The sequence below is a fragment of the Rattus norvegicus genome, chromosome 6 (genome assembly GCF_036323735.1).
Source record: "Rattus norvegicus strain BN/NHsdMcwi chromosome 6, GRCr8, whole genome shotgun sequence".
In the NCBI taxonomy this organism is placed as follows: domain Eukaryota; kingdom Metazoa; phylum Chordata; class Mammalia; order Rodentia; family Muridae; genus Rattus; species Rattus norvegicus.
This window is the reverse complement of record NC_086024.1, coordinates 12799218-13043923: the sequence shown is the minus strand read 5'-3', so window position 1 is coordinate 13043923 and position 244706 is coordinate 12799218. Positions and strand designations below refer to the sequence as shown.

General features: G+C 49.4%; 4 protein-coding genes, 3 long non-coding RNA genes, 2 other non-coding genes and 2 pseudogenes across 25 annotated transcripts; 5 read left to right on the top strand and 6 right to left on the bottom strand.

The window, feature by feature from the left end:
* Nucleotides 1-4535: 4535 nt before the first annotated feature.
* On the bottom strand, nucleotides 4536-15888 carry Mcfd2 (multiple coagulation factor deficiency 2, ER cargo receptor complex subunit). Of its 2 annotated transcripts, none has more exons than XM_006239711.5 (4): nucleotides 15763-15888; nucleotides 7692-7848; nucleotides 6847-7006; nucleotides 4536-5891 (listed from the first exon to the last, which is right to left on the bottom strand). In XM_006239711.5, the coding sequence occupies exons 2-4, from the start codon at nucleotides 7835-7837 to the stop codon at nucleotides 5760-5762; spliced, it is 438 nt and encodes a 145-aa protein (XP_006239773.1). In that variant the 5' UTR covers nucleotides 7838-7848; nucleotides 15763-15888; the 3' UTR covers nucleotides 4536-5759. The 2 variants fall into 2 exon arrangements, with proteins under 2 accessions (XP_006239773.1, NP_640346.2); NM_139253.2 differs by having other exon boundaries at nucleotides 15806-15874.
* A 12661-nt stretch (nucleotides 15889-28549) lies between these two features.
* On the top strand, nucleotides 28550-131102 carry Ttc7a (tetratricopeptide repeat domain 7A). 4 transcript variants are annotated; one of them, NM_001100756.1, is made up of 20 exons: nucleotides 28550-28985; nucleotides 37082-37245; nucleotides 39683-39851; nucleotides 53273-53403; nucleotides 54880-54995; nucleotides 66868-66946; nucleotides 67713-67870; nucleotides 68357-68420; nucleotides 77672-77809; nucleotides 78359-78442; nucleotides 82597-82701; nucleotides 88232-88349; nucleotides 89292-89349; nucleotides 90542-90614; nucleotides 94953-95113; nucleotides 106523-106639; nucleotides 108729-108823; nucleotides 110252-110386; nucleotides 117426-117628; nucleotides 129220-131097. In NM_001100756.1, exons 1-20 carry the CDS (start codon nucleotides 28799-28801, stop codon nucleotides 129439-129441), a joined length of 2577 nt encoding a protein of 858 aa, NP_001094226.1. In that variant the 5' UTR covers nucleotides 28550-28798; the 3' UTR covers nucleotides 129442-131097. The 4 variants fall into 4 exon arrangements, with proteins under 4 accessions (NP_001094226.1, XP_063118119.1, XP_038968387.1 ...); XM_063262049.1 differs by lacking the exons at nucleotides 28550-28985; nucleotides 37082-37245; nucleotides 53273-53403; nucleotides 54880-54995 and having other exon boundaries at nucleotides 39739-39851; nucleotides 129220-131102; XM_039112459.2 differs by lacking the exons at nucleotides 28550-28985; nucleotides 37082-37245; nucleotides 39683-39851; ... (3 more) ...; nucleotides 67713-67870; nucleotides 68357-68420 and adding an exon at nucleotides 69144-70300 and having other exon boundaries at nucleotides 129220-131102.
* LOC134479306 (uncharacterized) lies at nucleotides 41273-52329 on the top strand. Its single transcript, XR_010052450.1, has 2 exons — nucleotides 41273-44514; nucleotides 44550-52329. It is a non-coding gene; the product is annotated as an uncharacterized LOC134479306 (long non-coding RNA).
* On the bottom strand, nucleotides 65994-77672 carry LOC120103465 (uncharacterized). Of its 2 annotated transcripts, XR_005505644.2 has the most exons (3): nucleotides 75318-77672; nucleotides 68931-69148; nucleotides 65994-68227 (listed from the first exon to the last, which is right to left on the bottom strand). It is a non-coding gene; the product is annotated as an uncharacterized LOC120103465 (long non-coding RNA). The 2 variants fall into 2 exon arrangements; XR_010052449.1 differs by lacking the exon at nucleotides 68931-69148.
* Mir3558 (microRNA 3558) lies at nucleotides 108508-108621 on the top strand. Its single transcript, NR_037340.1, has one exon. It is a non-coding gene; the product is annotated as a microRNA 3558 (primary transcript).
* Nucleotides 131103-131717: 615 nt separating the features above from the next.
* Nucleotides 131718-183175, bottom strand: Stpg4 (sperm-tail PG-rich repeat containing 4). 11 transcript variants are annotated; one of them, XM_006239720.5, is made up of 8 exons: nucleotides 181348-181526; nucleotides 179714-179773; nucleotides 176977-176992; nucleotides 176735-176898; nucleotides 167746-167810; nucleotides 167465-167519; nucleotides 142842-142946; nucleotides 138991-139133 (listed from the first exon to the last, which is right to left on the bottom strand). In XM_006239720.5, the coding sequence occupies exons 1-8, from the start codon at nucleotides 181429-181431 to the stop codon at nucleotides 139017-139019; spliced, it is 666 nt and encodes a 221-aa protein (XP_006239782.3). In that variant the 5' UTR covers nucleotides 181432-181526; the 3' UTR covers nucleotides 138991-139016. The 11 variants fall into 11 exon arrangements, with proteins under 11 accessions (XP_006239781.4, XP_063118537.1, XP_006239782.3 ...); XM_006239719.5 differs by lacking the exon at nucleotides 138991-139133 and adding an exon at nucleotides 131718-132329 and having other exon boundaries at nucleotides 176735-176992; nucleotides 181348-183175; NM_001163562.1 differs by having other exon boundaries at nucleotides 138992-139133; nucleotides 176735-176992; nucleotides 181348-181511.
* A 2918-nt stretch (nucleotides 183176-186093) lies between these two features.
* Calm2 (calmodulin 2) lies at nucleotides 186094-198754 on the bottom strand. The gene is made up of 5 exons (NM_017326.3): nucleotides 198680-198754; nucleotides 193704-193734; nucleotides 188217-188467; nucleotides 187639-187774; nucleotides 186094-186716 (listed from the first exon to the last, which is right to left on the bottom strand). Exons 1-5 carry the CDS (start codon nucleotides 198680-198682, stop codon nucleotides 186688-186690), a joined length of 450 nt encoding a protein of 149 aa, NP_059022.1. The 5' UTR covers nucleotides 198683-198754; the 3' UTR covers nucleotides 186094-186687.
* A 7178-nt stretch (nucleotides 198755-205932) lies between these two features.
* LOC120093446 (small nucleolar RNA SNORA17) lies at nucleotides 205933-206066 on the bottom strand. Its single transcript, XR_005486503.1, has one exon. It is a non-coding gene; the product is annotated as a small nucleolar RNA SNORA17 (small nucleolar RNA).
* A 1828-nt stretch (nucleotides 206067-207894) lies between these two features.
* Nucleotides 207895-207961, top strand: LOC120093413 (small nucleolar RNA SNORD113/SNORD114 family; annotated as a pseudogene).
* A 4017-nt stretch (nucleotides 207962-211978) lies between these two features.
* On the top strand, nucleotides 211979-217077 carry LOC108351172 (uncharacterized). 2 transcript variants are annotated; one of them, XR_001838272.3, is made up of 3 exons: nucleotides 211979-213324; nucleotides 213734-213910; nucleotides 216653-217077. It is a non-coding gene; the product is annotated as an uncharacterized LOC108351172 (long non-coding RNA). The 2 variants fall into 2 exon arrangements; XR_010052448.1 differs by having other exon boundaries at nucleotides 211979-213910.
* A 7335-nt stretch (nucleotides 217078-224412) lies between these two features.
* Nucleotides 224413-225029, bottom strand: LOC134479272 (PAT complex subunit Asterix-like; annotated as a pseudogene).
* Nucleotides 225030-244706: the final 19677 nt, after the last annotated feature.

Here is a 244706-nt window from a genome sequence, read left to right as displayed (position 1 = left end):
CGAGTCTGGCTCTCTGCCCACACTCTCCCCTGTGTTCTGCTGTGCCAGCCTCTAGGAGGGACGAATGTACTTTGACAGCTTCAGCCACACACTGGGAGTAGAAGGAGCAGAGAGAGGGAGGAAAGGAGCTTGGGTTTTTCAGGACTGAAACAGAAATGGCACCTGTAAAAGATTAACAACCCCTGGATGGGCTACTGAAGGCCTGAGTGGACATCCTATCCCACTATGTGGCAATGCTGCCATCTAGTGGTAAATCTGAGACTGATGAGTAGGGTACAAAATCTTATTGTCCTCAAGATTCATAAAAAAAATCTCACTCTTAAAATCCTGCTATTCAAAGGACCACCCAGTTAGACTATCACAGGAATTTTGTCATTACGTGCTAAAAACCAATGTTCATTTACTCCTGCCATACACTTCAGGGGTGCCCAGATTATAATAGATGGCAGCCTGGGGTGTACTACAAGCATAAGCCCAGCACCCCAGGTCAATACTCTAGGCAAGGAATGTAGAGACTGCAGGATGCAAGGCTGCGGTTTGCACCTGCAGATGCTAAGTGTCTGAGTGTTGTATCAGGTATGCTGGGTGCTACGGACCCTGGACTACCAGGGTGGGCTTCCTAACTCCAATGTTCAGAAGCCCACAACAGGGAGAGAGCAAAGGAACCACCCCTTTATTTTCACAGCCCCTTCAACTATGAGCTAAGGGAAAAGGCCCGTGGGTCCTTCCAGCAAATTCAGTTCTGGGCCTTACCTGTGGAAGTAGAGCTATGTCTCCACTAAAGCGTGAAAACAAGAATGCATCTACGACTGTCTCCTGTGTCCGGCTCAGCAAAGAGTCCTGTGGGAAAGAATCACAGGCTGTTTAGTACTGAAAGCTGAACGAAGTAAAATCATGGCATTTTCATAGCATTTTTCTTCTGATGGGACTCAAGGAATTGAATTTCTGTGACAGGGATGCAGCTGGGCAAGGTCAGCCAGTCTCTTCCTGTACTGTTCGTGTGTGTGCACACACACACACTCCTCACACACACACACCTCACACACACACACCTCACACACACACACCTCACACACACACACCTCACACACACCCCTCACACACACCCCTCACACACACACACACACACCTCACACACACACCCCTCACACACACACCCCTCACACACACACACACACACACACACACACACACGAAGAGAGTGGGAAGAGAGAGAGAGAAGGCTCACAGGCGGGTGCCCCATTCATAAGGATGAGGTTCTCTTTGCTACAAGTGATACAGAAACCAAGTTGGCCAAAGCCAGAGAGAGAATCATTAGGAATCCCCTGAATCCAGGGGAGAGCATAACCACCACTGTGGCAAAAGGAACATGGCAGATGTGGTGGTTTGAATAGGTTCGGCCCCCAGAGATTCATGTTTGAATGCTCAGCCCATAGGGAGTGGCACTGTTAGGAGGTGTGGCCTTGTTGGAGTGGGTGTGGCAAGATCTCCCATTGGGGTGTTCTGTGGGTGGAGCCTGGTGATTGGAGCGCTTCAGTGGAGCCTGGCTTTTTACAGGCTCCATGGGTAACATTTCCCACCCATTGTCTTCCATGTAACTCAATGTTAGAAGGTAGAAACAGGTAACCAGCTCGTCTGGCCAGCCTGTGAGGGCCAGGTCCAGTGGAGAGACTCTAGGAAGGTTTCAGAGTGTCTCCCAGTCCACTGAGGAGGGATTTTCATTGCCTTGTGAGAAAACAGAACTCTCAGTCTATTATCTTGTTGCTGCGACAAAAAAACAAAACAAAACGGGGTTGGGGATTTGGCTCAGTGGCAGAGCGCTTGCCTAGGAAGCGCAAGGCCCTGGGTTCGGTCCCCAGCTCCGAAAAAAAGAACCAAAAAAAAAAAAAAAAACAAAAAAAAAAAAAAACAAAAAAAAAAAAAAAAACAAAACAAAAAACGTATTTTCACAGACTGAAGAGACAACCAGGGAGCCTGTGTGGGTCTGAGCTAGGTCCTCTGCATGGTTATGTCTGTCACTTGGTCTTCTTGTGGGACTTTAACAGTGGAGTGGGGCCTGTCTCTGACTCTTGCCTGCTTTTAGGACCCCTTCCCTCCTTCTAGTGTCTCACCTAGCCTCGATAGGAGGGTCTGTGCCTAATCTTACTGTAACTTGTTATGCATGTTGAGATGGTATCCCTGGGAGGCCTGCTCTTTTCTGAAGAGAAACAGAAGAAGAGTGGATCTGAGGGGGGAGTGCAGGACTGGGAAGAAAGGAAGGAGGGGAACCTGTGGTGGGAATGTAGTATGTGAGAGAAAAGTAAAATTACAAATACATAATACATACTCTCAAGCCGGGTGGTGGTAGCACACGCCTTCAATCCCAGCACTCTGGGGAAGAGGCAGGCAGATCTCTGTGAGTTCAAGGCCAGCCTGATTGTTAAAGCAACTTCTAGGGTAACCATGGAAGCGTGTGTGTGTGTGTGCGCATGTGTATGTGTGTGTGTGTGTGTGTGTACTGTATTGTATATAGTATGTGTATGTGTGTGTGTATTGTATATAGTATGTGTATGTGTATGCTATATTGTATATAGTATGTGTATGTGTGTGTATTGTATATAGTATGTGTATGTGTGTGTGTATTGTATACAGTATTGTGTGTGCTGCATTGTATATAGTATGTGTATGTGTGTATGCCATATTGTATATAGTATGTGTATGTGTGTGTATTGTATATAGTATGTGTATATGTGTATGAGTGTGTGCTGTATTGTTTATAGTATGTGTATGTATGTATGCTATATTGTATACAGTATGTGTATATGTGTGTATATCTTTTTTGATATATATGAGTGCTTACGTGCATTTAAGTGCAGGGCATACATATAGTGACTGAGAAAATTGATCCCTGGAACTAGACCTGTCCCTCCAGCCCGTTCCCATTTGTTTTTAAAGCAGGTCTCTATCAATTTCTTAAACCTGCCCCAGAGCGGGCAGGATGGGATCCACTGAAAAGCCGGTGTTGACACAGCGGTCACCCACAGCCTCTGGCACACCTTCTCCTAGGCCTGAGTCAGGGTCAGTGGCACTGCTGGTGGCCTGCTGCAGTTTACTTACCAAGGGACTGTGGGGTAACAGTGGGTGGGCAGTCAGAACAAGTGACCAACTGTTCTTTGGTCTGACCCTTCTGTGCTGTGCAGTATTTCACACTGAATCAGACATGACTGGCAAGTCGGGCGGGCTGTAAGGAGTGGGGTGGGGGTGGGGCGGCAATGGCTCCCAGTGGTTCCAATGAGGAACTTGCAGGCCCTGTAGCCCTCTGGGTAGCAGAGGTCTATTTGGCACACACTCTACAGTGACAGTGTGCACAGACACAGAACTCAGTCGTGTGAGCCGCAGAGGTTAGCCCTGGGTATTCCATGGGAGCACCACTTGTCTTGGAGACACGATCTCTCCCTGGGACTGAGCTTGCCAACGACGCTGAGGCTGACCAGACAGAACTCCAGCAACCCATGTGCCTGTCTCCCCAGTGCCAGGATGACAACTGTGCACCATCACGATGATTTTGTGGGTGCTTACGACCAAACTTGGCCCATCGAGCTTGCAAGGCACTTTACCAATGTACCTCTCTTCCCAGCCCTGGCTCTCTCTTATTTTCTTAACTCCTTTGTGATTTCTTAATCCCCTTCTTAGTTAATTTTTAGACGAGAAATTAAAGCTTACAGCTTCACAGATAAGGGGCCGCTGGCCTGAAGCCTGAAGCCTGAACTCAGCTCCTCTACGGTCCTTGCACCAGGCTGCCTCTCCCAGGGAATGTTATGTCCCCATTCTACAGACAAGGCAGTGCACTTGTCCCTGTAGCTTCCCAGGCAGAGGGTACAGCCTGGGCTAGGGGATGTCAGGGGTGTACAGAGTGAGTGACACCCCATGTGGCTAATGTGCCAGACCCTCTTCCATCAGGAAAGGCAAGCAGGGGCAGGCCATGGAGGCCATGAAGGACAGGCGGCCATGAAGGGAGTACCTCTCCTGCTTAGTGAGAAGGCCCTTCTCCATCCTTGCTGACTCCCAGGCTGCCAGACAGGAAGGTGCCTTCCTCCAGGTCTGAGTCCACGTCAGATCCTTCCAAGGAGCTCTGGGTGCAGAGCCGGGCCATGGTTGGGGGCCTTTGAGCTGGGGGAGGAATCTTATCAACGGGCAGAGGGAAGCGTGTCCTTTTCCAAACGCCACAGAGACTGCTCTGACACTTGGACCAGGGGGCACTCCAATAATGTGATCCATAACTGAGTAAGTCAGTGTGTTTGCCCACCCCAGAGAGTACTGTCACAACCAGAATCTGGCTGGAGGAGGAAGATTCAAAAGTTCATTCAGAAGGATAAAAAAAAAAAAAATGCTAAAGGGGAAAGAGACTCTGAACAGAGAGTCCCCCTGCAAAACAGAGCGGGGTCCAGTGAACTATGTCACAGCTTCTGGGAGAAAGGCGGATATACATTCTGGTACTGACCCAGACTCCATGTGGTGTAGGCAAAGGTTTTGTTGGGGACAAAGTCAATGGCTCCTTACTTTTTCATCCATTTTATTGTCAGATAGTCAGAGTTCATTATATAAATCTTTCAAAATAATGAGATCTTACAAGAATAGTTTACAAGTCAGCTCCGATTGCACAAATACTTGACACAGAAAACTGTTTTACAAATACGTAAGTTTTCTTACAAGAATACTTTAATAAAGAAAATAAGTCTCTATACATCGTAAAGCAAATTTGATTCAGTTTCTTTTTCTGATCCCACCATCATTCTGGATTCGTTTACAGTAAGTCTATGACGTTTCACAACGCAAAGTACGACCTATGGCTGTTTCTCTTTCAGCTACTACTGCTCTTCCTTTTCTGTTCTTCCCTGAAATTAAAAGAATTATCATATTCAGGCTCAAAGAGGTAATTTTAAAAACATTCCTTCAAAACTTGGATAAGGTTAGCCACCACCCTTAATGACTGATCTTTTCTGGTCTGACTTAGGCTAGAGCAGCTGACAGTTTAAACCTGCGATACCAAGTTAATAGTTCATAAGCCAAGAAGGGAGCCCTGGGAGCAAGGATAAAACACAAGGTCAGGGAGCTCAAACGGTGGGTGGTGAGCGGAGAGCACACCCAATTCAAGGTTTCTCTCGGGCTGAAATGACAGAGCACAGGGTGTGGCAGTAGTTGTGAAGGAAACTGAAGATCTGAAAAGGCTAAGTATTCAGGCCAGTGGTGCTTCGCTTCCAAAATGCCAGTGGGTAAGGAGTCTTCACTCTGTGTCTGGTGGACTCCGTGGGTGACATTCTTCTCCTGCTGTGGCTTTAGGACGTGATGCTGTATGCCTGGGGAACAGCATACTGACCACATCTGCCCAGAGCAGGACCCAACTGGGAAGATACGCGGCTTTTGGCTCTCCCTCCACCGTCACTGAAGTCTCCACTTGGCAAAGCAGACTGTCTTTACTTTTCAGGTAGCATGAAATAACATCAAGAAGTTAGAGTGGCATCTAGAGTCAGGTTCCCGGGAGCTTGAGATACCCCACCACCCTTCGGAAGGTTCGAGCTCTTGTCCAACAGGTTTAAACACACATTGACACTGCCCCACTTCTCTCCGTATTCCTTGTGGCTTCCCCCTACCCCAGTCTAACAGACTGCCACAGGCTTTACCAGCGCTGCAGCAGTAGACAGAAATAAGCTGCTTCTCATTACCAGAATGTCCATCACATTAGCAAGGGTCACGTGTGCATACAGGAAAGGGCCTGCCGCCTACTGCAGCGACTTGGCAAACTCTGCATAGTCGATGTAGCCGTCATTGTTCTTGTCGTCGTCTCTCAGGACACCGTCTATGATGCTGATGAGCTCGTCCTCGCTCATGGGTGGGACCTGCTCACTCCCCTCCTGCCAAGAGGTACAAGAGACAGTGAGGGGCAGAATTACAGAGGACATTAGCAACCGCCTAAAGGGCTACTTTAGGAGCCTTCGAGGTAGTGCAAGCCGCTTCTAGGAATCCAGACTCAATTCATCAAAGTCCAAGAAAGTCCAAAGAGAGAAAAAGTCCAAGAGAGAAACCACATACGCTAGTTATAGGAAGATGCAATGAGAACAGGCCCTTGCCTTTCTCCTTTAAAGAATTACTGTTTATACTATTTTTTAGACACTGCAAAGAACTGTTTGTCAGAGTCTGAGACCTCTACGCCCATCCTAGCCCATCCTAACAGAGAGCTCACTGCCCGACTCCACCACAGGCTCTGCACGATTTGCCTAAGAAAATGGGAACAGTGACATACTGAACACCTCGGGGTCAAAACAAGAGGAGGCAAATGCAGCTGAAGAGAAATCACTGCCCACCCTAGAGGCTGCTGGAGGAGGTGACAAAGCTCTGGCCAGTCCCATGGCAACCAGCTCTTTCTTGGCCTCTCACCTCTCACATCCCCTCCTCACCTCCACCAGGCAGAGGAGTAAGTGTCCGCCCCTGCTGACTCAGGCCAGCATGGAGCCCAAGGCATCTCTACTTGACCATGCCTTTGGACAGCAGGAAGCACCTCACAGTATGACACAACCCCCCACTACTGCCAAAGCTCTGTCCCTTGGTCCTGGAGCCACCTGCCTTCTCAGATGAAATGACCTCTTGCCTGTGCTCTACACTGTGAACCTGGCTCGTGTTTTTAGGCCCGACCCCCAAACTCCAGCCTTGGGCCAACCAGGCTCAGCCTCCCTCTCTGGGGAAGGGTGGGGTGGGACATGGGGTCCAGCGAATGCTGACGGGAAAGATGCTCAGCAGCTCTGCTGAGGCAGGAGCACAGCGCAGGCCACCAACCCACCCAGATACTGCCACCTGAAGCCCCTGACCTACCTCCTTGTGCACGTGAGTGATGGCCGTCGAGAGCTCTAAGCCATCAAGCAAACTGTTGCCATCGTAATCATGCATTTTGAAATAATGGAGCTGTAGTTCCTGTGGGGACATCTCCGCCTCTGGCTGGTTGATGACACCTTCCAGATGTTCCATAATGTGCCTGAAAGCCAATAGTCAGACTATGTCAAAACTTACAAGGGCTTTGAAACAGTCCAGTCAAGAACACAGCTCACAGCTAGGGCCACCAGAGGGGCAGGCACAGCACAGCCAGCCACCCGGTGGGTGGGACTGAGGTGCCTTCTCTTTACTGATCTGAATATGTTTGAACTAACAATCTAAATAAAGACTAGACAGGCATAGAAGCCCACGCCTTTAATCCCACTACTGGGAGGCAGAGGCAGATGGACCTCTGAGAGTTCAAGGGTTGGTCTATATAGCAAGTTCCAGACTGGCCAGGGTACCTACTGAGACCCTGTCTCAGACTAACAAAAAGAGTATAACAAAGCCAATGGGGAGCTTAGTGGCCAGGAAAGACTCAGTGTTCGAATGTGGCACTAAAAAGAGTCTTGCCAAAATCAGGAAACCATAATCATAGTCTGGATTCCGTGACTACGTATGTTGGGTGGGCAAGAGGTGAAGGAGAAAGTCTAAATTCTGACAAATAGCTCCCTGCGTTTAGATGATGACGACAGGTACCTTACGACCAGGAATCCCGAGGGATAATGCTGAACACTGAAATTATTCAGGAGCCCAATGAATCGACAGGAAGGAGGGTGGGTGAGGCGTCCTGTGAGCTATAGCTGAAGATGATGGGGACGAGGACCCTGGCCCAACTGAATACGTACTCTTGGTCGTGCACTGTGCTCTTGTCCAGGCCCACGCTGCCATAGTGGACACCAGCCCCATGCTCCTGGGCCCTGGCACCAGGAACACAAAAGGCCCAGAGCAGAACACACAGGAAGGGACCTCTGAGCAGCTGCAGGGATGCCATGCTTCCAGTACCTAGGTGGTGGGAAACACAAAAGGTGAAGACATAGCACCAGAGCTATGTTCCTTCCAAGGGCTGACGATACTTCTGGGAATCCTGGGAGGCCTGAGGCTGCAGATCAGAGAGCACTGTGAACTAGACCTGAGCTCAGCTGTGGGACTGGAGCTGGAGATCGGTGGACCTGTTCCATGCACCAGGTACTGGGCTCCACTCCCAGTACCAGAGAAGTCAGCCTGGGGGGCTGGTGCATACCTTTAATCCCAGCAGTTGGGAGGTGGAGGCAAAGGCAGGCACATCTTCTAGCTCGAGGCCAGCCTGGTCTACAGAGTTACTACCAGGACAGCCAAGACTACACAGAGAAACCCTGTCTCCAAAAAAGGAAAGGGGGGGGGGGTGTCAGTTCTGCACAGCTTGACTGTTTAACATCACGGAACTGGACAGCACAGGTCCACATTGTTCATGTCAGAGGGCTGAGCAGTCATCCAAGAGCATACAAGGACCCAAAGACTAGTTCTGTATAAGCCAGCAGCCCACAGAGAGAAACGCTTCCTACTGGAGTGCATCAAAAGCAGAATGAGGGGTTTCTGAACAGCAAAAATCAACCCTTTGGAGTTCTGAAGAATCTCCTTGGGTGAAGGCTGACAGACCCAGTGAGGCTTCAGCCAGGCCTGGACAACAACGGCAGCTGAGGGGAGCAAGTGCAGGCAGAGGCAGGTGCTGAGCCTGCAGGAACATGCTGAGCCAAGAGGCTGACACTTCCTGGGGAGCGACTGACAAGGCATGACTAGAGATGAGGTCACAGGCTGGCATGGCTTCAGTGGACTCAGCTTTGATGGAAAGCGATGAAGTGAGGCAGGCTAGAGAAGGAGCATGGAAGCTGAGGGAACCCACGCTGGACACATTGCCCTCAAAGCCGTGAGGTGGAGAGGAGGCCACCTTCCTCACCTTGTCCACCTGCCAGGGTCCTGAGAGGGTCTCAAACTTAACCATACTGAGAACATTGGAAAGAAAGCTACAGAGACACTCATGCTACATCTCAGTGCACTTGCAATTAGGACAACTCAGCCACCGCGAGCTCCTGAAGAACAACTCACACCACATCAGAGGTACTGTAGTTAACTGCTGGCTGCCCCTTCTGGGCTCAGATTAGAGACGCAACGCAAACTGGAAGGTGGAAGACAGCCGAGGACCACAAATATGGCCTGCTGTCCTCATCTCAAGACCCCAAACTTTCACCAGTGAAGATAAAGCTTAATTTCCAGATCCCTCCATAGCTCGCCCTAAACTCAGACAGCTCTGAAGCTGCTGTCTTCTCCGGGTGCCAAGGACTGGAAAGCAGAGGTCTGTGGCCCTTTTAGGATGGGTATCCTGAATGTTCTCAGAGAATGTACTCAGAGAGAGTATGCCATCCTGTGACATTTGCAAAGATTTCCCCAACCTATTTTGCCCATCCCCCATCATCTGTCCCTATGAAAAGATCAGCAACCACTGGGAGGGTGTTACTGCTGTAAATCAACACCATGACCAAGGCGAGTCTCATAAGGACAGCATTTAATTGGGGCTGGCTTACAGGTTCAGAGGTTCAGTCCAGTGTCATCAAGGCAGGAACATGGCAGCATCCAGGCAGGCATGGTGCAGGCAGACCTGAGTTCTACATCTTCATCTGAAGGCTGCTAGTGGAAGACTCACTTCTGGGCAGCTAGGATCAGTCTTTAAGCCCACACCCACAGTGACACACCTACTCCAACAAGGCTACACCTAATAGTGCCTCTCCCTAGCCCAAGGATATACAAATCACCACATTCCACTGCCTGGCCCCCATAGACTTGTTCAAACGGTATAGGGGCCAAACGTAAACATAGCACAATGCAAAATACATTTAGTCCAACTTCCAGAGTCCCCATAGTCTACAGCAGTTTCAACGATGTTTTAAAACTAAGTCCAAAGTTCAAAGTCTCTTCTGAGATTCATCCAATCACTTAACTGTGACCCCCAAAGCAAGACAGGAAACCAGCTGGGCAAACTCCAAACTCTGCATCTCCATGTCTGACACTGAAGTGGACTTCAGATCTCCATCTCCTTTTTCTTTGTTGACGGTAACAAACTTCTTTCTCCTGGGCTGGTTTCACTCCCTGTCAGCAGCCTTCCTCAGGAGATATCCTATGGCTCTGGCACCTCGAACATCTTGGGGTCCTCAAGGCAACTTCAATGTCACAGCTTGTTTCAATGTCTGGATCCACACATGATCTTCTGGGCTCCTCCAAATGGCTGGCATCACTTCTCCAGCTCTGCCCTCTTAGCACTCAGGTTGATCCACTCCACTGCTGCTGCTGTTCTTGGTGATCGTCCCATGGTCCTGGCATCTCCAATACACTGGGGTCTTCTGTAGCAACTATGCTTCCCCGATAGTCTCTCATAGGCGCTCTTCATGGTGCCAGGCCTCAGCTCCTTTACATGACACCTTCAGTCTTGAGCCCTCAAATGCAAATGAGGCTGCACCTTCACCAATGTCCTTCCATGGCCTCTCACAGTGCCCAGCCTCAGCTGCTCTCCATGACCCCCTCATGCCTTCAAAACCAGACCACCCGGGTGACTCTTACACATTACCAAGTTCAGTTGAAGCACAAGGTGCAACCTTGGCATCTCTGGAACACAGCTTGTGCTCTCAGAAAACACTTCCCGAAGATTTCACCTCAGTGCTGCTGGTCTCCTCCTCTTAATCACCTCTAATTCCTTAGCTCCAGTTAACTAGCACCAACTGTCCCAGTAGTCTCCTTCTCCTATAAAGCCAGAGCCACATGTCCAAGTTGTCCAGTTCTGCTGCTTGCAAGCTGGAACATGGCCCCTTGTTCTATTACATTACCACCAGCTTCCTCTTCTCTAACTCCCTCACTGCCTAAGCTTGGCTGCATTGGATGTTGCCCTACGGATTGACCTTGAACTCAAGAGATCTGCATAGCTGTCTCCTGGGATTAAAGATGTATGTAACACCATTCCTGGATTTAAGCTTTTCTTCACCTAGAACTTGTTCTTTCTCAGGCTGGCCTTGAACTCAGAGATCTGTTTGGCTTTTATCTCCTGTGATTAAAGGTGTGTACTGCCATGCCTGGATCTAAACTTACCTTGGTAGGCTCTTGCTCCAAAGTCCCACTCCCTTAATTTGTTATCTCCTTGAACACAGGATCCAGCTCCATTTCACTTCCTGGTGCCCCTTTAATACTTGAACTATTTATTTTGTATTTTTCCTTTTTCAGCTTGCTATGCTTACTCAAAATGCTCTTCATGAGACTTAACCAGAGAACAAAGTCTATGATGGGCATTTTTGAGACTTCCTTTGTCAATGCAATTAATCTGAATCTCTTCACCTTAGCCTCAGGCAGACAAGGGCAAAATTCTCCACTGAAACCTCTTACGCCAGGTCAGCACAGATCAAATTACTCTCAGAAACAAGCCTTCCAAATCCCTACTAGGATGACCTATTAAGCCCGATTTAAAGCATTTCACTGCTTTCCAAATCCAAAGTTCCCAAATCCACATTCTTCCAAACAAAAGCATGGGCAGGCCTACCCATCAATACCCCTGTCCCTGGTGCCAACTTATGTCTTAGTTAGGGTTTTACTGCTGTGAACTGACACCATGACCAAGGCAAGTCTTATAAACATTTAGTTGGGGCTGGCTCACAGGTTCAGAGGTTCAGTCCATCATCATTAAGGTGGGAGCACGGCAACATCTAGGCAGGCATGGTGCAGGCAGAGCTGAGAGTTCATCTGAAGGCTGCTAGTGGAAGACTCCAGGCAGCTAGGATGAGGGTATTAAAGCCCACACCCACAGTGACATACCTGCTCGAACAGGGACACAGCTTCTAATAGTGTCACTCCCTGGCCCGAGCATATACAAACCATCACAGAGGGATAATTTTCAGGGCGCTAAAAAGCAGTATCTAGCCTGACTACTGTGCAATGTCATTATTCAATTTTATCATTCTGTACCAGGCTTCTAATAGAGATTAAATGAAAAGAGCAGGCAGTACGTCTACCCATAATTCACTGATACAAAATAGTGCTGAATTTGAAAGATTAAGAGTGATTGTGATTCTTTTACTTATCCACTATTTCTAAATGTCTAGTCTAACTGAATGTGGTGGAACAACTCTTTAAACCCAGCACTTGGGGCAGGTCAATCTCTGTGAATTTGGAGCCAGCCTGGTCTATATGTGTGGAAGCCATGTTGACTTCAGGTGCCTTCCTCAATTGTTCTCTACTTTATGCATTGAGGCAGGATCTCTCACTGAACCACAAGCTAGCTGACTCAGCTAATCCAGCTGGTGACCTTGCCTCTAACCCTCATCTCTGTCTCTCTCTCCTCCTCAAGCACTGAGATCATTGGCAGCCGCCACACATGTCCGGCATTTATGTGGGTGCTGGGAATCTGAACTCCAGTCTTTAAGCTACATGCAGTTTACCCACTGGGCCGGTGGGTAATGAAAACAAAACAACCAAGCCAAAACCAACCAAACACCTACTATAAATGATTTTCCCATATATGCATATAACCCCTCCCATAATTCTACTATAAACAATTTTTCCATATATGCATATAATCTCTCCCATAATTCTTCTCTAACACTAAATGGCAATTTCTAGCTCATTCTTATCTCCAGAAAAGTCAAGAGAGTCAGAAACCACACTTCCAACTTAGAAGCATCTAGTCCTTGCCAGGGCTACAAGTTCTCACGTTATTCCTCCTAGTGTCTACGATGCTGAATTCACTTAACCCAGGCCAGAGCAGAACAACTTGTTCTGAGCCCACATCTTAGAGTTTGGGGTAGGAAGGAGCAGAAAGGGATCCATCTTCCCCAGCCCTTCAGACTCAGTCACCTTCAGTGTCTTCTCAGGACAGCTCACTTTTTATCCCCCTGGCTTTTTGTTGTTTTACCGTTTTAAAACAGGCTGTCACTCTAACTCACAGTGGCTTAAACATCAACATTTACTTCCCAAGTGCTGGGATGCAGAGATGTCCTACCAGGCCCAACTCCTAGCAAGGCCCGAGTCTGCCCTCCCTGTTCTTCCAGGGTATTTGGTTCCTGGCTTCCAGACTAGAATAGGAAGACATTCTCAGTATAGGGCACCTGACTGGTATAGACTACCGGTTCGCAGCTTGTGTGCCTTGGTGGACTAGAGGGATAACCACAGATACGAAGCCAGATTTTTTTAAAATATGTGCATGTTGAGGAAGGGGCAACGTGCCTGAGTGTGTGTGTGAAGGCCACATTGCTTTCAAGTGTTGTTTACTTGCTCTCTACTCATATATCAAGAGGCAAGGCCTGTAGCCAGCAGCAACATTCTGATGTCAGTATAATTGAGGGGAGGACCCTGGAGCTGTCTACTAGACAAAGAGTTGAGTGGTCACCGAATCCATGACGCCCTTTCCTCTAGCAACACGGTTGGCTCCAACTGCGATGTGTACTATGGGATGTTTTCAATTGATTTAATACAGGACATTGACCAACTGGTTAATAAACACAGGGACTGTGTGGACACAGCATAAAAGCCCAGAACCACTGAGCTTGCCACGGCAAATTCCCAACCATGAAAGCACAAGGAATACCAGACCCGGGAGATGGGAAGGAAGATCTGCAAAGCACCGAGATAGCGAGAGGCAGTGACCGCCACTTGTCAGATTAAACTGTTCCTGGTCTAAAGGAAACAGAGTACTACATCCTGGCTGCCCAGAACACGTTGCATCAGGCACGCTCCAGTTCAAGGCCATGGGCACACAGCCTGGGAGATAAGCCCCAAGGGCTCCCTGGCTGGTTCACTGGCCTCAGGACATGGCATAAGCCAAGCTGGAGAAAAATCCAACTCAGGGAGACTGATTTTCCTTTTCTAAAAACAGGCTGACTCCTTTTGATGGGCCTGGAGTCTTGAAATTTGACTATCTTATTTCTTCCATAAATAGTTTACTTATAGGTTAGCATAACTGCTTATATATTCTTGACTGAAAGACTGTTCCTCAGCCCCTGGAAAAGGTCATCTTCAACAGAATGAGAAACTCTGGGAGAGACACACAGAGCAACGAAAGAGGAAAAGGATTTTGCTAAGCCCAACAGACCATCACCACTAACCCTGGTTCCATGGGGTATGATCTGCTGCAACCAGATCACCCTCGCATCCAGGGGGCTGGAGACAAAATCCATGCCATCACGTTCATCGCAAGGAGCAGCATGAGTCTGACAGAGCAATGCTGGCCCCCTCAGAGCCTTGACTCCAACAAGGTTCCTCTCACTGCTCCGGAGGTCTCTGTTGCCACTGTGTCTGGTCATTCCTTCTAGGTCCAGCTCAGACATAACCCAAAGACTCTTGCAGATAACACCCTTTGCTTCCTTGTCTGTTTCTTCCTTCCTATGTTTCTTTTTCCTCTCATTTGTGTACCAATGCTGAGCTGGCCTGGGACAATGTGGTTAGAATAAGGTGAGATGTGGCACAGTACTTCATCTCCAAGGCCCTGGTCTTAGGCCGAGCTCTCCGTTTGGAGCATGCCTGCTCCTGGGAAGGGCCTGGCCCACCCTCTCCTCCCATTGTGTCATTATTCCTATCAGGGAGTGAGCTTTCCTCCTAGCAGCTGTTGGCAGCCTTTTTCTAAGTCAGAGGCTCTTAGGAATTTTCACATTTGACAACACCCAGATATCTATCCTGTACCCAGAGCCAATGCCAATGAAAATTGACTAGTCCTGGTTGTCTCCTTGCTCTTGAAGTAAAACCAACCATAAGTCTCCCAGTTAAAGAAACCTTTACCTGGGCTGAGGTTGAGAATTTGTCCTGAACAATTTGGTGTTTAATATTTTGATCCACTTGTTCATTGGGGGATTCCAAAGGAAAAGCATGCTACCCTTTAACTAACAGCCTAGTAACATAGGAAGAGCAGAACTGTGAGGGTTGTGAGAACAGGTGGACTCCTCTCTCATAGATGACAGCTTAATACAAAACAGAGATCACCAAAGAGACACTCAAGGGGTACCACATAAACCCCCATCCACAGAAAGCATGAGAAGAAATATTTCAACCAAAAACGATGTATTCCCCTCATAGACAGAACATATGGCGGTGAACGCCTAAACTCAGAAATGACTTGGGTCCAATGTAGCTGCAGAATATTCAGTTGAGGGACAGGTCTTGAGTAAAGTTCAAAGACAGTGAGTCACACAGGTATGGTAGGCCTGTGGAAGGGCTTAGAAGGGCAAAGAGAATCCACAGAAGAACCAGGGAATGGGGCAGGGTGGAGGAGCATAAGAGATTTGTTTCAAGAGCGTGTCTCTAGCTCCCTGTATTGGACACGTGGAAGAGTATCAGTAAATATCAACGGAGCAGAAAGAGGAGCTGATTGTTAAGGCAAGGTGTCTGGAAAAGTGAGAGTTCTGAATGGGTTCAATGTATTTGACGAGTGTAGGCGAGATTGATGCCTAGGCCTCTGGTTTGGGCACATGTGTGGATGGAGGTTTTCCAGAAAAGGAAAACAAGAGAAACGAGCATCCCTTGTCTTCCTAACCTCCCAGGCTCAACCTAGCCAACCCCGCCGAGACAACAGGACCTGCGGGTCTGCCCCGAGGAAGATGGGGGAGCCAGGGGCAGATGGGGAGCCAGGGACAGATGGAGTAACGCCTGTGGCCCTCGTGCTTCTAGGCCAGCCGGGGTACGTGACAAGTCCACACAGCTGACCCTACAGCCAGACACTTAGACGCCCGGGAATGGGGTGAGCGAAAACAGCAGCGCGGGACTCCGCCAGCCAGACACGTCTGGCCCCGAAACCCTCTCGGAAGACAGGCGGCTGCCGTGGGCCACAGGTCCCACTGTGCCCGGACGGTCGGCATCCTCCACCCTGCCGCCCTGGCCTCCCATCCCGAGTCCCAGGCCCGGGAGCCACCGACCGACCTCTGCTCCAAGGGTCAGGCCTCCCGCCCGCCGGTTCGCTCACCCTGATAATCCCTGACGCAGTCGCGAAGCACTTCTGGATGAACCTTGCCAGCTGCCGTCCCCCTGACGCTTTTTCTCCGCACGCCGGACCCGCCCCTCGGTCAGCCGCGCAGGCGCACAGCCTCCCACCGCCCCGGGAGCCGTCGGCCCCGCCCCCTGCGCGGCCCGATCCATTGAGTCCACGTGTCCCCTGTGGCTGGCGCGCCGGATCTGCCTCCTGAGGGCGACACCCTGCTGCTTAGCCCTGGAGCGTCCAGGCGTGCGAGTTGCTAGGCAACCCTGAAGCCCCGGGAAGAGGCACCACAGGAGTTTTGGGCTGCAGGATACGGAGGAGCGGACTCAGAGGTTGGCCAGCCTCGCCTTCTCTATTCTTTGACCGTGCTCTTGCCCCTCTCCCCGCACTTCACACCGAAGAAGAGTGTAAAACCCCTAACTCCTGTCCAATGAGGCAGCCGGTGCCCGCCAAGGACCCTGCGTTTCCATGAATGACCTGCTTCCGTTTTTTCTTTGCTCTATTCCTGAGCCACAGCCTCAAGCTCCAAGACTTATGGGCGACCCAGCTAGTAAAGTTCCTGAAATCGGCTGGTTTTGTTTTCTTTACTTTTTAAATTTATGTACATTGGTGTCCGACCAGAGAGTGTGGGATCCCCTGAACTGGAGTTAGACAGTTGTGAGGTGCCATGTGGGTGGTGGGGACTGAAAAGCCAGTGCTCTTAATCACCTAGCCGAAACCGGGTGTTCTTTTCTAGAGAAGACAATATACTTTCAAAAAACGATCCTGCCCTTTACTCCTAACAAAACTGTCTTTCAGTGAATGTGTATAAATCCAGATGGATACAGGATTGTACATTTTAAAATACCTTCTCTCCTTTGTATCCATGAAGATACATAATCTTTTTTTTTTAGCTGCTCCTACATCAAAAGGGGAGAGAGATTATATCAAAGCCTTCCCTACTTCCTTGAGGCCTTGAAAATTGGCCAACAGCACCGCCTTTGTCCCACTTCCAAGATTAAGGTTTCAACATTATCCTATAGGGAGAGAAAAACCTCTTAGTCCCTAAGATATTAACACAACATTCCATCTCATTCTGAAGCTTAGATTAGTTTGATCCAGTTCGTTCCGGGTACTCTGCGCCTCCATCCAGACTGCATTCTACCTACGCTCCATTGTCTTGGGAGCTATAAATACAGGTAGTTTATGGCCCTTTAAGAAACTCAGTAACTGGGGTTGGGGATTTAGCTTAGTGGTAGAGCCCTTGCCTAGGAAGCACAAGGCCCTGGGTTCGGTCCCCAGCTCCGAAAAAAAAGAACCAAAAAAAAAAAAAAAAAAAAAAGAAACTCAGTGACTAGGAACTGGACTGAGGGTAGCCTGGAACTCCTGATCCTCTGTCCTTCACCTTCCACCTCCCAGACCTACCTTTCTGTTTGGTTTGGTTTGGTTTAGTTTGGTTTGGTTTGGTTTGGTTTTTTGAGACAGGAGCTCTGTGTAGCTCTGGCTGTTCTGGAACTTGCTGTGGACTAGGCTGACCTCAGACGCAGATCCACGTGCTTCTGCCTCCCAAGTGATGGGATTAAAGGTCTGTGCCACCACAGCCTGGCTCAGACTTTTGTCTAATAAGCACTTGCCACCAAGCTAGGTACTCCATCTTTTCTGCCTGACCATTCTTACCTGCACAGATATTTGTCCTCTGGTTCTTTCCCATAATGCAATTGAAAAGGCAATCTCCAGGCAAACCAGGGGTCTCTTCTGGCTTGTTTATTTGTTGCACTCAAACATCCTGTGGTGGTTAGAATAGGTTTGGCCTCCATTATCTCCCATGTTTCAATGCTTGACCTGTAGAGAGTGGCACAATTAAGAGGTACAGCCTTGTTGGAGTGGGTATGGCCCTGTTGGAGGAAATGTGTCACTGTGGAGACAGGTTAGAGGTCTTCTATGCTCCAGCTATGCTCAGGGTGACACACACACTCCTTTTGCTGCCTGTGGATGAAGATGTAGAACTCTCAGCTCCTTCAGTCCCATGTCTCCCTGCACACTGCCATGCTTCCCTCCGAGATAATGGTCTAAACCTCTGAAACTAAGCCATCCCCAATTAAATGTTTTCCTTTATAAGAGGTGCCATGGTCATGGTGTCTCTTCACAGCAATAAAGCCCTAAGGCACAGCCACACTTGTAAGCATTTCCTTTTGTTTTCCGACATCTGTGCCTGTTCTATCTGTTCGACCAGGGTCGCATCCTCTGTCGATGTACAAATAAAAGGGTGCCAAGGGGCAGAGTGCCTTCATCCAGTGACTTCATCTAGTCCTACGCTTGAAAACCCAGTTGTATGCAGACAACTCTCAAGGTCTTATATGTATATGTGATGTTTGTACGTGTCCATGTGGGTGTGGGCATTTGCTTACGTATGGATGCCATAAATCTACAGTGAATGCCTTCTTCTGTCCTCCTCGTGTTTTGAGACAGTCTCTCAGTGAACCTGGCATTCATCAGTTTGGCAAGGCTGGCTGAGCAGCCAGTGAGCTCCAGGGATGTTCCTGTCTCCGAGCCCCTCTTCTACCACTGGCATTACAGACACTTTCAACCATGCCAGGCTCTTAGGTGGGTGCCAAGCTCAGGTCTTCTTGCTTGGATGGCAAAACATTCCCAAGTGAGCCGTCTTTCCCTGTAATTCCTGGTACCTCCTTGTCAGCTCCATTTGAAAGCTACCTGGCATTCTAGGCTGAAGAACCCCTTGCAGAACTTTATCCTTATCCTCAAACCCATGTTTCTGCCAGGCCTGTCTGTTGTAGCAATGTCACTGATATTCACTTAGTTGTTCGAGTTGAATTCTTGGAGGTCTTCTGATTCCATTGCCTTTGTATACAATCTTTCAGGAAATCTCCTTGTGCTATCAAAATATAAAGCTTTAAAACACATTTTATCCCTCTCCTAGTTTCCTGTGATCTACTGCTAGGAGCCATCGTGGAGTTGCTAAGGGTGTCCCAGAAATGGCTTGCACACGATCTGTCTGCTTCCATCCATTTCTGCCCAAGCTTGGTCCGTGGCTGAGACACCACCTCTGTGACTTTTGTGGCTGTCCAGCAACTTGGGGACAAATCCAAGTAGAGATTAAGGGAACTGACGACGGTGGAACTGGAAATTTGAGGACCCTTTTTAACAACTGTGAAACTCTTAAGTGGCTGTCGGTCTCTTGCTGGACCTTGAACACAGTCCAGCTGTCAAACACTGTTGTATTCTAAGAGAACGATCCAGAATATTGGCGAATGTCAACCTTTGTTAGTAATGTTCTGCAAAATCCTTCAAAGGAACGGCAAATCTAGGTTAGAAGCTGTTGGGTTTGAAAGTACAGATTAAAGAGGCTCTTGGTCTGCAACCCGTGAATTGAACTGGCCAGGAGCCACATGAGCTGAAGCCTGCTGTGGGATTTAAATGACCCATTTCTTTTGTGTGCTTAAGTCCCGACAAGCACAAGTGGAGAAAGAAAAAAAAAATCTTTATTATGAGACAAGACTGCAGCCCGGAGCAGCAACTAGACAGCAAATCGGTAGCGTATCTTTCCACAGACGTGATTTTGAATTGCCTGAAAATGATGTATTGTCTATGGAGAGGATTTCAGGGCGAGGAGAATGGGGTGAAGATAGTACTTCCACTTATAACCCCCCGTGTTTCTGGTTCACAACTGTAAGTGAAGGATTGGTGGACACGAGGAGAAATGCAGTTTGCAGTCATTACAGACAGTGCTGCTTTTCAGCATGTATCTTGTGGCAATCTGCTCACAGCGGGAAAGCATGAAGTATTTAATACAAGGCAATTCAAGGACTCTAGGTGAGCTATTTCAGCAGGGTTACTTACACATTGACCAGACAGCTAATAGATTTCTGAATCGTGTGTCTTCAAATTTCAAGCCTGGTCGACAACATGCTGCTGCTGCTCACCCCTATGCTACTCCCCAGACCCCAGGATTCTCTCCAGCCAGGAGCAACTAACCGGTGTGCTGTAGAATTAGAAGACAGATTAGGGCAGGGCTTCTGCCCTCCTCCTAAGAAGTAGCCCCCTTGCCCCTGAAGAAACCCCTGTATTTATTTCCCTGTCGGCAGTAGGGGTGAATTGCTGACTGAAGGACTGTGTTTTCCATTCTCTGCTCTTTTGAATGGAAGGAAGCGTTTGCCATCTGTTCACTGCACATTGAATGGGTTTCCCCACAGGCTTATTTACACTGTGTTTATGTACAGCATAGACAAAGAAAATTACGTGCACAGAAAAATGTCCCAATGGATGACGAGGTGGCTTGGTGGTTAGGAGCACTTGTTCTTACAGATGACGTGTGTTCAGTTCCCAGCACCCACGTGGTGGCTCACAACCATCTGTAACTCCAGTTCCAGATCTGATGCACTCCTCAGGTTTCCACTGGCACCCATGCGATGCACAAACATACATGCATTCAAAACACATGTACACATTTTAAAAATTGTACTTTAATTCACTGAGTTTTCAGAAGTTGAATGTGTCCATAAGATCCAGCACCAGAACAAGAATTGGAATATTACCAGCATGCCATGTGTGGCAGCACATGCCTTTGATCCCAGTACTAGGGAGGCAGAGGCAGGCAGAGCCCTCAGTTTGAGGCTAGCCTGGTCTACAAAGTGAGTTCCAGGACAGCCAGGGCAACACAGAAACCCTGTCTTGAAAAAACTAAACTAAACCAAATGTCACTCTCTCCAGAGGCACCTGGTACCCTGCCTTCTAACACCGTAAGGTACTTTTATTAGTTTATTTCTCTCCTGTAAATAGAATCACACACTACATACTCTTTTGTCTGTGGCTCCTTTGCTAAGCATGTTTTTTAAAAGATACAGTCTTGCTGTGTTTCCCTGAGGGGTCTGGAACTCTCTCCGTAGACCAAGCTGGCCTCTAACTCACAGACACCCACCAGCCTCTGCCTACTGAGAGCTAGATACTCAGCATACTCAGATACTCAGCAAAATTTAGAGATCCATCCATGTTGGTGGAGTTTAAAATCACTCCGTCTCATTTCTGAACACCGTTCCACGGTGTGTGTGTGTGTGTGTGTGTGTGTGTGTGTGTGTGTGTGCATACACTGCACACTGTTGTGCTACTAGTGGACACCCAGGGAAGCTTCCAGTGTTAGGCGGTTACAAATAATTCTACTCTGAACCTGTAGAGCATGTAAGTCTTTTTGCTGCACACATGTTCACATTTCTGTTTTGTCTAGGAGAACGGCTGACATGTAGGAAATGCCGATGTTCTTCTTTGTCCAATACAACCAAGGTGTTTCCAGGAGACAGAGCACACAGGAGCTCCGTTGTCCCACGAATCCACGACCCTTGGTACTTCCCATCCTTTAGCAAGGCTCTTTAGCTTAAATTCCTGGAAACTGTAGCTAGGGCTGAAATGGGAGTGCTGTGATCTGAATATGGTTTGTCCCTGCAGAGGTCAGGCTGAAATTTAATTACCACTATGGCAGTGTTAGGGGAGGACCTTTAAAACGTGTTCAGTCATTAAGAAGGAGTAATGTCTTTGGAGGATGGTTGATTCTTGTGGGACTGGATTAATTAACTCGAGAGAGCTGGCGGTTATAAAGAAAGCTGCACTCAGGTTTTGTTTCCTTTGCAAGGGCCAACTTGTCATGTCTTCCACTTTCGGCCTCAAATTGAGGCCTCAGAAGGCCAGCGGTGCTGTCACACTCTAGATCTTCCTAACATCTGGAGCCAGGAGCCAGGATAGACCTCATTCCTTTAGAAAGTATCTAGACTTGGGAATTTTATTCTGGCAACATAAAACGGCCTAAAATGTGGGCCTGCGTTCTGTATAGAGAGAACCTGGACTCCCAGGACGTGTAGGAACTGGTGAGACACTAGGGCTAACGCCTTTGTGGGTGCAAGTTCACAGAAGAGGAATGTGCATGGATTTCAGACAAGCACAAAGCAAACCCCCTTCCGTCCTGCCCACGTTACAACAGAAGCTAAACGCATTGGAGATCTTTCCATCTTTTCTCTCCTGCTAGAGGACCAAGTGGCGCAGTTCTAGGGAGAACACGTGGCACTTGAGAAATCTGCTTTTCTGATAGCTGAATGGTGGCTGCTACAGCTGTTTCTCTCAGAGATGGGGATAGAGAGGTGGTCCCCTTCCACCTTGAAGAGGAACGGAGAGCAACCTTAGAAAGTCTGGCCCAGTGCTGCAGAGCTGTTGAACCAGTACCAGCAGCTGCCTCCTTGCATTAATCTTGGATCCGGGAGAGGACTCTTAATTGGTTTATGACCGTTACTTGCAGTTGAAGGCATCCTCAAGCAATTCAAAGGTTAAACAAGATGCAGGTGAACCTGTGTGAACTGAATTTACCACATTGTGGACGTTCAAACCACAATTTAGGCAGAGAGCATGCAATAACTTTAAAAACAGAAGATTAGGGTTTATAAAAATTCACTAAGTTATGGGCTGATAAATTTGAAGGTTTGATGGAGGTATCAAGATAGGCCAGAAGTATCACAGGAAGGGATAAATGAAAGGACAAACTTTCTAATGAGAGTTCCCATATCTGGGCATCCCTCTTTTGGTCCTCTTCTTAGGGAAGTTTCTCATCGGAGAGAGAAAATAAGTCAATGAGAGGAGGTCACAGAAGATGTTTTGTAGGAAAATTTTCTTTGGAAACGCGTTAAAGCTACCTGGTTCTGTCTTCTGTATTCTAGGATAAGGACTTGAAGAATTTATAGGGCGGTCCCTTGTGTTAGAAACACATGCTAGCCTGGTTCTGAGAAAGGTGAGAGGTCATGAGAGAGGAGAGAGGAGGGCCGGGGTACAGATTGAGCTCACTGAGAGCAGTTCAAGTGAGACAAGACTCCTAGGGACCAGGCAAAATAAGTGACTATGGGGTGCTCAGATGTAAATGGTACACTTACTCAGGGAACATCTGCTTATGTTCAGGGAACATCTGCTCAGGGAGCATCTGCTCAGGGACATCTGCTTAGGGAACATCTGCTCAGGGAACATCTGCTCAGGGAACACCTACTCAGGGAGCACCTGCCCAGGAACACCTGCTCAGAAACATCTGCTCAGGGAACACCTGCTCAGGGAACATCTGATCAGGAACACCTGCCCAGGAACACCTGCTCAGAAACATCTGCTCAGGGAACACCTGCTCAGGGAACATCTGATCAGGAACACCTGCTCAAGGAACACCTGCTCAGGGAACACCTGCCCAGAGAATACCTGCTCAGGAACATCAGGAACATCTGCTCAGGAACACCTGCTCAGGGAACATCTGCTCAGGGAACATCTGCTCAGGGAACATCTGCTCAGGGAACACCTGCTCAGGGAACACCTGCTCAGGGAACACCTGCTCAGGGAACATCTTGGAAGGAGGAGTGGTTAGAATGTAAGAGCCAGAGGAGGGAGAGGGAGGGCTCTATGAAATGTTCTCTTCCAGACGTGATATGACCACTGTACAAATGACCTCACAGTAGCTAGGTGACCTGCACATGATCCAGCCAACAAAATGAGTTAGCATCTAACAGAGCACTAACTAGATTCAATGAATTACAGAAATAAAAAGAAAAATAGAGGTCTGGTGGGGAAATGGAAAGGTGGGGAAGAATACAGAAGACAGGGAGGAAAATAATACTATGGATGTCTGAAAAAAAATAGGGAACCATATGATTAACTATCTAAAAATAAGTCCTAAAATGCATGTAATTCCAAGTCTACACACAAAATTTTCACTTAAACTATAGTTATAGTGTGTGTGTGTGTGTGTGTGTGTGTGTGTGTGTGTGTGTGTAATAAAGTGTAATATAGTGGAGTGGAGTGTAGATTAAATTTCTTATCTGGGTAAAATGTACACCTGTTACTATGGCCCTTAGTTGGCCCCCACAGGTAGGAGGCAAGTCCATATTGCTGAAAACAACATATACTTCAGGGTTCCCTGAGCTGGAGCTGACCTGACTGCTATCTCCCTGAGGACTGGATTTCACAGTTCTTCCTGGCTATGGCACTTATGAACCACCATGACCAGCATGGCGCCACAATCCTAAGAGTGGTGCACATACCTTGGCAGTAACCAACAACTCTTCATCGGCCTTAAGACCTGTTCTCAAGAGGTAAACTGTGCCTGATAATGGAAGCCTAGCCACTCCTCGGGGCTAGTGAAGTCGCAGACACCAGAAGATAACCTACAATCACTATTTCTTTACTAACAGCACAATCCCTAACTACATTCCATGTCCTTAGGGTGTCTGATCTACAGCCACAGCTTGTCTGCCTCCTGTTCCCTCCCGGTTTAGTGTGCATCCACAGAGGAAGCATCCAGCATGACAAATGTGGACCAGATATCAATTCTGACTGCCATGGGGAAAACTGTATCTTTGTTTAAAGCTTGTTTCATTTTGCCAGCGAGTTCAGGAGAATCTTTCCAAACGCTCTTTCTGCAGGAACTGTGGAAATGTCTGGCTGTGAGCCCCTGAGTCCCTGAGTCCCTGAGCCCCTGAGCCCCTGAGCCCCTGAGCCCCTGAGCCCCTGAGCCCGAGTCCCACCAACCTCAGGGTCTGATGCTTTTGTGCCTTCCTTGAGCTGTAGTTTGTCTGGACCAGACATCTGACATGCAAGGGTGTGCACCTGACTCTCTAAATTGCATCCTTCTATGATACGACAGTTTAGGGTTGAATTTAAAATTACAGCGGTTACTTCAACAAACTTCTGATATGAACAAAATTCACTTGAGAGGTGCATTAGAACAGAGGGGAATAAAAACACACCCAAGAGTCTTCATTTGTTTATAGTAGCGTAAGGAAGCACCCAAAGGAATCAGATTCCAAAGTGATTTGTGAATGGATTCCTTGACCAAAGCAAAAATAAACCATCAACAGCAGAAAACTATCTTTGAGGTCATCCCGCACCACAGTTCAACCCTTCCGTTCTCTTCTCCTGCCGCCCTGCAAGCCCCCACCCCATCCGGTTCTCCCTCTGGCCCTTCCTTTCTCTTGGATAGCCAGATGCCACAACTTAGCTCTTAAAGATAAACTTCCACTAGAATACAGGGAGAAAGTCTGCATGGTCCAGTTAAGTTTTGATTTCATTCTCAATTAAAGCCGCTGTGCACTGTAGAGGAATTTAGCACTGTTTGGGGAGTATATCATCAAGGTATACTAATTAGTGCATTTGATACTTGGTACTTCAGACGCAGAAAGTTCAATAAAAAAACAAAGGAAGATCCTCTATAGTGACTTAAAAGAAACTGAATTTCATTTAAAAATAAGGTTTAGGATGGCGTGGGTTTTGGTCTGGGTCTGTTGAAGGCCATCTTCCCATTTGGCTAAGAGAGGAGTCAAAGGAGCCTTCAGGGAGAGCCTTGGACCTGACAGTGGATAGGTAGCATTTAGCAGGTCAGGAAGCAGGAGTGCTCTAGCTATTCTGCTTCTGTGAGTAGCTTCAAACCATAAAGGGATTTAATATGAAAGCAGAAGCTAAAGTGAGAACTATCCTTGCAACCAGGCCTCCGAAACAGGCAGGATATTTTGAAAGAGCCCAAGGACTCAGAAACTGAAAGTGGGTGTTCGAGAGGGGCGAGTCACAAGAAAGAGCGCTCCAGTTCACATTTTACCCTTAAACCCACAAGAGAATGAGCCCCTAAAGATCAAAAGACATCCTTTCAAATTATTGATTGACATAGGTACGATGATATTGTCAAGAAGATACTCTCTACTTGCCCCCAGCGCCTAATCAGATGTCATTATGAGGTCCCAGGGCTTCTTCACAATTGTCATGTGCTTTTCCTGGTGTCTCTTTAGATTAAAAACAAACAAGGAACAACAACAACACCCTCGACAGTTCTCTTTGCCCTTTCCTGAGGAAATCGACATGGTTTCTGTGTCTTGGACTCACTGGGGTACCCTTCTCCTTTTCCCAAGTGCCCAACCAAGCTCCCAAGGGCCACAATGTTCCCTGGGACTCTTCTTATTCAACTGTGGATGACCTTTTCTGGACTCCTACAAAGAAGGAGACCTGTAAGACTGAGCCACCCCCCACTTACCTCTTTAGCTCAGAGAGGACCTAAGAGTGCCACACACAGGTTAATTTGTAAGGAAAGGTAAGATTTATTCTACAGAGATAAACCCTTATTTTTAGAAAACCAGGCACCCCAAGGTTCCCAGAAGAGAAAGAAGGCAACTACAAGGGTTTCTGACTCTCACTAACAACTACAGGCAGCGTGATCCCACCTTTACTGAATTTACTGAAATTTACTGACCTAACCAAGTCCCTAGTGACCAGTGGATCCAAGGCTTTTGGGGAGTTAAAAATAGCTCTTTAATACTGTGTGCTTCTGGGCCTACCTAAGTATCATAAACCTTTCAAGATCCAAGTACATAAACGGTCTGGCTGAGCCTTTATCTTCTTGACTGAACTCCGCCGGGCTAGAGGCGGCCTCGAAGGATGCAGTCAGAGCTCTCACTCTGCGGGCTGCTTTCACTCCTCATGCCTTCTGTTGCTCACTATAAGGTGCACACTTCTGCTCACTGTGGAGGTGCACACCGTTAGTATCAACAGTCAGGATACGTGGTCTACACAGCGAGTTTCAGGGCAGGCAGGGCAACATAGTGAGACCTGTTTCAAACAGAATATGAACCTGTCCCCTCACCTCATACTTCCTCCCACGAACTTCATTTTCTTTCTTAGAAACACTAGTGTCACTGTTGGGGCTCTTCTCCATGAGAAGCAATACAATCACTGGGAGACCATCATGATGTTGGCCAGTAGCTTTGGTAAGCTGGCATAAGAGCAGTCTTGACTAGAATTTATCCTAAATTCTTATCTGTGAGCTTCAAGATTTTTTTAAAAAATAACATCACTTTTTAAAAACTATCTTGCTATATATCTCAGGCTGGCCTCGAATTTTTTTTAATCCTCCTGCCTTTAGTTTGCAAATGCTATGATATCAAGCGTGCACCACCACGTCCAACGGACTCCACTGTTGTCTGCCTTTTATCTCAGCAGACATTATTAATTGTCAGAGCTCTGTGACTGCTTTGTTTGTTTTTTCCGATAGGTTTTCACTCTCTTGGAAAAAAAAATGTTGGTGATTAGAAGATGAGGGACTTGGCGCTGCTGGAAAAAAGCTGAGGTGTGATCAGGCATGTGGAGGAACACTTGCTTTGTACCTGAAGCATGAACTCTGCGTGTCCCCCCCCAAACTCCCGTGCCCATACTCAAGTTGATGATGACAGGGTCAAACAGACAAGTAGCAAAGCTCTCTGCAGCCAGTCCCCTAGTATTTGCCACCGTGGGTGACAAAGGAGTGGGAAGAAAGAGGGGGTTTCCTGTGTCTGTCAGTCTACCCTCCCCCCTTCTGTCAATTCTGCTGTTCTCTGCGGCTCCAGGGGTAACTCCCACGAACAATCTGGCTAGGTAAACTGAAAGTGCAATCTCAATACGCCCAAGTCAGTCTTTTTCACTCTTTCTTCCTCCTCCCCCCATCCCCCACTCTCCCGCCGCCTCGGTGAAACCTAGTTCTGCGTAACCCTACGTTCCTCACACAGGGTCGGGGACTTCCAGGGAAGAAGGAAGGGGGCTTCATTTAGGTCACACGGAATAGTTGGGGTTTTGATGGGGACCGGCCCTGATGATGGGCGTCAGAAGCCTGTGCTCTGATAAACCTGAAAATCTTGGTCTGTTCCGAAACTTGAGGCTGAGTATTTCCTGGCTACGAGACCTCCTGGAGAGGTAGGAAGCAGCAGCGGTCCGTTTTGGACTTCTGGGAGTCTACTGAAAAGCTTGCCTTGACCCTATCATCCTCGAAAAATTTCGGACTGGACCTCACAACAAGTGACTTGAGTTCAGGCCCTGGGGATTTTCAGAGTTGGCTGTGGTTTGAGCTACATCCTCAACTCCCAGGCTGGATTGACAGCTCTAGTTTCACCGAGGGCGGGGTCACGGTACTCGCCTTCTAGCCTGGGTTGTCCTGGCTCTTCCCTCCAAGCCCCGCCCTGAGTCCTTTGAACTTCTAGGCACCGCTGGCTTCAGAGCCAAGCCGAGCGGAGTCGGGCGCTCCCTGCAGTTCTGATCAGTCTTTAGACACCAAAATGAAGTAGCAGTAAGTGGAAAAGCAGCTGAGATCCTCTTTCAGGATCCCTCCAGAGTAGGGAGTCCGGTGGAAAGAGGAGTGCGGCAGTTAAAACAAGCATAAGCCCTCTCCGAGTTGGGGACATCCTAAGAGCTTAGGGACTTGCCCCGTCCAGTCTGTCCGCAGTCCCGCAGGTGCGGCGCGTTGCATCCGGCCGGGATCCCCAAGAGCCCGGGACTCGGGCTGTTCCGCAAGCCGCTCCTCGGATTTGTGACGTGCCGCAGGCTGTGGTGGTGACGGGGCCACCACACAAAGCCGGGCGGTCCGGGCGGAGGACCCCAGGCCGAGAGTCCTGAACGGGATGGGGAGGGAACGGGGAGCGAGGCGCCCCCGGGCGCCCGGGCTCCCCGCAGCATTAAAGTGAGCACTCAGCTAGCGGCGGGGGTCCGGCGGAGGGCGAGCCGAGATCGCCCAGCACGCGCTTGGCTTCTGTGGCCTCGCTGGCCGCTCGCGCGCCCAACCCGGCGAGGGATAGCCACGCCTACTTGGGGGTGGAGCCGCAGCCCGGGGAGGCTCCGCTGTTGGAGACGCCCAGGCCCGGGGCGGGGGCTGTGGCAGCAGCTGCAGTACCGGCGGCGACAGCAGCGTCAGGAGCTGCTTCAGCAGCGGCGGAGGCTGCTTCTGGACGGCTTGGGGTCGCGCAGCCGCAGCCCCAGTCCAGAGGCTCCAGGCGGTGCCCTGGGCGCTGCCGCCGCTGCTGCTGCTGCGGGTCTCCAGCCGCTACCCGGGCCCCCTCTGCCACCCGGGCCCCGGATGCCGTCTGCACTCCGGTCGAGCCTGCTGGAGAGTGCGCCCCAGCCTGGACGCCGCCCCCGGCCTGGTCTCCACTCCTCTGCCGCACCTCCCATGACAGCACCCGCTCGAAGATGGCTGCGAAGGGCGCGCACGGCACCCACCTGAAGGTGGAGAGCGAGATGGAGCGCTGCCGCGCTGAGGGCCAGTGGGACCGCATGTTCCAGCTGGTCCGGCATCTGCAGGTGCTGGGCATTTCCGGCGGCGGCAGTAGCAACCGGCGAAGCAGCCCGAGCGGCAGGTTCATCTCTCTGGACACCGGTGAGTGAGGGAAGGGCAGGTTCGCCCGGAGCGAACGCGCGAAAAGCACCGCCTCGTCCAGGAAGCGCGACTCGACCGACGGTCCCGAGCCGGCACTGGGCGCTACCCTTCAGCTTGCCGAGGCAGTTAGGAAACTCGTCTGTCCCAAGAGAAAATCGCTTTGCAGATTGGGTGTTTGAAGAGAAGAGAGAGAAAGAAAAGTTTGTGCTCTCTGCCTTTTAAGGTCACGTGGGTAACCCTACGGTGAAATGGAGGTTTCTGTAGGTATCAGAGAAGTGCATTGGACCGGACCCTTGCCTCCCTAAACTGCTGAAACTCCCTCGTGTTAAATTTGTTCCTCTGTGTCTTCTCTTATTTTCCCCTCAAATAAAATTGAGACCAAGCTCTGTCCACAGCAGACTTAGACCGAGGCGTTTGTTGAGCATTGGGTAGGTAGGTCGAAGAAGAGGCCGGTAAGCCTTAAGTTTCTTCGCTAGTGGCGGACACTGGCCCCATCCAGTCCTGGCAGCCTGTGGCTTTAGCAGCAGGGCTGGTTTAGCTGGGCTGGGTTCTTGTGCTGGGGCGGGAAAGCACCCTGATGGGGTGGAGGGAGAACCCCGCCCAGTCTCCAAACCCAGATCCTGTTTCGGGTGTCTTACTCTCTGCCTTGAGAGATGTTCGGAGCCCGCTGCGTGCACACAGCCACCTTTTCCGAAGGGGGTAGATAATAAGTCCGGATATAAAGAGTTTTCCAAAACCACCCAGCCCTGGACGCCTCTGTGGGAGCGATGGGATGATTATAACAACAGAAATACCTTGCTGTAATGTAGTGCTGCTTACTGTGTACCAGACAGCCCTCGCGACTTTCCTCACGACTCCTCCCAGCTCCTATTTATTTGCTGTAGTTATAGGTAGATAACTTCATCAGCCAGCCGATAAGTTCTGAAATCTGAACCTAGGTTTCTGAGTACATCGTTTCATTTGCGCTGTGTTCTCTCAAAGATGCATACCCTTGCAGAGCACTCCGGGTGGGTAAGAGGCAGGGTGGCAGGCAGTTGTGGCTTCGGTTGTAGAACTCAGAGGTAGGGCAGCCAGCTTCAGAGTGGCCGCAGACCTGGCAATAGACCTGCCTGGTGTTTGGGAAGGGCAAGGTCGTTTGTTTGCCCGAGGAAAGTCCTGAATGCAGGAATTCCAGGCCAAGAGGTCTGAGCATGGCAGAGGGCGTGGCTGGTCAGTTCCTCCCTGCTCCAGGGCACCAGCAAGAAGTGTACAGGAATCCTCTGGGCCGGTGATGGTGGGGCACACTCAGGTGTTGGTACCTGGTACCCCTTGGGAATTCGAGTGTGGTTGGCCTCACAAAGCCAGGTGCTGGGCCCCAGAAGGGAGGCAGAGCCTCCTTGCAACCCCTCGGGCCTGCTTTCCCTACATACTTCTTTAGCTCAGCACTTGGCTAATCAGTATCCCAGGAGGAAGACGTTTAGGGAGCTAAAGAATGGATTCAAAGATGGACTTTAAAATCCGACTGCAGGCCTGCGGGATTTGGTATCATGTGTCTGCAGTTCGATTGCATGGGAGGCGAAGGCAAAGGGCCATTCTGAATTTGTGGCCAGTCTGTGCTGTATGTGTATTGGTGAAATTCTTTCTAAAAAAGGAAGGAAGGAGGGAAGGAAGAAAGGAAGGGAGAAAAGAAAAGAAAAGAAAAACAAACCCCATGGAGCTAAGTGGCAGAGCCCCTTGGTTTGATGCCCACCACATTCAGTAACCACCACCACCAAAACCTTTGAGGACTTTGAAACGTAAATGCTGTGTTCCCAAACCCAATCGGGCCTTCTGTGGGACACTTTTGGGAGGCAGGCACAGCATCCGTTAACTTCCTACTAATGACCCTGTGAGGAGGGGAGCAGTTTCCTCCTTAGCTTGGGCATGGGGACACCAGGGTGCAGAGGTCACGTATGTGTATGTTTAGAACGTGTGTTCATTCATGCACGAGTCCTGGCCACAAGGCTGGCACTAGTGGGATGAGGAGGGACCTGGAGTTTGAGTTTTGAGTTGTTTTTGACAGTGAGTGGGAGATGTCGGGGGCGGGGGGGGGGCAGGGACGGACAGACCTGAACAGACACAGGGACACACACACACACGTGGGGAGGATGGACAACACGACTGAGCAGTAAGAACAGATGGCCTCCCTGCTCAGCTCTGTGGATGACTTTTCTTGAATTGTTAAATTTACTCCATCCCAACCTACACAACATATACTTTGTGCACTGCAAACACACACACACACACACCACCACCACCACCACCACCACCACCACACGAGGAAGGAAGGCAGACAGTGCCCAGAACATGCAAGAGCACTTTTGATTGACAGCTATTTCTCTTTCTCCAGATTCTATAGTTACTCAGAGAATAGGAGCCTCTTTTGGGGGGAAAAAAAGTCATGTAGGCTCATCCCCCTATCTGCAGCCTAGGAAGGAGAATCTTTTTATTCTTTTGTGGATGGGATGGCACACGCCACATCTCAGCACTGGAAAGAAGGCAGAGGCAGAAGGACCTCTATAAGTTCAAGGCCAGCCTGGACCACATAGTGATTTCCACATCAGATACAGCTACATAGTATATAGTGAGACCCTGGCAAAAAAAAAAAAAAAGGGTTTTCTTTTTTGTATTTTAATTATGCATGTGAATGTGTGGACATGAATGAACGTGCTCATGGAGACAGGAAGAAGGTGTTCAATCCTTGGGTTCCCTGTAACCACTGAGCAATCTCTCTGGCCTAGATTATTAGGACCTTACCTGTCCTGTCACACTCTTGCAGTTGGTGACATGATGGTGACATAAAGGACAGAGGTACTAAGGGGGTGGGGGTTGCCGAACCCCAGACATCCACATTTCACCGAGGCCCTGAGGTCCTGCTGTGTCAGAGCTTTCTGTGGAGACTTAGGGGGACATCAGTAGACTCCAGAGGATGCGGACTTAGCTCCTGAGTAGATTGGTTGAAGGAGCTAAAGGCACAGCCGAGACCTTCCCCAGTCTGTAGGTCGCTCCTCCCGTGGGGAGCTGGTCACTGCCTTTGTGTGTTCCTCAGACTCACATCTGGTGGGATTTGGAGAGCATGGGTGCCAAGAACTTCCCAGCCCAGCCTGTGGCGTTGAGGTTGTGTGGAAACAAAGCCAACCCAGTATTTTGATTTGATTTTTTTAAAACAACTTTCCCCATTACTTTTATTTATTTTATCTGAGGGGCAGGTATACTTAAGCCAGAGCATTCTTGTGGAAGTTAGAAACCAACTGTCAGGAAGTCACTTTTTCCTCCCACCGTGTAGGCTCTGGGGACCTAACTTAGGCTGACAAGCAAGATGAAAAGGTTTGGTTCAGCCATCCAGTGTTTTAGGTTGGGGGACACTTTATTATGAAACATTTGCACAATACATTTAGAAGAGAGAAGGAGCCCCATCTATTAGTCATGAAATCATGAATAATCTTTTTTTTTTTTCCCGGAGCTGAGGACCGAACCCAGGGCCTTGCGCTTGCTAGGCAAGTGCTCTACCACTGAGCTAAATCCCCAACCCCATGAACAATCTTCTTAATAGATTAACTTACATTTGATGTTTGTGTGTGTGTGTGCATGTCTGTGTGTGTCTGTGTGTGCGCATGTCTGTGTGTGTGCTCACATGCTCTCCATGGCAAAGGACAGCTTGTAGAAATCACTTTTCTCCTCCCTCCCACCATGGGGTCCTTAGAATCAAACAGCTTGTTAGACTTAGCAGCAAGCCTCTTTACCTGCTAAGCCACCTTGGTCACTACCAACCATTTTTCCAGGCTGTTCTCAGCCCATTGCTCTCCCATGCTATTTCAGTACAAATTTATTAAAAACAAAAAAACAAACAAACAAAAAACCTGTTAAAAACATAACCGCTCGACCACTCAGAGCCACCATCTTTTTTTTTTCAGCCGAATGATTTTTTTTTTTTAAACCGGAAGACTGCCTTAAACAGCTGCAGTTGAAGTGTGTGAGGCAGGTGGTCTCTCTCACCTTCTCCCAAGTCTATGTTTGGAAGGCCCCAGTCACTGCACACCAGTGGGAATAGAAGCCACAGAAACCCCTTGGCCAGTTTGAATGGAGGAGAGAGAGGGCTGATTGATCTACACTTCTAGCTGCAAATGGGCACCTTTGGAGGTGGTGGCTAAGGGCATGGGGGCTGGGGGCTGTGGGCGTGCTCCATGGACCTGTCAGGAAGGCTTCTTCACAGCCCTGACAGAGAAGCTGTCCTCTGAGCCAGGCTTGGACGGAGAGCAGGTTTGGCCTCTGGGAGGACAGGGACGAACTTATTCATACAGACTCTTAACAACTAAAAATTCTGGAGTCGTAATTCCCAGGTGCCCTTGAGTTTTATTGTTGCTTGAATCAGGGAGAACAGTAGGATAGGAAGAAGGGGAGGGAGAAGGGATGGCCCAGCAAAGGAAGCAAAGTGAATCCTGCCTCCTGCTGAGCGAGCCCCTAACCCCCCTGACTTAGTAGAGGAGACTAGGAGGGAGGACGTCCTCACCCACCCCCAAAAGGACAGGAAATTGGACAGCCAGAAGGACAGTAGGTGTGGCTCAGGTAGAAGCTTGCTTAGTACCAACCCCTAGCACCCCATGCAGCAATCCTGCCTGCCCTTGTAGTGAAGCGAGCCCCAGCACCCCTGCCGTGAGTTTAGCTTTCAGATTAATCACCCAAGATCGTTCTTTACGTTTAACCCGCTCAGAGCCAGCAGGGTAGCTCAGGAGCTAAAGTTAAGCCTGATGGCCTAGGTTCCATCCTTGTACCTATGAGGTGAAAGGTGAGACTCCAAGGACTTCTTAGAGATTTTCCTCAGACCTCCCTCCACAAGCCAGACGTGGCCACCAGCACCCAGACCAATGCGTAACACATTAAATAACTGTTTAAATTTTTTTTCTTAAAGCAATCAAGCTCTCTGGCGTGAGGGAGATGCAGGAGAGACATTCTTGTTTGCCTGACCCTAACAAAATCGCTAATCTCCACGAACTGTAATGTGGGACTACTGTCCATCGTTTAGGCCTGCGCAGGGTAAATAAGACTATATAATAAAATGCCTGGCATTTAGTATGGCCACGGCAAATATCAGTGTCCCTCTCACAGTCCTAGTCCCTCAGAGCTTAGAGCAGTACTCATCAAACAGACTTCGGAGGTGGGGGCGTTTGGTTGTCTCCTATATGCTCTAACAACCCCCACCCCAATAAAAGCCAAACGAAAGAAAAAATACATAAAATTCTGCACCCTCTTTCTGGTGTTTTTAAAGAATCATCCTATCCAGCCAGTTCAACAAGGTCATTTCTAAACGTTCACTCAGGTTTTCCCACACGTGGAGGTGTCACAGCCTAGACTGCGCTGCTGCAGACCACCCGGGGCGGCACGGGTTCAAACGGGACTCCCATTTGTGGAAAAGGGCTCCCAAGTCTCTTTTGTCATGAAAGGTATTCGCGATCAGGGCCTGTAGCTTTGGGGAGGACTAGGTGAACGGTGGGCTGGCCGAGGCGGCCGGTGGTGAGGTGGTGAGTTAAACTGGAGCCAAGGGCGGGACTCTCTCACAGGAGCCAGTGAGCCCGGTGAGGGACGCACTAGTTCCCTGGAGCTGGCTTGGAACCCTGCTGTGGGTTTTCCGAGGCCGGGCAGAGCCCGGACCACAATCGCAGAGGCTCATAGTTCTGGATGGAGCTGGGGCTGAGCCCGGACCACAATCGCAGAGGCACACAGTTCTGGATGGAGCTGGGGCTGATGACGCATCCTTGTTCTCCCAGGCTCTTCCCAGCTGAGATTTGGAAATGAAGGTCGCCTTCCGCAACTGCTGGCACTGTTGTGCGCGCTGCCTTTTTCTTTCTTTCCTTCCCTCTTTCTTTCTTTTATGAGGCAGGGTCCCACAAAGTAGCTGTAGCTGGCCCAGAACTCGATATTGACTAGGCTAGCCGGAAACTTGCTATCTGGATCTATCTGGTGCTGCTATTGAGATTAAAGGTGTGTCACTATCATGACCTGCTCACTCTGCCTGCTGGCGGCCTTCTTTTTGACAGGGCCTTACCGTGATCTCACTATGTAGACCAGGGTGACCTCAAACTCAGATCTGCCTGCCTCTTCCACACCGTTGCCAGTTTAGCTTGAAGCTCCTCCCACAGTCGCACATACAAAACATCCTCAGTCCGTTTCGAGGCTTCAGGGTGCCCCTTTTTTATGGACATACGGAATTTTAATTAGCCACCCGTTGGTGGGTGTAAAGCCTCTCTGCTTTTTTACATGGTTATACATGCTGCTGGGTGAGGAATTACGTGTAGGTTCTTTTACACATTCACAAAGGCGTCTGTAGGATGTTGCCATGTACCCCTTTCTAGAAGTTTCTTCAACTCATTGATAGTTTGGAAAGGGGTACTTTAAACCTCTTCTCAGCCTTTTGGCTAAGATCAAGCGTGGAAAGTGGGTACTTTTAAAGGCAAATCCTCAAAATGTTAATTTTAAAAATCCTGAGGTTGGCAGCAAATGAACCGATGATGCTTCCTCAGGGCAAACCCTTGTGGCTTGACTGAGGTTTAGGGCTTCGTGGTGTGGCTGGGGAAGGAGAGTCCTCATAGGAGGGCTGTAGATATTGCCCCGGGCCTGAGCAAAGGCAGTGATTCTCAGAGTAGTGTGGCAGCTGAAAGCATTGTGACAAGGTGGGACAGAGCAAACGCTCCTAGAAATACTTACTGAACGAGTCTATTGGCTTCCTCTCGGAAAGCTGGAAGAGCTGACTCACCTGACAGGTATTTATTAGGCCCCTCCATTGAATAGTTCTCCTCAGAGATGGGTAGGCAGTGAGCACAGCCTCATGAGACTGTTGGACTTTTAAGCTCTGCATGCCAGATACCTGGCTCCCCTGTGGGGTGTGTGTGTGTGTGTGTGTGTGTGTGTGTGAATGTGAGAGAGAGAGAGAGAGTCTGTCTGCCTGTCTGTCTGCCTGCCTGCACAAGTAGCAGGAATGTGGTAATGACAATATTGGAATTTCATTATTGTTGCGGAAGCACACCAAGCAGGCTAACGCTACTTGCCAGGTATTGAGCCATGCAATCAGCTCCTATGTGTGAGGGAACTCTTGAAAATGACTCGCCTTGCTTCACAGGAAACCTACATGCCACACTCACTCTTTGGCTGCCAGGTCATCCTGAGCCACACTAAAGTCCCTTAAGATGGGCAAATCGGTTATGCAACCCCAGAAACGAGGAGAGTGTGAAGTGGCCCATGAGGCCCTCACAGTACAGTTCTCCCCTTCCGTGGTGTGAGGGGGTGGGTGCTTTCTGTTTTTCCATGGGTTCTTGCCCCATCACCTTGTAAAACTCTCAGAGAGAATCTTCCCTCAGGAGGGAGATCCTCGAGCCCAATGACCAGTCCGAGTCCACAGGCTGCAATCTGCAAGAGGATTTTTATTGATCAGGATACACAAGTATCTGTGGGCGTCCCAGTCAATTTGGAAGACTGGCGCGCCTAGCAGAACCAGGGACGGGTTTTTATAGGGTATTGGGATGCAGAAGCAGGCTTACAGAAGCAGATGCATGGTTGGTGGATTCAAGTGAGGTGCGGATGTATGGTTACACCCAATTGGCTATTCAAATGAGGTTGTCACACGGCAATAGAATACATGCAGGTTGGGGCATCCGGAATGTCAGGGGCTAGGGGCTTATCTCTTGTTAGGTGGCCCATAAAGCAATATTTAGACTGGTTTCTGTATTTTGTTTTCTTTTATGGTCTGTTTCGTCTAAATGATGGGTCAGCTTGTCCCACAAAGCTTGGACACATCTGAACTTTCCCAGGCTTATTTTAGTTCTGAGTCTGTGTATCTAAAAACTTACTTTTTACTTCTATAGTTGAGGGCCTTGGGCTTGTACAATTCCCTTTCTGGGAGGGGGTCTTTCAACCTAGACTGGGTTAGAACTTCCTTCAGTCCTCAAAGATGATTATGGAAAATGCACCTTTATTTCCTAGACTTGAGCCACTCGTGTGCTGGGTAGGGGTGGTTGGGGCTCATGATATCTGCTTATATGCATAAGGGAGTTCAGGGAGTCAAGGACCCTCGCCCTGTTTTTCAGATGACTTTGGGAAATTGCTGCTAGCAGAGGCCCTTCTGGAGCAGTGTTTGAAGGATAACCACGACAAAATAAAAAACTCCATCCCTTTGCTGGAGAAGACGGATTCCAGGCTGAACGAAGCCAGGGACCACCTGAGCAGCATCCTTAACAATGGGAAGCTACCGGTGAGTCTTCAGGTCATCCTGACTCAGGGCAGGGCAGAGTGGGGCTCCCTAGGCAGCAGGTGGACTCTTGTGTATCCCAAGGAACTCCAATGGATGTAGAGAAGAGGCAGGGAGGGCAGTCAGGAGGCGCTGCCTCCTTTAATCAGGACCTACAATCTGGGTGATTCCTAACATCCTAGCTTTAGGTCAGTGACGGTAAGCCACTGCCCCAGCTGTCCACTGGGCTCCAGAACTGAAGCCTCTCATTAGGGCTTCCTAGGTACTTTTTATAGTGCCTTTAGCCCCCACTTCTGTGACCTGGGAAGAGACAGCCACTCAGCAAACATGGTTCTGAACTGGAGTGGGAGTAAAATAATGACTGAGGAACTCGGGCTGGTGGAAGGACAGCTTCTTAGGGTCTCATTCTGAGAGTGAGATGTTCTCGTCTGTTATTTCTTCCTGGGCATCTTTGTGACAGTACAAGGACAGATGGCTAAAGATCTGCCTAGCAGGGGGATCTTTATCCTAAGCTGAGGGATTCTCGCACCCTTCAGGATGTACGGTCCTGACTGGTTAGGTCGACAGACCAAGAAAACGTAAAATTCAGAGGCAGGGTCGCTGACTTTTAAAGTTGCCTGAGTGGAGACATTACAGAAGTCACAGTTTAGCGTCGAACTATACGGTTATCATTGCTCAGTAAGAGAGAAAGACACTATCCCTGTAGTGTTTGGCTGCCCTGTTGTAAACTGTCATTAGTCCACAGGGATCTGCCACCCTGTGGCAACACCCACTCTTTATGGCCTGAGTGTGTCCTTCCGAGCCTTTGTGCCCTATCACCCATGAGCACAGTCATAATCACTGCTTGTGGTCTGTTTTTATCTTGCTTCTCTCTGGGCTCGGAGCTGTGTTCTAGACTTTGCCCTATTAATGCCCTTAGCCTCCCTGGGGTGGGAGGGAGGGAATGAGTGTTATTATCTCTCCATGGCCACCAAGAAGATGGGGCTGAGTGGGGGGACATGAGCCTATAGCCCAAGACCACTTCGTGTGGAAAGGCAAAGACAGGGTTGAGAAGCTGTGTAGGCTGGGCCCGGCTGGGGACGCGTTACCTGGTGCCCCAGCTGGGGATGCAGGTGGCTTCTCAGGAAACTAACAAATGGCTTTTTACAAATCAGCCTTTGAGAATTAAAGATAGTGAGAAGAGAATAGGTGTGTAGGCATTGCAAGGTCTTATGGGAACTTCACAGAAGGGAGCTTCCTGGGACTGGGGAGGCTTCCGAAAGGAGCTGGGGCCGAGGGACAATCTGGATGGACACACGGAAGGCTCTGAGTGAGCGAAGACAGTGGAGGAAGGTTGGCTTCCACAGGGCCTGCCTTTGGCTTACCCTGTCTCCCTTACTTGGCTCCACGGTGAGGAGCGTGGAGGAGGTTCTCCTGGGATCCCAGATACCCGACCTACCTACCCACTGCAGACTGGGAGTCTCTGGCCAGTGGGAGAGGTTAGGGGTTGGGAACAGGGCTTCACCTCCAGGGGGCTTTCTAGTGGGCAATGGCCAGAACCGGCCCGAGAGGCTGTAGCAAGTGCCGCCGGCCGAGCGATGGGAGACCTCACAGTAGACTCCCATCTAATGCTAAAGCTCAGGGCTCCTCCAGCCAGCTCAGCCCCTCTGGTGAGTAGGTGGTGATTTGGTGGTGACTTGGCAGGGAGCACCGGCCCTGCCAGCAGCTGAGGCCCTGAGGGGGCTGTGAGAGCCCTCTGAGTGGGTGGAGATTTGCACATGAAGACACTGGGAGGGCAGGGTTTTGATTAGGTATTTTGGGTCTCCAGGCTCTGACTTAACCCTCCTTCTGAGCTGAGGATGGTCCCAGCAGGCCCTCACCTCTTGTCTCAAGATGCTAAGTGGTTGCTTCCCCTTCCAAAAGACCTGGGGGGGGGGGGTCTAGGTGACAGCTTCAGGGTCCTCATGAGCTCTTTCTAAAGCCTTTCACCTAATTTCTCTAATTTCACCTAATACACGCCCCCCCCCCCCCCCCACACACACTATAAGTTTTGGGCTCCATAAAATTTGGCTCAGTCCCTGCCCTCAAGTATTCAGAATGTGTGTATGTGGCCGGGGGGGGGGGGGGGCGGTATCTAGCCTGGATCAGAGCCTGTGGGGGCTTCGGGAGAGAGAAGACAGGGCCCAGTTCTACAGCTGCCTGAAGTCAAGGCAAGAAGCAATTAGTAGATAGTCCTTAAGTGTTTTATTAAGAGTCACCGTGTAGGCAGTAGTCTGTGGACTAGGCTGTAGAGGCAGTAGACCATAGGCATCATGTGAAGACTTCCTGGAGGAAGAGGAAGAGGAGGAGGAGGAGTTGTTTTGAACAGGGTCTTGTGCAAAGTGTGACTTATGGTTCAGTCTGTGTGGGGGGGGTAGAAGTTTTGGAGTGGGAACTTGCTAACACATCCTTGTCCTTTCAGCCACAGTACATGTGTGAGGCCATGCTGATCTTGGGTAAGCTGCATTATGTGGAGGGCTCATACCGGGATGCTGTCAGCATGTACGCCCGGGCTGGGATCGATGACATCTCCGTGGAGGACAAGCCCTTGTATCAGATGCGGTTGCTGTCGGAGGCTTTTGTCATCAAAGGTAGCTGTGGATGCCTCTTTGGGCTCCCCCACTGCCCCGCTGGTCCACTCTGCTCTTGGGCACCTGGAACAGGCAGCAGCACACCTAGGGGAGTGACCAATATGTTGCGGGAGGGGTTGGAGGCAGTTTCCCAGATGTTAACCCCAGGCCACGGCTACACAGTGCTGTTCAAGGAGGGCTGCTCAGGGCAGCCCATTGTTCAAGGACTAGTGGAATCGGGTTCTCACCCCGGCTTTGTTGACAACTAGTTACCACACTGGATGCCTCTTGACCTTTCTTGGCTGCAGTTGACCCATTTGTAAAAGGAGGTTGTGATACCAGCCCTTCCGGGGTTCTCATGACCAGCCGAGCTGTAGAACCAGGTCAAGAAAACCTTAAAGGGTGTGTCAGTTCTTGTCAGGCCTGCTGTGCAGGGCCTCTGTTGTGAGCAGAGAGGGGCTGCTGAGATCCAAGGAGAAGGACTTCCTGTCCTGGAGGAGCTCTCAACCCTCCCAGGGCAAAGAACACTTTAGAAGAAACAGGATCAGTGAGGAGAATTTCAGGAAGGGGACTGGTTTCCAGTTGTGTTGATAACCACGCACGCATGCACACATCCATGCACACACCCATGTAGCACACTTTGTATTTTTAGGCTCCTTCCCTACACCTGTAACCCTGGGAGGGGCCTGGTGTTAGTCTTAGTGGCAGTGAGATCCCCTCCTCCCAGACAGGTGCTGAAAGTCTGGGGTGTTTGAACATCTCTCTGTCCCAGTAAAATCAACCCTAAGAGAAAGGTCTAGAAAAGCCACCTGTACTTCTGTAGGGATTTAGTGCCTGACACTGGGGGACTGTGTGTTACTTTCTAGGTGGGGATTGAGGCCTAGAGCAGAAATACACCTTGCCCAAACATACCCATTGGGAGTGAGGACCAGAGCCTCCAGTCTGTGATGCCGGCACAGGCAGGCAAATGAGGTTTCCCTCCCTGTCCTCCTTGTCCTCCTTGGAGTAACTGACATCTGTAGAGGACCTGGACTCTGGCTGGAGGGGTCCTGAGGTCCCTGAGTTCTTCGCCTATTGAGTCCACATTACTTTAGGAAGCCTACCAAGCTAGTTTCCCTGGGCAGGTGGGCTGGGGGTACCCACCCGTCAGGACCCAGCCTGTGAGGGTTTTCTTCCCCTGCTGGCGCCCTCTACCACAGGCCAGGCTTCGGGAGCAATCGTATTTTGGTGCTAGGTCTTTGGGGTTTCCGGGGAACCACTTCAGCTGTGGATATCCTGAACTGAATACCCTCTCTTAGGGCTCCTCCTCAGGCCTTTCTCCTTCCAGCCTTGCTCAGTACATATTGCTGTCTGTGTCCTGCTCTCTACTCTCTCCAGCATGCCTCCAGCTTCTTGGGGGAACACAGTCCTGGTGCTCAGAGGTCCTGCTAGGGAGGTAAGGATCCGCCATTGCTCGCATGGGCCAAATGGGCCATTTGGCTGCAGGCTGTGCTGACTTCCCCATCCCTCCGGTGACTGCACGTATCCTCTCCTGCCACTTGCCTGACTCCTCTGCTTGTCCTCCCTGTCCTGTTGTGGTGACCACACCTGCTGCTTGGCATGTTAGAGTTTGCCTGAGCCTGAGTGTGCTGGAGACCATGCACAAGGCCATCAGTGTGTGCGTGTTGTGACCTAACCATGGCGGTGGAATCTCGTGGGTCTCTTCACCCAGAGGACACACAAGGAGATGGGAAAGGCTGTTTGCGGGACTGGCTTCATTTGAGAGCATGAGGGCAGTGACAGCAGGAGCCCTAAGCTCACAGAGTCCTCATGCCAAGTCAGGTGTAGCCTCACCTGAGTCTGCAGACCCCTGAGTTGGTGCCCTTCTTCCCAGGTTACACATGAGGAGCTGAGGTTGCAGTGGCTGCAGCCAGAGCTCACAGAGCAGGGCTTTAACCTGGGTAGCCAGACAATCTCTGGCACAGTACTCAGGATTGTAGGTGGAAAGGAGTTACACCAAATCCTTGTGTTCTAGACAAGGAAACAGAGGCAATGGAAGGGAAGCCACTTAGCCAGTATATCACTTAGCTTCCGATGGGACTAGCATCCTCAGTGTCCTAGGAGCCTGGCAATTTTGGCTCCTTCTGCTTCTGAGTGACCTCTGAATGAGCCAGCCTAGCCCAGTTCTAGCACTTCTGACCGACTGTCAGACTATAGCTTTCTTTTCCTTTTTCTATTTTTGCACGTGTGTGTGTGTGTGTGTCTGTGTGTGTCTGTGTGTGTGTGTGTGTGTCTGTGTGTGTGTGTGTCTGTGTGTGTGTGTCTGTGTGTGTGTGTGTCTGTGTGTGTGTGTCTGTGTGTCTGCGTCTGTGTGTCTGTGTCTGTGTGTCTGTGTGTGTGTCTGTGTGTGTGTGTGTGTCTGTATCTGTGTGTGTCTGTGTGTGTGTGTGTCTGTATCTGTGTGTGTCTGTGTCTGTGTGTGTGTGTGTCTGTGTGTCTGTGTCTGTGTGTGTCTGTGTTTGTGTGTCTATGTCTGTGTGTGTGTGTCTGTGTGTGTGTGTCTGTGTGTCTGTGTCTGTGTGTCTGTGTCTGTGTGTCTGTGTCTGTGTGTCTGTGTGTGCGCACAGGTTACATGCATGTTCATGTGGATGCATGTTTGTGTGTATGTATGAGGGTCCTCATGCGTGTGTGTGCATGCACGTATGTTGGGCTCTGAAGTTGGTGTTGGGAACAATCCTCAATGGCCCTTCTTCCATACTCCCTGAGGCAGGGTCTCTCAAACGCAGGCTTGCCTTTGAGGATGCTGCCTCTCCCTTCTGGGATTGAGATTCCCACCCAGCGCTTAAGTGGGTTCTGGAGATCCACACTCTGGTCCTTCTGGTTGTACAGCAAGACCTTTAACCACTGAGCAATCTCCTCTTCATCTAGTGCTGCCCAGTACACGCCTGGCCAAGAGGGAGAGGACAGAGCTTCTGTGTTAGAGAGGAGCCTGAACCAGCCAACCTGGGAGGCTTGATGGGGCCAAATGTGAGCTGCTCTTCTTTTTCTGGGCTTCAGGACTGGCTTCTGGTCCCTCTGTTCCCATCCTCAAAGGTGTGAAGGCATGCCCACTCATAGCCTTCCCTTTAGAACAGAGGGACTTGGCCGTGGCCCTCAGGGCATCCTATAAGGACATGACTTGTTCCCGGGGTGTCATAGGTGGTGACTTTAAACCTCACTGGGAGCCTTGAGGCAGGGACCTTAATTATAGTGGTGTGGGTTTCTGTTGTCCGAAGAGCAGCATTTGACACATGTATGCCTGTAGGACAGGGAGTGCACGACCGTCCAACTTCTCTAAGAGCAAAGGAGGTAATATCCGTGTCAGGGCTATTCAGAAGCAATAGAGGACAGGCAAGCTTCGTGAAGCCATCCCAGTGGGTAAGGGCTCTTGCCATCAAGCAAGATGTCTTAGTCACTGTTCTATTGCTGTGAAGAGACACAGCCACCAAGGCACTCTTTCAAAAGAAAGCATTTAATTGGGGGCTGGCTTACAGTTTCAGAGGCTTAGTCCATTGTCAACACGGCAGCAGGCTGGTGTGGTGCTGCAGAAGTAGCTAAGAGCTACATCTTTATCTGCAAGCAGAGAGGGACTGGGCCCAGCATGGACTTTTGAAATCTCAAAGCCCACCCTCTGTAACACACTTCCTCTGACAAGGCCACACCTCCGGATCCTAATAATCCACTTGCTGGCGACTAGGCACTTAAATGTATGAACCTATTGGGGCTGTGCTCACTCAGGCCACCATGCCTGGACTCCTGAGTTAGACCCTGGGACTCACACAGTGAGAGGAGAGAGCTAGCCTCTGACAGGTGTCCTCTGGCCTTCATGCCGTGTGCACAGAAATGAATAGATGTAGGGAGACACCCCAAACAATGGAGAAATACATTTGCTCATTAAAACAGAAGAAGAAAATGCCTTCATGAGAAGGCCTGCCATTTCTGAGATTCTGTCCCTTGCTTTCTCTCCAGTCGCTGTCCTTTCTGTAAGCATGAACCCCAACATGGCACTTGGGGCAGGCTAAGTGACCCCTCCCTGCGTAAGCATCTCCCTGGGTCCTCCCCAGGCTCACCTGGAGCCTTTATGGTCGGTGTGTTCACCCTATTCTGTTCACTCAGTGGGCTCCTTCCTCCTGGGCCTCTGGCCCACATCCCACTAAGAACTATGATTTGCCAGCAGTTATTAAGTAGGCACCTGTTAGGGATGCCAAGGGTGAACGGCTAGGTCAGTTCCCTTGTGTGAATGGTGGGCAAGTCAGCGGAGCCTGCCTTATGTGTCATGGCTCCAGCGAAGCAGCGTTCTGGAAGTTGCCAGAACTGGGGGCATGAGCCCTCTGGTGCCTTTCCTTCCTGTCCAGTCTTAGTCAGTCTCACCAGCAGTGAAGTCTGCTGTCTCTAAAAAGCAGAAACTAGAAACCTACAGAGAAGGCTGGTTGATAGCTTAAAGCCATGGACTCTGCATGGCCATAGTGGCCACAAGGCTGACCCCAGGCCTGTTCCATGAGAGACTCTGTCCTGAACATTTAAGGGGGCAGTTTGTGAAGAATGGACTGTTGTTGCTGTTGCTGCTGCTGCTGCTGCTGCTGCTACTGCCACTGAGCAGCTCCCCTTCTAGTGTGAGTGGAACACCTCAGGAGTCCTATGGTCTAGTGTGAGCGGAATGCCTCAGGTGTCCTATGGTCTAGTGTGAGCGGAATGCCTCAGGTGTCCTATGGTCTAGTGTGAGTGGAACACTTCAGGTGTCCCATGGTCTAGTGTGAGCGGAACACCTCAGGGTCCTATGATCTCACAAGTCCAGGCTGCAATAGCTCTGTCAGGTCATACTCTGAGCAGCATGATCCCCATATGAGCCCAGCTTTCTCTGACTCCAGCTTTGGGCTCGTCCCTTTGTATAAGAGGTACCAGTGGGAGCCACTGTGGGAGAGGGACTGCCTGACTGTAGAGTCTTTCCGGTTGAGTTTGGAATGGACCATTGCTAGCTACAAACAAGGGGAAGAAAGCCCAGGGAAGTGGGCGACGGCCATATGGAGAGGGGCCAGCTGTCCCCCTGAGAGAGCGAGCACTGGGAACAGAGCTGGCAGAGAAGCTCAGGTATCTTGGTTGGTGTCCCTGAGGCTTAGACAAGGGTTGCCCCACCATAGAGTGATCCCTGGTCTGCTTCCTGCTTCAGAGGTCTAAGTCCAAGACCTCTGTGGGCCCAGGGAACAAAAAAAAAGCTGCCCTCTTTTCTGAGTGTCTAGGCCCTGAGGTTTTAACTAGCTCTAAGATTCTTCAAGGCCTGTTCTTGGCATCTTGGGCCTGCGGTGGTTAGGCACCAGAAGGCTGAGTGCCGTTTGGCATCCGTCCCTTCTCTTCAAGCCTGTCCCTTCCATTTTTCTGGTCTCTCAATGTGCTGATGATGGAGATGCCTGCCTCTCCAGACATGCATGTGTCTTAGGCCCTCCAGACCTCAGCTATTGCTTCCTAATTTGGGAATCACTGTTGCTCCGTCTATGACCTGGGGATGGGTTTGGAGGAATCTCTCAGGATCAGCACTGCCCTGTGTTTCAGCCAAACTGGCTCCATTTCTCCTGCCCAGATTTGGGCAGGCCAGCGCATTAGCTCTGAAGAAATGTGACCTTCGTTCACCTGCAGTGAACTCTGGGGGCGGAGGGATACAAATTAAGCAGTTATGAGGGCCCTGGTGCCTGAGGCAGCCCACTTCCTCCTCAGGACTTAGGTGTGCTGATGGTGTTTCTATTCACTTTCTGCAGTACCGTCAATCCTAAGATACCCTGTTCTCATCAGGGCTTTATGGCTTATTAAGCTGTTCCTGGGAATATGGTAGCATATCTGGTTTTATGCGGCTGTGTTTTATGGCAGGAACTAGGTGTTGGCATTGGCTTCTTTCCCAAGGTGTAGGCTGTCTGGCCTGTGGGAAGGGATGTGGGAAAGGGATGCTGCTGCCTTGGCTCCAGGCTGTGGGCCCCAGAGTGAGGGCTGGCTTCCAGCTAGAGAGAGGAATCTGAGGAGGAGGCTGGGTTTGTTCACTGTCCACTCACCTACAGTAAACTAAACGCCCACCGTGCTGAGAGACAGCAAACGGGCTAAAGACGCACCTTCTACTGCCTGTGGCACTGAAGGCAAGATGGCCACCGCGTAGGAGGGAAGCTTTGGGCTGGGGAGGCAGAAGGTATGTGGCAACCCTCCTTTTTGTTACTTTTCTCAGTACTGTAACCAAATAGCTGACAGAAGCCTCCTAAGGGAGGAGAGGTTTCCTTCAGCCCTGGTAGGAGAGGGTGCAGTCTATCACGGTGGGAAGAGAAGTATGGCAGAGTAGCTTGCTGGTGTCTTAGCCAGGCTTTTACTGCTGTGAGCAGACACCATAACAAGGCAACTCTTATAAGGGCAACATTTAATTGGAGGGCGTACAGGGTTAGAGGTTCAGTCCATTATCATCAAGGCAGAAACATGGCAGCATCCAGGCAGGCATGGTGCAGGAGGAGCTGAGAGTTCTACATCTTCATCTGAAGACTGCTAGCAGAAGACTGGCTTCCGGGCAGCTAGGATGAGGGTCTTAAAACCCATGCCCACAGTGACACACCCACTCCAACATGGCCACACCTTCAAATAGTGCCACTTCCTGAGCCAAGCATTCAGACCACCACAGCTGGTGACAAATGCTTACTTCTCACACTGGCTGACCTAGGAGTAGAGAACTGGACAAGAATTGAGGCCAGGCTGTAACCCTAAGACCCACCCTAGAGGTCTGCTTCTGGCAGCTAGACCTTTGTAACAGTTCGCCAACCTCCTGAGATGGCACCACCAGCTATCGAGTGTCCGCTCGCAGGAGCCTGCGTGGGACATTCCACGTTTAGCCCATAACACCTCTCCTCTGTTACTGAAGACCACCCTAGCTGGGGCGTGGGCTGTAGGTAGGGTTTGGGGAGGGCAGTTTTGGACAGGCCTCCAGCAGGGCAGACAGCTATAGCTCAGCCATGAGACACTTGTGGGAGGTGAGAGAAGAACCTGGGATGCGGAGAGCCTTGGTGGGCGCTGGGGCAAAGGAAGACACCGGAAGACTGGGCTGAAGGCAGAGCAGAGCACTGAGGGCACAGGACTGGCATCTGCTCTCTGCTCAGCGGTTTTCACCTCGGCTCTCGGAACGTGTCTGTTCTCCCCGAGTTAGCCCCCTTCACCCGTGAGCCCGGAGTGCTTACCGGGAGGTCATTGTGAGCACCTGTAGCAAAGCATTTTCTTTATAACACTGGGTTTAGGGGAAGGCCTCATTCCAAGCTAGGTTTTATTAGTAATCCCCCCTTTGTTTGCGAAAACAAAGACTCCGGTCTCTGGGAACATTTTGAGATATATCCTCCTAGTCACTTTTTCTTACAGACTTATCTGGACTTTTGAAAATTAAAAGTTTAAGTCCATACGTTGTGCTTTGAACCCGCTGTAAAAGCTAAGAATTCCCAAGGTGCAGTGGGGCACCTGCGATCCCAGGTGCTGCAGAGACCGCAGCAGAACTGCAGACTTGGTTATCACAGAGACCGTGCTTTAATTCTTTTTAATATTTAAAAATAACTTTGAAAAATTTTTCCTGGGAAGATGTCTCAGTGGTTAAGAGCATTTCCCGCTCTTGCAGAGGTCCTGGATTCTGTTCCAAGCATTCACACTGTGGTCCACAAACACCTGTCACTCCCTACCCAGGGCCTGTGATGCCCTCTTCTGGTGTTCACAAGCTCCAGGTATGCAGGCGAAACACTCGTACACATAAAATAAAATAAAATAAAATAAAATAAAATAAAATAAAATAAAATCTTTAAAAGGTAATAATAGGGCTGGGAATGTAACTCAGGCAGTAAAGTGCTTATCTAGTATATCTGGTGTGTAGAAAGGCTTGGGTTTGTTCCCCAGCACCACATAAGGCTGGCCATGGTCGCATATCTTGTAATCCCAACACTTAGAAGGTGGAGCCAGGAGGACCAGAGGTTCATCGGCATCCCTGAAGCTAGCCTGGGCTACACAAGGCCAAAAGACAATATAAAAATTATGTTCTCTCTCTCTCTCTCTCTCTCTCTCTCTCTCTCTCTCTCTCTCCACACACACACACACACACACACACACACACACACACACACACGCGGTAGTTTATGTATTTAGCGATAGAGTCATGCTTAGCCAGACCATGGGTTTAATTTCCAGAACCAAATCTATGTAATGAAGAATCCAAAGGCTGCACAGGTTTGTGATGCCAGCATTTGGGTGGTAGAGGCAAGAGGCTTGGGGGCTCAAGGCCGTCCTCAGCTGTATAACAAGATGGAGTTTGGGAGACTGAGACGATGAGAAGCCAAAGCATACACTACGACGTTGGTTAGGCAGTGCCGTGCAGTCATTCTCTAGACTAGAACTCTTTCCTGTAAAATGGATACTCTGTGTTCGTTAAACAGTACTTCCTCTTTGCATGCCGGTCCCCCTGGTGACCATGCTTGTACTTTACTCTCTGAATTTGAATCTGGTTCCTTAGCGTTGCACAGTGTTTACCTTTTTGTCCATCTGTTGGTGGTGCACAGTCCCCTGTCAATGGATACTTGGGGCATTTCCCCCTATGGGCTGTTAGAAGAGATAGGGCTGTGAGTCTGGGTATAGAAGCCTCCTCAGTTCAGTTCTTGGAGCACATGGAGCTGACCCTGGAGCTTGTGATGCTACCGCTAACTAGCTGTGCCGTGCCGTGCTGTGCTGTGCCGTGCCGTGCCGTGCCGTGCCGTGCCGTGCCGTGCCGTGCTGTGCCGTGCTGTGCTGTGCCGTTCTCTGTCCACTCCTGTTCCCACAGCTGCCCACTTTTGAGTGTGATCTGTGACAACCATTGCCCACCAGACCTTTAGGGTTAAGAATACATTGTGTTTCCTTCCTCCTTTCCCCTGCCATGCAGGGTGCCTGTGCTTGGTAAACACAAGGCTAATGGTCTTCTGTAGCTTCTGTGGTTACTCTTTCCCTGGGGGGTGGGGGTGATTGGGGTCTGCTACCTTTTGGGGAAGGGAATTTCTTAGGAAGCCTCCTGTCTGTCTGTATCTAGGGCCCAGGGCTTCTGGGGCAGGCCTTGTTGGAAGGCCTGCTACAGCGGTGGATGAGTCAGCCTGCACTGAAGGAGCCAGGACCACGCGCTGAGCCCAGGGCAGGACCTGAAAAATACAGGGTTGCTTTGAAAGGGGCCTTTCCTAGTTGGTTTTGTGTGTTTTCACAGGAAGTTCCCTTCTGCCAATGTGACACAGGAAGCAGTGCCTGGCACTTCCTGGGTGTTACTGGCTTTCTGCCCAGAGCACAAGGTTGGTTCACAACTGCCAGGAACCTTGGAGGTGGGGCTCAGTCCTCCACTTGGACCTGGTGCTGTGCTGTTACTTGGCCTCTTGTGTAGAGGATTCTTGGGAGAAGGGGAGAACTCTCAGGGTTGGTGTAGGTTTCCAAACATTGTGGGCAGGAAGTGGGTCTTCTTAGCAGTTAGACCCAAGGATTTCATGCTCTGGGAACCTGTGTGGTCTTAAGCATGTTGGAAGTTATCTTACAGGCTCAGAAGAGAAATGACTCAGTGGTACAGAGCACTGACTGCTCTTCCAGAGGATCACATCCAATTTCCAGCACCCACTTGGTGGCTCACAACCATCGGAAACTACAGTCCTGGGGCACTGCAGGTGTCAGCTGCTATGTGGGAGCTGGGATTTGAACCTGGGACCTCTGAAAGAGCAACCAGTGCTCTTAAGCTCTGAACCATCTTTCTAGCCCTGACTATTATAATTTCTAAGAAATTAATCTCTCTCTGTGTGTGTATTCTTGAGTCCCTTGTGTGCATGTGTGTACTGTGTGGCTACACACGTGTGTTCTGTGGATGCATGTGCATGTCAGAGTCTTGGGGTCTTATCCTCAGAGGCCATCCACATTTTTTGAGACAAAGGTCTGGGGCTCAGCAAGCAAGCCTGGCTGTGGAGAAGAAGGCCTCCGGGATCTGCTGTAGTTTGTTAGTTGAGTTCTTCAAGAAGCGTTTTTAATGGAGGGAGGAGGCTCTCCCTGTCAGGCACCACAGTCAGCATGCCGGACTTCACTCATTTCTGTGTGCTCTTTTCCATGTTCTTTCTAAGCAACAGGCTTTGAATTGTCACTGGGCTGGAAAGGTCAATCATAAATAGCATGGTGGCAATGCAAGGAGACGTGGGGCACAGAAGGCTGGGGCACAGGAGGCTGGGACACAGGAGATTAGGAGCGCTGGTAGAGCTCTCTGCCATGGACGTGCCAGTCTGGGTTTCATCGCAGAACCACACAGACAACCGAACACTAAGTGAATCTGCTGAGTCAGAGGGAAGGGAAGGGGGTTAGTTGCTTTCTCCCTTGCTGAGACAGATCCCCGATAAAGGCAACTCCAGGAAGACAGGGTTTATTTCAGCTTAAGGTTGGAGCAGAAATCCCTGGAGGCAGGGGAAGGCATTGCTGGTCCCGGAACCTTCCCGTCAGGAAACAGCAGTGAATACTGTCCCAGAACCACAGCGTACAACAGTCTGCTCACATCTGAGGTGGGTCTTTCTACCTCAGTTTACCCAGTCCGGAATATCCATTTTACAGACATGCTCAATGTGTTATCAACTTGCCCATCTATACTAAACGTCGAAGAAAGTCTCAGGGAAGAGGTAGTTTTAGTTTTGAGCCTACTAAGAACAATGGTTTTACAATTCTTGGAAAAACAGGGTGGCAAGCTTCAAATGGGAGCAGGGAGTGGGGAGTGGGGAGCAGGGAGCAGAGAATGGGGACCGCTGTAGCACAGAGAACGTGGAGGCCCCAGGCCTGTGTCCTCAGTTGGCCCTTGCAGGAGCCAGACCACGGGAGGCTTGAGCCAGCAGCCTGACCAGAAGTGTGCAGAGGGGAGTCAACTATAGCACGTCTCTGGGACCTCAGGACTGCGGCCTTGGAGCAGATCCACTCTGTATCTCCCGGAATCAGCCATGCCACCTGCAGTGTCTTCTGGGCTGGTCTTCTTGAACAGCTCTGTCCTTGCATGGTGACAAGCAGCACACACCTGGGAAAGAGGCTTGGGCAGCTGTGGAAGAGGTCATGGAGCCTGCTTCCTGCTTTCTCTCTTTCTTCCTCCTTCCTGGTCCTCCAGAGTGAGGAGCCTTCTGCTCTTCACAGTGAGTCACTTGGCAAGCACCATGTTGACACTCAGTGACCTGGGTAACTGGGGTTTGTGTTGAGCAATGGCCTTCCCTTTCTCCCTATCTCCCCTAGGCTGAGGTTCCCAGCCTGCCTTGGGACATGGTCCTACTCCAGCCTGACAAGTAATGCAAGGTCACTGAATCTGTCATGTTCGTATCTAGCCAAGAAAAACAATGCTAATTCCTTTCCTTGTGTTTGCAGAGCACTTTGTACTCTGTCAGCCATGACTGGGCTCCTTTCTCACCCAGACAGCCTGTGCTTCTCTGCTACCTACTCTGTGCCAGGTGGGGGGCTAGAGGGAGCCTACAGCCTACTGGGGAGTCAGACGGAGAACGAGTATGAAACAGCAAGGCATGGGAAAGATAACCAGGGTGAGATTTGTTCTAGAAGGACCTCCTAGGAGAGGTGGCGTCCAGTTGGTCAGAAGGTGATTGGTAACCTTGTGGACTTGGTGGGGTGGCAAAGTCCAGGTGAGAACAGCTCAGGCAAGCTGAGATAGCATCTAGAGCAGACAGGAAGTGGGATGGATGAAGTAGGTGTGGTAAAAAAAGAGACTTGAGAGGTAATCTAGATAGGTCTCAGAGGTGTGATGTGAAACACCCTGAGTTTAAGCCTCCTCTGTAGCAGGGACTTGGAAGGTCCCCTGGAAGCAGTGTGCAGTTGGGATTAGAATGAAGTGAGGCTATGGTGTCCACTCACTGGAGAGATGCAGCCTGGAAAAGGGGTGGACAGTTAGCTGGTTGTTGAGGCTTAGAGGACTGTGTTCCTAACCACTGAAGAAGCGTTTGTTACGTACGAGGGCCACAAAGGCGAGAGACACATTGGTTCTGCTCAAGGGGAAACTCTTGTCCCAAGGCTGGCATTCTCTAGTTAGGTCTCTGTTAGCTGCAAGCAACAGACTGACTTGGACAAAAACAGGGGAGGGGCAGGAGAGAGAGGGAGGGGGAGGGAGGGAGGGAGGCAGGGGGAGGGAGGAGCAGGAAGGAAGATGAAGAAGGATTCAGCATGCATGTGGGTGGGTGGGTGGAAGCTGGCTCATGCGTGGACCTTTCAAATGGTAGCGCTTCAGGGAAAGCAGCATTCTGGAGTTCCGGCACTGTGCTTTGGACTGTCTTTTCAGGCCATGTCTGATCATCGTCCTGTGTGGACTTTCTCTCCCCTACCTCTGACATGGCCACCAATGCTTTTCCTTCTTTGTCCTTCACAGATTGCTTCATTAACTTTTGTTTGGCCCTGGGAGCTGTCTGCTTATGGTTTTAAATACATTTTAACTATAATAAAGAAAATTACATGATTTCCATTTTAATGTATACAGTTCAGTGGTGTCATTTATATTCACTCTGTATAGACATTTGTTTTGTTTGGCTGGTTTGATTTTTTTTTTTCTTGATATGAAATCTTAGTAAGTTGGCTTGGGTAGTCCTCAAACTCATGATCCTCCTGCCTCAACCTCTTGAGTGCTAAGATTATAAGGATGTGCCCCTAAGTCTGACTAGACATTACGATGTTTTTAGATGTATTTATTATTTTGTGTGTGTGAATGGTTTGCCTGCATGCAAGTCTACGAACCACATGCATACCTGATGCCCACTGAGGTAAGAAGAGGGTATTGGATCACCTAGGACGGGAGTTATAAAAGATTGGGAGACACCACATGGAGTTTGGAATAGAACCTTAGCCTCTGGAAGAGCAGCCAATGCTCTTAACTGCAGAGCCGACTCTCCGGCCCTAGATAAGCTTTAAGGCAGACTTTCCTCTAGCGTTTCCAGGTGCCTCTGGTACCCGCTTCACAGCACCACTGAATTGAGTAGCAGTGTGATTCCTATGGGCTCACATTGGATCATGTTCCTACCCCTAACCTGTGACCATGGCCTCATGCTGAGGCTGTGGAGGGGTGGCCAAAGTGGGGGCTAGAAAGGGAGGGGCCAGAGCAGCAGGTACACACTGCAAGTAGAGGGCTTGTCAACACAGACAACTCCTCAGAGAGGGACAGTCTTGTACTGCAAAGATGGGCAGAGGTCCACTGTGAAACTCACCATGTGGGACCCCAGGGCCTTTTCTTAGGTCATTGCTTGGTCCTGGCTCCTGCTAACACCACTGTTGCTTCAGCTTTTCCTTCCCCTCCACGGACCTAGGCCTGCTTCATACCATGTACTCCCTCAGATGCACCCACCCAGTGCCTACCATGGGAAGGGGGTCTGGAGTCCAGGCCTAAGCCGGACAGGTCTGAGGCTCTCTTTCTCCGGCAGGCCTCTCCCTGGAACGCCTGCCCAACTCCGTCGCCTCCCATATCCGCCTGACTGAGCGGGAGGAGGAAGTGGTTGCCTGTTTTGAGAGGGCCTCGTGGGTGGCTCAGGTGTTCCTGCAGGAGCTGGAGAAGGTGAGCTGGGAATAGGGGCACTGTACAAATAACTGCCCTCTTGTGAGCACATTCTTTGTCCTGGAGATTAGAAGAAGGCACCTCCTTTTCCGACACTCCACTTCTTTGTTTAGAAAACTCATTATGGTGCACTGATTCTGTTAGGGCCTCTTTACCACACGAGGAGGCTTTTAATTAATTAATAAATGAGTCTGTGCCACCTGAGAGGGAGCAGGAACCCCTTGGTGAGCTGAACTTACAGGGCCAGATGTCACATCCCTGTTCATACTCCTTTATCACTCCTGACAGCAGCCCTGGACAAAGGTGTCACATGCAGCCCTGTGTAGTCAAGGAGGCTTAGAGAGATCAAACTACCGGCCTCTCAAAGGACAGCTTAGGGTCAGGCTGGCTCTCATCACTCAGTATCCTTCCCTGCTTTCCGGCACCTCAGGAGAGCTTTGCTGCATGCACTTCCATGGGCTATGGTGTCCATTCTCCAAGGCTTTCAGAGGTGGACACAGAGGCAGCCAGCAGGATGTGAGTGAGTTCTTGGCCCCACAGTTCCCACCTTCCCATGGTGGACCTGTCCTAACTGTGTGTGGGGTGGCATCAGCTCATTGAGCCTTGTGGGGGAATCTTAGCTCCTCTCTATATTGAGGCCCCAAGGCTGTCACTACAGTCTGTCACTTAACCCTCTCACTGCTGGATAAAAAATAGGTGCTGTTTTTCAGATGAAGAAGGATGAGCTCAGAGAGAGTTACCCCACCCCCACCCCATGTCACGCCCACCAAGTTCAGTGGTTAGCACTGGCAGGAGCTCCAGGCATAGTCTCTCATCCTTGTGGTGAGCAAGCAGAACTTCTGCTGTGTGAGCTTCTGGCCGACGTGAGCTGGAAGGTTCTTTAGCAGTATGAGTTAGAATTGGCACCTGAAGGAAGGGGTGGATGAGAGCTGAGAGCCGTGGGAGTCGGGGAGACACCTGAACTTGTGCTGTTTAAATGGCAGAGTCAGCAACCAACTGTTCTCATAGTGGGCCCTTCCCCAGTAGTCCTCCTTGGGCCAGTCGTGTCCTTAGCTAAGGGACTTCGGCCTCGGTGTTACTGACATTTGAGTCTGGGAGTCTTTGCTGTAAGGAGCACCCTCGTATTGTGTGATGTTGGCAGCACTGCTGTTCTGTACCTCTGACGTCAGAAGCTCACGCCCCGAACTGGAACAACCAGATGTTCCCTGAGGGCCACGTTACCCCTTTTGGAGTGCTGCCACCCTGGAGCCTCTCCGCTTGGTTGGATGTCAGGAGGAGGAGAGACTGTAGTCAGGACTCAGGGCCCTTTTTCTGGCAGAGACTGCTTAGAGTTGACCCTCACAAAGGTCATTTGGGTCATCGACAGACGTCTCCACCAGGCCACATGTCTGCCATTCAGGTGTCAAGGGCATCTGATGTCCAGGCAGGACTTCTGAACTCGTAGGTGACCACTGTCCCTTACTCTTCCCTTCTCAGACCTCAAACAACAGCACATCAAGACACCTGAAAGGCAGCTTGTCGGTTGACTATGAATTGTCCTACTTCTTGGAAGCTGCCCTCCAGAGCGCGTACGTGAAGAACCTGAAGAAGGGGTAGGTGACTGCTGGCCCAGCAAGACCCAGTGTGCATGTGCTCTCCCGAGGATTGCACGTGGCTGGCTTGCTTCAGGCCCTTGCCAGACGGGGTGTTCAGAGGACCAGTTTTTGGGAGACCCTTAAAGCCCCTGCATTGTTTTTGGTATGATACGATCTGTAAAATGTCTCTTCATTCTTCTCATTTCACCCGTGCTGGAGTAGATCATCCCTGTGTGTGGCATCTGTTTAGTTAGAAAAACCAAACACTGCATTTTCTCTACCCCTGCTCTCGAGGCAGACCACATCTATGCTGATGCCTTACAGTTTAGTTCAGTCTTGACGTTAACCAATAGACCAGAGCCGTAGACGATTCATCAGTCACTCTAGACGCCGCTCCCAAAGAGCTGCTGCCAGGTCACCCACCTGGCTGCAAGCTCCAGCTTCCGCAACCCACTCTCAGGCTCAGTGATTTGCTAGAGCTTTCTGGAGCCTGAGACGTTCATTACCAGCTTCCACAGAGTGATCCAGGAGAGGGGATACACTAATGGGGCCTGGAGGCTCCATGCCATCCCAATGAGCCACCCTCCACGGGTCCTGTAGCCCCAAAACTCCCAGACCTGGTGCTGCTGGATGTTGTAAGTTGTGTCACCAGCTCCTAGGTGCTTACTCATGGTCGATACCCACAATGCTGAGAGGCTGAGAGGCAGGCATGGCCCTCCCTGCTATTTCACAATCGAGGAAAACAGGTTTGGAGAGCTTGGGGATTTGCCCGTGGCCACAGAATGTGGATTGGCTCCCAAGGGTGGTGGCCGTGCTTTCTCTCCTGGGGCCCTACCAGGCATGAGAAACGTGAGGAGGTAAGCCACTTCCACCTGGGACCCCTTTATCTTGCTCAGGAATTCCTGCAGTACCCCATTCTCAGCACCCCCAACATGGAGTGGGAGGGGGAGAGGCAGACACAGGTCTCCCCGAGGCCCAGGCAACATGCTTGCCTACAAACATCTCAGCTGCTTCTACCTCAGGGCGTGGCCTCACCAAGCCATGCTCCAAATGTGAGAAAGGACTCCACTTCCCTTTATTCCAGGTGATGAGGTCAGAGTTCAGAGCATCCCATATCCCGAAAGTGCTGTAGCTATGGCTGTTCAGGGATGTTTGGTTCCACAGGGTTGCTCTTGGATAGAAACACTGACCCCTGCTGTGCCAGAGGCCCAGGGCACTTGCAGCACCCACATATCCAAATCAAGTAAGGCCTAGAGAATTTTACAGCTCTCTGCCTTGTCCTAAAGGTCTACCACCTGCTCTGTGGGGCCTCCTGTCTCACGAGTCTGTCTGACTTTCTACTCATTGTTTCCTAAGCTTTATTTGACCAGAGATCATCTTTCCCTGATTCCTCAGTCTGTACCTAGGTCCCAGCTAAAGCCTTCTTTCAGCTGCAGGCCACAGGCCAATGTGTGTGTCCACCCAGGTCACTGTCCACACAAGCCACTGTCCACACAGGCCACTGTCCACCCAGGCCACTGTCCACACAGGTCAATGTCCACACAGGCCACTGTCCACACAGGCCACTGTCCACACAGGCCACTGTCCACACAGGCCACTGTCCACACAGGCCACTGTCCACACAGGTCACTGCATTGTGTCCACTCAGCCTTACAGTGACTTCAGGAGTGATGGACTCACCCACATTCCCTTCCCCACCAACAGAGGGCAACTTCATAAGAAAGAAAGGCAGCCAGGACCATGAGAGGCTCACAGCTATAAGCAGTATGTACTTCTGAATAGGATTTTGTTGTTTTTTTCAGAAGGGGAAAAAAATAAATTGATATGTGTATACATTGAAAAACACAGACTAGAGACCCCAAAACACCCCCGGTGATTTTCCAGGGCAGGGGCCACAGGTTTTCCCTGTAAAGGGTCAGTGACAGGTTGAAGGTTAAGTTGGTCAGCAGTGATCACTGGCTTCGACCAGTCTTGTCTATGTAACACTCTCCATGAAAACCAGCACCCTTGGAAGCCAGTGCACTCTCTGCTGCCAGAGCTTGCATAGCCAGGCGTGTCCCCTCTCTAAATCTGTTTCTCCGCTTGTGAAATAGTAGGACCATGTCTGCCTTGCAGCATTGTGGGTATTAAACCATAAACGAGCACCTCCCAGAATGCTTGTGCCACAACTTCTGGGGACATCAAAACCAGGAACACTGACAGCCACTTTTAGTTTCTTTATTAATGCACTTCATGGTGGGATAAGCTGCTAACCTGGATATAAGCTCAACACCTTTAATTTTCTTATTTTGGTCTCCTAAGTGCAAGGCCAGGGGTGTTGGGGTCCCCATTTGACCCAGACATGTGAATCTGAAGGCCCAGAAAGCCTTGGCAGCTCCCTGTTCAGGGCGGGGCTGTCCACAGCCCTGTCTCCCCAGACCACCTGTAGCTGTGGAGGGGCCCCAGAGCACAGAGGCACTGAGGAGCACAGAGGCACTGAGGAGCCCGGCTGCACACAGCCTCCTGCACATCTGTTGTTGGTTGTTTCGGTCCTTCAGTTGCTGGTTGTCAGTTTCAGAGACCCTGGTGTAGTAATCTGGTTCCTCTTTTTACTGCCTAGAGGCTGTAGCTTGGGTCTGTCATTGTCCCCGTCTTACTGTGTCTCAGATGCTGAGATTCCTGGAACTCCCTGCCTTGGAGCCTTGAGGGAAGGTCAGGGCTCATTTGTTAAAGCTTATGATGTGTGAGCCTCCATAGCAGATTGGCTACACCCTGTTTCTATAAATAAAGCTGTCATTAGAACAGCCCCACTCTTCATTCATTCATTCATAAATTGTCTTTCTGCAGATCTGAATGGTTGGAGACCTTAAAGCAAGCCAGCATTTACCCTTTTTTGTTTGTTTGTTTGTTTGAGGTGGTGGAGGGGTTCAAGACAGAGTCTCACTCTGTAGCTCAGGCTGTCCTGGAACTCCCTGTGACCAGGCTGGCCTCAAACTCAAAGAGATCCTCCTGCCTCTGCCTCTGCATGCTGGGATTAACGGGGTGCCACTATACCCAGCTCTATTACTGTCTGTACCTTATGTAAGGTTCAGGAGTCAGCGGGACACAAATGAAAGTAAGGATGTCTTATATACAGATCACCGTGCAATAAAATCTGTAGGGCAGGCAGTTCTAACGCACACTCTCCATCCGCTCATTTAGTGAATCGTCTTTATAGCAATTGGTGTCACTTAACTACACGCTAGATCAGCGGGCATTTGGGAAGTGCTTTGCTTACATATTTTAGTCTTCCAACTGTTCTCTGAGGTAGACCTTACTTAGCCTGTCTCTCATACGGGAAACAAGCAGGGAAAACAGAAGTAGCTTGTCCTGGCTGGAGCCAGGATCACAACTGCGGCTCTGTCTGATTGGTCCTCGGAACCGCCATTCCATTTTGACCTCTCTATGCAGCTGAGGATGGTCTTGAACTCCCAATCTTTCCATCTGCACATTCCAAGTGCTGGCATTACAGGGGTGTGCCGCTACAGCTCTGGCACTCTTACTGTAAGACTCACTGCTCATAGCCCACGTCCTGTTCCTACAGCCCCACCCAACCCTCCAAGTGCCTGGGCTTAGTGGCAGCTTCCCAGAATCTGTTAATGCTTGGCTGACTGTGGTCAGGCTCCTGATGTGGAAAGTCAGTCACGAGGGGACTAGAGTCGAAGGCAGCTCTGTGACCCCAGTGAGTTCCTTTGCTCTCTGTCTCTGCTCTTTGTCTTCCGTTTGTCTTCCAGGGGCTGTGAGAGGCCATTGAGAGAGAATGAATGGATCTTATCTTTCTGGGAGGTGCTGCTGTTCCCCCCACCCACCCACACACACCACGATACCCTCTCCTCTCTCCCCTTTCCTCACCTCCATTCCACAGGTATAGAAATTAAAGAATCAAAGAAAAACAGGAAGGAAGGAGAGAGAGCAGTTGGTTGTCAGGTTCTGTTGAGTGCCACACTGGACCATGTGCTTTGTAGATCCGACTCTGGGTCATGTGACCCTGCTTCACTCCCGAGGGACAGGAGCTTGAAGCAGTAGAGTTGTTGGTTCAACCCCACCCACCAAGACTCCGATACAGGTCTGAGTACCCTTCAGCCCCAGCCCTCTGTGAGGTTCGGGGTGTGCAAAGGCATCCCGACCTGTGAGGAGTGTTGAAAGGACTGTGTCCTGGGTTGGTATTCAGCGCCTGTGAATGGACCCTCAGTGCTCTAACTTGGTTCTTTTCATCCTCCGTCCTCCCTACTGTACCCCGGCTCCCTGTTTACTCCCATCTCATTCTGCATATTCAAGCAAGATAAATGCGTGTGAGGGTATGTATACAGGGTACCCCCAGCAGGTAGAGGTGTTAACTTGTCCACACTCCCTCTGAAGGGGCAAGTCAGTTCCGGTGCATTTTCGTTCCGTGTAACAGGGCTGGCTCCCCTCCCTCCATCCCTTTTGCCTTGAAGCACACAGTTCATTCCCAGAAGCCAAGAGACTGGCCCCACCCTAGCCAAGGCTCATAAAGAGGAATGGAAATTAATCATCATTTCTTGTCAAGTAAACAGCCCCGGCGTGAGTAGAAGTCCCCAAGACACATGGCAGTTACTCAGCCTCTGTTGTTTCCTATGGCCCCATGCCCACCAGCCATGGCCTCTGAATTTACAGACTTCTTCCAAGCAGAAGCCATGGTGCTCTGGGCGCACCTGGGTTACAAATTATTTCTTAGAACCCTTTCTCATACTAGTAGCTACTGTGAACTCTGCACGACAGGCAGAGGGTGTTGCCCTCTGTGTACTCTGTGAAGGAGGAACGGGTACACTCTTCATTTACTAAGAAAAGAGGAGGAAAGGAATTTGTCTGAAGTCACGAGCCATTGGGAGGTGGAGCCTTGGAAGCTGGCTTGTACCTGAGTCCATTCAAGCCCTCCACCTAAAGTTTTGATCGTTAATGCAATCCCAGCCCAGCATACCCTGCCCACAGGAGGTCAGCATCAGTGATCCGAGTGTCACATATTATTGTCCTTTGGCCAAAGTTGTATGCTCCTTGGGGAATCAGACTCTAATATTGTTCTTAAACAAATGTGTTAGTCTCCTTAGCCCCAATTTCTTTTAAAGCTGTTTTTGTTTTGGGCACTGTCTCAGCCATGGTAAGTTTTATCAATATCTCTGGCCTTTACATGCCAGAAGCACCCCACCAAGAACGGCAGCCAGAGTCACATCCACAGGCATTGGTGAAGCTGAGGTGGGAAGCAGGCAGCCTCGAGTTGAGAGCCGTTGTCTTAGCCTGAGGTGAAGACGTTCTAGGGTAGAGAGGTAGCTGCATTGGTTATGGCCCTGCACGACTGAGTTCTGGGGGTCTTTGGGAAAGGAAAGGCTTTTCATTGTTCAGGCGGCTTCCCACCAGTGGCCAGAGACCGCCCAGCAGTTCATTCCCTAAGAGCCCAGCACCCTCTGTGCATTCCTGCTCTATGATTGGACCTGTGAACAGGTTAGGCAGGGCCAAAGAGGCAGGGAATGGGCTGCTGCCTGGGGTGCGGCGGACTCCAGAGGTGACTGAAGGGTGTGGGGTTGGAGCCCAGAGGTGGTGCTGCTCTGGGTCCAAGGGTTCCTTTAGGAGTCTTGGCCTGGTCCTGGGGTTGGAGCCTCTGCTGAGAATGGGGTGGAGACAAACCTCACAGAGCACTCACCTACCCCCCCCCCCAACTCTGCCTTTGCTGTCCCCTGCTCAGTCGGGTCTTGTCCACTGTGCACAGGAGGCGGCATTCGCTCGATCCTCACAGCTTCCCTCACACTCTGATCTTCAAAAGCCTACGCCCCTTTCGTGCCGGCCAAGTCTGGTGCCCAGTTACTCATACGTCTGAACAACTCTCACTTTTTCCAAGGGCCTTGCCCTGTTGACTTAGCAGCTGATTCCCTCCAGATGATCCTGTCTTTTGTGCTCTGGTAATAGTGTTGCTAACTAACTAACGGAGCCCAATTAGAACGCCCGAGCATAAAAAGCATCCTGTGAACAGGATTGGGGCCAGAAAGCCTGGGGCCGTCACTTCCCGTCTGCGCCACTAGAGGGCAGGGCTGGATTCCACTTGGAGTCCCGCCCCAGGCAGTTCTTTGGTTCCTGAGCCTCCGGGAGGGGGCGCATTACTGACCTAGAGTCCTGCCTGCGGAGAAGCCTCGGGAAGGAGCGTGGGCCAGCACTGAGCAGCTCCTGAGGTGTGGCAACAGGGGACTGGGAGGGGACAAGGCAACACCACGTGAGCTGAGAAAGCTGGCAGTCCTATCTCTAACCACACAGGACCGAGGGCCCTCAGGCACCTGCCAAAAACAGGAACCAGAGCAACTCTGCTGCGACACCCATCGCGGGCAAGGGGACATTTCTCTCTGGGTTCTTGTTCCCCTTCCTTCTGCCTAGAGCTGGCAGAACCCATTTTCTGCTCAGGTTGGAGTGAGGTTGAGCCAGGTGGTCTGTGTGCTTTGTAATGCGCTGCTTTCATTCCTAAGACAAGTTCTTTACATTGCGCCCAAATGAGAGAACAGAGGGCTTTCCAAGGGAGTCACTTCACTGCCACCCTGGCTAGGGGCTCCGTTAGTTCGGTAATCAATAGATCAATCAATCAGTCAATCAATCAAACCCCTAACCCCAAGTTGCCCTGACTTGTCTGTCAGGAGCTCACTCCAGTGTGAAGTGTGACTTTAGATGATTGGCAGTCCTGTCTTGTTTTCAGTGCATGTGTCTGCAGGCCTGGGGGAGGGGACAGGGTTGCTCTCACTGGGTTCAGAGACCTGGAAGACTCACCAGCAAAGCTTGTGCTGTCTCTCAGCTTTCTGTGTCTGCTCTGGGGGGACAGGAAGACCTCCCTCAGGGCACAGCCTGTATTTGTTTGTGCCCACTTCCTGAACTTTCCCCGACCTGTTGGAAAAGAAAGTCCGATGTTTGCGTGAACTCTGTGTCTGACGACCTCTGTCTTCCATGCTCAGCTTGACTCAAGGTGGAAGTTTGTGGGTTTTGAGGCAGACGATTTGGGTCTGTGTTGAAAACGAGCAGCGGGATAACCGTTGAACTTCCCCTGACCTTGTCCTCTGGTAGCTGGGACCTGCCACATTGCCACACTATCCTGGGTACTTGACCCGAAGTCTCTTGTGGACTGTGCCAGCCCTCAAATGGGAACTTCTGATGAGGGTTGTTTGTACAACCTCTCAGTGATCAGTTCTTACTAATATATCATTTTATTTCCAATCATGTTCTCATCGTTGAGCACCTACTGTGTGCAAAGCGCTTTTGCTTCCGATGAGTTCCCAGGAAATGAGGCAAGCAGCAGGAAGCAGATGCCTTCTACACAGCCAAGGGTGGGTGCGAGTCACTCATACAGCCTCTCCCTTTGCTCCACAATGACTGCAGTTACCCACAGTGCAGCTGGCCGGGTACGTGCAGAAAGAAAGCACTTGGTCATGGCATGGTGAACTGGGGTGAGCGCACAGTGAGGAGACAGGTGTGTCTCCAGGGTCTCAGAGTCGAGAGTGCTGGTGTCAGCCTCTTGGCCTTGGGTAGGCGACACCCAGAAAGACAGGCATCTTCCAGGTTTCAGTTCTCTATTAGAAGGGGTTGGGTGGGGGTATTTTATTTAGTTACATTTGCTGGTGTTGGGGGGCATTGCAGGTCAGCCTACATGCTTGCAAGTGCTCTACCACTGAGCCGCAGCAGCCTGTCCCACGACGGTAACTTCTTTTTTATGATAAATAAGAGACAGGTTCTCTGTAGCCCTGGCTGTCCTGGAGTTCGCTGTGTAGGCCAGGCTGAGCGCAGGGATCTGCTTGGCTCTGCCTCCCGAGTGCTGGGATTAGAGGCGTGAGCTCAAATTTCTTAAGGGCATTGAGCACATCGTGAGTTCTGCTTACGCTGGGCTCATGGAGCCTTGTGAGAAGTTCTGTAGACTGAAAACTGTCAAGGGCTTTGGAAAACTCTGCACTGCTGGCTGCCAGGAATGGTGGTGGGGGAGCTGCACTGCTGGCTGGGGGGGGGGGTAGGGGGTCAGGGGTCAGGGGATGGGGGAGGTGCACTGCTTGGGGTGGGAGAGCTGCACTGCTGGCTGGGAGGGTAGAGGGTAGAGGGAGATGCATTGCTGGCTGGGGGTGGGGTGGGAGCTGAACTGCTGGCTGGGGTGGGGGTGGGGGTGGAGGGGGCTACCGCACTGCTGTTACTCCCACCTTCCTCCTGGACTCCTCTGTTGGCTGAGCTGCTAACGCCCCCACCACCCGCCTCTTGACCAGTTGGACTTGACTTGAGTTGGAATAACCGGCTTCCTGGCTTCTCCCCATGCAGCCTGTTTCTGGGCCAGGGTTTGTTTGAGGCTCTGTTTGGATACTGTTAAAAGTGGGCAGCTTGGCTCACAAAGGTCATCAGGAGAGACCAGAACAAAGAGATCTTTCAAGCTGGCTTCTCACAGGGCAGCCAGAAAGGACCGGGAAAACCCCAGCTCCACCCAGCACAGGCAGCTGCAGGCTGGGCCTTTTGAGAACCCCTACCGAGACGTTTCTTAGAGGGGCAAGCTGAGGCAGGGGGCATTCTCAGCATGGGAGAGCCAAGCAACCGAGGCTCAGATCCCAAATCTCCTGTGTGGTCCTGACCACTGGAACTCTTGTATGGGTTGTTTCTTGAAAAACAGTCAATATGAATTAGGATCTACTCAAAACCTGCCCGAGGGTGCTGATTTACTCTGCAAAAAAAAAATTCCCAGGCGCCTATTCAGTGCCCAAATCTCTCACAGATGTGAAAATTATTTAAAAAGCAAGTAAAACCCTTTGGAATTCAGGCTTGTGTTTGAATGCAGCACTCAGTCCTATGTGTCACGGGAGTGGTCAGTGCCTGGACATCAGCACCCCTTCCCCGGCGTCCGTCCGTCCGTCCAGGAGCAGCCTGTCTGCTGGTCCTGGGCTGTGAGGCCTCTTTGGCAGTGACCGAGAGGACGCTCCCTCCTGTGGCTGGGGAAGAAGAACCATTAGGCACTCTTGGCTCTGGCCTCCTGTAGCAGCCTGGGCCAGGCTGCCAGGTCTCCTGTAGAGTGGAAAATCACCACAGCCCAGGAGTGGCCTGCTTCCTCGGAGCCACAGAGCCCCAGGCAGCCTCAGGGACCAGCCTGCCTCAGCCTGTGGACTCAGCTCTCCGCCCTCTTCCCTAACTGGCTCCCCACCTCACATCCATTTTCTTTTTTTCTTTCATTTATATTGAATATATACTCCTGGGTATGGGACCATCCACTGGCACCTACTGGTCAAACCAGTAGCCACACCCTTAAAGAAAACTGACTCCCTTCTCCAGAAGCCATCACTACCAATAACTTCTAAGTTAGGGGCGGGGCTCATGGGCTTCTCCTCCGTCCATGCTAGAATGTGGATGGGCTTCATCTCATTCCTGCAGCCGTTCTGCTGCCAGAGCATGAATACAGAAGTCCTGTCACATCTAGAAAATACTGCTTCGGTCTGGTCCTCACTGGCCTTGGCTCTTACACATCTTTCTGTCTCCTCTTTGGCTCCTGATTGAGGTGCAGGGGCTAGGACTTGCATTTCTATGTCCTCTTCGAGAACTTTCTTACTTCGAGAACTCTTCTTACCCACTGAACCGTCTTCCCAGCTCTGAACTGTCACTTCTAACAAGTCCTTGTTAGACTTGTGGGCAGGGACTGACTGCTCTTTGAGAAGCTCTGGTCTGAATCCTCATTTCCCGAGTGTACACAGAGGACTTTCAGTGGTCAGCACAGAGGAGTTAAGCAGTGCTCACACAACTTGTAAAACATTACCTCTCTGCTTGAGAAACAAAACCAAAACCCACCAACACAACAAACCCATGGTTCCAAGGACTCTTTCTAAATTAGAGTGGGATATCTACCACGTAAAAAGAAGGAAGATTTAACCAAAGGTGTCACCTAAACAATAATACTGGTGATGGCCGTAACATCTGAGAAGGTAGCTTGCCAACAGGAGTCTGCAGACACTGGACTGAGCATAAGCCCGTATTTTGCAGATGAGACCATAGGCCACAGAGGTAAGCTTGCTTCCCTGATACAGGACAGGGTAGCAACACTGGGTCTTGAGGTATCTATCAGGAGTCTGAGGTTCCCTGCCTGCTTTATGCTGGCTTCTTCTGCTTACTGACTGACTGCCCATGCTCCAGGTCTCTGTACACTCTCAGGTTTACAAAGGCCTCGTTTAGAACCTTGGGAGTTCCTGCCGGGTTTGCTGTTGTTGTTTGGTTGGTTGGTTAGTTGGTTGGTTGTTTGGTTAGTTGTTTGTTTGGTTAATGAGTTGGTTGGTTACTTTGTTTGGTTAGTTTTTGGTTAGTTGGTTGTTTGGTTAGTTGCTGATTTGGGTGGTTGGTTAGGTGGGTGGGTAGTTGTTTAGTTGGTTGTTTAGATGTTTGGTTGTTTGGTGAATTGTTTAGTTGGTTGGTTTGTTGGTTGGTTAATTGGTTGGTTGGTTGGTTAGTTAGTTTTGTTAGTTGGTTGGTTAGTTGGTTGGTTGTTTGGTTAATTGTTTAGTTGGTTGGTTGGTTATTGGGTTAATTGTTTAGTTGGTTGGTTGGTTGTTGGTAGGTTGGTTGGTTGGTTTTTATGCTTCCCCAGAGGCAGAAGAACGTACTTGATATGTCAATCTTGTTCTGTTATTAGGCTCCCAGGCTACAAAGCCCCTGGAGACTGAGAAGGTAGCGGGCGACAGTGGCTTCCCCATGACCAGCTACAGCTTGGTCCCTCTCTGTGCTGCCCAGCAGCCTCTGCTTTTCCTTGTCTGAGGTGGTCCCAGGAAGATTCTGAGGAGCTGAGCAGAGCCAACCTTAGTTATCTCCTGATGAGCACAGGCTTCCGTCAGAAGGAGCCGCGGGGCCAGGGCTTCAGGAACACACGACTCTTGGCCTCAGGAAGCCACAGCCTGAGTCTTACCAGTCATGGAAAGTGACCTTGTGGGTCAGCGTGTGCTTCAGGAGAGAAACTAATCTGTATACAGTGCTGTGGGAGTAAAGAGCGGGTCAGGGAGCAAGGAATGATGTTAGAACTGGTATTTTTAAGGATGGCAGGGGGAGCATGTCTGAGACTTGACAAGAGAACTACGGTTATCCAGCAAAACCTTGCTTGAGTGGTGGGAGCTGAGATGTAAGGAGGAAAGCCAAGCAGCTCCAGAAGGTTAGGCTGAGGACGGCCACTAGATCCTTCCACCAAAGGACCTAGCCTCAGGTGGATGTTCCAGAGGGGGTTCCGTGTTGGCTAGACACCTCCAAGGATCATGACCCCACTTTCAAACTGTAGGACACAACCTATTTGGGTTGCAAAATGGACCAGGTATGCTGCAGCCAGCATCTTTAAGAGGCAGAGCAGGCAGAGGCATGGGTTGGAGCAGTCAGAAGTGGCTGCATGCAGATAGATAGTGGGTCAAGAACCCAGTTTTGTATAAGGAAAGCGTACTCAAATACCAAGTTGTGATGTGAGGTATATTTTTTCAGTGTGAGTCATGCTGTAACGCCCTGAGGGAGTGGGTCTGGCTGGTGTGGTCATCCAGGTGAGGCAGGCCCTGGTGGTACGGACCATTGAGGACGGATTTCAACATGGACCCATTGCACCATGGGTCAAATGGAGAGGCCAGAAAGTCCAACACAGCCCAAGGCACTTGGACCGGTGACATCTTACTTGTAGTACTGGTGTCTTTGTTATAAATCTGAAGCCCAAGTTGCTGAGCAACTTCCTTCTCTGCGTACCTGTCCTAGACCTCGAGGGTCCTGAAGTTACAACTCTGGCTTTTATCCCACTGACTGAAGGTGTTTAAAAAGCTCAAGCAGACAGGCAGCCTGTTAGGTGCTGGGCTATGAGGGTGTCTGTGGAGCTCAGCTAGCAACGGTCCCACCTTTTGCTATCCTATCCCAGGAACATCGTGAAAGGCATGAGAGAGCTCCGGGAGATTCTGAGGACCGTGGAGACCAAAGCGACGCAGAACTTCAAAGTGGTAATGTGGCGGTTGGCTGCGGCTGGTTTATGCAGAGGTCAATTTGGGTGGGAGACAACACAAGCCCTAGCAGAAGGCCCCTGACCTAAACATGCCACATGCATACCTGTGCCTACCCTCTTCTGCTCTCAGCAGACATTGTTAATTGATCCCAGAGTACTTTCCCGCCAAGCCTGGGAGGCACTCTCTTCATATCTTCTTCATCAGGGCACGGAAGACGAATGGCCTCTAACCTTAGAACACAACTGAAATCTACTACCATCCCTTGCATGAGCAAAACTGTCCTTCTGAGCAGTGCTCTTAACCTCTGAGCCATCTCCCCAGCCCTTCTTTATGGTCTTAAAAAATTCCTTTCGTAGTCCAAACTTAGGTCTGTGTTCTTAGACCTTCGTTCCTCCAAATTTTTATTTTATTATTCTCACAAGAATTTTGGGCCAACTTTCAGTCTCTAGATGGCGTCTGGAAGGGAGCCTCCTGTACCTGTGGCCTCCTGCCTTCTCCCACCCTTAGAAGGGACGGCAGAGTCCTCAGAGGGTAGAAGCGGATGGAGGAGAGGAGATATGGAGTAGAGCAAGGCCATCCCCTGGGGGTGTGGGGGGCTTCAGTGGTACATGGGCTGAGCAGTGAGGGACTCAGGATTGAAGTTGTGGGGGCCTCCAGAGGCCCAGCACAGCATGCATTGGGTGGATTTGCTAATTGGGAAACAGAGGGCCACACAGGCAAGCAGAAGACAAGAAACCCGGCCTGTGTCTGTCCCTCTGGCCAGGTGGCAGCCAAGCACCTGGCAGGGGTCCTGCTGCACTCCCTGAGTGAGGACTGTTACTGGAGCCCCCTGTCCCACCCTTTGCCTGAGTTCATGAGCAAGGAGGAGAACTCTTTCATCACTCAGACCCTTCGGAAACCTCACCTCTACGAAGGAGACAAGTGAGTGTCACCTGCCCTGTTGTAGCACTCTGGTCTCGGATGTATACAGGTTCCGCTTCCTGCCGTGGCGTGGCCAGAGACTAAGCAAAGATGGTCTCTGGCAAGGTTGGGGGAGAATTCTTCATGGCTCCCTGAAGCCACTCATGTGGAGGTTGTTATCTTCCTGATGCACCCCTTTGAGGTACTAGTTGAAGGTGGAGCCTATACTCACCAGCAGGGCCTCTTGCTTTCTCCCCATGCCTCAGGCTGGGTGGGGCTGGATGAGCTATTTCTTCTGCATGACGGACGGATGGATGGCCGCAGCCTTTCAGGTTCTGAACTCCAGGGCTTGTAGGAGCTGCTCCTGGCATTCGGTGCCTGTGAATTATGCAGGAGAGGGTCACCTTACCAGGCTGATGTTGACTCGGGGCACCAGGACTGCTTGGGGGCCAGAGGTGCCGCTGGCGTGGGCTGGGCTGCAGTCAGGGATGCTGTTGTGTTTTCCAGCCTCTACTGCCCAAAAGACAACATAGAGGAGGCCCTCTTGCTGCTGCTCATCAGTGAGTCCATGGTAAGCCCCAGGCACCACTGACCCCAGTGGGTTGAGGTTATGGAGCGTGCTGGGATAGGCAGAAACTTTGCATGGTCTAGTGAAGCTCTGCCTCCCAGGGATGCCCGGAAGGTATGAGCTTCTTGCTTCTTACACACGCATACTCACACACATGCACACACACGCACATGTACACACACATGCACACACACGCACATGTACACACACATGCACACACATGCACACACACGCATACACGCACACGCACGCACACGCACATGCACACACACATGCACACACACGCATACACGCACACACACGCACATGCACACACACGCATGCACACACACACTGCATGCACGCACACACACACAGCCATACTAGCTGTGCTGGACTATGCTGAGAGACCTAGCATCTGTCCCCGGTGGGTAGGGACTGAGCGTGTGAACCCCTCTTCTGGGATTACAAAATCTGATTATTACAAGTCAGCAGTCTGCACTGAGCAACCATGTGCTGGGTGCTGTGACTGACCTAACAGAACAGAGAGGGAGCAGGAGGAGGATGCATTTGGAGGCACAACTCCTGGATCCAGGCTCCAGCACTGCACTCGTTAGCTGGGGGCCAGGGACAAATCCTTCGGTCTCTCCGAAAGCCTCAGTGTCCTCTTCATAAGATGGTAACTCACAGGTAAGTGTGGCTCGAGTTCATAGTTGCAACAGCTGTGATTATCTGCCTTGCCTGGCCCTGTCCTAGAAGACAGAGCAGAAAGCAAACTAGAGACAGGCCCCTGCCCTCACGGAGCTCACATCTTAGTAAGGGGTGGTGGTAAGGGGTGGTAGTAAGGGGTGGTGGTAAGAAAGCAGCAGTGGTTCCGGTATCCAGGCTCCCCAATGCTTGCATGCTATGGAAAAATCAGATCCGTCCCCAAACCCAGGGAAGATACTTGTGAGAGAGCGAGTGTGTGTACATGCCATGGTGACCGCAGTACTTGGCAGTGTTTTCAGAGTGCTTTGGAGGCTCCTCAAAGGAGAGCATGGTATGGATGGGTAGCCCTGGAGGTGTCAGATGAAGGATGGCCCTCAGGCTCCAAGGGAGGCCCAAGAAGGGGGAGCGTAGATTATAGAAGCCGGGCGGGACGAGGTATGTCTACATAGCCGCGTCCAAGTCCTTCAGTGTCGGAGCTGGCCATGTTGCTGAGCTGGGACTGCCAGGCCGTGAAGCAGGTGCCTTAGGTGAGCCGTACAGGAAGCAGACGTTGAGGTCCCAAGATGCCCTGAGCCGTGCCATTCACGACCACCAGTGATTCTTTGGCTGTCAGTATGAATGACGCCAGGGCTTGTCCCGGGCACATGGGTGGGTCACCTCTGGCTGCACAGGTCTCCTGTTAAGTACGGATGCGGGGGGGACACTGGACTGCAAGGCAGGGAAACTGCCCTTCCTCAGACAGGCCAGGGCATTCGAGATGTGAGCCTTGTATAGCGCCAGCTGACCAGGCACAGTAGGCATCCTGGGTTCAGGCTTCTTGTTGTTTCATGGGGAGGGACACCTAGTGGATTAGCCAGATTTGGAGACCGGAAATGGCTTCTTTCTCTGACTACAGAGTAAATCTCACTTTTAAATTTTAGATTTTTTTTTTTTCTGAGAGGTTTTCTCTGGGTAACCCAGGCTGTACTAGAACTCTGGCCTTGGACTCAAAGAGATGCTGTCTCTGCCTCCCTAGTGCTGGGATTAAAGGCGTGTGCCACCTCTGCCCAGCTTAAAGTTTAGAATCTTGAAGAATGATTGGAGCCCCTCCACCCAGCCATGACACCACCTATGCCCTCCTGTGAGTCTGCACTGAGCTTACCTGTTTCTGGAGATGTGGGCACATGTCACCCTTGTGTAACTTACAGAGCGCAAAGGTAAATGCAAGACCCCGTGATGTTGAATCATGGGAAATTACCTATTTTCAATTATTTATGGCTTACAAAAAATGATTTTCGGGGCTGAGATGCCCTTCCGTCGGGAGAGTACTTGTTAACTTGCACAAAGCCCCAGGCTTGTTCTCCAACATGACTTGAAACCCATTTTATGCCTCTAATCTTGGCACTCAGATGGTGGGTTCGGGAACGGCAGGAGGGTCAGAAAAAATAAGGTTATTCCCAGCTAAAAGGAGGTTTGGGATCAACCTGGGCTACCTGAGAACCTGTCTCCAAAAACAAAAAGCAGGAGAAAGTTATGTCAGTTACTACTGTTGTGTCCCCATTTTACAGATGAGGAAGTAAGGGAAGAGCTGCAGGGTGGGTATATATCTTGATCAAGGTCACATAATAATAAGCTTTGTTTTCATGATGTGAACCACATCCCTCACTGAGTTTCTACAAGCACAAGGCCCGGAGCCCAGGCTCCTGGATTGAAGTCTCGGATCTGCCCCATTACCTGTTCTGATCCTTACTTTTCTCATCTATAAATGGGCCAGTGCAGGAATCTTGAAAATAAAATGCATGATGTCGTGGGAGAGTCTGTCTCCTCGGAAGACACGAGTGCTTGGTTTTAACTGCCAGCATGGCACAAGCCAGAGACGCCTGGGAAGAGGACCCAGTGAGATTGCGCACAGATCAGATTGGCCTGTGGGAGTGTTTGTGGGGTGTGTATTGATTATACCCGTTAGGTGGGAAGAACCCATCCTTGTGGATGACACTGTTTCCTGGGCAGAAGATTTGGGACTGTAAGAGTGGAGAAGATGATCTGAGACAGGTACGCCTGTGTCATTTGTCCCTGTTCCTTCTGCGTATGTGATGTGACCAGCTCCCTCAAGACTTCCCTGCTATGATGAATGTAACCTGGACCTGTGGGCTAAAATAAGCCCCTACCCCTGTGTCTCTCTGTCCATCCAGCGCTCCTCTCTCTCTCTCTCTCTCTCCCTCCCTCTCTCTCTCTCTCTCTCTCTCTCTCTCTCTCTCTCTCTCTCTCTCGTATCCTGGGCTCTGTTGCAACTCACTGTCAGATTCTTCAGGGATTGCATATCAGAGGTTTACATTACAATTCATGGCTTGGCAAAATTATAGTTATAAAGTAGTAATGAAGTAATTAGTAATTTTATGGTTGAGGGTCATCAAAACCTGAGGAACTGTGTTAAAGGGTCACAGCACTAGGAAGGTTGAAAACCACAACACTGTGTAGACAGGCTGGCTTCGAACTCTCTCTGTCTCCCAAGCGCTGGTATTAAAGACGTGCACCACTACACCCTGGCTAGCCCTCCTTTCCTGTCTTAAGTTGCTCTTGTTACATCCTCCTCCACCTCCTCCTCCACCTCTTCCACCTCCACCTCCTCCACCTCCTCCACCTCCTCCTCCTCCTCCTCCTCCTCCTCCTCTTCCTCTTCCACCTCCTCCACCTCCTCCTCCTCCTCTTCCTCTTCCTCCTCCTCCACCACCTCCACCTCCACCTCCACCTCCTCCACCAATTTGTATGGCTTCTTGTGCACCAGAGCCCAGGACCAGAGCTTGGGTGCCTCTCCTGCAAGGTGATTAACACCACTGAGCAGATACCCTAAGCTGCCCAGCGTCTCAAAGCAAAGACCTCCTAGAGTGTGGCCCATACCTGGCACAGATGACTTTCCCTGAACATGGACCTTTCTCCATGCAGCTGTTTCCTGTTTGCCTTGAGAGCAGCCCACTGACCTGCCTGGAGTTGCATGGCTCCACTCTGGTAGCCAAGTATGGTCCTGGGAAATTCTTTGCAGCGTGCTAGGTAGAGAAGCTACAGGGTTTGGGTTTGGTTTGCACGGTTGCTAGGAGGAGGTACTCCTTGGGTTGGCTGGTTTGTGTCATTCTGCCCATACCAACCCCAGCAGACATTTGGAAATGAGGTACTGGGGGAGGAAAGTCGACAGTAGAAACCGTAGAGTCCCATCTACAGAAGGCCCTCTCCTTCACCGCTGGCCTCTGTGGCTCAGTGCTTCTCCAGAGACCCGTCCGGCCTTCCTTAACCCTGCTTCCCTCCACCTATGCTCTTCTCATTTGTTCTGTCTTGGTGCAGGGTCTCGCTATGTAGCTTTGGGTGGCCTGGGACTTACTATGTAGACCAGGTGGGCCTTGAACTCACAGAGATCCACCTGCCTGTGCCTACCATAGTGTGATTTCTGAGCTCAGAGGACAACCTGAGGAAGCCAGGTCTCTCAGTACGTGGGTCCTGAGAATCAAAATCAGCCCCCCACCCACCCACCGAGCCGTCCTGCCGACTCCTGCAGTTGCAGTGTTGATTGGTCAGAAAGTGGACTGTGGGTTGTGTCAGGTCCTGCTCTGACCCTCAGCTCAACCCTAAGGTTCCATGAACTTTCAGCATGGCGTCTGTGCACTTGAGGGGTTTTCCTCACCTCTCTGCTGCTGGCTGGTTTTGGCTGTAGATGACAGGCTTGTAGGAAAACCTCTAGAGCAGCCGCTGGCAGCCTTGACTGTGACTTTGCAGTGTCCCTTCGACTGACTGTGGTAAAAGCCACTCCTGCAGTGCAGCCACGTCCACTGTCATCGTTGCCCCTCACTTCCCGGTCGTCCAGAGCCCCACCCACCAGAGGATATTTGTGGGTTTTTTTCCTTTGTTTTTTTGTTGGTGCTTGTCTGAGTGTTGAAGCCACACTTTTAGGGTTAGAACTCAGAGAGTGGTTGTGCAGGATCTATGTGCGTGTCTGGTGCCAGCATACGGCTTTCCTGAGCTCGCCTGTGTGGTAAGATGCAGGGACATGCCTTCGAAGAAGACAAATAGAAATCACCAGGGTTTCCCCAGTAACGTAAGGGATTTGATTTATGACTGCTTGAAGATTCGTGTATTGGCCCTGCTCTGTGTCTTTGGGGCTTTCAGAGCACTTCACAGTCCACTCACTTGGGTGCACACATCTACCGGTTACCCACCAGCCACTGTCTGTGCTCGCACCCGTCTATCGCCCACCCACCTGTCTGTCCACTCACACAGTCTATTCGTGTGCTCAGCGTTAGCCACCCTTAACCTTTTTGAGAGCTGTACTGTGTGCTGGGCCATGCTCACAGCACGTCGCATAAAATAAAGAACGCTTTAAAGTCCTTGTCCTCAGTGTGCTCCCACCTAGTGCAGTGAGGGCCAGAGCCAGCTGAATTGTTGCTATTGGGTTTTTTTTTTTTTTTTTTTTTTTTGAGCCGGGGAAGAATTCATTGCTAGTGTGGCCTCTCAGCACTGCAAGGTACAGAGGCCTGATATGGAAGACGTGTGGAGGTTGGGGGTATCTCTGGGGATGGGGACCCTGCACCTTATCAAACCAGCTCTGCGTTGTACCCGTGCCAGGCTCCTGGCTGTGCAGATCCTGTGTTTGTCATTCAGAACTAAGCAAGATGACTCTTCTCTCCCTGCACTGTTTCTCATCTGTAAGAGGGGGTTAATAAAACCTCCGTGGAAGGAGTTTGGGTGGATTAAGAAAATGGTCACAGAGCTATCTCTTTGGGTTGTTCAGTGCGTGTTTTTGTCCTGGGGTAGGGGAAGCCTGGGTTCTGACTCAGTTACCTTTGAAAACTCGTAGGTTTCAGTCTCGCTGGGGACTGAGTGCATTTAGTGTGCTGTTTTAAAGAAAGGGACCTCCTAGGCAAGGCTCCATTTGGGACTGAGCAGATGACACACACGGTGTCCCAGCTTTTGGCACCTTGCTTGCTCAAAGGCGAGGGTTTGCTCTGCAGAAGGCTGCCAGCTCAGAGCCCATGGTTCAGTACCCGTGACAGAAAGACTGTGACATCTGCCACAGGAACTGTGTCACCCGGTAGATGAAACCTGTCACAGAGCACGCTAGCTCTTGGCTCTGTGGACCGGCAGCCCAAGAACTGGTGGTAATTATGTCTGCCTGTGGGGGACACCAGCAGGAGCCAAACACAACATGACACGCCTCCAGGGAGGGGGTACCCCTGGGTACAGATACTTTCTAGACGCTTCTTTCTGGGGTCGTTGTTGGGATGCCAGCAGCAGGTCCCGAGCGAGGCTCACTTGCTTGATGGGGAGACTGTCTCAGGGAAGCCTCTGAGTAGGGCTGGGCCTCTCGCTTCAGGAACCCGTTCTTTGCAAGGAGACCCTGTCTGTATTCTGCTTTGGTCCCTTCTCCAGCGATGCCAGCCCAAGGCTAGCAATATGTCAGTAAGGACTGCTGGACTTTCCAAGAGGAACCTGGAATCGGGGAAATGGTGGGGGAAATCAGAATGTCGGCGATTCAGCTGTCTCTCTGCCTTCAGGGTGGCCAATGTCAGCTTACTCAGCCTCGCTCAGCCATCCTCAGTCAAAATGGGGTGAGAGAAGGCAAGAGGGCTGTGGGAATGACGCGGTGCTATATGGAAGTCTTCCATTTCCCGTCTGGGTCCAGGATGGAGAAGACAGCAGGGCTGGACAGAGGTGGAGGTCAGAGGCAGCTGAGCGGCATCCAGAGGTTGGGAACGGCCAGGATCTACTTGGTGTTCAGGGAAGCCGCGGGGCCTGGTCTGGCATTTAAGCGCTCCTCCAGGTTTTCGGCCTCCTCTGGGAAGGTTATGTTTGTCCCACTGCTGTTGGGTTCATGAGCCGGATACATTGATGGGAATGAGAAGCCCCTTTCTGAGGGGGAGCTCAACAAGGGTCATGCCTGCCTGAGAAAATGAGCTTCCTGTATTTGTCTCAAGGCATTCGTCCAAGGAGCAGTGGTGGCTCCTGATGGGCATAGAGCGGGTAGATAGATGGTGGTCTCCTGGTAATCTGAAAGCCCTAGTCTGGGAGAGGCTGTCCTGGGAAAACCACCACAGACAGGGGTGAGTTACAGACACCTCTGGGGTCCTGCCTAAGGACCCAATGCTTGACTTAAGTAAGGGCAGAGCATCCCACAGCAGGAGCCAAAGGCTGGCTGTGGGAGACACAGCAGACATGGTGGGCAGGGAAGAAGCCAGAAAGAAGACTCACCCTTATCCTGAGAACAGCACAGATGGTGATGGGTGAGAGGACAATACAGTAGCCATGTGTTTACACTAACAAGTGCGTCCACGGCTCACACTGTCTTGGGTCTGGAAGTCTTCACTGGATCTGAAGTCTTTCCAATGAAACCAGGACTCAGGCTGCATGTAGACAGGAAAGGGGAAGACTGGGCTGGTTTTAACCTCTGGACAGGCTACTGGTGAAGCCTGGGGCCTCTGGGGAGGGATGGGAAGGCTAGGGTGCTCCTGGGGAGGAATTGCAAGTCTAGTTGTGGGGCCCCCTGCCTCTGAGGCTTCTTCTGGCTCCTTTGTGGCTCACAGGCCAAGTACCTAGACTTCCCTTTTTTCTGCTCCAGTCCCCACCCAACCCTGTTGCTATGGTTACATACACAGGCACTGCCCAGCAACCAGCACTAGCCCAGCATGTTGTAGTTTTTTTAATCCTGTTCCCAAACCACGGTAGCAGCTGGGCTGACCTCTGCTTCCGGCTGTCCTGTGTAAACACACACACACACACACACACACACACACACACACACGTTCTAAGGAAGACTTAACCTGTCTTGTGTTTCATCTGCCCTGATCACACCCAGTTCTGGAAATCCACCGGCTAACCCCTAGTGCACACACCACACACACCCAGGGGCCTGTCCTCTTAGGGCAGGTTCTACAGTAGACGAAGAAGGAGTTTCTATGTCAGCCCAGAGAAGTCTTCCTGGTCTGCTCTGCAGAGGTGGATGTATGAAGTTCTGGGTTCAGCAGCTCAGCCTAGAATAGCATGCCCTGTCACACAGTGATGAGCCGGCTGGGGCTGCCAGGGTCCTGGTGTGTGAGGCCCAAGGAGGCAGAGAGGTGGGCCAGCTCTAGGAAAGCAGCCATCAGAGCTGGGTGTTGCCAGTGAGCTGATACAGAGAGCTGCACAGTGACCAAACTCAGTTGAGCCTGGAAGACAGGAAACAGTGAGGTGAGTGCTTTGTGACTGGAGAGAAGTCAGGGAGGGAGGAGCAGACAGAGAAAGGCATTTAAATGCCTTTCTGAGGACAGTGGTGACAAGTATATTCCATACTATGCTCCCAACATGGCTTCCGTACAAGGTGGTTTCCCCAGTCCTTGAAAGTGCCCGTGAGGTCCCCTCTGTCTTAGAGATGCCGACCTTACAGAGCACCTGGCCTATCCCTTGATCCTGATTTCTCCTTCCTACTAGAGTCCAGCACCCATGTATAGATGCCCCCTCCCTGATCTCTGTTCTTCATCCTCTCCTTCCCTCCCCACTGCTGCCAGGGGGAGCCCATCTCCACGTCCCCGCTGGGTGCCTAGCCTAGCACTGAGCTGCTGGAGCGGGAGAGGGAGGAACATCGCTAGGGCTGAAGCACAGGTTGTGTTCCTGCGTGGCCGTGTGGGTGGGTTTCACCAGGAGGGAGAGAGGATTTCTTGGCACTTTCCCTTCCTTAACTGTCGGCAGTTCCTGGCTAGGTTTAAGGCTGGCTCTAGCAGTGATCTCTCTGAGGATTTCCTACCGTTCCTGGTACCTTCCCCCAAGCATCCTCTCCCGGGCCATCTGTGTTTCTCGAGGAGGAGGAATACATATTACCAAGGAGCTTCAGCCCCTTGGCTACAGGAGGGAGAACGACTCCATGCAGGAGCAAACAATGAGGGTGACTGGTACGCAGGATGGGGCCTTGGATCTGGCAGGATACTCAGGTTTCTGGGTCAAGTGCCTTCGTTCTATCCGGCAGGCCAGTCCTTGGTTGACCCACAGCCTCTGGGAACCAGGGTGGACTCAGACAGGATAGGCGAAGGTAGACAAAGACCGCTTTTGCTGAAGGAGAGGATGATGGGAGGCATCAGCAAGAGGGTGTGGTTAGATCTCAGCTAAGCCAAGCACAGGCATGGGAGTGCATGAGAGTCACTGCAGATGTCCCTGCCCTGTTGTTGCCCAGAGGTTCCCACAACTGTTGTGACTGGGTAGCTACTCTTAGAGTAAGCGTGAATGAGAGAGGATCTGGTGATATTATGTGTGGAGCAAAGAGGGATGCCAAATGCTAACAGTCCCAGACGCATTCACATGGAAAGCACATGGCCGCAGCACTGACCCTGCGGCTTCATCTGAAATCGTGTAGAGTTCCAAAGTGAACACCAGGACCTTGAGCCTTAGATGACCTCTCCCCCACCTGGACCAAGCTATCTTTGGAGGGAGCTTTGCCGGGACAGGGGAGGCCATTTCCGAGGGTGTGTTCAGTTTCACTGTGGCAGCAGTGAAATGTGACAGTAAGTGGGGTTAGGAGTACAGGCCCCTGATTTGTCTACCCTCGACATCTTTCCCAAACTACCTTTCACCCACAGGCAACTCGGGACGTGGTACTGAGCCGGGCACCAGAGCAGGAGGAGGACCGGAAAGTGAGCCTGCAGAATGCTTCAGCCATTTACGACCTCCTAAGCATCACACTGGGCCGGCGAGGCCAGTATGTCATGCTTTCTGAGGTAGGGTCAGTCACTCAACCTGCCTCACTTCCTGGGAGTTTAGTAAGTCGCAGAGGGAATCACGTGAGGTGACCATTGGCCCTTCCTCTCTTGCTCTCCTGTACGTCTCACTAGCCCTGTGACCTCTCAGTCAGTCACTCTAGCCTGGTTCATGGTTCATTCTCTGTGGAATGCTGGTAATTAGAGACCTTACCTTCGGGTGGTCAGGAGAGAGGGATGAGTTGACATGTAAAAAGTGGAGAGCCCTACCTCGTCCCTGTGATAACAAACACTGGTTATTTTTATTGTACACGCCTTATTTCACTTGCACATCAAATGGCTGCTGAAGTCACTTGTGTGCTATGGGGGTGGGAACTGAGAACTACAGAGGGCAGGACAAGTGTTATGTAGCCTCCCAGTGAATGTGTGGCAGGGACTGGATTACCCATTCCCAGGCTGCCCTGCAGCTCTCTGAAGGCAGTGACTTGGGTGCTGGTTACCCTGTGAGGGACTGGGATGACCTGGGCAGCTGGTGGAGCAGTACTGACCACCTTCCCCCCTTTCCCCCAGTGCCTAGAACGAGCCATGAAGTATGCATTTGGAGAATTTCACCTTTGGTACCAAGTGGCCCTCTCCATGGTGGCTTGTGGGAAGGTAAGGCACAGCAGAGCTGTGGGGGGGTGGGGGTTTAAACACCCACTCTGATCCCTCCCAGAGGCGGTGGTTTCTTGGATTTCTGTGCTGGAGAAGTTGGTATTGATTAGGAACTGTGACCCATTATTGGGATGGCTTCCTGAGGTGGGTGGGGAAGGCTCTGTGGGTGTTCCTCTCTTCCTGTGGTCCTCCACAGAGTGTTGCAGCTCTTCTGCTGTTGGCTCTAGAGGGGAACGATGTTCCTGCCCCAAATAGTTGTGATTTGGGAACGCACCTTGGGGGGTGGATAGCTGCTGCTGCTGCTGCTGCTGCTGCTGCTACTGAATGTAGTGAGAGGTACCTGGGTGGAGACAGCAGAAGAGGCAGAGAGCTCTGCCCAGAGCCCGTGGCACGGCACCGGGGTAGGCATTCGCCCCCCATCTGCCCAGCCCTTGCTCCAGCATTTCTGATTTTTTTTTTGCTCAGATCAGAACTACACTTATATAAGGCTCTATTTTCAGCAGCGACATGAAAGGAAAACCTTTCCGGAGCTGGGGGCTGAGGGGGATGTGACTGAGATCGCAATGAATGCAGGGAATAAGGTGGTCTGAGCTTGCAGACTGTTCCCAGAGCTGTAAATACCCAGAGCTCTTTTGTGGGGCTGAGGGAATCCCTCGCCCCCTGCCCATCTGTGCGGCTTTCCATTTCTAGCCCCACGGCCTCTCCGAGGGGGGCCCTCCCAAAGTGCCAGTACCGCCTCTGCAGATGGGGGAGTGCCAGCCAGCCCTGGGTCTCTGCAGTAAGACAGGCCAGGGCCTGGCGGGGGTTGGGGGGGACGGGGAGGAGGACCAGGTGCTACAGTCCTGTCAGACTGTCTGCAGAACCTAGCCAAAGCCAGCGGGGAGGCTCCTTGGGCATCCTCTGCTGTGCATCGGTCTTCCCAGCCCTTCCGCATCACTGGCCCACCTCCCAGAGCACCTCAAAGTCACAGCATGACCTACGGCGGGGTGCCAGTCAGAACCCAAGGAGAATTCCAATACCGACAGGACTGGCCCTGCAGGATTAGAGGAGACTCTCCCAAGGAGCAATCAGTATCTGATAAATGGAGAGGTGGAGGGCAGCGGGAACTCCAGGCGTGGAGGAGAGTGTGAACCAGGGGGGAGGGGCCAAAACGATGCTGGGAGAGCTATGTAGGACTGGAAGGCACTGCCTGCCGAGTTGGAACGGTGGGCAGGACAGCGGATCCTGTGCACACAGCAGCTTCTTCTTACCCAACAGGGACACCTTTAGCCTTAGAATAGCAGAGGAGCAGCCCAGAGCCTGCACTGCTCAGTGGGTTGTTGGGTTTTTTTTTTTTTTTTAAACTACCCTCTTTAAAAAAACAAAAAACAAAAAAAGAACAAGAAAACTATCCATGGACGTTAGCTCCAATTTTGAGAGCCTCAGGAAAAGGAACCACAAATGTGGGGTCTTTCACCTCCTTATGGGGTAGCTGGACCCAAAGAGGTCCAGACTCCAGCCTCTGGGAAGCCATCCTTATTCTGGGTCCTCACGATCCAGCAGGGTGGCCATGGGGAGTTGGAGTGGTTAGTGCATTCCTCATATCTGAGGCTATGTTGGTTGCAGACACTATTGGTCTCCACCCACACGAGCCCCCAGTGCACTGGGAGATTGTTCTAGAAGGCATTCTCCAACCCCACCCACCCACCCCGGGAATCCTGCTTGCCAAAACCATTTTGCCTGACTCCTGGCAGACTTCAAAGGAGTGAGTGGCTAGAGACTGCCTTTGCTGAGCCCAAGGTAGGAATCCAGGTCCTTTTCCTTCCGGAAGGTGCGGCTGGGCAGATAGGAATATGCCTGATGCTCACCTCACAGGAATAACGGATGAGTTCTGTTGGCATGATTTAGGTCATTCCCTCTCTCAGTCTCCATGTGGCAGTTGCATTGGCTGCGTTGCTAGGTAACCAGCATGACAGGGGGAAAAAGAAGCCTGCTGCTCCTACTGCTGGGTCCTCAGATGGCTCCTTAAATAGCAGTGTTCTTCGGTCTGCGTGGGGGTGGGGAGGGAAGGGGTGGGGTGGGGTGGGAGGCAGTGAATGGACTGTGGAGGGTCAGGACTGGAGAATCCTGTGTTTCCAGGATGCAAAGGTCAGAGGCTGAGGAGAAGCCTGAGGCTTGCTGGGGTGTGTAGATGGAAGGACGGTGTTGAGGGACTTAGCGTGTCATTCCCAGGTGAGCATCTCCGAGGAGGTGGGCCCTGGCAACTACCACACAGCCTTCCTCGCTGCAGTCCACACTCCTGTTATGCCTGATGTTTTCTGGTCCTGGACTGTGCTCCTATCTTAGAAAGATGGAGGATTTGGGCATTTGTGTTCTTCCCCACTACCCCACTTTCTGTGATCTCCTGGAGGGCTCGTCTGTCTTCCTCAGCTGACTCCATCCCTCCAGCCCAGTACTGAGGCCAGGGCAGGCCCGGGATGAACATACCTACAGTTAGTCACCCTGCCTGCCTCCTTTTACTTTAATAAAACAGCCGAGGCTGAAGGATTTATAATGAAAAGAAGCTTATTTGCCTCAGTAGTTTTGGAACTCAAGGACAGGGTGCCAACATTGGCCACCTCAAGGCAGATGACAAAACAGGAGTGGAAACAAGTGGGAGAAATTGTACAGCAAGACAGGAAGCCAGATGGGGAAGTACTTGAAAGTCTTGTTCATTTTATACCAGTCCCTTGCAAGAACTGTGAGAACAACATCCAGTTCTTTTAGGGCACACACAGTGACTGTTAAGTGTCTCCCAGGAGACCCCATCTCTTCATGGTTCTGCGACTTGGGGCTAACTACTCTGAGAATAAAGCCTCCAGCACGTGGAGAACACACTGAAAATGTACGCAAACCATAGCTCAGTCAGAGCCCCAGGGAATCTGTGACACCGGGTGGGTCTTCCATAGATGGGGAACAGAGAGGTAACAGGGGCGGGGAAACACACATTCCAGTCATATCCTACTGTGGGCGGGCGATGGGCCTGCCAGAACCCTCCTTTCCTAAGTGGTGCCCCCCGAGTTCCTAGGGAAGAAGAGGGTCGGTTTTAGGAGCTCAGCCCACAGGAGACCCCAGAATGTGGTAATGCTGCCGTCACACACATACGCCTGAGGTGCTCAGGTGGTTAGGAGCTTACCTACCAGCAAAGTTACGGTTCTTTCCTTTAGAACGAGTTGGATTCAGAAAGCAGGTCCAGGTTCCAGACTGTAGAACTGGACATACAAACACCTCCCCCCCCCGTCCCGGACACCAGCTTCTTCTGGCCAAGGTCATCACCACAGAGGCCATAGGGTAGTGTTTAAGAGTTAGGCCCATGCTATGTTCTAACCCTTTCTTGGTCACTCATTGGCTGTGTGGCTTTGAACCAGCTGCTTGACTACTTGGCTCTCTTCTCGGTTATAAACGGTCAGTCAGTTTGAAGTGACTAGTCTGTCTCAGCCATTCCCCTCCAGCGTGGCGTCATGCAGTGGCACAGACATATATACTAATAGGCATGAGTGAGTGTCGACTAGACCTTATTTACAAAAGCAGACAGTGGGTTAGATTCAGTCTGCAGGCTCTTTTGGCAGCCCCTGTCTTAGAAAAATGCCTGGCACATGATGAAACATTGAATACTATCTGTCATTCCTAATTGGAATGGTATGTCTGGGCCTGGGGCCCTTCCCTTCTGACCCTCCCCACCTCTCCTCAGCAAATCCCGATTGAGTCCTAGAGCCCGGGGGCTGGGGGAGCTCAGCTTCCTGTCTGGAGGTCTCCCTGACCCCCTTACTGTCTTCCCACCCTTTGCACATCTGTCCATCTGTCCAGTGCTGGTGCCAGCTCTCTTCTCTAAGGACAGGGTTAGCGCCTGTCTGTTCTCCATCTCTGTGGGTCTCATCTGAATCCTTTCTGTCTGTTATGTTAGGTGTTGCCACGTCACCAGAGGGTGAGCTTCGTGGTCTCCATTCTCCAATGGAGGGAAACAAGGCTCAGAGGAATCACCTGCAGTGAACATCATGGGGACTCCTCTCATTGGGCTCTCTTCCTGGGGAACAGAGCAAGAACTGTTGGGAGAACTACCCCCGAGGGCACAGGGCACCCTAGACTATGGAGACCTAGGATGGCCAGTGACTGTGTCCCCTCCTTTTATCCTGCAGTCAGCCTACGCCGTGTCGCTGCTACGTGAGTGCATGAAGTTGCAGCCCTCGAACCCCACAGTGCCCCTGATGGCTGCCAAGGTCTGCATTGGGTCCCTGCACTGGGTAAGTGACATGTGAGGGTATGGCAGGCCGAGCTCAGGGTGGATGACCTCCTGGGGAGGCCTCTAGCAATGGGAATGATGTGGGGGTGTTTGCAGTAGAAGACGGGGTGCCACTAGTGTAGGGACAGGAGGGCCCACTAGCTTCATCTTGACAGTATAGCCCCAGTTGGGATTGTATCTGACGATGACTCAACTTTGAAATGTGATCGTCAGAGAGTCAAACAGATGGGAAGTAGTCTGGGTGGGGTGGCAGGTAAGACCTCAGAGGCCGAGACAGAGGCTGCAGATGACTTCATAGTTATAGAGGAGGGGAGGGGTCAGAGTCAATCCTAGCCTGAGACACATCAACGATGGCTCCTTGCAGCCTCTTCTAGGTTCTTATTGAACCCCTAGCCTGGCTCCTGCTGTCTCCTCCACACTTCTGCTGAGGCCACTGTTAGGAAAAGCTCTAGCTCAAAGGACATGTCTGATCAGCTGATGGCCTTCACGGGGGGGGGGGGGAGAATGGAAGGGGGGTCATGACAGCGTCCCCAAAAGGTCAGTAGCTTGAAGCAGTGAGAACACGGAGGGTCTGCAGTCCTGAGCTCTGGCCTTTGATGGGCTCAGACCCAGGACACTGGACCACAGGGAGTGCTGCGCTAACCGGTTCCTGCCTCCAGATGCTCTTCACTTTGGTCCCAGTCCGCTTCCTGGTGTGAGGGAGAGTCTCTCTTCTGTACTCTGAGTGACACAGAGCAGGTTCATCATCCCTCTCACCTGTCATCTCGTACCCCACATATCCTCTCCTGCACCCCATTCCTTCCTCTGCATTCTGGATCCAAAGCAAGCGCCCACTCTGCTGTAGGCGGCATGCAGCTGCAGGGCTGCAAGGCTGCAGGCTACAGAGTCCCAGGCCAAATCCTTGCAGCAGAGGGTGCTGGGAGCTGAAGGTGTGGAGGGCTGGGTTGCCCAACCCCCAACTCAGACTCCTTATTTCACGGCATGGGAGGGAACCTTGGGCTCACCCCTTAGATGAAGCCTAAAATACCTGTGTCTCGGGGCGCAGGGGAGGGCACGTGTGCTCCCCTGAGCTGCCAGCTCCAGGGAGCTGTGAGCCCACCAATGGCGCCTTTGCCAGGAAGCCCTAAATTTAGGTCTTCCCACCATGGAGGAGCTGTTTCCCTCCAGAGTGTAATTACAGTGTTCGTGAGCATTCAGATTACATGGTAATAAAATTAGGATCAAATCAGTCCAAATTGAAATCAGATGAGTTAGGAGCAAAGTAATCAATGACAACATAAATAGAAAAGCCCTGAAGGAAGCTTAAACATGGAGACTTGTCACAAGAAAATGGGAGAAAGGCGGGCTGTTACCAGGGGCTGAGAATAGTTTGAGTGTTGGCTGGTTAGCACGGCTCTTCAGGGGAGTAGGGATGAGGCCAAGCTGTGCAGACTTCCTGACTTGGATGCTTCCTCTGGACACCTCTCACCCCCTCTTCTTTTATTAAAGTTAGTTTTCCTTTGTTTTTGTTCTTTGTGGCTGTTTTCCCTGCACGTATGTCTGTGCACTGTGTGTGCAATGCCCACAGAGGCCAGAAGAGGGTGTCAGATCCTCTGGGACTGGAGTTAAAGATGGTTGTGTACCACCGTGTGGTTGCTGGGAATCTAACCTAGATCTTCTAGAAGAACAGTCAGTGCTCTTAACTGCTGAGCCATCTTCTCAGCCCCACTTTGGACGTCTTAAAGTCTGGTTTATACACTCCTTGGGCATGGATTGAACTGTTGTATGCTTCTCCAGGGCAGAACCCTGGCTTTTCTGAGGCCAATGGGTGATGCTGATGAGTACCTATGCCCCTGCCCTCCAGAAACTCCGTCCCTTCACCGTGAACTTTGCCTGGTGTTTCCAAGTAAGTGCCTTCTGCATTTGCTTCCTGGCCACAAGGCAAATTTGGGGAGCAGATAGAAAAGAAGATGTAGACATTTTCTTGTCGTCCTCTGAACACATTTAAAATTGATTTAATTTTAAAAGTCGGGACCTCTTCAGGAGACACAGAGGACAGGGCGTGAGTGTATACTATATGCCACACAGACAGCAGAAGAGGTTGTGAAATAGGATGTCGATACTATGCAGAGGTCTGTCCTATGTCTCTCGTGGGGTCCTTATGCTCTGAGTGAGCAGATCAGGTGCGGGAAGGAGCCCAGGCTAAGGAAAAGATAGGGGTCAAGTCCTTTAGTGTGTCTCCTCAACTGCTTATGACTCTGAGGGAGTTGTTCTCTCTGTGAGTGCCTCGGTTCCCTCATCTATAATCTGGGAGCTGGCATGCCGCTAATCAGGTGGCCGTGAGCCTTAGGAGATGGCGTGTCTGTGTCTGGCACATTGCAGGTATGTGACAAATGGTGGCCAATATTGTTTACGTACGGCACCTTCAAAGTAGTACGCATTTAGAGATGGGTTGTTCACGGAGCACAGAAGCACAACGGCTCTCTTGCCACTGCCTTGTAGGTTTGAAAGTACTTACTACTCCCTGAAGAAAAAAGCAGATTTTCTGCAAAGCAGGAAAAGCTACAGGAAGGGGCCCAGGAGAAACCGGAGGTCTTTACACAGAGCCCACAGTCTCAGAAAGGCGCTCTCTCCAGTCCCTGGGAAGAGAGGAAGCAGGAGGGGCATCTGAGGCAGTGCGGGTGAATGAGGCTGTAGGCGGTAGAAGGCAGCCCTAGCCCAGCGCGTATGCCAGCTCAGCTCCGGGTCTGCTGTGCAGGAACCAAATTAGGAAACCCTCCGAGATAGAGAAGCCTGGGCAAGCACACGGCGTTTCCTTACTTACCAAGAGCGCAGTGGAACCGCCGGAGAGTCACCCCCCCCGCCTCCCGTACAGCGCGCTGTGCTTTCCCAAGTGTCAGAGAAGGAAACTGAGAGAGTGCAAAGGGTAGTCATGGACCCCTCCGACTGGTGTAGGCTCGAGTCACACACAGCTCTACCATTTGCTGACTGGCTGACATTGGGCTGGATCACATAAGCTCCCCATACCTTATAACCTCCTGCTGTGGTGCTAGGACACGACTGTCAGGCCTCAGGCTGCTTAGAAATCCAGAGGCAGGGGTATCTTCCCTAGACGGCTCTGTGTGAGCATTAGAGACACCATCAGAGTGGGGTCAGGAGACAGCATTGGAAACCTTTGTCTACTTGTATTCTGACAAGAAAGAGGACCCTCTACCACAGCCCCCAGAGGACCACTGGCTGCCTAAATTGGAGGCAAGGAGGAGGTGTCTGGAGTCTGGACCTGAGTTCACAGGAGGAAGCTGGCAAGGATAGAAATAGTGTTGGGCAGCCAGGAACCCCCCCCCCACACACACCACACACACACACACACACACACACACACACACACACACACACACCACAATACACATAGTCACTGCTGTTGGTCTTGACAACTACTTAAGCACACCAGACATCCCAGTCTCATGGCAGCAGTCCTCCCAGCAGCCCTCTGCAGGAGACACTGTTGTCCCAGTTAAAGAAGCAGGAACTGAGGCCCTCAGGATAATCTCAAAGGGCTGGAGACCAGGCAGTGTGCCCAGTGCTCTGTCCCCATCAGCCCACTACTCTGCCTCTGTGAGGAGAGCCGACTCAGGAGTCGGGAACCGGTTCTGGGTTGGGAGCTAGTTCTGATTCTGTTGAACCGCAGAGCCAGGGCGGCAGGGCCAAATTCTAAAGCTTTCGGATTGCCACACCTGCTGCAGACGAAGAGAGACAGGCCCTGATAAAACATTTTGGATTTATTTAGTTCTCTTTTTGCTATGACAGCATCCCCTCCCCATTTGCTAGCTAAAGTACCCACATCTATTAATACCATGTGTAATTATTATATTGTACATTAACTTACTTGGAATCAATACTGTTTTTCCTTTATAATTACCACAGTGATTCCGCATGCAGAAAGCCTGCCTTGTGGGTGTCACCAGAACTCAAAATAGTGTTGGCCCTGTAGGGACAGTCATGAGTCTCAGGTATTTTCTCGTTTCTTACACAGTGGGCTCTCTGCCCTTCAGGTCTGTTAGCTTTCTTTTATGCATATGCCTCTTCATAGCGGGGACTTAGCTCACCCTCACCCATTGCTCTGCAGCTAACAGCCTCTGGCTCAGGCAATTCCACTGGAACCCAAGGAGAGACACTTAACCTGTGCACCCTCCCCAGCCATGGCCGGTGTCAGGGCTACCCTTCTTAAATCGCCTTAAGTCAGGATATTTGTAGGGTTCCACAGCCAACCTGAGTGGGAATCTGACCTCCACTGAACTGCCTGTGCGATTGTCTGTCTAGACGGAATACCTGTGACTGGGGCATGGCTGTCTGTCTGGCGCTGTGGAGAGGTGTGTGGGTGGGAGGGAGATGTTGAAGGAAGAACCCTGGCTTCCTGGAAGCCAATGTTCTGGACGATACATAGACATTCTCCTGTGCTTTGCACATAGCAGGTTAGGGGCGCTGACTTCCTTAGGGTTTCATTGCTGTGAAGAGACACCATGACCACGGCAACTCTTAATAAAGGCGAACATTTAACTAGGGGAGGTTCAGTCCACTGTCATGGCAGCAAGCACAGCAGCATGCAGGCAGACATGGCGCTGGAAGAGTCAAGAGTTCTACATCTTGATCCAAAGGCAGCCAGGGGGAGGGTCTTTTTCCACCCTGGACGGAACTTGAGAATTAGAAGACTTTCAAGCCCACCTGTACAGTTACACGCTTCCTCCAATGGGGCCATATTTCCTAATAGTGCCACTTCCCATGGGCCAAGTATATTCAAACCACCCCAGGCACCTAGGGAAGAGTTGGTGGCGACACACGGACATAGCCCTCACTCCAGCCCTACACCCAGGCCAGCCCCACTGCCACGGGTGCCACAGGGTGCCCATAAGTTCTGCCTCCCGGGCCTTCTCCTTGGGTCCCATGCTGTGTGTAATAATGTGTGCCCGTGAGGCCTGTGCCAGTTGGGCCTTTTCCAGCTGGAACAATCCTCGGCTCCCAGGACAAAAACAGCCCAAGGCCTTTTTCCCCTGAATGTTCAAGCTCACTGGCATCCTACTCCGGAAGGGAGGGAGCGAGCCCAAGACTAGCCTGTGTGGCAGCCCCCCTGCTCTGCAGGTTGGCCATGTTCAAAAGGCACATGTTCCCAAGGCCCAGCCCCGGGTCTGGCTCCCTGTCTGCTGGACGGCCCCTACAGGGGCCACGTGAGGAGGCGCCACACGTACTGACCTGTTTGGAGTTCACGCTCTCAGCACTGCAGGCTTTGGGGATTGTCTTTCTGGACGAGCGGGGACCTGTGACCTTGAGCGCTGACTGCTTGGGGGAACAGGTCCAGGGGGACATTTCCTGGTAGATCAAACAGCTGGTCTCCTGCTTAGTCGTGTGGCCTGGGTAAGTCACATTGCCTACAATCCCAGTGAGAGAAGCTGTTCTGTTTGTGGTTGCGGCCTACAGTGCCCCAGGTTGGTGACTGTGTCGCCTTCCCTGCTTAGGACAGCACAGCCCACCCCAGTGACCACTGCCTCTCTTTGCAGCTGGAAGAAGCAGAACACTTTGCCATGGTGGTAATTGGCCTTGGAGAGGAAGCAGGAGAGTTCTTGCCTAAAGGTTACCTGGCCCTGGGCCTCACCTATAGCCTGCAGGCCACTGACGGTGAGTGCCGGGCCCCAGGACTGTCTACTTAGGGATGTTGCAGCTTCCCAACGGCCTCCAGAGCTTGTCATTCCACTAGTCCTTGCTTCTCCACACAGACACTCTCACTCCTGTGGGACATGTGCATACACTCCCTGTCAGACACTTGTGCATACATATGACATGTGCATGTACATACACTACTATACACATGCATACATACCACACACATGTGCACACACATCCCTCAGTTCCAAGAGTTTCTGCTGATGTTCAGACAACCGCTAATGTGCTATTCCTCCTCATGGACCCAGGTCTGTCACCATGTAGGTGCTGCCCGGGCCACATTGCCTCTAGTGCTTCCTGTGTGCAGTGCCATCCATCCTTTACCCCACCATGACTTCCCTCTGCTCCTCATAGGCCTTCCTGTACCCTCAGCTCTGCAGTAATCCTCTAGGGTCTTTGAAATCCCTCCTCAAACGTGACACAGACTCAGGCACCTACAGGAGTATCATATGGTTCTTATCCCTCCTGCCTTGGGCCACATGCTTCATTCCCAGCCATTCTAGTTCAGCCTCCCCATTGAGGAGACGACACCTACTTTGATGTCTTGAAGTCTGGAAGGCAGGAGGTGATTTTGCCCGCATGTCATGGTACCTGCTCCTGTGTGTAGCCTCAAGTAACCTTGAAGTTGTAAAGGACAGTCCGGTACTGGCGATCTTCTGCCCTTCACACATTCCGCCATGGGACCTCCAGGCACTGTCATCCTGGCTAGTGAGGTGGTCACCAATCCTTAGTTATAGTCCGCTTCTGCCACGGCAGTCTCGTATCCTGTCACTGCACCCTGAGGATGCAGATGAAACCCTTATAGGCTCCTTCCTTGCCAAGTTCCTGTGCTCTGGGGATGGGCCCGAGAGATTTGCACTTCCTTAGTGACCTCTCAATCTGTTGTGTCTCCTGCAGCCACCCTGAAGTCCAAGCAAGATGAACTTCACCGCAAGGCACTGCAGACACTGGAGCGGTGAGGACACCTAACCCTGTGCCTGTTTGTGTGCAGGATGATAAAACAAAGGGCCCACGATGCAGTTTCGCTCTCTGGAATGCATGTTCCTGTCTCCCTTTTATGGCTAAGGAAACCAAATTGCCAGGGGTCACCCAGCAGGCAGGAGTATGTTGTGGTCAAGAGACTTTGTCCTTAACCCTGGGCACTGGAGAGCCCAGTGGTCAGCTCCAAGCTGTGTTGCTCTATCTGCGGTCCAACTCTTGTTCACGGGGCTCTCAGGTGTCCACTGGTGTCGTGATACAGGACAGAAGGTGGGAAAAACAGCCTAAATGGCAGTGCTTCTCAACCTGTGGGTCGCCTTGGGGGTGGCATATCAGATATCCTATATATCAGACATTTACATTATGATCCACAACAGTAGCAAAATTACAGTTATTAAGTAGCAATGAGGTAATTCTATGGTTGGCAGTCACCATACCTTGAGGGACTGTATTAAAGGGTTACAGCATTAGGAAGGTTGAGAACCACCCAGTCCTTCTATCCCCTACCTGACCTTATCAGAGCGGCAGGAACCTCCCACTCACAGCCTGGGCCTCACCAATGTTTCCTGGATTCGGGAGTGAGGGAAGCAGTGAAGCTCCTTCCTCAGGCCCCGTCCTGCTCACACCCAGCCCAACTGAGCCTCCCTCCCCTGGCCTGACCCATGTGTTCCTCTAAGCCTTCATCCTCCACACAGAAGTGACAGGGACGTTACTGGGAGGACTCCCTAGGACTCCTTGTACCACTTTGATTGGAGCATGTGACCCAGCAGCCTCCCTCTGGGGCCGCTTGTTCCCCAGCCACAAAAGCAAGATACTCCAGTCCTAAACAACACCTGAGGCCTCCCTCTCTCCCCTCCAGTGTTGCCATCCCTGAGGCTTCTTGCTCAGGCAGGGGGAGGCCCTGCTTCCTCCTCAGGGCAGTGTGCTGTCCTTGAGCAGGAGAGCCTCAGGCGGGCTGACAGGCTCTCACAGGGAAACAGCCAGGCAACATTCACAGATGTGAATGCCTGTCCTTCCCTTCCTTTGACATCTGTCACCTGTGGGAGCCATCGGCTGCCATCTGAGAGGGGTGGGCAGAGTCTCCCACCATATTGCCCACAGTGCCCAGCACAAGGCTAGCTCGCTGCTCAGTTGGTAGTAACTGACTCTTGACTCGCTCCCCTCTGCAGAGCCCTGGAACTGGCACCCGATGACCCCCAGATTATCTTCTATGTCTCCCTGCAGCTGGCCCTCGTCCGACAGGTGTGTTGTCACAGTTCCTACCCTCAGATCCATTGGGCTTCTGACCGCCTCTCTCTGTCCCTCCTGTCCTTACCTTCTGTGTGAGCATCTTTGTGTGGGGATTCTGTTAGCGTGGTTACACCTCGGCCCACTTAGGCACAGGGAAGGTTATTCTGCGCCCTAACTTTTTGTAGAATATTGCAGTCTGAGGAGCAGGTAAGTGACCACAGCGTCGTCGTTTGCTTGTGTCCTGCACGCCAGCCCCAATGCAGAATGATTGGCACATGGGGCTATTTCTGGATTGGCTACTGTGTGACCCAAAGCTCTCTCCTGACCCTGGGCACACCACTGCAGGCCCTAATCTCAGGGGTTCAGGAGGGCCCTTCTGTCCACCAACTTCCTTTGTCCTACCAGGACTATCACCAGCATGACTACCCATAGCTCTCCAGGTAGACCCCCTTTCCTCACAGACATCCACGAGGTCGGTGTTGGGGACCCCAGCTGTCACAGTACTCCCTTGCCTCATGCCTTTCGGAGGCTTCATGCACCCTGCAGACCTCAGCCTAGTGCTCTGGGCATCTCTGGTGACTCACACACCCTGACTGCTTGGGGATCACTGTGGGTGGCCTGAGACCCCACTACATCTCCCTTCCTGCCACTGGGAGCATGATAAACTCCAAGCTACCTGGGAGAAGCCTCACAGACCCTGTCTACAGCCGGACACGGTGCTGCAGCCTGCAGTCCTGACACTTGAAAGGCTAAGGCAAAATTCTTAAGATTGTGGCCAGCATGGAGTTCCAGGCTAGTCGGGGACACACTGTAAGACATTTGTCTCAAGAAACCAAGCAAGAGAGAAAAAGAAATCTGCATTCATTCGTACACAGACAAGTGAGGATGCCCCTGGTAGCAGGTGCTGCTTCGATTCCTTCTTAAACATCCCACACAGGGACAAACTGAGGCCCTCCTAAGTCTAATACCTAGGAACTGGCGGAGCCATTTGCAGACTGGGCCCTGATCCCTGCCTGCCTGGAGGCTGGGCTCATTATCAAACCTGATGCTAAGCAGCTGGCTCTCTCCTCTGGCCAAGGGCAGTGGGGCTCTGCCTTTCACCCTCCTCTCCTTCCCCTGGAGCCCGCTTTTTCTGGACTTCACACTGCGTGTTAGACCTCACTACTGAAAGCCCTTCCTTCTTGCCTTACCCTGGACTCCTTGTGCCTATCCAGCCCGACCTGTCAGTCTGAACCCTCCGTCTTCCTCTCTGAGCCCCCACCCTCTCAGCTCTTCTCTACCCAGTGGTTCCACCCATTCCTCCTGCTGTCTGCCCCTCCGCCCCTTTCTCCTCACACCACCTTCTCCTCACACCCCTCTGCTGTACACCCACCACCCTGACTCCCAGGCCCTGGCCTAGGCCCTGCTGGCTGGGTGCCTTCTCTGGAGAGCTCACTCAGCTTCTGGAAACCGATGGAAAGTTACCTGAGCCCGCTCTATTTTGGGCATCTGTAAGGGCTCTTGTCTTGCCGATTTCGTTAATGATAAGCCTTGGGTGTGCATTTTTAAACTCTGCAATTACTTACCTGTCTCTGATGAGTAGTGCCGATCTCCCGAGCAGTGGAAGCTGTGCACTTTCCTAGGGACACCAGGTCTAGGAAGCCTTGGAAGGTTGTGGGCCTTGAGTGGATTCCTAGGCTAGCGTCGTCGTGCGTGAGGGTCTCTGTGACCCTACCTTCTGGCTGGCTGCCCTGATCTATAACATCTGGGGATTCGGATCCTAGGATGTTGGGGTCTGGTATGGTGAGTCACTGGGCGGGGACAGACTTGGAGAGTCACATAAACTAAGATGGCAGCCACACTGGTCTTGGCTACTTCTTCATGTTCTTCTTGACCTGTGCACAAGTCTAGGCCTGGCACTTGGTGCCGTGCCCTCCTCAGAGGCCATAAGGAGACCATTGATGAGGCTGGCCCAGTGAGAATCCAAAGCACCACAGGGACCACATGAGGCTGGTAAGAGCAAGCCTCTTAGAAGGCTTTGCATAGTCAGTGGTAGAGCATATGCTTAGCATATGAGAGGCCCTGGGCTACATTCAGTCACCAGCACAGCATTTAAGAAAAAAAAATTGCGCCCTGTTGTGGACAGAGCCTAATGCAGAACTAATACAGCTGCCAGTGGGCACACACCTTTGGGGGAGCAGGAAGGAGTCTACAGTTCCTTTGTTGTGCGGTCTTGGGAGGCTTAAGCCGGAAACACAGACTTTGGAACACCCAGTAAGCTGGTGCTCTGATGGGTGTGTATCATAGCTCAGCCTCTGAGCAGCAACAGGTTGCCTGCCTGACCACATCCTACTCCAGAGAAAGTGCAGACCAGAGGGCTGTTCCTGACTCACCCCAGGTTCCAGCAGAGCAGTGGAAGAGCTGGGGCACACACACTCTACCTAGGAGCCAAAACCTCGGGCCCTGTGAGAGAGAATGTGAGTGGGAAGGGCATTTCTCCATCGGTGTCCTGTAAGGTTGTTTTCCTGTTGTGGTACACATGAGCAGAGTGATGGAGGAGCCTGGCTGTGCTGGGCTTGGAGCCAGCACGCTGCCTACACAGGCCATCCTAACCCTCCTCCTTCCTGCCTGCCTCTGGTGAAGTCTCTCCCTGTCCTCTCTTCTGGTTATGTGGCCACAGCCTCTGCAACCACCAGGGGTAGGCAAGGGGATGGGTGGGCCTTCCGACAGAAGCAGGGCCTTTCAGTGAGGTCACCATTCACTGAGGCAGCAGGGAGAAGAAGCCACATGCATTCTGGGAAACTGAGCCGAGTTGGAACGCTAGGCTGAGGAGGGAGGCGATGGGCTGGACGCCACTATAGCACTCTGACCCCGCAGTTTAGGAGAGTTAGCCAGCGTCAGAGATTCTCAGCCTGTGGGTTGCAACTGCCACAGGGGTTGCGTGTTTGATATCCTGCATGCCAGGTATTATGATTCATTAGTGCAGAATTACATTCCTGCAAAAATACATTACAACAAAAATGCAGTTATGAAGTAGCAACAAAATAATTTCATGATTGGACTGTATTAAAGGGTTACATTAGGAAGGCTGACACCGCCCTGCCCTGAGTCCCTCGTTAACAGGCTGTGTGGGCTTAGCAGCCTGTGCTAACTGGATCTGAAATGCCAGCCCCTCAGGATGGGGATGCTTGAGCAGACAAGGAGTTAAAAGATACACAAGCGTGTCCAACTGTGTGCACCCTACCAGTCTGATTCATCTCAGTAAGGCATAAGCCTAACATGTAGAAAACGGAATTCCGAGAGTCAGGAGGTCGCAGGGATAAGAGAACCAGATCTTTCAAATTCACAAATGAGGTTTCTCTAACAGCCCAATAGTCCCCAAAGAGCCTGCTGTTTTGATTAAAGTAGCAGGTGACAGGTAGCCCCAGGGGTGCTGGGAGCTGGAGAAGGAGGAGGCGGTGAAGGTGGGCACACACCAGCTCCTCGGTGGGAGCATGTTTACACTGGTGGCTCTCAGAGTTTCTTTCACTCCTTAATATTTATGGAAACTTCCCAGACCCTGCAAGGGTTCTCAGGCCAGCCCACGTGAGGAGAGTTCACTGAACTTACTGACCTCCGTGGTCCAGCCAGGAAAGTGTGAAGGAAGGCATGGAGACCTTATGATCCATCCTGAGCTGTGCTGTGCTCAATAGAGCTTCCTTGACGGAGGAGACCATCAGATTCCTCCCAGTCCCAACTAGGAGCAAGGGCTTGGCAAGGCAGCAGAACCAGCATTGTGTTATCTTCCTTGCCTGTCTGTCTGCAGGACTCAAAGCAGTGGGAGCTGGAGTCCTTCCTCAGCACCAGGAAGAGAGGCAAACCCAAGCTGTAAACACTGAGCCTCCGTGTGGCAGCAGGTCTGCCTCACCCGTGTAGCTTCTCAGACTTTCCACGGCTTTCTCGTCCCTGCATGCTCTGGCCTCATCTTCCCTCTCTAATCTCACTGTAGAACAACACATGATTATTAGGTTGAAAAGCTCAGAGTACAAAAACCAATACTACCATCCAGCTAGGCCTCACACTGTCATTCATCCCTGCTGCCTCCCTGCCCTTGGTCACACTACCACCCACCCGGAGCTCTCCCCGAGGGGGACTCTGGTGACCCTGTTAGCCAGGCTCTGGGAAGGAGCCTCCCCTTGTGGTGGGCAGCCTATACCTAAGGCTCCCTCCTCCTTCCATTCAAGATGCCTGCCTTTGTCTGCCCACCCAATCCCTTGCCAGGCTGTCTGATGGGAGATGTCTGTCCCGGGCTGACTTGAATAGGACTGAGCCAAGCCATTTCATGTTGGAGTCAGAGAGGAAGGTCCCTAACCTGGCGGTCTCTCCTGGCAGATCTCCAGTGCTATAGAGCGTCTTCAGGAGGCCCTGACGGTGTGCAGGGATGACGCCAATGCCCTCCACTTGCTAGCACTGCTCTTCTCTGCCCAGAAGCATCACCAACATGCCCTGGATGTCATCAACATGGCCATCACCGAGCATCCTGAAAATTTCAAGTGAGTCTCCTGGGGTCACTGCTGGGTAGAGGCTGGCTTGGTTACTGCATGGTTGCCTGCGTACACCTCAGCTTGTCACACTGCCAGCCGGAGCACAGAGTATAGTGTCCTTTGCATAGACAGCTTTGTGGGCAGAGTGACAGGGAGGCATAGGAAGGACAAGGGGTTGTGGCGCTATGTGGAGGGTGCTTGGCGTGGACTCGTGAACTGGTGGGGCTCCTGGGCACCGCATAGAAGCTGTGGGCTCCAGGGGAGAACTGGTGGATTGCATGTGTACAGGATAGCACTTCCACCTAGCCCTCCAGTCCTGGGGGTACCCCTTGGTAAGGCGTGTGACGTAATCACGACCCTGACACAACCAGCCAAGGATAGAATCGGAAAGCTATCTGGGCTGGTGGAGGGCAAAGGAACCATTCGAACTGCATTCTTTTCCGGAAGCTGGGGGAATGGTTATCTTCTTTCAGGGTGGCCCTGACTATTCATGTTTACCCCACCAACCACAACCCTGCTTCTTGGAGCAGGGTTCACAGTACACTGGGTCAGGGAGCAGCAGATAGGGTAGGATTGGTCTCTTTCCCCTCACCATAAAGTCGTCAAATCAGGACAGCAGGCTAGCCAAGGCAGAAGCCACACTGTGGCTCTGTGAGGAGATCTAGGGGGAGGTCATGCTGGATGAACCCTGAGCCTCTTTCCTGTTTCTCTGCACCCAGACTGTCTGCTGTCTATAATCTAAACCACCCCCAGCCCAATTCCTGATGCTATCCGGTCCTCTCCACATACCCAACTCTCCTGCCCAGTGGATCCTAGCTCTTCATAAGGTGTAGAGCATGTGTCTGCTTTGATAGTCCATCCTTGTATAGGGGGATAGCTAGGGCTTCGAGCCTGGCTCCATCCAGCCTTGGAGAAATGATCATTCACTTTTATAAGACGCTTCAAGGATACTGAAGCATAGACCAAGAGTTGTGGGCAACAGGAAACCCAGGTGTCATACAGCAGTGCCAGGTGGTAGCTTTATTTATTTTTAATTTTTAAAAGCTACATTTATATGAAGTAGTACACATGTGCGATGGCACGTGTGCATGTCAGAGGACACCTCGAAGTCGTCGGTTCCCTCCTTCTGTCGTGTGAATTCTGGAGATAGCACCCAGGTCTTCAGGCTTGGTGGCAAATGCCTTTACCCACGCAGTTATTGTCCCAGCCCTGTGGTTTTTATATACAGTAAAAATCCAGATGAGAAGAGGCCTCTGCTGTCCACAGTGGATCCTTGCTTCTCCCAGACTCTATCCTCACCTACCTGGCAGGTCCTGACTCACTGCTGCTGGTCTGCGTGCCTGCACGTGTGCGTGTGCGTGTGTTTACTGTGTGCGTGCCTGTGTGTGTTTACTCTGTGTGCGTGCCTGTATGTGTGCGTGCGTGTGTGTTTACTCTGTGTACATGTGTGTGCGTGTGTGCCTATGTGTGTGTGCGTGTGTGTGTGTGTTTACTCTGTGTGCGTGTGCGTGTGTGTGTTTACTCTGTGTGCGTGTGTGTGTGTGTGCCTGTGTGTGAGTGTGTGTGTTTACTCTGTGGGCATGCGTGCCTGTGTGTGCATGTGCGTGTGTGCGTATGTGTGTGTGTGTGTGTGTGTTTACTCTGTTGGTTGGACAAAGTGGGAAAAGAAACACTCAAGGAGAAAAGCTCGGAACTCTTGAGTGGGAAGGGAAGGAGCACCCCGCCCACAGGGCTACACCTCCCATCCCTGGCCCTCCCTCTTCGCCTCTCAGCATCTTTCATGCACTGAATGTCCTACTGGCCCAGCATCCCACCCCACCCCACCCCATCCCCCATCCTACCCCACCCCCGCCTGCTCTGAGAGGCCATTTCCCTTGCCGAAAGTCTGCCTGAACCCCAAGCTGTGTGAGACATGCTAGGATCTACTCCTTTGCTTCCGCGACCACCCCAGGAAGATGCTTTCTCCCAGTGGCTTCACTCTCACTATCCTGTTGCTGCTCTAGAATGGATTGGACAGCTCCTTCCTCCCACACTGCTCTGCCCAACTGCACTCACAGGCAGAGGGAGAGGTTTGGGCTTTGAGCCTTGTGCCTACCACTCCACCTCCACCCCTTCAGGAGGAGTCCCATGGGTGTATGTATGTGAATGAAAACCTTTCTGTTTGCAAGGAGATAGCTTTCAGCAGGTTCTTAAAGGGGCCACGACCCCAGGGCTGTGGTGATGGTGGAAGTGGGTGTTGGTCTAGACTGTGGTGTTTGCCTGGAAAATAGTGCTTCTGCGGGAAGAGCCTTAAGGGGGCAGCCTATGCCATGAGAACTGCTCACTGACAGAGACTGCACTGAGGGGCGGCAGGAGCTAGCTCTAGGGTGTGAGACACTGCACTGTGTGGTTCCCTGTTACTACTGAGTGTTCTGCAGAGCACAGGGAATGAGTGCGATGGACCCCGAGGAGAACTCCCCTACTCAGTTTGCTCAGTTAGCAGGGTCAGGTGATGTGGAGAAGTTGTTCTTCATCAGCTCCCAGACCCAGAGCTCTGCTTTGATCTGAACTGGCCCTCAAAGGCTACAAAACTAACCAGACAGGAATTCATTCAAGACACCAGAGTGTGAGAAAATAAATCTTTCTTATAGAAAAAAAGTTATACACACACACACACCAGTTCTATCCAGTGACCGAGTCCCTTTGCAAATAAATTAAAACTGTTCCCCACAGATGAAACCCTGGAATGCAGAAACCCATGGATTAGCAGGAAATGTCATTGAGACCATTATGGGTCAGGGATCACTGAAAAATGTCATTGCTTTTCGATTGACTGTGTGTCCTGCTTCCCCACCTGCCCCCTGAGCTAGGAGAGGCCATGTGGGGCTCTAGCTCTTGCTAGCAGTTAATTAAACCAGCAGTCCAGTAAATAGTGCTCAGCAAAGCAACCCAGACCAAACCGCCTCGGCCTGACCTCACCATCCCTAACAAAGTACTCTCAGGCCTGTGACATAGGTTGTCTCCCACCAAGCACCTTGCAGGGCTATCCTGGTGGCCAAGCCTTCTAGAGACTTTTCCTTTGTGCAGAGTCATCAGTTCAGTGGATCCAAGAACTGTCCCCATGGAGGACAGAAGCCAGCAGGTCAGTGTAGGGGTACTTTGTGGCCCTCTGCTGCTTGGGAGAGGCCTAGACAAAGGAGGAAGCTGGCCGCTAAGCAGACCCCCACCTTATGAGTTTATCCTAGTGTGAGAGCTGGTCAGGTCACTGCCGTGAGTCACTTCTGTGGCTTAGGTGCCGCCCGCAGCAACGTGTTCCTCTTTAAATAAAATAAATTTTGAAAATCTCCCCTGCTCTTCTGCTTCTCAAGTGCGCTGTGAGACTCGGACTGAAGGTTACAGGTTGGTAGACTGCTGTGTCCAAGGTCTCAGTGTGGAGAGAAGGCCACAAAGTCCCATTGACACCTGGCACTGAGGGTGTGAGTGAGCCAGGAGCTGAAGGAAGGGGTATGGATGAGGCTGGGCTGTGAGTGACACAGGGAACAGTCAGTGTTCCCACACAGGCACCATCTAGGCATGCGGGGCAGAACCCAGCCTTGGTGAGCCCAGCTTCTGAAAACCCTTCTCACTCAGGGATTAAGAAGCCAAGTGGAGGATGGCCTTTGGTTAACACGGCTCAGGTTTAAAAAGGCGGAAACGTGACGAGGCAGAGACTGATTCCTCCACGGGGACAACACTGTATGTCCTCACACAGCCTGGTATGATGGAAACCAGATACCCCCAGCAGCTTCCTGAAATCCCATGGGCTTCCCACTAAGCCCTGGACACATGTACCAGGCGGCCAGGAGGCCCAAGGCCAGGCAGGCCACGGGCTTCCTGTGGGGAATGTGAGAATTTTAGCAGCCCCAGAGTTGTCTTTGCTGGCCCTTCCCATGAAGAGGCAGCTGGGAAGCCTGACCAGGAGGAACAGGAGTATGGGGTAGGGAGGAATGGCCATGGTGCACACTGTAAGGAGATGGTTTTAGGTAACACATTCCTTTAGCTTTAGTCAGGACCTTGTAGTGAAGGTCACCATAGAAACCAAACAAAGTTCCTAGGCCAAGGATGGGAGCTTTCCAATAAGCAAGCTGTCAGTCATTCCCCCCGCCCAGCACTGGCGGCCTGCCAGGCTGACTCTGAGGACCCAAGGCCCTCAAGTGACAGGGGAGCAAGTGTGTGTGTTTTCTTCCTAGCTCCACAGTGGGCAGGGCCACCTCCCCACCCATTATCTGACACAGTAGGCATTCCTGAGAGCCCCTGCTGGCCCAGCCCCCTGGCCCTAGGAGACTTGGGAAGTCTTGAGGGAATGTGTGTCAGAGCCCCAGAGGACTTTGCCAGTGTAGGAACAATGTGGCTCTCTGCACAAGCCACTGCTCGCCCCAGATCAACACATGCACTGCTGCAGCCATCTGCCCCAGGAAACCAGGGCTGTTTTGGAAAATGTTTGACGTGATATAACTAGGTATTAGCTGGAGCCTGTCTGTAGCTAGATCCAGTCGAGGCTGAAGCTGAGCCTCTAGGGCATTTCTCCGAGTTATCTGCCTGCCCCTCACATGCACACCTATTTATCAGGTTGCACGGGACACATTTCTGGAGGGGCAACCCACCAAGCAGAAGGGATCAGAGTCCGGGACTTCTGTTAACATTTCTGCCGTAAACCCAGTGTGTTTATTGGATTGTTCTTATTAAGGACTTGTGGCACATCAAAAGGATGCTTAAAATACCAACACTTGAGGAGGGGTTGGAATCAAAGGTATTAACACAAACATAGTTTATCACTCTGCTGGGTTCATTAAACATGCTTGGCGGCCACAGTGCGTGGGGACAGCAGCCAGGACTCTCTGGCCATGTGGCCGAGGAAGTGCTAAGCCAGGCATAATCGCTGGCCCCCTCAGGTCCTTCTCAAAGGTCACCTCCTCCTTGGCTGAGCTGGGTTGACATTCAGCATTTCTTCTTCTCAGCTCTCTTGTGGTCTTGTTCTGTGTGATTCGAGAGGACCCAAGACAGAGGCCTGTCTTCATTATCTGTGCTCTGCCCACAAGAGCCTGTCTCCTCAGTGGAAAAAGCTATACTGGGTGGAAAACACAGATGCAGAGACTAAAGCTATCTATATTCCAGGCCAGAGCCTACCCTTGTCCTACCTAAGAGCTTCTCGAACAGCCTGCAAGGCCTTTGTTGTCTGAGTCGTGTTCAAGTCTGGAGAGCTTACTAGGGGGTTGTTTAGTTATCTGTGGTAGGACGGCATTGGGAGGCTGGTGGGGTGGGTCAGCCGGCAGTCAGTACTGCACTGGTGGGAAGAGTATGTTCGGGGCACAGCGTACCAGGCTGGGGCTCCTCACCAGGTGGGGCAGGGCCTTTGAAGGCCAGGAGCTGGTACTCCAGAAGCTGAGACTTTCGGGCTGTTGCCTTTTAAAGCTTCAAAGTCGGATCGAGTTCAATTTATTAAGAGGCAGAGGATCATTGTGAGTCTTCAAGGATTAGGGAACTTGGGTCACAGTAATCCTCTACACCAGGGGAAAATCATTAGCTTTAAGGTTAAGAACTGCTAAAAAGGGTCCCTTGAGTGTTGAAGATTAGTCTGAGGGAAAGTAATAAAGCTAGGGGTGGCGCCTCCCCTCTCAGGGAGCCCATCCCCATTAGGGTCCCTGTAAAAATCACACCCTCATAAAGTATGTGCCTGAGTAATCAGCCCTCCTGCCTTCCCCAGAGCAGTGGAATATGGAGGACCTAGGGAGCCCTGCATCGCTTAGTGTGACCCTGGCATCCTACATGAGGTCTGGGCCTCCTTGCAGAAAGAAGCCTGACGATTACAGACTGAATGGGAACCTAGCTGGTGCTGTGGGTGGCGGAGGGAGGACAGCTGCCCCCTGGCTCCGTGCCCATCCTGTTATTCTGTCATGAAGTGGGGACCTCTATACCTACTCCAGAACTTTATCCCTGCTTTTCCGGTCTCCTAGTTACCTGGTCTCTCTGGCATCCACATTTCCGGGTCTCCAGAGACACCTCTGTTCTTGGACCTAAACCACTGCACTGCAGACGAGGCCAGACTCCCCCATGCATTATTGTGTTTGAAGGTCTCTCTATGGCAGAGACTTGAGCCTCTTCTCTGCCTGCTGCCCCAGTGGAGGGGTGTGAGGCTGGACACTTGTACATCCCAGGAGACCCTCAGATTAGAGGGACAGGAGATTCCTGGGGTGGAAAGAAGAGAAGGGGAGGAAACCTGGAGGATTTGGGCATCTCACAGCCCTGGTCCTGCTTAATCATTTTGGCTCGACTTTTTATTGGTGTCATTTTTAATAAAACACGATCCTCCAGCCTCTACCTCCTGAGTGCTTGGAGCATAAGCTTGTACTGCTACACCACCATAATTTGACCGTATAGCTCTGATATGAAGAAGTTAATGGTGGAGTAGGGTGACATCGAGCCAGATTAAATACCCGGGTAGCTGGATGCTGTGACCTGCTTGAGACCCTGGGGCGTTGCACTTCTGCACTGATCCTCTCCTCCCAGCGCCCATCCCGGGAGCCATAGGATTACCATTTGCGTTTTACACATGAGGGCATGGATGGGGCTCTGAGTTCAAGTGTCTTAGCCCAGGCTCCATGGCTCCAAGCAGGGATGCCAGTGTCCTCAAGGTCAGTTCAGCTCTCTGAGGCCAAGCTGGGGAAGCCAGGGCACCCTCCCTGTAGATTCCACTGTGCTCACGCTCTGGCCTGAGGAGTTAGACTTTACAGCAGCGTGGCCCTCACTCAGAGCACACCCTGCTTTTCCACTCAATTATATGTTTTCTGTAAAAATAGAACTCTTCATTAAAATGGCACAGCAGGCCACCAGCTAGAATTACTAATTACTGTCCTTTAAAGAGATAATGTCCCCTTCTGTACATGCGACACACCTGCCGCCACCCTTCAAGGAGCCAGGGAGAACAAGAAAAGCCTCCCGGGACCTCAAGAGCACAGTGGGGCCCAGTGGGCCAGGAAGAATGGAATGTCCTGGGAGCTTCCCTGAAGACTTGCTTCCTTGAAATTGCTCTGGTCCCTGGGGACATCTAGAGGCTCTGAGGAATCCTCCCGATTTAACTCTTCTGTGCTTTGACTCGGGCCTGTTTGTTGAGGAGGAAGGAAGGCTCTGGAAGATAAGAGTTAGCCAGCATGGAGGGACCCGGGCCTGACAGGAAGACAGGTCGGAGAATAACAGATAGCTGTTCTCAAGCCACTGGGCAGCCTACGTTGTCCCATGGCTGGCTCGACTGTGCAACTGCACAGGCATACTTGGGCAGGCGGGGGCTCTCGTAGAGATGAGGTAACAGATGTGCACCAGGGGACCAGAGCCTGGGCCATGCTCAGGAGAGCTGTGCTCCTAGGCACTGGGCTTCCTTCTGCACTCTAGCTTCCTGCTAGACACTTGCAAGAGGGTCATCACAACCAAGGAGGGGGTTTCCCACTTGTCACACAGGCTACGGACTACTGAGCAGGCCCAGGAAGCTCAGGCACTTTCCAGAACCTTCTAGGCTACTATCCTAGAAAGGTGGTGTTCTGGGTCTGATAAGGTCTCCTCCTCTCTTCCTCTTCTTCAATATTCTTTATTTAATATATGTGACTACACTGTAGCTATTTTCAGACACACCAGAAGAGGGCATCAGATCCCATCACAGATGGTTTGTGAGCCACCGTGTGGTTGCTGGGAATTGAACTCAGGATCTCTGGAAGAACAGAGCCATCTCTCCAGCCCAAGGTCTAGCTGTCCCTCATGTTTAGGACAGCTATGGCTTCCCTGGGGTTCCAGCCTCCTGGGGAGAGTATGTGAGTAGGTGATTTCCCTCCTGTTTTACAGGTATGGAACCTGTGACATGCTCAACAGGGGTGGGGCCTCTGGTTCACGTTTCTGCCCCCAGGCCAGTGTTCTCGGTGCACTTAAGGGCAACAGTGATCACAGACGACCATCCTTCTCCTGAGAAAGCTTTCAGCAGGGCCCAGGAGATGCTGGTATTCCAGTCCTACAGAAAAATTTCAGTTATACTTTTTGCCTTTGACCCCAGAGATGAAGGACCCCTAAACCCCTAGTCAGAAAGCGCCAGATACCTGTACACCACCTTTAGAATGGACACAGTGCACTGGAGCGCACGGCTCCTCCACAGACCTGTCATCTGAACCTGCACCATCTGGGCTGGATAACGAAGGCCTTAGTGAGAAATGGATCCAAGTCTGAGGCTCCCTGTTGCCACCATTACATCTGACGCTGAGTTTGAGACAAGCCTGCAGTGTGTACTTCCTACAGCCTCAGGGAGATAGAAAAGCTGCAGGGCGGCTCTGTGTCAGAGATGTGCAAAGCAGTGGAAAGTGTCGGGGAGCTGCCCGAGGTCACTGGGAAGAGGCAGGAATGGGAGGCAGAGCCCAAACCGGAAGGCCTTGAGGGCCACATTGAGACCTAGGGACTGGTGGTGTGGACATTAGGCCGGACGAGCTCTGTTGTGTGATTCCTCTGGCAGTGCTCAACTTCCAGCCAAGGAAGTCTCCTCAGGAGACAATTTGGAGCCTCAGGACCCTCAGCCTGAGGCTCACACCCAGGGGTGATTGTTGGGGCTCTTGCCCAACATAGAGAGGATGTGGTTGGGTTGAGAAATTCCACTCCAGGTCACTCAAGCTAGTGGAATGTCAGCCACCGGGAGGGAGGATACAGCCTGTGTTGATGGAAGCTGTGTATCCAGCTCAGCCTTTCTGTCCCAGGCGCATGGGACCTCTGACCAGTCTCCCAGGACCTCACCCTAGCTCTGACACGGGGACCTGGGTGTGACTTAGTGGCAACAATGACCAAGAAGGCTGTCTGTAGAGATTCCCAATGGCTGGGGGCTGGGCTGCCCTGGGAACTCCAATGCTCTGGCTACCCAGGGGAAGGTGGGCTTAGGCTGAACCTCCCTAACCGTTGGCTCGAAATGCTGTTGTCTTCCTGTCCTGCCTGAGTTTCTTCACTCTCCCCCCTTGTCATCCCACATCAGCTCCAGTAAGTCTCTGATCCTCCTCTCTCTGGAGTCAGATCCGAAAACACAGCACATGATTCTCTGGTCAGGCTGACATTTATAGCACTCTAATTGCTACTTTAAAGCAGAAATTGTATCTTCTATGTCATATTCCCAAAGGCAGAGGCACCTCCTAACGTTGGCATATTGGACTCTGCAGGGATCTGGGGAAGCAGAGGCACCCACACCCATTGTCCCCTGCAGATCCGCCCTCCTGGCTGAGCCCCGTTCTGCTCAGTTTCCACCCTCAGAACTTGACAGGCAGAAGATGGGTAGTGGGCATGATGTTCAAGAAAGACTGCAGAAGGGCTGGGTGAGGGGGCTTTAAAGTCACGGTTGAGCTCGGCATGGTGGTGTGCCTGTGATCACAGAGGCAAGGTGCTCATCCTCGACTTAAGTCGACATCGAGAGTTCCAGGTGTGCCAGGAGCCTGTCTCAAAAGCCAGACCGAACAAAAACGGGAAGGGTGGCAGAAGTGGTCTTGTGGCATGCTAAGGCTGGGGTTCCAGACCCTAATATCACACAAAGCAGGGTGCGGACGTAAAAGTCACAGCTCTCATCTTAAAGGGAATAAGAGACAGCTTCTCCCGGAGCCAATTCGGGTGACCATGGTCCCAGAGCACAGATTTAGGATACCCCAAATTCCATGTTCCAAGATAGAAGCAGGGGTTTTGGGGTTTTTTTTTTTTTTTTGTTTTGTTTGTTTGTTTTAAAGATTTTATAGTTTTGCAGAGAAAGTCATAAATTCGGAAGATGTTTAAAATACGACAGTGGGTTGACTGAGAGGGGGGAAGCTTCTCTATCGGCCTAAGAGGCTGTCTACTGACATTCTGAGCTTTCAGATTGGAAACTCTTTGGAAGTTTTCGCTCATAAGGGCGTAGCACACCTGTAGTCACAGCAGCATATGGTAGAGGTGGGAGGATCCGAGACCCAGGGGCATTCCCAGCCATACTGTGAGTTCCAGGTGGTCCTAGGCGGCCTGAGAGCCTACCACAGATCTGTCAGTCCAGGCCGATGGGCAGGTGGAGAGGGAAGGCTGCGGCAGGGAGGGGGCAGGTGGAGGGGGAGGGGACAGGTGGAGAGGGGAGGCTGCAGGAGGGAGGGGACAGGTGGAGGGGGAGGGGACAGGTGGAGAGGGGAGGCTGCAGGAGGGAGGGGGCAGGTGGAGAGGGGAGGGGACAGGTGGAGGGGGAGGGGGCAGGTGCTAACACAGCAACACAAAAGGCATTTTTGAGAAAGAGTGGGGAAAATATGTGTGCTAAGAACCCAGACCCTCTTCTGAATAGCACACTAGGGTAAATTTCACCTTCTTCGTTATTATCTACCAAGTCATAGTTTAAAAGGAGTTGTAAAAGGCCCAGCGGGTGGACCTGGGGGCCCAGGTCTCAGTCCAGAGAAAAGTTAAGGCTGGACCTTCTTGGGCCAGACTGCAGCCTGGGCTCCTCATGGCCTGGGCCCCTCACATGGGGTTCACAGCACAGGTAGGCCTCCCTGGAGCAGGCCTGTGTGGCCACATGAGCCATGCTTGCTGTCAAGTTTATGGCCCAATGGTCGCACTCACTGATTCCCTCGGCAGCGGTGAGGTGGAGCAGAGGGCCTCCGTGCTTGCTGACCACTCTAGAACTGGGCCGCAGCCTTGTATGGGTCACAGAGGCTCAAAGGCTGTCCAGGTAGCTGGTGTATAAAATATATTGCCAGTGTGTTGATCTCTAAACACTGATGTTCCGTGATACTTCTATGCTGCCTGGTCCCCCTCTTCCGGCAAAGGTAGACTCCCTAACAAGAGAAGGCATCACTTAACACTGCAAGGCTTCCCAGCCCCCCCTAGTCCTTTAGTGAACAAGAGTGCTAATGATCTGGGTTAAATGCTTTGGCCTCTGCTGATGTGTTCAGGGTATTGATTGAAAGCCGTCTTCTGACTACAGGAATATGGCCCAGACATACATGCAAGATGAATGCACATGAGACACAATAAAAGACTACTTTCCAACTGTGGCTCTTTGAGGCTTGATCCTGTGCCCTCTGGGGCACAGAAGTATAAATCCTGGCTCAAGATGTTACTTAGCTGAGCTGGTAAAGGGGCAGAATGCGCCGGTCGGTCAGAGCTGGGGCACAGTTGACTACCATAAGAAGTGGGTGAGGTACTGTGTGATCAAAGCGGGTAGATGAGTGAGGCAGGCGCCGGCAAACACTAAAAGGTATCTCACTGTTTGGCTACGAAGATGAGGGGAAACTGAGGCACGGAGGAAAAGCTAGCATCTGATTGGTGTGGTGGAGGCTATGCCTTCTGGGGGCTGTGAAGGTGAGCAGGTAGTGTGGAGTCCCCCCAGCTGCGCTGGGAGGGAAGCCTCGCCAGGGCCTGCTGACTGAGCTCTCCTTCCCATAGCCTGATGTTCACCAAGGTGAAGCTGGAGCAGGTGCTGAAAGGCCCGGAGGAAGCCCTCGTGACTTGTAGGCAAATGCTGCGACTGTGGCAGGCCCTGTACAACTTCTCTCAGCTGGGGTAAGTGGCTGTCGTTGCCTCTGGGTTGCTCGGGGCAGTGGGCAGAGTTGGCCGGTGGTGGTTGCCTGAAAGGCCACAGTACCCACAGAACGTGGTTGGCGGTTTGAATGGAGATGTGGAACTCAGTGTTCAGGGCTTCTTGTTCGAGGTTCAGTTTGAACCCCCTGGCAGGCAGAACTCTAGAACCCCACAGAGACCCGGTTAGAAGACGGCGTCTGAGAGAGCTCCTGTGCTTCTTGCTTACGTCTGGTCCTGCACCAGTCGCGTGCGTCTTCTCCGTTACCAGAGACTCACTCAGCCCTTATCTAACGTGCCAGTCACTTGTCTGTTGTGTGACCCACAAGCTGAGAACTGCCGCCTTCGAGAGCCCTGTCTCCTGGTGAAATCAGGGGAGGCCCAGGAAAGTAGGATGGAGAGGAAAAGCCTGAGGGTCAGCCCTCTCCTTGCAGGCCAGTTGGCCTGGGAGATTCCAGAGTGGGTAGAAACTTCTGGAAAGCTGTGTGTGGTGCATTTTTCACAGAGGGAGTAGAAACACTCCCTGGCGGTGGGCACGGGAAGGCCAAGGATCATCCTTGGTATTGGCATTCAATGCATTTTGCTTTCCAGCCCTTTGGTTGGAGCGGCTGGAGTAGGTGCACACACTGGCCCAGTTTGCACAGGAGTTTCCTTGGAGCTGCTGCCCTATCTGTCTGGCAGGTGGGCTGCACATCCAAATGGTCAGTCTAGACAGGGCCCCAAAGACGGGTAGCTTTGACTCAGGGCAGCTGTGGACTACCAGGTGTTCTAGGGGCTGGGGCAATTGAGCTGACGTCCCACGTCAACACACACATACACACACGAACGCACTCACGCACACACACACACGCACACACACACGCACACACGCACTCACGCACACACTCACGCACACGCACTCACGCACACACGCGCACACACACATACTCCATTCTGTCCGGAGAGGCTGCTCAGGCTCTCTCTCACCCCAGCACTCAGCAGAACTCAACCCGGCTGCTCCTTGCCTCACAAGCCTGGATCCAGTCCCTTCTGGCTGCCCCAGGAGATAGAAAAGGCTTTTTTTTTTTTTGAAACCTCGAGCCGAAAACCACACCCAGTGCTTGTAAAAATCTTATTTTGGGCCATCATAAGCTAAGACTGAAATCTACAGTCTGAGGATCTGGCCTGCCCACCCACCCTAGCCAGCCTGCACAACCCCACCCAACACCTCTGGGTTCTGTTCAAACCACACTGATGTCCTCGTCGCCCCCAGTCCCTCCTTCATGAAGCCACCCAGAAGCCACTCAGAGGTTCCCATAATAGTCTTGATGATTTGCGTAGCTTGGCCCGTCTCCGCACCAGTACAGGGATCTTCAAAGTAACATTGGACTCCTAACCTTAACTATGCAGTGTCCCAAGATGGGCTGTCTCCGAGTTGTAGGAGAAGATCTCTCTTGAGAATAAATATGTTGGGTGCCTGGATGGAAGTGAGCCTGAAGCAGGCTCCTGTGCAGGTGCCAGTCAGTTGCCTTGTTGCTGATTGTCATCCTGACAAACCAAGCCAGGGCCAATGTGAGTTAGGACAGCAAAGATACCCTGGGCTGAGGGAGCATCTATGAAGCCAGCATCTTGGTATACCTCCGAAGAGAAGACACCTTCTGTCTCTCCTGAGTTTTTCCAGCCTGTGCCAAGTGCAGCTGGCTTCCTTGGCAGTGGGAAGGGGCCAGCCAAGAGAGTAACAGCTACTGCCTTTCTGAGTAAGGGTCTCCTTCCTGCCCCTCCCCACCCCACATCTCCTACTCTGAGCAAAAAGAAAGCTCTCAGTAGGGTTCCTTTGAGGCCTCCTGGCAGTCAGGATTCCTTTGCAGAGGGCAGCAGCTGGACCTTCACCCGGGCTGTCCATAGAAGTCATCCCACAGTGCCTTCAAGGAGGGCATCGGCACTGTGGAGGGTTTCTATGTCAGCCTGAGTGGTACAGATCCATGCTGGTCTGCCCTTCTGCTTGTCCCCGTCCTTCCCTGCTGTTCTAGCTTGGCTCCCCGCTGGCTTTTCTGCTTCATGGAGCCCTGCTCCCTTTGCCCCCTTTGCCTTCCAGGGGCCTGGAAAAGGATGGCAGCTTTGAAGGCCTCACAGTGAAGAAACAAAACGGGATTCACCTGACTCTTCCGGACGCCCATGACGCAGACTCTGGTAAGATCAGGGTTGGTCTTGACTCTGGGTGCAGCTAGCAGTTGGCCCACAGATGGGTGGTGGTCACCCGTTGTGGGCAACAGAAAGAAGGTCCCTACCTTGTAGGCATGATGAAGAGGGGAGAATGGGACAGGAAGTTGGTGTGGGCAGAGGTCTGCTGCCCCTTAGACCAAAGCCAGAGGCTGGAGTCTACCTAGTGTCCGGCGCGGGCGTTAGGCAGAAAGGAATGGGCTGACGTCATTTCAGTTTGAAGCCAGGTTTCCTGAAAAACCTCATCTGGAAGCCCAGGGCTGGTGAAAATCAAATGAATTCAAGACTTACAGACGTGCATACACCTTTAAGGCCAGGGCCTGCTTCAGCCACAACGCAGTCCTCAAAGACACAAAGAAGTTAGTCAGAGTGGAAATGGAAGTGGAGTTGGACTTGGTAAAACAATTCTTTTATCCCCGCACTTCCGGGACATGAGTCAAGCTGCGCTTTGCTGTTCAAGGGACTCCAGAGACGCATGGCGAGGGTACTCAGAGAAGGAACCCCAGGAAGGGCACGGGTTCCCTTGCAATTGGGAAGAGAAGAATTGTATCCAGTTGTTAGGGCTTCATGTGTTCTTGTCTCATAAGCGGAAGTCGTCTGTGGTTTGTCCCGAGGCCTCCTGAGTTTATTGGCGCCTTCATTGCCTATGAGAAAGAGAAGGTGTTCGTGTTTCACCTGCCTGGGAATTTTAAATGTCAGCAGCTTCCGTATCCGGAGCAGGGTCCGTAAGCCCGCAGCCACAGCAGGAGAGGTTCTTGGAAGGCATGGGTTAGCCCCGAGCTATCGCCCAGTTATCTTTTGCTTCGCAGCTTCAAATAAGTGGGGTCTTAACACACGTGAAAGTGTGTGCTATGAAAGTCAAAATCACAAAAGAAGAAAAAAATTGTCCCTCAATTTCCCACCCAAGGAGAGGCGCGTGTTCTGTGCGAGCCGTTCTGCTTTCGCCAGCACACGGGGAAGCACATGAGTATGTGGCTGCAGTGTGTTCATGAGCCTCGTGTGACTACACTTCCTCTTACGTTTAACTGGCCCCTATTGTTGAGCATTTAGGTAACTTTCTATTTTCCATAGTAAAGGTGGAGTCAAATGAGCTCCCTTGCTGATGCTGTGATCATTTTCTCGGGGAATAGATTCTCAATGGGATTTTTCAAAATTACCCCTTAAAAAGCTCAATTGCCCAGCTGTAGAGAGGGGCGGGCGGAACCCCCTCGATGGTGGGTCTGGGAGGGGGTTTTGTGCTTTGTTGGTTTTTGCTTTTGTTGTTTTGTTTTGGTTTTGGCCACTGCCCTGCTCGGCCCTGGATGCCCTGTCTGGATGCTGGCTGGGCATGGACTGCTCCTGGGACAGCAGCATGGGACAGCCTGCCTTCCGCTCACCCTGTGCCCTCTTGTTCTGCAGGTTCTAGGCGGGCATCATCGATTGCAGCCTCAAGGCTGGAGGAGGCCATGTCAGAGCTAACCATAACGACCTCGGTCCTAAAGCAGGGCCCCATGCAGCTGTGGACCACACTGGAGCAGATCTGGCTCCAGGCTGGTGAGTGTCCCCTGATCCAGCTGGGGAGTGGACGCTCACTCACCTGTGTGGCTGAAGCCGCCAGATGGCCACATCCTTCCCTGACCTCGAGGATGAAGGAGGTAGGGATGTCTGGTGAGGCTTACACAGGCTTACACCCTTGTGTTCTATAGTTCTACTATTTCCCAACTCTCTCTCTTTCCTCTCACCCCTCTTTAAGCATGCCCTAGCCTCAGAGGTTTGTGTTCAGAACTTAGACACTAGGATCTTGTCCTGGTGTCCCAGGATCTTCAGAGTGGAGAGGCTTCAGAAAAACAACCACCCACCTCCCTGTCTCTGAGGTTTCTGCTTGAATTACCTTCCTGGCTTTAGGTTTCCTTCTTTGCCCAGCGGGGAGAATCCTTGGTCAGGAGAGGCTGTGTGGATAAAATAGTCCCGAGGGCTAATGACATGGGGACAGGTGTCCAGGTGCCGTACCTTTTGATCAACAGCCAGCACTGTTCCCACAAGCAAATGACTGCCGGAGGGATAGGTTTCCCAGAAGCCCTGGCTTAGGTCACCCAGATTAGAGTCCTGTGCTGCCTGACAAACTGGCTGGCCCCAGCCTGAAATGACTCAGGTGGAAGCAATTCGTACGGCACACAGAGGGTACTCCGCAGACAGTCCATGGCTTCTGGAGCCGTCTTTGGGGGTCAGAGGCTGTGAGACACCCACAGACTGTGCTTGGCACAGTCATGTCAACAAATGACTCGCTGAAAAGTGTTTGACAACTGACAGTGGTGTGGTGGATTCTAGGGAAAAGAAAATAAAAAATTAACAGTAGAATAAAATGTCTTTGGCAGAAGAGGGGAAGATAAGAGACCCGAACCTCTGCAGGCCGCTCTGCCGTGGTCCAAATCTGCCACGTTTGGGCCCGTTGTCTCTGGGTTAGTCTCACTTTCATCCCGTCCTCACAGGGGCGGGCTGTAATTCCCAAGGATGGGGTATAGCGTTCCCTGGATAGGTGGTCTTAGCAAGCCAGAGTTGGAATGCTCACTAGTGAGACCCAAGGTTACTCCTGGCACGTTTCCACATGTGGACACATCAGTGTGCAGCCTGCGCCCACTGTTTTTGCTCTCTTCTCCAAATGCGGAGAAAAAACACTGGACCGAGATTCACAGAAAGCCCGGTCAGGCTAGTGTTGTACTAAAGCAAGTACTGCCCCCTTAACTCGTCAGGCTTTTGTTACCATGAGAGGAGCTGGGGGAGAGCTGCACTGCATGGTAAGAAAAGGGATATCAGAGGTCGTACAGGCGTAGGAAGCAGAGGTGCTTCTCCCTCAGGGAGCTCTGGAGCCACACCAGCTTCCTGAGAGACATGACAGCCTGGGGCAGAAAACCACACCCATGCTGGGGCTGGCACCAGCTTCAAGAACTGTGCCCATGAGCCCCCTAGGCCTCTTGTTTTACTGATGTCTTGAGTTTGTGCTTGGACGTGCGGCTACAGATCCAAAATGGCAGTGTCTTATACAGGGCAGGAGCTTATTTCAACAGTGTAGAAACAGCAGCCTCGGGAGACGCTCTGCCCTCTCTAGGGTGTTGCCTGTCTGTGTGGCTCACAGTGGCCTCTTGCAACATTCACATTCTGAGGTATGAGGTAAACATGGAGGGGAAGCACCCTCCCTCTTACTGTAAGGACTAGAGTTTGCACACATCCCCTTACCTCATGGTTCATGGCCAGGGCTTCATTATTTGACTGCCCCTAACTGCAATGGGCCCCAGCATCATCCTGCACGTCCCTATGCCTTACCCATGTCCCCTAGGTCTCCCCTTGCCAGTAAGTTGGGACCGGTTTGTATCCTCTCTCCCCTGACTGCCATCTTCACCAGCATCTACTGAGTACTTACTTGTGGGGGGAAAAATCTGCCAGGACCTGGCCACCGAGGTCTTCTCCCAACTGCCCCACCTGACCCAGGCTGAGCATGTAGTGATTGGCACCCCCCAGTGGCTCCCCAGTAACAATACTAATGATCCTGAAAGCTGCTGTGAGTGCACAGGACACAGGAGGACCCTTCCTCGTTCCCAGGGGAGCTTACCACCTGAGTTCGGTTAGGGATAAATTGCAGCCCAATCTGGCCAAATAGCTTCCACTGTGAGACAACTCTGGCTGGGAAAGTCACGTCCTTCTGTCCAGACTTACTCTTTCTCTCCCTCAAGCCTCCAGCCTCAGGGAGAGTTTGCACTGAGGTTAGTGGTATAGGCCTTGCTGCCTGGGTAGTGAGTCCATGAGAAGGAATCCTGCCACCAGACCCATGGGTGTTCCAGAATCTGCAGCGTGAAGAGGGACATTCCAGGACAACACATACACACACAGACACACAGAGACACACACAGACACACACAGACACACAGAGACACACACATACACACAGATACACACACACACACACATACACATACAGATACACATACAGATACACACATATGCACACATACACACAGACACACACACACATACACATACACATACACACACACATACACATACACATACAGATACACACATACGCACACACACACACATGCACCTACACACATACATACATACACACACAGAGACACACACAGACACACACAGACACACACCTACACACATACACACAGATACACATACACATACACATACAGATACACACATATGCACACACACACAGAGACACACACAGATACACACACACATACTCATACAGATACACACATACGCACACACACACACACATGCACCTACACACATACATACATACACACACAGACACACACACACACAGACACACACATACACACATACACACAGACACACACACCCCTATACTCATACACACACACATACACACATACGCGCGCGCGCGCGCACACACACCTTTGCACTACTTGATCTCATCTCTGAGTACCAGCGCGAGGGGTGTGGACACAGACTTTCCCTGCCTGACTCCTAAGCAGCTCTAGGCTCTCTCTGTTTGAGGCTGACCTGGTCTCCTGTCCCCACTCAGTCATGCCACCTGGGTCTGTGTCTGAATTGGCTCTTACAAGGCACCCTGCCTTTTGGGTCAGGGCCAGGCAGAGAGCACAGGGTAGAAAGGGCTACAGAAGCCACCTGCTCCTGTGACCTCTGTCTTCCTTCCCCTTCATTCTGTGCATGTCTTCCTTGGCCCTTTGCACCTCCCGGCTTCAGTACCTTGGAAGACCTCTTCACTTGCTCCCCCTCTAGAGTCAGGATTAGTGGGGTCCTGGGCCCTGACCACCCGCCCCGCCCCGCCATGCTGTCTGGGACTCAGTGCTGGAAGGGCATGCTCTTCTCTGTGACCTCTGACCTTTTTCTACCCTACTTGCACATTTCTTTCTACCTTTAATCTGAGCAGCCTACCTCCTCAGGGTCTTCTTTGTGGGAGCCATGCTGACCTCCTTTGAGATGGAAAACTGTCCTCACTGTAGTGGTCGAGGCCAGCCAGGGGAGAGTCCTTTTAGACCAGTGGTTCTCAACCTTGGTGCTCCTGTGACCCTTTGATGGAGAGCCTCATGTTGTGGCGACCCCTAACCATAAAGTTATTTCATTACTACTTCATAACTGTAGTTTTGCTACTGTTGTGGTTTGTAGGACATCTGATTCAGGACCCCATGGAAGGGATTGTTCAACTTTCAAAGGGGTTGGGACCCACCGGTTGAGAACCCTTGTTTCCTCTCCTGTCTCCAGACCTTATACGGCTTCTTGTTTTTCTGAACTCTTAGCAGGATCTCTGACCCAGGAAGGCCCTGAGCTCCTGGAAGGCCAGGACCCTCACTGCTGCACACGAGTGTGGCAATGGGAGTTAAATGAGAGTTAACTCAGCCACCAAGACACCAGCCTGAGCCTAGAACCGTGGTTTTGGCAGGAATGGCAGGGCCCTGGAACCAGCTCTGAGGGACTCTTGCAAGGCTCCAGGGAGCAGATGTTTTCCATTTGTGCCCCATGGAGGGGAGGGAGCAGAGCAGAGAGAGCCTTGGAGCTGAGAGGAAGGAAACCAGAAACAGGATGAAGAGGAGGTTAAGAGGCAGGCAGGGAGGACGGATGATGAGACAAAAGCAGAGTGGGAAGAGCTGGGGGAGGAGGGAAGAAGGGAGGTGTGCGAGCTGCCCCAGATAAGCCCATCTCATAGTGATAGCCAAGGGAGCACATGGGTGTGGGCAGTGGTGGCAGCAAAGCCTGCAGGAAGAGGATGCAGGCAGTGGTGGGCACCATGCCACCAGGCTCCTGCCGCAGCTGCGGTTGGCTGGCTGGCTGGCTGGCTAAGAACACCATGTTTGGTAAAACAGCAGGCAGTAGCTGGGGCACCTGCCCACAGGCACTGAGGTCCTGGAACATGGTGCACTGAAGCCCCCAGAACCCATGTGGCTGTTGTCACATCTGAGGCCTTGCCAAGGACACTGGACCTGTGTGTGAGGGGATGTTCGCAGCATGGCCAGAGCTCTCAGGAGACCTGCCTCTCTGACTCTGGACTGTGTCATCTGGCTTCCTGCCTAAATAGTAAAGAGACCCAGCAGAGAGCAGGGTAGCCCACTTCTCACGGAGTGAGTGTCCCTTTTTGAGTAGCTTCTGAACTGGGCTCAGGGCCTCAGAGAGCCCCAGGGCCCCTAGCACTCCCTCTAATTGAAATCTGTTGATGTGAACGCACTGAGGAGTCCCCAAGGCAGGGACCAGGGACCGTCTCTTGGGGACTTGGAGGACAGGGCAACAAGTCGTAAACAGCTTAATGAGCCATGACAGGGCCAAACGGACCCAGTCTGGCTGGGCTACTGAGTGAGGAAGATCTAGGCACCGCGAGTCTGACCCTGGATCCTCAGAGCCCCTGTCCACAGAGAACCACCACCACAGGTGGCATGTGTGTGGTGTGGGTGTCTCCCTGCACCAAGCCTCACACTGACTGCACTGTCTGTCTATCATACCCCAGGGGTCCAGCCCAGCCTCTCTTCTCTCTGCCTGCTTAAATGTGATCTCCACCAGGAAAACCTTCCTGACCACCATAGCACTGACCCGGCCCACACTGTACCTGTGACACCCAGAAATGGTGCCTGTGGTCTCCCTGCCCTCTCGGGTGTTTAGTGTTTTGGTGGCCATCGCTTCCCTCCTTTACTTTCCTTACGGGTGATGGGGACACGTGGTCAGTGTTGAGTGGTTGCACAGTGTACACAGCTATGAATACAGCCTGTTCAAAGGCCCCAGAGGCTGCTCGGCAGGAGATAACAAGAGCTGATAGGGATTCAGCCAAATGCATGACCGATGGCCAGCCCTTCCCTGTGAGGCCCGGCTCAGATGCCCTCTCTGGTGTTACTCTGTCTCTAAGGATAGGACCGTTGAGTGTCTATGTAGCCATAGTGTGGGAGTTTGGTTCCCCTGGTTTTCCTTCTCAGATTATCCCAGCTTCTTATCACTGTTAGATGAAAATGCTCCAGACCTCTGTGGAATGTTCTGGATGAGGCGGGCTGCTTGGATCACACACTGAGTGTTAGGTAGCATTCCTGCTAAGAAGCCCTGCTGCTCTGCACCTCAGCCAAGGCCTTCCTGACAGGGATGCCAGAGTCAGGTCTGTCCACCTCTTTCTGGGAGTTTCCATTGGAAATGTCTGTTACCTTCCCCACCCCAGACATGCTCTGAACTGGTGTAACCTCAGCGTTCAACCCGTGCTAGGAAAAGCTCTTGGCAGAGTCACAAGCCAGACTCTGCTGGCCTCCCGCGCGCCCCATCTGTGTTACCATCCTTCTGCGACTTCCGCATGGGCACCAGCTCCGGGAGGGGGCAGCCGAGCTCTGGGGGCAGCTTGGAGAGAAAGGCAGAGCGGGCCAGTGAGCAGATTTCTAAAAGTGTCTGTGGTGGGCGAGCGCCTGTGCAGTGTGGGGTTGAAGTGCGCAGTTCTGTGGGCTGCCCGGAGATGGGAGAAACTGCGCCTTTTCCCACAGATCTGCATCTCGGGATAATCTGGTGCTGCCTCCTGGCCAAAAGGGGTGTGCGTGTGTGTATGCGTGTGCGTGTGTGTGCATGTGTGTGTGTGAGTGTGTGTGTGTGGTGTGTGTGTCTGTGTGTGAGTGTGTGTGTGCATGTGTGTCTGTGTGAGTGTGTGTGCATGTGTGTGTCTGTGTGTGGTGTGTGTGTGTCTGTGTGTGAGTGTGTGTGTGGTGTGTGTGTGTGTGTGTATGCGTGCGTGTCTGTGTGTGTCTGTGTGTATGCGTGCGTGTGTGTGCATGTGTGGTGTGTGTGTGTGTGTGTGTGTGTGTGTGTGTGTGTGTGTGTGTAGCTGTGGGGGAGGGGAGGCCAGTTCTATGGTTGTCCTTTCTCCCCTCCTCAGCTTAACTAAACAGAGGGAAGATCCTCCCTTTAAGGCTGCTTGTCAGAATGAGACAAAATAGCTTGTGAAGTTGGGTTTGCCCAAGGCGGCCTCCCTAAATACAGGTTTTACCTATGTCACTGTTACCTCTTGATCTTCACTTTGTGGGCCTCTGCCTCCATCCCTGCCAGTGCTTGGGTCCTCTTGGGCTTCAGACACACTCCCACTTCATCCGGAGCCTGCCAGGGCCTAGTAAACCTCTCAGTTAATGTGCTTCGGGACTGAAAGACCTCTGGGGAAGTCACCTGGTCTGTTTCCCTGCTGCCGTCCGCCCAGAGAAGCAGACAGACATCGAAACGTGTCAAAGACATGCAAGCAAGCATTCAACGCTGGGCCACTCCGTTCCCCACCGCCACCCACCGGGTCTGAAGTCAGACAGCCTGGCACACACTGTGGCCCTGTCAGTTTCTCGCTCCTTCTGCCGTCCTGGGTTTCTAATGTGGGGTGGTGAAAGTACATTCTCCAGAGTTTCTGTGGCATTGACTAAAGCAGTTCGTGTGACTGAAACGGGACTGACAGTGCCCGCTGTCACCCTTGAGCATCACAGCAAGGCCCTGGGCTGTGACTCTGTGGCTTCTTCTGTCAGCCTTGTTGGTTCAAGAATGAGGGCTGGGCCCGCTGCCTATGGCGTCCCCCTGCTCACACTTCACCCCTCTCTTTTCACAGCTGAGCTGTTCATGGAGCAGAGACAACTCAAGGAAGCAGGTTTCTGCATCCAGGAGGCTGCTGGCCTCTTCCCCACCTCTCACTCGGTGCTCTACATGCGAGGCCGGCTGGCTGAGGTGAAGGGCAGCTTTGAAGAGGCCAAGCAGCTGTACAAGGAGGCACTCACCGTGAACCCGGATGGTGTTTGCATCATGCACAGCCTGGTAAGCCGCCCTCCCCTCCCTCGACCTCCCCTCGAATCCCCCTCACCCTCCCTGCCAGCTGTGGCTGATGCTGCTTCTCTCAGAGGTGGTTTCCTGGCAGCTCTGCTGTGAGAGACATCGGTGTGTGTGTCTTGTAGGTGTGAGTCGTTTCCCTCCCATCAGAGTCTGAATTGATTGGGGGAAAAATCTGGAAGGGATGGTTGACACTTTTTGTGACTTTCATGTTGCTGTGAAGTTCTGTGTATGATCTACTCCCAAGATTCCATGGCCACTTGTTAAAGCCTTACCCTAGGAGCTAATCCAAACTCCAGGCAGTTCCAAAAACGCCTTGTATGAGGCTCCTCGGCCTCTCCCCAGCCACTGGGCCCCCCTGCCTCTCCAGGGGAGTTCTGTTTCTCACAGTGGACCCTGTCAGCTCTGACGTGAGTGTATATTGAGAATGGCCCCTGGGTTGTTAAAGGGTTCCCCAGACCCCAGTTGTGGGACATGGGCGCAGGGTGGGTACCAAGGACACAGTGACACGCCCGCACCCGTGGTGGGGAGGTTTGGTAGCAGCGCTCATCCTGACCTAGCTACCTTCTCCCTTGGGTGGTCATGGGTAGGTGAGCCTATTTCTGGACCTTGAGTGTGCTTATCCGTCAGTGAAGATTGTGTTGTCAGGAAAGCACAAGTGTGTGTCTTCTTTCACCCCTGTTTTCCTTGCTGCTCCAGAGAGCAGAGATCAGGACAGATAGAGAGGTCTCTGAGGGACCGTCGAGGTCTCCATTGCCAGTCATCTCATTCACCTGTGACAGGAGGCCACAGGAGCTGGGTTTGAGCAGGTTAGGCACACACTCAGGAATCACCTGATAGGAACCTGACCCCAGGAGAAGCTGGACCAAAGCATCTTCGTGGTCCTTGTAATCCACTGGTTCCTGAAAACAGAACCAAGCAAAGATTGCCTGCTCGGTTCCCATCCTGCTGCCAGGTTTCTTCCTAGGCTCTGTGAATTTTGAGCCCCGGCTAAGAGGAAAAAAAAAAATCGCAGGCCACAAGGTCACACGGCCCTGTCCCTCCCCATGGCTTCCTCCTGTCCTGTGGTCAGCCCAGCTAGAGTTTGGTTTTATACAAGGCACACCTCCTCCTTCCTCCTGCATTTCAGCCATTGGCTTTGCTGGTTGATGCCTCACTAGCAGTCATATCAAGAAGACTGGATGGTTGAGGAGGGCTGGGCTGCCATGGTGCGTGGGTCTGAGCCGCAGCCCCAACCTCCAAAGCCAACAGAATCCCAAGTACAGTCTTGAAGTAACAGCTACATTTTTCATTCGTGCTTATTATTGTTTGTAGCTATTTTCTTGAAATTGAAGCAGTTTCCAACCATGGGTTTCCATAGTGACCGAATATCTGTCCAGAGTAGCTCCCTGCAGATGTGACTGAAACAGTCCCTTTTCTCCTCCTGGGGTGCCTTGCTGATTTAATGAAATTGGAGCAAGTTGGAGCCAGGGCTGCCCACTCTCAGTTACCAGCAACCAGAGGGGCAGCCGGCTCCTGAGTGGGCAGCCTGTCCCCTTTCCACAGGCTCCTTTCCTGCCAGCATCCCACACATATGCATACAGAATAGCAAATTGCAAGCCTGGAGAAGATTTCCTAAGCATACTTTCCTAAGGACGTGTGACTGCTTTAGCATGCTGATCTCAAGTGTTCCCCCATCTAAATGTCTTCCTTGTGCTGGCCTGGGACTCAGGACATCTGGGCTCTCATCCTGGCCCTGGCTCTGGCTGATTTGAGTGACATAGAACAAGAGTTAACGTCCATTGCTCCCAATGTCCCCTTTTATAAGTAGACTATAATGTTTTTATATCAAATGAGATGATGCCTGTGAAGTCTACAGTGAAATAGGAATGGAGACTGGCTAGCCCGGCTAGCACACAGACCACTGTTCTCCAGGCCCCTTCACTGACAGGCATTGTAATCAATCATAGCGCACACACACCAGGGATAAGTGCAGATTGGGATCTTTCTTACTGTGATGTAACACAGTAGAAAACGCTTACAGTAGGTTAAGTCAGCTTGGCATTTATACCCATAATTCACTGTGAGACCATCCATGGAGAATGAGAGGGACATCATTTTGTGTCTTCTGGGATAGGTCCATCCTTAGAGAAATATCCAGAGAAAAGAGGATATGTGGATGCTAGGCCCCACCATGAAGTCATTACTGAGGCAGGTTCCTAGGGAGACATGGACTACAGGACACCACTGAACCTTGACAGCACCTGTAGTAGGCACATAGAAGAGCTACCCTTCCCTGTGGGATCTCAGCCACATATAAGCCCAGGATGGGAAATTCTTCTGATGTCATGGGGAAGTCCCCTCCCTGGGGTCTGGAAAGGGGAGGATGGGGGACTGTGTAGGGGCAGGTTTGAGCTTGCTGTCATAGGGTGGGGCTGGCAAACAGCAGAAGAGGAAAGCTCACTGGGAGCCGAAGGCCACAAAGCTTTCTCAGACAGGCACAGCTCTCCGCTGTCCTGCTCCGACATCCACCCTCCCTGGATGTGATGGGGAAGCCCTTCCTGATCCTAGCCCCACCTTCCAAGTGAGCTAGAATTTTACACCAGGCCAAGCAAAAGAGTATTGCCTCCGTCATGATTCCATGCCAGAAAACCAGTAACAACAACAACAACACACACACACACACACACACACACACACACACACACACACACACACACATCACCAACAACAGCAACAGCAACAACAAACTTCTACAGTGCCCACAGCCAAGTCCAGAGCAAGATGACCCAGGACTCAGTCCCAGAGGCCATCTCCTATGCCACGCTCAGTAGTTTATGTGTGGAAATCACATCACAGGAACAGGTGTCTGCCAGGCAGGCTCACCCCCTCCACCACCTAAGACCCTCTCAGCTGCAGTCCTTGGGACTCAGTGTGTGGTCAGAAGGATCTAAGCAGGAAGCCTGACATTGCCTGCCCACAGTACATGAGTAGACAAGCAGGGTCTTTAACAACATCACAGAGGAGAAGTGTTGCTCTTCAGGGAGGGCAGGAAGGGACCCCAGGTTCTTGCCCTACATCTCTGTCCCAGAACTTCTGAGGAGCACTGGAAACCCCCCAACAAAAAAGGACTATAGGGGCCAAGACAGCGGGCAAAGGACAGCGTGTCAGTGAGGGCTCCCCCAGGAGGGTGTTCCTATGCTGACACCTGAACAGGGTAGGCATTGGTTGTTCGTGAGGCTAAGAAGCTTGACTCAGTTTCCCAGCATAATGAAGAGGTCATTTTCCCTCCATCGTTCTGAGTTGCTGCCAGTTACCCCCGCCACAGTAAAGGCAAATGGTCGTGAGAGAGTGAGTGCTCATGGGAAATGAGTGGATCTACCAGGCAGGCAGTCTGGGACTCCCCCTAGACAGTCCTCAACAGAAAACAAACATCCAGAGAGGTGAGAAACAGCAGAAGAGGACCTCGAGTCTCCAGGGACACAGATTTGAGGACAAATGGGAAGTTATTGGTGGACAGAGGCTCATTAGTGGACGCTGTGTGCATTCTGTGGTCCTGGGGCCCATAAGGACCTGAACTTGCTTCCTGTAACCAGCCTTTGTCCCTTGATAGAGCTGAAAGGGGAATTTAACTGCTCTTAGGCAAATAGGCAGAAGACAGAGTTTTCTTGTGCCTGCTGCTTTTCAGTTGTCGTTAGCTTAGGATAGCCTTTTTTGTTCAGTTGTCGTTAGCTCAGGATAGCCAGGGAGGCATATTTAGGGGTAGCACGTTCTGCAGCCCTTGAGCTCCACTAGCGAAGAATCAGGCTGTAGCCACAGATGGCTCACTCCCTCCTCCCCCCCACCCCCACCCCGGCTTGCCTAGGCTGTAAGGATGCAGATGCTTCTCTGACTGTTCCTGAGACCCTCAGCGCTAACTGGGTGTTCATGGACAGGCAAGGTATCTGTGGGCAGTGCCTGCCCTGCTTCTCCAGGGATGTACTCTGGAGGTGCAGACTTCTGCTCTCTCACTGGGGATTAGCTGCAGGTTCTCCCAGAACCTCTTCTCCTAGGGCACCACAGCCACAGTGGGCAGCTTTGGCCCGTAGTCTAGTTCCTAGGCGTGCAGTTTCTGAGGCCATCTCTTCTCCCATGTGCCCTGGAAATGTGGGGGCAGCACTGTTGCCTCCGCTTTCTCCCGGAATAGACTGGCTTCAGCTACTCTCCTCGTGGATCTGGTCATTACAGCAGTGTACAGCAACCATACCAGGAACCACAACTGGCTGTGTCCCCATGGAAACCTTTCATGCCTTCCACCCTAGCCTGGGATCGAGGTAGGGCCCCTCGGGTGTGCCCAGAGTCCCGTAGGACTTGTTTCTGCGGCCAGAGAGGTGGGGTTTGTTATAAAGGCCTGTATAACACCCCCACCCAGCCAGCCATCCCAGTCCTGCGGAAGCGGTACCAGATTCTAGAGGTGACAGACAGAGGGGGCCAGCCTTGACTACCCACAAGTTATGAGAGAGCTTGGGCTTTGTGTCACTGGATGGGCTAGGGTTTTGTTTTTGTTTTTTCCCCTTATGTCAAGGGTCCAATTATAATTTGGACCCTTGTGACTTCAAAGTGTGTTTTCGGGTTCAGATGAACTGAAAGCTGTGAGAAAGAGACACTGTAGTGACAAAATGTCCTGCATCAGCCCCGGTCAAGCCCCACCGTCAGCCAGGTAGACTTCTGTTGGGCCACACTGCATGGTAAGGAGGTGGGGGCTTTGGCACAAACAGGGAGCATTTATGGTCAGTAGGGAGTTGAGGAGCCAGTGAGGCCAGAGCTCCCTTTGGGCCTCCTCTAGCACTGGTTAACTACCCAGTGTAGGAGCCGGCTCGGGAGCACTGAAGTTGTGTGCCTTTCAAGCCCACCTGACCTGCACTTGAGGTCCCCTTTGCCTTGTTCACTGTTTAACCTTGGCCAAGTGTCCTTTGTCTCTCAGAGGTTCAGAATGCCTGTCTGTAGAACTGGGGTAGCTGTGCCACGTGCATAGGGTTGCTGCTGGAGTGCAGTTGAGTGTGGCGTGATGGGCCAGCGGCCGAGCCTTGTTCTCCTTGAAGCAGAGCCTCCTCCTCCATGCTCAGCTGCTCCAGGTTTGCAGAGGGATGTAGGGACCCTGCACTAAGCCCATAGGCCCTTTGCCATTCCCCAGAGAAGAGTGGCCAAGGCACTGGTATTCAGGACATGGGACCCTCTGAGTACCATGTTGACCTTAGCTAAGGGAAGCCTGGCTGCCTCCCAGAGAATGGAGGGAGGAGAGGGGTTTGCAGCCTTGTCTCGCTGAAGAGGCGCTGTGGTGACTGCTTTGGTGAGGTGCTCTGCTGGCTCTGCCGGCCCGCTCTCTGGGCTGTGACCCTGCCAGGCTGGTCACCATCTGTCTGAGGACATTACAGAGGAGTGAGTGTCCTGAGAGGCAAAGAGCAAAGCTCGGTGCCCTGCAGTTTCTCTAATGTTCTACACAGCAACGGCACACAGAGCAGCCAGGCCTCAGGGCCCCTGACTCAGCCCAGACCCATCTGCCTCTGCTGCCTGTGTCCTGGATCTCAGGAGCCAAAGCAGTTTGATGTGGTTTGATGCTCGTTACCTGGGCTGCAGTGGATGGCTTTGAGAACCACAGGCAACCTGGGGAGCAGGAAGACCAGAAGTCTTGCCTTTGCCGAGAATGAGAAGGATGTGGGGGGAGGGGGGAGGATGTGGGGGGGAGAGATGGGGAGGATGTGGGGGGGAGAGATGGGGAGGATGTGGGGGGGAGAGATGGGGAGGATGTGGAGGGGAGAGATGGGGAGGATGTGGGGGGGAGAGATGGAGAGGATATGGGCTAAGAGATGGGGAAGGTGGGGGAGAGAGTTGGGGAGGATGTGGGGGAGATTGGGAGGATGGGGGAGTGATATGGGGGGAGGATAGGGAGAGATGGGGAGAGATGGGGAGGATGGGGAGAGATAGGGAGAGAAATGGGAAGGATGTGGGGGGGAGAGATGGGGAGGATGTGGAGGGGAGAGATGGGGAGGATGTGGAGGGGAGAGATGGGGAGGATGAGGGGAGAGAGAAGGGGGGATGTGGGAGGAAGAGATGGGGAGGATGTGGGGGGGAGAAATGGGGAGGATATGGGCTAAGAGATGGGGAAGATGGGGGAGAGAATTGGGGAGGATGTGGGGGGAGATTGGGAAGATGGGGGAGTGATATGGGGGGAGGATAGGGAGAGAGATGGGGGAGAGAAATGGGGAGGATGTGGGATAAGAGATGGGGAGGATGTGGGATAAGAGATGGGGAGGATGTGGGATAAGAGATGGGGAGGATGTGGGATAAGAGATGGGGAGGATGGGGGATAAGAGATGGGGAGGATGAGGAGAGAGATGGGGAGGATGAGGGAGAGAGATACTCTGAAGGGAGCACTTGGGGTAGCCATGGTCTGAAGCTTCTATCTGCCAGTCAGGTTCATTCGGGGGAACCGTCCTGACCATTTGACCCCCAGATGAGATGATTTGGTTGTGAGTTTCTTTCCATATCTCCCTGGGGGAATGCTCCTTGTGTCACACAGATGTGGGGGGGGGTGTCGCCTAGGTGGTAATGCCAGGCCAGAGTGCAGACTCTCCCTCTCATCCCGCCCAGATCGCCTGGCTGGGCACAGGTTCACATCATGATGACAGTTGGGCACAGATGCTTTGATGGCCCCAGAATCCAGGAATGGGAAAGACTGTCTGGAGGTTGCCCCAGGCTGCGGCCCTTAGCCGCCCTGTCCTACAAGCCTCCCATTCCTTAAGTGGCCGTTCCTTAAATGATCTCTCCACTAAAGCTGAGCCTCATGCTCTACCCAAGGACTTAGGAGGGCCCAGCCCCCAGAGGGTGAGTCAAGGCTAGCCTCCTCCAGAGGTCGGGCTTCTACTTCCTGGTCCTCTGTAAGCCAGAGAGTCACCAGATATGACCTGCTATGGGCGCTCCAGTGCTTTTGGCCTCTTAGCCCTAGATGCCCCTGGGAAGACAGATAACCCCAGCCAATCAACCCTTGTGCTGCATCCCAGAGCCCCAGGAAGAGAAAGGAATGGGTATAGGTTGGTAACACAAGAGTGACAACCACTGGTACCCTAGAAGACCCCTCCTAGGCTGGTCTAGTGACTCTGGGTGCCTTCTCAGCAAGGGCCTCTTCCAGAGACCTGGGGCTGGCCTATCAACTGGACAGTAGGTGGATCTGGAAGGACTTACGTCCTTTGCCTCCAGCGGGAAAGGAGAACGGGCTGGCTGCTGTAGCTAGCTCTGTGTTCTAGAACCGGTATGTCCCCAGTCTGGGTGGACAGGTTGAGGGTGACATACCTGAACAAATCTGGAGCTAGCACTGGCCTAGAAGCATGCAGTCTCCCCAAGTGTGCCTGAAGAGGACCCTCCCCATCCCCATCCCCATCCCCCACCCCCAGTGCAATGGCTCCTCCACGAAGTCCCAGTGACTTCAAATGGCCTCCAGGGGCCTGTGGCTCCCGCAGCCTCCCAGTGGATTCCCAGCCTCCCAGCCACAAAGGCCACTACAGAATCCCAGGAAGGTGCCTGGGGCTCAGGAAGAAAATTCCCTACATAACTTCTATAAATACTTAGGGCAAGGGTGGGAGGAGCACTCAGCTTGGCCCACAGCTGGTGAGGCTCTAAGTACCACTTCCCAGGGTGGGCTCCCTAAAACCCCACACACCCATGTGGCCTTCCCACTGTGCCTCTGCAGTCAGTGAACGCCTAGTGAGATGGTGAGATGGTGCTAAGTATAAGAACCGGCAGCAAGGCCCTTCCTTCCTCTCTATACCTAGCTACAGGCAGTTCTACCCTGTAGCTCAACAAACAACTCCTAACAGGAAATGCCCTGTACCCTCAGTCTCCAGACCTCAGCAACCACAGGCCCCTCAGACCACCTGCTTTGGGGCCCTTGTAGGCCTCCTGAGCTCCCTGAGGCAACAGTCAGCCCAGGAAGCCCTTAAGGCAGAGCCAGGGGTCCCTCCCACTTGGCTTCTGTTGAGAGCTGCTGCCCTGCTTAGAGCAGAAAGACTGGCAAGGAAATCAATCTCTCTCTCTCTCTCTCTCTCTCTCTCTCTCTCTCTCTCTCTCTCTCTCTCTCTCTCCCCCTCCTCCCTCTCATACGCACACACACAGATACACACACAGAGACACACACACATAGAGACACAGACTCACACATAGATACACACACACAGACACACACATAGAGACACAGACACACACACACAGACTCACACACACACACTCACACAGAGACACACACACAGAGACACAGACACACACAGACTCACACACAGAGACACACACACATAGACACACAGATACACACACAGACCCACACACAGAGACACACACACATAGAGACACAGACACACACACACAGACTCAACACACAGATACACACACACCCAGACACACACACAGACTCACACAGAGACACACACACATAGACACAGACACACAACACAGACACACACACAGAGACACACACATAGAGACACAGACACACACAGACTCACACACAGAGACACACACACATAGAGACACAGACACAGGCACACACACACACACACACACGTATGGAGCACAGGTCAGGTAAGGTACACAAGAGCCCCACAGTGACCAAATATGATGTGGAGGTGGGATGTCTTGAGGTTTGCTGAACTCAGGAAGGGCTTCCTGGGAGAGCAGAGCCCTGAGAGATCAGTCGGGGCCGAAGCCCCTCTGAGAGCTGAGGAAAGAGGGACTTCTGGAGACTTTGAACATTGTACTGTCCTTTCCAGAAGCCCTGGTGATGGCTGTTTCCAGCCCAAGTGAGCCTTGCAACTAGTCTTCCATGGTCACAGATAACTTTTGCATGGCTACCAAATCCCTGTGAATGGGCAGTCCAGTCCTGGCACCACAGTGAAGGGTCAGAAGCTATGGGCCTCTTCACAGGACTAGATCCCTCCCAGCAGATGAGGGACAGGCGGGGGTGGGGGGCACTCCGTAGGGATGTGTGGCTGGAACTGAGACACCAGTTCTGTGTTCTCGCCATCTCCCTGGAGACCTGTTCTTATAGTAGAGTCAGGAGGGTGCTGATGGACCCTGGGGACAGCGCCAGGCTGGGGACAGCAGGGGACACCTTGCATCTTCCTGTACTTGGGTCCCACCCAGTTGTCAGGCAGCAAACAGCACTGGGTTGCTACCAAACACAAGTGCTGCTGGTGTCAGGGGCAGGTGGCCACAGATCCGGTTACAGGCCCTGGGCCTCCAGGCCTTAGCCTGACCCCAGCCTGGCCCGGTGTCTTCTTTCAGGTTCTAAGGTCAGCATGTTGGGGCAGGGGGACATGAAGCCAGCCCCACTGCACAGCCCTTCCTAACAGAGGACCCTGCCATCTCCCTCCCTCTAAGGAAGTGGCCAGTGCTGGCCTCTCCCTGCCCCACCCCTGTCTGTGCTCCTCCTAGAGAGGTTGCAAGCTGCCTGCTGTGTGTCAGGCTGTGCCTTCTCCAGATCCATCCTTCCAGAATTCACAGCAGCCCTGTGAGGAAGGACTCTCCTACCACCACCACCCCTCAGTTTACCAATGAGAATATCACAGCTCAGAGACCAGTGGCCATTTGCTAGGGTCCCAGCTAGGCCTTCTGGCTGCTTAGCCCTGGCCTTTTGTCCTCTACTGAGACACCCATTCAGCCAGCAGACACATCCGACTGCGCCCCAAACGCCCACACCTTCTCTGTCATCCTGGGATTGAATGTAAGGCCTCCCACTCGCTAGGCAAGTGACAACATACCATTGAGCTACCCCCTGCTCTCTCTATTTTGATGTGGTTGCACTAAGTTCCCCAGGCTAGCCTAGACAGGCCTTCAACTTGCCATCCCCCTGCCTCGGCCTCCCCAGAGGCTGGGTTGATGGGTTTGCATCACTAGACCCAGCTGGAGAACAGAGGATTTGGACTCTTCTTGCCAATAAAGCTTCCTGTGGGAGGAAGAACCAGAGAGGAAGCTCAGAGAAAGAAGTGAGCAGACCCACCCCCTCCGCCAGGCCTGCTGGCCAGGTCTAGCCTCAGTTGCTCCCTGTGAGTGGCATTCCTAGGCTTCAGGGCTCCCTTTTTTGGTATTTCATCTTGGTTCTGGCAGCCATCAGCTAGAAACTTCCTTGCCTCCAGCCTGCGGGCCCCATTCCATTGTGAGCTACTTAAGGTCCTGTCCTGGCCATGTGGGCAGAACTGTGTGGCCTGGGCACTGCTGACCAGACACACACTGCCTGCCCCTGGTTCTGGTAACCCTGAGTCAGCACTGCTGTGTGCATCTGGTCAAAACCCCGTGTGACACTGCTACTCCCTGCCCCCACCTGCTGTTCCCCAGCTTAGGGTTGTAGGAGGGCGCCACGCTGGGAGTCAGTCTTGCCTCCCTGCTTCTGGCCCCAGGACCTCCAGCCAGCACCTCTGGAGACGGAGCCTTTCCCAGTCTTCCGCTGGACCATCCTTCTTGCCTAATTGGTCATGTTCCAAGCTCTCTTAGGGCTTCTGAAGTCAGCCGTGTACATCTTTCCTGGTGCGTCTCCATAGCAACCAAGGGCCTAACTCCAGGGAGCTTGGGGAGGAGGAAAATAACCCAGCTAAAAATGTCCGTGGCCGTCAGTGGGCGGGCTGCAAAGAGGGGGCTTCAAGCACAAAGGCAGCTCCCTGCCCCCCATCCTGGTCCCCTGCCTACCCAGGAAGTCGGAAGGAGTTGGAGATTTACCTCCACTCTTCGGAACAAGAGAAGTGCTCACTTCTCAGCACCTTGGGGTGCCTTCGAAGTGACAGGTCAGTGGGAGGTACAAAGCAGCCTTTCTGGAACCTGAAGCCTTCCCCATGCCCGGACCCTGTCCCTTGTCCCCAGTGTGGAGGAAGGGGAAGCTCAAGGCTGCCGGTTTCACTTCCCATCCCCGCTGTGAGAATTCCTGGCACTCCCTCTAGTTCTCTTGCAACTCTTTGCAACTGTCCTTTGAGCTGCTAAACCACCAAGCTGTACTCCTGTCTCCTGTCCTGAGGCATCTAGGGTCTTTGATCCCTGAACCCCTTCTAGCTCGTTCTCTCAGCAACTACTCTACACCCTGACCCTCTCCTTCCTGTGCCTGTCACCTGCCAGGGCAGGCTGCCGAGGCAGGCAGAGACTCTTCCCCTCTTTGTCACCGAGATGAGGGGCAGCCCCACGCTGCGGGCTGCATGCTCCCAGCTGGTGCTGTCTTGGACAGCTTTGCATCCACTGAGTCATTTCTGCCACGGGTCTTAGAAGGCCGTGCCCTGATAAAACATATTTTTTTTTCCCCATTTGTAGAAGAGCGAATGAAAGGCTCAGAATTCCCCCCAGGGGGCCACTCAGAATCAGGTCTAGACCTGAAGGCCCATCTTTGAAAGATAAGAGGAACCTATCGGTAACAGGGTTAAGGTGGGGCTTGGGCAGGGACAGATAGGTTTTGCATGAGTAAAGGCCAAGGTCATTTGTCTGTGGGCCTCTCTGGCTGATGTCCAGAAGCAAAACATTACTTCTCTGCCCTGGTTACTGAGCTCCCCCTGCCTGGGTGGCCCAGTTAACCTGGTCCTGTGCTTCATCTCCAGGGGCTGATTTTGAGTCGGCTGGGCCACAAGAGCCTGGCCCAGAAGGTGCTGCGGGATGCCGTGGAAAGGCAGAGCACCCACCACGAAGCATGGCAGGGCCTGGGTGAGGTGCTGCAGGACCAAGGCCACAATGAAGCTGCTGCTGACTGCTTCCTCACCGCGCTGGAGCTGGAGGCCAGCAGCCCTGTGCTCCCCTTCTCCATCATCGCCAGAGAGCTGTGAGCATCTGCAGCAGCTGCAGGCTGTCCGCAGGCAGGGGGGCAGGGAAGGGCACCATCCGGATGTGGGGGCCTCAGGGAATAGATGACTAGTGAACACTTCCACGGGCTCCCATGCCACTTCTCCCCCACACTCCACACCCTGCAGGCCCACATGGGCCTGAGCTCCTGTCTGAAACTGGGTGGACAAGATTTGCATCCAAAGCAAATGCCTTGCTCCCCAGAGGCTGACTTTGCCGAGCTCCTTTCGGATAAAAGGTGTGTCTTAGAGCCCAGACCCGTCCTCAGCCTCCTGAGCCCCTGGACGTCCTGCTTTGGAGTGAACCAGTCTTGAGTTTGTGTACCATAGAGATGAACTTGCTTGCCAGCCGTCCTCCGGCTGGCCAGACTTTTCCTGGATGCCTTTCTTTGTGCCTTGGGAGACAAACTGGCTTGAATCTAAGTGACCTCACAGAGCTGTGAGCAGGCATGCTGGAGAACCCCGGATACATTCCCCCAACCAGTCTCCCGGCAGTGCAAACTTGCAGCCTTGCCGAGGACAGCCACAGCTTAAGGTCTCAGACAGGGAGGACAGTGGTCTCCTGGGCCCTGTCAGACTGAATCAGCGCTGTTGATTGTCTGGTGTTTCCTTTGTGGGGGCTACACGTGTGTTCTATGTACCACCACCAAGTGCCTTTGGGAATTTTGTCAGGCCAGGTCTCTAAACACGTTCATGGTCATCTCCCTAGAGACACGCCCCAGCCAGTAAACTCCGAGGGCCCCTTGCCAGGGGCCTCTGGGACAGGCCTTGGAATATTAAACAGGGCTCTGACCTAGCCATTTCTAGTACCTTGAGTGCACAGTCCTTCAAGGCTTTCCCTACAGTGCAGGCCCCGCCCACTTGGGTGAGTGACACCAGCCCAGTTCACCTCATCTTCCACTGCCCAGTCTTCACCTTAGACTTTGCTGAGTGACCCAAAGCACCCGCTTGGCCTTTCATGCTCCCTGCTCAGATTCCCATGGAGGCCATGCTTGGGTAGAAACGAAAGAGGGACCTGACTGCCTCGCCTTTCTTTGCCCTGTGCTCTGTCACATCGCTGGGCAGATGTCCCTTCCTGACTCATCAGCCATGCACTCTAGTTTTGAAACTCCCTCAGGAAGCCATCCCCCACACCTAGCAGAGAGTGCCTTTCTGTCTCCCCTCTCTCTGGGTGGAAGCTCCTTCTGGTCTACCTTGCTCTTGTATTAGAATGTGTCAGGAGGGTTGAGAGCTGCCCCATGGCCAACCACAGTTTCCTTGGAAGGAGAAAGCCCTTGGAGATGGGCTCCTTTGTACTGACTTACCCTGCTTGTCTCCTCGTGTCCCCAGAGAGCCAGTGCCTTCTAGCCACAGCCACAGGCCAAGGGGAGGATATTCAGTCCTTGGTTGAATGGTCTATGTGTCTATGTGTATATAAATATAGATATATATATGCGAGAGATCTATATTTTTATGGCATTCTCTTAGAGTTAAGAAAAAAAGCAGATACTGCTCATACACCTTGGTGGTCGGTCTTGGCGGTGGGAAAGACAGCAAATGCATCTGACTTAGCATTACCTCTTTGGAGGCCATGGGAGACAGGCCCAGCACTTCACAATATCTTTAGAAATTGAATAAAAGACCCGTGAAGGGGAAAGGGGACTGTCTGAATAGTGTGTTCATTTACTTGGTACTCAGCATAGAGTAGTGATGCCAGCCCTGGAGAGGAGACCATGTCAGAGGAGAAACCCGGAAGGCTGAGGGGAGCAGAGTCAGGAAGAGAGAAGACACCCAGCTTCCAAGAAGGTCGAGTCTTGTCGGGAAGCAGTGCAACTAGAAGTTTGGGCAATGCCTGGAGGTTCTCAGAGGAGGCAGAGGGGTCTGGGACTGGTCCAGGGGCTGGGCCTGGCCTATGGCTGTCTTTCAAATAAGTCTGCCCACTAGGAAACCTCGGGGACTGGGGGTGTTAGCAGTCAGACATTTCTACCGTCTGCCCCAGAGACCTAATGACAGCAGAACAAGTCATCACTAGCTGCCAAGATGGGACACATTCCTATGTGACTACGAGTCACACGTGCAACATCCCCGTATAAAAGTCCAGGCCCCCCTCCTCGATTTGCCCTCTCCTTCCCCCCCCTCACCCAGAGGCAGCCCCTGTACACTGCTCCCCCATAAACCTCCCACGTGAGAACTGTCGCATGGCATGACTCTATGGCGTCCATGGCTTAGATCATGGCGAGATGATTGGTGCTAAGAAGCCTATGGCAGTGTATCGGAAGTAATTATAAGTTAGTAATTATAATTGTATAATTATACAAATATAAGTTGTCTATTACAGACCTTGCACCAAATTTTTTTCAAAAAGCCCTATTACGTCATGCCTGCCCCCACCCCCTGCAAGGGACTGCCTCCTACACTCCCAGAGTGGCAGCCCCCACACTTTGAGAATAGCTATACTGTGACGCCCCCCAAAATTCAGAGCTGGTCTCGTCCAGAGCCCTGTGCTGTTCCCCTTCCCAGGGCAGCCAGCGCCCTGCTCTACCCTTGCCCGTGTGACTTGACAGTGAGAGACTAGGGAGGAAGGGCTTTGTGGGGAGCCCGACCAGTTTGTTCGTTTGCTCGATTGCTTTTCCCCTTACATGGAAGTGGTGTTGCCTTCAGAATGGCAAGAAATGTCCCTTTACCACGGAGCTGCATCCCTAGCCCCTCCCCACTTGTTTTCAAAGCAGTTTCATGTGGCTTGAAGTCGGGATGTAGCAAGGATCACCTTGGATTCTCCATCCACTTGTCTCTCCTCCCACGTGCTGGGATTAGACATGTACTGCTCCGTCCAGCTCCAAGGGCCAGCTTCCTTAGCTGTCGCCTCTTTCCCAGGCAGCACACACATTCTGTAACTGACAGTTGGTATCATATTACTCGTTACACATCCAAGCCCTCACGGTTCTCCCCGTTAAGACTGTCGTAGACACAATGGTGGGGTCTGCCAGACTAGGGAAGGCTACAGGAAAAGGCAGAGACCCAGTCTTCCATTCAGCAAAGTGTTGCCGTGCAGACCTGAAACTAGTCAAATGTTGGAGGGTCCGGCAGTAGAGACTCCCTGAACCCTGTCATTTCCTGACATCTCCACCCAACCCCACCCTGTTCCGGTCCACAGACTGTCCACAAGCCCTCTTTAGAGAACGAGAAAGCCATCTTCGTACTGAAACTCATTGTGCCTGTGTAAGGGCTTAAGTCTGGGAGCAAGACATGGGGCCACCCTGTGCTCCCTCACTCTGACCCTCTAACCCGCACACCATCTTCTGAACCATACTGGACACACACACACACACACACACACACACACACACACACTCACATACACACACAGACACACATTCACACACACACAGACACACATTCACATACACAGACGCACACACACACATACACAGATGCACACACACACATAGACACACATACACATACACAGATGCACACACACAAACACATTCACATACACAGACACACATACACACACACTCACATACACACAGACACACACACGCATTCACATACACACACACAGACACACAGACACACATTCACATACACAGATGCACACACACAGACACATACACATACACACAGACACACACATTCACATACACACACACATTCACATACACACACATATACAGACACACACACATTCACATACACACATACACACAGACACACATTCACATACAAACACACATACACACACATTCACATACACACACAGACACACACACATTCACATACACACACACAGACACATTCACATCCACAGACACACTCTTACACACTCACACACACACTTGTGTGTGTCTTAACAGTGTTAATCTGCAGAAACAAGTATGAATGGAATCTCAGCTGCCAGCACTCCAACTCTTTGGGTACCAAAGAGCTCTCTGTTTAGCAAGCTCCCTTGCCCAGTGTCATATATCGCCATGCAAATCTTTCTTGGCCTGAGGAAGTCTCACCTTAAACAAGCCTCCCGTTTGTCCGCTCCACCTGCTAACTCTTTCTGCCCTGGCTTGGGCAGCCTGAGACCAGCCCCACAGTGCTGAGCCGAGGATTTAGGGAGTATAGGGAGGTGCCTGCAGAGTCCCTGCTGTCTGCTGCCAGGGACTTTGTGATTGCACTGGCTGTGTGGCCTTGAGCAAGCTGCTTAACCTCTCTGTACCTGTTTTCTCCTCTGCAAAGTAACAGAGCAGGTGATTCATGAGCAAGAAGACTGTCTTGAGCCTGCTTGTATGGATCACTTGGTGTCCTATAGGCTGCCTTCCCTTGGGGATGGGCATTGCCTTGACACAAAAGATAGCAGCTTATGTAACTAGAATTCAGTCCCTCTGGAGATGCTCCACTTCAGGCCCTTCCTTCAGTTTAATGGTACAGGATGGATCCCTCAGGAGGGACAGCCACCTTACTCTTTGTCGTCATCGCCTGTGGAGCAGTGATGGGAGCCTCTCTCCTATGTCTTCCCTTAGGATGAAAGTCACACTGACACACCTACATATATCCGTGCTAGCACTGGGCTGTGCACAGGACACCGGGCTCACAGTCAACTGCTAATCAGCCCTTTGGTAGTCCACAGCCTTGGTAGGGGGACTCTGTCCCCAAGGAAAAGACCATGTACTGCCCACACTTGCCTGCTGTATAACAGCCTGAGAATACAGGGTCTGTGCGATGTCCTCTGCCACTCTCTAAGGACACGAACAGCTCAAGGGCTCTGGGGCCGGAGACACAAATAACTTCTCATTGCCACAGCAGGGGGATAATGGGACACTGGTGCCATACTGTTACATCTCTAACAGTATCCCCGGGAAGACTACACCAGTCCAGGGACCTTGAGCACCTAGAAGCCACCAAACTGCTACCAGAGTCACCAGGCTGGCTAGCAAGAAGGGAACGGTGCTTCATGGCACCCATCTCCCAACCCCTATGTAGCCAGAGCAGTGGTTCCTTGAGCAAGGGAACAGGCACGCACACACACACACACACACACACACACACACACACTCACACACACACACTCTCACACACCTTCATACACACACACGTGCACACACATGCACACACCCACACACGCACACATTCATGCACACACACATACATTCATACACCTAACCAGGTGCAGAATGCTATCCCCTCTTCTTCTCAAGTACTCGGCCTTCCCCTTGCTCGAATGCACCAGTCTTCGGCAATCAGTCTCTCATCACCTTCAAAACCATGTGCTTGGTTGTGCACATCCGAGGGTAAGTGTGTGTAGAGACTCCGCCCTGTACTCCTACACTTCGGTAAATCTTGTAAACCAAAAGATTCGCTGTCTTACTGTTGATGCAGTGCTCCCAGCTTGTCTTCTCTCCAGCCTTCAAATGACTAAAGGATACCAAGACCGTTCAATAGGGAAAGGACAAACAAACATGGCTGGGAAAACTGGATAGCCACATGCAAAGGAGTGAAGTTGGACTCCTGCCTAAAACCATTCTCAAAATTAAGTAAGAGTAAATATCAAAGACCTAAATGTAAGAACTAAAATGTTAAAAATCCTAGAAGAAAATGCAGGGGGAAAGCTTTAGAACACATATTCTGATGACTTCCCGGGTGTGACTACAAAGGTATGGACAACAGAAAAATAGACTATGTCATGAATATTTAAAAATCTAATCAAAGACATTATCAGCAGTGTAAAAAATTTAAAATATTCTATAATTCTCGGCTCTACTGGGATTCCCCAAAGAATTAGAAGTTGAGTCCTCAAAAGAGATATCTGTACACTTGTGTTCACAGAAGCTAAACCGTGGAAGCAATCCAAGTGTCCACAGACAGATGCCTTGATAAGCTACACACACACACACACACACACACACACACACACACACACAGCCATAAGTAAGTGACATTTAGCATGCTACAGACTCAGGCAACCTGTGGTCCTTAGCCACAATGTTCATGCCTGCCACATAGGCACTGGAATAGGATCTACATCTGTGGGTCCAGAGAGTAGGGTCGGACAGGAGTGGGAAAGTAAGAAAGAGGCCAGGCTGCCATCAGTGCTGTGACTTTTGACATCCTCTGCCTAATGAAGAGGAAACTTCACATGGACACAGTGGGAGAGGTTTCAGTCAAGGTTTGCATAAGCCCTTTGTTTGGAGCCAAATTCACAGACAGCTGGAGGCTGGGGTGGGGAGGAGGAGAGGGCTGCTCAGGGGAACAAGGACCTAGGGAAGCCCTAGTCACAGCAGCTGGAGAAAGGGGTTCGGATTACTTAAGACCCTAGAGAATTTCAGATGGGTTAAAATGGAGTGGGGACCATTCAGGGAGGTTTGTGGCGGCTACACAGGGCTTCCTAAGTCAGTCTCAGACATGTCATATTATGAATATCGTGCTCTTAGCTTAGCTGCTAAGTGTCAATGTCAGATCTCAAACCCAACCTCAATGCTTTTTGGTTTTTTTTTTTTTCAAGACAGGGTCTCTCTGTGTAGCCCTGGCTGTCCTGGGACTCGCTCTGCAGACCAGGCTGGCCTTGAGGCCCGTCTGCCTCTGCCTCTGAGTGTTTTTTGTTGTTGTTTTTTTTTCTTTTTGTCATCAAGCTCAATGTCAAACTAGGTCTATCCATTCTCTCTTTCCTCATCTCAAAATTATCATACAGGAACTTTGGCCCATTTGAAGAATAGAACTCCTGGGTGGCAGTGGTGGCTCACACCTTTAATCCCAGCACGAGGGAGGCAGAGGCAGGTAGATCTCTGAGTTTGAGGCCAGCCTGCTCTACAAAACAAGTTTCAGAACAGTCAGGGCTATACAGTAAGCCCCTGTTTCCAAAACAAAACAAAAGTCACAAACAAACAAACGAAAACCTCAAGACTCCTGCCCTGTCGCTCTGTCTGTCCCAAGCAGGCAAGAAACGCTGACATTCGCAAGCCCGGGATTGCTTTGCAAGTGGGAGGGGAGTTTCCTCCCCAAAGGTGAAGACAGGGAGGCCATGCAGTGGGGCTTCTAAATCCAGAGAGTGAACACAATACCCTTTCTACTTTTTAAATATATCAAAGCAAAGGAGTTGGGAGTTTTCTTGTTTTTTGTTTTGTTTTGTTTTTTAATTTTTATAAAGTATTTGCTGAACCCCTGGACTGTTCTTCCTCTCTGAGGCCCAGGACCTAATTGGTGATCGTCCTGGGCCCGGGAGAGGTCTTTCTGCTGTGCGAGGCTCACTGTCCGACCTTCTAGACCTTCTGACGTCTGTGTCCCTCCCGTGCCTCTCTCTCCCTTCACTCTTGCAGGGGCACTCTTTCTCTGCCCCGCCCCCCAGCAAATGTGCACACCACTGATGGTTGTGCTTGCCCCCGCCTGGCTTCTTCTTTCTCCCTGTCCACCCTAGGCTCCTGGGTCCCTTGGGTACTGTCTGGGCTTCCCATGTGCATGTGTTGGAGCTTGGCTCTGCTGCCTTCCACTGAACACGTGTGGCAGGTCGCAGCCTTCTTCTGGACACCATCAGTGACTGGCATGTTTTCAAAGACGAGAGTTGGTCTTCACACTCCGACTGTCACCCCCATAAGGACAGACTCAAGGTCTCAGACCCCAGGGATCTGCTACAGGTCCTTGGCCCACCTCCCCAAGCTTCCTAGGCTCCTTCTCAAGCCTGGTTCCCTTAGCACCCTCCAAATTCAATCCCATGACCTTCATCTCTGTGACAAGCCCCTCAACCAAGCACAGCACCCAGCACGTGGTAGATACTCAAGATTTCACTAACTTGGAGTCAAAAACTTAATGGGGACATGGGCACTCACTGAGTTTGCTGTTGTATGCAAACAGAAAGCTAGATGTCATATGTCATATGATATATATGTGCATGTATGTATGGCACACCTATGTAATTCTATGTGCGGGCTTCTGGAGCCATGATGAGCACAAGATTCAGTCAGGAAAATGATGCAGTCAAGAGTGAACGTGAGAGGCCGGAGGATGCTCGGGATGTTCCTGGCTGCTATGGGTGACCATGGTAGGCACACTGCGGGGCTGTGCATGTGTGTGGTGCTTATGTATGTGTGTGCAGCAGTGTATGTGAAACGCTGGCCCATGCCTGCATGTGAGGCCATGGGTCACTTTGAGTGTTTTCTACCATTCTGCACAACATCTTTTGAGAGATTTTCTCCTGAATCTGGAAATTGTCGTTTCCGCTAGACTAACTAGTGAACCTGGGACCTGTCTGTCCCTGCCTCTTTCCGTCTGTCCCAGTGCTAGATTCTGTGCATACTGCTATGCTCAGCTGATGCATGGATTCTAGCACTTCCAGCTGCTGAGTCTACCCCATAATACACTTTTTATCTGTAAGTAGAAGGCATGCACTCTATAACGATAAATGAGCTAAGCCAAGGCTTGGCGATAAAACACGTGCTTGTCATACATGAAGGCCCGTGTGTAACTCCCCCACACACACACCACAGACATGCACATGTGTACACACATGGGTTAAACAGAGAAAACGATGCATGGCCAGTGAAGGAGTAAAGCCACAGCACAATAATTAGACCAGTAAAATAACAGCCATCTACTGGCAAGCGTTTGCTCTGTACGATAGCTCTGCTGTATCTATGGCTAAAATTCCTTCCTGAGGAAGACACAATGTCTCCTCCCCTAGGGCCTCAGTGACAAACTGAGGTAGAGTTCTAAAGTGCACTGGGCTCACTCTGGACATTGGTGCATGGGTGCCCTTAGGGCAGCCCGCACTGGAAGTGTGCAAGCAGCGTGGGTCACGGCTCCCCTGAAGCCGCATAGATAATGACTTCCTAGTCTTTTCCAGCCTATTCACGACCAAGCTCCTCCCGGAGGCCATGTGCCAAGGCCAGAATTGCAGAAGCTGGTTGGGCAGTGTGGATGGATGGATCACCAGGCAAGAGTCCCATGACCAGGCCCGTCCCTCCATGGGAGAAAAGAGTCAATGAGGCTCGGTATGGAGAAGGTGGTGACACGTTGCCCAAGAGAATAGTCCTGTAGAACAGTGTCATGCTCGCGCACAACAGACAGGGTAATGGCTTTGTTTTTATGGGTGTCACCACAAACTTATACCACAATGTCATCAGGCAATAGAGCCTTTCTGCTCCTTTGTACTTTCCAGAGACCTCTGTCAGATGTGCAGCCATCTCTGGCCAGGATGTCGGCTGTCGTATAATGGTTGAGTTCTTCTCGAGAAGTTGGAAGAGAGAAAGTGCTACCTTTTGGGAGCTTGTCAGCTCTCTCTGTGGCTTGATGCAGCCTTCCCACTGTCTTCAGGGGAACTGGAGGCTTCCAGCGTTAGTGTGATGGAGCCGGAGAAGCCAAGGCCACACAGCACATGGCCTAGACACTGGGGCCATGCACACCACTACAAGGTAGTGTGGGCCAGTCCTGGGGATGGCTGGACTCTTGGATTAAGCAGAGCAACTGTCTAGGACCCTACATAATGGTCACCCGGGCAACTGCTCTTCCTCATCGGTCATCCCTGTGAGAAACAGGCAAGATCATTTTCTAAACATAAGAACGTGCTAAAACTCAAGGTAACTTGGCACCAATATAGTTTTATTTCAAAAGCCAATTGTGTTATTGAAGAAAAGGCTATGTTCTCTACCCATTTTGGCGATGGTTGAAGACTGTCTGGGGAATTGTCTTGTACATGTATACGCTCCTGGGCCTGGCGTTTTCTGAAACAGACAAGAGAAGTGGAGCGTGATGAGATGGACACCCTAAGTGCCTGTGTCTAACTCCTAGAAGAGCTGAGGCTGACACACTCCCTGAAGGGAGAGAGAAGGAATGTCTTGGGGGTCACCGTGAGACTGGGAGGTGCCAAGACAAGGGCAGGAAAGCCAGTGACTGCTGACACCAGCAGGGGGTGAGGGCACGTTCACTCTCTCCTGAGACCTCAGAGCACAATTTCTCCTAGTGGCACTAGCCCAGGGAGTTCTTGTCACAGAGGACACCATCTTCCTCCCAACTACTAGTCAGGAGTAGTACTCAGGTCTACTGGTCTAGCCCCTAGTCTAGCAGCAAGTGGCTGGAGAGATGGCTTCTGCAATGGCATGTCTAAATCAGAAGCCCAGGCTGCTTCCCATGAGGGGAGGAGGTGTGTCTGAACCTGCTTTGTGGGCTCCATGAACTCTCACAGTCAGCCTCTTCTGTGTATGCTTGTGGGTATATGCACATGTGTGGGTATGTGCACATGTGTGGGTATGTGCACATGTGTGGGTATATGCACATGTGTGGGTATGTGCACATGTGTGGGTATATGCACATGTGTGGGTATGTGCACGTGTGTGGGTATGTGCACATGTGTGTGGTTCTGAGCCTCCTGATCTGTCCCCTGCAAGAACAGCAAGGGCTCTTAACCTGAGCCATCTTGCTAGCTTGAGTACCTCTTGTTTTTATTTTTGTTTTTGTTTTTAAAGAGGAAGTCTCTCTGTGTAGCCCAGCTTGTCCCGGAACTCACTCTGTAGATCAGGCTGGCCTTGAACATAGAGATCTGCCTGCCTCTGCCTCCCAAGTGCTGGATTAAAGGCATGAGCCATCACCACCCAACCGACCTGAGTACTCATTGTTAAACATCATGTGTTTTTGTGGAAATTCCTGAACAAAGCGTTTTGTCAGGTAATTGGTCAAAGTCTTACTTTAAAGCAGAAGTGCGTGTTCTTTCCTGAGACCAAGAGTTTAGCTCTTGGTTACTGCTTCCCATGAGGGATACACACACATTCAGTGTAGCGGTTAAGGGCAGGGGTTCTGGCGTGGTGGTACATCCTTGTAATCAGAGCACTTAGGAGGAAACAGGAAGATCAAGACCGAACTGTCTTTGTCTTTTAAAAAGTGAGGAAGAAGGGGTCTCTGGAGTCAGCCCAGCAGTCAAGAGCACTTGCTAGGCACCCATGAGGGCCGGAGTTGAGATCCCAGCACCCATGGACTAAGGCAATCACGACCGTGAGTGTGCTCGTAACTCGAGATGGACAGACGTCTAGGGTTGGCTGGCTGCCTTCTTAGCTGAAAAATTCACTCAGGGACACTGTGCTTCAAAGGAATGAGGTAGGGAATGCTAGAAATGGGCACCCAATGCAGTCTTCTGACCTACACATGCACAGGTATACTCGTGCATGAACACACATGCACAGTACACACACACACACACACACACACACACACGTGCGCACGCGTACATACACATACACACGCACAGAAAGAGGAAGGAGGAAGAGGACAGTCATGATGACGAGGGTTTCAGGATCCAGCAGGCCTGGGTTTGAGTCCTAGTGCCAGGACCCAGTATGGTGCCAAGCTACCAATTTGTCCAGTGGTTTTGCCTGGTAGGCGGGCAAGTCAGACAGCGCTCCGTCCGGTCACAGCCGTCCGGTCGCAGCCGTCGTGTAGGCTCCAACGCAGTCCTTACCTGGAGGACACGCCTGCCCTCCCTTGCTGTTCATCCTGTCACCGAGAGGCCATGGGTGGAAGCAGCATCACTCTGAGCATGGAACAGAGCAGTCAGCCTGGTAGATGACATCAGCTGCCTACAACAGCTGCTTTTACAGGCAGGATGTTTGCTTGGCCAAAAGCAGAGGAGCAGCCTGGAAATCTAATCAAGTCCTGGCCACACGTCAAGGGAAGCGGAAGCCTTCATTAGTGCTATTAATGGGGCTGCAATGTGAGTGTGTAGACCTGGCAGGCTAGCCCACAGACAGAGACTGGGGGTGGTGCACACACAAAACCACCCCTCAAAGGCTGCTGACTGTGACTTTGCAAACACCCGCTAGGATGCTCCAGCCCTAATTTCACTATTGCCAGGTAACACTAAAATGTTCCTTTAAGAGAAAGCAGCGGGGTTGGGGATTTAGCTCAGAGGTAGAGCGCTTGTCTAGCAAGCGCAAGGCCCTGGGTTCAGTCCCCAGCTCCGAAAAAAAAAGAAAAAAAAAAAAAAGAGAGAGAGAGAGAGAGAAAGCAGCAACCCCGGACTCGAGCGGACTCTGCCCTTTCTAGTGATTGCTCAGTTTTCTTGGGGTTTGGTTATCAGGAGGCAAAAGGTGCCTGTGGGCCGCTATGGCTGTTGTACTCCTAAATCCTGAAGCCAAAATGTTTTCTCTTGGCTGTCCCCTTAAATTCTAACACCTCATAACATAATGAACATTCTAGATTCCAAGGGAAATCTCTGGATGGCTAGCAGACTCCTCATCTACTGGAAGAGGAAGAGGTGTCTGCCCACTTTTGTGGAGGTTCCCATGTCACGAGTTTGTCCCCATCTCTCAGATCATCCATTGGCAAAGAGTGACTTGGTCCTCTATATGGATGGAGCTCTTTTCTAAAAGAGTGACTCTGATATGCAGGACACAAACAGTCACTGACTGCAAAGTACCCAAATCAGAACCAATACCTAGAAACTAAAGCTCTCAGAGTTAACGGAGCTGATAGCTCTCACTCCGGCTCTAGAACTATCCCAGATGTATCACCCAGGACAGGAAAACACTTACTTTGAAGAAGAAAAGAAGATGTTTCTAGGACAAGGCAGCTCTGCAAACAGATGCCTGTAGCCCGCAGACAGGGCCTTTATCCTGGGAAAGAGTGACAAGTAGATCCCTGCCTGCTGGCAGGCCTAGCTGCAAACACTTCCCAAGCATGTGGGCTTTCACCAGGAGGAGAGAGGCTTCCCATGTAAGAGAGAGAAGGCTACCCGCTGAGGTGATCAAGGTGTTCTCTTCTGTGGTAATTCCCAGGCTTGGGCTACCTAAGAGCCTCCAGAGTGACCACAGTGGGCCTGCCTTTAAGGCGGAAGGAACTCAATCTACATTGTATGCCATGGTCCTCTGGAAAGATCTTTAAAAAGGCCATAATGATCCCCTAAATCAGTGGTTCACATACATGGACGTACACACACACACACACACACACACACACACACACACACACACACACACACAGAGCCTGGCTTCAAATTCTCAAAGCTCTGCCTCCTCTGCCTCCCAAGCGCTCAGAGGATCAAAGTCCTGCCCCATCACACCCAGCTCTGAAATGGCAAACTCTGTTTCCAGGTAATGGTCCTATCTGCTTTAGGAACAATCTTTCCGTTTCACCTTTGACTTCTGTCAGCTTCCAGAAGCCACGTGCACACACTCAGAATGGCAGTTCTGGGTGGTTGATTCCTGCTTTGCTCACATCAGTGACAGTGTCAGTGTCATCCCAAATAGCCAGATCAGAGAACCCACAGCTCTGGAAATCAGTACAGTCTTGGAGCCCAGGGCGGTCCTAAGTCAGAAGCTTCCAGACACAGGCACGTGGTCACCGAGTCAACATACAACCAGAACACTGTGGTGGCATGTGACAGGACCCTCTTCCACCCGCCCTGCCCACCACCACACAGTGTGTCTCTCAGAAATACTTACTGAACCGACAGGCAGGAACCGGGGAACCCTAGATCTAAAACACGAAGTGATAGATCCTGATCGGGGCAGTTTCAAGTTGTAGTCCCCTGGTCCAGGGCCCTCGTGCTGGAAGACATTTTTACCAAGTAAAGGAATTCTTGACTTTCACTAACGTTTGCTGTATCTTAAGCATTATTTGCCTTCTACAAATAAACACATGAATCACACTGATGTAATAGAAACTTTCAGATCTGGGCCTGCAAAGTCCTATGGGTGTAAGCTAGAAGCCTAAGAAAGACAGCCATGCTGCCTGCTGAGCTGCCCAGTACAGTCATGAGAGGCGGGAAGGAGGCCCAGTCACCTGGGGGTGGGGTCTTAGCTGGGGTTTCTGTTGCTGCCATGAAACCCCATGACCAAAGCAACTTGGGGAGGAAAGGGTTTATTTGGCTCTTATTCTCATCACTGAAGGAAGGCAGGGAAGGAACTCAAGCAGGGCAGGAACCTGGAGGCAGGAGCTGATGCAGAGGCCATGGAGGATGCTGCTTACTGGCTTGCTCCCCATGGCTTGCTCAGCCTGCTCTCTTATAGAACCCAGGATGGTACCACCCACTATGTGCTGGGCCCTCCCACATTGATCACTAATTAAGAATATGACCTCCAGTAGGATCTGATGGAGGTGTTTTCTCAATTGAGGTTCCCTCCTTCCAGATAACTCTAGTTTGTGTCAAGTTGACATAAAAGTCGCCAGGACAATAAGCTATTGACACTCAGCCCCAGGGGATGACAGAGTTGCCACCTGGCTGGAATCCCAGAAACCACGGGGAGCTTTGGAGCTTTTCGTGATGAGCATCCCTCTGCTTGGCCGAGAGGCTTCCCACTCCACCCTCCTGGTGCTAACAGGATGGGCCTTTCCCCTTTGGTCGCTAATAAGTCGCTCTCACCAAGGGGAGCTGTGGGAGTTTCACCAATAAATAAATGAAGATCTGAACTGAGCTCAGAGCAGCTTATACATGGGGAAGGGCACGGGCAGAACCCAGCCTGGCTAGGAAATCGCAGAGCTGCGAGACTCAACTTATGGGGCTCTGTGGGTTTTCCTGGAGTGCTGCCCCTGAAACTTGACTCCCTTGGATCTGATTGGGAATGGCCAATGAGAGTACAGAAATGGTGGGCCTTTAGTAACCCCCTCGACTCCCTGACAGCACCATTGCTCCAGCTAAGAAGATGGGACAGCTGGACCTGCTTGCGGAAGCTCCTCAGGAGCAATGAGAAGGACAGCAGTGAGCCTGCGTGGCAGCAATCACAGCACCCCAAGTCGTTCTGTTGGGTTGCGTCTCCACCCCCAAGCTCACATAGCCAGGCAACTCCCATTGCACTCCATTGTGCTGGGTGGCACATGCTACCTCACATACATGCTTCAGTCATGCGAATTCTGAATTGCTAGCACCTCAGATTGTGGCTTTACTTGGACACAGGGTCTAATTCACATTGAGGTCTTGTTATTCCAGTGGGCACGTGTCCAGTGTGTCTGGTGCTCCCCTTGCTGCAAAGGGGACACACACACACACACACACACACACACACACACACACACACACACGCCTGCACGCACACCAGAGGGGGAGAGAGAAAACACCATATGAAGACAAAAGGAGAGAAATATTTATAGTACAGGGATGCCAAGGCATCCCAGCAAGCCCCACAACTAGGACAGAAGACAGGCTGAAGGTCTCCTCACACGTAGAAGAAACCAGCGAAGTAACCACTTGACCAAGGACTTCTGAAGTCCCTCTCACTGGGTATAAGAAGCACCCGACTGTGTTCCTCTACTTAAATCTTTCAACCAACGTACCGTGTTCCAGGCAACGAGCTAGAAGCTACCTGGAAATGATTGTTTCCCAGTATCTGGTCTGCTATTTGGGACCACTAGAACAATTTTGGATTGAGCATGTTTGTGCCCAGAATAAAAACTCGATTTCCTGACCTCCTGGACATCTAGGTGCAACCACACGAGTCACATCAGGATGACAAGTTGGAAGTAGCCGAGCTGTGCAGTTTCAGGGACCATCCTCAGAGGGAGGACACGCGGCGTTTCTCCCACCGTCTCTCTGCCAGCTGGCCTCATGCCCTCTACTGCCATGAAAACAGAAGTCACACTCAGCCGAGTGGCATAAAGGAGAAGTCACTAAAGGGCTTTTAAACAAATGAAAACAAATCCCTACCATCTTTAAGATGCTGCTGCAAAACCACTGCTTCAGTGGAGCAGTGGCGGCCCACACCTGCAACACCAGCAGAAGGCAGAGGCAGGCAGATCTCCGAGTTCAGGGCCGCCTGGTCGGAGTCCCATGATAGCTAAGGTTACACAGAGAAACCCTGTCTTGAAAAAAAAAAAAAACAAAAACAACAAGAAACAACAACAACCACTGCTGTTCCATTAGGAGAACTGAGTCCTGGTTGACAAGAAAAACACATTTTCTTATGGCTTGCATTTTAGTGGGGAACATCAGAAAAAGTACAAAATATTATATATAATGTCCATGTCACCCAAGGGGATGGATGTAGTGAAAGGGCACACTGATTCGGTCCCAGTGTCCCCAAGAAGTCCCTTGGAAAGCTGCATCTGAGCTGGGATGGACAGGAGCAAGAGGAGGCATTTGCAAAGCAAGCCAGTGGAGGACTGGTCCATGCTGGAAGCAGAGCCTGGAGGGACAAGCCTGGAGAGGGTACACTGCTCGCCCCAAGCCTGGAGAGGGTACACTGCTCGCCCCAAGTCTGGAGAGGGTACACTGCTCGCCCTAAGTCTGGAGAGGGTACACTGCTCGCCCTAAGTCTGGAGAGGGTACACTGCTCGCCCCAAGCCTGGAGAGGGTACACTGCTCGCCCCAAGCCTGGAGAGGGTACACTGCTCGCCCCAAGCCTGGAGAGGGTACACTGCTCACCCCAAGTCTGGAGAGGGTACACTGCTCGCCCCAAGCCTGGAGAGGGTACACTGCTCGCCCCAAGCCTGGAGAGGGTACACTGCTCGCCCCAAGCCTGGAGAGGGTACACTGCTCACCCTAAGTCTGGAGAGGGTACACTGCTCACCCTAAGCCTGGAGAGGGTACACTGCTCGCCCCAAGCCTGGAGAGGGTACACTGCTCGCCCCAAGCCTGGAGAGGGTACACTGCTCGCCCCAAGCCTGGAGAGGGTACACTGCTCGCCCCAAGCCTGGAGAGGGTACACTGCTCGCCCCAAGCCTGGAGAGGGTACACTGCTCGCCCCAAGTCTGGAGAGGGTACACTGCTCACCCCAAGCCTGGAGAGGGTACACTGCTCGCCCCAAGCCTGGAGAGGGTACACTGCTCACCCCAAGCCTGGAGAGGGTACACTGCTCACCCTAAGTCTGGAGAGGGTACACTGCTCGCCCCAAGCCTGGAGAGGGTACACTGCTCGCCCCAAGCCTGGAGAGGGTACACTGCTCGCCCCAAGTCTGGAGAGGGTACACTGCTCACCCTAAGTCTGGAGAGGGTACACTGCTCGCCCCAAGCCTGGAGAGGGTACACTGCTCACCCTAAGTCTGGGAGGGTACACTGCTCACCCCAAGCCTGGAGAGGGTACACTGCTCACCCCAAGTCTGGAGAGGGTACACTGCTCACCCTAAGTCTGGAGAGGGTACACTGCTCGCCCCAAGCCTGGAGAGGGTACACTGCTCGCCCCAAGTCTGGAGAGGGTACACTGCTCACCCCAAGTCTGGAGAGGGTACACTGCTCGCCCCAAGCCTGGAGAGGGTACACTGCTCACCCTAAGTCTGGAGAGGGTACACTGCTCACCCCAAGCCTGGAGAGGGTACACTGCTCACCCTAAGTCTGGAGAGGGTACACTGCTCACCCCAAGTCTGGAGAGGGTACACTGCTCACCCTAAGTCTGGAGAGGGTACACTGCTCACCCTAAGTCTGGAGAGGGTACACTGCTCACCCTAAGTCTGGAGAGGGTACACTGCTCACCCTAAGTCTGGAGAGGGTACACTGCTCACCCTAAGTCTGGAGAGGGTACACTGCTCACCCTAAGTCTGGAGAGGGTATACTGCTCACCCCAAGTCTGGAGAGGGTACACTGCTCGCCCCAAGCCTGGAGAGGGTATACTGCTCGCCCCAAGTCTGGAGAGGGTACACTGCTCGCCCCAAGTCTGGAGAGGGTACACTGCTCGCCCCAAGCCTGTAGAGGGTACACTGCTCGCCCCAAGCCTGGAGAGGGTACACTGCTCACCCTAAGTCTGTAGAGGGTATACTGCTCGCCCCAAGCCTGGAGAGGGTACACTGCTCGCCCCAAGCCTGGAGAGGGTACACTGCTCACCCCAAGTCTGGAGAGGGTACACTGCTCGCCCCAAGTCTGGAGAGGGTACACTGCTCACCCCAAGTCTGGAGAGGGTACACTGCTCGCCCCAAGCCTGTAGAGGGTACACTGCTCGCCCCAAGCCTGGAGAGGGTACACTGCTCACCCTAAGTCTGTAGAGGGTATACTGCTCGCCCCAAGCCTGGAGAGGGTACACTGCTCGCCCCAAGCCTGGAGAGGGTACACTGCTCACCCCAAGTCTGGAGAGGGTACACTGCTCACCCTAAGTCTGGAGAGGGTACACTGCTCGCCCCAAGCCTGGGAGGGTACACTGCTCACCCCAAGTCTGGAGAGGGTACACTGCTCGCCCCAAGTCTGGAGAGGGTACACTGCTCGCCCCAAGTCTGGAGAGGGTACACTGCTCGCCCCAAGTCTGGAGAGGGTACACTGCTCGCCCCAAGTCTGGAGAGGGTACACTGCTCACCCCAAGTCTGGAGAGGGTACACTGCTCACCCCAAGTCTGGAGAGGGTACACTGCTCGCCCCAAGCCTGGAGAGGGTACACTGCTCACCCCAAGTCTGGAGAGGGTACACTGCTCGCCCCAAGTCTGGAGAGGGTACACTGCTCGCCCCAAGTCTGGAGAGGGTACACTGCTCGCCCCAAGCCTGGAGAGGGTACACTGCTCACCCCAAGTCTGGAGAGGGTACACTGCTCGCCCCAAGTCTGGAGAGGGTACACTGCTCGCCCCAAGTCTGGAGAGGGTACACTGCTCACCCCAAGTCTGGAGAGGGTACACTGCTCGCCCCAAGCCTGGAGAGGGTACACTGCTCACCCTAAGTCTGGAGAGGGTACACTGCTCACCCCAAGCCTGGAGAGGGTACACTGCTCACCCTAAGTCTGGAGAGGGTACACTGCTCACCCCAAGCCTGGAGAGGGTACACTGCTCACCCTAAGTCTGGAGAGGGTACACTGCTCACCCTAAGTCTGGAGAGGGTACACTGCTCACCCTAAGTCTGGAGAGGGTACACTGCTCACCCTAAGTCTGGAGAGGGTACACTGCTCACCCTAAGTCTGGAGAGGGTACACTGCTCACCCTAAGTCTGGAGAGGGTACACTGCTCACCCCAAGTCTGGAGAGGGTACACTGCTCGCCCCAAGCCTGGAGAGGGTACACTGCTCACCCTAAGTCTGTAGAGGGTATACTGCTCGCCCCAAGCCTGGGAGGGTACACTGCTCACCCCAAGCCTGGAGAGGGTATACTGCTCGCCCCAAGTCTGGAGAGGGTACACTGCTCGCCCCAAGTCTGGAGAGGGTACACTGCTCGCCCCAAGCCTGTAGAGGGTACACTGCTCGCCCCAAGCCTGGAGAGGGTACACTGCTCACCCTAAGTCTGTAGAGGGTATACTGCTCGCCCCAAGCCTGGAGAGGGTACACTGCTCGCCCCAAGCCTGGAGAGGGTACACTGCTCACCCCAAGCCTGGAGAGGGTACACTGCTCGCCCCAAGTCTGGAGAGGGTACACTGCTCACCCCAAGTCTGGAGAGGGTACACTGCTCGCCCCAAGCCTGTAGAGGGTACACTGCTCGCCCCAAGCCTGGAGAGGGTACACTGCTCACCCTAAGTCTGTAGAGGGTATACTGCTCGCCCCAAGCCTGGAGAGGGTACACTGCTCGCCCCAAGCCTGGAGAGGGTACACTGCTCACCCTAAGTCTGGAGAGGGTACACTGCTCACCCTAAGTCTGGAGAGGGTACACTGCTCACCCCAAGTCTGGAGAGAGTACAATACTCACCCCAACTCTTGGGATAACTGCTGCATTCGAAGGTAAATGAAAAATGGTGACTGGCCCGCACTGACCTAACTCATGGAAAAGTCCTAACAATTGTGACTCAGCCCAGGTTTTGAAGAAAATATTTGACAAATTTTTGAATTACAAAAGCCCACAGCTGAAAGGCTTTGAATTTTTAAAGAGATCGGACATTTTAAGGAGACTGATCTTTTAGTGTTTGAATTTGTAAAGATGCTGGATTTTTAGAGTTGATCCTGGAATCGAGTGAGAAAGGAAAGGGTTAATGGTGACATGTCACATTGACAAGGAGCTTGTGTGTCAAGGAGTGACTGTCCTGCATAGCTTTGTATAAACTTGACACAAGCTAAAGTCCGCTGAGGGGACACAGCCCCGATTAAGAAAACGCCTCCAAGATCAGGTAGGGCGGTTTCTCACTCAGTGATGGATGAGTTAGGGCCTCCATTGTGGGCGGGTCCTGGCTTCTATAAAGAGCAGGCTGAGCAGGGCCGGGTGAGCAGTGAGCAATGCCTCCATGGCCTCTGCATCAGCTCCTGCCCCAGGTTCCTGCCCTGCTCAAGGTCCTGCCCTCCATGATTTGATGAAGGACAGTGAGTGAAATAACCCTTTCCTCCCCAATGTGCTTTTGGCCATGGTGTTGTTCACAGCAAAAGCGAATCTAAGAACCTGGTTTCTACATAACCTATTCAGTCTGCAGTGTTTGGTTACAGCTCTAGAAAGCAGACCAACTAACCTTGCATTCTTTTACATTATTTTGTTTGTTTTTTGCTCAGGCTAATTTGGGATGGGCTCTTGCAACGGGAAGTCCTACTTTTTCTTCATCTTTCCTCTCCGTTTGTAGTCAGACACTGTTATAAGTTTAGTCTGCTCGGGAAACACTCTGCTAGCAGCTGGACAGTAAAACACTGCTGCTCTCAACGCCACTGGAAAGGTCCTGCAGACTGCTTTTACTTTAAGAAAACAGTTGCCAGGGTAGGCATCATACCTTTAAATCCCAGATCTGTGACTGTACTTGAAACATTTTCCAAACTGCGCTATCCCCACCCGCAGCTCATCAGTGAGGGGGCTGAGTAGGGATCTCCCGTAACCGCCCTAATTTCCAGGTTCCATCCAAGCAAAAATCAATTTTCTGCTTGATTCCTTCTGACTGTGTTTATTAATTACTCTCTGCTCCCCGTAGAATTTCAAGCTATCAGCTTAGTTTTTAGTTGAACTCATTCCTTCAGTCCAGGAACCGCTGGAAAGATCCAGCTCTCTTTGATACGTCGGATACCACACCCTGATACTCAGGCCCAGGGCAATTCCAAGACAACACAGAGAGAGTCACTGCGTCTGTGCTCCATCCGCCTGACCCTCCCTCCCCTTCCGTAAGCTACACAGGGCTGCCAGATGTCAGAAATACAACTGGACATGGTCTTTACATCCAAGAAAGAAAACGTGGTTGTTTGACATCAGGCTTGTCTACACTAAGAAGGTGCTATCTACCTTCAAAACCTGTGTTTTGAGAAATCATAAGGTGTTAGAAAAGGAATAACCACATCCCCAGGTCACAGTACCTCAGGAAGCCAGCGAAAGCAATTTTGCTCACAGTTCCCGCTTTTTCATATACATGATCTTGCCCAAATTAATCACAGTTTATATTATTTGCACGTTGCATTTTCTTCTTTTAAAAAAGGTTTATTTCTTTATTTAATGTGTGCATGTGTGCTTGAGTGTATGTGGGCCATGAGTATGTAGGCCTGGAGGGAGCATCGCCTCTTCCGGAGCTAGAGTTGACGGATCGTCCTAAGTCGCTACGTGGGTGCTCAGAACCAGGCTCTGGTCCTCCGGAAGAGCAGCCAGTGCTCTTAACTGCCAAGCCATCATCATTCATTCACTCATTCATTCATTCATCCATTCATTCAGAGACGGGGTCTTACACAGCTCTTGCTGGCCTAGCACTTGCAATATAGAACAGGCTAGCTTTGAATTTATAAAGATCCATCTGCCTCTACCACTGAATGCTGGGATAACTGTCTGCAGCCTTTTTTTTTTCTTTTCTTTTCTTTTTTTTCTTTTCTTTTCTTTTTTTTTTCTCAGAGCTGGGGACCGAACCCAGGGCCTTGCGCTTGCTAGGCAAGTGCTCTACCACTGAACTAAATCCCCAACCCTGTCTGCAGCCTTTTTAACTGTTCCATTAAGTCATCAAAATGTCAAGTGCCATTGTATAACGTCCTCAGTGATCACTGTAGTGACTATTAATGGCCCTTTGGGTGGACATGTAAAATTCTTTAAAGATCATTTTCTTTCTTCTGGCAACTAAGCTATTCCCATTATCAACAGTTCCTTGATGATTTGCTCCTTGGTTTTGGTTTTGGTTTTTGTTTAGTTGTGAGATGAAGTCTTTCTTATGTAGCTTAGGCTGTCCTAGGACTTTCTTTCTTTTCTTTTTTTTTTTTTTTTTTTTGGTTCTTTTTTTCTTTTTCGGAGCTGGGGATCGAACCCAGGGCCTTGCGCTTCCTAGGCAAGCGCTCTACCACTGAGCTAAATCCCCAACCCCCTGTCCTAGGACTTTCAATGGAGCAGTGCTGACCTGAATCTCGATACTCCTCCCTCCAACTCCCCGGAGCTGTGATTGCAAGTGTGAGGCAGCGTGAGCCATCAGGCCTGGCTCCTCTGAAGATACTTCTACGACTGGCTGGTTCCATGTACGAGTAGAGGATTCTGGCAATGCAGAACTAGTGGGCTTGCTCTGGTTTGGTGCTAGGAATCAAACCCAAGGCCCCCACATGCAAAGTACTGCCCTGCCATTGACCTCAGGTCTCTCTCGGGTTTCTGTGTATGTTTGTGGGTAGGTGTGAGTACCTGCATTTATGTGGATGTGCACATGCATTTTTCTAGCCCCCCAACCCCCGTGGGCACCAGGCATGTACTGTCCTGTGCTGGGCTGGATTTTTTGTTGTTTCTGCTGTTGTTTGATGGGGTCTCGCTTTGTACCCCTACATGTGACTTGCTATGTGGATCGGAGTGGCCTCAAACTCATTATGTAGTCAAAGAGCAGCTTGTACTTTTAATCAGCCTGCTCATACAGACAGACAGAACGCCAGTGCACGTGAAATAGTAAATAAACCTTCTGAGATATTAGTAAAACCATAAAACCATAGCTGTACTACCTTACATTTGTAATTTGAGATTAAAAATCATTTTCCAACGATATTTCCAAATACCCCTCCTGAGAAACCCCTACACTTTGGGAACAAAATATAATCACTTACCTACTGAACCCCCCAATATAGAACAAGCAGTCTATGACAGGTATGTGTGTATATACATGTCTCTGTGTATGTGTCTCTCTCTGTGTGTCTGTAATCTGTATGTCTGTGTGTGTCTGTGTCTCTCTCTGTGTGTGTGTGTATGTTCGAACACATTAAGTGTGTCTATTACATGAGCACAGTGAAAATGACTTCAGGATGGGAGGACTTTGGTTTTCAAGTTAAAAGTCAATTCGATTTTTTTTTTCTTTTTAACTTCCTCCCTCCCCCTCCCTCCCCCTCCCTCCCCCTCCCTCTTCTTTCCTCTCTCTCCCTCCCCCTCCCTCCCTCTCGCCCTCATTCCTTGCTCTCCCTCTCTCTCTCTCTCTTTCCTTGTTTCCATTCTTTTTCTCTTTGGGGCTCGATATTGAACCCAGGGTCCCAGGCACTGTAGGTAAGTATTCTACCACTGAACTACATACCAAACCTCATTAATGTTTTTAGATTAAGAAAAGAGAAAAAGAAGAAAGTGGACGGTGGGCTGGGGTAGGGGAAGGCAGTCACTGGGAGGTAGAGGGGACATGGGAGGACAAGGGGGTGAACTGGTCAAGGTCATTCTGTGCACATGTAAGAGTGTCACAATGAATCATGTGTTATTAAAATATGCTAATTCGAACACATTTTAGGGTCTGGAGGGATGGCCCAGGAATTAGGAGCACCGGCTTTTTCAGAGGACCTGGGTTCTAATTCTATCACCATATGGAAGTTCACGACTGTCCGTAACTCCAGTGCTCGGTGGTCCCAGGACATTTCCAGCCTCACGGGTGCTGCACACATGTGGCCTACAATGTTCGGGCAAAACATCCATAAATATAAAATTAAAAACTGGAAAAAATTAAAACATTTTAAAAACTGTGATATATATATATTCAAAATATCCCATGAATGGCATAGATTACCCACTGTGGGCATTTTGTTATGCCTGATTTTGAATTTAAAATTGTGGGTTCATTTCATTTAAGATTGAAAGCATTTGAATACTGTTACATGTTTCTGAGACACATGATGTTTGGGGCTTTGTAAACCTTTCCCTGACAGTTCTCAAGGTTGACTTGAAATGTATGTCACAGAAAACAAGAGGATTATAATGGAGAATGGCCGAAGATGGGCAGTAAGGACGGCTAACCTGGAGCAGGGAAAGGAGAAAGAAATTGGAATAAAATATCAAGAAATAAAATTCGTCTAACAATGTTAGAGAAATGGGTTCAAACACTCTGTATAGCGTACTTGTGAATTCATAGTAACACTATAAATAAGTTCACTATTATATATTTAATATAGGCCAGGAGACTATAGTGCAAACCCAGTAGACAAACTCTGCTGAGCTCCTCACCATCCACAGCGGCAGGAGAAGCAGGTGTGCGCGTACATTTTATAGCTAACTTTGTTCTGAAGAGGAGAAGATGACCCGGCCAATATCCGTCTGTGCTGGATGCCTGAGACCCACAGGTCAGATTTCTGGTGACCTCGGGTTTCACACACACACAGAAGGTGGTGGCTTGCGCTGAGTCAGAGTCAACAGGCTCAGGTGGCACTGTGACCTTTCCATAAACCCAAAGCTCGTTTCAGAGGAACTGGAGTTAAAGGTGTTTGTCACTGGGCATGGAGTGGGGCAAGTCTTTAATCCCAGCACTCAGGACGCAGACGCAGGTGGATTTCTGAGTTTGAGGCCAGCCTGGTCTACATAGCAAGTTCCAGGCCAACTCCGAGACTACATAAAGAGATCCTGTCTTTAAAATTTTTTAAATTTAAATTTAAAAGGAAATTAAAGAACATCTGAAGCAAAAGTTAAATTTAAATTTGTAGTTTAAAAAGAGAAAAATACTAGGAAGCGCAAGGCCCTGGGTTCGATCCCCAGCTCCGAAAAAAAAGAACCAAAAAAAAAAAAAAAAAAAAAAAGAGAAAAATAATACGGATTTCACTTCTCTACTTGACACATCTGAGCACTGTATGAACGCTGGGTGTGGGAGGAGACAACACATTCTCTTCTTCCCTGAGGCTCCTGGACCAGAACCTGGTAACAAGCCACCCGATCTGCTGACACCAAAATTTTGTATTTTGACCTTTTGTATAAAACCAAAGAATAAAAGCAAAATCCCTGAAAAACTTTAGAAAATATGCATTTTTGCTATAGAGTTTCTAAAAACCAACAACAGCAAAACAACATTAAAACCCACTTGACAATTAACCAATCAAAAGCGTGTGACCAGAGAGTACATGGCCCACAGTAGGGGGATGGTGACTCGGGATTCAGCAAGGGACTTTCTGCACAGCCTGCAGCCTGCACATCTGACAAGATGGCTGTGGCGGTTTCCATGAGAATGGGTCCCCACGGACTCTGACACTGAGTGCTTAGTCCCCGGGAGTGTTGACTCTTGAAGGATTAGGAGGTGTGGCCTTATCTGAAGAAGTGTGTCATGGGGGGTGGGGGGCTTTAAGGTTTTAAAAGCCCAAGCCAGGCCCAGAGCCTCTGACTGTCTGTCCGCCTGACTACCTCTGCAGCTCTCAGCTACTGCTCCAGCACCCACCTTCATGCCGACATGTTCCCCACCATGAACCATGAAACTGCAAGTCAGCCCCAATTAAATGCTTTCTCTGATAAGAGCTGCACTGGTCATGGTGTCTCCTCACAGCAATACAGCAGTGACTGAGGCAATGACAGGAATGAAAAGCAAGGTGTGACAGGGCACTTGGGAGGTGGGGGCAGGAGGGCGGGGAGTTCAGAGGTCATCAGCTACATCGAAAGATGGAGGTCAGCCTGTGGCTACATGAAAATGTGTCCCAACACTAAACATAAACCTTCTCTTCGCTTCACGCCAGCACCCACCATTGCTGGAGGGCTGATGCGTCAGCCTTTCTCCCTCGAGCTGAAATCATCATTGAGCAATACACTAAAGCAAGAGGAAAACCTACTTCAACGTGAGCACGAAAGATTTACCGCCATTACCACCAAAAATGTAGCATCTCACGAAGCAATGAAAGTGGTAGCAAGTACAGACCACAGGGAGAGCCTCGGTGGGTCCACGAGACCTGGCAGAATTAGACTGACCCATGATTAATGAAGTCACGACAGAACACACTGCAGACATGATTAGTCTTTCAAAAAAGAATGATTCAAAATCCCAAGGTACTGGGAATTTGTTTAGGAAAATATAACTTAAAGTTGTTTTTTTTTTTTTTATTTGATGTTTTGCTTTTCCTAAGGTCAAAGCTGAGTTTGGGAGGGGGAAAGTGGGGGGGCGGGTGCACTCTTGTAACACTGGACCTGGAAGACCGAGGTGGGAGGAGTTTAAGGCCAGATTGGGCTACAGAACAAAACCCTGTTTCAGAAATAAAATCGAGTTCCCAAACATCAAGACAAGGGCTGGCAAGACAGACAACTCGAGAATCATTTCCACAGCATCCTGAAAACCGGGTTTAAACCCTGGGACCCGTGAGGACAAGAACTGAGAACTCTCAAAGTTTCCCTTTGACCTCCACAGATGGACCATGGCACTCACGTGCCCAGATTTACACACAAATAAAAAATGTTTTAAAAACCTACCATGAGATATCAGGAAAACTGAGATGTCTGTTGATTATCTTTATGGTTTTAGTTTTTGAACTTTGGGCTGGCTTGGCAGGGCTTTACCTTGCCATCATGCCTGTTAACCTGAGTACAATCCACAGAGTCCAGAACCTACGCCTGCAAATGTGGCCTGACCTCTGACCTCTACACATGCATGTACTTGTGCAAACACATACATGTTCATGCACAAACGCACAAAAACAAATCAATGTAAGATTTTTTAAAAATTTTTCGAGAATGTGAATTTAATAGTTTGAAAAAAGTGGCAGCAAAATCCTTCTAATGAACTCCAAACATGTAGCTCGGAGCCTCTCCAATTTCATCACCTGAGGCACACATGCTTGTGTTTGCCTTTCCTAAGAGTGTGTGACACACAGCCCAGAAAGGTGCGTGCACAATTTCATTGACGCAACACTTAGCCAGCCTGTCTCATGACTAACACTCAAAACAGCTTCACACGAGTCACTCGAGTCACTCGGAGAGCCCCGAACAGGCCTCCTTAACTCTTAGCTGCCTGGGCAGTGCTGTGGGTGCGTGGCTGTTTCCTGATTCCCCTGTAGTTCTCCACTGATGGCTCTTCAGGGTGAGTGCAGCACTGCTCTCGCCTCTCTAACCACTCGCCCCGCTGTCTGTTTACCTGGCAGCTGAGGGACACCGCAATTTCCACAGCCTTCGTTTTTACCTGGAGTTAAGAGGTGCCTTCTTTCTCACTGGTGCAAGGTTGTGCCTGTTTTCTCCCTCAGGATGGCAGGTGCTCTCCTTGCCTTACAAGCAGGCCCCCAGGCGGTCTCTACTTTTATTCTCAATGTAAGTTGGTTTCCTGCCCAACCAGCTGTGGCGTGGTCCCTGGGACATCTCACTGCTCATCTGGACCCCATGCCTTCTTCTAGGACGTGTTCAATCTTTTGCTATAGTTTATCTCTTGTAGCATCTTTAAAAAGGACATTTAGGAGGTCATTTTCTGTGGGTTTTGTTTGTGTGTTTGTTTTTTTTTTTTTTTTTTTTTTTTTTTTTTTTTTTTTTTTTTGAGCTGGGAACCGAATCCAGGGCCTTGTGCTTGCTAGGCAAACGCTCTACCACTGAGCCAAATCCCCAACCACGTGTTTGGTTTTTTTTAAATATTTATTTATTTTATGTATAAGTACACTATAACTGTCTTCAGACACACTAGAAGAGGGCATCAGATCCCATTACAGATGGTTGTGAGCCACCATGTGGTTGCTGGGAATTGAACTCAGGACCTCAGGAAGAGCAGTCAGTGCTCTTAACCACTGAGCCATCTCTCCAGCCCGTGTTTGTTTTCTATGTTTGAAAATATTTTGTGGAGGTCAGAGGACAGCCTAGGTATTGATCCTCATCTTCTGGGTCTGACAGTTTTGTGTCAACTTGACACAAGTTAGTCATCTGAGAGGAGGGAACAGCAATTAAGAAATGCCTCCATGGGCTGGAGAGATGGCTCAGCCGTTAAAGGCTAGGCTCACAACCAAAAATATAAGAAATGCCTCCATGACTTCACGAAAGACGTGGAGAACTCCCTTAGAGAACAAGTAGAAGCCTACAGAGAGGAATTGCAAAAATGCCTGAAAGAATTCCAGGAAAACATAAATAAACAAGTAGAAACCCATAGAGAGGAGAAACAAAAATCCCTGAAAGAATTCCAGGAAAACACAATCAAACAGTTGAAGGAATTAAAAATGGAAATAGAAGCAATCAAGAAAGAACACATGGAAACAACCCTGGGCATAGAAAATCAAAAGAAAAGACAAGGAGCTGTAGATACAAGCTTCACCAACAGAATACAAGAGATGGAAGAGAGAATCTCGGGAGCAGAATATTCCATAGAAATCATTGACTCAACTGTCAAAGATAATGTAAAGCAGAAAAAGCTACTGGTCCAAAACATACAGGAAATCCAGGACTCAATGAGAAGACCAAACCTAAGGATAATAGGTATAGAAGAGAGTGAAGACTCCCAGCTCAAAGGACCAGTAAATATCTTCAACAAAATCATAGAAGAAAACTTCCCTAACCTAAAAAAAGAGATACCCATAGGTATACAAGAAGCCTACAGAACTCCAAATAGATTGGACCAGAAAAGAAACACCTCCCGTCATATAATAGTCAAAACACCAAACGCACAAAATAAAGAAAGAATATTAAAAGCAGTAAGGGAAAAAGGTCAAGTAACATATAAAGGCAGACCTATCAGAATCACACCAGACTTTTCGCCAGAAACTATGAAGGCCAGAAGATCCTGGACAGATGTCATACAGACCCTAAGAGAACACAAATGCCAGCCCAGGTTACTGTATCCTGCAAAACTCTCAATTAACATAGATGGAGAAACCAAGATATTCCATGACAAAACCAAATTTACACAATATCTTTCTACAAATCCAGCACTACAAAGGATAATAAATGGTAAAGCCCAACATAAGGAGGCAAGCTATACCCTAGAAGAAGCAAGAAACTAATCATCTTGGCAACAAAACAAAGAGAAGAAAAGCACACAAACATAACCTCACATCCAAATATGAATATAACAGGAAGCAATAATCACTATTCCTTAATATCTCTCAACATCAATGGCCTCAACTCCCCAATAAAAAGACATAGATTAACAAACTGGATATGCAATGAGGACCCTGCATTCTGCTGCCTACAGGAAACACACCTCAGAGACAAAGACAGATACTACCTCAGAGTGAAAGGCTGGAAAACAACTTTCCAAGAAAATGGTCAGAAGAAGCAAGCTCGAGTAGCCATTCTAATATCAAATAAAATCAATTTTCAATTAAAAGTCATCAAAAAAGATAAGGAAGGACACTTCATATTCATCAAAGGAAAAATCCACCAAGATGAACTCTCAATCCTCATCTTCGGTTGGTTTATATACAAGTGTGCAATTTCTAGGCTTGAAAGTAAAATGATGCTATCTGGTGCTGGATAGAGGAGCCTTATTTTTTATTATGGCAGCTTGCTATTTTTGTAACATGGTGATTTGGTTGAACACAATAAAGTACAGTAGTAACTGAAAAAAAAAAGAAAAAGAAATGCCTCCATAAGCCAGGTGGTGGTGGTACAAGAGACAGGGGTCTCTGAGTTCAAGGCCAGCCTGGTCTACAGAATGTCTTCCAGGACAGCCAGGGCTACACAGAGAAATCAAGTCTAAAAGGAAACAGGAGAAAAGAGAACCCTCTAAGCAAGCAGTAAGCAGCAGCCTCCATGGCCTCTGCTCTGTCTCCATGGCTTCTGCTCTGTTCCTGTCCTGACTTCCTTCAATGAGAAGAGCAATGTGGAAGTGTAAGCCACATAAACCCTTTCCTCCCCAAACTGCTCTGCTCACGGTGTTTTCCTCGCAGCAGCAGAAACTCTAAGACACTTTCTTTGTTGTTCACTGTCCCATAAGCCAACCTAAGTGACTCGCAGGCTTCTGTGGATTCCTGTCGCTATCCCACATCTTGTGGGTTATGGAGATTTGAACTTAGGTCCTCAGGCTTGCATGGCAAGGGCTCTACCCACTGTGCCATCCTCTCAGTCCTGCTGTGTTGGGAAATATTTTTATTCCATTCTCACAGTTGATTGCTAATTGGACTGAACATAGACTCCTAGGTTGAAAACTATCTTTCTCATCCCACTGTTGGTAGTAATTGTATTACTAGGAGAGTCTTCCTCTCCTGCTCGTGGAATTACATCATAGTTAAGTTTCCATACTGTGCATCTCCATCTCTTCTGGAGATTCCTCTCCTGTGCCTATAGAAGCCCTTGCATATGGCTAGGATATACTGACAGCAGCCAATTCACAGCAATGCCGTGTTCTTCTGGGGTCAGTGTGACTCTCTTCCCTTTGGACTTACATTCTTCTATTTTTTCTTTCTTTTTGTGTTTGGTGGGGTACTGAGGGCACTGAGTATTGATCCCAGGGTCCTTCACAAGCTAGGCAAGTTCTCTACCATTCACCAATATTTACATTTATCTCACGTGTCCTTTCTCTGTAATCAAGGTCACTCTTGAACTCTTGGACTCAGTTCTCTTGGGAGCCTCTGCCTATACATATATGCAATTGCACCAATTCCACCAAAATTTTGCCCAAGGGGCAAATGTTCAATGGTCAGTATTCCATATGCAGAGGGGGTAGGCTCCAGATCAAATTCCTCTGCACGGTTTTAACCCAATGCCTCGCTTCCCTCTAGTATTAAAGGACAGAAGGACATGACGGCATCCAGTGTACTATGGCCACTGTGGCCCCAGATCAGCTGCTACTACCTGAAGACCATAGTCATTTCTTAGGCTGGCCAGCTCACATTCTTAGGATCATTATGAGGAGGGTGTAAGTCTTAACTCTTTCTTTAATAGCCATGTGACTTTAGGCAATTAATTTCCACTCATTGGAAATAAAGATAGGTATATGCTCTACCTCAAAAAGAGGATAAACGGGGCAGTCTATGCCCAATACAGAATACTGTGTCTACAGCCAGAGACCACTGCACAGGTAACTTACAATGCTACTTCTAGGCCTTAGTCCCTAACAGTTCTATAAATATCATGTCGATTTCTAGAGAAATTGAAGTGAATGATAAAGTCAGTCAAATGAATTTTCTCAAGTAAGTGTGGCAAGGACCTTCCCCTAATGAATAAAGATTTAATGAATCACTGAGTGAGGAGTAGGTGGGACTTCCGGGTCTGAGCAGAAAAGAGAGAAGACAAGGAACTTTGGGATGGAGAGACAGCTGGGGGTGGAAGATGTAATGAACTAGAGGCCCTTGGTTAGATGGCTGATCTGCCAGGGTCCGCCACAGAAGGATTTAATTTCGTATGGTTTACTAATCAGGATGCTAGTGGTTGCATCCAGCAATTAAGTTATCTGTTGATTATAACTAAGCTTGTGTGTTTTCCTTCACTCAGAGACTTAACTGAGTTAAAGAGAAAGGTACAGGGCAGGTGGAATTTGGAAGTATGGGGATGGCATGGTAGTGACCCACCAAGGGAACTTAGAAAGTCAGGTGGAGGGGCTGGGGATTTAGCTCAGTGGTAGAGCGCTTACCTAGGAAGCGCAAGGCCCTGGGTTCGGTCCCCAGCTCCGAAAAAAAAAAGAAAGTCTGGTGGAGACATTTCGAGAGCAAAGAGTGAGAGAGTCTGCTGAGATGAGAACACCCCACTGGAGCCATGTGGCCCGCCAATGTTTGGTGTAGTGTGGGATGGTGCATCTGTTTTTATTATTTCCCGCTATACGTGGCGCCCAACATGGGGGCAAGAATCCACTAGAGACTTAAAATTATCAGCCTGAGAGAGTTTTATTTTCTAAGTGAGAGAAAGTGTCATGTGGACTCAAGAGCAGGAATCTTGAAACAAAGAACCACAGGGGGAGTCTCTGCTCACAGGCTCTGAGGTCCCCTACTGTGAAAACAAGCAAGAAGGCTGCTGTGAGCCACAGCGAGCTAGAGAATGGAAGCTGCCTGCTGCCTTAGCAGATTAGAATATGATTTAATTCAAAGGCTACTTTATTTGCTTTTAGGATAAATTTATATGCAGAGTTTTTCTGAATCACATGGGAAATTTCACTCATGGTTTGGAACTAAGGTAGGAAAACTAGAAGTCTGAGGCTCCGGGTAGAGAGCACAACAGATAAATGGTATATACAGTCTGCAGGAAGCTCATATTCTTTGTTCATGGGCTCCACAGGAATTTGGGGTTAATGTCCTAGCACGACAAATTAGAAAAAGCCTAAAAATAGGTTCATACAGTATTTTAGTTTACTTCATTTGTTTTGGATTTTCAAAATGGATGTGATTTTGAGTTTTGTGGTTATATTATTTTTCTGGGAAAAAAATACAAGATACAAGTTTTCCTGGTTGCTGGCTGAAGGACATGCTGATTTCGGGGAAAGGTTTTGTCTTTGTGTTTTTAGAAGGTAATTGGAAAAGGTGATTAGGCTCTGGACATCTTCCAGAGCTATATGGATCAGATTTGAAAAAGGGAGACTCCTGGAAAAACTAGATTGAAGAGAATAAAGTAAAAAAGGAACAGAATTTCATCCTAACCAGTGTGTACACCCTACACAGACTGATACAATCCATACACTTATCTTGATGATACTTAAATGTTGTTTCGTGATTTATATATTACAGCATTCACAGCTTTGATGAGTCTCGTGGTTAGACATGCTGAACTGACCTGCTTGAATTCCTGATCTCAGGGACTTTTAGCTGGATCCAGTCAGGACAGACATCAGAGACTACAACAATTGTTGATGTGGCCTTCTTAAGGCCAAACAACTCCCCCATTTTCCCTACTGACCCTCAAAGATATCTCAACACCCATGTACAGCTTGAAGAAGTTAGGAAGAGTTGTCAAGCCAGTTCCCAAAATTTTGGGGGGCTAGAGGTGGTTATTCTAGGGTTGACTTTCCAGGGAATTTAGAAATGGATCATTTAACAGGGAGGAATAAGCTACAGATGATTGTGCAACCATAATCTCATTTGGTAGAAATCCTTATAATTGTTGCTAAGTTGAAGTTATAATTTCTCACTTTGGTACAGAATTTGTTTTGATGCAGAATAAGGGTTTTCATTGGCATAAATTTCTTCTATTGATTCAAAAATTTGAAAAGGCTTGGACCCAGTCCTTCTAAAAATGCCATTACAAATTGATCTGAGATGATTAAACATAGGAGTTAAGGGCCAGATAGCAAATTCATGGCTCTGGGTTTCCTGTTAGGGTGTTTTCAAGATATTTTATTAGACATAGCTGAGAGTAGTTAGTGGACAACAGTCTAGATTACTTTACATAGATAGTTTTCAAAAAATCAGAAATTCACAGGATAAGTTAATGTTATTTATTCGCTCGTTGAGACATAGCTGCTCCTAATAGCCTCCCTGTCCCCCCCTCCCCATTTGTGGATTCAAAGAAACAACTAAACATCTACTACCTCCAGGTGAGGTAGTTCATTGTAGATAGGTACCACTGGGCAGAAATTGCCTATTTCATCTACAGACAAAATACTGTCCAGAAAAAGGGCACACTATGAAGAATAGTTGACTGATAATCTCTGCCAAGTCAGTGTAACAGGCCCTTCAAAATTCTGCATTACAAAAGTCTGTCAGCTGATCCTGGCCAGAGACTGAAGACTGATGCTCCAACCTGTTGCTAACAAGGGACTGTATAGGTAGGCAGCTGTCCCTCCAACTTGTCTCAGTTCTAGAAGCTGTGTCTGGCTTCCTTTATTTTCAGTTAATATTAGGCCCTCTTGGATTTCTGACAGGGTTGAAGCCTAATTATAGTCTCATAGCTCACCCAGGCTATTCAACATTGAGAAAACATATTTAGATAGTTTTCAAATAATATACAAGCTAGCCAGGACATAACACATAGATGTTAAGCCTTTGTTAAGTTAGGATAGATAACAGTGTTCTATTTAATTGACAAAAATGATGGGCTGGGTGTTAGGTATATTTTGTACTTTGTAAATTACAGAATGGTAATAATTGTGCTTAGCTTACATTTGGGAGAAAAGTTCTTCTTTTTAAAGATTTATTTATTATATATGAGACACTGTAGCTGTCTTCAGACACACCAGAAGAGAGCATCAGATCTTATTACAGATGGCTGTGAACCACCACGTGGTTGCTAGGATTTGAACTCAGGACCTCTGAAAGGGCAGTCAGTGCTCTTAACCACTGAGCCATTTCTACAGCCCAAAAAGTTCTTTTTTTAATTGGACAGAAAGGGTGATATGTGGCAAGGACCTTCCCCTAATGAATAAAGATTTAATGAATCACTGAGTGAGGAGTAGGTGGGACTTCCGGGTCTGAGCAGAAAAGAGAGAAGACAAGGAACTTGAGGCCTTTGGGATGGAGAGACAGCTGGGGGTGGAAGATGTAATGAACTAGAGGCCCTTGGTTAGATGGTGGATCTGCCAGGTTCCGCCACAGAAGGATTTAATTTGATATGGTTTACTAATCAGGATGCTAGTGGTTGCATCCAGCAATTAAGTTATCTGTTGATTATAACTAAGCTTGTGTGTTTTCCTTCACTCAGAGACTTAACTGAGTTAAAGAGAAAAGTACAGGGCAGGTGGAATTTGGATGCATGGGGCTAGTGTGGTAGTGACCCACCAAGGGAATTTAGTGAGTCGGGTGGAGACATTTTGAGGGCAGAGTCAGAGAGTCTGCTGAGATGAGAACACCCCACTGGTGCCACGTGGCCCGCTGGTGCCTGGTGTACCGTGGGATGGTGCATCTACTTTTATTATTTCTTACAACATAAGAAACTGGGTTATAATGACCTGAGAATAAGAGTTAGCACATTTATCTGAGTAAGTATATGAGTCCATATACATTCATCTCCAGACCAAACTAAGGTCTTATAAGCCTTCTGTGCTAGCACGCTCCTGGCAGGCTGTTGATTCCTCTGCGAGAATCAAAGGACTTTGCTCTCGGCAGCTTACAGGTTTATGGGTCTAAACCAAGCCTCATGGCTGCTCCAGGAATTTGTGTTCAGGACAGACATGAATCAGAGCCCCAGGCTAATTCTTTGCCTTGGAACATTTTCCCTGAAAGTATTCTTTTCCCTTTTCTGAAGGACAGGATACTCCAAGTCAGTGAACTGGTCTTATTCAAAAGATGGAATTGATAAGGTGCTGTCTGAGAAGAGACCAGGACAAGGACAAAAGAAACATTCCAGAATACTGGCAAAAAAATGTTAGTCAAGTGTCTCCAGCTGCTCCACACATTCATAGAACTTGGAGACATTGTGTCTCTGTGCCTCCTTTTTGAAGATGTGAGATCTTCAAAATGGAGCCACCTTTAAGTGTAGGAGGGGAAGCAGTGTGTTCTATCAAGATGGCAGCGTGCAGCAAGACAGCCAAGGGACTGTCCAGAAAGAGTATGCACGAAGCCAGAAAGCATTAGTTTAGGCTACAAGAGGGCAATAGAATGTTCTGGGTGGGGTGGGGATGCTTCTCCAGAGCAATTGATGGGCTGTCTAATGCCTTTGAGCGTTACTGAAAGAATTTCTTGGGTTTGTTTTTGGGTTTTTTGGTTAGAGAAGCTGGGGTCCTTAACAAGCTAAACAAAACTTAAGGCAGTTATTGATATCAAGAAAATTAAAAGTTCCAGAAACATACGGCTTGTTTGTGTATGTAATATGTGTGTGAGTGTGTGTGAGTGTGTGAGAGTATGTGTGCATGTGTGAGTATGTCTGAATGTGTGTATGTGAGTGTGTGTGAGAGTGTGTCTGAGTGAGTGTGTGTGTGAGTGTGGCGTGCATGCATGACAGAGTGCATGTGTGAGTGTGTGAGAGTGTGTGAGTATGTGTGCATGTGTAAGTGTGTCAGAGAGTGTGTGTGAGTATGTGTGCATGTGTGAGTGTGTGAGAGTGTGTTTGTGTGAGTGTGTGTGCATGTGTGTTTCAGAGTGTGTGCTTGTGTGAGTATGTGTGCATGTGTATGTCTGAGTATGTGTGTGATTATGTGTGTGAGTTGTATGAGAGTATTGTGTGTGTGTCGGTGTGTGTGTGCACGTGCACAAATGCACATGTGTGTGTATGTGTATGCATGTGTGAGTGTGTGTGTGTTGGTGGGGGTGGGGTGATGTTGATAGTTACAGGTTTATATTCTATACAGAAAGAATTTAGGGATCATGCCTACTGTTTAAAAATAAGTTGTATAAGAAACGGTGACAGGCAGTGCTGGTGACGCCTTTAATCCCAGCTCTAAGGAGGCAGGCAGGTGAATTTCTGTAAGTTTGAGGCCAACCTGGTCTACAGATTGAGTCCAGGACAGTCAGGACTATGCAAACAAGCCTGTCTCAAACAAACAAACAAAAGATGATGTTATCAGAAGAAATAGCTCTGATAGTTAGAGATGGAGGAGGAGACAGGGGAGAGGCCTGCTGTTCTGCTCATTAGGATCCATGGCAGAGCTGACATTTAACCACAGATGGGTATTATTTTGGGTGAAAATAAAAATATTTGAGAAATCACATTTGACATTCCCCTGCCTGACGACATCAGACAACGGCTTTTCATAAGGAATGTTGTTGTTGTTGTTTGGGTTGGTTGTTTAGAAGATTAGCTTTTTACACTGATGAATGACAACTTTAATATTGGCATTGTGTAATTGTGTAGAGTGGCTAGAGGCATGGCCCAGCTGTTACCTGCTACTGCTCTTCAGAGGATCTGAGCTCTGGTCTTAGCATTCACCTCAGGCTGCTCAACCATCTATAACTAGCTCCAGGAACCTGACACGCTCTTCTGGCCTACATGGCCACTGCAACATGTCACGCGCGCGCGCGCACACACACACACACACACACACACTCTAAAAAATACAAAATATAAAATAAAAATAAAATCTTGTTTTAAAAATAATAAATGCACTACCTCCTAACTGTAATTTTTGTATAAAAAATAAGTCTATTTTATTGACAATCTCCAACAGTATAGTGCATTGCTATTAATTAGAGCCATTACATTGTACAATAAATCTTTTTCTCTCTTTCTTTCTTTGGTACTGATGATTGAACATAGAGTCTTTCATATGCCAGGCAAGTGCTATCCAATTGAGCTAAATCCACAGTCCCATACAGTAAATTACACACACACACACACACACAGTGAAATTCCCAGTGTGTCTACTTTAAGTACATGTTAGTTTGAACTGGAAGTTGTCCCTTACAGCCTCATACTTTAATGTGCAGTCCCCAGTGTGTGGCACTGAGAGTTGGGCTCATTGCCGAGGTGACTGAGACCTGTGATTTGGGGACTTCAGAGCCTGGTTCCTAAACACAGTGTGAGAGAACTTGGAGCTGCAGGCCCCAGAAGCCCATCTGTGTGCAGAGCATGAGCCACTCTGGTGAGGGCCGGAAAGACTAGAACATGGCGGACGTGCAGGCAGTAGACAGATGTCTGCGGGAACCTGACTGAGTGGGGGCCTTTGCATTACATTTAGGCAAAACAAAAATTAACCCATTTGTAGAAAATTGATTGTGTCCTTCCCATCCCCTGAAAATGGAAGTGAGACCAGATTTAAAAAAAAAAAATGGGCTGATTAATTTGGAAGAGGAAATCCAGACCACACCATCCAGGATTTAGATTTGCAGTAGATGAGGGTAAAGGTCTGACCAGGGCCTGGGGAAATGTGCCGTTTAGAGGGAAAAGGTGCGAATACAGTTAAAGCCGTGGGCAAGACAAAGCCCATCCGTGGGCTGTTATTTTGAAAGCTGTGGAACCTTCAGGGGGTCAGACCTGGCTGGCCGAAGCAGGTCCCCGGGGGAGGGGGGCTACCCACGTGTGCCCACTTCTAGTTCCGGCCTGCTTTTTCTGTCCCCAAGATCCATAACGACATTAGGACTCACCCTTGGCATCGTACATTCTGTGAACTTGACGGCGGTATGAACAGGCCAGAGCCGCATGCTTTCAAGGGCTCTGTGAACTTGGCCTTTCCTTCCCCACCACGAAGCACTAAAGCTCCTGACACCGGAAAGAGGTCCCTCCCTCACCTAAGCTGCTCTTGGCAGGCATTTTGTCACAGATGTGTAGAACGCAGCAGCACGTATAACGTGTATCGACCGACTGCCTCAGTCATCCATTCATAGATTAATTACTGCTACGTGAGTTAAACAATACTAAGCCAGGAGCAAACACCAGACCCCTTTAGCATTAACTACAGTTTACTTACAGGAGTGAAATAGTTTGGTGGGAATCTTTGAACTGAAGAACGAAATACGAAGCTCCTGTATTAAAAAGAAAGAAGAAGAAACAGTTTTCGAGGTTTTTTTCTTTTTGAGGTGAGAATCTTTGCTAATTTGTGGCTTCATCTCTCATTAACTTTGAAGCACGAATCTGGACATAAAGTGCACGGTGAGGTTTAGAGCCCACAAGTGTTGGTGCACAACCGCGTGTGTAAGCAGGAGCGCTTGTGTGAGGTCCAAAGGACTCAATAGACTTACAGTGAGTTACCTGGCTGAGTTCTTGGGAACCGGTGCAGGAAGAGTGTCGTACTGTCCCGGGCAAAGATGGAGTGACTGCACAGGAGGGACAGACAGAAGGATACAGCTCCTTAGCTGCCGTACTGTGTTCACGCATCACATATACTCACATGCACACTGTTCCCATATTCATACATCGTTTGCTTGAGACAGTTTCACGGTCTGACTTTGACTGTCCTGGCACTAGGTATGGAGCAGGCTGGCCGTAACTCGATCGCCCCCACGCACTGCTAGAATTAAAGGCCTGTGCTTCTATGCCTGGCCCTACTCATGCAAGTTTAAAACTTTGTTTACAGGATTTTCTTGGTTTACAGTAAAACCGAGGCGGGTGCCTGGTAATGACCCCGCCCTTCATGTGTGTGGACGTTCCGGTGAGCAAATTCCTACCACGGCAATGGACTTAAGTGGCCAAGCCACACCACACACTGTCATCACCTAAGGTTCATAGTGGCATTAGGGTTCATCTTTGGTAGTGTAATTCTTTTGAGTTTGGACAGATGTACAATGGCAGACACACACACACACGCACACACACACACACACGCGCGCACACACACACGTACACACACACTATACAGAGAATTTCCCCTGCCTAAAATCCTCCGTGCTCTGCCTGTTCATCGTTCCTTCCTGGCAGACGCCGATTTTACCACCTCCATCCCCCGCCCCCACCCCTCATGTCACACAGAGACAGAATAAGGTGGCCCTAACATGTGTCAAAGTTTGTCTCTAGCAGGCGAGCTGTCTTCAGAGAGGTTAAGTGACCATAAACTGGAGCTGCTGCCCCCTCTTCTGCTCTTCCTTACAACTTTGGCATTGACAATGTATTGGAGCTTCACCAAGCTATGGCCTCCTGAGGGGACACTTTGACTACTGCTATGTGAGCCAGACACAGACACACTCCAACAGTGAGCAGGCCTAGAGTGTCCTGCCAAGGACAAGATCAGCGGCCTGGTGGAGAGAGCAGACGAGCTGTGTGAGAGACCCTGGAGTCCTGTACAACAGCCAGGTACTGCGCCAGGACCCTCAAGAGTTGACTGGAGAGCCCTGTGCTTGTGCCAAGTAAGCAGGAGCCCGGGACCCTGCAAAGCCCCATTTGCATAGTAGCCTTGCCTCTTCCTGGTTTCTGTTTTGATTAAGCAAGGGAACCCAAGGCTGAGAGACCGCTGCCAAGAGCCTGCAAACTAAGACTAGAGTTGACAGACTGGGGTGTTGCTGGTGGCAGGGTGCTCGCCGAGCATGCACAAGGCCCTGGGTTGATCCCCAGTACTGCATGAATAGAAGGAGGTTACACAGGCCTGCAATTCTACCACTAAGGTGGAGGCAGGGTCATCACAGTAATGGTCAGTCCTATCTACATAGCAGATTTGAGGCCAGTGCGGGTCATACAAGACTCTCCTCAAATGATAAATAAAATGAAAGCTGGTGACATTGAGAGCCAGCAAGATTGATGACAATATAATTAGAATCACACAGTCTGTGGTCTTTTCAGATCAGCTTCTAATTCTTAATATAGATTTAGGTTTCCTGTATGTCTGCGACTTGAAAACACATTCCTTTCGGTCAGTCGTCTACTGAAGACCAACCTAGATGCTTCTAAATCTTGATAAGCATGAGCAAAGTGTCTATAAGTGTCATTCTGTGTGTGTGTGTGTGTGTGTGTGTGTGTGTGTGTGTGTGTGTGTGTACAGACATGTGATTTCAAATCCTATGGGTAAATTCAAAGGCATGAAATCACGAGGTTAGGGGACGTAAAACATCTGAAAATCTGTCTTCTCACGTGGCTGCTGCATTCTGAGTTCCCACTGTATGGACCAGTGTCTGGTGTCTGTGTTCTGTCTGGCTTTTGACCATTCTGAGAGGTGTGCCAGGTGTGCAGTGGGATCACACAGTAGGGTTGCTATTTTGATTGGCATTTACCTGACAACATATAATGGGCAACAACCTTGTTTACCACCTGCTACGTATCATCTTCAATGCCTGCACAAGTATTTGGCCCATTTTCTTATTTGAATAGTTTTTATTTACATTTTCTTAACTGTGTGTGTGTGCGCGAGTGTGTGTGTGTGTATGAGAGGGGAGGGGGGTACGGAGGGAGGGAGGGTGGGAGGGAGGGAGGGAGAGAGAGACCCACAGGAAGCTGTTGCCATCATATGAATGTGGAGGTCAGAGGGCATCTCCAGAAGTCATGATGGCCTCTACCCACTTGGCCACCTCTGCCTCACTGCCTCGCCAGCCTTGAGTTGCTTTCTTAACATTCATTTTCGTGCATTTTTAATATCTTCTTATGTGTATGAATATATTTGCACGCATGTGTATGTCTGTACGTCATTTACACATCTGGCAGCTGTGGAGATGAGAGGAGGGCACTGGGTCCCCTGGAACTGGAGTTACAGATGGCTGTGAGCTCCCACATGGGTGTGGGGAATTGAACTCAGGACCCTGGAAGAGCAGCCAGCGCTCTGACTACTGAGCCGTCTCCCCAGCCCCTACTGATGGTGAGGTTTTTTTGATGCTTTGTTTTGTTTTTCATCGTGGGGCTAAACTTTGAAAACTGACTTTTCTGTTTCCAGTTTTCTGTTTTCTTCTCCTGTGTAAGTCCTGAGCGTCTTGCCCTTGTCTCTCTTCTCTTGTCTCTCGTCCCTTGTCTCTCGTCTCTCGTCTCTCGTCTCTCGTCTCTCGTCTCTCGTCTTTTGGTTTTGTTCTTCATCTTTGGCTTGTAGTTGCCCTAAAGTCTGCAAAATGCACTCTCCAATAACTGTCCAGTAACACTATCCAGCCTCAGACAGTGTAAGTGCGGACCTTGTGATATCAAAGTGAAGATGGCAGATGCAGTGCCTGGAGCAGGAGGATCAGGAAAACCAAGCCGGCCTCCACCATGTGGGGGCACGAGCCTTTAGCCCCAGCACTCAGAAGGCAGAGGCAGGCAGAGCTCTGTGAGTTTGAGGCTACCCTGGTCTTCCCTGCAGGGAACAACAACAACACATACAGGAGGGAAGACCAGGCTAGCCTCAAACTCCAATAAACAAAGACGAGTCAGTAGACAAAACCTAGGCCAACAGTACAACCATAACTTCTACCTTGAGTTATTCCTTCTTCAAGGCTCTTTATTTCTCAATGGAGGCTCGAGCTTTTGATCTATAATTTTTAACAACTTCTTTTAAAAACGTGATTATGTATGTAGACATGTGTGCCAGTGTGTGTGTGTGTGTGTGTGTGTGTGTGTGTGTGTGTGTGTGTGTGTGTGTGTAGACCAGACATCAACATCAGATGTCTTCCTCAGAAATCCTATTCTTTCACTGAGTCTAGAGCGCACTGACTGGCTAGGCCGGGAGAGACCCCCTTGTGTCTGCCTCCTGAACCTGGGTTGGTTCCCTTACCCTGACTCCTGAGCATGGGATCTGGGAGGCCAACCTGAGTTCCCTGCCTCTAATACTCTTTCTAAACTTTTCTTGTAGAGTCAAGTAGTGATAAATTTCCTCGATTCTTATTGGTCTAAATTTTCACTTCCGTCCCTTGTGGAAGGCAATTTCCCGTGATCCAGGGTTCTAGCTTGGTGGCTCTGTTCTCTTTGTCTCGGTCTCTCTTGCTGGCCGAGTATTTGCAGAGGAGCTTGGGGAGGACATAGCTTGGTCCCTGGTAGATGTTTCTATCACCTCCAGCTTCTTCCAGAGTTTTGCTGGGTACCCGATACCAATCTGAAAAGCATCATCTTCTTCCCCCAAATAGTTCATCCTTCCTTTTTTGCTTCACCTCGGGCTCATTTTTTACTCTCTGTAGGGCTCAGATACTCTGTAGATTTCCAACCTTTGACCTCTTCACTTCTCAGCTTTGAAGATGTTGCTGAGACCTCCTCAGGCTCAGAGAGTCCTTCTGTCCACTGTAGCAGTAAATCCAAGAAAGGCATTCTCCTACTTTACATTCTTCCTTTTGTTTTTTTAAACATTCTATTTAATGCGTGTGTGCATGTGTATGTGAACATATGTAAGAGAGATCTTGTTAGTGTGTGTGTATATGTGCATGCATGTGAGCACATGTGTTTGGGTATGTGTGTGTGAGTGTATGGATGTATGTATGTGTGAGAGTGTGAGCATGTGTATGCATGAGTGTGTGAGAGTGTGAGCATGTGTATGCATGAGTGTGTGTGCAGGACTATCTCTTGCACGCACCACGGCATGTGTGTAGAAGCCAGAGGACAATTTCAGAAGTCATCTATCTTTCCAGCAGTGGAATCCAAGTCAGGCCACTGAGTCTTGAACTCCTGTGGTGACCTCCTCTTCTAACGAGGTTCCTGCAGGTTCCAGCCTGGCTGTCTCCCAGGCAACATCACCAAATTCATTTTCTTTTCCCTTGCCAAGTTAACATACAGTACAAACTCCAATCAAGGCAGAAGCCTCAGGCTGTTTCCAACTTCGTTTGTTTAATTGTGATTTTCATACATAGTCCCAACCTAGGAAGTAAACTAGAGAGGCTCTAAACTGGACGATAAGCACACCGAAGATATAAACAAGTGTTAGTTGGATTTTTTAATTATTATTTTTAGCTCTTTACAAATATGCACACTTGAGAAAGAGCACAACTCAAACATTGAAACAAGTCAAGTGCTTCAGGAAGACGAAGACTGAGCCTCTGCCCGCCTCTAGGCCTACTCCCCAAAGCGAGTCACCATGAATGATGATGTAAGGAAAAGGGGACGCAGACCTCACAGAAGAGTATATTTATCGTCACGTGTCCAGATGGATTAGGCTGTAAAATTCGCTTCCATGTGCCGTTTTTGTTTAACGGTAACCTTAGGCGTTCTTGCATCACCGCCTCATTGTCCTCAGTGGGTGCCTGACGATGCTGCCTCGTGGATGCTGCCTCGTGGATGCGGGAGATCTGGTTTTATATTAATCCCCTAATTACAGAAATGCAGAAAACGCTGCCAAGTTAGATGCGGCTGTAGACCTCACTCGTGTGCGCATGCTCCCTAAACAATCTCCCTTGGCGTTGCCACAGTTAAGACTCCATATATTTTAGATACTTCTAGGTTGCTGAATAGTCTTATGAATTTGAGTGGCTCTTCACATCAGTAATGACAACACCTTCTTGTCCTTGTCCCCTTTGCACAGTTTTTTTATTATCATGTGAGATTGCCTTACTGTCCTTTGTGATGAGTTGAAGCTGAGTGTCACTTGGTCTTCTGTCAGTGGTCCATCTTGTCATGAGCGTCTCTCCTGTCCTCTGCCCATTTTATAACCAGAATGTCTGTCTCAATTGCATGGTAAGAGAACAAGGCTCACACTCACCCTTGAAGGAGGGGGAGAATATGGAGTGACCCGTGTTGTCTGGAAGCTGTACGTCGTTACAGCAGGGGCTCCACCTTCTTTTGGGTGACAGACAGTGCTCAGTGCTCAGTCACCTGCTGAGGCTGGCAGTGCCACTAGCTCTCCTGACCTTTGACTGTCTGGAAATCGTGACCCCGAATCTTACTGGTGAGCTGATTCGAGGCTGTTCAGAGTTCCCTCAGTCACATTCACATTCACATTTATGTAAGTCTCCTGATTGAGGCTGTTACAAATCCCCTCTATCATGTCCACATTTATGCAAGTCTCCCAATTCTGTTTGAAATAGCTGGGAGCATTTACAGTGGTGACACTCCTCCTCTGCCGGGAACACCTCAGCACAGACCTGTCCTGCCATGGGACAGAGGGACAGACAAGCAGCAGGAGTCGGCTGAATGTGAAGGGTATTTCTGCTCGTTTCTGAAAAACGATGTGTAGAGAGTTCAAAAAGTATGGAGAAGGTTCTGGAAAGCCCTGGTTCCTGCTAGTGACAGGTTAAGTTACTCAGATGAGTCCTCTTAGTATAGGCAACTAAGGGAAGACAAATGATAAAACAAATTTGAGCATTTAAATGTGTCTAGACATAGGTATCATAAGCAAGCAAGAGATGATGGTGGGCACGGGAGAGGGCATCGTGACCAATGAAACAGGAGCGAGTGTGGGCAGCATAAAGATGGGAAGGTCCGAGGGTTCCGACCAGACAGGGGAGGGGAGGCCAGAGAGACCTGGAGAAGAAGAGTCACCTACCTAAGACCAGGGAGGTTCGAAATCATGAGTCTTGAAAAAGAAAAAAAAAAAAGCTAAGGAGTGGCTGAGCTAAGGAGCAGTGAAGAAACTAGGAAGCCAGGTTGTTGGCAAGACACCTCTACAGGTACTAAAATCCCTGTGGGGGCGGCAGCGAGGGGCCGTGAGTAAAGGAAGCCAAATTCTTTAAGAAATAAGGGGAACTATGGGCCAGTGGCTAACTGCAACTCAAGGAAAACCACTTCTATGTCTCAAAATACCAATACACAAACCAAAGCCACCAGTACAGGAAGATGAGATCGTCATACAAATTTTACTAAATGCCTCAATTCAGATTACTCCATCGAGGCTGGCTCTTGAAACATCAGAAGTTTGAAATGCCCGTGGGGAGGAGGAAAGAAGAAAAAGACACTGGAAAGGTGTCTTTGCGGAGGACTTACCCCTCTGGGAATGCTAAAAACATGAGTCATTTAATCAAGGTTTTTAGTTGTGCCTGACACAACCTGGTGTGTTTCCCCCGGGGGCCTTTGGGTAAGGAGCAGGAGAGGAAGCAGGTGGGAGGAAATGGCAGGGAACGAGTTGGGAGACAAGGCAGCCAGGGTGATCTCACCTGTAGCTTGGTTACCTGAGACCTGGATAGGCAGGAATAACCCAGCGCCTGTATTTGTTCACTGAAGCAAACAGGGCAAGGCTTGTCTAACAAACCCTTAGCAGTCTGTTACGTTCACAGCCCAGATCTGTGAAGTACTACAAGTGACTCCGGGCCGCGTGTGTGTGCATATCCGGCTGAGAGGTTTATGTTCACTTAGCAATCACAGCTCTTCCTTGTTTATTTCTGGGTTTGGAAGACAGGTTTTTGTTTGGCTGGTTGGTTAGTTTAGTCATTTTGAGACAGGATCTCTCCCTGGAGTCTTGGCTGTATTAGAACCCACTATGTAGACCAGGCTGGCCTCAAAATCACAAAGATCTGCCTGCCTTTGCCCCCCAAGAGCTGGGATTAAAGGAGTGTGCCGCCATTCCCAGCTGAAGACTGGGCATTATGCAGCCCAAGTTGGTTTGGAGCTTGAAATGGCTGTGCCTTCGCCTCAGTCTGGAACTCGTGTGACCGTACCCAGATACAACCCCCAGCCATTCCCCTTGAGGACTGATGGTGTTCCTGGCTTCTTCTCATTTGGGGACTATTAAAACAAAGAGAAAGGAAAAAGACTAAAGATTCAAGTGACAAGTCAGGCTCCCTGAAGAGAGCTGCCCAGCACACGTCCCATCAGTAAGGCCACACAAGTGCATCCTTTAGATTCCAGCAATCAACCCTGCCTGCTCCTGCTCTGTGGGTACAGACGGCAGTGGGCAGGAAAGAGAACCACATCTACAGTCAAAGCTCTCAGTCAAAAGTGCAGCTTCGAGCAGGACCTGGTGGTGCACACCTTTAGTCCTGCACTTGGGAGGCAGAGGCGGGCACTCTGAGTTCAAGGTCAGCCTGGTCCACAGATCGAGTCTGATGATAGCCAGGACTATGCTAAGAAACCGTCTCCAAAAAAGAAAAAGTGCTTTGTTTTACGCCGTGTCCTGGATGAGTTAGTCAGTTTGTGATTTATGGCGGGTTTCTTGCAGGGAAAACAGAGATAGCATCTCTTCAGCCCACTGTAGTAAGCGTTGAGAGTCCCATAGGGGGTCGGAGGGATAGCTACCTGGTTAAGAGCACCTGAAGAGGACCTGAGCCCAGTGCCCAGAATCCATGTCAGTTCACAACCACCTAGAACTCTAGCTCAGGGCGGGGGTGGAGGGGAGCTGCTGCTCCCATCTCTACCCACACAGAGACACACAATTATAAATAAATCCTTTTTAAAAAGTTAATACAAAGAAAACCTGCTTATTTACTAAGATCCAGCTAAATACTACTTATCTGGGAGCTTTCCAGAGCACTAAGCTCCCCTTGGTGCTCCCTACTGGTACTCCCTACTGATGCTTCCTACTGGTGCTCCCTACTGGTGCTCCCTACTGCACTCCTTATCTCAGCGGTTGACATGTTGTATCTTGTATTGTTACTGGATTATTCTGGAGCAGAAGCACTTTCCCTTGGCAGAGCCTGGTACAGAGCCAGAAGCACAGCTGAGCTTTTTCGTCAACGCCGTGCATGAACTGGTGTGGCTGAAAGGCTCATTTTTATAAGGAAAAAGAAATGCTTTTTTTTCTTGTTTGTTTTGATACTAGGATCAAGCAAGCCCAGGGCTTTTTGGAAACTGAACATGGGCTTTATTACTCCCCAGCAAAGAGAGACTTTAGGTGACCCCTACACTCTAGGAAGGCCATCAGCAAGAGGCAGCGCTTCCCAGAGGGACCAAAGCATCAACTGCTTCAAGAGACCAGTGTGTTGGTCAAGGCTGGGAGCCAAGGGTCCCCAGATGAGGGGAATCCGGCCAGGACTGGACTGCACCCATGCACAGGACTTCACAGGAGCGACCTCACTGAGCCCTTGTTCCATTTCTAGATTTGTTTTTATGTTTTATGTTATGTGTAGGGCTGTGTGTGTGTGTGTGTGTGTGTGTGTGTGTGTGTGTGTGTGTGTGTGTGTGTGTGTAAAGGTAAATACTGATTTATGCCTAAGGAGACCAGAGGCATTTGGTCCCCTGGAGCTGGAGTTGTGAGCGGCTTGGCATGGCTGCAGGGAACTGAGCTCAGGTCCTCTGCAACCACAGCAAACTTCCTACCACTGAGCAGTCTCTGCCTTGTTTGATTTCTATAGGGAACGAGATTGCTGAGGGTTTCCTTAAGGGTTGGGGGTATACTCTGTGTCTAAAGCACACACACACACACACTCACACACACACTCACACACTCACAGACACACACACAATGTACTCTTGCAACAAAACACTGACAGTAGCATCTCACCTTATCTTTTTCAACTAGCGTGCTGGGGTCTGCGCGGGGCTTGTCTTTGAAGGAGTACGAGGCCGTTTGCTTCTTCAACAACTCCAGGAAGTCAGGGGGACTATATTGCGGGAGGTCAGTGGGGACCGGATCGTTTCTCAGCACAAGCGGGATCCTTTTCCTGCCTTCATTTTTAAAATTGTAGGTTATACTCACTGGATTTAGTAGGGCTTCTTCAATAAAAGTCCTTAAATGGTAAGTACCGGGTATTGGAGTATTCTGTGGGGAATGACATTGGTTGTAAGATGTGTAGGCCTGTGACTTCCCTAAGGCATTGTCCCTGAAGGGTCATTTCTAACTTTCACAAATACTCTTAATTTATTATAACGTATGTGAATCAATATTGTTCGTGAATTTGTTTGTTTTAATTTTGTTTTGAGACAGAGTTTCACTATGTAGCCCTGGCTGGTCTTGAATTTATAGAAATCTGCCCACCTCTGCCTCCTGGTGTTTTGCTTGAATGTATGTCTGTGTACCACATGTGTGTCCAGTGTTCACAGAAGTCAGAATACAATGTCAGACCCAACATTATAAAGAATTGTGAGATACTAGTAGGTGCTGGGACGCCTGCAAGAACAGCCAGTGCTCTAAACTGCTGAGCCAGCTCTCCCACCCCTAACAGACATTTTCCTTAATATTTTTATCTTATGTATAAGGTATTTTACTGCATTCAGTGCAGCATATTGAATCCCTTGGAACTAGAATTAAGCAATGGTTAGCAGCTACGTGGGTGCTAGGAATCACACCCAGGTCCTGTGGAAGAGCAGGCACTGTCCTTCACCATTGAGCCATCTCTCCAGCCACCCTACTCCCAAACCATTTTGATGGAAGAATATTTCAAAAGCATTGTGAGGGATTCTTTTCTAAAGCAACCAGGGCATCACACTAGGATCAGGGCTAAAAGTTTCCTTTAAACTTTATTACAAGTGGGCTGGAGAGATGGCTCAGCGGTTAAGAGCACTGACTGCTTTTCACTTCCCCGCAACCACATGGTGGCTCACAACCATCTGGAATGGGGTCCGATGCTTTCTTCTCAGGTGTCTGAAGACAGCTACAGTGTACTCATATACATAAAATAAATAAATTTGTAAAAAAGAAAAAACTTTATTGCAAGTGCCGTTTAATCTCAGAACTCTGCAAGGCCAAGGCCAACCTGCTCTATATAATGAGTTCTGGATCAGCCAGGGCTATGAAGTGAAATGCTACCTAAGAAAACTAAAGTCACATTTTATATATCTATTTTGTGTATGTGGACTGAGGTCTGGCATGTACCACAGTATGCGGGGAAGGATCAGAGAGAGGGTAAAGTCAACTTTCACCTTCCCCAACATGGGGCCTGGGGATCGAACTCAGGACCTCAGCCTTAGTGGCAGGCATCTTGATCTACTGAATATTCTCACTAGCCCAAAAGTTAAGTCCACTCAAGATGAATGTCGGCTGAACTTAAACAAGCTATGTAGATGGGAACGTGGAACATGGCTGTACAGTTTCCTAAGTTTACAATGTGGCCTTAATAAATGTATCTGAAAAGTAAAAAAGAGAAAGAAAGATAATGAGTATCAAGCTGTAGTTCTCTGGCCACATATGCAGGCCAGTGAGTGGGCACAGAGCCCAGTGTCTTGGCTAGTGGATACAATGTTTCTAATGAGCCTCCAGAGTAAGGTGAACTATAATGGCCGCCTCAGGAGGAAGGCGCACAGCACATGGCCGAGAAGGGGTTTGGTACTTCAGATCATGGCCACAGTGTGGCTGAACGACCAGGTCTGAAGCTTTAGCACCTGATGTTCTACTCAGCCCATGTCTTTTGTTAAAATTAGTTTGACTGAAATTTGCCTCTATTTTTGAAACATTGTGATAGATAGATGTCTGTAATTCAAAAGTGTCCTCTGAGGGAGTGAATGAGCCATTCTGTCATATTAGTATGAACTTTATACACTGACCATCTGTGCCAGCTAGTCTTGTCAACTTGACACAAGCTAAAATTATCTGAAAGGAGGGAACCTCAATTGAGAAAATAAGATCCTACTGGAAGGCATTTTCTTAACTAGTGATTGATCAGGGGAAAGCCCAGCCCACTGTGGGTGGGGCCATCCCTGGCCTGGTGGCCCTGGGTTCTTAAAGAAAGCAGAATGAGGACTGGAGAGATGACTCAGGGGTTAAGAGCACTGACTGCTCTTTCAGAGGTCCTGAGTTCAATTCCCAGCAACCACATGGTGGCTCACAACCATCTGCAATGGGATCTGATGCCCGCTTCTGGTGTGTCTGAAGACAGCGACAGTGTGCTCAACATAAAGTAAATAAATAAATTAAAAAAGAAAAGAAATTTTTAAAAAAGAAAGAAAGCAGACTGAGCAAACCAGTAAGCAGCACTCCTCCATGACCTCTGCATCAGCTCCTGTCCCCAGGTTCCTGCCCTGTGTGAGTTGCTGTCCTGACTTCCCCAGTGATGGACTGTTACCTCAAGTTATAGCTGAAATAAACCCTTTCCCCCCTAAGTTGCTTTGGACGTGGTGTTTCATCAGAGCAAGTGACCCTGACTAGGACTTCATGTTAACACACTGGCTTCTCTGTGACAAAATCAGATGCCAAATCCCCTTCCCACAGAGGATGTGTCTGAGATCATAGGTCGGATGTGACCAAGCTCGTAGGTGCCTTAGCCACTCTGTAAGCACCCGGGTCCCTAGATCTGTTTCACTCTCTAAACTCTTACACTCAACTCTTAAAGCCAACTTCTCATTCATATGCTAATCCCAAGATTATGAGTAGAAACGAAACCGTGCAGAGCTGAGCAGACAGGGTTTTCTCACAGTTAAGTGTTGCTGACTGGAAAGGCAAGACTGACTAAAACCTTAACGGGAAGAAAAAGCACTGAACTGGAAAGAGTGAGGGTGCACAGACGTTACCGTGAGCCTCCACCATCCCTCTCAAGGACGTACATACCGTCACTGTGAGCCTCCACCATCCTTCTCTCTCAATGCCTGTAATCTTCTTGACTTTTTTCTATGAGCAAACACAAAATCAGCTTGTGTGTTTAGAAGGTGAGCTCTGGAAATTATTTACCTGAGGAAAACTAAATTGCCTGCACCAAACCAAATAGCTATCGTTATTAAAATGAAAGCTACATGTTTCACGCATGCTATTTCCTTACATTGTTAAGATATTAAGAGGCTTTAAGTATCTAAAACCCCTTTGGTGACACTAAAGGATCTCACAGCGATGTTGTAAGAACATTAGGTAGTGTTAAGCCATAACTCCTTTGCATGGTGACTGAATGCACTGGAAAAGTTGCTCACCAACCGTTCTGCATTAAGCTCGCTCTCTCTCTCTCTCTCTCTCTCTCTCTCTCTCTCTCTCAGAACTGTAAAAATAAGCACTAGTTGGACACAGAGGTGTGGCGGTACACACCTTTAATCGGGGAGACAGGCAGGTGGATCTCTGTGAGTTTTAGGCCAGCCTGGTCTACACGTTAAGTTCCAGGCCAGACAGAGAGCCATATATGACCCTGTCTGGAGAGAGTGGCGGGACACACCCACAGTCACATTTACTAGGCCACGGTAGGCTTTAGTTTTAGCATCTCATCTGTCAAGTGAAGAAGCAGATGTCTTGGGTGCGCCTCAGTTTCCAGTGGGTTTCTTGTCTCTGCAGTAAGCACTCAATATAAACTTGTGATGAGTCTGTGTTTGCTCCAGTCCTGCTGTCCACAGAACTTGGAGGCTTCGCTTCTCCTTTTTTGTGCTATTACAGATCACAAAAACATCAAACTCTATGTCCGATTTATAATATGAAATAGGGGGTCTCAAGCAAGAATACCCAGAAGAATAATTGGTAAAAATGGCAGATGCAACTCACTCTGTCATCTGTCCACGTGTTCTATAGTGTGAACTGTGTACATTGCTCTGAACAGCAGAATTTCCATAGTTTCATATACCATGCTATACATCCAAACCAACCGCTTCCCACTCAGCACATTCTTTTATTAGATTCCTGTTGATTTTTTTAGTTCCCCATTTTGCAGTCAGAAAGAAAATATTCTCAGGCAGGTCAAAACAGGTTTCCCACCTCCGGCTCCAAAGCAGAGAAGGGAGGGAGAGAGGATTGGGGATGGTAGCAGGACCAGTCCAGAGCAAAGGAGCTCTCCATTTGACCCAGACAAGTGATTTATAATCCAGCCATCTATCATTTTAGATTCGCTTTAAAGGAGAAGATAAATGATAGGCCAAATATCCCTCATCCCATTTTATTTTTTAAAGTACTAAAGTAGGAGGCAGGGCAGACAGCATGTCTGATAGAACTGCAAACTGTTCATTCTTTAACAGAAGCAAGCGAAAGGATGGAAATCTAACCGCTCTACTGCCGATAGTAATCGTAGCGGGAAGTGGAATGGAGGTGGAGAGAGGAGGGAAGGGAAGTGGCAGGAAAAAGAAATTCAAATCACAATCAAATAAAACAAAGAATCTGAGAGCTACAGGCTCGATAAGACCTCCCTCCAGCAGGAAGGCCCAAAGTAGAGAAGCAGGAAAGGCACTGGCTCCTTGAGCCGAGGCTGCGGGGCCACCAGGGACAGGCTACCCTACCGAAGTCGTTAGGAGCGACTCCCTACGTCCCAGGTCTTCTCTTGGTACTGTGGTGGAGGTTAAGACAACGGTTGGCTCAGCCATGGCGCCCTGGACTTTCTGCAAGCCGGTGCTGGCAGGCCAGGCGGTTGCTAGGAACCGCGGCCACCCGCCGATTCCGAGCCTGCGCGTGAGAAAACCCGGCGCAGCGTTCTGAAGGCCACCTCCAGTGATGGGGACAGGGAAGCGAGGCACAGTGCTGGCTCCAGCAAGGCTGACTCCGTGGACATTGAGATGGTCACGTGCGTGAGTTACAAAATACAGGGGACTGTGAAGTTTCCCCCGTTCTTGGGAGTGTATAGACAGGCTTACCCATCCCTGATGGCACGCCACAGACTCCACCATTCCCTCACAAATCACCATCAACCACACAAAGATCCTGTTCTGCCATAACACCCCGCTTCGGGTTGGAATCGGGCAATCCTGAACACTAGGCTAGCGCCTTAGCTATGACAGCAGACCACCCATCTTTTCTCATCCAAGGCCCTTAGCACACTGGGCCTTTCTCTTGGCTGTAGCTTCTTAAGCCAGAAAGATTTTTTGTAAATAATTTTTTTGAAGATTTATTTTTGTATGTGTATGAGTACTGTCGCTGTCTTCAGACACACCAGAAGAGGGTGTAGGATCCCATTACAGATGGTTGTGAGCCACCACGAGGTTGCTGGGAATTGAACTCTGGAAGAGCAGTGAGTGTCTTAACCTCAGAGCCATCTCTCCAGCCCCAGAAAGTTTTGAAAACGGTTTTTCAACCTTAATCCCCATTTACAGTGTAGCTAGGGTACAGCACACCTCAGGCACCCTCAAGGCAGCACTGCAAAGCAGGCATGAATTGGTTCCATTTGAAGAATGAGAACAGCTTCCTAAGACAATGACACCACCACACACAGAAGCCCAGGAATTCAGATCCAGCTCTGCCGGTCCCAAAGCACCAGTCACTGCCCTCAGCATCCTGAAGTTTTGGTTTCTCACCACCAACTTTCAAGAGTGAGTAGACTCCATCGTTTCTTCTTTGTTCCCCAAAACATCTAAGTCCAGAGAAAAGGCTTCAGAGCCGGGAGCACCAGCTGCTTTTACTGCTTTTACGGAGGACCAGGGTTGGGTTCCCAACGCCCACGTGGTAGCTCACAATCCTGTGACTCAAGTTCCAGGAGCTCCAATGCCCCCTGACCCCTGCAGGCACAAGGCACACACAGGGGGCCATATACATACCCACAGGCAAAACACTCAGACACAGAAACTGAAAAAATATTCCCAGGGCCAGGAGAGCGCTTGGGGAGGGGGAAAAACTTCCCGGGGCTGCTAAACCTGATGAGTTTGATATCCTGGGACCCACGTGGTGTGAGCAGAGAACTGACTTTCTTTTTTTTTTCTTTTTTTTTGGAGCTGGGGACCGAACCCAGGACCTTGCCTTTGCTAGGCAAGCGCTCTACCACTGAGCTAAATCCCCAGCCCCCGAGAACTGACTTTCAAAAGTGGCCTCTCCTTCAGTGCTGGAATACACATGCACACACACGTATACTGCATAACACCAAACCAAACTGGAGCACAAGAGGAACTTCTATGAGAGTAGTTATGTCTTGGTATCAATCAATCTTAACTTAGTGGGGCCTTTCAACACTCGTTCCCGGCTGGAGAGACTGCTCAGTGGTTAAAGAACTCTGGCTGCTCTGCAGAGGACCTGGGGTCACCTGCCAGCACTCACATGGCGGCTCACAACTGTCTGTAAACCCTCTCCTGTCCTCCCAGGGTACCAGGCGCACACAGTACACAGATACACATACGCGGAGGCAAAACACCATACACATAAACTTTATTTTTAATTGCTGTTCTTGAAGCATGCTTTTGTTAAAATACAAACTGATTCCGATCCCAGGACAGTAACTAAGAAAAACATGGCCAGCTTTAGGATTTGCTTTGCTCTTTCCACTGACATGGGTCCTGGGCCAGCCTGAGTCTCCATTACCTCAGGATTTCATCCAATTTATCCTAAATGCTGGCACTCTGCAGTCCCCCGCATCCTAGGCCTCCAGGTCTCCAAGGGCCAAGGTTACAGATGTTCACCACACTTGGTTTAATTTACTACTTTTTAAAAGTCCTGGAATCGAGTTTAAAATGAATGGCAGGTAGAGGCTAAGACGAAAACAAACATTAAGTTCCGAGTGTTAGGTTAGGAGTCCGCCCTGTGCTGCAGTTCACCTTCTTATTCAGGCTGAGCCTGTGAAAGTGGTCCAGCAGACCAGGGACTGAAACCCTAGAGACCAAGGACTCTGAAGGTACAGAGAAGTCCAGAAACCTACACATGGTGTGCAAGTGAAAAGGGAACCAGATGAAAAAAATAGTTTACCTCAAAATAGAAACATATAGGTCAATGATTTCAAGGACTTTTACCCATGGAACCAATTGACCATAGCTAAGAAACCATTGCCGGGGCCAGGACCAAGCTCGTGTGGCGAGGCACTGTGTGGCATGGGGTGCACCCCACTACCTGGGTGGCATGGAGTGCTGGGGGAGAGAGGAGAAAGGGAGCGTCAAGGTGGAGTCCGAAGAGTTAAGAGGCCTGGGATACATGAGGTAGTCTGAAAGAAAAGAGAAACCTAATACCCACCACTACCACTGTATACAGGACCACTGAGATTTATTTTCTGGTTAACAATAGTTTAAGATGTTCAGAGCCCAATACCTGTTACCCATCAGACCTCCAAAAATGTTAGAAACTTTATGTCCCAAGGATAATCTTCACCTCTCAAAGCTGAAGACTTTGACTCCAAGTTTATGCCAAATACTTCTTTGAAAATAACTTTGGGGGTGGGTTAGGGGGTTTGTGGAGGGGAAACAGGGAAGAGGGATAACATTTGAAATGTAAATAACTTAAAAAAAATGTAAAATGTATATACAGTTTAGTGTATCCAGAAACATCAGGTTTAGAGCCGTTAGTCTAAGCGACAGAATCCAATAGAACCAGTTTTGTTTTCTACCCAAATTTAAACGAACCTACAGTGGCAACTTTTAAAAATCAATTATTAAAACCTGCCGTTCACTGAAATGAAGAATCTCAAATTGAAAAGTTACTACCATAAATGCTTAAGCACAGCAGCCAGACACAAGAGGTGTCTTCCAAACCTGCGGGGCTTGCGTCTGGCTGGGAGCACTTGCAGCTCCTGCAGGTGACCACAGTTGGTTCCCAACACCCACATGGCAGCCAACTGCTTGGTTCAGTTCCAGGAGACCGGACCCTCCTCCTGGCCTCCACAGGCACCGCACTCATGGGATGCATACGCAATCTTTAAAACGTACTGGAAGTGGCAGAACCATCTTGGAGCAGACAGGCTACAGATAGCATTAAAGAACTACTACTACAGCCCTGATACATGAAAACTACGAACATGGCAGACTTGGGAGACAGTTCCAAAGGTTTGAACAGTTGTGATTATAGAAGTATCTTATTTCAATATCCTGTTAAACCAGGATAATAGCCCTTTCATGTTTTCTGTACTCTGACATAAACCACTAAAATATGGCACAAACAAGCTCGGGACGGAGCTCCATGGCTGATTCCAGCACTAGGGTAAGGGAACATGCCAGGCGTGGTGGCACACACCAATTCCAGCCCCGAGGAAGCAAAGACAAGACCGCTGCCAGCTGTACACGCACCGCTTTCCCTTTATCCTCGGTTTTCTGTATCTCAGTGTTATCTGAACATCCAGACTGTTAACTGGAAAAACTACTAATAGTCCTGCTGTCATTTTACAGGGGCACCTGGCTTAACAGCATGGTAATACTTTAGCTAAAACATTACCACCACTCAATGGTAGGGCCTCACAAATGGCCACCTATTAATACGAAGTTTTCACTTGAGGGATAGACTGAGCAGAGTTAGCAGTGTCTAAACACACACACACACACACACACACACACACACACACACACACACACACACACACACACACAGACTGAGCAGAGTTAGCAGTGCCTAAACACACACACACACACACACACACACACACACACACACACACACACACACACACCCCTCTATGTAGCAATAAGGCAGTAACCTATGTGTAATGAGCTGCCTCCCTTCCAGGACTACCCTAAACCTTGTGGGCCACATACGCAACTAATAACTATACTCACCCTTTCAACCTTGTTTCTGGTTGGCTACAGAATTAGATATTTAAAAGGCAGAAAAGCCTTGATAACCATACCTTGAACCTAAATTAGAAAAAGCAATGGCTGAAACCAGCAAAAGCATATGAAACACAGCATATCTGCTTACCTAACCCTAAAACTCTATGGTGCTCTCCTGACCGTTCAGGGCAGTAGGCACATGTGTGGCATACCTACAGGGCAAACACTCATCCGCACCAACCTAGTCTTTAAATAGTAGAAGGTAAATGTTCAATACTTAGCATATCCCAATTCCTTACAGAAGGTTAATTTATTTTTTTCCTTGGGGAAAGGGTCTCACTGTGGAGTCCAGAAGGCCTGGTACTTACTATGAAAAACAGCCATCAGGCTGGCCCCTCAACTCAAGAGACCTGCCTGTCTGTCTCCCAAGTGGTGGGATTAAAGACATGTGCCACCACACTCAGCTATAAAAGGGGCTTTGCTTATAGGCAGGAAGTTCCTACAAAGGAAGTCCTCACCCTGCCCCTAATGTCAGACAGCAATAGTTAGTAATCACTCAGATTCAGAGCAACAATTGGGTAAATTGTCATTTTTTTTTATTGGAAAACAAATATACAACTTGGAATGGATTTGAGGCAAATTGTGCCATAAGCAGATCTTCCTTAAGTGGCTAAACAAAGTTTAAAAAGCAAGTAACAATAAAAGAAAATGTTTCTGGTACAATACCAGCAGTACAAAAAAATAGTGTACGAGTGAGTACCGGACAGAACACCCGTTTGCAGTAGTGCAACTCTTAGTACACGCTGTCGACTGTCCACAGTCCACGCTCACAACTCCACACTTCAACAGCAACATGCCGACGGTTCCTAAAGCTACTGTAAAAAAGGCATAACCCAGATGTTCCCTTTGACCAACTCCATCTAAGTGTAGATGTGCAGAAGGGCTTAGATATATCCAGAGGAAGCCACATGCAACATGGTACTTGATCAGTTTTCTAAAATAAGGTTGAAGGACAATGACAGAAGATAGGGAAGAAACATGGAGGAATGGAGTCCTAATTACTATACATGCATGTTCTGACAGTGGGGGAACCTTTTACAGATAAGTTACAAACAGAGAAAAGGCAAATTAACAGTTCTGTACAAGAAATTTAACACCTTCTGTACAGGGTCTTCACTTCGCTGTCATCATTTGTACAAACTCTGGAAAAAAAAAACACAAAAAAACCGTGAGTCAGTGACAAAGGACAAAATCAATGTGACACCCACACTGCCCTTTCCTACACAATCACCACAGTAACGGGAAAGCCAGTTAACGGCCAAAGTTGGATCTTCACAAGTCACTATTAATTTAGATCATGAGATAGGATGCAATTAATGTTGGGGCTGTGGGTGTAGCTCGTTGGTAGAACACTTGTCCAGCACAGCTAAGGCCCAAAGTTCAATCCCCAGCAACAGGATGAAGAGCTTATCTGGCATAGTTTACACTTGAACTTTCTATCAGCTAGGTCAAAAGTCAAATCTGTACCCTCAGTATAAGAACAACTGTCTTTACTTTGTAAGGCTAACCTTATGCTGCTTATAACTGTTATGTCATGAAAAATACAACTGAAAAAGTGAAAGGCGGAAAGACTGATCCCTGGAATCCTTTCAATTTCTAAAAATCTCACTTCCTGCAAGTGGGCAGCCATCCTCGAGTTTCAAGTAACCAAGGTACTTTTGAATTAGAACTGTTCACACTGGAGTCAGAAAGAAAAACAGAACCTAGTCACATAGTCTATTAATTTCATTTTAGGGAATTCACAGTAAAATATTCACAGTAAAATTTCAAACTTTCCAAATTATCCCACCACCTTCTACAAAAACTGTACAGTTCCTTTCAAATGTTAATATCTTATTACAATGTCGATTTTCTAGGTGCAGGCGTAGAACTGACAGTCAAAGTTCTAAGGTGAGTCATGTAGTCTTGTTGGCAGACATTTTAAATGACATAAGTTTAGTGAGAACTATTTTAGCATCCAAATTTCGGGAGGTAAAGATTGCTGATTTTTAGCTATGAAACACCCTCAGTAATTTTATCCTAGAATCAGCGTGTGGAGTGGAGTGAGGCAGCATCATGACTTACCTTCGTAGTTTACCTGACCATCCCCATCGATGTCTGCTTCCCTGATCATTTCATCAACCTCTTCATCTGTTAACTTCTCTCCAAGGTTTGTCATCACGTGGCGAAGCTCTGCTGCACTGATGTAGCCATTGCCATCCTACAAAAGAGTGGGAGGTGACGTCTGAGTAATAGTTGAACCCTGTTACTAATGAGGAACAATCTCATATTAGGAGAGCAGACCAGAAATTCCCATCAGGTGGAGGCAGAGGCAGGAGGTTCTCTGAGTCTGCAGCGGCCTGGTCCACAGGAGTTCCAGGGCAGTCAGAAACCTGTCTCGGGGTGCACGTGGAGGTGGGGATTTCTTCCCCACATAAAGTGAAGAGTATCCACACTAGTTGATCTGTAATTGTCATTAAGTAGGATGTTCCCATATTCAAAGTCACTACTCTGTCCCTGGTTCCAAAGGCACATAATGTCATATGCCCTTTGCACTAAGACTTGAAACACAAGTCTGCACTGAGCTAGTTCCTAGGTCGGGCTCTGGGTAGGTCCTATTAGCTTCACCACATTCTCAGCCCACGCACACGGCCCGGCTTTACCTTATCAAACACACGGAACGCTTCTCTAATTTCTTCTTCACTGTCTGTGTCTTTCATTTTTCTTGCCATCATTGTCAGGAATTCAGGGAAGTCGATTGTGCCATTACCGTCGGCATCTACTTCATTGATCATGTCCTGCAGCTCTGCTTCTGTGGGGTTCTGCCCCAGAGACCGCATCACCGTCCCCAGCTCCTTGGTTGTTATTGTCCCATCCCCGTCCTTGTCAAATAGGGAGAAAGCTTCTTTGAATTCTGCCAGAAAAAGAAAGTCCAACTACAGGTTAACAACACCACCTTATACCATGAAATGTACTAACTCTTCAAGAAAGCAAAGGCAGACAGACTGCCACTGGGACTGATTCCTAATAAATTAGGTGGGAACAACCTCGTCACAATCTTTGGCCAACCAAGCCACTACTGTTCATATTAAGCTATCAGAAAGTTTTAAAATCTCAGGAAAATCCAATATATGTTTAGAGGTTCCCTCAAAGGTTAGAGCTAGGTCTAAAAATCAACAAAACACTAAATCAAAGCAAGAACCCCAGAAAAAAAGTTAAATGGGGCTACTTTTCTAATGCAAGAGAGAACACCTATCAAATACTGATATTAATAATGAGTCAGGCTGTCGATGCCCGTTTAGAGCTAAGGTCATGGAGGACAAATGCAATTTTGAATAGAAAACTTTTAAGCTTGAAAACCTTACTATGAAAGTGAAATATACATTATTCTTAAAGACTTTAATTTTAAGATCTTATGAAACTGTAATCACGTTCCTTCTAATTTGAACTGATAATCAGGAAATGTGTTGAAACTTTTCTCTCCAGGACTGAAATTAAGAAATTAACTATGGTACTCCCAAGGTCATAGCTTAGCACAGCAAAGCAATATCAAGGTCAAACCAATGGATAACAAAACAAGTATTTTCTAAACAGATTAGACTATCAACAAACAAAAATGTGCTTCCAAAGTTCATGAGCTGCTAAGTGTTAAGCTCTGCCCTGTCAGCTGGCATGTTTAAGAAATGAAAACGGTCTGTAATGCCTGTCTATCTCTGTGTGATTTAAGACTCTTTGCAGCTCTACTTCACATCACCTCTAGACACCTAAAGACTGTCCACTGACATAAAGTATGTTCATGAACATAAAATCTCAAATCTTATAATTTTCTTAAGTTGGAGAGCACCGCTATTTTAAACATCCCTCTATTGATATGACCTAAGCCCTAAGTCACCAGCTGAACTTTTGAGCTCAACTAATCCATGAGAAGTCAAAATTCACAACTCTCTTGGCCTCCAAAAGAACATTGCAATTTCCTTCCCACCTTACACTGGCATGGCTCTGTTTTTTGTATGTTTTTATAGCCAACAGTTACCAATTTTATCCTTTTAATCTCTGGTCACTTTGTCCATGCCCACTCACAGCAAAGACTCATCTTTGTGACTAGCCAATAAAATAGATTCCCCTTGATTGACCTCAAGCAATATATATAATAAATGTAGTAAATTTTATAAGCCTCAGCAACTCACTCCAGGAACTAAGTCACTTTAACTAGTCGTTGCCCCCCATCCCCCAGTCTATATAAAGCTGTACTAAATGCTGATTCGTTTTTCTACTTCTGCAACCAGTATTTTGGTTCAAAGCTCCCTCGTCCCCGCTTTTGCTTCTACTATTGAAACTGGCTTCTGACTTGAGTCCTTTTGTGACCTAAGTTACCCACAGATTACCAAATCCTATACCTTTCTGGAACACCGAACTCCTGGTTAGCTTCTATTTGAATTCGGCTGCACTGACTCATCTGCGGTTACTCAATCCACTCTCTCCACATATATGCACAGTTCTAGTCCATTTAAACATTTCCTGAGGAATTCATTATCCATCAGAAGCTTCATTAGGAGTGGACTGCAATAATTGAATAACTTGTACACAGTACTAAACAGATCAATCTAATTACAATACAAATCAAGGGATTTCCCCACCTACAAACAAAATTTAAGACTGTATAATACACTAGTTTATGTGTCCTAAATTTCAAAGGTTTAAAACACCCATGGGCCAGGTCACAGTGGTGTACACCTGTAATTCCTTAACTGGGGAGGACGGGGCAGGAGGATCAAGATCTAGAGGCTAGCCTGGGCCTTGTCTCCAAACAACACAACGACAACAAACACCAGATTATTCATGCCATGGCTGCTAATTTATGTACAAAATAAAGGAGCTAATTAATGACATTATGCAAAGGACAAATTTATATTCTTATACTAAAGACTCTTTAATCTTTTTTTTGATCATTTAGAGACAAGGGCTTCTGTGTAGCCCCTTAAACTGTGTAGTCCTTAAACTACCTCTGTAGACCAGGCTGGCCTCGAACTCAGAGCTGCCCTGAGTCTGCCTCCTGAGTACTAGGATTGAAGGTGTGGGGTCACTACTGCAGGCAAGACTCTATTCTTAGGCTAAAGAGTCAGAGCTAGGATCTACATTTCAAAACATACACTTGGATATATCCATCTGGTTCATTTGCTCTTCAAAACCAGCACACTTTGTACTTAAACTCAGGAGCACTTTACCCTAAGCATTAATTAATTCCCATTAATAATATCAGAAATACAAATCAGGAGCTGAAAGCTAAACATGCAATAGAAATACTATCACAGCTATCGTCTGTAGGCATAGAGGGCCTGCTCCAAACTGTTCTAGTTATGCCAAGACTGAAGTTTTAGAAGTCAGACTTGATGGTTTTATTTCTTCAGTTAAACAACTGTGTAAGCAGTGAGACGACTTATCACATGGCAAAGGGAAGGGGAGTGCCCCAGAGCACAGCGAGCCTGCTGCAGTCAGGGTAACTGCTGCTCTAAGTTGAATAAGGTTAATGTTTTAATCCAATCTGGACCTTTAAAGTGGAAGACTAAAGTAGATTTCGTTTAAATAACATTTTAAAGTACCTTCTACAGCAGTCTTTCTAATGAGAAAGGATAACTAAGGTGCAGACAGAAGGATAACTAAGGTAACAGAACTAACTGGTTACTGATGTCGTGCTATAAGGTGTTCTTTAGGAAAAAAAAAGCAATGTAAATGTTAGTAATTGTTTCACAAGAACAAGTAGTGTTTTATTTCTAGACTAAGTTATTTATTGTTAGAATTTCTAAACAAATCTATAGTAGTAATTATTACAGTATGAGAATAAAAACAGCTTCAATTGGTCATATAATGTCCCATTCTATATCCCTAGATGGTCAACATTTCTTTCTGGAAGGACAAGTAGATTTTAGATTCCAGAATCTCACTGACCACCAGCTTTAAGAAAAATAAACAAACAAAAACTGTGCCTTTAAGGTAGACTTTGAACTTTTAGGAGCAGGGCCTTGGAGAGGACAGAACACTGTTACTGAGTACTATGCAGCACTCTGTGGTTGTCCCTTCAGAAAATACTTAGTACATAACGCACAGCGGGCACCAGGCTTTAAATCTGTTCTAGAGAAAAGGGCAGAACAGAGAAAGAACCAATCTCCTTTTCTTTTATAAAACCGATTTTAGGATAGAAACTATCTAGCTATGGAGTGATCTCAAATTTGTGAGCCCCTTGCTTCAGTCCCCCAAAAATGTTGGGATTATAGGCATATATATATATGCCAACCAGAATTTACCTTGAAAAGACAACTTTCTGGCAACATAGAAACCTTATATCAATACATTTTCTACCCTGAAATGTCTGTTGTGAGCAGGAGAGACCAATATTTGACCAGAAACATTGAGAAACAAAAAGCAGATACATGAGAGTCAATTAAGTTTCAGAAAGGAAGGAAGTATTAGCCCAACCCAGTCTCCCAAAGGTGGGAAAATACATGAAAATAACTGAGGAAAAAGAAATTCTTGGTAACCTAAGGTGTAACTAAAGCTGGCTGTGACTATTCAACACAACAAGCCAGTGCAACTCTACAAAAGATTCAAAGCTCTGCCTCATTACCTCAACATACAGTCAGATAGACCTTATCAACCTACAAAATTAGTTAAAAAAAAAAAAAAAAAACAACCTGTTTAAATTTGGTCCTTAATCTAGTAGCCCTTTCCTTTATATTGTCATCAAAATATTTGAGGACTGCTGATTTCTGAGTCTCTAGGCTTCCGTAGATTTGCAGGATTTGCAGGTAGACTTGCTTTCAAATGGGTGATAGAGTGGAGCCTAAGTGCTCAGGGAGTAGAGCAGCTAGAGCATTCGGGAGGGGAAGGGAAGGTAGAAGGGCCATAAATTGCAAATCAGCTTGTCCTTCACAGGATGCTCAAGACCAACCTGAGCTACACAGTCGCTGTCTCAGAAAGTCACATGCTAGGGACAGAACTCAGAAACAGAGCATTTGACTGGCGTGCACATAAGGCCCTCAGTTCAATCTCCAGCACCACAGGGGAAGAGGAAAAAAAAAAAAAAACAAACTAAACCATTGGGACATTTATCAAATGCCTCTGAATTACTGAGGAAATGGAAAGTTAGACTGTGGTAAGTCTTAGGAGGCCACGCACAGTGGTGATGCACTCAAGGAGGCTACGCGATTAAATGAGTTCAAGGCCAGTCAGTACTTTACAGCAGGACCTTGTATTCGGAAACAGAGAACACAACTGGCAAGCGCCCACAGTTTAGAATCAGATGATCATCTCAAAATATCACAAGAAAACCAAAAGTCCTAACAGGTAAATGATACCACTAAAAACAAGTTTTATGCATTAATTTCATGTATTTCTCCTAAAAGGTTCTGTTCAATAGCTGTCACCGCTTTTAATGTCAAAATTCAATTGCCACGGTAACATTCATAGAGTTCTAAAATCTGAAAAGAAACCAGAACACCAGTGACATATGTTAAGTTTTTCTCTAGGGAAATTATTACTCACCAATCGACCATACAAACTGAATATTGCTTACCTGAAATGCTTGGGACAAGATATGTTTCAAATTACAAAGTATTTCTGTGTCGTATATACACAACTAGAAGTAATCTTTAAACAGCATTTTTACTGTCTACGCACCGCCTCACCCATGTGGTAGAATGGCCAATCTTCTATGAGTGGGGTCATGTTACCACTCAGGTTTTGGATTTTGGAGAATACAAGTCTTGTAGAGATGAGGGATTGCTTATCTACTAAATCAACTAGCAAAGTCAGTGTAAATTCAAAGTTCCCTTTTCTGACTCTACATTTCAATTTAATTTAGTTACTTTACATATACTTGTCCCCACTTTATTATTTATATTAACTGATTTTAGAGTTCCATGTGTTTTAGATGGTAATAAAAAAAATGAAAAATACAAAACAAAACCACCACCTACTGTTGATATATACTTATTCTCAACCCCCACACACACCCCTTTGTATGCTCTTACATTCACCAATTGCCAAAGGCTCAACTGTATTTATGCTACATTCAATTTGTCACCATTCAGGTCACAATCAAAGGCAAATACTTCATTTAAACCCCAACAGATATAATCCAGCAGAGTATTTACCTGCGATCTGCTCTTCAGTCAGTTGGTCAGCCTACAAAGAGAACAAAAAGGTGGATTAATGACTTCTAAGTATGTAGATTAGCAGTTACAGAAACAAGTTTAGAACTGTCAAGGTTCACAGTATGCTACGAGCTACATTCAGTTCAATGAGCCCAGAACACTATGGGCAGGCAGAATGTGGACACATTGATTTAACCACGTAGCTAAGCAAACTTGACTCCAAGATTATGCCAAATACTTCAGGATGATTTTAAACTTTCAAAAAACCTGTAATGTATACACAAAAATATATCCAGTAAAATCAGCTTCCTTTTCAAATTAGAATTCTGTTTTTCTGTCTCTGTCTCTCAGAGACAGGGTTTCTCTGTGTAGCTTTGGCTCTCTTGTAACTAGCTCTACAGACCAGATTGGCCTCAAACTCAAGAGATCCTCCTGCCTCTGCCTCCCAAATTCTGGGATTAAACCTTCCAACATCGATTACCCAAATGAAACTGAGCACCCATAGCTGTTTTTAAAAATCAAATTACTAAAAATTGCCACTCAATGATTTATGAATCTCAAATTGAAAAGTCAGTCCATAAATGGTTAAATTTTAGATCCTGACAAAATTGATTTCCCAAACCTGAGAAGGGGTGAGAAGCACTACTCAAGTCCTGCTACTCACCTGGCAAATGGGCAAATGCAAAGAACACAGCGTGCTAAAAACAAAAACAGGTTTCTTGCTGTTACAGCCTGCACCTGTGAATATTTACTGCTCATTAGTACATGCATCTCATCTAACTGTTGTTACCTGGTTCTGAGGGGCACTGCCAAACTAACTTGAAAACCCACCAAGAAGTCAGGTATAGTAGCACTGCCTTTAAGCACTTGGGAGGCAGAGGCAGGACCATCTCTGAATTCCAGGTCAATCTGGTGCACATAGCAAGCTCCAAGACAGACAGAGGTACACAGTGAGATAGCATCTCGATAAACAAAAATAACGTAACAAAATCCTTAACAACATGGGGTTAAATATGCCATGGTTAAATCCACTCTCTTACTGAGGCAAGAAAAGCAGTCTGATCCCTCATGTTTAAAGTGAACTATCTCTGGGGAAGGGCACTGGCCTTGTGTACTTCTCTAGGGCACAGCATAAGGATGTGAAAAGGGACCCGAAAGACAACTGCTCTTCTCAGCAATGGAGCTGATCCATTGCAATATGGCCATTAATTGAAGGCCAGTCTGGGCAACACAGCAAGATCTTAACTTAAAAAGCAATATCCAATTTAATCACAATCAGTTAATTTCTCTTTATAATGAAACAAAATAAGAGCCAGGGATGTAGGCTCATCAATAGTGTTTGCCAACCATGGTTAAGTCCTGGGTCCAATTCCTAGTACTAAGGAGAGAAAAAAGCCAAGTTAGTAGACTTAAAATTGAAATGCCAGTTATGTTCAAGTGCACAAGACCATAAGTTTAAAAAGAAAAGCTATCATTTACTAACTACCTCTCTAAATACCAATCCTTAAATGGATTTATAAGCTGTGCAACCTTGGACATATTACTCAACCTCTCAGATCCCATCTGCAACACCAACCTTACTGCTAACGATTAGCTATCAATGTATATAAATTAACCAAACAGCTCAATTTCCATACAGAAGACTAACCTCTCAGCATGCTGACATTAACTCTAAGCAAAGAGAATTCACTTGCACAAACTGAACACAGAAGGCACTAGCAGCACCCTGGGAACGGAATGCAGCATGTGAGATTAAGCCTAAAAAGGTGCTAAGCTTAAATGTGTAGCGGGCACTGTAGTGTGGCAATCGGAAGGAATATATGTTATAAATTAGAGCAGGAAATCAGTCTGTGACCACACAGAGGTTAGTTTCAACAGGTGAGTTGAAAAACTGTGGTGGTTAGACAAGACTAACAATAATTGAATATTCTAATTCTTGGTTTACAGGGTCACAACTTAAGGCCCCCAAACCACCCATCCAGCTCAGTTCCCTGTTACCAGGCAAATGTAATCTTAGAACACTACATAAAGATCTCCTTCAAGCAATGAGCCAGGCACACAAAAACCAGTTTCCCAGGTAACTTGAAAACCTCTTAACTTCGCGTCCAAGGCTTCATGAAAAGCTCTTTCTTGAGTTTAAGGACTTTCTCTAAATTACGTACATTTGGTATTCTGTCTACATGCATGTCTGTGTGAAGGGGTTAGGTAGGACCCCTGGACTGGAATTACAGACAGTTGTGCGCTACCATGTGAGTACTGAGAATTGAACCCAGGTCCTCAAGAAAAGCATCAGGGCTCCTAGCCCCTAAGCTGTCTCTTCAGGGTTTAAGGTTTTAAAATAAACTTTACCAAGTTCTAGAATAAAAGCTCCTAAAAATCAAGAGCAAAGACTTCCTAGCACTCAATTTTTCCAACTACTTTGTCTATGGAGAATGCCGTTTTCTTAGAACTGAAATTATACTTTTGGGAAAATACAAGCTCATTAGCATGTTTATCATAATAAGGCGAAGACTAATTCCCCAGAGACTAATTCTCGATTCTGCAAGGATTGATGTAACCCCTCCTGCTGTTCTTGTCATTCCACAGACTTCCAGTGTACTTTCAGGTTCCACCCCAACCTACTGAACTAGATCCTGCATTTTGGGTTACCACTGTTGATCTTTATCTAGAAACTAACCTGCATTACAAAGTCACCTGAACTGAAGGCATCATGAACATTTAAAGCATTTTCTAAACTGCACTCTGAACTGAAAAGTTCTTTTTAAAAAATATTTAGTGTATCTGAATAAATTTATGAATCCTGGCCTCACAATGAACAGAAATACATCTTCATCCTGTTCAACCCTCAAATACTACTACACACACACAAGGCTCCATTCATCATTTCTTCTACAATTACAGGATTTTTCATGCATCAAAACCAATCTGTTATTTCTGTAGGAAAAAGGGGGTCTTTATTCTGACAGAATGTCACTTTACTATAAAAGTATCTTGAGTCAAAAGAGAAGCCAGTGGAGGAACAAAACTTGATAGAAATCAGGACCTTGACTAAAAGCCTAAATTCTAGCTTAAGCTAGAAGTTTCTACATTATAATGGAGCCAAAGCAAATTCTTATTTTGAGCCTAATAAAAACCTTTCAGCTTAATAGACTCATTTAAACACACTCTTTACATCTGTGTCAACACTGCACATTCCTTCCAATACATGACAGCCCAATAAAGACAGTGGCCGCATGCAAATTCGAGAGATTCGCAATCAGTTCTTATATATACATAGGTCCCTAAATAACTTCTTCTCTTTAACAGAGTCTTCAGAATCTAAAGTCTTATTTATATATTATGAAGTTACTAGACTAATTGGCAATGTATTAATGATACATTTAACTATAAAAACTTACTGGGGAGAAAAACCACTGTAAGATACAAATTATAATTTTCCAGTAAACATTTAAATCCTATCCTGCTAACTAAAAAAATAAGTTACTACATAACTTGGAGTGCCAATTACATGCCTGTAATTTATATCCTGTTTCACCTTACAAAGTACAAATTCAATCAGCATATTAAAATTCATTAGTTAAAAAAATACTTATCAAAACACAAAGATTCACCAAAGTTAAATGAATGCTAGCTCTCTCCAAGGTGAACTCTCCCCACACCCAAGCAGGCTGGAGGTTTCAGTTGGCAGGGATTCCCAACTACTGTTTAAGATGTCACCTTGCCTCCTAGACACACCCATTGCTGTAACCATTTGGCAAAGGAGTAAAGTAAGTAGTGCAAATTACTGTCCTCATTCTTTTACAGGAAACACGAGGAGTCTCTTATTTAAGAAAAAAAATCTCTCTGAAATCTCCTCTCTCATACACCCTTTAAGTGCACAGTTTCTGACAGCCAATACTGTATAAATGAACTGTAGATCTAATAACTAAGATGGGATGGCAACTCCTACACCGAAATACAAGAAACACAAACACAAGCGTTCAAGGAACGCTGCGTGTGGTAGAGGTGAACAGGAGTGCACCTGAGTACTCAAGAATTTAGCGACCCGCCCCTTAATTGCTACTTTCACTGGCTTGCTTTCGCTGTGGGCAGAAAAAGTCTTTGAGACCCTAACTGAAGGCGATTGCTTTCCCTTTATAAACTGTATTTGGAGAAAGCGCCCGACTTCCAGCATAAAGCTTGTATTCTTCAGCGATTAAAAAAAAGAAAGAAATTAAGCATCCAGTCTGGGTAGTGGAAGACAGCACCAGATGGAGTGGAACAAGCAGCACTGCGCGGAGGGGGATGGGGGAACTGCTAGGGTCCCCTCCCCCGCCCATCCCCGCAGCGCCGCGGGCCGCCCAGACCTCCGCAGTCCTGCAGGTGCCAGCGCAGCAGCTGGGGCGCGAGCCGAGCAGCGTCGGGCGGCGGCTCCGGGCCCCGCGCGCCCACCCCACCCCCAGCGCCTGCTTCCCGCACCGGCAGGACGCACAGGGCGCGCCCCGGGCCGGCTGGCTTACCTCGCCTCGCGGGGATGCGGGCTAACGGCGCCCGCTCGCCCCGGGGCCCCGCGCTCCTCCTCACCCCACCCCCCGCGCATGGCTGCCGGGCGGACAAAGGCGCTTCCTGGCGCCCGCGCTTAGCCGTGGCCGTTGGCGGCGGTTTGAATCCGGCCCCAGGGCTGACCTTTAGCGCCGCCTCAGCCGCGGCGCCCCGCGCTTGCTCTCCCGACCGACCACACCGCCCCTCACCCCTGATCCATCTTCCCCCGGCCAAGCTCCGCAGCCGTCCCCCGACTCATCTAAGGGAACCCAAGAGGACCTGGGTGGGGGACACCTGCGACATGACCGTCGCGGGGGCCTCCTGGCCTTTTTGGTGCCATCCCTCTGGGGAAGACGGCTCCTCGAGGGTCAGCGCGGGCAGGTCCCCCTCTTTAGTCAGTCCGCTTCGGCATCTTTCCCCCACCGGCGCCGCCGGCCGCTCGGCTACGCACTCACCATGCTGCAAGGGCTACCGGTTTCCGAGACCAGAACAGACAACCACTCGACTCGCTCGCTCCACTCGGACTAATTCTCCTCCTCCGCCCCCAGCTCCTCATAAACACCTCCCTCCGCCTCCCTCCGCCAGATCCCTCCGCCTCACGACAGATAACGGAACATAGCGAACGAGTCCCGGCCAGCCCCGTGTGCCCCCCTCCACTCCGGGAGACCCTTTTCTCCGCAGTCACCGGTCAGACAGGCAAGAGATAAAGGGGAGCAGGGGACGGGTGACGTAAGTGGGTTTCACTCCCAGGCAAGCCGTTAAAAGGCCGGGGGAACCGCGCCTGGGGGGCGCTACTTTGCGGCGCGGAGGAGCACCGCGGTGGAGATGGACACTGCGAACGCCGTTGAGCTAGCTGCTGATTGGCTGGTTTGTACCTGCAATGCGTCACTTGCTCTCAGCCGGAACGCGGTGCGGCTTCTGCCGTTGCTGCTCGCGCCGGGCTGTCCTGGCAACTGCGCCAGGAGGCAGCGTGGCTCTCTTTGCGCTTGGCTGGAGGACCTTCTTCCATCCGTTCTCCCTGCCACAGGCACACGCACACACTTACCTTCCCGCCCCGTATGGAGGTTTCGACAAAAACAACATAAGCCAATAAAAAAATAGAACTGAAGGACCCCCACCCCCAGTAAACGCCCACCCCGCGCCCAGTTGCTGCATCAGGGAGACCAGTCGTTTTTCATTTCATGGTGCAGCTCAGCTGACAGACTAATCAGAAAGGGGCTTCCGTTTATGCTTCCCCTTTACTTTTCTTGCCTAGCAGTAAGTTATCTGAAAGGTATTCAAACCTACGGTATCAGAGTATGTGCTGTTGAAAACCCAAAGTAGACGACCAGAAAAGGATGATGGAGGTTAAGGAAACGAGGACTTAATCCTCAAAATTTGGTACCCAGACAAGACTGATGGAACAACCACGGCCCAGAAAGAATTATGAAGATGGTGAAGTCAGAGACGAACTTCCCAGTGGAAAGAGCACCACCATGCAGACCCTCGAAACGAGCAGCATTTTAAAAAAAGCAAGCCAAGATGAAACCAACTTTTGAGAAGAAGCCTGCCTTTCACGATACTTTCCTGTTTGGCAAGAACATCTCGAAGCTAACAGCTATCTGCACCCACTCGGAAAGCTTCAGTCGGATTTAACCTCCTTTACCTAAATTAGACATTCCCTCACACCTTTGAACATATCTTGTAATGAAGCCAGTGCTGGGACCTCTTTCAATCATGCAAACCAGACATTAAGCGGCCTTCTAATTAGCACTGACAAAGTCCACACCCTTTCAAACGGATGCCCACTCAATGGGAAAACAAAACAAAACAAAAAGCCCACCTCAGATTTCTGTTTCCATTATCCTTGCCATTGTGGTGCCTTGATAATTTTGAAAGGGGTGGGGGGAGTTAATTAACCTTATCCTACAAATGAGATAAACATCAAGTGAAAATATTACTTTAAAATGGGCACCTCTACTCAAGAACCTGAGGCCACCGTTCCAGTGCACTGCATTCTGGTAAATTCCAAGGTTTTCCAAGGTATACCTCAGAAATCTGTGATTCCTCTCGGATCTTCAAATGGAAGACCTACTAATGATTTTTTTTTCTTTCAGCTGACTCACTAAAAATATTCTCTTTACACAGTACCCCATTAGCATGCAGTGATTTTACATATGAAACTTTTAATGGTGGGAAATTGACAAAATGAATAATTGCCTCCTCTAGGGAAGGAATTTTTAAGAGGATTGGTGTATAATGCATGATCAGCACAGATCTGTGCCTAGAGAAGTGCGGCGGCACTGGGTAGCAAGTACAAAGAAATAATTTTTAAAAATAGAGGATACAGGAAAGTTCTTCCAGATTCCCTAGGTTGGATTTTGGTAAAGCCTGTCTTGCGTAATCTTCCTTGCTGACCTCTCAAGAAGAGAAAGAAAAGTCAAGGTTTACATTGAAAGCCATTGTGGTTTGTGTGTATTTGAGATGGTTCCAAGTCAATTTATTTATAGAGCCCTTGTCTTCTGAAGTATGACAGAGGGCTCAGCCTAACCCAGGCAGTTGTCAGTGAAAAGCAAGTCAGGGATGGCCATGAGCCTTGAACACATCTTTTCTCTGTCCGATTCCCAACGTGAGATCTTAGAGTTTGTTACCTTTGTCCGTCTTGGGAAAAAATAAGAATGAACTTCCCCTCTGCTGCTTCTTCCTCATTTTCTGAATTGAGATAACACCAGTCCTATCATTGGATAACTTCCTTTCCCCAGCTTCTCTCTTTTAGCCAGTTTTGCTAGTTAATAAGGCAAAAACAAGAACAAACAAACCGTAATGTCATCCTTGAATATAGTCTATGGGTTCCTCAATAAATTAAAAAAAAAAATTAAGTCCTACTTTTTCCAGGACACTGATCATATGTAATACGTCAACTTCTCTTCTATGATCTAGAATGGAATTGGGAAGGTAGGACAGAAGTTATCTTCGTCCGTGGTTCAGATGGAACCTAGCTGAGAACGTTAAGCTGTTTTCCCTTTAATGAGGCAAAGCAGGGCTGAGATGATGTGACAGTTAACTTTCCATCACCGTGACAAAACGCCTCAACTTAGAGTCATGGCCGCTGCCACTGCTGCTCCCGCTGCTGCTGCTGCTGCTGCTGCTGCTGCTGCTGCTGCTGCTGCTGCTGCTGCTATGGCTTCACAGTCATGTCCGTGTCATGTTCAGGCTGTTAGTGGAGGAGAGCATCCTGGGGGCAGCAGGAGAAAGAACCAAACTCTTAGCCTCCAAGAAGCAAAAAGAACTTGCTTTTATAACCAGGCCCCTCCCCGCTCCCAAAACCATTAATCCATGAGGCCGTGAATGAATTCATCTATCCATGAAGACAGAGCCCTCCCAATCCAATCACCACCAAAGGTCCCAACTCTTGAATACTGTTGCTTTGAATACTGTGCCTGCCACACGTGAGCTGTTACAGAATACTTATGATCTAGTCCACTGCTGGAGAGATGACACGACAATTAAGAGCTCTATCTAGCTGTTCTTTCAGAGGACTAGAGTTTAGTTCCCAGCACCCATGTTGAGCTGCCTACACCTCCAACTACAGAAAAGCCAGTGCCCTCTTCTGGCCTCTGCAAGCACAGGTACTCATGTGTGCAAGAGGGCACACGCACCAGCACACACACACACACACACACACACACACACACACACCCCAAAAACCTGACTGCTAACAGACAGGAATCCAGCCAGATCATAGTTTTTCTACCACATTCTCAGCTCAGTGAGGGTTGAAGAGTGTAGGAAGTGAAGCCATTACCTTAAAGGCTTATGCTGAGATGGGAAAAGTTGAGGGCCTTCTAATTTGATGTCCACACACTGCTATTCTTTTATTTGATCATCAAAAATGTTTTAAATATTACTTCAGGGTGCTTTTCCAATTGAGTTGCTTAGAACTGATGGATTTTCTGAGATGTTCAACATTCCATGTTAAAACCAAACACTTCCAGGGAAAATTGGGGTGTTTGATCAACCTAAAAGCTTTGACCACTCATTCAATAAATATCAATATGGGCTGGGAATTTGGCTTAGTAGTAGAGCACCGTTTGGTCCTCAGCTCCAGAAAGAAAAAAGAAAGACTGAATAAATACCAATAGCCTATTAGACACACCTCGATAAACTGACAGGCGAGGGAGGGAGGCACTCTCTACACAGTGTCATGCTTAATAACTTATGCATTTTCTGTTGATCCAACAGATAGATCAAGTAAAATATAAGGAATTTGAGTTCATCTCACAGTTGCAGAGCTGGAAGTCTGAGAACATGGTTATAACATGGTATAAGGACCTTCTGGCTTCCTCATAACGTGGTGGGGCTTCTCCTGGTGACGTAGGCCATGCACACTTGTTTGTTCCTATCTTCTTATAGAACCACTAAATGCATCCTGATCTGATCTAATACTGTCTACTTCCTGAAGTAGTAACATGGACTTGGGGGTTAAATGTCCACGTGTCAGTGTTCAGAAAGCCTATCCAACTCATAGTACACAGGAATGTGGCTAGAGGTGGGACGGGGAGAGGGGCGCTTTAGGCCCCCTGAGAAAGGACAACAGAATGGGAGGTGTGGTCATTGCCACACCCAGCACCCACTATCTTTGGAGCAAATGTGCATCCCTCAGAGAGTAGGCTGAAGAAAGAGCCTACTGGTTGGTCATCTGAGCCAGGAATTCTCTGGTCCTGGGGAAACAGAGTAGCCTCGAAGGTGTGTATGCTGGGGTTTGATCTAGGTAGGAAAGTCCCCCTTGGTCCTGTGGGAGGGGGTGTCTACAGGAGGACCTTCACAAGGTAGGCCCTATCTGGAAATCTTGAAAACGCTTCTGTCCTCTGCTCCTGGGGGTCCTAAAACAACCATATCCCAAACCAAAGTCATCACCTTCCAGTCTGGCCTGTCTTTTCTGGTTTCCCCAGAGCCCCTCTCCCCCGTCACTCCCTGTAAAACATCCGTGTGTTTGTGCCTGTCTTTGCTACTGTTGCTCTGTTTTCTTTCTACTCAATGCTGGCTCACTTGGCCCAAGCAAGGCTGACTCCCCCATCCCTACAATGTTTTTCTAACTCCACCAGCCCTGCCTCATGAGCCCAAAGAGAAATAATCATTTTCTCAAAATATCTTTTAAATGCAGATGAATGAGAAATGAAGAAGGGATTTTAAGAGGGTGGAGGGGGTGATGGGGACAGAGGGAAGACAATAATAGAAAGTAACAAAGCTCATGTGGGAGTCACTGGGAGGAAGAAAGGGACCAGCGGGAGAGGGAGGGAGCAGGAGAAATGGGAGGGAACTGTGGAGAAGGATGATTAAGATAAAGTATAATAGGGGTTGGGGATTCAGCTCAGTGGTAGAGCACTTGCCTAGCAAGCACAAGGCCCTGGGTTCGGTCCCCAGCTCCGAAAAAGAAAAAAAGAAAAAAAAAAAAAAGATAAAGTATAATATCATGTGTATGAAGATGCCAAAATGAAAACCATCACTTTTCCTAAGACCATGATGCCTATGACCCCAGGATTAGGAGGCAGAGACAAGCAGACCCTGGACATTCACTGGTCAGGCCACCCAACTGAAGCATGAGCCACAAAGAAAAGGGCAGAGTGACAGGGACACACAGAGACACATTTACTCACACACAGAGGAATCACTTTGTATGCTAACCAACAAAGTAGTTTCAAACAAAACAAATTTGCCAGATACAATTGTGTACACCCCTCCCCCTCTTTATTTTTCTTGGACAGGGTCCCACTTTGTACCTCTGGCTGTCCTGGATCTTGCTATGTAGAACAGGCTGGCCTCAGACTCACAGAGATCCTCCTGCCTCAGAAGTGCTGGGAGTCCTGGAATCAAAGGCATGCACCACCCCACCCCACCTTTCCCAGGGTTTTTGTCTTTGTTGTCGTCATCATTGTTGTTTGCTTTGTTTGGTTTGAGTTTTGTCATCGCGTGAGATGTTATTTTTAAATTGGTGTTTTAATTGTTTTTGTGTCTAGTCTTATTTAGAGAATATATTAGCATCGTGAAATTAAGAATCAAAGCAGCCGGGGGGGGGGGGAATCAAAGCAGCCAACCACCGGATAATTAAGCTTAAACAAACTGTGCTTTCATTCTCTGAACAATTGCACAGAAAATGAGTGATTTTGTTATGTCACTGGCAGCAAATAAGGCTGCATGAGAGACGTGCCTCTCTGCAAAAGTACCTCAGAGTTTTACCTCATTTTCTTTGTAGTAGCTTGGGTTTGTTTGGTTGTTGGTTGGTTGGTTGGTGGGTGAGTGGGTTGGTGGGTTGGTTGGTGGGTGGGTGGGTTGGTGGGTTGGTTGGTGGGTGGGTGAGTTGGTGGGTTGGTTGGGTGGGTTGGTGGGTGGGTGGGTTGGTGGGTGGGTGGGTTGGTGGGTTGGTTGGTGGGTGAGTGGGTTGGTGGGTTGGTTGGTGGGTGGGTGGGTTGGTGGGTTGGTTGGTGGGTGGGTGAGTTGGTGGGTTGGTTGGGTGGGTTGGTGGGTGGGTGGGTTAGGTGGGTTGGTTGGGTGGGTGGGTTGGTGGGTGGGTGGGTTGTTTGGTGGGTGGGTGGGTTGTTTGGTGGGTGGGTGGGTGAGTTGGTGGGTGGGTGGATGGGTGGGTGGGTGAGTTGGTGGGTGGGTGGGTGAGTTGGTGGGTGGGTGGGTGGGTTGGTTGGTTGGTTGGTTGGGGGGTTGATTGGTTGGTTGGTTGGTTGGTTGGTTGGTTTAGTTTTGGTTTAGCTTTTCATTGGTTCTTCATGAACCAATCATGATTTCACATCATGGACCCCAATCCCACTCATCTCTCTCTCTCCTCCTGTACCCCTACTCCACCCTTGAAACTTCCCCTTAATGAGAGAATCTCCTTGTGGAAGCTGTAGTGTTTCACAGTGTATCCCACAGTGTACCCCTTTGTCCACATTTCTCTGTAATGAGTCATTGCTCTGACTCTAGGCCTCTGGCTTCTGCTACTCTATCAATACTGGATCCTCAAAGGGACTCCTCCCAGATACCCCTGTTGTTGCCCTGAGTCATAGAGTTCCTGTAGCTTTGGATCTGCAGAACCACCAGTTTGTCCATGGGGTAGATGTTGGTGTGGCCCAATTCAAAGCACTGGAACTGGGCCTGAGAGATATCTGAGCTGGTCAGCCCACCAGCTCTCCTGCCCTCAGGCCCTCAGAGCCAACTCGCCAGCAAGCCCAGCATCACAGCCAGCTCTATCCTGCTGCCCAGGTGAGGTGCAGAACCTGCTCTGTGAAGTGTCGCAGCCACTGAGGGACATTGCCTTCTCTCCTGCCTGCCATAGATGCTGAGGGATGAGGGACGGGAGAAGGGCAGGGCTCTCTTTCATCCACAGCAACCTCCCAGCAGAAGAGAGGCAAAGCTGGCTCTTGGCTCTCACTCCTTCAGGACCTGCTCATCTGCAGCGCCCCCTTTCCAGGGCCAGCTCTACTGTGCAGCCCAAGCAAGATGCAGACCGTTTCAGGCTACCTCTCTGTCTGAGCCCCATGGCACCAGTCTGGTGGTCGTCTAGGGGCCTCACTCCTTTCCCAGCCCATTCAACTGGCCTCATTCAAGGGTTGTCTGTCTTGGGCCAGCAATGCCAGGCTGGGTTCTTCTCATCTCTGGCTTGCTCCCTGCCCTGGGAGCTCCTCTGGGCCTGTGTGGGGCTGGTCTGGGGGCTATCTCAGGCTCACTTTTTTCAGGGAATGTTTGGCTACTAATCATTCAGATGTTCACAGGTCAGAACACTGGGTGTAGTCATAGCCTCTCTCCTCTCTGCCATCTACTGACGCATACTCGAGCCACAGCAGCCATACGTACAACACCCCTATGGGCAGGTTAGCTTGGTTTTTGATGCTTTAGACTGACAGGTAAAACTTGGGGTGTCTGTCCTCAAGACATGAAGTTAACATTTAGAGAGAGCTCTCTTCTTTCTCCCTCTCACTGATGACCCAGCCGATCTTTCTAGGCTCCCCTTGTGGGAGTAGAGGGGATCACTGTCTGCTTTGAGAAGCTTTTAAACATTCTAACTGAACTGCCTTACATGGAGGAAGCATTGGTTTTGTTTTGTTTTGTTTTTTTGTTTTTTTTTTTTTTTTGGTTCTTCTTTTTTTTTTTTTCCGGAGCTGGGGACCAAACCCAGGGCCTTGCGCGTCCTAGGTAAGTGCTCTACCACTGAGCTAAATCCCCAGCCCCGAAGCATTGGTTTTGACTGTGGGTTTTCTTCCGTGCTCCCTTGATAGCATTGCTTTTGGAATTGTGGTGAGGCACTATGTCATGACCTCAACAGCTCACAGCAAAGGACATCTGTTCACGTCATGCTGACACTGAGAAGAGGGGCCTGGGTCACAATGTCCCCTCTCTGAATCGTTTCTGAAAGTGTTTTTATTGTTTCTATTTTTCTCCCCTAAGATCTTATTTTACAAAAGTGTGTCTCTTTAGACTGTTTTTTCTTGTTTATTTGTTTATTTTGGACAGGGTCTCACTATGTAACCTTAGCTAGCCTGGAACACACAGTGTAGAATAGGCTGGCCTCAAATTCATAGAAATTCACCTACCTCTGCCTCTTGAATGCTGGGACTAAATAATTGCCCTTTTTATTTTAATTCTTTTAATTAGGTCAATGTATTAGTCAGGGTTCTCTAGAGTCACAGAACTTAAGCAGCGTCTTTAGATATTAAGGGAAATTATTGGAATGGGTTAAAGTCTGCAGTCCAACTAACCCAACAATGGGCAGCTGTGAGTGGGAAGCCCAAGAGTCTGGTAGTTGCTCAGCCCCATGAAGCTGGTTTCCTGAGCTGGTCTTCTGTATAGGCTGGAATCCTGAAGAATTGCCACACATGTGCTGGCAGGTAAGTGCACTCAGGCGAAGAAGAGAGCCTTCCTCCTTCCACTGTCCTTATGTAGGCCTCCAGCAGAAGGTATGGCCAGATTAAAGGTGTGTGCCGCCAGGCCTAGGCCTGAGCTTCACATGGCCACTCTCCCTCAAGATCCAGATGAAAGCACATGTCATTGCATGTCAGGATGGAGATCAAAAGCCTGTATCTCTCAGCCTCAAGATCTGGATCACAGGTGAGCCCTCCATTTGTGGATGTGGCTCATTCCAGATGTCCTCAAGCTGACCACCAGGAATAGCCACCACACTCAATGTTTTCACTGTTTTGTGTTTTGTGTTTATGACATTGCTATTTCTGCCTCCATGCACACCAGGCACACACTTTGCCAACTGAGCCCCAACCCCTAATCCCCAACCGTGATATTTCTGCAAAACTCAGTAGCTTACCTGTGAAATGTCTATACTCTAGGTTTGATTGTCTCCTCAGCGCATCAGTGGATTTGTTCTTCTACTTCTCGTATTTCTGATAATCTGGGATATAGTTCTAAAACCCTGACAGGATCCGAGCCGAGGACCCCGGGAGAACATTTCACTCACACGCACTGTTTGTGTGTTCCACAGTCTATAATGTAAGGAGCAGAGGAGAGCGTTGTCCCCTGGAACGATGGTAACGTCGATCACGTAAGATGGCCGACCACTGGATACACTTTCCACCTTTAAATAATAAGCAGTGTGTGGGGCAACACTCTGTCCCTGTGTAAATATCTTATTACTCTTTGCCTACTGATTCTATTGTCTGTGAATGACTTGCCTAAGCCAATAATTACATTGTGGGTTAGAAAATGATGTCTCTCTGAGACATGCATGATGACTACAACATTGCGAGTCTGAGGTCCACATCATAATAAAAGAAAAAAGAGAGAGAAAATGAAGTCGCTCTAATATGGAACCACTCTGTGTATTACCTAGAATTCGTGTAAAGAAGCACTTTCCTCAGCCCTCTCTTCTTTTATAAACATTGACTGATGCAGCTCCCTCTCTCTCCCACTCCCCTGTCAGTGTCATCGTTTTTTGATGCTCAGGTCACCAGATCTGGCTGGTGCGAGCAGTTTGAATGAGCTCCTATGTGTGTCTTTTTGCCGCGGCTCTATCAATTTTAGGGTTCTCCTTTGCTTTCTGGTACAAATGTTCCAAGTGCATTCTTGCGTTCTCTCTGATCACTCCTGGAGCAGCCATCTTTTTCAAGGGTCCTCGGAGACTTCACATGCATCTTCTTTTCCTCACTTTAAACGCATCTAGTCATTACGTTCGACTACCTACAGGTTCTCGTCCTGCTCATCAGTGCTGGGCCGGCGTCTGCTGCTCCTCACAAACTTTCCTTAACACAGCCTTTATCCTGGTGCCTTGATCTCTTGGAGTTCTGTGTGGCCCTGAGGAGTTCTTTCAGTCTTTCCCCATGCCGTCTCATTTGAGGGACCCCTAAGCCCAACTGGAAAACAGTCTCACAAAGCCCATGGGAAGCCGGTGAGCGAAACCTTAGAGGGGCAGGACTTGGAGGAGGAAGCGGCATGACCTCATGAGCGGGCACATCAGAACTTCCTCTGCAGATACCTCATCTCCTCATCACTCAGTCCTCATCACATGGGCACTGCAGAGGGCTGGGTTTTACTTTGGAGGTCAAGAAGCCATTTTTTTTTAATAGAAGAAAAGAATAGAATAGAAGTGGAAGTTTCTATTCTAAATGTAAATGTAAAAATAAATGTAAATACGAAACTAGACTAGACTATAATCCAAGGTAACATGTATGACTTAGGAATCCAGACTGTAAAAACGTGTGTGTGTGTGTGTGTGTGTGTGTGATGGTAATCTAAAAACTTTGAAGGTCAAGAATTAAATTCAAGGGCGGTTTTGTTGTTTGTTCTTTGTCTGGGGTTGTTTTGTTTTGGTGTGGGTTTGGGGGTGGGAAAGATGTCCCAGCAGCTAAGAGCACTTGCTACTCCTGCAAAGGACCCAGGTTCAGTTCCTAATGTTCACATAGCAGCTCACCACTGTCTTGAACTCCAGTCCCCGGAGAGTCAAGCTCTTCTGGCCTCTGCGGGCACTGCGTGTAGTTACATGTAGGTAAGACACTCGCAGACGTTAAATCAAATAGAAAATTCATTGTTTTTAGAATACAGACACAGCTAATGAAGAGAAATAATCTCTTGTCACATAGAAAGTAGAAATTAGTTCTGAGAGAGTTTGCTGAGAGTCAAACTGAAATCCTAAGTTTATGCATTGTTTGCAGATCCCACTAAAACAAGGTATTAGGTATTATGTTATATTTATATATGGACTAATAAGCTGTCAGTGATCAGAAAAAAACAGTGATTTTATGTATGCTCTATGCTACGTGTAGGAATGGACACCTACAAGATATTAAGACAAAGAAGATAACCAGAGACTTCCACCCAGGGAGAGGTAATGCCAGACTTTGTTAAAGATCATGAATGGAAGCCTGAGAAAGTATTGATCCTAAAATCCTGGCACTTGTGGGGCAGAGGCAGGAGATCACGACTTCAAGGCTAGCCTGGTCTACATAGTGAGTTTGAGTCCAGCCAAGGAGCGTGTCTCAGAAGGAAAAGGATGACAAGCTAAGAGCACAATTCCCAAATGAGCTACAAGTGGTCTTCACCAGAGAGCCTCCTGGAGCTGAGGCTTTCTTGAATAACGCAGGACTTGCCCTGGAGGGTTAGTAGCCGGCGTATAGGTACTGAAGCTTGCCCTGTTCTCCTGGCAGGCATGGAATGAATCCGGTGGAGTACCTGGCTGCAAACGGGATCAGGAGTAAGGTTAGCTGGAACATGGAAGAAGGAGAATTACTTTTCACCGAAGAGAGAAATGATCAATTTGAATTCCTTGGGGGTTGAAGAGGGAAGGAGGAATGTGGGGTCTGAAGGGAAGACTCGAATGCATGCCAGGCCGTCTCCAGGCCTCTTTTGCCTTCTGCCTCAAGGGCCCTTAAGACCTTAGCTTGCCTTGATTTCTTGTGCTAGTCTAGGCTGACTCATTCCTGAGGCATAACACATTCAAGAGTACATATTTGAACTATGTGTCTTTTACTACGGAATTATCGAAGCAGCTTAAAACCCTGGTGACAATAAATGTCAAAGGAGTTTGGACAGTGGCCCAGTTTAATTTGGACACCCAGGCCTTTTGTTAGCGATTGCTTTATCGTTCTCTGAACTAGCTGGAGACGGTGGCACAAGCTGGCAATCCCAGTTCCCAGAAGGCTGAGAGAGGGTGATAGCCCCAAGTTTGAGGCCAACCTGATCTACATAGCCAGTTCTAGGTTAGCCGGGGCTGTGTAAAGAGATCATTTGAAGAAGATAGAAACTAATTTGAAAAATAAAAGTGAATTTAAAAACCGAAGGTTGTTACATTGTAGACTGGACACGATGTTGCGATTAGCAGCCAGGACTCATTTCTTCTGAGACTGAAATTTGGTGATGAGCCTCAGTTACTGGAATTTTACATCTTTCATTCTGGAGTCCATACTGCAATAAAATAACCACTCAAGGGACTTTCCTAGAGTGGTAGGAAGCTCTCTTCAGACATTAACATTTCTAGCCCTTCACATAACAGCTTTAATGTATTAAAGAACACCAACCTGCCTTGAGGGAATTGAATGAAATGGCCTTCCAAGGACCTTCCCAGCCCCAGCGCTCTGAAATACCCAACCTAGACACCACCATGTCCCCTGCCCCCACCCTTGTAGCATCTACTTTTGTGCACTGCAGCCCTTGGGGAAGTGCAGGGCGCTGCTCTCCTGCAGGCTGCCTCTCCCTGCCCGGGTCTGCTCTGTGTAATTTTCTAAATTAAAAATGCAGTCTTTTTCTCTCACCCCTGCCCCCCATCTCTGAGGACAGTACATTGGTAGTTCAGCAGTAGGCAATAAGCTAAGTCTGTCAGTCTGTCACTATGCCACAAAAGCAAAGGTCAGGGACCAGTCCCTGCCGTGACCCACAGCAGCTCTCTGGCCTTTTGCAGCAATCTGTTGTGGAAAGCAGACACTTTAACAATTCCAAGGGGAAGCAGAATTACCACTGCAGTGATAAGCTGCCATGCAGGCAGACAGACATTCTCTTACGATTCAGTGAGTGCAGGCCTTCAGAGGTTATGCATTCAGTCTCTGTGTTTATTAAAGAGAGTGACGACAGATCAGAAAACAAATCCAACATTGCACATCAGAGAGGCCAAGCACAACAGAATAAACGTCCAATATTAATATACAGGCTCCATAACCCACAGGGCAAACCCATGTTTTATTCAAGAAAACAACAGATCAAGCAATCTCTCTCTAGAAAGCCATTTACAGCTCATTGGAAATTGGAGTCATAATCTTTAATAAAGGCTGTTTATACCCATGATGAAGGAGTTTTGAATAAATCAAACTGAAAGCAATGATAAATTAGCCCCTCGGCCTTTGTGTGTTTATTACACTGTAATCACTCAGACCCATGGAAGTCAAATTTGTTTTGCCAGTTTCCTAAATTCAACCCAAATGAGCTCATGGTTCTTACACAAAACCAATTCATATTGTCAAGTGACAACAAGAAAAATTAATATTATACTGCCTCTCCTTCTCCAAGGGGACTTTACCAAGTGTAAGAAATAGTGCACTCCACAGCCATCCTGAAGTCGATTGCTTAGATGTAGATTCTAAACACATGCTCCGATCCTCTTAAAACGGCAATGAAACAAGCTGACCCTGGGGAACATGTCATACCCAATGAGACGCTAAAAAGGAAGCCTGGGGCCTTGCTTAGAACATAAAGAGCCAGGCTAGAATTTTATGGAAAAGTCCGGATGACAAAGCCCTTTCCAGTTAGCAATCACAGCTCATCAACATCATGGAATCAGTCGCTGGGAGCGGGTGGAGGTCTTGCTGTCCCTACTTGGCACTATCAGCTGCAAACCAGGGAGGAGGCTGTTTAACCAAGTCCCTGGAATGACAGGATTCTGCCTTGGCAGAGGCCCCATTTGGGCTGAACCTCCCTGCTTCCTGTCACAGGCCTTCCTACTGATCCACTCTCAGCTCCTGGGATGGCAGTTTCTCCAGGAAACACAAAAATACCTTCTTCTTGAGAGCTGCATTACACGCCCCCCCCCACCTTCCCCAGAGGAATGGACGAGGCTTCCAAGACACCGGGTCCTGCTCTGTCCACCTGACTAATTGACCGGACGGTATTTTTCTTCACTAGAATCTTTGCTGTTTGGAACGCTACCTGAGGCCACGTGGGACAGATTCGAGACAGGCTTTCTAACGGCCACGCACTTTCCTTCGTTCCACTCTGCCTTGTTTTCTGTTGAGAGGACTTAAGGGAACCGAGGCACAATGATTCCTCAGGGGGGAATGTGGGAGGATAGGTAAACAGTGCATGTGAGCTGCCAAGAGCTGCCCAGGACCAAGAAAGGAGCATTCTCTCCAGCTCAGTCACGGGGCAAATATTTACCGAGCTGGGACTCTGCACAGCCCAGTACGCAGCTGGGAATGACTTTCAAGGACCTAGAGTTAGGACTCCCGAGGCTTTCGGCTTTTCGTCTGGTTGAGCGGGCATGGATGAGAAACAGATCTCAGAGGCAGGCGGCCCGAGTTGGTGCAACTCCCTCGGCAACACATAAATAGCTGTGGCCTTTGTGTAGCTTCTCTGAGATTCGATTTCCTCATCTACAGTGAAGGATAATAATGTTTATCTTGGAGTGTTACTAGGAGAATGAGAGAGTTAGTGCACGTGGCTTGATACCAAGTCGCCCTCTCTCCACCATCCTGACCTCACGGTCCCAGACCTTATACGGATAGGACATTTGTCATCCGTCCAGGACTCTCCTTTCTCCAGGTAGTCCTATTTCCACATCATTGTTGTGAGGCCTAAGAGAGCAGGGGCTATAGCCTGCCAACTTGACAGCTCCGTATTTCCCTGCGGGGACCAGTGGCATCTCCCTCGGACTCCTCCACCATTCTGAAATGGAAGAGATACGTGGCTCCTTCACTCTTTCCGGAGCTCCTCTCCGTTGTGTTCTCTGCTGCATTCCGGCTTGCAGCCAGGAAAAGCCCACAGTTCTCTCCTTGGTGTTTCTTATGCCTCCACACTCCTGAACCATATGGAGGGAAGAAATCATGGCTATGATAACATCATGCTTCAGTAGCCCCAGCCGCCATCCACAGTCTCTTATGAGGAAGGGGACAGGCCATCCGCTGGAGTTTCCAGTTACTCTGCAGTATGTCCCCTCCCCCGGCATTAAACCAATGCAGTGTTCTGAAATTGGTGGCATTTCACAAGTACCATGCAGGCATTTACAGAACTGAGCTAGCCTGGTCCCTCGAACCCAGACACAGGCTACATCCTATTAGCTCCGGCTTACGAATGTAGAAACTGGGGTTCAGGAGGTTAAGGGGCTCCTCCAGGTCACATCCAGAAGGCACTTAGGCTGGTACTCAAGGAGCCCTGGCTGTCCTGAGCACAGGGCCCACCCCCTAGGCTTCAGCAGGCTTTCTAGCAGGTGGCAGGGAGGGAGGGAGCTCGTGGCTTTGCGTTCCCTCTTCCGTTCCTTCCTTCCATTCTGTTTTCTGCCTTCACATTGCCTCAGCCTAATGAACCAATCACACGATGCGTTTCTCACTCTGCAGACATCTACTTGAGACTGGTTGCCTGCAAATCCAGAGTCGCAGCACTGCACTGACAGATTAACAGCCTGGCTTGGGGGTGAGCTTAAAATAGAATCCTCGATGATCTAAATCAAGGATCCTTAAGCAAAAGTTCAAGACAGGAGGCTTCTGGGGAGACTGTGGAGCCCTGAATTGTAGGTATGCATACATCTGTATATGATCTTCCTAAGACACGGTCCAGAACTTCCACCAGATCATAAGAGGTTTTGAACCCCAAAGGTTAAGAACTGCCCGTGGTCTAGTTAAACCCAGAGCTCACACTGCCAGGTCTGCTCCTAAGACACGGTCCAGAACTTCCACCAGATCATAAGAGGTTTTGAACCCCAAAGGGTTAAGAACTGGCCATGGTCTAGTTAAACCCAGAGCTCACACTGCCAGGTTTGCTCCCGGCTGTCCTATGAAGCAGCACAATTTGTGGCAGAGACATCCCAGCGTAAATACCAGAAGCAGAATCTGATCTCTGGATCTGGCAAATGTTTGAAAGACTCATGAATTATTAAAATGGCTAATTAAGTCAGCCCTCACCAGAGAGTATCTGCTTTTCCCTTCATCACTGAGCTCACAGCTGAAACTCGACTTCAATCCATCCTGTGCTGCAGGGCAAGGTCACTTGGCTCCTTCCTTGCTAGTCTAAGGAGAACTGGGACCAGACCGCTGTGCTTGTACCTGCCTGCTGAGCCTCAGTGGAGGCTCAGGCCCATTTTCTCTCCCCTGCCCACTATGATTCAGGCAATTCTCCAGGGAGCTCACTGCTACTCTAAACCCACACCGTCTCTTCTGTTGGGCACACCGGCCCATGTCAGTCATGAGCGTTCCTGTATCTTCCTCTCTTGCCAAAATCACTCTCCTGACAGAACACCATAAATGAGCAGCCTGGAGCCAAAACTATTCTGTGGTCCTCAGGTAAGGCTGTGCTGGAAGGCCACGCTGCCTTTCCTTCGCTGGGTGACGAGGATCGTGCCAACACTGCATTGGGAGCACGTTTCTCAGGACTTTGCTCACTCTCTCTCATTCTGTGTTCTTACCGCTTTCTGGTTCCCCTTCACTAGGGAAACAGCATTGTTTGCGCCTAGCCAGCTATACTTAAAAGCTAGATTAAACAAGAATCTTTTATTCTACCACTCCCCATCCCCAGTCTTCGAAGATGATTACTGTTCAAGAAGTTCTGTTGTAAAATGGTGAAGTAGAACCCACGGAGAATGAGAAACCACACGGCCATCTCTGAGCTTAGGCAGGACACACACATCACCAGCCACATGTGCGGAGGCATCTCCATCCCAGGACAGAGGAACACAGACCTCCTCCACTGTCACCCCCTAGTCACCTCCCCAAGTGGAGGGTGGCAGAAACCACAGCATAGGAAGAGGGGAAGAGGCCTGGCAGGGGACAGGATGTCGGGGAATAGGGAGAAGGAGATCCTGACTCAGGACCACAAGAAAGTCAAGATTCCACTGTCCCCTTAGACTTCATTTGCAGAACACAAATACAAAGGCAATAATAAGAGTTCCCCAGTGGCAACCAGGCACGGTGGTGGTACACAGTTCATGATCACAGGCTTAGCGGGCGGAGGCAGGAATACCAGAAATTCAACGCCATGCTCGTGCTGCAGAGTGACTTTGTGGCCAACCTGGGCTACCACGAGACTCCATCACAAAGCAAAAATAACAACAAAGAATTCAAGATGTCAACGGCAGAATTCTAAACCTCATGTGTTGCACTGATGGGGGGAAACCTGCATGCCCACCGTTGCCCCTGAAGACAACCTGCTTGCCAATCCATTCCCAGAGAACCGTGGCACAACTTCACCCTGTAAAAATTCTGAAGAATCTGAGGACTCAGTAACTTAGTGGTGATGGCTGCCACCCCCTACGGTACCCACATTCTTGCACAAACACAGGGTTGGTGCCTTAGAGATATAACCCCACAGATGTGAGGAGAAAGACCTCTGACCTGAATCATCATGGCCAAATTAATTAAAGCAAGATTTTGTTTATTCCTGTTCACGGGCCGTCTCTCCCTAAAGGCAGGGTTCAAGAGATCAGAATTAGATATGGATAAAATAAGGGCTTTTATAGTTGAGGAGCAGGGGGTTTCCGAATTTGGTAGGCGCATAGCGGAGGGTTACAGAAGCAGAAGGAGCATAAGAAGTTGGTTGTGACAACCGCCTTGCAAACACATGGTTGCAAGGCGGTCATAACAAGTTGTTCATAACAACTTTTGAAACAAAGGCACGGTGGGCATTTCCCAGAACAGGCACTCAGAACCATTTGTAGTTAAGGTGACAGGTGGGTCATAGCCCAGTCCATGAGAAATGGTGGTTTAATCATAAACAGGGATGAATCGAGTTGGTCTTTACTATGAGATGGCTTCCAAGCCTAAAGTGGGGGCAGACTGGGTCATCAGAGACAAATCTGTAGGCAGAGTAGTAAAACAAGCCAGGAAGGCACCGATTGGACGTAATCAGACATAGCACCAGGAAATAGAAAGTTCTGGGCTGTTGAAAGTATGATTTAGCTGTAATTTGCCTCCCCACTCCCACTGGAGCCATTTTCCTTTTTATTTGCCATTTTAAAAAAAGATCTAATTTAAAAAAACTTTTGTGAGAACAGCAATGGCTAAAACCAATCGTAGTGCATCCTGTCAGCCCACCCTCCCCGCAGCCCACCCCCCATAGAGGAGAGACTGGGACCTCATACTTCTTCCGATGCACACATAGTGCTAACCACCAGAAGCTGTGGGCTTCTCTCCCTCACAGCTTTAATTAATAACTGTAGCTGAACAGCCATCCTAAAAAGATTCTGAGAGGTTGCTTGATCCTTGGGCCCTGGCCTGGAGCAGATCCCATAACGGATAATGCTGTTTGTTTTTGTTTTAACACAGGTGAATAGTCCTGGTCCTCAATTCGAAGGCTTTTGAATGAAGCCACTTCTTAGGTTTTGGAGCTTGCCTGAGCAGAGGCTGCAGCCTGTTTGTACCAGTAATACCCGACGAAGAGAACTGGATACTTTGATTCTGAATTTCTCTTTTAACCATTTTGGGCACCAAGATGGCTCAGAGGTAGAAGGTTTGCCAACAGGCCTGATGCAGAGTTCGATTCCTTTTTTTCTCTGTGGGTTGTTTCTCTAAGCGGATGAAGAATTAAGTTGCAAACTGAACTCCCATTGAGCCAATATTTGCTTCCCTTCTCCTTTGGTGGAAGGCAGAAATGAATCTCATTTTAGACAGTCTTCCCTTTAGTCCCTCTGTTAATAAACCCACGGCCATTCCTGAAATTATATTAAATCATTTGAGTCCCCATCGTTTCAGAAGTTTGGCTTTGCCTTTCTTGAAGAAGCAGAAATTATTTCTCTTTTCCCTTCTAATGGACATGAAGCAAAGTCACAAAGGAGGAGTGGACAGGAAATGGTAGAAAACCTCGGAGTCCTGGTGAATGGACTAGCTGTGTAGCCCCAGGTCTCTCGGAGCCTCAGCTCCTTTGTCATGAAGACTATCTGTAAAGAGCTCGGGATCCGCAGAGAGACCAGAGTTCTGTCTAAGGAAACTGGTTTGTATTTTTGTTTTCTTTTGTTCTTGTTTTTGTTTGTTTTTTCAAGATAGGGTTTCTCTGTGTAGCTAGCTCTGGCTATCCTAGAACTTGCTCTGGAGACCAGGCTGGCCTCAAACTCAGGAATCCACCTGCCTTTGCCTCCCGAGTGCTAGGATTAAAGACATGGGCCACCACCACCCAGCGGATTTTTTTTTCTTCTTTCTTCATCCTCTATATTTCTTTTTTAAGTAGAATAGAACAAGATGAGCTCACACTATAAAGTCAGGTGCTTTCTAAACCACAGGACTCATTTCTGGAAGTTGCTGTCTTTTCTTTGAAAAACCCCAGCAATTATGTCAGGTCTCTGTGAAATAAGGAAAAGAGACAACTTTAGAGGAGGCAGTGACTGAGCCAGACCAGGGCAACAATGGTGGCTGACAGGCACCTGTGCATGCTTCTCAGGATGTCACAATCGCTCCCTCCCTACTATATCCTCATGTGCAGAACCCTTCCCAGGAACTAAGAAAACAAAATGCTATTGGCCAATCAACCCGTCAATCAACATTTTTCAAGTAAGAATTAAGAGTAAAGAAATGCCCTCCCGCCACCTTATAATTCTAATGTCACAAATCTTAGTTTTCGAAATCAGAATGAGAAAACCATATTACCTGGATTTATCTGTTTATGTGTTTTGGGGGAACATGAGTGTGAGGCATGTGTGTGGGGGTCAGAGGATAACTTTCAAGAGTCATTTCCTTTCACTGTAGATTTGGAGATAAAGCTCAGGTCATACAACCTAAGTAGTCTCATCATCATCATCATCACCATCACCATCATCATCACCACCACCACCACCATCACCACCATCACCATCATCATCACCACCACCACCATCACCACCATCACCATCATCATCACCACTACCACCATCACCACCATCACCACCATCACCACCATCATCACCACCACCACCACCATCACCACCATCATCATCACCACCATCATCACCACCACCACCACCATCACCACCATCATCACCACCACCACCATCATCATCACCATCATCATAATAATCATTCTTATTATTATTACATTTTGAGACAGGGTCTATGTATCCCTAGGTGGCCTAGAACTCTTTATTCAGACCAGGCTGGTCTCTAACTTGTAAGTAAACGCTCTTGCGTTTGCCAAGTGCTAAGATTATAGGTGTGTATCAGAACACCTAGCTGGTAACCAGGATTTAAAAACAATGGTTTCATAGGAAAAGGTGATCTCAGAAAACGGTAAAAATCAAGATCACAAACTTCACACTCATCACATCAGCTCTGCCCATGGCCCTCCATTCACCGGCCATGCAAGCTTTCAATGCCTCTGGCTTCAGTGTCTCAAAAGTGAAATGAAGAAATAAGACCCACCCCCACGAGCAGGGGAACCGAAATGAATTATGAAAAGTGTTTGGCACAGCGCCTGCCACATAGTAAATGCTCAGTTGATTCAGTCATTATTAATAGTGACGTGGCATTAACAATTCATGAGAAAAGTGACCCTTAGACCCTAGCAGAGCAACCGCTGCCCCAGGCTGGAGCAGAACGGAAAGAGCACTATGGCTGGTACTGTGTAGGGTGACACATTTCTCTGAAACATCTCAACTTACGTTTTTGAAAAGTTGAGTTCTTCGGAGACACAGAAAGAAAAGAACCCAAGCAACTTGAAGAAGTAAGTTGTTTTAAAGACTGAGAGTTATCTGGGTCCATTATTGATGTTCTGGGCTAGCCTGGACTCCTACTCTCAGCTAAGACTGATGCTGTGGCTCTAGTCAATGGAAAGGGAGTGATTGACAAGCAGAAGGGAGGCCATGAGGACTGTCAGAGGCACCTATGGCCTGAAGATGCTCAGACCTCTGCAATGCTCGTTGGACTGAAAGTATTTCTTCTTCTGTTGCCTCCGCTCCCGCTCCCGCTCCCGCTCCCATTCCTTGAAATTAGCCTGTGTTCTAGAGAGGGCCAGGGCAGAGGGCAGGTAGCCACTGATCCGGGGACAGCGTCCTAGGGGAACAGCAGCCCTTGTTTTTACTTTAGGCATTCACACTGCTTGTGGATTTGAAGCTGTATATTCTCTTAGGACAGTGGGCAGCCTTAGAGACCCAAGGGAATGAACTCTCCCATTCAGATCACCCAGGCTCGGGATGATGGCCAATGTGCTGTGAGCCACAGCCAGTGGAGGGCTCCTGGTAGGGTTCGCTTATATTACTCAATGTACAGCAGATCCAATCTGGCCCCAACTCAGGCAGGACTTGCTAAGCACAGAAGTGCGAAATGGCTTTATCAGGCTGGCCAGGGTCCGAATGATGAGATGTCTCAGACTGGGTTGCAGCTGGAGAAACTCCAGCCTGGCTGCCTGGATCCAGACAAAAGATGTGACATAGAGAATTTACATGTGAAGAAGTGAGGTCATTTCAGGCACGTCCAGAGGTCATTTGAATAGGGGTGGGGAAGGAGGGAGGGAATGAGGGAGGGAGGGAGGGAGGGAGGGAGGAGGAGGAGGAGGGAGGGAAGGAGTCCCTAATCTAGCTGGCAGGAGGGAACACCCAGCAGAACAGGAAATGTGAATGTAAATCTAGGAAGCTTCCATTAATGGCTTCCCTGCACTTAGAGCAGAGATTTCAATTCCACTAATGGGGATCAAGGCCGTCGTCGCTGTAGGAAGAAAGGATACCAGGTTAACCTCCTGTTGTTGATTTCACAGCATCTAAGGGAAATGGCACAAGGGCAGCCTAGGTGAGAATTAACCTAAAAATACAGAGAGCCAAATTTTGTTTAAAAATGAGCCTTAAAGGTAATGGCTCCCAGACTTGTATATTTGAATCATTTAGGGGGCACTTTTAAAACATTCAAAGTTGAGGCTACCGATCCAACCAAGTATGTCACACTCTCCAGAAGTGGTTCACAGACCTGAGAAATCCTCAAAGCCTTCCGTTCGCTGCAGAGCGTTACAAGTTTGGAAACAGCAGCACATGTTTCCAGTTCCACATTATAGCACCAGAGAACACAAGGCAGGTGGATCGGAAGTCCAAGCCGATCCTTGACTTCATAGTGAGTTCGTTCGAGGCCAGTCTCATCTACATAGCAAGTTGCAATTGAGGGTACAAAGAGAAACCCATCAAACAACAGCAGAAACAAAAACCCAGCCCAAACAGGACAGGCTGCATGTTGTTTGTCCTTTCTTTTTAATGAATTTATTTCTATCTTAAGTGCACTGGTGTTCTGACTTCCTGTATATCTGGTTGACGGTGTCAGAAGCTCTGGAACCGGGGTTACAGACACGTGTGATCAGTCATGTGGGTGCTGGGAACTGAACCTGGGTCCTCTGGGAAAGCAGCCAGTGCTCTTAATTGCTGAGCCATCTCCCCTGCCACTCCTGTTTCTTGTTTTATTTATTTGTAATTTTAAAAGTGTTTATCATTGTTCAAGAAAAGTGGATGAAGAGACAGACCCATCCTTTAAAGCAATAAGAGGCAAATTCCAGTAATTACTGGGTGAGTACTTTGAGCTTGGTGTCGGGATGTGGGAGCTCACTGCTTTGTTTTTATGGATACAGTAATTTATAATTTTTTGCTTCATAGAATGCTCACATCCATGACATAATTTTAACTTGCATCTCTGTGCAGACAGAGAAAGTATTATTTTTCTCTTCTACTTCCACAGATGGGAAAACAGTCTCATGACTCGCTGAGCAATGCAGAGTGAAGCCAGCAGCAGGAATGGAGGCAGAAGCAGTGTGCGTGTGTGTGGGGTGTGTGTGTGTGTGTGTGTGTGTGTGTGTGTGTGTGTGTGTGAGAGAGAGAGAGTATTGTGCATGTGAGAGAGAGAGTGAGTGTGTGCGTGTGTGTGAGAGAGTGTGTGTGTGTGTGTGGTGTGTGTGTATGTGTGTGAAAGAGAGGGAGGGGAGAGAGAGAGAGAGAGAGAGAGAGAGAGAGAGAGAGAGAGAGAGAGAAGGGAAGATAGCCAGTGACGGCCGAAACAATAAAAGATGACACCTGCAACCAAGAAATTCAGTTATTAGGGAGGAAAAGTCCAGAATGAATGTCAAGAGTTACATCAAGGTAGGAGCAAGAGCTGGCTGCTCGTCCTTGAGGATTCAGCATGCATACTGGCTGACCTTGACACAAAATCTGCATCCAAATTCCACTGGGGTGATAGAGACAAGGTCACTAAAGTCACACAAAAGGATTTCTAGGGGAAAAGCACTGGGAGTCACTTGAAGGTTTTGTGCTCTGGTTTACAGCCTGAAGCTCTCCTTGAGTTGTGAGAGCAGCAGACTGCTGTCCTGGGTTCTACATACTTGCAAGAAAAATTCCATGAAAAGGCATAACCACAGTAGGCTAAAAGGACAAGATATAGGTCTGATAGAGGAGTGCAGCCCAGCCCAAGCAAAGACAGAAGCCAGAAACTTAGCCACTGTGAGGGACTTAGAAGGATCTCAGCACAGGATAACCATATATGTGTATGAAATGTCAGAGCAAAACTTATTTCTCTGCATGCTAACTAAAGTTAATCTTAAAAAAGAAAAAGAAGCCAGGCGGTGGTGACAGATGCCTTCAATCCCAGCTCTCAGGCTGCAGAGGCAGGCAGAGTTCTGTGAGTTCAAGGCCAGCCGGGTCAACACACTGAGTTCCAGGGCTGTATAGTGAGACCCAAACCAGACATTTGAAACTATAAAATTCATGTTTCAGCTATGGGAACTACACCCACATCCCCACCCCTCAGCCACATCAACTGGGTCTACCTTTCATCCTTGTCAAATATACTCCAAAGGCAACCTTGGACCAGTCAGCTATGATCTGGTCAGAGCAAACTGCTATGAACAGCTACGGGGAACCACTTTCTGAGGTACAGTGAGACACTCGCTGACAAGACTGCTTTAAGCTAAGTGTGTACCTCAAATCATATCTACTGCTCATACCTGCCAGGCAGGCTACATTCAGAAGAAAATGGAAAATAAGAAATGTTCTCAATGCAGTGGAGAAGGGGAAACCCTCGCGTAATAGAAATCGTAGAACAGAATAAACATAGCACAGTTACTATGCAAGCCGGTTTTGTGTTCAATCAATAAATAAAACATGGAGTCTCCACATGTTCTCACAACTCCATTGCAGGGTACAAAGCTAAAAGGATTGAAAATAGTTATTTAAACAATACTTATTTTCAAATGTTGATGGCTATATCATTCACAATAGCCAAAAAGAACGAACGACCTAAATGTCCATCATTGAAACAATGGACAGAGTGACAATAGCCATTCAGTGGAATACTGACCGTAGAACGAAGCAAATATTGGTAGATGCTAAGACCATGAAGACACTAAGTCAAGTCAAAGGGCTTAGACACCCTGCCTCCACCCCACCCCACCCCCACCCTAGTCCACCCCCCATCCCCACCCCCACCCCCAGACACTTCAGAAACAGAAAGGCAGAGGATGAGGAACAAGTGGGTTCAGAATGACAATATGCCCTTAGGGAGGCTACTGGGGGAGGTGGGTGATGCAGCAGTTCAGAGCACATGTGGGTCTCCCAGAGGACCTGGGCTCAGTCCTTATCAGGTGGCTCACAGCCAGGGCAACTCTAGCACCCAGGGATCCAGTGCCCTCTTCGGGCTTCTGTAGGGACCGGTATCCAGACGATGCCCATACAGACAGACAGACATTCACACATACACACCAAATAAAACAAGCCTTAGTGGGTAGAATATCTCCACATGGGACAATTAAAAATGTTGAACTTGAGTGTATGTTAAACCCAAGAATCACAAGAGAAAGACCAGTTCCACAGTCTATGAGCCAAATTTGAAGCAAGCTTTAATTAAATAGTGGTCAGGATGATGGACTCTGACCAGATCCATTTCTGGGTTCCCAGAAAATGGCTGTCCGTCACATTTTGCAGAAGCTTTAAAAAGGCAAAGCAATGAGGTTGCCATACTTCTGGTCAGGTTCAATCAGGGACGAGAATGAATCCGTGTTTCCTGCCTACCTCTCCCCTACACCCAATCAGAGATGAGCATGAATCCAGGCTTCCTGCCTACCTCTCCCCTACACCCAATCAGAGATGAGCATGAATCCAGGCTTCCTGCCTACCTCTCCCCTACATCCAATCAGGGACAAGCATGAATTCTTGCTTCCTGCCTGCATCTTCTTCCCCTATACCCAATCGGGGACAAGCATGCATCTTAACATATTTCCTGCCTAGATAGCTCCTGTCTACATGTGATCAGGACATCTGGTTGGTATAGTTGGGTCAAACAAACTTGTTTAGGGAAATGAAAACCTGAACAATGAAATGCCCCCAGCATTTCAGGAAGTATCTACCTTTGGGCCGGTGACTTACAGTTAGAGGTATGTCTATTCTATGGATCTCTTAGGCACAGTAACTAAATCTTAAAACCTAAGTTGGCGCTCACATGAGGTGGTGCAGTTTCAGCACTTTGGAGCCTGACGATCCTGTCTCAAAAGTACCAACCAACCAACCAACCAACCAACCAACCAACCAACCAACGTCTGAGGTGGATTGCCGTGGTAGTTACACGCCACTTGAAACAGCGGGTACCTCCAGGCTCCATGCCTCAGACTGGCGGAACGATAAACGTGGGCGTCATCACGACGGAAGCGGGAGGGGGACTGGCAAGATGAATTCTTAAGCAAAGGCATTTGTTGCCAAAACTGACTACTTGAGTTCCTTCTCTGGGGTGTACACAGGGCGGAAAGAAAACCGGCGCTATAAGTTGTCCTCTGAGCTCCACGTGTGTCTGTCTCTGTCTGTCTGACTCTCTCTCTCTCTTCCCTCTCTCTCTCTCTCTCATACACACACACACTAAATAAATAAATAAACAAACAAACAAACAAACAAACAAACGTACAAAAACCCTATGAGAGACTAATTGCACTCACTACATCACTACCCCAGAGTAGCCTGGGTGGGGATTTGAGGTGACATGATGTCATCTATGCAGTCAACATGAACATAGGGCCCATGGTGTTCCAAGCTGTGCAGGCATGAAGCGCGCTGTAAAATGCCCAGTCCCCAGTCTGTAAGAGATAATAGATGAACAGACACAAAAATACATAGTTTTTTTTTTCAGAGTGGAAATTTTTATATCAACTGGTTTCAATAAGAAAACAAGTGAATCCCTAGAAACTTGAGCAGTGTTTCTCCTAACAGCGGCCAGGGGAGGAGTAAAAGGGAAGTCTGCAGGTTTATCCCTTTGTCAAAGCAGAAGCGGAACCCCAAAGAAAGGGCCCACTTCCCTCCATTCAGCTGGGAGCCCAGAGACCACACTCAGGCAAGTTTAGGACAGCATCGGAGGGAGGGTGGAGGTAGCCAAAGGCTAGACCAGAGAGACGACGGTGGGCCGGAGTCTGGGAACCAAGCCTCCTCGGTGGCATCACCATGGGGGCGTCATGGGCTGAGGATTCTGCAGATAGGACATCACCACTGCGGAGATTGAGAGCATGAAGCTACTCGTCATCTGCTTAGTATCTTGCGAGCTCCGGGAGTTGGCAAAGCTGGTAGAGGAGAAGCAGACAGCAACCCAAGCACGAGGCCGCACGTGCTGAAAATCATGGCGAGATTTGTGTAGTCCGGAGTCGCGCCATCCAAAGCGGGTTGCACTCACTTGGAGGAGGCTTAAACCTCAGCACTCTGTTGGGCCTCGGTGGGTCCGACATATTGTTGGTGTACATAGCAAACTGAGGACCATGCCATCCTCCTTTCACCGCTATAGTTTTTGTTTTTAAGGAAAAGTTTCTCCTATATATCCCAGACTGGCTTTGAACTCATGATCTTCCTGACTCAGCCTCTGCAGGGCTGGGATTACAGGCATATACTATTAAGCCCAGAATAATAGGGGATTTTAATCCCGGGCATTAAGGGAGAAGTTGTAGACACGCTCAGGGTGTCTGATCTGGTTTGCTCTGGAATACTTCAGGAGGGCGAGGGACACCCAGCACATTCCTAGGCGGTGAGTAGGAGCTTCCCCACAAGGTGGCAAGAACAGAGGAGCCCTCCAGACAGAACAAAGCAAGGCTCAAAGGTACACACACAGAGGAGGTGAGACATCTTGCGACTAAGCCAACCTTCATCAGAGATCGTAGCATTCCACTGAGTCAAGAGAAGAACCAAAAGAAAGGTGGTCACTGGGGTCATATCTTCAGCCAGATCAAATAAGACAGAGGCCAGATGTGGCCACGGCTGGACAATGAAAGCCAGTCTCAGGTCGTGCACATTTCATGGTCATGGTGGGCCTTGAGAGTGAAGTTTGGCTAGGAAGGGAGCCCCAGCTCTGGAAAGACAGACTGCACTATGTACCCAGGAGAAGCTCAGCAGAGATAAAGGGAGAGAAGGGAACAGACGAGGTACCAAGCCGGTAGACTCCTCAGAGTGACCCGGCACACTAGGAGGCACTGGCTTCACAAATGCGAGGAAGATACCTTCCCTGCTGGGTCAGAGGAGCAAGTGCTTCCCCCCTCCCCACCCCCTGTTTTCTCGGTGAGCTTCAAGGGTGAGAAATGCTCTGAAAAGCCAATATGGGAGTGGAAAAGGCTTTGCAGGCTGCCGAGCAGCCCGCGGAGGCTGCGGATGACTTTGTAGTAGCGCCAATCTGCGTGGGCTGTGATTTTCTCCAGCGAGCTCCAGAGCCTGGGAGCCCAGATGTCAGTCAGGGTGGAGGGCTGGGGAGTGGAGGGAGAGCTAGGGGCCAGCCTCATAGGGGCGGGGCTGAGGCAGAGGGACTAGTGAGGGGAGATGGTTCGGGAAATGGGGTGGGAGGCTGAGGGGCTGGTGAAGCCCAGGCTAACAGGGAAGGAAATGAAGTGTGGGGAGGAGGGAGGGCGTTGACAGCGCACGGCAGTAACTGGGATTTGAGGAGGCGGAAAGCTGTGCACACTGGGAGTTGCGAGTGGGCGGGCTGGGAGGAGGAGGCCCTCATCACAGTGGGCTGGGGAACAATTCAGGCAATATGTAATCAAGTGCTAGCGAGGATGGCTTGAAACCTAAGTGGGCTTAGCGGGGAGGATAGGAATGAGAGCTGAGCATGGGTCGAGGGCAAATTCAGTGCAAGGCAGACTGCCAGTGAGGAAATCAAGGTGACGAGATGTCTTGATGCCTAGGAGTCCCTGGGCGGATGGAAGCTCGCAGAGGACTTGGCCTCTATAGTGTCAGTGAAGGAGGAGCCTGAAGAGTGGGAGAGACTGGAGATTCCCGGGCTTCGGCCTCTACAACCAGGCACTCTGGGTAGCACTTGCCATCCGTGCCCTTCCTCCTGCCTCTCACCGAGGTTCTCCAAGCCCTTCTCTGACGCTCTTCCCACCTCACCTTCGCCAGTCTCAGCCTTTCAAAGAGCCAAACACAGTGTATTCTCACAGGTCAAAGCCCTCTGGCTTTTTGCCCAGGTGGTCCTTGGGCAAAACACAATCTACAGCGTTTGATTTGATCTGCGATAGCCTGAGATCAGAGAGGTTAAGCTAAGGGACGCTCAGTTTTGTTTGGGTGCGGGCAGGGCAGGTCAGCCCGATTGTTAGTCAAACTGGGAGGGAAGTCTGCTGATTTTTTTTTTTTTTTCTTTCTTGCCTACTTCCCCGTAACCCAAACCCTGAGCCTGCTTTTACTTCCTACCTCCTGGGCTGGATTTAGAGTAATCATTTCTGGGACTCTTGTCTAAGCGCATTTGCCCTCTCTCACCACTTTGGCCCAGGTGAGGTACCCCGCAATCCGGTTCCGTGCATTAAGACAGTGGTCCACTGAGCTCAGCTCAAGGCTGTCTCATTTAGATTTCATTCCAGACGTGAGAACTTGCAGCTGTTAGCCCCAGGAATGGGGATTCACCGGAAGGCCCAGCACATTCTTTCCGAACCTGCTTCTAAAAAGCTGTTCCTTCATGTCTGTGAGGTACTGCATATTCTTCCAGAAGATGCATCCTTTGTAATCTTACATGAACTGGGCTTGATACTTAATGTTAAAATACCTGGAGACTCAGTATTGGGTATGGGGTGGGTGGGGGAGGGGGCACCAACAGCCAAGCTGGAAATGTGACTTCATAGTAAAATACTTGTCCACCATGTGTGAGGCCTTGGTTCAGTCCTCAGTACAGGGGATGTGTGTGTATGTATGTATGTATGTATGTATGTATGTATGTATGTAGTGTGTAAGGTATGTGCATGTAGTATGTATTGTGCATGTACATGTATGTATTGTGTACGTATAGTGTGTCATGTGTATTGTGCCTGTGCGTGTATGTATGTGTGTATATTGTGTATGTATTATGGTGTGTGCATGTATGTATGTATTGTGTGTGTATGTATGGTGTGTATGTGTATGTATGTATTGTGTGTATACATGTATGTATGTATTGTGTGTGCATGTGTGTATCATGTATTATGCATGTATGTATTGTGTGTGTGCTCATAAGTGCTCTTCACCACTGAGCCTTCTCTCCAGTACCACCCCATGTGTATTCAAGAAAAGTTATCATTTAAAAAGTCGGCACAGCACTAAAGGTAGTGAGTGGGTTTTTTGTGAGGCTCCAGGTTCCCTCACAAAGGGAAGTGGGCTTGGCAGGGAAGGGTTTTGTTCTGGTGAGATGGGTTTAAAGTAAGAGCTCTGGAGAGGAGGTATATGGATTCTGGGCAGTGTCTCCCTTGGCTCGGTGCTGCCTTGCTTCCAGATCTCCCTGGGTCTTGCAGTAATTGCCCTGGAAGGTGTTTGCTTCCTGGAAGAAGCACACTGTAAGTTATAAAAACAGAAAACCAGGATATTTTTATAAGACGCTCAGTTTAGTTTGGGGGCGGAGGCAGGCATCTGAAGGACAGAGTGTGCCAGCTGCAAACTTATCAAGATCTCCAGACTGTGCAGGCCCAGACTGTGCAGGACCAGAGAGTCCTCCACCCTGCATCCCCTAGGGTGGAAGGATGGGAGCTGAAGGGACCAGAGAACGCTCAGAGACAGTTCCCTGGCCCAACCCCCACCCAGGCCCAGAGACTTCCTTTCCCTGGCCTCAGGTGCTCTTTGAATTTATTGATGCAGAAATAGAATTTTCCTGGCTTTTCGTGATCTTATCTTTCATCCCCATTCACCTAGACCTAAAAGAGCAAGTGTATGCCAAATCACAGTCCACCATGAAACCCCAGAGTGCCTCCCTACCTCTGATACAGAGAAGGTTAACCAAGTTCACCTGCAGTGTTCGGTGTACTTCCTGCCCTTCCCCCTTCCTTCCTTCCTTCCTTCCTTCCTTCCTTCCTTCCTTCCTTCCTTCAACAACCCCTCTCAGGGTCAGTTGGGTAACCACTCACTGACATTTCGGAATTAATTCCGAAGCCTGTGTGCCCTCTCTTCCAGCAGTGTTTCTTTTTGACAGACAAGATCAAGAGAGGCAAAGGACTCTTCTTTATGTCTCCAAGATATTGTGACTCTAGTTCCCACTTACTGAGTGTCTGCTGTGTACCTCCTCTTGAACCAGATCTTTGTACCACTTAAGCAGTGAGCTCAGATTAAACCTGCTCAATGTCTGAAAAGTATTTAGCAATATATCTGGCACATAATGCTCAACATACTCTGGGTGTGATGGCCCGAACCTGAGGCTGAGAGTTTGACACTAGTCTGAGCAAAGTAGCAAGTCCCAAGCCAGCCTAAGCCAGCCCCAAATCAAATGAAACTGTTGCTCTGGCAAAGGACCTGGGTTCGATTCCCAATACGCTCATAATGGCTCACAACCATCATAATCCCAGTTCCAGGGGATCCTACAGGCATGCATAGTGTACACACCTTCATTCAAACAAGACATTCATATGCACAAAGTAAATAAATAGAAATTTATAAATAGAATAAGAAAAATCTCTGTAGTATGTTGATGAGGCAGGCATTAAAAAAGAAAGAAAAAAACCCCAAACTGCTGGGCAGTGGCGGTGAGTGGCTCTAACCCCAGCACTCAGGAGGCAGAGGCAGGCGGATCTCTCTGAGTTCTAGACCAGCCTGGTCTGCAGAGCTAGTTCCAGGGTAGATAGGTAGGACTACACAGAAAAGTGGAGGGGGGTACAAACAAACACATAATTTCCTTTAGCCAGGGGTTGTGGTGTACACCTTTAGTCCCAGTGCTTAGGAGCCAGAGGCAAAAGATCTCTGAGTTTGAGACCAGCCTGGTCTACAGAGTGAGTTCCAGGACAGCTAGTGCTACATAGTGAAACCCTTCAAACACCGAACCAAACAAACAAAACCGTTATTTGTTTAGAGCGTGTGTCCGTGTGCACGCACACACTGATGCATATACACGTGGAGGCAGAGATTCGACGTCCATTTGATTAGACTCATTGCCTGACAACCCCTGAAATCCTTCTACTCCATCCCTAGCATTGGAATTACAGATATACGCTATCATGCCTGACTTTACTCTCTAAACCAGTGGTTCTCAAACTGTGGGTCTCAACCCCTTTGGGAGTTGCATATCAGATATCTTGCATACTGGATATTTACATTACGATCAATAACTGTTGATATCCTGTCCAAGGCTGTCCTGGACTCCATAGCAAGACTTAAAAAAATGTTTGTTTTGAAACAGAATTCTTTAACATGAGCAGCCTTTCCATCAGCTTTCTCCCTCATTACCTCCCAGAGAAAAGGAGGCTGTCTCTCCCGGATGCTACTTACAGCGTCTTATTGTCAGGGAAGTGACAGCCTGTGCAGAGAAGAAAGTCCCTGGAGCCAGCAGAGAATGTCAGAGGCGAGCTCCCGCATAAGCCTCTTTGATTTATCCCTGTTCCCAAGAGTGAGCTGGGAAAGAGATGAGACTCGGTCTATTTTCTTCTAGAACATGACCCATGGCCGAGGGTCCTGTGAGTTCCAAAGCTCATCCACGCCCCTCCCACCCCCTCCTCACCCACCCACCCAGGCACCCTGTCATTTGATGTCTCCTTCATGCATTTCCTGGGAAAGGTGTTTGGCTTCCTCCAAGAATGGTGGGAAACTTGGTTAGAGGTTAGTGTTAAGAGGAGGCCACCTTGAATGAGCCAGACGAGACAATCCCGGGACAGCTTCCTGATTCCAGGACTAACTCCTGATCAGGTCTGTTGACCTGCAAAGGCAAAGGCCGACTTATGGCTGGTGGCTAGAAAAGTGGCTCAGAGCCCAGTGCCTAAGGCAGGACTGAGAGTCTCTTATCCACTCTGATGGGTAGAAAGGACAGCAACACACCCAGACAACTCCAGGGCTACTCGCCCACTTCCAGAAAGGAGAGGAGTGTAAATGAGGAGAGGGGGCATGAGGAAGTCACTCGGAGGCTCCTTCTAGGCAGTCTCCATTATCCACAATGATTTCGTAGAGCTGACCCTGTTTGGTTCTTAAATCACACAGGATAGCTGAACTTTGTCGTGCTACCCCTGAATAGCCAGGCTTCAAAGCCTTTCTCTCCATGTAGAAGAATACTGGTCCACAAGGCTGGGAGTGGTCCTATTCACTTTGTCATCTACCAATACTTCTTTTCTGCCCAATCTCACGTCTGGATCTAATGAAATTCTCAACTGGGCTACCAATGAGTTAAGGGCTGGCTCTGTGGTCTCCAGTACCAGAGTTTCCTGAGTGAGTAGGTGGGGAAGCCTGCTGTGCTTGGCTTGAGCAGGCCCATGTGCAGCTCCCACCCTCCAGGCCTCTGATGGCCTCAGGCTGCCAGCTACAGATGGGCTCAGGTGCTGGGCACAGAGCCCAGGCTGGAGCAAGGCTAAATGCAGTCTAAGGGGTAGATGGGGCATTCAGAGGAATCTGGAATACAAGCCGGGCATGCTAATGGACACCTGTTATCCCACCACTCAGGACATAGGAGCACGAGGACAGAGAGTTCTAGGCCAGCCCGGACCACATAGGGACTTCTAGGCCAGTATGAGCTACATAGGGAGACCCTGTCTCAAGCCCAAAACAAACTAACTAGCACGCTCTGGGACTTTGTCAGGCAGTAGGGAGGGGAAGCTAGGTCTATAGAATGGTAGGAAGGGAGTCTATCTAGGAAAACGATCCGTGGATACTAGAAGGCTGGAGCTGAAAGTAAATTCAGAAAGTGGGCAAAAAATCCCAGTCACTAGATATTTGCTCAAGGTATCAACACAAGCCAATGGGAAAGGAGTGGATCCTGTCAACAAATGGCAAAGGAGTGTTTAAGCATGTGTAACATGACCCTCAACCTTTGCTCATCTTAAAGTGTAGAATTGATTTGAAATTGATCTGTAAGCATTGAAACCACGAAGACAGTGTGAGAGAAAAAATTAGCCCCCTTGAATTTTGGGGAAGTCTCTTAGTGTAATGATGTGACCATACTTAATGCCACTGAATTACACACTTAAAAATGATTAAAATAAGCTGGGAGGTGGTGACACATGCCTTTAACTGCAGTCCTTCAGAGGCAGAGCCAGGTAGATCTCTGAGTTCGAGGCCAGATGTAGCTACAGAATGAGTTCCAGGATAGCCAGGTCTACACAAAGAAATCTTGTCTCAAAAAACCAAAATAACAACAAAAGATTCAAATAGTGAAATTTATAATATCTATATTTTACACACACACACACACACACACACACACACACACACACACACACACACACACCAGAGTATTTTTTGTTCTGGTATTTACCAAGAGAAAAACTGTGGACACCCCACATCCCTCAGCATATTAGACTTCATCAAAACTGTAAATCTTTCAGGTGCACTGGCTCTTGTTTGTGATTTCAGCATCAGGAGAAAAGGACAGAAGGTCCTTTGCAAGTCTGAAGCCAGTCTGGTCTATATAGAAAGTTCTGGACCAGTCAGGGATAGGTAGGGACCCCGACTCAATTTTTTTTTTAAAAAGGAAACCTTTGTTCATCAAAAGGCACAAAAATAAAAGAGACAAGAAAACTGACGAAGGGCATATCTGACAAAAGACTTATTCTAGAATATATAAAGGGTTCTTACAATTCAACAGTAAGAAAAATAATCCAAATTTGAGCTAATGTGATGGCTCAGAGGGTAAAGCATTCTCTAGGTAAGCCTCACAGTCTGAGCCTGATGCATGAAACCGAAGAGGAAAGAGAACTACTCTAGAAGCTGTCCCCTGACCTTTACCCATACACTGTGGTATGGGTGGCACAACCATGACAGACACATATGTACATACATGCACAAATACACTCACTCATGCCTGCATGCACACACACATATGCACATATGCACACATACCCGAGTATACACCGATAAGAATGACTATGATAAATAAAACTAAAATTTAAAAAAATCAGTTTTTAAAAATTGAACCGAAGTTCTCAGCAAAGATCTCCTGAAAGGTTCAAAGATGGCAAAAAGAGACAAAAAGACCTTTGCATAACTAGTCGTTAGATACAAAAATGCAAATTAAAAGCTAATGAGAAACCAGTATGAGCCTACCATAATGACTTAAATTAAAGTCTATATCAAAGATTTTGGAAGCAGAGTGACTGAACCTCTTCTACATGGTAGCTGGAGACGTAGAAAGACCCAACCACTTTGCTAAATAGTCTGACCGTGTCTCGGGGAGGTTTAACACATTTGTGCGCTACGGCCCAAATTTTCTCTCTCCCTAAAGAAAAGGAAAGCATGTCTGTGCGAAAGACCTTACTTGAAGGCTCGTAGTGACCTTGTTTGTAGTAGTCAAATATCGTAAGCTATACAAATGCCATCGGAGTCCTGGGATGAGCTATCGTTGAAAGACCCCCGGAATGGGGAGACCCTCACTCAAGTCTCGGGATGACGCAACCCCCCAAGAACTCACACAAGACCGTCCTTGTTGTAATCACATGAGGTTTATTGATAGCAACCAGTGCACTGGGGTCGAGACTCGTATCCCACGCAGGGGCAGTGGAGTTCGACCCCGAGAGGCTGGGAGAAGAGGTATTTAAAGGGAGAAACCGCAATCCGAGGGGGCAGGGATGGCGTCATAGAATAACAGTGAAAAATCACAAGGAAGAACTCTGTCCCCCAAGATTGTTTCCTAGGAGAAGCTGTCTCCTACTTCTCAAGATTGTTCTCTAAGATTTATGGTCAACTAGTTTCTGGGAGAAAGCTGTTGAGCTGGCCAATGTAATTATCCATTCTATAGCCCTAGGAGAGGCTTCTTGAAACATACAATTCTGGGGCCTAACCTGTTTGGTTTTTTTTCTGCTCTAAACTTTGTGTCTAGGGGGCAACTTTAAAACTTTTATCTTTCAGCCCTGGCTATCCTGAAACTCATTCTGTAGACCCATGGCTGGCCTAGAACTGCCTGCTTCCGCCCAGTGCTGGGATTAAAGGGGTGCACCTCCCTCATACCCCAACTGTTTTGGGTATTTTGACTAAGGCAACAAAGACCCTCTCCGTGGAATGAGAGACGGATGCTGAAAGACAATTATTATCTTTCATCGTTACATGTCACCACAACAGGGGCGAATCTTGAAATAACTGTGCTGACTTAAAGAAAAAAGAGAAAGAATGCATGCTGCCTGCTTCCATATATAAAACTCTAAAATGCAAATTAATCTATACTGTGAGAAAGCAGGCAATGGCTTGCCTAGGAACAGAATGAGGCAGACAGTGAGGTGGGTTACCAAGGACACAGGAAGCTTCGGGGATGAGGGACACACTCATTCTCTTGTTTGCAGAAATGGTTTCACGGGTGATTTATATGCCTGAACCCATTAAATTGTGTCCTTTAAATACATTATCTGCTGGTTATGAGTCAATAAAGCCTTTCCAAAAGGAAGAAGGGCGCCCTACTCTGCCATGATGGGCAGAGACCATGGCTAGAATGTGGGCTCTGCAGCTTCCCTGGGCTTGGATTCAGTCTCCATAACCTGCTTACAGGCTGTGTGACCTATGTAAATCATAGAGTCGATCTAAGGCTTGCTTTTTGCATTTGTTAGAGAAGAATAGTAGTGTTAAGACAAAATATCTAGTATTCCTAAGGTACTTAGAAGAGCTAAAGCCTGGTACATGTTGGCTGTCACAACCACCATCATCGCCACCAGAGCCGCCATCAAAGCTGCCAGCTGCCAGCTGCCAGCTGCCAGCACCAAAGGAGACACAAAGGGGTAGGTGAGAAGTTGGAAGGTCAAGGCTGGCCTAGCGTGGTGTCACAACCGCACCAGGGGCTGAGGCAGGAGGATCATGAACTTAGGGCCAACTTGAACTACACAGTAAGACCTTGTCTCAAAAGGAAATAAATAAATATATGTATGTATATATGTACACACACACACACACACACATATGTATAAATGCCTGGTGCAGTGGTGTATACCTTTAATCCCCACACTTGGGAGGCAGAGGGAGGTGGATCTCTGTGGATTCTAGGTCAGCCTGGTCTATAAAGTTCCAGAACAGCCAGAGCTACAAAGTGATATCTTGTCTTGAACAAAAAGTAAAATAATAAAATAAACTAATTTATGTATGACTGAAATACTCAAAAGCCCCACCATGTCAAAGAATGATGTTTTGTGGTAAGTCCTGACCAGCTTGAGACTAGTCCCAGGTTTAGAGACCACTGGGGTGACAGGTAAGCAGACAAACCCAGGTAGAAGTGGGTGGGTGCTGTGTAAGGATCCTCCTGGGACTTCCCAGGCTTCTAGCCAACACCCTGTGGTTGCATTCACCAAGTGGTAAGCTGTGACTGTCCCTCTTGCACAGAGGGTCTTTCTGACCCACCAGAGGGACAGCTTTTCAGCACTCTAAGGTTTTCCAGTTAACCGCCCTCCTGAGTTCACACACTGGGTCATCAGAGAAGTCCCCCAGGCCTCAGTCCCTGCCACAGAACAGCAGTGGGGCAGCAGAAACCAGTGGCTGGCTACTCATGGAGGCTGTGAGGTCAGCAGACAGTGACAGGCCTGGCGGACATCCGGATTGGTGGCGTGGAGGGTAGAAAGCCGGTCAGGAAGAAAGCAACTTTCTTGGAAGCCACTGTGGGATCAAGTAAACCCACAGAGGAAGCGGGGGCCCAGGCAATCCTAGTCTCTGGGATGTTCTCACAGAGGCATAGACAAGAAAAGAAGTTAGAGAAGGGACTGTTCAGATGTGGCGCCTCCGTCCTGGAGAGGGCTTCCGTCCCTATTAGGTGCTACAAGGAAGAACAGGACCTGATTAAAAGAACCTCAGCTAAACACACATGTCCCTAGCAGAGCTGTGTGTTAAATGTAGCCCCACTGTGTGCATTTACACATTTAGTGCCCCTGTTCCTCTTCCCCCTTGCTCTGCACCAGAGGACTGTTCATATATGCGGGATTTCCCTAATCTCTGGATAGGTTCTGGGGTGGGGCTCCCGGGAGCGCTGATGGGTTTGGAAGAGCAGAACACAGAGGTTGGAAGTTATGCTTCTTTGTTTCCTCTTTCCTTTGGAATCTGGTCAGGAGAGAGCCTGTATCTCTCTGGGAGATTAAAGCCACTCACGTGCTGTGAGTTTTCAGTGCCTTATCGGGTCCAAGTGTGGAACGTCCTTGACCTGTTATACAGGAAGGTAGGAGTTTCCTGCTCTAGTCTTGGGAGCTTTGGATCCTATTCCTTCCCAGACCCTGTCTGACACTGGTCAGCCACATCAGCAGGGATTCGCAGCCCTGAGAGATCAGTCTCCAGCTTTGCTTTCTCATTTTTGGTGAAGACTCTGGACAGAACCCAGACAGTTAACAGCTGCCTGTGATCTCAGGTGATGCTGCAGTCCAGGGCCCTGGGAAACGTGTCTCAGGGATTCTTCAGGCCTCCTAATCTCTCCCCGCACCACCCCTGAGCCCTTCCTCCACTTAGGTAAACACTGTGCTCTCAGGCTGACAAGGGAGAAGAAGCAGGTCCCTCCCGCCTGACACAGGCTGGGGAAGACAGGCTCTGCCAGCCCAATACATCAGCTGCCCCAGGAAAGGTCAGACTGCCCATAATAAGGAAGTGCTCACAGCCAAGAGAGGTAAATCCAGAGCAAACACACAGACGCAGAGAATGTCACTCAGCCTGATGCAGAGTCCTCGCAAGAACACTGTCGTTGAGGCAATAATTCTTCTAAAGGACTGTAGGTTGGAACCAAAGGTCTCCTTGAATGGCTTATGCTAGACACTGCTAACATGGGCTCTAGGAAGGTTAAGGGGTGAGAGGAAATCAGGCAGATGCTCCTGGGAAGACTCTAGGCTCAGACACGGCAACCTGAATCACTAAGACACTCCACAGCATTGTGGGAATTAAATTATTCCTGCTGGGTAGGTAGGTATAAGAAGGAAAAGCTTGCCAATCAAAACCACAGCGTGGAGTCCCCAGTCCAACTTCTGCTTCTGACATTTATTCGTCATCTAATGTTGGCAGGTAAGCAACCAAGTCTCTGAGCCTTAGTTTTGCCACCTGTGAAATGGGGGTAAAATAATGATAAAGCTGGATATGGTGATACATGGCTGCAAGCCCAGGACTCAGGAGACTGAGGAAAGATGTCCCAGTCCTGGCTGGGCTACGTAATGAAACCCTGTCTCAAAAGCAAAACAGCAGTAAAAACTAGTTCTACACAGGTCTACCACCACTCTGTGAGTTTGTATCCTAATAGCTAAGTGTCATATTCAAAAACTCAGCCATTACCAAAAATGGCATTGCTACACCATGACTACCCATCTAGTGAGTCCTCTTCCAATTCAAAGAGCATAAGTTCCCTTGGGGACTAAGAGGTGACAGCCCAACATCTACCTCTGAGAGGTCATCAAACAACTGCAAACTGCAAACTGCAAACCAGGATACGCACCCAGAACCCAGCCGAGTCCACAGACAGGAATGTGCTGGCCCTAAGTTTACTCAGAGCCTCTGGCCCACAGGGCAGAGCAGTCAAACCACAGAGACCAGGCAGTAACTGGTTTTTCCTCAGTCGAAAATGGCAGAGCTAGGAGTGACAGTTGAGAAGTCCTTAACCTTTGTAGAAGGCAAGAGAGCTCCTCCTAGTTTTAATGCTGGGTGACAGCTCAGTGACCAAGAGCATCTGATCTAATATACCCAGAACCCTTGTAAAAACTGAGACATGGCTACACGTATCAGCTACAAAGCGCTGAGGGGCAGAGACAGTCAGATCACAGGCGCTCATTGGCCAGTCTGCATAGCTAACAGCGCTGAGGGGCGGAGACAGTCAGATCACAGGCGCTCATTGGCCAGTCAGCATAGCCGACAGCGCTGAGGGGTGGAGACAGTCAGATCACAGTCTCTCATTGGCCAGTCTGCATAGCCAACAGCGCTGGGGGGCGGAGACAGACAGATCACAGGCGCTCATTGGCCAGTCAGCATAGCCAACAGCGCTGAGGGACTGAGACAGACAGATCACAGGCGCTCATTGGCCAGTCTGCATAGCCAACAGCGCTGAGGGGCGGAGACAGTCAGATCACAGGCATTCATTGGCCAGTCAGCATAGCCGACAGCGTGAACTTCCAGCTCTATAAGAAAACTTGTCTTTAAAAGATAGAGGGGTCGGGGCTGGGGATTTAGCTCAGTGGTAGAGCGCTTACTTAGGAAGCACAAGGCCCTGGGTTCGGTCCCCAGCTCCGAAAAAAAGAACCAAAAAAAAAAAAAAAAAAGATAGAGGGGTCAGAAGACGGCGTCCACATGCACGCTCTTCTACATATGCACAACAACAACACACACAATTTGTTTAATAACAAAAAATAGCATAGTATTGGTACAAAAACAGACATGCGGGAGACCCAGAAATAAATCTACCCAGCTATAACCCCCTAATTTTCTTTTTAATATTTATTTTTATTTTATGTGTTTGGATTTTTTTGCCCTTATATATGTATAAGCACTGTGTGCACACAGTGCCCTTAGAGATCAGAAGAGGCCATCAGATCCTTTAAAGTTGGTGTTAGAGACTTTTGTGAGCTGCCATGTGGGTCCTGGGAATTGAACTTGGGTCCTGTGGGAGAGGAGCAAGTGCTTTTAACTACTGACCCCTATAACTCTAACCCCTATAATCCCCTAACTTTCAACAAAGATGTCAAAAACGTTGGTTTTGGGCGAAAGATAGTACTTTCGACACCATGTTCAGCAAAGCCAATATTCACCTGTAGAGGAAAGGTACCGTCTACCACCCTGCATAAAAATCTATTCAAAGTGGATCAAAGGCATCAGCGTAAGATCTGAAACCTTCAAACTGCTAAAGGATCAGAGGGGAAATGCCTAAAGACATGGGGATAAAGAAAGGACTACACATAAAAGGCCATAATAGCAGCAGAAATAACCCGACATTAGCAAATAATGTTATACGGCACTGACCCCACACACAGAGAAACTTGTAACACATCAAATTCGAAAGCTTCTGCAGAGTGCAAGAGACGGCCACCGTAGAATGAGAAGACCCTCTCAGTCAGCTCTGTCAGCCAAGGGATCCATACTTAAACTATAAAGAAAACTAAGCACCCAGAACCACGTCCTCTACGCATGAGCTCAGCAGACACTTCTCAAAAGAAGAAACACAAGGGGCTCACTGGCTTTAAAGACGCTCAACCTCCTTAGCGAGTTAAATAGCGATGCAAGTTAGCACTGCCTTGAGAGCCCATTCCCTGAGACCGAAAGCAGGCACCAGATGCTGGTGAGGATGTGGAGAGGGAGCACTGCCCTGCTCGTGGGAACTTGACTGGCACCGGCACTTTGGAGTCAGTGTGGGAGTTCCTTCAAAAACGCCAACCAGAATTGCCACGTGACCCAGCTGCACCACTCCTGGCCGTGTTACGTAAGGCTTCTAAGTCTATGTTCCACAGAGAAACTTCCACACCCAGAATTATTGCTACACTACTCGTAATCAATAAGATATGAAACCAACATAGCTACCCTTCAACAGATGAATAGATTAAGGAGATGTGGTACCCACACACAGTGGAATTTTTCCACCACAAAGAAAAATGAAATCACAACGTTTTCAGGAAAAATGGATGCAGCTGGAGATCACCGTGTTTAAGTGAAGTCAGTCAGTCAGACAAATACTGTTTTCCTGTTGCGTATGGACTCTCTATTTAAGGTTATATATATATATATATATATATATATATATATATATATATATATATATATATACACACACACACACACATGCACAGAGAAAGGGGGTGTTATATATAAATCCTCACACAGCAAGAGCCAGGGGGAGAATCCAGCCCTCCCCACACTCAAGTCCTCTTACAACCCACAGATCCATTCAGACAGGCAGTGCTCCAACACCCACTTCATGTTCCAAACCACTAACCTCTTACCCACCACAGGAAGGACTAAACTCCACCACAGGAAGGACTAAACTTCACAGGGAACCTTGGAGGGGACGATCACTGTCCAAAGCAGGACTCCAGCCACAAAGGGAAGTCAGCCCCAGGAAGAACGACCTCATCTTAAGGTTTCGGTGCTGACAAGGACATGGCCCTGCCTTGGAAACCAAAATTGCACATGAGGGGAAGGGGAAATGTTCCATTACATTCTCTTTTGGTGTTTTGAAATTGAGTCTCCATTTCTGTCTGGTTTTTGGTTTTGAAAGGTTTATTGGGGGCGGGGTGTTTGCTTGTTTTTTTTTTTCCCTAAGAAGGGTTTCCCTGCGAGCCCTGCCTGTCCTCTAACTCAGAGACCTGCCTGCCTCTGCCTCTGAAAGCTGGGATTGAAGGCGTGAACCACTGCCTGGCTGAGTCTTCATTCCCTTACCAAGAGAGGGAAGCTAAAATGTCTCTAGAATCACAGCAACAGAGCCTAAGCTTTTATCAGCATAGGTGGCTCAAGAGTTAAGAGCACTGGCTGCTCTACCAGAGGACCTGAGTTCAATTCCCAGCACCTACATGGCAGCTCGCACCTGTCTGTAACTCCTGTTCCAGGTGATCTGACAGCCTCATATGCAGTAAAAACACCAATGGACATAAAATAAAAAGGAGTAAATTTTAAAAAGTAACGCTGACCTCTCTGACAGCTAAGTTAAACCCTCTGTGGTTCAGAGTTTAGCATCTTGCCCTTTCTAGGTTGCTCACTAAAGGGTCTTTAACCAAACACCCCCCTGTTCCCTGTAGCTGATCTTCCAGCAGATGCTACTTGTCTTACAGATATACAGATCACATACAAAGGTAGAAACAAACTCAGAAATGATTCATGAAGATTAAATGGGGGCTGGCATATCGCTTAGCTGATAAGATGTTTGCCAAGCCTGAGGCCCTGAGTTCAAACCCCAGAAGCATTGGGAGGAAAAAAATATTCGGGTGTGGTGGGTACAACCCCAGTCAGCCTAGTTTAATTAGCAAGCTCCAGACCAAAGCTAGAACTTTTCTCAAAACCAAAGTGGGAAATTCCTGAAAACAACACCTGAGGTTGCCCTCCATTTCCACACACATGTGTGTGCACATGCATGCAAGACACCTGCACACCCACATGAACACACATGAACACACATGTATCCACACATTCCCAAAAAAAGATTTAATATGAGAGTAGGACTCAGGGGACTGGGAGGCCACTCCTGACTGTGAACATCTTCCATTTTCTTTGGTGCCTCAATTTTCCCATCTGTAAGTTGGGAATGTGGGAAGTGTCACATTAGCATACAGAACTTCTCCCTATACCAAGATGTTTAACTCGACTTCCTAACTTCTTGCTGAGATGTTCAATAGACAGACTGAAGTAACAGATCCCCAGTGGAAGCCATAATGTGGCCATCTTCCTCAGGACTCCAGTGTCTCTCTGTAGGCTGGCTCCTGTGTTCAGGCTTGGTCCCCAGCAGGTGGTACTGTGTGGGGAGGGGATAAAAACTGTAGACCTCAGGATGGAATAGGTCACTGGGGCAGTGCTTCGTGAGAGGACACCGGGCCTTCCCTTTCTGTGCTTCTACTCACCATGAAGTGAATAGCCAACCTCACGTTCCACAGTTTCGCCTCACCTCAGACCTGAAACCACAGAGCTAGGCTTACCATGCACTGAACCCTGGCCTGACAAACATGGAGCCTCCTGTTGCTTCTCTTCAGTGTTTGTCACAGTAACAAAAAGGTCCAACTACTGTACTGTAACTGTAATTCGTTCAAAACCTATATTTAATGATGTCTCATAAAGACTTTAGCCTCTCTTCCAGCCCACCACCAGAAAAGAAAGGATATGGGGAAGTGGATCTGTTTAGAAAGATTCTTAGGAGCAACTCCCATCTGTATTGTCTGGAAATTGGCAGTCCAGTTCACAGGTTAGCGGCGGTATCTCGTTCTAATCGCAAACACCTTATGAATACACTAGCAGTCCAGTTTGGTAGTCGGGAGAGCAAACCGGAACCAGCAGTGATTTCACTACCTAGCAGAGACGGCCAGGCCTCAGCCTCCCTCTGCAGGAGTCAGCAGGAGGGACCCAGAAAGACCATAAGTTCTTGGCTGTGCCTCTCTCAGGAAAGCGAAGACCCACAAGCATTGCACAGTTAGCTCTATAGGCAAGCCTAGCTGAGCCTCTGTCACTGTCCATCCAGTTCTCTTTACACCCTCCAAACATCACGTGTCCTCCATGGATCGTTTTGCCTCAGCCTGAGCTCTGCTTCAGCTGACATCACTCTGCCAATCAGCCTGACTGTGGAAGCACGAGAAACTGCAGCACACCACCAGAAGTTTTTTTTGGTGCATTTCTGTCTGTGGAGTCCCGACAAATGCAGCTCAACTACGCGATGTAAGGCGGACCAGTACATGCATGTTGTTAAGGAAGACTCCTTCATCACGTGTCCTTTCACTTGGCTTGCTTTAGCAGAACATTTTTTTCCTCCTGTGTCTGCTTCAGTCCAACATTCTTTCATGAGTCTGCCTTAACCTTTCGCTTGTGTGCACTTCAGGAAAATACTCCTTCATGTGTTTGTCCCAGCAAAACACCACCCAACACAACTGACTTTCCAAAGAACCCTTAAGTTTCTACTTCGCCATGTACTTCCACATGACCCATCCTCATAAAAGAGCGTGCTCCCGCCAGCACTGATGTCAGATATGTTACTTGACTCCATATGATACGACGATCCAGAGATGTGGAGAGAACACCCGAAAGTGGTTTTGAGAGTCACTTGACAAGGGTTCTCATTGTTCTGTTGTGGTTTGCCCTGGAGTTATCTGTATTTTGATGCTAATTCTACTGCCTCAAGGACAGCTGCCTAGTCACATGCTCAGGAATCAGGTGACTTCACCAGAACCTTCTCCCCATTGAATTTGTAAAGTACAGGTGAGGGGCAGGTACAGGATAGGAGGAGGCCTGTCATTGGAGGAGAAGGAAGGATGGGTGGGAGAGAAGTTTGAAGGAAGAGGAGGAGAGGAGGACAGAAAGGAGAGACAGGAGGAGAGTGTGAGAAGCCATGGCAGGTGACGTTAAGATTCTGCTCTGTGTATTTACAGGTTGTTATTAATGTTCCTAAGAGATGGATGGTACCGGGCTTTGTACGTTTAAGTGGGCAATTATATCTTATCAATTGGGTCAAAGATTACTGTGTTGTGTGTTCTTTAATGTGTAGATTTAAGTCGTGTAATGGAGTGTGTGGCGACTGGTCTGGGCCGCCTCGGAGTTGGGACGTGTTTCCGCCAAGAGTTATCTTGGGACACTGCAGTGCGGACCCAGCGAGGTAAAAGACAACCATGCTTTTTTTATTTTTATATTTTTACAACAATATTCTTCTGCATCTCCCCAGAGAGTTCTTGCTTCTTCAGCCTGGGGAGGAGAAGGTATCACATAGTGCTGGGCAATGTAATATAAGTGGGAAGTAATCCTTTGTGCTTTTGATTGTCTATTATACAACAAAATTGTATCCAAACTGACTGACAAAAACTTCGTGCAAGAAGTGCTAAGTGACCAGTTACACATGGAGTCTGCCTATCTAAAGGCAGTGGGAACGCTCATTTTGCTTCGCTTTGTTTTTATAATGAAGGGGCTGTTGAGACAGCTCAGCAGGTAAAGTTGCTTGCCGCCAATTCTGACAACCTGAGTTGGATCCCCAGGACCTACAAGTTGTCCTCTGACCTCTACGTGCATAACATGTTGCCATACAGTTACCTTGGCACAGCCTGTGAGGTAATATGATCCTTTCAAGTAGGACATCAAAATCCAAAGACAACACACAGGTAGGAAAGCCCCAAACCCAGCCCAGCTCTCCCAATTCATACTCTACATGGCAGTGTGACCCAGTACCTACCCAGATGCCTGAGATGGCTCCCTAAGTCCTCTGGTTCTCCCGGATAGTTCAGGCTGGCTGTAGCTGGCTTAGCCTACCTAAGGGAACATGGGGTTTGTTTCTTTTTTTTTTTTTTTTTTTTCCCAGAGCTGAGGACCGAACCCAGGGCCTTGCGCTTGCTAGGCAAGCACTCTCCCACTGAGCTAAATCCCCAACCCCATGGGGTTTGTTTCTTAGGATGGCATTTTATCTACCTGTTCTCTGGGGGCGTGTTGAGAGCCTAGAGGGCATACAGGTCTGCAGGCTTCCTCTGAAGACCTTCCTGTAAGTTACACAGCTTATGTACCTTGGATGGGTAAACTGCTTCTGGAGTACATGGTGGAGGGATCTCCTTCACTGTCCCACTATCCTTGGTCTGGTTTTCCTTTCTATGGTAAATTCTGTGCTTGAGGGGCTGGAAAACACTAGAGGAAGAAGAAAATGTAGGGAACAAATGGACCAAAGAATAAAAGAAAAAAATGAACCAAAATAACTCCTTGCACAGAGCTCATAAAGGTCCCAGAGTTCTGAGGAAATGGGGCTCCAACTCTGGTGCTGTGCTCTAACTCTGCTGGCGTCCTTTACACACCCAAGACACCTTAGCCCTGAGTGTGGAAGGAAGACTGCAGCTCTCAGCCCTGTGCACTGAGGCACAGCACGGATGGCCCTTCATTCCAACTGGGAAGTGATGTCTAGGGCTCTTTCCCACTTGCCTACCCTGGACTGTGGGGAATGACCCAGAATTGTGCTGCTCCTCTCCTAACTGCCTGTTGACGCGCTGGGATCCAGGGTCCTTCCCAGCATACCTCTGCAAGATCCACTTTGACCTCAGCAATCTTTGTCCTTTTTGTTTTGTTTGGATATGGTAAGGACTTCTGTTTTTGTTTCTGTTTTGTGTGAGACAGGGTTTCACAGTGTAGCCCAGGCTGGCCTGAAATGTGCTATGTAGCCCAGGCTGGCCTTGAACTCACAAAGACCTGCTGCCTCCCTCTGCTTCCTGAGTGCTGGGATTAAAGCATGCACCACCATGTCCAGCTGCAGCTTGCCTAGTTCACATTTTGAAATCTTCAAAAAACCCACATTCCCTTTAGAGATAACATTTGAGTGCAGCCTGCTATGTACTAAGGTCTTTCAATGATTTAGGTCAAGACCATAACCTGTTACTGTTATGTCCATAGAACAGACAAGGAAGCTGAACATTCCTGATGCAGTTTTGATTACA

Coding starts and splice junctions, on each gene's coding strand:
- Mcfd2 (XM_006239711.5), bottom strand. CDS start 7,837: ATGGCATCCCTGCAGCTGCTCAGAGGTCCCTTCCTGTGTGTTCTGCTC. Junction 7,007..7,691: donor AGCACAGTGCACGACCAAGA/GTACGTATTCAG, acceptor ATTGGCTTTCAG/GCACATTATGGAACATCTGG. Junction 5,892..6,846: donor TCACTCACGTGCACAAGGAG/GTAGGTCAGGGG, acceptor ACCTCTTGGCAG/GAGGGGAGTGAGCAGGTCCC.
- Ttc7a (NM_001100756.1), top strand. CDS start 28,799: ATGGCTGCGAAGGGCGCGCACGGCACCCACCTGAAGGTGGAGAGCGAG. Junction 37,246..39,682: donor TTAACAATGGGAAGCTACCG/GTGAGTCTTCAG, acceptor TTGTCCTTTCAG/CCACAGTACATGTGTGAGGC. Junction 39,852..53,272: donor GGAGGCTTTTGTCATCAAAG/GTAGCTGTGGAT, acceptor TTTCTCCGGCAG/GCCTCTCCCTGGAACGCCTG.
- Stpg4 (XM_063262466.1), bottom strand. CDS start 181,749: ATGGTGATTTGTGAGGGAATGGTGGAGTCTGTGGCGTGCCATCAGGGA. Junction 176,993..179,713: donor GGTGGAGGCTCACAGTGACG/GTATGTACGTCC, acceptor CATTCCCCACAG/AATACTCCAATACCCGGTAC. Junction 167,520..167,745: donor GTTCCCAAGAACTCAGCCAG/GTAACTCACTGT, acceptor TTTTTAATACAG/GAGCTTCGTATTTCGTTCTT.
- Calm2 (NM_017326.3), bottom strand. Junction 188,468..193,703: donor GACTGAAGAGCAGATCGCAG/GTAAATACTCTG, acceptor TTTTTCTGGCAG/AATTCAAAGAAGCTTTCTCC. Junction 187,775..188,216: donor CGTTCCGTGTGTTTGATAAG/GTAAAGCCGGGC, acceptor ACTCTTTTGTAG/GATGGCAATGGCTACATCAG.